The following is a 276,885-nucleotide window of genomic DNA, read 5'->3' as shown; positions in this document are numbered from 1 at the left end:
GTGTAGAATAAAGTTAATTTTTGCATTTTTTAAAAAATGAATGTTTTACTTTGGAATAATTTTTGATTCACAGAGGTTTGCAAAGATAATATGGAGAGTTTCAGTATAACACTCGCTTGATTTCTCCCATTGTTAATATCATATCACCCAGGTGCATTTGTCAAAATTAGGAAATTGACTCTATATGTTACTATTAACAAAAACTTCAAACTTTTTTTGGATTTGATCTATTACTGTCCTCATTCTGGTTCAGGATCCAATTCTGAATACTACATTGCATTTAGTTTCCATGTTTCTCCAGTGTCCTTTGGTTGTGGAAATTTTAAGATTATTATTATTTTTTTTTATAATTTTGATGATCTTGAGAAGTATTGGCCAGGTATCCTGTTGAATGTCTCCTAATCTGGATTTTGTCTGACTTCTATCAGAATTAGGTTGGGATTATAGGGTTTTAGAGATCTATCACAGAACTGAATTGTTCTCTTCACATCATACCAGAGAGTACAAAATATCCATATGCCATTATTAGTGATTATTTTCATCGCTTGAGCAAGGCAACTTCAGTCAAGCTTCTTCAACATAAAATAACCATTTTTCTCTTTCCCTACTCTGTTTTTGAGAAGTGAGTCAGTGAGTCTAACTCACACAGAAAAGGAAGGGCGGGCAAGGGATTAAACTCTGCTGTTGGAAGGTAAATATTTACATGAGTTATTTGGGGTTTTAATGTACGGGTCACCCGTACAGTGAGCTAGGCACTTGTGAGGTGTGGAAGGAAAACATTAGAAATCTGACAGTCAAAAGAAGGGAAAAGAAGCACTTATCTTAAAGTTTTTCTTTACTTTTTTGGTGGTGGTGGTGGGGGGTGTATCCAGGCATATTGACAAACAAAAGCATGTTCATTGGAGACATATTTTTTGTATATAAAACAAGAAGGTGAAGAATGGTAAGAGAGGCAAAGTTTAAGTAAGTATTTGGTATTTTTATATAAGGTGTCAAATAGAGTGAGGATAATTTGGTGTATTAATATTCTGATAAGAAAATTGTGCAGTGGATGCATCTGCAAGAAACTCTATTTCTACTGTTGAGGGTACAAAAAATAGAAAAGAATGTATAATGAAATTTATCTTAATTAAATGTTTGTGGAAGGGTTTTCACAGCCATCTTGTAGCAAAGGCTGAACTGTTGATGATGACTCAGGTTCTCTGAAGTCCCCCTTATATCTAAGTCTCAATGATTTTAGAATATCATCAATTTTCATTCTATCTGCTTAACTGACATTAAATGCTGCTTCATACATGAAAAGCTCATTAAAAATATATCCTCTGGGACAAAGCATAAACATGGCAGTATCATATCTTTATGTTTAAAGATATGTCTGCCTTAATGTAGACAGGACCTCATTAAAAATGAAATTGCTGATTTTGTCTCTGAAGGACATAAATACAAACACACATACAGGCACACAAGCATGTATATCTGATTTCAATATCTTTCCCTCCAAAAACATCAAGAGACTATCTTCTTACTGTATAAACTAGGGCTGCAGCACCATGGCTACACTTAAAGAAGAGGGATATTAATGATGACCTAGAAAGATATAACTTATTTTTATGAGAGTACACATAAAAGCGCTGTCATCACATTACATATTCTTGCATTCCATATTGACCACATTCAATCATCCTGAATAGGATTAACATGTTCACACATTTCTATTAAAAATACTTTAGCTTGGCAGCCAAAGTGTTACAGCTTACATGCTCTTACAAGATATTTTGGCTATCTTCATTTCCCTTGAGTAGCTTTAAATTCTATAAAAATATTTAGAAGCACTTTAAGATAGCCATTATTTATAAGAAGAAAAAATAGAACAAGACAAATGGAAGTTTAGAAAAACAATCAGATACGTACAAGGAACACAGGACAAAGAATAATCTAGACTGTCAGAAAGCCAAGATATTGCCTTTTTGTTTCTCCTTGAGGATGAATACATTATCAAGGATTAGTAATGCTATAGAAATTAAATACTAGGGAAAATGTCACCAATTCTTTGGCAATAACTACCTTTCAGAGATGAACAATGTGAAATCTGGTTTCTGTGTATATATTGAAATGAGCAGTGGAGGAATATCACGTCATTCACTTTTCTTTTTTGTCTTAGTAAACTGACTCAGCCCATAGTAACTGACTTTTGTTTTTAATTTGAAGAGGTATTCACTTGTGTTCATAAAACAGAATAAATGTTTACCTTGATTTTGTTAGTGTTGGACATCTCCTCAAAGAAACCCATTTTTAGTAAAAAAATCCTATTTACCTAAACATCTGCCAGGAAGTCTGTAATTATGTCCCCAAAGCCTTAACAAAATTGATTAACAAAACACTATGTCAGGTAGTCTCATATGTCTTTAAGAATCAGCATAGTATCTGTATTATGTTTCCATTAAAAATATTTAGCATTCAGGAATATAATTTCCTATAAAAATAATATATTTGGAAAGAAAGAACAGGAGAAAAAAAACAGATGAGATAAGGTTGATTAGGATGTGGAGAAATTGGAACATTTGTGCACTATTGGTGGGAATGTAAATTGGTGCAGCCATTTTGGAAAACAGTATGGAGGTGCTCCAAAGAACTAAAAATAGAGTTGTTATATGATCCAGCAATCACACTTCTGGGTATATACCTTGGAGAGATACATGCATCCAATGTTCATTGTAGTATCACTCACAATAACCCGATAGTAAAACAACCTAAATATCTATTGCTGGATGAATAAAGAAAATGTTTCATATATATACATGTGTGTGCATATGCATGTATATGTGTGTGTGTGTGTGTGTGTGTGTGTGTGTGAATATTATTCAGCCTTAAAAAAGTTGGGGATCCTGCCACTTGTAATAATTTGGATGAATCTGGAAGACACTATGCTAAGCAAAAAAAGGCAAATAGAAAAACAAATGTTGCATGATCTCATTTATGTGAGGAATCTGAAATAGTCTAAATTGTAGAAGAGACTGGAATGGTAGTTAACAGGGTTGGGTTGAGGGAAATGAGAAATTATGTGGGAGAAATAAGTTCTGAAGACCTTATATATAGCATGGTCACTACAGCTGACCATGTTGTAGCATATACTTAAAATTTGCAAAGTAGGTCGTACTTGACTGTCCTCATCACACACAAAAATATTAGTAACTATGTGATATAACAGATACGTTTATTAACTTGATTATGGTGATCATTTCCGTTTCTACATATATGAAACATCAAGTTTATACCATAAATATGTACAATGTTTGTCAATTATACTTCAATAAATTAAAAAAAAAAGAAATGTGAACTGCAGCTTACTCTATTTTAGGCATACATCAAAAGCCAATATTACATGCAATTTTTATATTTCATGATTTGTACAATATTCTCTTCCTATCAAAATAATTTCTTTACCATCGAGTGCCATTTTGCATGTTTTATTCAGCTGAAATTCATTCTTAAAATTTTGTGAGAATACTTAATATGAAATTTACCTTTAAAATGTCTAACTGTAGGGGCACATGGTTGGCTCAGTGGTTGAAGGTCTACCTTTGGCTCAGGTCGTGATCCCGGGGACCCGGGATAGAGTCCCACATCAGGCTCCCCATAGGGAGCCTGCCTCTCCCTCTGCCTATGTTTCCACCCCCTCTCTCTCTTTCTTTAATAAATAAAAAAATCTTAAGTAAAAAAATAAAAATAAGTAAAATTTTTAACTGTATAATATAATATTTTAACCATAGGCACTATATATTGTAGCAGATCTCGATCAAATTTTTTTTAATCGATCAAATTTATTAAATAAGAATTTACTTTTAACATATACTTTTTTATGAAGCAATAATACAGATCAAAGTTGGTTCATTCAGTTGAGGATATGAATTGATTGTCTCTTGACTTTTTCAAATGAGCAAAAATTTCATCCTTTCCTAGATACCATGCATTTAAAATTTTGAATAATTACAAGACTTATTTGGAATAATAAAGGGAAAAAAATCATTCTAGACTTATAGAGGAGAGTCCATTTTTTCCACTTATGTGATTAGCTCCTGATTTAAAGAAAAACAAAAGTTTTGCCCCAGAATCATCTCTGTTTTGCCACCTTGCATTTCATCTCCCCTTGGGATTCTTCACTCTAGTTACTGTTCCCTTAATCACACTAGTATCCAGGTTCCTACTCGTTCTTTTAAAAAATCTGAACTCAGGGTAGACACAAATCTCTTAGATTAGTTCTGTTAGAACAAGTGAGACTTGAAAATGTGCTTTTCAATTGATTTAAATATTTAGGAGAAATAGGAAGAAAGGAGCATACAAGAAACATATAAAATGTGTAGTTTAGTATTAGTGTTGTCCCATTACACTATGAATGTATCTTTCACTCTTGAGCTCTTCCAAATACATGTTGTTATGCTCAACTGGGTGGTTTTGTATAATCTACAGCCTTTGTGCTTTGCATTTTGCTTTTCTGTTTCTAGCCTGACTCTCAGAGAAGGATCAGCCTTTTCTACTTGTCTTGTGGGATTCCCTTCCTAGCCATCTGGGGCCCCATCTGCAAATCCCCTTCCTGCCTCCAGTCTCAGAACCCCTTTGAATTCACCCCCTATTCTTTACCAGACCTGTTTGATAGCTCCCTACTGATGCATATTTCTCTGCTTGAAAAGCATTTTACCTCTGGTTGTCTTTGCTAAGACTTACTCATCTTTGGTGTCATTTTATTTTCACCTTCTGAACATGACGTAAGTCAGGGTTATTCATTTTTCCGTACTTTATGTCACCAACGTACCTTGAACACATCTCTTATAGATGACACAAGCCAGTGAGATCATCCTTCTGCGTTTCCATTTTCCTCAGAGATTATATGAAGATGTTAATAAAATCCATCTTCTTGGGATGTTTTAAATATTAAACAAGGAGAAGACACATAAAGTGTGTTTACTTTTGTATGTATGTGATGCTAAACAAATGCTAGGTATTAATTATTGTAATTATTGCTTCACATCTTTAAGGAAAAATCCATTAAAACCAAACATAGACACACCTACACATATCAAACACATACAGGGATAAGTTTAGTAGCCCTAAACAAGGAAAGATTACATTGCCCTCTAACTATGAAATTGAACAATTAAAAAATATGCCAAGATAACTGCAAGGATGTTAAGAGATGCTTTATAAGGACAGGTACTATATTTTTTGTTATATGTGTCTTTTAAAGCACCAACTAAGAGATAGTATGTAAAAATTTCTCTTATTTTTTTCTCTTAAAATGTTGATATCTGAGTGCCTTTTTGATCTATCTTTAGGGTATTTAAATACTGTATATTTCTATAAAAGTACTAGGAGATTTAGGTATAAAAGCTTTTAGCACCCCTCTTTCCCATTGTCCAAGTAATTAAGGCCTACAGTGTTCTTCATACTTAACAGTATTGATAAATAGCAGAATATGTATTTTTGGGCAAGATTGCAGTACTAAGGGCCCTCCTTCTCCTCCTCCTCTTTTCAAGAACAAAAAATGCTAATGGAAAGCAAGGAGATTTGAGCACAGAAGCCGAAAGGAAAAATATCCTAAAGGAAATAGTGGGTAAGTTACCATGTGTGCACATGAAGAGAAGTGAAGCCATGGAATAGCCTATCTTCTTTCCTCATAACAAAGGTTGTGCCCAATTATTGCTTTTTCAGCTCCTTCCCAAAGTGAAGGAATCTTAAAGTGACATCACACTGCCTTGAGAATGGGTGCTGCCCAGATGGTAGCATTTATGTCACTTAGAAGAAAGTTATCTTAGGGATGAGGTAAGAGCTGAATTTGTGCCAGGCTAGGCTGGGATACCTTTTGTCAGGGTAGATGTGACTAGGGAATGTCAGGAAATTTTTTTCTGAATTGGAAGAAGGAAAAAGGCGGAGTCAAAGCTTAGCTCAGATAACTGTGTAATGCTATTTTTTTTTAAAAAGCTTTATTGAGCTATAATATACAAAACTGCACATATTTAATAAATATAATTGTTGAGTTTAGGGTGTGCACACACCCATGAAACCATCACCACAAGGTAGTAGACATATCCAACACACCCAAAAGTTTCCTTGTTTCTTATCGTCGTCATTTGTATTAAGACCTTTAATATGAGATCTATCTTCCTAACAAATTTTAAGTGTGCAATTTAGTGTTGTTAACTATAAGCACTAGATCTTCACTCTCATATTTATTACAGCATTGGTCACAATTGCCAAGATAGGGAAATAACCTAAATGTCCATCAGTGGATGAATGGATAAAGAAAATGTGGTGTGTACATATCATAGAATCTTACTCAGCCTTAAAAAGGAGGAAATCCTACCATATGCAACAATAGGGCTAAATCTTTATGCTAAGTGAAATAAGCCAGTTACAGAAAGAAAATACTGCATTATTTCAGTTATTCAAGATAACTGTGAACTTTTCATATATTCTGGATTATATCTTAGATGAATGGTTTCCTGGTGTATCTACTAAAATTAATATATGCAAGAGTCTTGAGTTTTCATAGCACAAAAATAAATTAAGTGAATCAGTATAACAACCTTATTTATCTCAGTTTTAAACAAAACTTCATTTGACACACTCCAGGGAAGATTTTTGTTTTTTTATGGTGTTTCTGTCATCTTATTCAGGACTGCCAGTTATAATAAAGCTGCATTCAGTGGGAAGAATGTCTACAGACAATTTCCTGAAACCAGATTTCATTCATTAATGAATATTCTATTTCTTGAGAAGGTTAGAATGTGGCAGCTAGTCTGAAGCCCAGGTCAGAGCATATCCATTCAACGCCTGATGACCAGGACACATAAAGCAAATCCTGATGTGCTGAACTTGCACAAGCCAGATGTAAGCTATTAGACACAATTAGTGATTCAGATTCCAAGGAGCTGCTTTCTGTGCCGATGGCAAAAATGGAAGATATTAATTGCACTGCTTAGAGTTTCAGCCTCTTCAGCTGAATGAGATGTTTTGTGATTTCCCCAGGAGCATAAGACTTGAAGCTGAAATATATTTCATGACAGATTGACAAATAGGGCAGCTTTTTAAAACATATTTTAGATTCTGGAATATAAAACATGAACAAATAATAAAAAAGGGCTTTCTTTATTTTCTCTCCCCAATCCAAGTCAATTATTTTCAAAGGCTTACCTTCTTCTTTTAACATTTCTAATTTTTTGTAACAAAAGATATGTTTCCCCTATTTTGCTTATCTATAGAAATTAATGATACATTCTATGAGTTTTTGAGCAATCAGTTACAATTATACTTTGTGGGCGTTGAGGTATGGGAAATAGCCAAATATTTTGGTTTACATGTTATTGTATCTCCCATCTCCCCCTCCAAAAAAAAAAAAAAATGTCCACAAAGTAATCAATGAAACCTGTGAAGAAGGTACATTTTGTGGCAAAAGTGACTTTGCAGATATATTTAAGGTTATGGACTTCTAGATGTAAGAGTATCCTAGATTATCTAGGTGGGCACAATCTAATCACATGAGCCCTTTAAAGCAAGGAGATTTCTCTGGCTAGAGGCAGAGAGATGTGGTAGGAGAAGTCAGAAAGATTTCAAGAATGATAAGGGTTGGAAACACCATTGTGGTCTTTCAGACATAGGAGCACATGTGCCAGGACCACAGCATGGCCCCTTGGGATCAAGCGGGGACCTCCCAGATGTCAGCTGGCAAATTAAATAATTTCTGCCAACAATAGAGATGCATGGGCTTGAAAGTAGATTTTCCCAGAGCCTCTTGATAACAGCCCAGTAGTGGGTGCCTTGGTTTCCTATAACCTGCATGACCTGATGTAGAGAAAACCAGCTCAGCCAACCCAAGCTTCTGGCCTATAGACTTGTGAGACAATAAATTTATGTTGTCTTAAGGTGTTAAGCTAATGGTAATTTGTTATGTTAGCCATGGAAAGCTAATATGCTAATTTATGTCCTAACTACTGTCAAAAATGATTTGAAGTGAATTTTAATATAAACAGAAGCACTAATATGTTAAAATGAAATGTTTTAATAATTTAGATTAATAAAACATTTAGCATCTATGTAGTAAGGATTAATTTATTTAATGTAGAGTCAGCAAGAAATCCAGCTAACTGGAAACACTAGTTTTTCAGAAGAAATATACTTTTTCCTAATTTGTAATTCCCAAAAGAGATCTTTCATTAATTTTTGTTATTTAACTTATTTAATTAATTTTAATGTAATTGTCAAAGCACAGCATAATGGGCTTTTCCTGTTTGTAGAATATACAGAAAATTCATGACATGGCTGCTTCTCATAGAGTTTTTCAGTAAATTTAAGGACTGGTAACTGAAAATTCAGAGAAGTTATTTCTTCATTACATATAAAATAAATAAGCATTATGTATGTGCTTTACTGGAGACCCAGAAAAGAATAATAATGTAGAATTTGATATCCGGTGCTTTCCATATAAACTGAATTTGATATCAGGTGCTTTCCATATTATGTTTTATTCTCCATATAAAATATAGTAAACATAACAGAAACCATAACAATTAAACAGAGAAACAGACTTAAGATTGTCATTTTTAGTGAAATAAGATGGTAAAAGCAATTTCCTGTTGACTCATTTTTCATGAACAAAAGGGATTTTTTTCTAACACCCAAACATAGAAAGTAAATCCTAACATAAAGATTAGCACTTTAATTTTTATAACTTTAAAGTATTTGAATGACACTATATTTTTTTGTTTAGATAATATACGCACATGATTAAAAAAATTAGAATGATCTATACAGGAATACATTGAAAGGTCTGTTCCCACTCCTATATCCAAATGCCCCACTATCTCTTTACTCAACATGTAACATCCTCACTGTTTTTCTATGCAGACTGAGGTAAATATAAAATGCTATACCTTCTTTTCTGCTTTTCTCATCGTTCACAAAAGACAACACTAAACCTTCTGTACCTTGCCTTTTTCAGTTATCATTTCATTGTTTGGTGTGAGTAAAAAAATAGCTTTCTCAGATCTTTTCTCTAGCTGCATGGTGTTCTATGTGGATGTATTATAGTAATGAATATGGTTTATTTCTGATCTTCTATCATAATCAAAGCTATAGCAACTATTTTGTAAACATGTTAAATATTTTTTTACTCACACTGGTGTATCTGAAAGTTGAAGAGTCACAGATGGGACTCTTAGGTCAAAAGATCATTGAATTTGTCATTTTGAGAGCAGCTTCCCCTGTTACTTCCATAGGCATTTACAAAGAAATGATGCATTCTACCAGCATTACAACAGAGCACCTGATTCACTACATGTTGATACTGTCAAATGTATGCAATTTTTCTTCAGACTTGCGAGAAACAGTATCTCAGCTTTGTTTTAATTTTTATTTCTATTATAAGTGAAGTTGAACAGCTTTTCATATATGAGAGCCATGTATTCTGTACTTTTTCTCTGTGATCTTTAAAATTATTTATTTTCTGTATTCTGAATACAAGTCCTTTCAAATATATGTATACATACAAGTAAATATATATACATGTAAATATATATATATCATATATTAATATCTATATATAAAACAAATAGCATTTTTCTACTCTGTGGCTTGTTTATTGTATAACTGAATAATTCTGAGTGGCTGAAGTTTTTCTTCTAAACATGTAGAACACTTCAGAAATCTACAATCCCACCATCCATGTATGAGAATTTTAATTCCTCCACAGCTTCACTAACATTTGTCATAGATTTTTATTCCTTTTTCTTATTTAGCTATTCTGTTGCATATGTACTGATGTCTCATTGTGGGGTTTTGGGGGTTTTTTGGTATTTATGAAATGATTAATAAAATTAACTCTTTCTTTTTATGCTCAGTGACCATTTGGAAATCCTTTATTATGAAGGATTTAGAGCTTTCATCCATTTCTATATGAGGTTGCCTTTTTCTTACTGGTTCGTAATTGTTGTAAAGGGAAAGCCTTTGTCAGATCTAAGTACTGCAAATATCTTCTTCCAGATTATAGCGTGACTTTTCACACTCTTAATACTGTCTTTTGGTCAATATATGTTTTTATAATGAGGCCAAATTTATCAGGGTTTTTTTGCCTATACTGTTAGCATATTTTCTATGCATTGTTTCTAGTATATAGAAATAAAGTGAAATTTGGAATATTGATCTTAGATCCAAAGATCTTAATGAACTGTTAGGTTTTTAATATTTATTGTTATTATAATTATATCCTGAATGATCACATGAGGTATACTGTAACAAAGATTTACTAAATACCTAACATTACATAAGTTAATCAGTCCTCATTTGTCCTAGAATTCACTCTTAGTGTGATGGGATGAAAGCCAGGTCAATTTTTCTGAGGAACTCCATACCCCATAATCAAACAAAAAGGAGAAATGATTTTTTTTCTCCTTACAAAGGCAGTTGTCCCTCTTGAGTTTCCTTCTTACTCTATCCATTTGGTATGTAAATAAAGTGTCTCCAGGTAGCCAGATAGCTCACATCGTCTCAGCTTTTACAATTTAGAGAGGTTTCCAAATTCCAGGCTTCATCTGACACATAAATATGTAATTATACAGGGAGATAGTATTGGAATCTTGCAGCACTGTGAGGCTTCACCTAGGGCCTTTCTCAGGGTGTAACCACTTAGCTCTCTCAGGAAATAAGATGAGTTTTATGATCTTTTGGATCAGAGCAATTCACTAGAAAAATTACTGCAGGCCTGATTATTTTGTTGTGTCAAGAGATTTAGGTGACTAGGACTTATTGCATGAGCAATAAGAAATCTTGATTTTTCTACAAATTCAAGTACAAATTCTAAAGTATTAATTTACTTCTGGAAACAGCTTTTTTAGGAATTCAGTTATGCTCTCTGTGAATAATTTCATTTTAATCTTTTCAATCCTATGTTTTTTATTTATTTTCCTTGCCTTATTGTAACTTATATTTAAAATACAACGTTGAATAAAAATGGTGATAGTGGTCAAAATTTTCCTGATCACAGATAGAAAACTTCCTGGTAGTGTGTTTGAACTATTCTGTATCAATTTGAGAATCTTCTTATTTTGCTAGGTTGCCACAATTTTATTGGCCATTAATGAGTGTTGGAGTTTATAAAACTTTTAAATCAATCCAGGTGAATCTATTTTATTTCTCCCCCTCCTACTCCCCACTTCCTCCTACACTGGATTAAGTCATATAGAATTTTCTCGTTGTGAAAATACTGAAGAGATTCGATTTTTGAAGTAGATGTCACACAATTCATTTTGGGAAAGCAGTGTTCTAAAAAAATTGGGACATTTCATGCAATTTTTCAAGTAATTAGACATAAGTTGCTCACAATATTTTCTTATTAACTATATGATATCTAGGAACAGTAAGGATGTCTTCATTTTCATTCTTGATGTTGCTAAATTATATTTGCTCCTTATTTCTTGCTAAAAGACTTCAATTATAACTTTTAGAGTAAGCTATATTGGGGGCTCCTGGGTGGTTCACTTGGTTGAGTGTCTGACTCTTGATTTCGGCTCAGGTCATGATCTCAGGGTCCTGATGTTGAGCCCTGCATGGGCTCTGGGCTCCATGATCCTTGGGGAGTCTACTTGAGATTGTCTCTCTCCTTCTCTTTTTCTCTCTTCCCACCCCACCCACACCACAGGTGCTCTCTCACTTTTTCTCTCTAAAGATAAATAAACAGGGGACGCCTAGGTGGCTCAGTGGTTGAGCTAGGCCTTCAGCTCAGGGCATGATCCCAGTGTCTGGGGATAGAGGCCCACATCAGGCTCCCTGTGAGGAGCCTGCTTCACCTTCTCCCTATGTCTCTGCCTCTCTCTCTGTGTGTCTCTCAGGAATAAATAAATAAAATTTTTAAAAAAAATAAACAAATCCTGAAAAAAAAGAATAAACTATATTTTCTATTTTGGTTCTTTTATCCTGGAATCTTAAAATAGAAATGTTTTAAAGCTTTTTAAAATTCCTTTTTGGGGATCCCTGGGTGGCTCAGTGGTTTAGCATCTGCCTTTGGCCCAGGGCATGATGCTGGAGTCTCGGGATCGAGTCCCACATCAGGCTCCCTGCATGGAGCCTGCTTCTCCCTCTGCCTGTATCTCTGCCTCTCTCTCTCCCTGTGTCTCTCGTGAATAAATAAATAAAATCTTTAAAAAATAAATAAATAAATTTCCTTTTTAATGTGCATTTTAAAAGTTTATTTTCTTATTTTCCTAGTATTAGCAGCATCCATGAAGTGCAAATCGTTTATTAAGTTGTGATTTATTTTCCTATTTGACAAACATCTTTTACATTTCTTTTACTCTCCTTTCTTGCCATCTTTCGGACTAGTCAATGTCTTAATATTCTATTTTTCTCCTCTATTAACTTGACATTATATATCTCATAATATTCTTTGAGAGGCTTCCTGGAGATTAGAACATTTATCTTTGACTTCTTAAAATCTAATATGAATTACTACATTTGGCACAACTTCCAGTACTTCCTGATGACACTAGGACTTAGAAAACGATTCAGTTTTTCCCTTTTATGGAGTAACTGCATTTTTTAGTGTTCCATTTTATGTTCACTAATGGAAATTTAACTACTTTTTTTCTTTGTTGCTCCAGGGTTAAAATAAATATCTTTAATAATTTGTTACAGTCTCACTCCAAATTATATCACTTTATATAAAGTTAAACTCTTATAATAATTGTTTCATGATTCCTACTTCCTGTCCTTTATACTGATTTTATAATACGAAGATATTCTCCATATGCTATAATTGTTACATTTCAAACATTTTGCTTTAAATTGCAAATTTTCTTAAGAAATTTTTGTGTGAGGGCAGCCCTGGTGGCTCAGAGGTTTAGCACCACCTTTGGCCCAGGGCATGGTCCTGGAGACCCAGGATCGAGTCCTGCATCAGGCTCCCTGCATGGAGCTTGCTTTTCCCTCTGCCTGTGTCTCTGCCTCTCTCTTTCTGTGTCTCTCATGAATAGATAAATAAAATCTTTTTTTTTTTTTTAAGAAGTTTTTGTGGGAAAAGTTATTGACCACATTTGTCACTTTTCATACTTTTTTTTTTTTTTTTTTCCAGGAATGAAGTTTTTTTTTTCCAATGCCTTTCTTCTAACTGTAGGTCTACTGCTGATAAATTCTTTGAGTTTTCTATGTCTAAAAAAGCCTTAATTTTATGCTTACTTGTGAAGGGTATTTTTCCTGGATAAACTATGAGGTTTTTGTTTTTTTTTGTTTTTGTTTTTGTTTTCTTTCAGTATAAAATTGTTCTATTATTTTCTGGAATTTTTTTTTTTTTTTTTTTTTTTTTTTTTTTATTCTGAAGAGTAGTCTCAGGTGTTTCTTTTTTCCTCAGATGAAATGAAACTTTTTTTTCTCCTGCTGTTTAGATGTCCTCTTTATCACTGGTTTTCCTAATATACTTATTTCATGCCTTGGTGTGTCTTCCTTTGTACCTATTTTGCTTACGTATCCTTATCTTTCTTACCTTTCTTGAATCTATGGAATGATAGCTTTAAACTATGTTTGTGTATTTTTAAGCTATAGACTTTCCATTGTATCATTTCCATATGGAGTTTATCTCTTTCATCACTATGCTCATGTTTTCCTTTAACATCTTACTGCTCTTTGTAATAGATGTGTTGAAGTCATTGTTTGCTAATTCCACCATCTCTGCCATTTCTGAGTATGTTTTATTGACTGATTCTCTGACTCATGAGATCCATTTTCCTGCTTCACATATTTTGTGATATTTGTTATTATATTGCCTATTAGGAAAGTTATGTCATTGAATATTGGGATTTTGTTGTTGAGTTGGAAAAATTATGTGTTTCTCCTTTACTTCACATTACTATAATAATTCACTTCTGGAAAAAAAATAATTCACTTCTGGTTACCAAATGTGTGGGGTTTTCCACACATAGCAAGCAATTCTCAACGCCAGCTGGGTGTCCTACAATTTAACTCATTTCTGACACTACCTGGAAACAGAATCAGGTCCCCAAGATTAGGCTCAGTTGAATAAGAGTGTACCCTCTCCTCACTCTAGATGGCATCCAGATTGTCACCTGGACTTCTGGGTGACCAGCTATGAACTGGGTTCCCACAACCTCCTCTTTGGGTTTGATAATTTGCTAGACTGGCTTATAGAATTCAGAGAAACAATTACATTTACCAGTTATTACATAATAAAGGGTAAGATAATGAATACAGATAGACACATATAAAGATACAGAGGGATAAGGTCCAGAAAAGTCCCAAGTGTGGGAGAATGTGGCCCATGGAGTTGGAATCTGCCATCCTTCCAGCATATAAATGTGTCCACTCATCAGGAAGCTCTCCTAATCCTGTGCTTTTGAGATTTTATGGAGGCTTCATAGAGTAGGCATGATCAGTCATTAATTCAGTCTCTAACCCCTCTCCTTTTCCCAGAGGATGGAGGCAGGACTTAAGGTTCTAAGCTTCTAGCTATGGTGTGATCTTTCTTATGACCAACACCAATCTTAAAGCTATTCAGGAGCCCATCAAGAGTTGCTTCATCAGAATAAAACAGACACCTATTACCTAGGAAATTCAAAAGTAACAGGAACATTGTGTATCAGGAACTGGCACCGAAGACTAAATAATAGAACAAAAAATTCTCTTTGTGCTCTTAACACTTAGGAAATCACAAGGTTTTAGGAGCTCTGTCACCAGAAATGGAGGCAGAGACCAATACCTATATATTTCTATTGTTGTTTATGGAAGTTGTCTTTTTTAAATTTGTAAAACTCAGATTGGCAGTTAAGCTGCTTACTAGTGGGTCAGCTTTATATTTTCCAGGCTTTTTATTAGTTTTGTTTTTAAAGTTATGAGGAGTTTGAAGTTGCTTTTACATTAGGGCTTATTTAACCATACTACTATCAAATAAAAAGAAAGAAACAGTAAGAGACTGTATTCAAAAAGAATAATGCAGTAGGAAGAGCACTCTTACCTCAGGATCTGTAAGCAGCAGAAAATAAAAGAGAGAAAGTATTTTATTTCATAAAGGAGGACTGCACTAATTTTCTAGAGCTGCCATAAAGAATTATCACGCACTTGGTTGCTTAAAACAAGAGAACTTTATTCTCAAAGTTTTAGAGGTCAAAAGTTAGAAATCCAGGTGTCAGCAGGTTTGTGCTCCCTCTTGAAGGCTCTAAAAGAGAATCTTCCTTTTCTCTTCCAGCTTCTGGTAACTGCAGACATTCTTTGGCTTGAGTTGCATTAATCCAATCTCTGCCCTCAGCTTACATGGCTTTCTCCTCCTCATTGTGTCTTCTCTTTTGTCTTTTATGAGAACACTTGTCACTAGATTTAGGGTGCAACTGGATAATGAGGAAGGATTTTTTTACTTTTTTTTTTTAAAAGATTTTATTTATTTATTCATGAGAGAGAGAGAGAAAGAGAGATGCAGAGACACAGGCAGAGGGAGAAGCAGGCTACATACAGGGAGCCTGACGTGAGACTCAATCGCAGGTCTCCAGGATCAGGCTGAAGGCTGCGCTTAACTGCTGAGCCACCGGAGCTGCCCATGAGGATGAATTTATCTCAAGATCCTTAGTTTAATTACACCTGCAAAGACCCTTTTTCAAAATAAGGTAGCCCTCACAGATTCTGGGGGTTAATCATGGACTTAAATTTTTGGAAGGGGTAACATTCAGCCCATTACAAGGAGTTAGCAAGGCTAAGAGAACTGAGACAAACAACGACGAGTGAGCAGAGAGTATTATTGAAGCAGATCTACAGAAATTGTTCTTTGCAGTCAGCCAATTTCCAAAATGATCTGATAAGGGGAGATGTTCTGCATGCTAGTCCTTGGTTAAATTTGCAGGTGAACCAAAGTTCAGAGGCCTGTGGGAGGAAGTTAGGTAAAGGCAAGTCAATGGGTAAATTATGGGCAATTGTGAGAACTTGGTGACTACTATAATCTAGCATTTCTGGAGTCTCAAGCTGAATGCTCTTGGTGTTCAGTATGGTTTTTCCAATTTGCCTAGTAAGAACTTAACTATCTCCTGGTCTTGTGTGAGTTCTGGGAATTGATTTTTTACATCTCTTGTAAAGCTTATTATTCAGTAACACACTCAAGGGGAGCCTTCTGTAGATTTTTCGATCTCTTTTTCTGTATGACTCGTTTTTGCACAATAATCTTTCCCATCAATTCTAGACACTTTGTCCTCCTTGAATTTGGAGGTTGGGCTCCTCAACTCTGTCAGAACATCATGCTTGCTTTTTCCCCTCTTCCTGTGCTGTAGTGTGAAAGTGCCTCTAGGTAGAAATCCAATAATTGTAAGCCTCACCTCATTTTTTTTTTTAAGTATCATGGATCAAAATCATGCATGCAATGCCTCTTGTCTGATGTTTTACACAGTTTTACCATAAAACTTCCCAGTTGTTGAATTGTTTACAGTGAGTGAGCAAGTTCTGCAGTAGTTACCCCATCATGGCAGGAGGAGAAGCCCCCACAGCAGGGTAATTTTTAATTGGAACTTTCCATAGTTTCTTCACTGAAATAATTTTTACTTCATTATACCCAGTACTTTGTTCATGCTGTTGCCTTTTCTAATAGACTAGTTTTTAAAATTTATCTGTACCTTTCAGAAGCCTTGGCAAGCATGTGATTTCAGTAGCAGAATTATTTCATTGCCATCGTGATTAAAGTCTTCCACTGCCTCTTCTACTGGGTAGAACAATCAGGGACTTAGATTCAGTAGAATTGTAATGGCAAATATTCAACTATAAACATGAGGGAACAATGAAATGTGAAAGAAATGGAGGCATTATATATTGACTATTGCTTTTATAAATTTTTTTATAAAAATGAAGGAGAGTGGTACATTCTGATGAGATACCAGAAATAACAAGATTGAAGAAAAATGGTTTTGTTTGAGGTAAGAGGACATTTATATGCTTTCAGTTTGAGAGAATAAATCATTTGGAAGAAAGATAGAGTGTGAAGAAAAATATTTGACAGAAAAGAACCTGGCAGAGTTAGAAAAAAGATGGAATTAGGGGAATAGAGGTTATGGGTAGAATTTGCTTTGAAAGGAATAGGGACAGTGTTTTATCTAACTCAAGAGAAAGAAACACAGAAAAAGAAATATTTGTTATCAAGATCTTATTATGTGTCAGACATGCATGCTAATTCATTCAATGCTTATGGGACAAACTAGGTAAACATTATTATTCCTATTTCAAAAATGAGAAATTGAGATTTGAGAGTTTAAATAACTTGCACGTTCTCTGCCAGCAGGCAGTGTGAGCCTTTTACAGCAAGAATATATACAGGTCATTTCTACTCAGTATCTCTAGTGATTTCCCATCCTAGGCAATGTGCTGTGGCTTACAAGGCCCACGTGATCTGTCTCCCACATACCAGTCTGAACTACTCTCCTGCCTCTTTTGCATGACACATACTGCTTCAGCCACTTGAACCTTAACTTTTGTCTCCTCTCTGAACTCCCAGTGCTCACTCCCATTCCAGAGCCTTTGCACTAGTGTTCCCCCTACTAGGAATTACTATTAGCTTTCTTATTCTATTACCTCAGCCATACCTCTGTTCAAATATTGTCTCTTCGGAGAGGGTCTTTCTGTCCAATCTATTAAATATTATACTTCTATTTTACCATGCTACTTCACTCTTTATATGTCTGTAGCTGCCCATGTAATGGGTTTGTTTAATCTGTCATATCCACTAGAATGTATATTCCGTAGGGAAGGCACTTGGTTTGGTTTTGGCTACTAAAGTAGCCCCAGAGATTAGAAAGTTTCCTGACACAGATGAGCTGCTTAATGAAAATGTACTGGATGGATAAATAAATGAAAGAAGAGCCATACAGCTAACAAATCACAAAACCTCTAATTCCAAAATTCTTTTTCTTTTTCTTCCTGATAAATAAGGGAAGGCAAGGATTATCATATCATGTGGTCTTAAGGTTTTAATAGATAGCAAAGTCAGGAAGAGTATTTTCCTCATGGAAGCAGAAGAAGGCAGATCCTAAAATCTTTTTATTATTCTTTTTTTTTACAGTTGTGATAGTCACAGTAAAAGCTAAGCTTGGTTGAAGTTCTCATACAGTGTGACCTTTAAAATGATACTTAATAGATACTCAAGAAAATGTTAGCTTTAGGACTGGAAAAAATAAAGAACAGGATCCAGTCCTCCAAATATAAAAGCTGTATCTTAAATTAATGTTATGTAAAATATAAAAATTTATTTAGAATTTAATTAAAAACAAAGCTTTTGCTTCAATAAACTTATTTTCTAGTGTGGTTAACCTGTGGCACTCTGAAGTCGATTTAGATTGCTTTATCTTTTATTTCAGACATTTCTCTACACAGGGAGATACTGCTTTGCAGCAGAATGCATTTTCCTAAATAGTATTTATTACATTATTTGAGGGTTTATAGAGGACAGATCAGGGTTGACGAATAGAGGAACTGGACGAGATTATACATCTGAAGAAATCAATAAATGCATAAACAAAATCACCTTTAGAAAATAAGCAGTTTCTTTGAACACTTCACTGCTTAATTTACATTACAGCTTTTGTATGATGGAGTTTACCTTGTGGCACCAATTGTTTCAATAATCTTTTCTACTCCAGAAAAGAACAAAGAATTTGCTTAGCAGATGAAATAAAATTGTTTTACTTTTCATGTGCTTTGAGTTTTTTTGAATTTGGGTGTTATTGATTATGGTGGATAAACATTGAGTCACAAAGCAGTTTATACATGAGCACGGTAATTCTTCATCCTGTTTATTGAGGGCAGGTTTGAAATTGAAATGCCATACGCCATTATGAGGAACCAGTAGTTTATGCATGAAGGCAGCCTAGAATAGTTTGCTGGAATTAATGTCATGGAAACTCTTGGAAAAGCAAATGAAACTCTGAAGTTATTTGTAATTTTTCTACTTATTGTTATTCTATATCCATTTTAAATATTGATTTTTAAAATTTAAACAGGCATAATCATAAATATGGTAATATTAGATTAATGATAATTCCTGTTATTTCATTATTTCATAAATTTAGCAAGCTAGACTAAAGCTAATGCTCTATCTTTCTATTGACTTCTTGGGTTCATAAAAGCCATATTCACATAGTCGTATAATCAGCATAAATATCAGGAAAAGTTAAGTGAATCAGAAGTGAACTGAAGTCAATGTGATTTGATGTAAATTTTCTTTTGAAGTTTCAAAGAGTTCTTGATTTTACCTGGCCTAGGTTACCAAAAAAGCTAATAATATGTTTCTCTGTGCATAGGAGAATTTATATACATATGTATGTATAAAACACCAAACTGCAGGAAAAACTATTGTTTCTAAATAATGTTCTTGCTTCAAGTAAATGACTATATAAAATTGAGAATAAGGAAAGGGTGATTATGTTAATTAATATTAAGCTGAAAAAGAATCTTGGGTATTTAATAATTTCATTTGAGAAATACAAATTGTTGAAATACAAATGCTTGTTTTCAGGTGTTAAGGTCAAATTTGTCTTCCTTACTATTAGTAATCCTTTATTCCATCCGTACTGAAGAAGAATTTCTGAAATATGAACTCAACTTGTGCATGAATTGACTCTGACATTATACCAATATTCTAAAAGCTTAATCAGATCATAAGTGGTAAATTATAGATATAAGCTTAATTAATAAACCCTGGGATAAGAGGAGACCTGGGGTATAACCACCTTTTTTTTATTTTACTTTTTATTTTTAAGAATTATTTATTTTTTAATTTGAAGTATAGTTGACATATAGCATTATGTTAGTTTCAGGTATATAACATAATGATTCAGCAGTTATATGTATTATGAAATGCTCACCATGATAAATGTATATAACATTTAAAAAATTTTAATTCCCTTTTCAAGAGCTTAGAAAAAGTACCAAGTTTATCTAGTTACCTTGTTTGAAAAATGCATACAATAATATTTTTCCATTTCACTGAGATTTTTCAGAGCATCAGATGAACTTTTTCAAAAACTATAAGTGACTGATGAATCTTAGAATGAGGAGAGAGCTGGAGAAATGCCAGTAGTGTGTGTAGCTACGGAGATACTATTTCAGTGCCAGGAAAGAGATCTGTGGTAGAGTAATTGAAAGAGAACATGGTAGAAGGAGAAGTTCTAGAATACCAACTGTAACCCATGAGTAGAAAGCATGAACCTGAAAAGCTAAAAGAAAAATAAATTTATTTAGTCAGGATGGAGAGAAAGAAGAAAACAGGAATGGGATAATTGTGAATAAATAAAAGAAAGAAGATTGTTATTCTGAGCATCACTGATGATGGTAGAAGAGGAAAATAGAAAACAATATTGGCAACATTTATGAGCATCCAGGGGTCTGAGAGTAGTCTTGTGAAAGAACTATGGTAGGGCCTGTCACCATGATAAGCTTTATTTTGCATAGTTCAGGACACATTTGGCTTCTGTGAATCTCAAGTTGATTCAGTGTTAGTAATATCTTGAATATATCCCAACACAGTAGCAATTAAGATATATAAGTGGGCTGATAGACACTAGAGTAAATCAAGGTGGTAGAAGATGGTATCAGGAGAAAAAATGGTCAAACCTAAATCTGTATTTTGTGATAGATAGAGCCCTAAGGGCAGAGCAGGGGCAAAAATTATTTTTTGACCTGAGTCTAGCATGGGTTATCTACTATTTTGGGTTAACACCTTAATCTCGCTGAACCTCAGTCTTGCCATGTCTAAAATGGGATCATGCTTTAGATGCTCTTCAAAGACAAAACAAAACAAAACAGATGATGTTTAGAAAAGACTTTGTAATATATGAAACCCTAAATGCATGTAAAATGACATAACTTTTCCTTTAGGAATTTTTGATGCTTCTATGCAGAGGCAATATTAAAAGATCCTATTGATCTCTTCAGCATGAACTAGTTGCTATATCACATTCATAAAATAAAAGTAATGTTGGAGAGTCTCAAAACTCCAGAGAAAAGACAAGAGAGTTTGAGATGTGAACTGGAGATTATACATAGGAAAGAAAATTTTGGCAAGTGGAGGATGGAATTAATCACCTGCCAGGTACGGTTCACATAAGCAGAGAAGGATTATAACTCTGTAGAGGACAAAGATATACTATAAATGTGAATCAAGAAACCATTTGAGTGTAAATGAACAGTCAAAAAAAGTGTTCTGGTGTGGAGTTCAAGGGCACAGCTGTGCTCTCAGTAAAAGAGACTTGTATAAAATCTCTGAGAAAGGAGGAAGATGACACAGAAGCAAAGTATTCAAAAGCTTTATGATTACCCTTTCTCTAAAAATATCTTGTATAATGGATTTCAATTCTTAAAGATCCTGTTTCAGTTTCATTGGCCAATATGAACTGTTTAAACTGAGAGGAACTCTCATAGGATTTCAAATTGGCCAACCAACTGTTAGTGCCAAAGATAATTTAATTTATCTCTCTTTGGGTCTTAGGATCCATGTCCACCATGGGATACTTTAGGGTCGTGAGTGCTATGTCTATGGGGAATAGAGGCAGGACAATAGTCTGATGGTTAAGATGAAGCATATTTGCTTTTCCTCTGTTCTCTACTTGGTAAAATTATACGTAGTGCCTTGTTTAAATTTAGTGGGGCCTCCAAATATATCTATAATTTGAGGGATCCCTGGGTGGCGCAGTGGTTTGGCACCTGCCTTTGGCCCAGGGCGCGATCCTGGAGACCCGGGATCGAATCCCACATCGGGCTCCCGGTGCATGGAGCCTGCTTCTCCCTCTGCCTGTGTCTCTGTCTCTCTCTGTGACTACCATAAATAAATAAAAATTTAAAAAAAAGTTATAATTTGAGTCTCAGTATTAAGGCCATAAAGGTTGGCCAATTGACGTATTTCAGCAGATGTTAAAATTAATTCAGAACCTATGTTTTAGAGGTCCTTTTAAATTTTGTTGTAAAACTTCTTTTAGTAAGTTTTGGATATCTGTTTGGGTTAAACTGAACTGTGGGCCTCCTTTTCAGTTTTTAATTTTCTGTTTTCTCCCTCCAAACCCAGATTTTACATATGCCCACCTCCATCTTCTCTCTCAGTCTGTCTCTCCCACACTCTCTCACTCTCTCTTTTGCTCTCTCTCGTTCTTTTCTTCTGTCTTGTAGTAACTAGATACACTTTGAGTTTGGGAAGAGAGGTTCTCTCTAACCTGCTTACATTTAAATATTCATCCAGAGAGCTTCAAATCAGTATCACCAGGGTTAGGGGCCTCATACCAATGGCAGAATTAACTCCCTGTGTGTTTTTTTTCCTATAACTCCAAAAATCAGAATCTTCATTTTGACTGAAACAGAGGCAGCATCAGTAGCAATAAGGATATTCTGTAGGGTCTTCATACCAACCAACAATTGTACTCTAATATTTTCCACATGAAGAATGTGGAAATATTGGCTTGCTAAAAGATTTCTGGGCAAATATTCTTAACAATATTATTATAATAAAAAAGGAACTAGAAACAATTCTAATATCCATTAACTAGCAGAAGGATGAGCAAACTTGACAAACCGCCATATTACTACTATGGAAGTTTACTCAGCAATGAAAAAGAAAACATTAGCAAGAGTATGTCTAAATTTTAGTAATTATCTTATTTTTTGTTTTATTTATTTACATTTTTTAAAATTTAAATTCAATTTGCCAACATATAGTATAACACCCAGTGCTCATCCCATCAAGTGCCCTCCTTAATGCCCATCACCCAGTTATCTCATCCCCCTGCCTACCTCCTCTTCCACAACTCTGTTTCCCAGAGTTAGGAGTCTCCCATGGTTTGTCTCCCTTTCTAATTTTTCCACTCAGTTCCCCTGCTTTCCCTTATAATCAATCCCTTTAACTATTTCTTATATTCCACATATGAGTGAAACCATATGATGATTGTCCTTCTATAATTGACTTATTCAACTCAGCATAATACCCTCCAGTTCCATCCACGTTAAAGCAAATGGTGGGTATTCGCCCTCTCTGATGGATGAGTAATATTCCATTGTGTATATAGACCTCATTGTCTTTATCTATTCATCTGTCAAAGGACATCGAGGCTCCTTCCACAGTTGGGGTACTGTGGACACTGCTGCTATGAACACTGGGTGCACAATGTGTCCTGGTGTTTCACTGCATCAGTATCTTTGAGGTATATCCCCAGTAGTGCAATTGCTGGGTAAATTTTAAACATGAAAAATGAAAATAATCACATGAAGACTGCATCTTGTGTGATTCATTCATATGAACTTCTGGAAAATATTTATAGAGGTAGAAAGCAGATTGATAGTTGCAGGAGGCTGGAGATTGAAAGAGGACATTACCTTCAAAGGACCATGAGAAAAATGGTAAGAACAATGGAATTCTTCCATCTCTGTTTTTGTAGCCTAAGTTAAGCACCAATATACAATTATCAAAATTCCTCAAACTGTAACCTGTATCGAGATGGGTAAATACAATTTAAACAGTTAAAAAACTGTGAGATAGAATCAGGTTTTAATTATAAATTTGCCAGTGTTTACTTTTGTGGCTTTAAGCAAGTTCTGTAGCTTCTCTGATTTTTCTGTGTAAGACAGAGAATAACACTTACTTGGCATGGTTGTGGTCATGGTTAGTGTAATAGACACAATGTGCTTAGAATTGTACAGATCATGTGGTTTATTACATAAGAGAAAATGAGACTGATTATTTTTATTAGCAGTAAAAAGACATCTTGAGTCAGAGAAGAAAACATTAAGTTGTTTTGCATATCAAATTATTTGGTCATAAAATCCAAAGTATCCATATTCATGAATTAAATATGAAGATTGTTTAAATGCTCTTTAAAGTGTAATTGTTTTTAAAAAGCTTAAATTCAACTGGGAGTTTTTTTTAAACCAAATGCATTTGATGATTACCTACAAATTCATGGAGTTTTTAAACTCCAAGATTTTTGTTTATTTCAACAAACAAAAGATATAACTAAACAGTACCCAAACAGAAAACTTGACAGCACAAGAGCACACAAAGATGGGAGAGGAAATTGATTTAGTCTTGTTATCCCTGGAAGCCATATTTCAGACAGCGATAGCAAAGTTTTTCAATTTCTTCTTTAGGGACAGGGTAGTAGGCTGGTTCTGCTTGCTAAATTATTTTATCCAGGCTTTTGTAATTCCAGTTCCAGAAAAAAGTGTCTAAGTGTGTCACGTGGAAGAAATGAATCTTTGGTTACATGTATCTGAGGATAAGCTATTAGTAACTTATAGAAAAGAGAATGTCAATTGTCAAGAAAGAATAATAGTGATAAAGGAAATGAGAGGAAGGAATAGGGAGTGAAAACATAGGGAATTCCAAATGAAAATAAATAAATGATACCATCATAAAATGTACTCAATTATTAGCACTGTTTCAACACCTTAAAAATAAGTCATATAGCAGCCTTAATAATATGTTTTATCACAATTGATTATTTAAGTGGACCTTATTATTTAATATGCATGATTGCCTGAGAGTTAAGAGGAAGTCTCCAGAAAATCCCTTGTGGGTTACTCTCTTGGGATGGAAGATTCTCCTCTCTTTTTGAGACAATAGAGCAAACAGTTTTCTTAATATTAATATTGATATCCTAAATTTGCCTCAGCCACACCTCGGATAGGAAGTTCTCTCAGTGCTGTGCTCATTTATAGGTGCTGCAGCAAACTGCTAAATCGTTTGGGAACCTTCTTTCCCAAACACCTGCCTTTTTTAGTCTTCTGTTCCCTAACTCTTTCTCTCCAGTAATTCTGAGGGTTCTTTTTTATTTTAAAAAGATAAAGCTGCTCTACTCTTCCCTGTTATTCCTTTTCTCCATATCATACTGTAGAATGGAGAGAAAGAGTGGAAGTCATGAGCAAAAGTGTTTGTCATAAAAAAAAAAAAAAGTTGTCCAATTTGGTGTTTGATTAAATAAAAGCTCACCTCATTTCCAAAACATTCTACTTCCTGGGAAATAGAATTAGCTTGGGTCAGTGTTTGTTTTGAACAGTGTGTTTCTCCTTTTCATCAGTTCTAGAGCGATTTGGTGAAATTTAGTATTCAATAAATAAATATCAATTAAATGAAATTCTCTTTCTCATTCAAGCAATGGGAAATTAAAAAATTCAGTGCTGGCAAGGATGAACTGAGATTTGCTCAATCATCTGCGGTGGTTATAGACATAAAACCTATAATAAGGGTCCTGGTATTAATTCCAGTTTATAGATATGAAGTGTATAACTACATTCTTTTCTTTGTTTCCCCTGCAATGTTGCATTCATCTTTTAATGTTTGCTAGTCTGATAAATATAAACCATAACTCATTTTAATTTACATTGCCTTCAGTCTTACATTTAAATAAGTTTTCATTTTTTATTTGTATTTACTCTTCTACACTTTGCTTATTCATATACTCTGTCAACTTTCTTTTGTCTTTTTAAATGAAGTAATGAGGTTCTTCATATATTATAGTTATCAACTTTTTTTTGTGGTCAAATTTATTACAAGTTGTTTTTTTCCAGAATATCATTTACTGTGACCTCATTTATTGTGTGATTTGTCTTCTGCCAAACTGTCGCACCATAAAACACAAGTAGCTGCACTTTCTACAATTTCCTAGGCTAGGGCTTGTTAAGATGTGTTAGAAACTGGGTCTGAGCTCCATTAAGTACAAAATGTAAAATCACTACATACATAAATAGTGCTAGAGAAGGAGCAAGCAAAGTGAGTACAATAGTCTGAAAACAAAATCTGGGTCATGGAGGACAAAAAAAAATAACTTTAAAAAATATGCTAATGAAGATAATGAATGTACATATAAACACACACATGCATATCTTACAGATCTGTGTATGTATATATGCATGCACATGCATAACATACTTAAGGATAATCCTGTATGACACAAATTTGATTTTCTAGAATTAAAAATACTCTGTAATTTCCCAACGTGACTCCTTTGAGTAGAAATATCTTTATATAATGAGCAAAAAATAGCAAATGATGAAAATATTGTTCATAAGTTCAGGAGGCTTACATATAAATAAAAAGATTCATTTCCTGCTAACTTCAGTATTCATTTGGGGAGAGAGTTAAGAGAAAAAAAAATGCTTTCTGATGTTTGAGGTATGTTTTTCCTTTACATCAAATAACAATTTGGTGAAACTCCGTATTAAACAGATAAATGCCAATTAAATGCTATTTCTCATCAAAGCAATGGGAAATTATCAAATTCATTTCTGGAAAGGGTGAAATGAGAAGTTCACACTCATTTGTAGCTGTTCGGTATAGATGAGAGAAGGAAAGTCTGTACTTGTGTCTCTAGAATTTGTAGCAAATTGAGAATAGATTGCTTAGTGAAAGGGATGTAATGGAATTTAAATCAAAAGCACCAGTAAAACACAGATGAATTCACACTCAAGTTCAACCTAACTGAAAAAAAAAAAAAAAGAGTGAAATCTTGCCATTTGCAATGACATGGGTGTAGCTAGAGCGTATTATATGAAACGGAATAAGTCAGAGAAAGACAAATGCCATAAGATTACACAGATGTGTAATTTAAGAAACAAAACAAATGAGCAAAGGGGAAAAAGGAAGGGGGCAAACCAACAAATGGACTCTTAACTGTAGAGAAAATACTGATGATCACCAGAAGGGAGGTGAGTGAAGGGATGGGTGAAACAAGTGATGATTAAGGAGTTCACTTGTGATGAGCACTGGGTATTGTATGGGATTATGGATTCACTACATTGTACACCTGAGACTAACACAATGCTGAGTTACCTAACTGAAATTTAAATAAAAGCTTTTAAAAATAGAAGAAAATGGGTAAATAATCCCAATATTAATAAACTAATCTCAATGATATAAATATGCCCGAATGAGCATCCATTTCAATTCTCTCCATATGTATATATGATAGAGAACTTTTCTTCAACATAACATTTCATATAGGTGACTTTTGGTTTTTGACAAATGGGGTGGTTTGTAATTCATCATGTGGTTAGGATTTGAAATTTCTGCTTAATAATGTTAAGTACTTTATCATATGGCTATCAAGCAATTGGTTCCTTTTCTTAATGGAATTGGTGTTAGCTTATTAAATTTTTCCTCTTTTATTATAACTCTTACCTGTCTTATACTACTAGTCAGGGAAGGACTTTATAAATAATATCACCCTAGGGGTGACTGGGTGGCTCAGTCAGTTAACATCTGCCTTCAGTTCAGGTCATGATCCCAGGGTCCTGGGAACTTGCCCAGCATCAGGCTCCTTGCTCTGCAGGGAGCCTGCTTTTCCCTCTTCCTCTGCTCCTCCCCCTGCTGATGTTCTCTCTCTCAAATAAATAAATAAAATCTTAAATTACCCTAATATGTAATCCAGAACTACATTCATGAAAATTCAATTTAACAAAATCAAGTGCCATCCTGTGTACCCTCCAAGATGATGGTGGCTGGGGACAGAGGGTTAATGGTATATAGGTGAGAAGCTGTTTGGTACTGGGTGTATTTTGAAATAGTAGGGACAAGATGTGCCCGAGAAATTGAGTATGCAATGTGAAAGCAAGCAGAAACTGTGATGAGTCCAAGATTTTGGAATGGGCAGCTGGAAGAATATAGTTGCTGAGATGGAGAAAATACTTAACTGAAATAGAGAGAAATAAGAGCAGGTGTGGAGTGGGGGTGGAAGGTGAGGTTTTACAGATGTTAAGTTTGAGATGTTTATTAATCAATGTGATAGAGACAGTTGGATATAGCTGGAAATCAGGGGAAGGGAAGGATATTGGTTGGAGAAAGAAATTTGAGAGTCCTTGGTGAATGGACACAAAAATATATAGTACCTGCTTTATGAATAAATGTTTAGAACACTGTCTGAATTATTTTAGTGCATGTTCTCATCTATTAAGTAATTTCTTTAAGGTTCTGGAGTTTTTATGAAGTGCTAGGACATGATTAACTTTGGTTATTATGGTGAGCATTTTAGGAGCATTTCTGGATAACAATAAGGCCAGACTTAAGGATTACAAATAAAGAGGCATAACCTATTCCTAGTGATATTATTATAGTTGAAAAAAGAAAATATTATTTGGAACAGCTACATATTTTTACTAATGCTATAATAATGGTGGGTTCTTATGGAATGCTCAGTGTACCATGGAAAAGGTTTTTGCCTATATATAAAAATGGCCATTTCTTTTAGAATGCTCTATTAGGATCTTATTGTGATCAAGAGCAATCTGAAATTCTCAAAATTTATAAAGATTCTGTTACTTTCATTGAATTTAAAATTTCAATTGTATTTGATTGTATTGAATTAGCAAAATTTATTTGGAGCATTGGGCAGAAAAAATGAATATTTACCAACTTAAAATACTGAAAATATAAGATCCCTAACTGGATGGCCTATTGAAGCATTTTTAAGTTGTGTCTTGTAGTAGCTCATGCACAGGACATTTTTATAAGAATTTTATAAGTACCTGTGAAATACTCTAAGAGGAAGTTATAAATAAGAATGGCATTGAGTACAGCTAAAGGAAGTGGAGCAGATTGAGACCTGATAATACTTCATCTACTATGTGATTGGAAATCCAAGGGACTCTACATATTCTCTGTCTCAATAGTTTGTAAAATAGGTTGCTACAACTCCAGTTAGTCTACTTCCCAGAGCACATCTCTGAAGATGTGTATGAAAATCTGCTTGTCATTTTCTCTTGCCAAATAAGAAGCTGCTTTTTTTGCTTGCCAAACAGGTTTTTTTTTTTTTTTCTATAGGTAACATTAGAAAAGAGTAAAGCTGAAGTTTCATGTATTAATCGGGTTTGTAAAACCTGGAAAAGAAAATAACCTATTTCTTAGTAATAATTTTAAGGCACAATGAATACAGTTATACATATAAAACAGCAGCTTCTCATTACCACTAGTGTCTAGCTATGACATCTTTCTATTTGAAATTCAAATCCTTGTGAACATATATTTACGTACTTCAAAACATAAGTGTTCAGAGAAATAAAGAAGTTTACTTTATGGTTTTCACAAAGAGTTTGTAGTCTTTATAAACCAGTCAGAAGATACTGAGCACCATGAATGTGATGAGGCAATTAAAAAAGAAGTAGATACTAAGATCTGAAAAATATTTATGTAACAGTTGAAATTGCTCATATAGAATGAACAATGACTTAATAGGGTAAAAAGGGCTGAGAAAAATCCACATCAGGGGAGTAGCATGCATAAAAGATATGGATTAAATGGAATGTGGAGCAACCAATAAATCAATTTGTCTGAAATGTAGTGTCATGTAAGAATATAGGAGTACCTAAGGGAGAATGTTGAACTTCATTGCAATAGACCTTGATTACCAGTTTATTTGGATCTTATAAAGCAGTTCTAGGCAGTTTTATCTAGTACAAATTAGTCAGTGAAGTAAAAGGTGAAAAACTCCCAGCAGAAAGCCTTGAGGGGAAATGAAGCCAAAATTCAACTTGAATGGTGGTGGAAATGCAGATGGAGGGACCAAACAGAGCAGATTTGATATTGATCAGTGAATGCAAATTTGGAGAAAGCCATATTAGAGGTAAAACCTAGAATATGATTTGGAGCAAAATGTCAATCTGACCACAAGAAATAGGCTTTTAAAAACTTGACAAAATAACTGGTAATAGGAGTTTATCACAGGTGTACATGGGAAATGGGGACAGCAAATGATACACCTCTTGTCATGTTTCTCTGGGTCCATGTGCTGCTGAGATTGTGATGTATTGTGAACTTTATGGAAAACCAAAATGATGATACTTCATCTTCTGGAATACAGATAACATTCTTTTGGTTTAGGCAGATTTAGGTGAAACTAAAGAAAGTTTATTTTCAGTGTCTCTCATTTACACTTACTTTTAACCAGCCCTTACATCCAATTTCATGAGCCCACACCCATCCCCCAAAAATACTAACAATATTTGTGCTCACTCTTACAAATTCAACTCTCCTCTCTACTGATTTCTTACTACAGCATTTAAGGATGTCAGCATATTCCTTGCATATCAGAAAGTTACCTCTGTTATCTCTTCCACTGGCTATTTCCTTGACGTTCTCTCTCTCCTACTCTACTAAATCTTTTCTGATATTCACATCAGGGACCTCAAGGAAAAAGCAACAGTTGCCACCTCAGTTTCTGCACCTCCTATTTCTGAACTCCCATCAATTGCATTCAGGCTTAAGTCACTATCACTCCAGTGGAACCACACCAACCAGTGCCATTGATGATCTTACTATCTACCAACTCTATTGGATTCTTTCCATGGCTTGTCTTTTTTTAAAGATCTGCACTGTTTGACAGCATTGACTTTTTCTTTCTTTCTTTCTTTCTTTCTTTCTTTCTTTCTTTCTTTCTTTCTTTCTTTCTTTCTTTCTTTCTTTCTCTCTTTCTTCTTTCCTTTCTTCTTTTTTCTTAAGAACTACTTATTCCTTTGGATTTTGTGGACTGATTACAAGATATTTCCTTTCCAGTCTTATAGCTGTTGCTTGACAGTATTTTTGTAGGTCATTCATGCCATGTCTACTCTTAGAAGTCATGGTCTTTAAAATCCTCTCTCTCTCTCTCTCTCTTTTTAAAGATTTTATTTATTTATTCATGAGAGACACAGAGGAGAGAGAGGCAGAGACACAGGCAGAGGGAAAAGCAGGCTCCCTGCAAGGAGCCTGATGTGAGACTCAATTCCAGATCCCAGGATCATGCCCTGAGCTGAAGGCAGACGCTCAACTGCTAAGCCACCCAGGCATCCCTAAAATTCTCTTTTCATTTAAACTTTCCCTTTATTCTCCATATGTGCTCAAACTGGGTGATCAGATTCAATACCACAGAATTTTATTATAAAAATCTAAAAGGCTACCCTTGCCACTTGTTTCTTTGTATTGACCTCATTTGAGTTTGGCTTATCTTGTCCTTCATCCCAAATCTAAATATATCACTAAGTTTTGTTGATCAGTTTCCAAACTATTTTACCTGTGGTTTTCCTCTACTTTCCTACATCATACCTTCATCCTTTTCATTCTAAAATAGCTTTTCATTTCAGTCAGGTATCAATGCCTTTAGTGATTTATTCTTTATACCACCTATGTTGTAGTCATCTTCTAAAAATGTAAATATGCTTGCTTTATCCCAGTGCCTAAAAAGCTTTTATATGTGCCATGTCAGTTACAGAACATATCTGAACATATCCAGCAGGTTATACCCTTCACAGTTTGGCCCTGACATAAATTCTAGGGTACATTAACGTGTGTTTCTATAAACACAATACCCTCAACATACATAATCCTTAATGCAATTTTGTTGGTGTTAGGAACTTACTCAGGGTAGATTCAAAGAATTGTAGAAGTTTATAGTGATGGAACATTAGGTGAAATATAATCAAAGATGAAAGATGAAAACACCTTTCAAAGTGTTTCAAAGATGAAAACACTAATGCTCAGAATTGTAACAGGTTTAGTGTATGGAATTTGTTATTGACAGAAGAGGAACAAAAACTTTAGTCTATCTCCTTAGGAACTATTAGCCTCTTACTTGGCAGGGCAAATATATCCTACTAGTCAATGGAACCATGGTATTTTTGAGTAGTTTCAGATATCCTAGGCAACAGAAATTAAATTTATGTTGTTATACAGGTTTTATTGATCCACTTGTTGCTGCCTGGCAATTGCCAAATCTGTTTTGTATGTCGCCTTCTATCTAGATCTGATCTGGGAATGTCTCTAGTTAAAAATTTTCATGGACAGCAGCTTACTTTTCTTCTTTTTGACTTTTAATGGAAAATGAGGTGTTCATATGATTACAGTTTCATAGTAAAACACTGAATATTGACCAAAGCTAATATTTGAAGTAAGGACTAGTAAATAGAGAAATTCATGTTAATTATAAAGCATTTTCATATAAAAACAGAATGAGAATGAGGGAAAAAGACGGAACTACTATGTCTTCCTTCTTACCATTCTCTTCCAGCAAAGGACATAATCTCTTCAAGACAGAATCACCATAAATATTCATATATTTTCCAAATGTTTACTTTTGTTCCCTTGTTTACTTCCTTGGTTGTGTTCACATGGAAAACCAAACTTGTTAAAGCTTCTGGACATGAGGACCATTAGATAGAAACCTGACTTCATTGTTCTTTGGTTGTAATGATGGAAGGAAGCATAGCTTAAAGGTTTTCTTAAAACTTTGAGATTGCTTTCTTATTTTGAATCAAATTTGGGCAGAGCCATCCATCTCCTTATTTCCTTGGCCCTTATTTACTCGGCCTGGCAAATGACATATGACCCATACAACTTCCTAGTCTTATTCAGAGCATTGCAATCCATTTTCAAAGTTACTCATGGTTAATAGGTTTGTAGAGGAATATCCAGTCATCAGAGATAAAGCATTCATTCAAAAGACTTTTAAAATACAATTCTAGTGAACTCCATAGGATTTTTTAAGCATCTCACAAGAAATAACTTATCTTTCATCTCTTCTACTCAACTCAGTCCTCTCTGATTTTCACATCAGAGACCTCAAGGAAAGATCAATAGTTGTCATTTTAGTTTCTTCACCTCCTGCTTCTGAACCCTCATCAGTTGCATTCAGACTTAAGTCACTACCACTCCAGTGGGACCACACCAACCAGTGCCTTAGTAACTTTACTAGTAACACCACTGGATTCTTTCCAGGGCTGATTTTGTTTTCAGAGAAATAACCTTTCCTTCCCAGTTGCTTATATGGATAGCTATTAGAGACACTGTGTTTCAGATACTGGAACGTACCATGAGATTTGGTTAACAAAGCACTGGGAATTAAAAAGTTCATTCATTCTTTTGATTCCATTAACAACGGATAGGCACAGACTCAATGTGCTATTTTCCTTGCATGGATTATGCATTTTGGAACTCTTTGCTCTTTAATTTAGCATTCTAAATTAATTCATATCATAACCATTATAGAGGAAGATGACCACCTGCCACCCCCATATGTTTGCTTTAATTACAAATATTTCCATTCTAAAGTCACAAAACTCTACCCAATCCTTTATTCTATATAAGTTCAAACAAGGAGGACTAAAATTGCATGAAATAATATCTTATTATAAGGGTCTTCACATCAAAAAAAAAAAAAAAGAGAGAGAGAAAATGACCTATAAAAAAGGCATCAGAAACCTAGCAGATGGCTCATAGTAAGGGATTTGTTAATCTAGTTACATGAAGCTTCAAAAATCTTTGACGACTAATAATGCATAATTTTTTTTTATTCCTTCTAATCACAGAAGCTCTGATGTAGAATTTCATTTCTGTTAGCTTGGTTCGGGTTGATTCTTCCCTTCTCTTCCTTCTTGCTTTGCATGTTATATCAAGAAACAAATAGCCTTAACTGTTTTTTTTAAATATTTTATTTATTTATTTGACAGAGAGAGAGAGGGAGAGAGAATACAAGCGGAGGAGTGGCAGGCAGAGGGAGAGGGAGAAGCAGGCTCTCCGCTGAGCAGAGAGCCCAATGTAGGGCTTCATCCCAGGACCCTGGGATCATGACCTAAGCCAAAGGCAGATGCTTAATGGACTGAGCCACATAGGTGTCCCAAATAGCCTTAAGTAAAAGTTAAAAGTTAGCTTTACACAAATTTTCTAAGTAAAAATTTATGGTTAACACTTGCTTTCTGGTTCTTCATCATCAACTATCATTTGCCTTCTGGTTTATTCTAGAGCAAGTATTTATTATGCTCCTCTTATGTTTCAGATACTTTATAGTTGCTGTGGATATGGAGCATATTGGAACATGGTCTTTTCAATAACGACCTCTCAGGGTAGGGCTGGGACAGGTCAACTATGTGATAAGTGTACAAATAAGCTGTATGGTTATTACTACTGTGAAGCATCTCCTTACCTGGAAATATCAGGAAGTTATTTATTTTTAGCATTGATTATGTATGGGCTACAATTTGTAGGACCCTTAAGAATTTACTAGGAAATGCCATGGGGCAGTGAAAGAAGAACCGTGAATTTCCTAAAGCTGACCCTTCTCTGGGTAACTATCTCTGCCCCATTTTATGGGAAAATTGTTGTTTTTCTCAACCTGAGTCTTAGCTAAGAAGCTTTTCTTAATCTGCCTCCAGTGTATTTTTATATATAGTGTCTTTCATTGAAAACTAAAAGTCATTTTATAAAAGAAAAATGGTTTCAGGGGTTGTATAAAACAACATTTTAGAAAACTTATTAAAGGCTAAGCATTTACCTTATGCTATTTCACTTAAACCTTTCTATGCTATTATTATGGGCATTCATTACAAATGAGTAAACAGAGGTAGGTCAGGTATGTCTCTATATACAGTAAGAGATTATCTCAGAGTGTGAAATTAAATCTCTGTTATCTGCTTTCCTAGAATGGAAGAACATGGTAGTGCATGATCTTTGACTCTGCTTTTTTGTTCTTTCATTCTTATTAAAATTTGTCTGAACTGCCCAAGTCCCATTTCTATGTATACTGCTCTCCCATCTCTGTCACTCAAATTGCTCCCAATACCTCAAGCCTCTGATCAAATGCATTTTCTATATGAAATCTTTTCTGATTACTTATTACAGAATGTGACTTTCTAAACAATTTTCCTCCTTTGCCTCATAGCAGTGATCAGGGCCCTGATTAAATGAATACTCTTGTGAATTCAAAAACCACAAATCAAAACCTCAGAAATTTAATTTTTATCTAATTTCAGTCTGTGTCTTCCATGCACTAAAAATCCATAGCATTGCCTCCTTCATGGAACTGGAGAAGTCCAACAAAGACATGACATATCTTGCCCTACAGCTAGTTTGACCTGGCTCCCTAAAGAGAACACTGCAGCAAATCTCTGTTAAGAACAACCAGTTCTCTTAGGAACAATTTTGGTTGCTGTTTCTAACACTAAGGTAACCCCCCACCCCCCGTGTCTTCTTTAAATTTGACATCAGATTTTTATCTCTCTCTCTCAACTCCAGCAACATGGCCCTACTTGTACTAATAAGTGTATCCTGCTATAGCTGAACTTCTGCTTGACTGAATATGCTTCCATATTCCAACTGCAAAAGGAATTGAGAATTGCACAATTTCCATTGCTGATCATCTCATCTAAATAACTTCTTGACGAATCCATCTTTGGCTACTTGCTCTGTGTCAGTGTTAGAAGTATGACATCAACCATGGTTCAGTGGCAGGAAATAGGAACCTCTTTATTTTAAGCAGAAATGGGAGTCTGCCACTGAAATTACTGAAATTACTGAAATTACTTTGCTAGCTATAATCCAGTACCTGTTATTGCTCATTCACACCTTTGCTACATTGACTGGATGCTCAACAATGACAAAATGTTTATGGGAGCATGTTGGTTTGCAGTTCTCGCAAGAATACATCACGGTTTTTGCTTCATTATTTTGCTAGGGAGAGATAATTTCAAAACTTCTACTTAGATCTGTCTACAAACCCATGGATCAGAGTCCTGATATTGGTGATACTCTATTTGCCAAAGTAGGCCTTTTTATAATTAAGCTTTCAGGAACTGGGAAACTAAATGCAGAATATATGGAGGGAACTCACATACAAACTACATCCTTTTAGTCCCACACAAAGCTGAGAACATCTTTCACTTTCTTTTCTCTCTCTCTCTTTTTGTTCAGTACCTCTTTATTGAGATATTAATTGACATATTAGTTTCAGATGTACAACACAATGATCCCATATGTGTATATATTACAATATGACCACAATAAAAGTAGCCAATTTCATCACCACACGTAGTTAAAAACTTTTCTCTGATAACTTTTAAGATTTACTTCTTTAGTGACTTTCAAATATATAATACTGTATTATTAACTATAGTCACCATGATGTACATTGCATTCCTAGGATTTACTTATAACTGGAAATTTGTACATTTTGACAAACTTCACCCATTTCACACACCCTGTGCCCCAGCAACCACCAGTCTGTTATTTGTATCTTTGAATTTGTTTGCTTTTAAACTCCACATATTAATGTTTCATAAAGTATATTGTCTTTCTTTGACTTATTTCACTTAAGTTCTATCTATACTGTTACAAGTGATGGGATTTTCTTCTTTTTTATGACTGAATAATATACCACCTTTTCCTTTTCCAGTTTTATTGAGATCTATTGATATCACATTGTATACGTTTAAGGTCATAATTTGACTTACGTATATTGTGAAATGATTGACAAAGCTTAGTTAACATCCATCATCTCATATGGATACTAAAAACTAAAAACTAAAAGAATAAGAAAGTCTTTTCCTCCTTGTAATGAGACTTCTGTGAACCAGTCTCTTAACAAATGTCAACTATACCAGATAGCAGTGTCAACTATAGTCATCATGTCCTACATTACATTCCTAGTATTTATTTATCTTGTAACTGTAAGTTTGTACCTTTTGCCCAGCTTCATCTAATTCCCCTACCCTCCACCTCTGTTAACTATAAATCTGATGACTTTTTCTGTGCGTTTGGTTCTATTTTTTATTCCACATATAAGGGACATTATACAGCATTTGTGTTTCTGTGTCTAACTTCTTTTACTTAGCAAAAAATACCATGTGAGTCCATTCGTGTCATTGCAAATGGCAGAATTTCCTTTTTTTGACTCAAAAAATACTCATCTATGTATCTCATAACTTCTTTATCCATTCATCAGTGGACACTTATGTGGTTTCTTTTTTTTTACTTAGGTGGTTTCTATGTCTTAGCTAATGTAAATGATGCTACTATGAACTTGGGGGGGGGGTTTGAAGATACCTCTTTGATAAAATGTTTTTGATTCCTTCAGATAAAGTCCCTAAAGTGGAGTTGTCGGTTCATATGGTTAGTTCTATTTTTAAATTTTTGAGAAACCTCCAACTTGTTTTCTAAAGTAGCTGTACCAATTTGAAATTTCATCAACAGTGTGCAAGGAATCCCTTTCCTGCATGTTCTTACCAGCATTTATTATCTCTTGTCATTTTGATTACAGCTATTCTAACAGGCATAAGATGGTATCCCATTGTGGTTTTGATTTGCATTTCCCCTTTGAGCATTTTGTCATGTATCTGTTGGCTGTTTATATATCTTCTTCAGGAAAATGTCTAGTCAGATCCTTTGTCCATTTTTTAAATTATATGTTTTGTTGTCATTTATTTTTTGCTGCTGAGTTGCATGAGTTCTTCATATATTTTGTATATTAACCCTTTATCAAATATATCATTTGCAAATATTTTTCCCATTTCATAGGCTGTCTTTCATTATATTATTATTATTTCTTTTTGCTGTGTAAAAACTTTTATTTGATGTAGTCCCATATCCAAAAAGTCATTGCCAAGAGTTATGACAAAAAGCTTTTTTCTTATGTTTTCTTCTAGGAGTCTTATGGTTTCTTATATTTATGCCCTTAATCCATTGTGAGTTAATTTTTATGAGTGGTTTAAGAGAAGAGTCTAGTTTAATTCTTTTACATGTGAATATTCAATTTTTTTCAGTGCCATTTATTGAAGAAACTTTTTTTCAATTGAGTATTTTTGGCTCACTTATCAAATATTAAATATATATTCATGAATTTACTTTTGGGTTTTTGATTCTGTTTCATTGGTCTATGTGTCTGTTTTTATGCCAATACTACACTGCTTTGATTACTATAGCTTTATAATATAGCTTGAAATCAGGATATGTGATGTGTCTTGCTTTGTTCTTTCTCAGGATTGCTTTGGCTATTCAGGATCTTTTGTGGTTCCATATACATTTTAGGATTTTTATTTAATTCTATAAAAATGCCATTGGAATACTGACAGAGATTGCATTGAATTTATTTGTACATTTTCACAATATTATCAATTCCATGAACTTGGGATATCTTTTCATCTATTTGAGTTTTCTTTGAAATCTTTCATCAATGTCTTGTAGTTTTCAAAGTAGAGATCTTTCACTCCTTGGTTAAATTTATTCCTAAATATGGTACTTCTTTTAATGTTATTGTAAATGAGATAATTTTCTTTGATTTTTCAGACATTTCACTGTTATTTTATTAAAAATCTTCAGAACTGTGTATATTAATTTTGATTCCTACAACTTTATTGATTTTCTCAATAATATCTGACAGATTTTTAGTAGGGTCTTTAGGAATTTCTATATATAAAATCATGTTATCTGCAGATAAAGACAGTTTTACTTTTTCTCTTTTACTTTTCCCTTTTCTTTCTTTCGTTTAAATTTTTAAAAATATTTTTTGCCTGATTGCTTTGGATAGGACTTATAATACAGTGTTGAATAGGAATGGTTACAATGGGTACCCTTGTCTTATTTTTGAACTTAGAGGAAAAGCTTCCAACATTGAATATAATGTTAGCTGTGAGCTTATCTGTATTCATCAAAAATGTTGACCTATAGTTTTCTTGTAGTATATTTTTCTGGTTTTGTTATCTGAGTGCTGCTGTTCTCATAAAATGAGTACAAATTTTGGTGAGAGTTTGAGAAGAATTGGTATTAATTCTTCTTACATGTTTGGTAAAAATACACCAGTGAAGCTATTTGAGCCTTTCTCCATTGGGATAAATTTTATTACTGAATCTATCTTTTTACTTTAAAAAAAAAAACTAGTAATTGTTCTTCTCATATTTTCATTTCTTCTTGATTCAGTGTTGATGGACTGTATGCTTCTAAGAATGTTTCCATCTGTTCTAGATTTTCCAGTGTTTTGGGCAACACTTATTCGTATTAATCTCTTATGACTCCTTGCATTTCCATGGTATTAGTGTAATGTCTCCTTTTTCATTTATAATTTTGTTGATTTGGGTCCTCTCCCCCCCCCCCCAAAGGCTAGTCTAGCTAAGGATGCATCAATATTGTTTATCTTTTCAAAGAACCAATTCTTGGTTTTGTTCATCTTTTCTGTTGTTTTCCTGCATTCTATTTTGTTTATTGCTGTTTTAATCTTTATTACTTGTTTTCTTCTCTTAACTTTGGAATCTGTTATTTTTCAAGTTCCTTAAGGAATAGAGTTAGGTTTTTTGAGATCTTTCTTAGTTTTTAATGTGTAAACATTTATTGCTATGAACTTTCCTCAGAACTCCTTTTGATGCATCCTATACAATTTAGTATGCCATGCTTCCATTTTTATTTTTCTCAAGACACTTTTTTATTTCCCCTTTAATTTCTTCTTTAATCCATTAGTTGTTCAGTAGAGTTTTCAGTTGCCATGTATTTGTGAACTTCCCAGTTTTCCTTTTATTAATGATTTCTAGTTTCATACCATTGTGGTCAGTGAGACAAAATATGTCTGGTGATGTTAGTCTTCTTAAATTTTGTTAACACTTGTGGTTGAACATATGATCAACTCTAGAAAATGTTCCATGTGTGCCTCAGAACTGTTGTCAGTTAGAATGTTCTGTATGTGTTTGTTAGGTCAATTTAGTCTATAATATCTTTCAAATCCAGTATTTTCCCATTGATTCTCTGTCTGGGTGGTCTATCCATTATTAAGAGTGGAATATTAAAGTCCCTATTATTATATTGCTATTTATTTTTTTAGTTATTTTAATTTTTGACTTATATATTAGGTGTCTCATGATGGGCATATAAATATTTACAATTGTTCTATATCCTTGATGTTTTGACCCCTTTATCATTGATTGTTTTCTGGTAGTTGTGTGGGTCCATTGTTCCTCATTTCTTATCCTGCTATTTTTGTGTTTTGATGTCTTTTGGTATCAGTATGCTTTGACTTTTTTCATCATGTTCTTTTGTATATTTACACGTGTTCACCTTATGATTTCTATCAGGTTTACATAAAGTATATTAAAATTATAACACCTTATTTTAAACTGATAATTTAACTTGGTTAGAATTCCTAAACTTTAATTTTTTTATTTCTCTTCCTCCTTCATATTTGAGATTATTGATGTTATAGTTTATGTATTATTTTTACTTGTATCCAGTAGCAGATTATTGTAGCTAAGGTTATTTTATATTTGTGTTTTGACTTTTTAGTTTTTAGCTTGTTTTTTAAACTAGAGTTGTAAATGAATTCTAAAGCACTATTATCTTATTACACAATCTTTGATTATATATTTGTCATTACCAATCCATTTGACTCTACCTTATGTTTTTATAATGGGTTATATTCTCCTTTTACTTTCACTCAAAGAAATCCCTTTAGCATTTCCTGTAGGGCAGATCTAGTGGTGACAAACTCCCTCAGATTTTGTTCTGGAAAGCCTCTATTTCTCCTTCATTTATGAAAGAAAGCATTACTGGTTATAGAATTTTTGATTGGCAGTGTTTTTCTCTTAATATTTTGAATAAATCATTTCATTCTCTCCTGGCCTGAATAATTACCATTGAGTAATCTGCTGGTAGTCTGATGGGTGTTTTCCTAGACCTAACTTCTCTCTTTTATCTAGCTGTTTAAAATTTAATTATTTGTGTTTGATTTTTCCAATTTTAATATGTGTCTCAATTTAGCCCCATTGAAATTCCACCTCTTTTGGGGTTCTTTGGAGCCTCATGGATTTGGATTTCCATTTCTCTTCCCAAATATAAATTTTCAGCCATTATTGTTTTAAATATACTTTCTATTTTTTTCTCTTTCTCTTCTTTTTCTGGAATATTCCTAAAGCAGATATTATTTCAGTTGACTATGGCAGATTCCATAGGTCCTGTAGGCTTTCTTAACTCTTTCTCATTTTATTTTTTCTTTTTGTTCCTCTTTTTGGATAATTGAAATATTCTGTCCTCTTGGTCATTGGTTCTTTCTTCTGCTTGGTTATATCTGTTATGAAGCTCTCTACTGAGTCAGTTCACTTATGTATTTTTCAGCTCTAGAATTTTTTATAGTTTGTTTCTTTGTTGAGCTTATTGCCTTATTCATACATTGTTAATTTCATTTAGTTGTCTATGCGTTCTTGTGGTCCACTTCTTTAAGATAATTATTTTGAATTTTTTCACAGTTCTTAGATCTCCATTTCTTTAATGTCAGTTATTATTGGAGCTTTACTAGTTTCCTTTGGTGGTGTCATATTTACCTGATTTTTCATGATCCCTGAGTCCTTATGTTGGTATTTGCACATTTGAATAAGAAGTCTCCTCTTCCTGACTTTACAGGTTTCCTTAGGCGGACACAGCTCTTTATCAGGTAAGCTCAGATAAGCTCAGTCTATGTTTTTGGATGTGTCCACTGGTAATATACTTGGGCAAATGGGCTTGTGATCATGATCTATTTTGGGGACATATCACTTCGGAGCTCTGAAGTCAGAAGGGGAGTGCTGCTGGCCAAGAACAGTTGGATAGGACTGCTAGCTTCATTCCCCAGACAAGCAAGGTTATAGGATGGGCTCTACAGTTGCCTGGTTTCTCTGGCCAGGCTTACTAAATGGTTGTGACTGAGACTATACTCAGTATTAGGAAGGCTTTGAATTAATTTTCCTATCTTCATAAGGCAGCAGAACAGGCTTCAGGGCCCACACAGCTCATTATTTGGGGACCTGCATCATATAAGACTAGGCACTGAATTTCCTGGCCAGATGCGGCCACCAATTTTGCTTTGCAGACAGAGAAATCCACAGGCTGTGCTCTCTATTTAAGTGCCACTGTAAGCAGAATTATTGGATAGTCTACAAAACTTCCTATGCAGTCTGGCTAAGTCTACCTTGTTTGAGAAGGTTGAAAGCTTTATTCAGTAATGGGCAAGGTTATAAATTAGTTTCCCTGCCTGAACAGAAAAGGAGAACCAGATATAGCATAGAAAGACTCTTTGTGGTTTTGACTCAAGTTGGCCCATGTTGCAAGTTTCCTGGCCAAACATTGCCACTGACTTAGTGTATAATGGGCTCTGCCTGCTGCACTTTAGGCTTGAGCATTATTGGGCTACTAATCTTCCAGAGGTTCTGGATAATTTGTCTGTTCACACGGGGCTGGGAGTTATAGTCAGCAATGGGCTTTGTCTTGGTGGGGCTAGACCAGGCTCCAGGGCTAGAAGGACTCTTCATTTGGAGACCCATATTAGGTAAAACCACACACAACCAACTTGACTGGTCAAATTGTGCCACCACATTAGCTCTTTGGATGAGTAAATCCATGGGTTTGGACTACTTAAGTACTACAGGTGGGAAATCTGTCTGGCAGGATCCAAGTATTGGTGTTACAACCCCTTCCCTGCTTCTTTTATAATCAGATTTCCTATGATCAATCCCTTTAGATTCCCCTACAATCCCTAAGGAATAAAACCAGAGTGGATATGTCCAACCTGGGCTCTTTTTCCCACAGGAGGGACTTTAGGCTCAAGGGAGAGTTCTGATCTCTTGGCATGGTGCTCTGCCCAGAAGTGAAGTAGGGGCAATTCAGTGGTAACTGCCATTCTTACCCTTCTAATGTTGTATGTCTTGGCCTCTGTGGTACAGGAAGGGGTGGTGCTTCAGCCTCACCTCCACGTTCTAAGATTTTCTCAGTGATATATTGTCCATGAATAGTTGTTAATTTTTTAAATCTATTTTTTAAATTTAAATTCAATTAATTAGCATATAGTATATTAATTTCAGAGGTAGAGTTCAATGATTTATCAGTCATTATATAATACCCAGTGCTCATTACATCACATGCCCACCTTAATTATTGTTCTTCTGAGGGGAATAAAGTCATGAATGATCTATTTATTACCTTGCTGATATCATTTTCAGTTTCTTTTGCTTGTTTGTTTTTCTTTTGTTCCAACAGTAAAACCTTTGTCACTTTGGCTAAGATGTTGATATTTCCCCACTTCTAATTTCTCATGGATAGAGTGAGGGGAGTGATCTGGATGGACCTCTGCTATTCTTTCTAATTTTAACATGAGGCTGCCTTCTTTTATATTTAATTCTCAATGTGTTTTCACACGTAGTTAACATACTTTGTCCAAAATTCCCTGCACATGTGTATTCTTTCCCCACTATAATACAGGTTCCATGAGATTAAAGAAGATAAACATTTTATTGATAAATATCCACAATGCTTTTTAATAAATACTTATTATGTAAAATGATTCATAACTGATTATTCATTCACATTGTTATGCTATATTTTTCTTCATTCATTCATCATGTATAAATGTACTTAGCAAATAAAGATCTTCACATCACCTGCTTCTTTTTGATTCTCTGAATCCTGTCTCCCTGCAAAGCCAACTAAGCTTCAGCTTGTCTACTAAACTATACTGAAGTTTTCAGCTATAACCAATCTCTATCTTACTTATATTCCTATTACATACACAGTGTTTATCCTGTTATAATGGACCTATGAATAAAATCTTTAGGGACTTACTAATATGGCACTCATTGATACTACACTACTTATTAATATACTGTCCTGGAATGGTTCTGACTTGCTGAGTCTGTGGATTTTTCAAAGACAAGGATGTTATAACATGCTTTCTAAAATTTATCCATGGTATGTAATAACATCTAGATACAGAATCTGAAAACTGTAACACCTTCTCTTTCTCTCTCCTTTTCTCTCTCCTAGTAACACATATGCAAACACACATATATACACATGATCCTGCATGGCACTTCTGTATCCATGTTTTTTTTTTTTTCTAGCAGAAATTGAGACAGAAAGAGGGGTAAAGTAATAAATACTCCAGAAAATGGCCACTGAATTTTTTATCTAGTTCATGGGGATGATGGTCAATCCATAATTATCTGAAGTATAAGTGTATCATTCCATTTTTTAGTTGTGCCCATGGTGTGGAAATGCTTCTTTGTCTTTGCCACCATTTCTTTCTTTTTTCTTTCCTTCTATTTTTTTTTTCCTTTGCTATGAGAGAAGTCAAGAAGTCTGGAGTTATGCTGGTGCACAAAGCATTCTAAAATAGCCTTCATTTATGAGCAATCATCTATGAAGGACTAACATTTAAGGAACCTTGCTGTGTCCTTTTTTGAGATTACAGCTTCTGTGTAAGTGACAAATATATTTAGATGGAGCATGAAGTGTTCTCTGTACAGTTTTCGATTTGTATACTTAGCATTTGTATCTTTTAGGATAAAATGCCCAATGGGGAAATGTTGAAGAATGCTAATAACTACTAATAAATAACTAAAATAGATGTTGTCCCAGAAGGGCAACAGCAGGCTATACTTCTAGGGAATAAATTTGGGTAAATGATTTATGGTTCCTTTCTGAGTATATATTGTTAATAGTTTTTCTGATTGCACATTTCCCAAAATACAGAAAGAGATGATAGGAGAGATTGAGAGAAAGACAGACTTCTAATTATTTATCTTATGTCTACTTCTTCTCTGAATACTGTATGTGAAAAATCTCAAAAGAAAAATAAATGTATGGTAATGCATCAATAATTCCCTATTTTATATATTTCTGGCCAGCCCAATTGATCCAAAACCTCTAATAAAAGAATGTTGTATACATAATTCCTAATTAAGAGGATGCAAATATAGAACTATTTAGAGTATAGGGCCAAACTACACCTTTCTATTATTTTCCTTAGAGAAGGAATATAAGATTTTATTTATTAGGGCTCTCTCCATATTACAAATATATGAGCAACACTCTAGAAAACACATAAATGAAAATAAAGACTTTCTCCTCAAGGGGAAAGTGTCTTATTTAAAAGTCTGCTATATCACATTTGTTAAAAATTTAGGCCAATGCAAAACTAGAAATAATAATTATTGCCCAAAGCATAAGAGATTTCTGAATATTGAAGTTGGAGCATGAGAAAAGATGAATGATTAGTGCTAAATAGAGACTTAGAAATTATTCTGTGACTCATTTAACTGGTGATAATACTGAAGCCCAGGGAAGTACAATGATGAGCCAGACTGAGATAAAGACCTAAAATTCTAGAATCCAGATTCCCTCATTCTGAGGAATTACAGTGTCCTTTTCCTCCTGTATTTACATCGATAAGTTTAAGTCCAGTAGGTATTTGAAAGTATAGATATTTTTCTTTGTAAATATAATATAAAATGTTACTTTTTGAAAACAATTGAAAAGTAAATTAAATGGTAAATTTAGTGCATCTTCTCAAAGTTTACCAAAAATAAGCTCCTGACACAGCTTTTGTTGTTGGTGGTGTTGCAATAAAATATAGATAACATAAAATTTCTCATTTTAACCATTTTATGGGTACAGTTCTGAGATACTGAGTACATTCACATTCTTGTGCAACCATCACCACGGGCTCCAGAACTTTTATATCTTCTCAATTGAAATTTGTACCCATGACACCAACTTCCTGTTTCCCCCTCCTCCCAGCCACTGGAAACCACAATTCTTTATATTTCTACAAATTGGACTACTCTAGGTACCTTATATAAATGGAATCCTACTATCTCAGTCCTTTTGTGATTGGCTTATTTCATGTTATACACATATAATCTTTAATAATATGTCTATGTTCTTTTTTTCCCACCTTTCTGAGGGATAATTGACAAATAAAAATTGTATATATTTAAGGTATACAACTCCATGCTTTAATTTATGTATACATTGTAAAATAATCACCACAATCAAAGTAATTAACATAGCCATCACCTTGCATAGGTTACCATTTTCATTTTGTTATTGTTTTTTGTCATGACAACACTTAAGATCTACCTTCTTAGTGAATTTCAACAATACAGTACAGAATTGTTAATTGTAGTCACATTGCTGCACATTAGATATCCAGAACTTATTAATCTTGCATAACTGAAACTTTATACTCCTTTACCGATATCTCTTTACTCCCTCCTCCCCAGCCCCTGGCAACCACCATTTTACAATCTGCTGGTTTCATTTTGATTATTTTAAGTCCAACATATGAGTGAAATCACACGTGTTTACTTTCTGTGTTTGACTTATTTTACTTAACAAAATGTCCTATGGGTTTACCTGTGTTGTTGCAAGTGGCAGGGTTTTCTTCTTTTCCAAATCTGAATAATATTCAATTTATATATATATATATATATATATATATTATTGAGAATAATGCTTTAATAAATATATGTGCACATATTTCTTTGAGATCCTGATTTCACTTCCTTTGGACATATATCCAGAAGTAGGATTGGATTGCTGGGTCATATGATAATTATGTTTTTAGCTTCTTGAGGAATGTCCATACTCTTTTTCTATAATGGCTATACCAAGTTGCATTCCTACCAACAGTGTCAAGGGTTCTTTTCTCCACATCCTTGCAAACAATTGTTATTTTCTGTCTTCTTGAGACTAGTCATTCTAATAGGAGTGAAATGGTAGGTAACTGTGATTTGACTTGTATTTCTCTAATGATTAGTGATGTTGAACATCTTCTCACATACATATTAGCCATTCATATACCTCTTGAGAAATGTCTATTTAGGTTATTTGCTCATTTTTTTTCAATTATATTATTTGGCTATTGATTTTTTTTTTTTACTATTGAATTGTAGGAGTTCCTTGTTTATTTTTGGATATTAACTTCTTATCAGAGAGATGGCTTGCAAATATTTCCTCCCATTTTTCCATAGATTTCACCCTATATCTCTCATAGATTTTTTTTTTTCACTCTCTTGGTTGTTTTCTTTGCCTTGCAGATGGCTTTCAGTTTGACACAAACTCACTTTTCTATTTTTCCTTTGTTGCCTGTGTGCCTTTGGTGTTATATCCGAAAAATCATTGCCTAGACCAAAGTCAAAAATCCTTTTCCTTATGTTATTTTCTAGTAATGTTAAGGTTTTCAGTGTATGTTTAAATCTTTAGTCCATTTTGTGTTGATTTTTGTATATGATGTGAAATAAGGTCCTATTAATTCTTCCACATATGAATATTCAGTTTCACTAACACCATTTTTGAAGAGACTGTCCTTTTAAATTTGTCATGAAAAGTCTGAGATTTTACACTGCTTAGAAGCTAACAAAGTAGTTTGTTAAAGTCATAGGCATGTTGGTAGAAGACATGAAAATCCTGAGTTAGAGATAAAGGAACAGCTTACTCTTGGCACACTAAGCCCATGGGTATGGTGTTTGCATCACTTTTGCCTCTCCAGTCCCACAGATTTGAAGTGAAGGTGTCAGAGGTCTATTGCACTCATGTGGTTATGTATCACAGTTGAGGAGCCCTGAATTTAGGAAATCCAAACCCTTTCTTTCTTCCTTCCTTCCTTTCTTTCTTTCTTCAAGCAAATTAGCTTGTTATCCTAAAAAAAAAAAAAAAGACATATTTGTTGTATTGGACTGTAAGTAAATCTGTCCTTTGTTTTCAGAGAACTTGATTATTTTCCAAGGCTTTTCACCATACTAACATCTTTGAGAAGATTGTGAAAAAGAAAAAAAGGCATTCAGTGCTTCACCCACAAGACATCCAACAGTGGGATAGATACAGAAACTGTGACCCAAAAATCTTTTATTGATTCTTTCTTCATTTACTAATGGAATCATTCATGTATTCATTCATTCTTCTATCCACTTTTTTTTTTTTACTATTTATCAGTGAACATCTCATCTTTTTGACAGAGACTATTCTATTCTTCCATATCTCTCCATTTCAACCAAATGGAATAGATCTTTCTACTTTCAATTAATCAATCAATCCTTCCATGAACTTTTCTAACATAGTGACAGTGTTGATTTTTTTAATGTTCTTCCTTTACTCAGAAAATCATCTAACTTATTTCTACTATTTGAAATCCTTTGTTTCCCTTGAGAAAAAAATTCTTTATCATTTTTTTCCAATTCCTATGATTGGAACTAACTATCTACTTTGGTTGATCTCATATAACAATGATGCCTTATATTTTTATGACCCTTTTTGAATTCTTGATTTCTTTGACATTTGTCAGTTACTCACATTTGGTTCTAACTCCCTATCTTGGAGTGTAAGTTCCAAGGAAAGAGAGCCTGTTCAATCCTCACTTTTTTGTTATACCCTATAGTGCCTTTGCAGTCTCTTGCTCATAGTTAGAAACTGCATATTAATTAAAATTGATATTTTTAAAATTTGGTCTGTGTTGCAGCTGTGCTTTTATTTGGTATGCAAAATTACAGTAATTAACAAAGTAGTTACATCATTTAACCTATTTTTTCATTGCATTTGTACTTACACAGAATGAATATATGTATGTATGTATGTATATGTATATAAAATCACAACATGAAGCATATACAGGGCACATATATATATTGCAGAAATAAAATTTTGCCTACTACCTATTATTTGGTTACAGATAAAAAATAGGTATATCACCTCAAAAGAAAAACAAAACAGGGTGTCTGGATGGCTCAGTTGGGTAAACTCCTGACTCTTAATTTTAACTCAGGTCATGATCTCAGTATCCTGAGTTTGAGTCCAGCAGGGGGGCTCCATGCTGGGTGTGAAGCCTACTTAAGATTCTCTCTCTCCCTCTTCCTCTGCCCGCCCCCCTTCCCTCAGCACACATATGTGCTCTCTCTCTCTCTTTTTCTCTCAGGAAAAAGAAACAAAACCCCACAACAACATATTCGAAATTAAGCTTAGAGACAAAATGACTAAAAGTGAAATAACTAAAAATGCCAAGTATTTTCAAGGATGCTGAGCAGCTGGAACTCATAAATTACTGGAGAGAGTCTAAATTGATATAGTCACTTAACATTATTTCATAATATCAATCAGAGATTAAATATACATCTATTCTGTGACCCAGCAATTACTCTCCTGGCTATACAACACCATCCCCAAATAAATGCATATGCCCATCAAAAAGCATACACAAGAATCTCCATAGCGTGTTTATTCATAATAACAAAATAATGGAAATAATTCAAAGATACATCAACAGAATTGGTAAATCATGATATATTCACAAAATGGAATATTATATATAAATTAATTGTAGTTTTGCTACACATAACAATATGGATGGATTTTATAACACAGATTGTTGAATGAAGAAAGCAGATACAAAGAGGGCTTGGTATCATTAGTATCATTCCACTATGAGAAATTCAAAACTAAGCAAATTAAGTTTGTGGTAATAGAAGTAAGAATAGCATTTATATTTGTGGAGTATTAACTATTGAGGGGGCTGCTGGCATGTGATCAATTTTCTAAATTTTGATATACTTGTGTATGTGTGTAGTAGTTGTGTATGTGTATATATGTATACAAATAGTGTGTATATACTGTGTTCATAGTGTGTATGTACATTGTGTATATTGTGTATTGTATATTAGAATAATAAATCTGATGTGAAAAATAATAGATAATTATCTCAAAAACTTAACAAAAGATGTTGATACTATTATTATCTTAGAATATTATGTTTACTAGTATTTGATATTCTTGAAATATCCAGCATTCAACATGTTTTATGATCTCCTGTCCTGATGAGATATAGTCAGCCTACTTGTTCAGCAGCTGAATGAGTTTAATGCCTGTGAGTAGTGATAGTTCCAGGTGGTTCTGAGCTCAGAGGTACTGGCTATCTTGATCCATGTTGAAACATTTAAGATTTACTAGCAGGAGATACTACGACTACTACTACTACTACTGCTACTACTACTACACACAACAATGAAAGCACTAATGGTAAATGCATTGGAGAGGGTTGGTGTTATGTGAGGCAAATCTCCAAGCATGTTCCCTTATCTCTCCAGAGCACATGGTTGATCCTCTTGGGGGTGGTTAGGGTTGTCACCATACTGAAAGCTGGTGAACTATGGAAAATGTAGAAAGTCACAGCAGTATGGAGAGAGGTTTAACCAATGGATGTTTGTGTGGAATCGTATTTCCAATGGGAAGTGTTTGGGATTTTATATTTTCTCCTCACAGGAGCTGGGATCTTAGGTCAATAAAGCCACCTAAGGTTCTGCAAGAGAAAGTACACACGTTCATTATATTTCCCAAGCAACTCCACAGAATGCATGACTGCTAAAGAAATCTTAATAAAAAAAATTGTTTCCCAGGGTTTTCAGAATCAGATAAGATAATGTATGTGAAGATTGCTCACAGAGCCATCGTCTTTCAGTAGGTACTCATTTTACCTTGTTATAAGATGAAAGCCAATTATCTTAACCTAATATATGATATGTGGGAAACAGAATGCCGAGCTATTGGCAAAACACTTTCTCCTCCCTCTTCAGTCCTCACAAAATCCCATGACATGGCCACACATTCTTGTGTCTGGAGAGGGTGGAAGTTGTAGGTCTTGATTAAGTGGCTCAACAAAGTCATTATAAAAATAAGAAAAACCAAAGCACCTAATTCTGCAATCTGAAACTTGTACTTCTGTTAAGTAATGAAGACTACACAGGTGCAAAGCACATCCTGATAATAGAAAATAATGCATATGAGCAAAAATAAACATTTTCATCATTGAAGGAGATAAATCCAACATACTCTGGCTTTCCTGAAATCTTTATATTCTCTAGCTCAAAAGATGGTTTTCAACTGAAGATAATTTGAGCATGAAATTCCATCCACCAGTCATCCTCCTCTGCTTAGAATTATATAAGGAGTGTTTAGTACTGCGTAACTATTGAGAGGTCAGTGTCTAGACAAAGATGCACCAGGCAGTTTGGGTCCTGCTGTGTTTTAGGAGCATATGACATGGCGTGAGCACCTTCACCTCTGTCTTCAACCCATCCTTGAGAAAATAATGATGATAAGAGCAACTTCTGCATAGGGTAGTCATGAGAACACAGAGATAGTCTGAATAAAGCCCACAGTGTGTGTTCCACAAATTTCCCTATTCCTATTACTCTGTGTCCAGAAGTGTGCTGCCAACACCGTGGAGAGCTCTTCAAATTAGAGCTACAATCTTGTAGTTCCCCTAACTTTTACAGTTCCTCAAGTCACTTGGGTTGAGGGTGTTAATCTATTTCAATTGATTGACAGTTGCACAGTAGTCAGTTACTTGATTTATAATTTGTACCAGGTTATTGAATTTATAATTTGGACTGAGCTCTAAATGCGTTTTTGATTTATGTGTGTCCCCCACGCAGTTACAACAAATCATTGGTGGTTGAGCAACATTTACTGTAAGACACACACATTTAGCAGTTGGATTTTAAAGGGCAAAGAAATTTATATTTCTTCATGTAAATGTAAAAAATCAATGCTTCAAATAATTGCAAAAGAAGCAATGTGATCAAGTGAGGAGAGTCATACCATTTAATAACCAGAAAAAAAACCCTTTCTGTTTATAATGTTGTCCCTGTCTGGGTTGCATTACAGATGTTGAGAGTTATGCCAGACAACGGCGAGGATCTAGGTCAGCATTTTTACTTTACACACAAGAGGGCTAAAGTGCTCGAGGCCATAAAGTAGTTAGTGGCTAAGTTAGAAATTTAACCAACTTTCCTGATTCTTGTTTAGGAATCTTTCCACTCTGTCTCAGTTTTTTTTGTGGTTCATTTTCTTTCTCTGAAAAGTGCAAGGATAATATAGTCTTTGCTTCTCAGTGGAGTATTTTTTTAATACATGAAACAATACACTTGGTAGGCCTTGACAGTATACAGTACTGTATAAATTTTTACCTACATCCAAACCTTGGTTTCTTAGGGAAAGAGTGAACAGAAATCAAGGAGCACTATGAGTAGAAGGGCTCTATCACCCACATATTTTCAGTTTTAATCCTTACTAAACCCTATTATTTTCAGATGATAAAACTAAGGGTCAGAGAAGTTAAAGAAATACTCAATCTAGGATTTCAAATATCCAAGGCTTGCATATGTGTCACTGCTGTTGGACTCAGAAAATAAGGCCTACCAGGTCCCTTAATGCAAGACTGTGAATTTAGTATTTTCTGGCAAAGGAAAAACACCTGCCTCTTTAAGATTTGACCCTAATTGTAAAACAGTTTTCTTCTTGCTGCGATATTAGGTGTCATATTAATCTTTCTTTCTGACCTCATTCTGGCAAATCGTCTTGGAGAGAGGAATAAATAATGTTCTTGTAAATTGATTTATATGAACTCTAGAGATATAGCACTAGCAAAAAATACCAGGCCACGTCTGGGCCTCAGTCAGTAGATCAAAGGTGTCTCTGCCTTATTATTTGCTCCAAATCAAGTTCAGAATGATTACTGAAATGCCCATTTTCCTAATGTCATACCTCCAGTCAAGTGTTCTGACCTTTGACCTCCACTGATCTTGTCTCAAATAGAATGCAATAACTTTTCAAAATGGCCAGGAAACATCCAGTTGTAGGAACCTGAACTTGAAATGGAGGGTCAGGCTGGAGCTGCAAAAATGAACAATCAGGACAAAGAGAATGTAACTTTAGTCTTCCAAGTTCTAAAATGAACACTGCAAAAATACTATTTTAGGGCATCTTAGGGCCCTATCTCTTTCACTTTGAGCTGCATGATTAAAGCCTGATGATTGTTTTCAATTTTCAACTCCCTTTTGATTATTACTGAATGCAACTTTCATCCAGCAGATACACTAAAGCAAGGGGGTATGGATGTGCCCATATCCTCCCACACTGTTTTAATCATTTCCTTCTCTGTGGAAAATGGCACTCTTTATTGTTAAGAGAGCATGATCATCTTTCCTTCAATTCCAAACATGCTAATTGAATGCCTGCAATTTAATTAGCACTCCAAAAAAGAAAAGGAAAAAACAACCCAGGATATATTTACTGACCTTAAAAATATTATTTCATTGATGGAGAAAGAAGTAACATTGCTTTAAAAAGGAAATGTAGTATATGATTGTGTCTTAAAGTGATTGTTGCAGGTAACCAATAGAAGACTAATTGCATAAGAGGATGGACAGGTATAGGAAAGCAGCCAAGAGATGAATTTTGCAGAATGGCTTGACAGGATCATGACATGAGAAGAGAGAAGACACAGAAGTAGCATGGCTGACGTGATGGAGATACACAGTAAACATGTTTAACCTAAACATATTAAGAGTGAGACATTAACTTGGAGAATCAGTGGGACAACAGTTGAGTAGAAATGTGACCTCAGTAAGAAGATGCCTGGAATCCAGCTGAGAAATTTGGACTCAATCGTGTGTGGACCCAAGAGCAATATGGAAGATTTCAGAGGCCATGATAAAAGGCTTCAAGACAGCATGCACAAATATGTTGGATGAGAATGCCAGGTGAGGAACCAGAGGCAGGGACTCTATATATCAAAGATACTGCCAGGTGGCAGCATTAACAGGAGGGACTAAGCCAAGTAGCAAGAGGAATTATGTGAGGACAAAGGGGACAGAAGAAAAACACAAAGCTGAGAACTTTGGGGAAGCCCGATGGAGTCTCGGTAATAATTTTTGGGTAGTGTTGCCAGCTACAGCAAGTAAAAACACAGGAGCCAGTTACCTCTGGTTTCAAAACAAATAATTAATACAGTTGTAATAGAGATATGACCCACACATGTATAATTACACTAAGAGTTATTTATTATTTATTTGAAATTCAAATTTAACTAGGTATCTATCATCTATTATCTATCTATATCTATCTATCTATCTATCATCTATCTATCTATCATCTATCTTTCTATCTATCATCTAGTTTCTGTCAGCCCAGTCTGAGGAATTTACCTGTACCAGTATTTATCCTACATTTTGGAAACACTCAAAGAACATTCATTTTTGTGCTGCAGAAATAGATGGATTTCTAATATTTATGTAATGTCAGAAGTACAGACCTGCTTAAGTAAAAAAAGTTATATAGATAACAGATACTGTATATGGAGATTAAACTTAGCTTGGGGAAAAGTTATAGCACTAATCTAGGTAAGACTTTCATTAAAAACACACATTTGACCTGCAGTTCTGAGGAAAACAGTGGAAATTATAGTTTTAAAGGAGAATATGCAATTACCTAGAACTTGTAGTTTCAAAACTATAATGAAACATATTTTAGTGTTTTTGTGGAGAGTATATGAATTAGAATGAACAGCATAGTTGGATGAATTGCTATACCACATGATGCCAATTGAACTAAACTTTAAAGGTGGCCAAATAAGGAAGTAAAATAATTTGTCATACAGTTTTCCTGTTTTTGTAAAGGGAGCGATGATTAAGAGTAGGCATTATGGAAATAGGTACTTAAGACTCCCTTAAAAACTAAGATTACACTAACAGCCTTAAGAAACTCAAGAAATCGTGTCAACTATTAAAAAGTGGTCATAGAAGCAAACAAAAGCATTGACCTTCTGATCAAAGAGCTATGGAGAAAGAAAAAAAGATTACATGGATTTTGTATAATATAAAATCGAAAAACAGGAAAACCAACAAACTACATCTAGAAGATGCACAACGGGCAGTGGCTGGCAGCAGAATGTGTTGTTGATGTGGGGAGGTGTGTGTACAAGGGCTGGAAAATCCCATGACAGAGAGATTTGGTTGTACCTGTGAAATGTCCACATTCGTATTTCCTTAACCCCCTTTAGCATAACCAAATTCTGCTCACTCCAAGCACTCTCTTCTCATTATGTAGACTTTCTAGATTGCTCTCCCTACTGTTCATTTCTTCCTTCCTTCAAAAACCCTTGTAATCTACTCTACTCATTTTTTTCTCATAAAGATACACAGCTACATAGGCTTCATTCATTACACATCTTCTCCCACCGTCGTGAGAAAAGAGATCAATTTATTTTCTGTAGGTAGTTCTAAGCACATAATGGGTGCTCAATAAATAGTCCATAGGTTCAACAGAAACATGGAAAAGAAAACATCATGCAACTTTGAATAGGAAGCCAGTTTTGATTGATTTAGTTGATTGATACAAAGCTCATTTGTTTGTTTGCTTGCAACACGGAGGCTTGATTTGGTAGCAGATTTTCCATATAAGCTTCCTGTAGCACAGATAAGTCTGTGAATTCATGAAGAAAGTTTCTCACCTAGTGAAGAGCAATATAAAAGACAGTTTGAGATATTACTCCTTGTCTATTTGTCAAGGCAGTTTTTAAAAATCCAGAATGACTGTCATATCTGACTTTCAAATGAGGGACATTTTCACTTTGATTCTTGTCAATTATTAAATATTTATCACTTTTATAAAAGAAAACAATAGACTAGTTGCAGCAGTCAGAGCTTTACATGAAATAAAATGTGTTACCTGGAAGAACCCAATCATTCTTTTATATCGCTAATCTTCAGAATCATCTGAAAACAGATAAAAATGACAGATTTCCAGGATCTGCTGGTCACAATGTGTGTGTCTTAAAATCCCGTTATTCCTTTCTAATGTTGCAACTTCCCTAATCACACTGTAGTCTCAATATACAATATTTTATTTATATGTATTTTTCTGTATGTTAGTAAATTGAACACCAATAAAAAAAAATTGCAAAAAAAAAAATAAAAAAATAAAAAAAATATATGTATTTTTCACTCAACCCTGGATTTCTGAATTTAGGTAAATACAATGATTCATATTTTTCTGTAGTGCCAAACCAGTTGTTCCTTGACTGTGTCTATTTTGTAAAGAAATCATTGGCATGAGGAAATTCTCCAGATGTGGTTGTCAGATTCATTAAGTCTGGGGTGGGATCCAGGAAACTAAAATTAAAAAAAAAAATCAAAGGTGATTCTGTTCATCAGTTGTATCTGGGAATCACAAATCTATTCTATTGCCATGGTTTTGTATTTAAAAAAAATCAACCAAAAAAAAAAAAAAACGAAGAAGAAGAAGAAGAAGAAAGAAATCAAGGTCTCAGAAGGTGAAAAGAAAAGAGATTTGTGAGTATCATAAAGCTTTTTATTGTTGAAACAGAGTAAGAGCTCAGATGTGCAACTTCAGTGTACTGGAACTTGTGTGTCTACACTTCTGCTGTGTTCATTTCCTTGACAGCCCAGTTCCCATTGATGTAAGTATGCCTAGGACTTAATTTGAGGAAAACCACAGCAATCTGCCTCTGGAAGCAATGCTTTTGAAAACTGAGAAATTCAAAGGGTTGCTGGAAATCAGGCATCCGTGAGAGTCATTTAAGAGTGAGATGAATATTTACTTCTTTGAACAATATTATATGAAAGAAATGGACAATATCTTGTCACAGTGTGGGATCAAAATCCTGTGCTCCTAAGGAATGGTTCAATTTATGAGCTAAAAGCACTGACAATAAAGTAGCGCGTATATATTCAAATAACCCCTTGATTATATCCAGAATGTAATAATAGCACCTTACTATTAAAAATCCTCCCCAAAACAAAAACACACACACAAAAAATATTGTTCCTGCAACACCATGGTATATCATGCTCATTTCACAGACAAGGAAATCCAAGTGTGGGGATGGGTAGCACAATGAATTAGTGGTTAAATCCAAGAGTAAAATTTGTGTCTTGCTATCTCAATTATTTTACTTATTGCTATACCTATGCACCTTTCTCTTCTTTTACAAAATTGGGTAAACTCATCTATATATAACTATATATATGTATATAAATGAATGAATATGAATATGTTTATTATAAGAGGTCTAAAAAATGTACATGCAAATTTTAAATATTCAATTTAGGTGGAAAGTGTCTGACTAGAAAGTATACTAAGTGTTTTGTCTGGGCTAGAGCTGATACTCAAAATGCACCATTAAAACAGAGGTGAGAATAGCATATATGTGTTCTTTTGTATATTCTGTATCAGATCAACCAAAGCAAAAAGAAACCAAAATATAATAACAAATAAAATCAAACAAAAGGAGGGGAAAGCCATTTTAATCTTCACATAGGAACATGGAATAGATGTTTCATTAAATTTTTATACTTAGGGCTCAGAAATCCCAAGCAAGAGAACTTTTTGTATCCAAAATAGTGTTTCAGACATAGAGACAAATAACTGATGAACCTGAGGTAAGAAATAACCCATGGAAGAACAACTATTTTCCTTAGACAAACATTTCCACAAAGAAGGAAGGAGTTCTGTATAATAGGCAACTTTATTATTAACTATTATTATTATTAATTATTATTATTATTAAATTAGGATTAAAGACCACGTAGTATCAGTTTCAGGTGTAAATGTAGTGATTCAACACTTCCATACATCACCCAGAGCTCATCACAAGTGTACTTAATCCCTATCACCTGTTTAACTCATCATCCTACCCACTGCCCCTCTGGTAACTAGCATTTTTCTATAGTTAGGAGTCTGTTTCATGGTCGAACTCTCTCTCTTTTTTTTTTTTTTGCCCCCTCACTGCTTATTTGTTTCCTTTCTTAAATTCCACATGAGTAGAATAATATGCTATTAGCTTCTCTCCAATTTATTTCACTTAGCATAATACTCATTAAGCTCCATCCATGTCATTGCAAATGGCAAGATTTCATTCTTTGTTATGGCCGAATAACATTCGTTTTATCCGTTCATCCTTCAATGGACATTGGCTTGTTTCCAGAATTTGGCTATTGTAGATAATGCTGCTATAAATACTAGAGTCCATGTATACCTTGAATTAGTATTTTTACATTCTTTGGGTAAATACTTAGTAGTGCAATTGCGGGATTGTAGGGTAGTTCTATTCTTAACTTTTTGAGGAATGTCCATACTGTTTTCCAGAGTGGTGGCACCAGTTTGCAGTCCCACAAACAGTGCAAGAGGGTTCTCTTTCCTCCAGGTCATCAACAAAATCTATCGCTTCTCATGTTGATTTTAGACATTCTGACTGGTGTGAGTTGATATATTCTTGTAGTTTTGATTTGTACTTCCCTGATGATCAGTGATGTTCAGCATCATTTCATTATAGTGGGCAACTTTAGTGACGGAGTAAATATTGGGGAGAACAATGCTGTTGAGTATTGTACTAATTGCTCCTAAATATACTTCACACCTATCAACACCATCATCCACACACCCACCCCTGGAAAGGAGAGAGCTGTATAGAAAAAGAAAAAAAAAAAAAGGAAAACTTCTTTTTTCTAAGTTACACCCCCCCCCAAAGAAGGGGTAAGAGAAAAGAATTTGTCTTCATATTAGAAAGGAGTACAGAAGAGCAAGAGGCTAACTGATGATGAAGAATTGCTCACTGTAGAAGCTGACTGAGGGAATGCTCACTCAGCCACAGAATGAAGGCCTGAACCACAGAGAGTGCCATCCAGAGGCAGGGGATACCAGTGAAGAGGGGAGCCATATAATTGCAGGACTAGAGTCAAATAGAATTATTTGTAAGGCAAGTCCCCATTATTATTATTATTTCACAATAGATGAGATGGACACCTGGAACAGACCTAGAGATCTCAGAGTTGCCAAGTAAAATTAGCCTTTTAAATTTGAATTTTAGATAGATGACTTTAAAAAAATCCAGTATAGTTAAACTGTTAAATTAGTGTTAGTTGTACAGTATAGTGATTTGACAATTTGATATATTACTGCTCATCGAGATAAGTGTACTCTTAATCCCCCCTTCACCTATTTCACCCATTCCCTACACCCACCTCCTTTCTGGTAACCATCTGCTTGTTCTCTCTAGTTTAGAGTCTGTTTTTTTTTTTTTTTTTTCATTTGCCACCCCCCCCCTTTGTTTTGTTTCTTAAATTCCACATATGAGTGAAATCATATGATATTTCTCTCTCTCTCTCATTGATTTCCTTAGCACTATACTCTCTAATGTCATCCCTGTTGTTGCAAATGGCAAGATTTCATTATTTTTATTATGGCAGATTATTCCATTGAATATATATATATATATATATATATATATATATATATATATATTTAGTATTTTTGAATTCTTTGGGTAAATACCTAGTAGTGCAATTGCTGGATTGTAGGGTAGTTCTATTCTCTCTCTCTCTATATATATATACCACATCTCCTTTATACATTTATCTGTTGATAGATACTTGGTCTGTTTCTATAAATTGATTTTTTGTAAAAGCCTCAATAAACATAGGGATGCAGATATCCTCTTGGATTAATGTTTTTATATCCTTCAGTTAAATTCCCAATGATGTGGGACACCTGGGTGGCTCAGCGGTTGAGCTTCTGCCTTCAGCTCAGGTCATGATCCCGGGGTCTGGGATTGAGTCCCACATCGGGCTCCTTTCAGGGAGCCTGCTTCTCCCTCTGCCTGTGTCTCTGCCTCTCTCTGTGTGTCTCTCATGAATAAATAAATAAAATCTTTTTAAAAAAATTCCCAATGATGCAATTACTGGATCATAGAGTAGTACTATTTTGAATTTTTTAGGGAAACCTCCATATTGTTTTCTACAGGGGTTAGGAGAGTTTGCATTAGGACAAATTAGGTTAGGACAGTTTCCACCCACAGTACACAGGTTTTTTTTCCTCCACATCCTCACCAACACTCGTTTCTTGTGTTTTTGATTTTAGTCATTCTGACAGGTGTTAGATGATAACTCATTGTGGTTTTGATTTGCGTTTCCCTGATAATAAGTGATGTTGAACATTTTTTCATATGTCTGTTGTCCATCTGGATGTCTTCTTTGGAGAAACATCTGTTCATGTATTCTTCCCATTTTTTATTTGGATTATTTGTATTTTTTGGTGTTGAGTTGTATCAGTTCTTTATATATTTTGAATACTGTTTATCAGATATGCTATCTGCAAACATCTCCAATTCAGCAAGTTGTCTTTTAGTTTTGTGATTATTTCCATTTCAGTGCAGATGCTTTATATTTTGATGTAGTCCCAATAGTTTATTTTTGCTTTTGTTTCCTTTGCCTTAGGAGACACATCTAGAAGGAAATTTCAATGGCTGATGTCAAAGAGGTTACTGTCTGTGTTGTCCTCTAGGGGTTTTGTGGTTTTCTGTCTCATATTTAGGTCTTTAGTACATTTTGAATTTATTTTTTTGTGTAGGACATAAGAATGCGATCCAGTTTTTTTTTTTTTTTTTTTTTTTTTTTTGCCTGTTCCTGTCCAGTTTGCTCAACATTATTTGTTGAAGAGACTTCCTTTTTCCCACTGGATGTTCTTTCCTGCTTTGTTAAAGATAGTCCCAAAAGTTAATTTTTACTTTTGTTGCCCTTGCCTCAGGAGGTATGTCTAGAAAGGTGTTGTTATGGCAAGTGTCAGAGAAATTACTGCCTGTACTGTCTTTTAGAATTTTTATGGTTTCAGGTCTCACATTTACATCCTTGGTCCATTTTGAGTTCATTTTTGTCTATGGAGTGAAAAACTAGTCAAGTTTTGTTTTTTCACATGGGCCCATCCAGTTTTCCCAATACCATTTGTGAAACAGACTTTTTCCTGTTAAATATTCTTGCCCTATTCATTGAAGATTAATTGACCATATAATCCTGGTTTATTTCTGGGCTCTCTGTTATGTTCTATTGATCTGCATGTGCACTTTTGTGCTAGAATCAAACTGTTTTTTTATTTTTAAGATTTTATTTATTCAGGAGAGATAGAGAGAGAGGCAGAGACATAGGCAGAGGGAGAAGCAGGCTCCATGTAGGAAGCCAAATGCGGGTCTCAATCCTGGGACTCCGGGATCATGCCCTGAGCCAAAGGCAGACGCTCAACCAATGAGCCACCCAGGCATCCCATCAAACTGTTTTGATTACATATCTGTGTAATATAATTTCAAATCTGGAATTGTGATACTTCCAGCATTGTTTTTCTTTCTGAAGATTGCTTTGGCTTTGCAGGATCTTTTATGGTTCCATACCAATTTTAGGATTTTTTGTTCTAGTTCTGTGAAAAAATGTTGTTAGCATTTTGATAGGGATTGCATTAAATATGTAGATTGCCATGGGCAATATAGACATTTTAACAATGTGAGCATGGAATATTCTTGTTTTTATCATCTTCAATTTCTTTCATCAGTGTTTTGTAGTTTTCAGTGTGTATGCCTTTAGCCTCCTTGGTTAAGTTTATTCCTAGCTATTATTTTTGGTGCAATTGGGATTATTTTCTTAATTTCTTTTTCTGATACTTTATTATTAGTATGTACAAATGCATCTTGGGAATAAATCTCACTTGATTATGATGAATGATTTTGTATGTATTGTTGGGTTTGATTTGCTAATACTTTGTTGAAGATTTTTGTATCTAAGTTCATCAGAGATATTGGCCCATAGTTCTCTCTCTTTGTAGTGTTTTTATCTGCCTTTGGTATCAGGGTAATTCTGGCTTCATAGGATGAATTTGAAAGCTTTTCTTAATCTTCTATTTATTTTTGGAATAGTTTCAGAAGAATAGATATTAAATGTTTGGTAGGATTTGTGAAGAATTTCTGAAGCCATCTGGTCCTGGACTTCAGTTTGTTGGACGTTTTTGATAACTAATTCTTTTTTTTTCTTTTTTTTTGCTAGTAATCAATCTTTTTACATTTTATGTTCCTCCCAATTCTGTTATGGGAAGTAATCTATTTCTAGGAATTTATCCATTTCTTCTATGTTGTCCAATTTGTTGGCATGTAATTTTTCATAATATTCTCTTCTTAATATTTCTGTTGTGTCAGTTATTTCTCCACTTTTATTTCTGATTTTGTTTGAGTCCTCTGTCTCTCTCTCTCTCTCTCTTTTTTTTTTTTTATGAGTCTGGCTAAAGGTTAACCAATTTTGTTGATCTTTTCAAAGAACCAACTCTTGTTTTCATTGATTTTTTCCCCCATTTCTAATTCATTTATTTCTGCTCTAATCTTTATTATTTCCTTCCTTCTGCTGTTTTTTTTTTTTCTCTTCTTTTTCTAGATCATTTGGATGCAAAGTTAGGTTGTTTATTTAATATTTTTCTTCTTGAGGTAGGCCTGTCTTACCATAAACTTCCCTCTTAGGACAGCTTTGCTGTAGCTCAAAGATTTTGGACCATTGTATTTTCATATTCATTTGTCTCCATCTATTTTCTTGGATTTTCTCTTTGATTTGTTGGTTCACCGAGTCATTTTCTAGTAGCATGTTATTTAACCTCCATGTATTTGTGCTCTTTCCAAAATTTTTCTTGTGGTTGATTTCTAGTTTCATAGTGTTGTGGTCAGAATAGATGCATGGTATAATTTATTCTGGAAAATGTTTCACCTGCATTTGACAAGAATATGTATTCTGCTGTTTTAGGATGAAATGTTCTGAATACATCTGTTAAATCCATCTGGTCTAAGGTGGTATTCAGAGCAACTGTTTCCTTGTTGATTTTCTGTTTAGATGATCTGCCCATTGATGTAAGTGGGGTGTTAAAGTCCTCTACTATTATTGTATTACTATTGATTAGTTCCTTTAAGTTTATTATTAACTGCTTTATATACTTGGGTGCCCTCTTGTTGGGAGCATAAATATTTACTATTATTATATCTTGTTGGATTTTTCCATTTGTGATATACAGTGTCCTTTGTTGTTACAGCCTTTGTTTTAAAGTCTATTTTGTCAGATATAATTACTACTATGCCACCTTTCTTTTCACTTACATTTGCATGAAAAATGCTTCTCCATCCTTTCACTTTCAATCTCCATACGTCTTTAGGTTTGAAATGAATCTCTTGTAGGCAGCATATAGATAGGTCTTTTTTTTTTTTTTTTGATCCATTCCATCAAACTATGTCCTTTGATTGGAGCATTTAGTCCATTTACATTCAAAATAATTATTTATAGGTATGTATTTACTGCCATATTGTTAGTTGCCTCATGGTTGTTTTTGTAGGTTGTCTCTATTCCTTCTCTTGTTGTCTCTATTCTCTTCTCTTTCTCTCATGAGAGAAGTCTCATGGTTTGTTGGCTTTCTTTACGGATATACTTGGATTCCTTTCCCTTTAATTTTGTACATCTATTACTGGTTATTGATTTCTGGTTAATATTAGGTTTGTATATAACATCTTCTGCATAATGCAGTCTATGTTAAGTTGATGATCACTTAAGCTTGGACTCCTTCTTTACTCCTCTCTGCACTGCATCCCATGGTTTAGGTATATGATGTTATTCTTTATATCCTTTTATGTTGTGAGTCCTTTGTTTGGGTCTTACAGATATACTTATTTTTACTGCTTTTGTGCTTCTTATTTTTCTTACTCTTACTTACGGTCTTTCCTTTACACTCAAAAAATCCCCCTTTAACATTTTTTATAGAACTGGCTTAGTGGTCATGAATTCCTTTACTTATGTTTTTCTGGGAAACTCTTTATCTCTCTTTCTATTCTGAATGATAGCCTTACTGTGTAGACTGCTCTTAGTTGCAGGTTTTATTTTTTTTCCCATTCTGTACTTTGAATATATCACACCCTTCTCTTGTGGCCTGCAAAGTTTCTGCTAAAAAATCAGCCTATATCTTATGGAGTTTTCTTTGTATATAACTATTTTTTTTTCTTCTTTTGCTACTTTAAAAATTCTCTTTATCACTTCTTTTTGCCATTTAATTACTATGTGTTGGTATGGACCTCATTTGTTTGATTTTGTTGGGGATTCCTGTGCCTCCTGGATCTAGATTATTTTTGTATTCTTTTGAGATTCAGGAAGTTTTCAGTTATTCTTCCTTCAAAAAAATGTTCCCTTTTCTCTCTCCTCCTTCTGAGATCCCTATAATGCAAATGTTATTATGCTTGATGATGTCACTGAGTTTCCTGAGTTTATTCTCATTTTGCATAATGCTTAGCTTGATTGCTTTCCATTACATTGTCCTTCAGACCACTGATTTATCCTTTTGCTTCCTCTAATCTATTTATTCCATCGTACTTATTTTTAATTCCATTTATTTTGTTCTTCATCTCTGATTGGTTCTTTTTTTTTTCCTTTTATTAAGGGTCTCACTGATGTCCTCTACAATTTACTCAAATTCAGTGAATATCTTTATGATCATTAATTTTAATTCTCTATCCAAATATATTACTTATCTCCATTTTCTTAGATCTCTTGCTATGAGTTTCTCCTGTTCTTTCATTTGGGACATATTCTTCTGTCTCCCAATTTTGTCTAACTCTCTGTGACTATTTCTCTATTTGGAAAGTTAGCTACTTCTCCTGCTCTTGAAAGTGATGACCTTGGAGATCTCTGGGTGGCTCAGGGGTTTAGAAACTGCCTTCAGCCCAGGGCGTGATCCTGGAATCCCAGGATTGAGTCCCACATTGGCCTCCCTGCATGGAGTCTGCTTCTCCCTCTGCCTATGTCTCTGCCTCTGTCTCTGTGTGTGTCTCTCATGACTAAATAAATAAAATCTTTAAAAAAAGGTGGCCTTATGAAGAAGAGGTCCTCTGGTGCCCTGCCGTACAGTATCCCCTTTCCACCATAACCTCACTTTTTAGTGGTTTCTTCTATGTGTGTTGCATATGCCCTTATGTTTGTGGCTGAGCCACCTTTTCCTTCAGTTCAGTCCTTTGCAGTGGCTCTCTTTGCCTGTTGTGGTCAGTGTTGGGTACCTGTGATGTTAATGGGCCAATCTGAGTCAGCCTTGGGCTTGAGTTGAGTCAGACTATCTGTTTTCAAACCACAGGCCACTTTCCCTGTGTTTTTATCCTGAAAACCTGCATTGGTGGGTGGAGCCTACAGTCAGACCAGTTGTCTGACCTCAGCTCACTGCTGGTGCTGTGGTCTACCTGGTATGTGTGTGTGTTTATCACTCTCTCTTCTTAGGACAGGAGTCTCTTTGGTGTTTACCCCTGTTGGGGCTGCTTCCACATTGCCAGCCTCATGTCATGGCTTTGGATGTGCTTCAGCCAAGAATGTATTGGAGGAGGTGACTCTGCAACGTGTGAAGCGATGGGATGTGCAGTGTTTCCAGGGTGAGGCCTGGTCATATGTGAGAGGAGACCTATAGCAGGGGGACTGAGGTAGGCCCGGCTGGAGGAGGCAGATCCACCAAAGTGTGTGCAGGTGGTGGTGCACTGGCAGTGTTGGCAAGTTAGGTAGTGAATGTCAATTCTATGCTGGTTCCTGCTAGTGCCATGTATTTCATGGGAGGAATAAAAATGTGCCTGCCAACTCCTTTGTTGGAGGAGTCTACCAAAGATCTGTCTCTCCAGGACATGCTCTGAGATGAATAAACAACTATCCCTCCAGTAAGCCCCAGACACTTTTCAAACTACCATATTCATACTTTATCACTGTGAAGTGTCTTTTGTGCTGTCTTTTTAGGGGCAGGACTTAATATCCTCTCCCAGAGAGGAGCCTACTAATTTTTAAAATTTCTGTTGCTTGTAAGAGCTTATGAAATTTGGCCCCTGTGATTTTTAAAGGATGTTATGGCATATTCATATTTGTCTTCCCAGTGCAGTCTCCCAGGTGTGAGAGTCTCTTTCTCTCCCCTCTCCATGCACATAGCCTCCCTCCCTCCTATGGACAGTTCAGTGGGTTCATTTAGCTCCGCACCATTCCCCACCTGCCCTATCATCTATTGTGGCCTCTTCTCTACATTTACTTTTAGAGGTTGTTCTCCCAGTCTTTCGGTTGTTTTCTGGGTTATTTACACTGATGTGTTTTCTAGTCATATTCATGGGACAAGGTGAGCTTAGGGTCCTTCTATCCATCGTCTTCCCAGCAATCTCTATTTGGGACATTACATTAAAGTATTATTGTTCATATAAAGTTAAATAGGTGTACCATATTTTTATTTGCTTATCTAGTATCCATAACCTAGGGACATGATAAGAGTCAAGCTTGACAGAGGATCATATACTAAATTGGTCCTTCTAAAATAGTGACTGTTTCTTTTGAAAAACAAATATACATGCAAGTGAATCATAGAAACCATTTTATCTAGTCATGTCAGAGAATAGTGGGTACAGATGAAGCTTTGTAAAGAATAATCATTGTTTCTCTGGCTTATGCCCTTAAAAGCTAATGGCAAACTTCCAGGTTTATGAATAACAACAACCCTCCTCCATTAGCACCTTTCCACAGACACGACACTCTGGTTGGTTGGTACTTTGAACTTTTTCTCACCTGGTGTTCTGATGCTCTTCTTCACTTGCTCTCAAGCTTATTTTCACCCATGTAGTCACTTCCAGGTTCCTCATTACTACCACTGCTACTATTGCTCATGTACTGACATATTAGACAAAATCTTCACAATGTCAAAGTATTACTGCATTTTCTATAGGCTCCATTGCACCAAAATAACAAAAGAATGCCACACTTTGTAGATAAGAGAAGAAATTTTCTTCCATTTCAGATTCACACATTGTCATATGGTCATTGAAGCGGCCTTCTTGGTACCCCATGATTTACAAAGCAAGGACTTGGTTCTGCTTCAAGCTCTGAAGTATCGCTTCAAAATTGCCAGCATGAGCTGTGATGCCAGTCCCTTAAGTAGACTGCATAATGCCTTTTTAACCTGGCCATCCCTACATGCTCCTTTGGGCTTTTTTCCACATATATCCCTAGCTTTCTGTAAACCTTCATGAAAATCACCCCAGCAACATTACTCCAATAATTTTGAGAATGGCTCATTTTAAGGCTGGGAACTCTTTGAAAAACAGAAATAAATTTCAAGCAATTTCTAACCAGTTGCTATACTTTTGAATATTCAACAACAAAAGATTAACAATCTTTAACATGCTGAATTTATATGAGCTCCAGCTGAAGCAATAGTATCTCAAGGGTCACAGCTGCCTAATATCATTTTCTGAAATTGGAAGGTGTCCTGGTCACCTCAGATTTTATATACAGACATAGTTCATTCTAGGTCATTCATTCACTCACCAAATGTTTAATGAGGACTTTTATATGAAAGGTACTACCAGAAAAGCAAAGAAATACATGACAGGATAATGTATTGGGAGTTTTTTTTTTTTTTTTGTTTTTTGTTTTTTGTTTTAAAGCTCTTTTCCCTGTCTACTTGCCCCACCTTAGCCTAAGTTACTTTGTCATACTTTGTCTCAGAGGAGAGATATGCTTGAATGATAGCAGAGAAATGAGAGACTTTTCTTGCATCTTAAAATCCCCAAATCTGTTCACACTAAGCTAAGGTGAATATACATTTTTAAGGAGGGTTTGAAGATGGTAAAACTGGGTAGGGTTAAGTAACATTCCTTCGCTCCCCAGCTCCCCATCCCCTAAGTATTTTCTATGTTAGGAGCATAAGTTAGGCAAAAAAAAAAAAAAAAGAAAAAAGAAAAGAAACTGTAATTTTGACATTGTTGAGTACCAAGAGAGGATATGGCTAAAAGGATATAAACTCCTGCTTAAAATTCATCTTGCTACTTACAATTAGGATGATCCTAAAATGTATCATCTAAATTTCGGCAATTTTGAGTGCAGAGGACTCTAACAGGATTTGAGGTCCTGGGACAACAGGATTAAATTCCAAGTTATGCTGGGAAACTATGATCAGCCTACTTGTAACCCTTTTTTTTTTTTTTTTGTCCTGGAATCCTTGCCTCCGATGTGACTGGATCAGAAAATTTAGAGAGGATACATTATTTTATAATAATTTATTCAGTTACTGGCCTTACCTTTCATATCTTGGTTATCTATTCTTAAGATATTTTATTTCCCAGGGAAACATTTTGAGAAGATAAGAGGTTTGAAAGTTGCTTATCTAAGGAAAGAATGGTGAACACTAGAAAAATTTAGAAAAGCTTGACACTTAAGGAAAGTAGAGAATGAAGGATATTTCAATAAGAAGAATAGAAGGAAAAATGTTGGGCTCAACAATCTTTCAAATCTAAGATTTTGTTAATTTTTGTGACAAAAGCAAGATTTAGAGTGATTATCAAATATGTGAACAACCAAAAATTGGGATACCACAAAACCGCTAATCAACAATTGCTGGTAAGATTTAATCATATAAATATTTTCCATTACTAAGTGTCTTATTATATTATAAAATAAGAATGGCACAGGTGCCAATAAGAATGGCACTGCACCTGGTGGTGCAGTGGTTTAGCGCCACCTGCAGCCCAGGGTATAATTCTGGAGTCCTGGGATTGAGTCCCACGTCAGGCTCCCTGCATGGAGCCTGCTTCTCCCTCTGCCTGTGTCTCTGACTCTCTCTGTCTGTTTCTCTCTGTGTCGCTCATGAATAAACAAACAAATCAATCAATCAATCAATCAATCAATCAATCTTAAAAAAAGAAAAAGAATGGTGCCAGTGGATGTCTATTATTTGTGATCCTCCAAACTCTTCTTGTCAAGAATCTGTCTAGGAGTCAAGAGATTTTCATATTCCCAGTGAATTTTTCTTTGTGCTTTTCATATCATTAGAAATTACCAAAAGTTCCCACTAGCTGATATTAAGGCATTTATCTGAAACTATTCAAGTGATAAATGACATGTCATTGTTAACACAGGAGAGGTTTTGAAATCCATCTTCTCAAGTGCTAAGTTAATCAAATTGCTTATCCTCATATGAACCTAAGATCAATCCTCTAGACACTCTCCTCTTTCAATGAGAGAAGGGTAACTCTGAATGTATGGCCCTAGGGATGGATGTGCCTGACAATAAAGAGTAGTAGAAAGGAATATGGGAAAGAATAAAGGACACAGTTACCACAGCCAACTACAGTTGCCTCACATTGGGAAAGTCATTCCTAACATTTGGGTGGTTGATATGTCTTCGGCATACCAAAATGAAGATTTGACCTCATTACATGCTTGCTTAAAATCATTCAAAGGCTCTTAGATAATGTCAAATGAGTAACAGACAAAATTAAACTCTTTTTTTTTTAAATTAAACTCTTTAGTGAAATTTTCCTCTCTAGGTTCATTTTGTAACATTTTTGTCTAATGATTTCCTTTATGGTCTCCCTAATTTACATTTTAATCTTTATTTCACATGACTCTCTTGTATTCTACAGTCTGCCATGTCTTGGCAGTTCTCAAGTTTCTGCAAGCCCAAAGATCACTTAGAAGAAAAGTCACACCCTATAGTTTAAAGTATTGCTAGTGAACAAGGTAGAGTTAAGGAAGGAACACAATTATTTCCTTACCATTTAGGTTCAACAGCCAATGCTGGTGAATTGTATCTGCTAATAGAGGCTCTAAACCATCTACAATGAAATCTGTTCTACTTGATGTCAATGCAGTAACTCTAGGAATAATTTTTTTTATTAGTCATGATCTTCAAAAGATTAAATAAGAAGTCAATGCCTAGATATTTATTTAACAGTTTGATTAACACAGTGTCTAAGAATCCATATACGTATCCTAGTAGGAACTACTTAAGTAAGAGAAACTTACTAATAGAAGATGCTCCTAGGGGACAAAGGATTAAAAGCTGTGTCCTGCCAGTAAATTGCCACCCTTTAAAAACATGTTATTAAAAATATTAAGTTAATAGTAACTAGTTTTCATATTGTCCTAAAATCATGATTCCTACGCTTTCAAAAACATTTGGTGAATAAACTTAGCAGATGTAAATTCAATAATGGGCAGAAGTACATTTAAAGATGACTAAAGCTATAAAAATAGCTACAGCAAGAATTCAGTGCAATTTGAATTCTGGACATATTCATCTTGGAATCTTGTAGTGAAAATTCTGTGGAAAAAAGTAAATTTTTAAAGTATGTTTATTTCAAGTTGATTCCTCTTTAATTGATGCTTATGCTTTAACAAGTCTGGTTCAGAGATGATGTTATACAATTAAACACAAACCACTGGAAACAGCCACTTTGTGTTTCTTTTCTGAACACTTGTCTGGAAATCAAGTTGAAAAAATATATTCTTATAAAGTCTAAAGAAATGGGCAAAATATGTCAGGAAGTAATCCCCAGCAATCTCTAACAAAAATCTCATTTTACATGGAAGAACAGTGGAAAAATAAAGGCAGCTTGGGTGGCTCAGAGGTTTAGCACCACCTTCAGCCCAGGGCCTGATCCTGGAGACCCGGGATTGAGTCCCATGTTGGGTTCCCTGAATGGAGCCTGCTTCTCCCTCTGCCTGTGTCTCTGCCTCTCTCTGACTCTCTCAGGAATAAATAAATAAAATCTTAAAAAGAAATGAATATAAGTGAGAAATGCCACTGATTTCTGGGCATTGATTAAAAAAAAAGCAATGGTGAAAGGTGAAATTATTTCTAAAAAGGAATTTATAAATACAGAAAAAAAAACTTCAACTCACTTTGTAGGAAAACATTTTTTCCCATTTAGATATCAGACCACACTTAGTTCTCCCACTGTAAATGATGAGAAAATTAAATGAGTGGATGTATATACACACAGATATGTATAAATACATGTGCTGTATTACAGCATTGGGCAATAGCCAATTCAAGAACTTTATCCTTGAGAAAATGAACATGCACAATGGATGTCCCACTTTCAGTGCTGCTCTTTCTATGGTGACATATTTCTCCACCAGTTGCAGTGAAGTGGAGTCCAAACCATGTGGTCCTGCTGAGTAGAGAAGGCAAAAATCAGAGTTTGGGACAGATGAAGCAGCTATAATCTATACATGAGAGGAAGATAGAAGAGTCCAAAGAAGCCAAACAAAATTCCTCCAGAGTGCTTGGGTAAGGATTGGGCTCTCTAGACAGAAAATGAGACTGTATAGCCTTGCCAGAAATCAGCAGCTATGAGATTCAAAGTGAAGAAAGAATACTGAGGCTGTGACATGCTGGAGACAACTGGGGTTTGGACACATCCTTCTACACTGATACCCTACAGAGACTCCACAGAGGCCCTTCTTTAGGAGTTACACACACATTCTAGAAAGACTTCTATAGACTCACCCTAACATGGTCTGAAACTATGATGGTATCTACATAAAAAAATAGAGATTGGCGATTGACTCTTGACAATTTAGAGAGGTCTGAGAAACACAGCATGTCTTCCCCAGGCATAAAAAAAGGTATAAAATCAAGCCTATCCAAGTTCATAGTGATCAACCAGTAATGGAACTGCCCACCTAACTAAAAATCAACACCATTAGAGGACAGTAACAGAACCTAGTACATGCACAGTATATAAGCTATAATGTCCAATGTAAAATTCAAAAAAAATTGCTGGTCACTCAAACATGAGAATGTGTTTCATACTTTAGAAAACAGTAGTCAATAGAAGCCAACTGAATGATGGCACATATGTTGGACTTATCAAATTGCATCTACCATAAAATATTCAAATAATTATAAAAACATATTAAAAGGAAATTTAGCCCTAATGAGTTAATAGACCATTTGAAAGGAATAATTAGAAACGATAAATGAAAACCAAATGGGAATTCTTGATCTTAAAATTTTAATAATTGAAATAAAAAAGTTAACTGTATGGCCAATGTAGTATAGGATTATAACCTAAGATGTAAAATTAATATCCATTACATGATACTAAAAATATTTTTGAGGAAGTAATAGCCAAAAATTCATTTGCTAAATATCTGGATGATGAAGAGTAGAGAATATCAGGGTTGAGTCTTTCCCTTTTAGAGAATATTTGGCAAAATTTAGAGAATACTTGGGAATTCATTTAGGACAGTGGGGTTTATTGGTAACACTAGCCATCCTAATGTTAATTATGGGGCATGGAGTGTCATGGTATAAATAAATCCTACCAAGTGTTTTAAAGCTGTTAGCTATAAATGCTAATTGGAGCAAATTAGCTGAGAATATATTTTAAAAGTGGATGTGGGGAAAAGTATTAGGTTATTGGACTCATGATGAAATAAATGAAGCAATATGATGGCAGGTGGAGAGCACCTATTTCACAATTGTATGTCAAGCCCTATAGTTGTTGAGAACTAAGAAGCAATGATTTAGTACAGCATTGGGATGGTCTTTATAAAAAGTGATCCAAACTTGTTTTCATATATTATATACTAAGATACCTCATAAAAATCATTCAACCTTTGTCATCATCTCTTTTCGATTATACTTACCCATTTACCATATACAATGTCAAAAAAACTTAAGAATTCAAGACTCCCAGATGACATCAGCTTGATGTTTATATTTCCCAGTATTCAAAGAAAGTTCATAATATCTTTAAATGCTTCAGTGAGGTAGCAATGCCCTACAACAGGTATAAATTGCTCATCACCTTGATGGATTTGCAGGGAAGGGCAAGTAACATTCAGAAACCTTCTCAATGGCATGTTTTTCTCTCCCTCTCCCCACTAACTATATATACAACCTAGGGAGGAAGAATTGATTTTGGTATGTCCTGCTCCTGCTATATACCTGGAAGTTGGAGAAGGTTCTGCCTGCCTTATTCTGGACATTTAAAAAAAATGTTAATTTTCCATAAGGTTTCCATTCCTCATTTTTCCAACTGATTGAGTGGCTGTATGTTACCTCTGGCACTCACTCTGAAAGCTGGTCCATTCACATTATAAAAGAAAAAGATGCAGTCTCTTTTTGGTCATCTTATTTAATACTGCTTCACCCGGAAAGGATTAAATCATTCTAGGAACCAGGCTACAATCCAATCTTTTTCCCATTTACAATAAGCAAATTCAATTCCCCACATCTCTGTTTTAAAGGAAATTTAATTGTTAATGAAGTTGATGAGCTTATAGTTTGACACTTGGATGTTTCCTCCAGTGAACTAAAGATGATGAATCAATATTGATTTCTGTTGAACTGGACAAAATGTGAATATTTCATCAGGGATCAAACATTTTCGATTCACTCAATGACAGCATATGAAGATATGGATCTAATTTTAGGTAGCTCTTATTTAGCAAAAATTAACGAAATCAATAAAATTTTACAATCTCCATTAGAATATGAATTCTTTATATCTATTAGAAAATCTTATTGTAACGAATTAAGTCGGTAAATAGTAAAAACTTATACATTTTCCTTATTCAGTTACTAGCAATCTAATCAAAACTTCCAATATCTTTGCTCCAAAGCAAAGAAGTAATGTTTAGAATTAAAATCAATGTAGTAATATTACTTTTGATAATGTTGCTACTATTTTTAAACCTAAGAATCTTTAATAAAATAGTGTTTGGCTCAATCATTATAAAGTGTGAATCAATATTTAAGTCTTAGTTCTGGCATTGGAGTCACATATGGATTATAATATCAGTTCTGTGTCTTACCAGCTTAGTTTACATAATGTCTCTAAGCCTCGGTTATCTTCATTTGGAAAATGGAAGCTTGCCTTATAGAATTTTGCCAATGTTAAACAGAAAATATACATGTGTATCTTGTGTTTCTCTGTGGTGTGTGGAGGTGTGCTTTTGTGCATAAATCATATTGTCTGCTCAGGAGGTCTTATAAATATGTTCTCTGAAATATTTTTTTCTGTTTTGAATTATCTTTTTTGTTAATTTTATGAATATAATATTCACACCATTTTTAGTTATCAGAAGCCCCAATTTTGATGGATGTTGAATGATAGTACTTAAAAAAGCAATTTTTCCTTCACAATTAAAATAATACCTTATTTGAATTTACTTGAGAGGCTTAACATCCAAAAAATCCTTATATGCTGTGATCTTGAAGGCCCCCAATAACTGTGGAATATTAACATCATTTGTGCTTAAATAAACTCATTTCACATATTAAAAATGACTGGACATTTAGAGCCTATACCAATTTGATTACAGTTACAAGAAAGTGATGGGTCTGATTATAGAGACTACCTTTTCAACAGAACTTGGAAGTTCCTTGGAAAGGGATTAGGTAAATATGTTTGGTACACACTAGTAATAGTGAACTTGTGTCAATCCTCTCCTTACTTTTAGTGGGAGCTCCCTGAGCACCTAGACAATCAATCTCCTAGTCTTCCTTCAAATACCAGACACTCCTATGACGAAGTCCAGGGAAATTAAATGTAATCAGAATTTATGTGAGCAACTTCTGAATCTTGCTGTGAACAGAAATGTAGGTACACTCTCACTTTATTCTTGGTTATTTATTATATTTATGGTAAAAACCAAGAATGTATTTCTACATGTTGAAAGCTTTTCCAAGGTAAATTAGAAGCACCATCTTTAAACTGTATAGCCTTATGATGGTTTTGATGCAGAGACCTTGTTTCCAGATTCTAAAAAGAATGAAAATTTTGTTTTTGTTTTGTTTTAATGAAGATTTACTTATTTGAGAGAGAGGTGGGGGGAGTGAGGGAGGGAGGCACTGAGGGAAAGAGAGAATATCAAGCAGATTCCCTGCTAAGCATGAAGCCCAATGGGGCCTCGATCCCACAACACTGAGATAGTGACTTGAGCCAAAATGAAGAGTCAGCTACTCAACCAACTGAGCCACTCGGGTGTCCTGAAAAGAATGAAAGCTTAGCACATCTCACATCAACTATCTCAGCAGTACTGGGAGGGAATTGACTCAAGAATGTGATTTTGCTGGAGAGAACATGAGGCTTTTATTAAAACCAAATATGGAGATGAGAAGTTGTCTTTTAGTTAAAAAATACAAAGCAACAGATTTGTATTTTTGCTCAAATAGTTATTCTTTCAACTCTGCATGAAGTAGACTACAGAGTTTTAATTTTATCTAGGAAATGTCTTTGACCCTATTTATGGGCCAAAATAAACTGTCTTATATTTTTATTTTTTTCTGTTGGGGCTGCATCCTCTCTAGAGATGCAGAGAAGACAAATGCCTTTGCATACTAGATAAGTTTAGGTTTACAATCTACCTTCAGTCTATACCAATGCTAAAACAGTGAAAAAATAGCTTAACCACTTCAAACCTTACCTATCTAGAGTGTAAAATAAATAAAAGTATTACCTGATTAGGCATTCGTGAGTTTTCAATAAACTGAAAAGCATCAGAAATAATAAACATCACTCATCAAGAGCAAGGTTATATGCATTTTAATATTTGTATAAGAGTCCCAACTATGTCTAATGTTAACATAATGTAAGTCATATATATAATTTAAATTTTTCTATTAGACCTTAAAAAAACCCCACAAAATTAGTAACACTCTCTGTAACCCAATATACCCAAAGATCATTTCAACATGACTCAATATAAAAATTATTGAGATATTTTACATTCTTTTTTTTTATTCCTACCAAGTCTTTGTAATCAGTTATGTATATTATCCCTTATAGCACACTCAGTCTGGACTGGCCACATCCTAAGTATTCATAGCTGCATGTTACTAATGGCTGCTATTTGGGACAGTACATGGTTTAATACACAGTAGTTATTCAAGGTGTGTGTTCACTGAACAGTGGCCCAACTTACAGATAAACTAGAGGATGATGAGACCATCCTCATAGCCAGTACTTTATTATACAGAACATGGATACACAATTTAAGTGGAATATATTACCCGCAGTATGTAATTATTGATAATGTGTAAGTGCTTTGTTATTTTGAACATAATCTTAATCAAAATGGATTTTAATGTATTAACTATGTATACATAGGATAATATGTTATTTTCTTAAAGTATAAATTGGAGGGCCAGATCTTGAGTGAGGTAATCAAATGGTTTTTCTAAACCTCGCAAGTAATTCTAAAATGGAAACTTTTCAATAAGCTCCAAAGGTATATTTCTTTTATTCTGTTAATTTCCATGCTTTATTTTGCCGATTTTTATTTATTTACGATAGGGACAGACTTATCATTTCATTTACAGATTTTGGAATTCTCTAACATATAAATTCAGAATCTCTATGTGTAATGCTTAACTTTAAAGCTTGTGCTAGCTGCAAAGTAATTGAAAGATCTTCCACACTACAGACACTACAAAATTGCTACCCCTGGCTCTGAACAATTCCATAATAAATACAAAAGAATATTAAAACATTTTTACTAGAAATATCTATTATCCCTCAGGGGTAAAAATTCACATAAAATTTCTTCAAATATTTGTGAAATTACATTTATTTTATCTTACTCTGGAGCTTTAGTAAATTCATTAAGACATAAAACACAAGTAAGGCATATGTTATAATTATTTGTGATCTATTTTATGAGAGGAATCAAAAGTCCAAATTAAGTGAAAAAAATTAGACCAATAAGAGGGCTCAATAAGTTAGCCTGTATAAAATAAAAATATAAAATAAATGCATTTGCTAAACACTATGAAATCAGTTTAGAACATAAAAGAAAAATATTCTATTGACAAAAATTAGTGGTAAAATGTTAGTATCTATGAATGACTTTCTGGCATTTCATGAATAAAGCCAAGAACAGAATAAAAACCCCAAAATGATATATATATTTAATAAGAGGAGATCACACTCTGTCCTTAGGTGAAGGACTAAATATTAGAGATTTTCATTATTTTTGAAATATTTTGGATATTTCAAAATGACTTAAAATAGAGGTTTTTGAAGTTCCTTATGAAAATAGCTAAGAACATAGGAAAAATTTTTAAAGGAAAAATTAATCTACCACATAATAATTTAATAGTGTCACATTTGTCCCAAAATACCAAGAAATATCCCTGACTTTGTATAGTTCAGATCCTACAGAGCATATTTTAGGTAAAGCTGATGTTCTCAGTGGAAAAAGGACGGGGTATTTCAGAAGCAGTGCTAGAATAGAATGATAAAGTTTTTCAAATTACTTTTCACCTCTGAGCCTATTCTTTAAGAGACCTTAGGTCTTTATGCTTAATGTAAAGGTAGTAGCAGAAGGCCTGGAGACCTGATAATTGTTGTCTGTTTTTTTTTTTTTTTTTCTTTTCCTTTTGTCTCTACCAGTCTTGAAGCTACTCCTAATAGCCAAGTGTTAGAAAAGCACAGCGAGCAAGCTACTTGAGTAAATTTGGTCAATAAATAGCTAACAGCCACGGTATAAGTAGCGGCTTGAAATGTGCTTGTACTGTTGGGTTTGCTCATTTGTGCTGCTACATTTTATCAGGAAAAGAACACGCTTCAGAGAACTGAAGTTACAGCTGTATGTTCAGTTTGCTACATTTAAAAAAATGAATGGGAAAAAAATTTTATCAGGAACATTTTTTCTGTATCTTTCAGGGAATACATGATTTTTTTTTTCTTTTTCCAATCTGTTAACGAGATGGCACATGTTGAATCTACCTACCCTGTGTTTTTGTAATAAACTCTATTCAATGATTGTATATATATATTTACTGGATTCCATTTGCTATATTTATTAAGTTTTACATTCATATCTGTAGGGGAGATTGATCTGTCATTTTCTATTATCTTAATTTCCTTGTGGCATAACAATAAAAAAAAATCCATCCCATAAAATGAGTTGGAAAGGGTTCATTCTTTCTCTCCTAAAGAGTTTGTGGAATATTTCTATGGTTTTTTCCTTAACTGTCTGGAAAAAATTATTGATGAAACTCATGGGTCTTAAGTCTTCTTTGTGGGAAGTTTTTTAATATGTTTTCAGATTCTCTAGTTGATACTAGCATATTTATATTGTCCATTTCTGCTTCTTTTAATCTCAGAAAAGTGTATTTTATGTAAGGATTTTTTCCATCAGATTCAAATTGTGGATTTTTGTGTGTAATTATTGCTTTACTGTTTGTGAAATCTGTAGTGCTACCCTTTTTTGCATTTTTGACAGAAAAATTTTTATTATCCTCTTTTTTCTTACCAGGCTTGCTAGGATTCAATGTTTAAAATCTTTTCAAAGAAATATCTTTCATTTTTTTGTGTGCTTATTTACAATTTCATTGATGTCTATTTTATATTCACTCTTTTACTTAAAATTTTGTCTCTTTTTTAAGCTAGCTTCTCTTGATGAAAGCTTAACTCACTGATTTTTTTTTGTCTTTCTTGTCTAATATAGCCTTTCAGACTATGCATTTCTCCCTAAGCACTGTATTATATCTTATAAAGTTTTGATATGTCAGATACATCATATCTTAATTATAATTTAGTTCAAATTATTTTTTGATTTTGATTTCACCTTTCTCTTGTTATATAGACTCTTATTTAAATTCCAGATTGTGAGATTTTTCTGCTTATTTTAAAGTTATTAAATCTCATTTTATTTAACTTTATTAAAACTCTTATAATCAGAGACCTATTTACTCTCAGTGATTTCAATTATTTGAAATTTGCTGCAGCTTTCTTTATTTTTCAATATATTGATGTCAGTAAATTTTTAAAATCAGATTGTGTCTAGACAGAGGTATTTTATTTTTCGTTTTTAACCTAAGTACCTTTTAAAAATTTTTCTTGCCAAACTTTTCCTGCTAGCACTCTCAGAACCATGGTGAGTAATAGTGATGAGAACTAGTACCTTTGTTTTACTCAAGATCTTAGGGGGAAAACATTTAGCCTTATACCATTAAATATGTTACCTGGAGTTTTTCATAGATAGTCTTTGTTGGGTTAGAGAAATTATCTTTATTCCTAGTAATTTTTCACAAAAGGATAATAGATATTCAGGAAATGCTTCAAATAGGTGAGAATCTATTGATATGATCATGTTGTTTCTGTCTTTATTATGTGTTAATTTAGTTAATTTTCAGATGTTAAACCAACCTTGCATTCATGAAATAACTCAATTGATGATGGGGTATAATCTTTTTTATATGTTGCTGAATTTAGTTAGCCTGGAACGAATAAATCTCTTAGCCACTGCTGAGGGGTTTTGCATATGGGTTTGGGGATATGCTTTCATTACAGTATACAACTCTGCCTTAGCCTTCACTTCCTACTTTCACAGAACCTCAAAGTAAACCAGAAATGAGAAATTAGGACATTTCAAAGTCTTTCCTGGACAAATTTACAGCCCTGAATATCCACATGTCCTTTTAGATAAACAGAAATATGTGACAAATTTTCAAAGCCTCTATGAACATGTTATTACTATTCCCTAGTTTCCTTTTAAATTTTCTGGTCAGCCTCCTGTTTGTCCTAAAAGGTGTTGACATCTAAGGCAGCTATCACTCACCACAGTTCTATTGAACACTTGTTGCTAATTGTTTCTGATAAATACCCTGAAGACAGTCCTGTTTGCCTTCAGTGACCTCTGAGTCAGGTTAAATAAAGACAAATCCTCTGAAAAGGATTTCTGCAGGGAACAAACAGGTCAAAGTAACAACTGTTTGGGCACCTGAGTGGCTCAGTTGGTTAAGTGCTTGACTTTTGATTTCAGCTCAGGTCATGATCTCAGGGCTGTGAGATAGAGCCCTGCATCAGGCTCTATGCTAGGCATGGAGCATGCTTAAAATTCTTGTTCTCTCTTCCTCTGCCACACCCTCTGCATGCTCTCTCTCTCTCAAAAAAAAAAAAAAAAAAAAAAAGTAACAACCGTCTGGGAATGGAGCTTCAAGGGAACTCAATGTGTTAGACCATATGACCTAAGGTTTAAACCACTTATACTGTGTTCTGTCTTTTCCTTCTTTCTGGTTTCTCTGTCTCAGTATGGTTGTTTTTATTCATGTGCCTTGTACCTCACAAATGCTGTGTTATGCTATAAACAATATATGATTAAACTATCGAGTTGTTAATTTCAAATATTTGTCAGCTCTAAAATATTTGAGGATGATGATGATTTAGATTCTATTAACTGGTGAAAATTTCCATTCTTTTGTCTCAGTTGACTTTTTTCTCTATTTTGAGCATATTAATCATAATTATTATAAGTTGGATGCCTGGGTGGCTCCATGATTGAGCATCTGCCTTAGGCTTAGGCCTGAGTCCTGAGATCGAGTCCCACATCAGGCTTCCTGAGAGGAGCCTGCCTCTCTCTCTCTCTCTGTGTTTCTCATGAATAAATAAATAAAATCTTTTAAGAAATAATTATTATAAGTTTCTCATCTGCTAACATCAATATTGATCATCTATTCATCTATTTCTACTATCTATCTTATTCTTTATGTTATTTATCAGATAGCCATAATCTTCCATGGTTTTTGGTTTTGTTTTGTTTTTGGGGGGGTTGTTTTTGTTTTTACTTTTCATGTCCTTTTAAAAAAGAAACATTTACTGATGTAGAAGTTGCACACTGAAAAATTCATCCTTCTCTTGGTGTTTAATCATTTGGCAGATACTGTATATAAAAAAAGTATAGAGGTTGCAAATGGTAATGTATCCTTTACCAGAGATAATTCTGCTTTTCCTTTTCATGTTTGGTCCTGGCCATGTTCACCCAATTTAGGATAAAGCTCATTTAGAGCAGGGTGAAAGTTTCAGAACACTCAGTCACTTTTTTTTAAAGACTTTATTTATTTATTCATTAGAGACACAGAGAGAGGCAGAGACATAGGCAGAGGGAGAAGCAGGCACCATGCATGGAGACTGATGCAGAACTTGACCCAGACCCTGGGATCATGCCCTGAGCTGAAGGCAGATGCTCAACTGCTGAGCCACCCAGGTGTCCCTCAGTTACTTTTGGTTAATCATCATTACACTACAACTTTGTAGTCCTTCAGGACTTTTAATTGAGCATCTTATGGGTCTTTGTCTATATTGAAAGACTATGAAGGTTTAGTTCTTGTTGAGTCAATTTTTAAGGGTTTTCTCTTTAACTTCTGCTGAATAATATTTCAAAATTTGGCAAGTGTCTTGTGAGGAGTTTCCTCCTTGGTTTTGAGGGCTCCCCCATCCTCTGACTTGATCATACTGCACACAGCAAACACAAAATCTCCAGTGGTTTCTATGTCCTACAGCACCTACCTTCTGACACTGGACTTGGAATCTTCATCTGAGACCCAAATCAGTGCTCCTACATAATATTGGCTGTATATTCCAAGTGTGAATTCACCACTCATTCCAGCTTCCTCATCTGGCTTATTTTTTGCTTTTACTTAAATCCAATTTATTTTTCACAGGGGAAGTTCTTAAACTCTGAATCAAGTCTATGAGAGATTTCTCTTTCCTTCCCAGAGTTTTCCTCCTGACTCCTTAGACCAGCAATGAGTCTGACAATTCGATCAAGATAGAGCAGGGGAAACCAGGATTATATATAAGTCCTCAAAAATCCTCAGATTTGATCATTCCAGAACCACATATCAGTTAAAAGATTTGCAGATTTCCCTTTCTCTATCTACCAACAGTCCACTGTCTCATCCTAAGCCTATGCTCACATCTGGAAATTCACCCTGAAAAGCAGCTGCCTATCTATCAGCTCACCCCTGAATGGTTGGTTCTAGCCCCAATGTGGTTTTAGCTTACCTAGTCTTCTTAGACTCCACAGGTACCTCATGTCTTTGAAAGTATAACTTGTCTGTTTCTTGTCATCAGCATTAGAACACAGAAAACTTCCAAAGAGAAAATGCTGTATAAAAAGAAATACAAATAGCATATTCCAATGATAAAATAATACATCTCAGCATAAAACAAGAAATGCAAATAAATCAGTAATATGTCATCCCCCATCTATTAAACTAGCAAAATAAAATGAAAAGGAAAGAATATTTCCTGCTGTTATGTATGAGAATCTGTAAAACTCAAAATAATAAAGCAAGCATATTTTAAGAGCTAAATAGGTTTGTATTCAAGTCAGTTATTACGACTCAAAAATTCTTAGAAAGTAATCTGATAACTATAAACATATTTTCTTATGAGCACCAAGGTGGCTTAGTTGGTTAAGCTTCTGATTCTTGATTTTAACTTAGGTCATGATCTCAGGGTCCTCAAATCAATACCCAGGTCAGGCTCTGTGCTAAGCATGGAATCTGCTTGAGAGTGGCCCCTCCCTGGCTCATGCTCTCTCACTTTCTCTCAAATAAATAAATAAATCTCAAAAAGAATACTCTCTTACAAGAATTATCATTATGTAGTTATTTAAAATACTGAAAAATTTATAAGAACCTAAATGCACAGAGTGCTTAAATCAATTATGCATTTTTATAAAGTGATTATCATACTACTAAAATGGTGTTTTCAAGATTTTTGTAATGTCATAGAAAAATACTTGCCATGTAATACTTATTTTGAAACATATTAACCCTATAATAATTTTAGTAAAAAATGCAATAGCACCTTATATCTAAAATCAAGCTGCCCAAAGAAAACAAGAAGCTGTATTTATATAATAATATACTAACAGTGTTTGCTTTTTTATCTTGCGATTATAGATTCCTCATTATACTTTTTCTCTAATTTTCAAGTTTTCTGCAATAAGGTATGTATTGCTCTTGAAATGAGAAAAACCATAAAAAATTACATTAAAATAATTTGGAAGATTTCAATACACATTTGACAGTTTCTGATATGTATTTAAGGCCAATTATATATACTTATGTCTAATACATTTTGTAGGAGCCTCAGAGCTTAAAAAATATGCAACTGACAGGCAGAAAAATGAGCAAATATATTTTTATATTATACATACTTTTTCATTTTTATAATAGTGATTCTCTTGATTTGGGTTAAGCTTAAACTATGAAACTTTCCTTGCAAAAGAAGGCATATCTATTCTAGTATAATATTTTTAAAAAGATAAAAAATTGATGCAGCTCTAGTATGAACCTTGAATCCTACCCACTGAATTGCTTTACCTGCTTTAAGCAGTTCCCAAGGAACCTCCCAGGCAAGTATAGTATCTGTGAGGAAAGAATAAATAACACTAAGTTTAGAGTAACATTTTTATAGAAAGAAGTTTAGTAAATGTCTTATTTATTTGTGATCTTACCCTACTTGTTAGAATTGTTCTACTTTACCAGATAATATTCTATGAAGGTAATACAAATGCTAAAAATTATAGGTTGCATTAGATAGTTAAAAATAATTTTAATATAATGACTCAAAGCATGTTTTATTTTATAATAGAATTATAACTTAAACTTACTTCAAAATATGCACATAGATCTTTTTACTCATAGTATTTAGATTTGTGATGGTAATAAAAAAGAAATTAATTTAAACCCTGAACTGTTGACAATGTTATCAGATTAAATAGTCTACATATGTCTTTTTATATAATTCTAACATCAATAATATGAGACAGAAGCCACTGACCATTTGCTATGAACCCGTTTTATGAGAACATTGAATTTTAGAGAAATAAAGTAAATGACAGTAATAAATGACCAAATTGGAATTTTGTCATAAATGTTCTAAGATACAGCACTCTCAACCCTGTGCTTTCTGCCTCCCCAACTCAAACTTATAAGCACAGTTTTCTGTTTTTTTTCAGAGACAATTTTTTTAATTTAAAAAATTTTTAATTTTTTTTAATTAAAAAAATAATTTTTTAAAAAATTAATTTGCCTTATTTTTTTACTGATGGTTCTCATTGGGATTTTTAGCATGAAACAGACGGTACACTTAAGTTGGAAGAATTCAAAGAGCTTAAAAAGGGGGGCCATTTTGAAAGTGTGGCCAGAGTATAGGGAAACCTCAGGAGATCCTGCATTATTACAGGGCTAACAACAGCTGTTGTCACTCTCCTGAGACCTGAAGCAATGTGGAGAAAATAGTTGCTTACCCCCACCCAGTAACAGATCATGATGGAAACAAGGTCAATTTGAGAGAACTGTGACTTTTAACCCAGAGACATAGCCATGTTGAAATGACCCTACAAAGAAGTGTGATTTCATTAATCATCCTGACCTATTCAAGTGTCCAACTGGTTGGATACAAACTGAAGCCAGCACCCAAGTGTTCAGTAGAGGTAGGAATGGGTGGGAAGCACTTCTGTAGGAACAAAGGTATTGTCTGCACACACATGCAACTGAATGAAAATAATTCTTACATAGTAACTTCTAATTTTTGGAATGTAATATTACAAATTTTAAATACATCAAAATAAATTTTATATTTTACTCTTCTCAAATAACATTTTAATTAAAGTGCTGATATTTCTTAGTTTTATTTCAATGAGAATTTTATATTCAAATAGATCAGCCTTATAGAAATCAGTGAGAAGATAACTTAGTAAATGTTTTATTAATCTTTAGCAAAATTAGTCTGATTTACTTAGTATTAAGCAAAAATGACAGTGGAATTTTTAGCACAAAGATTTTTACTGTGCCACCATTTGTGATATAAAAGTTATTAAAAATATTTTAATTATTCACATTTTGAGTGCAATCACATAAGAGGTCAACATTAATGGCTAAATGAGGTAAATATCCAATACTAATGATAAAATATTGCATGCATAACACAAAATATGAAAAATTAATGCTTACTGTATGCAGGGCACTGCCAAAGCCTCTCCATCCATCATGTTAGTGCTTCTACCTTAGGTCCTCCGAGATACATGGTGCTATTAGCCTTATTTTAAGAGAGGGAAATGAGGACTTAGACTTAATGATTTGAGCACATATAACTTATTCATTCATGTCTTCATTATTTGAAATATTGTGATTCTGAACTATGAGCAACTTGAAGACAAGGACTGTGTCATTCATCGTTGCATTTCTTTCTACCTGCAGTGCTTGGTACATTAGAATGAATGGCACTTTCCATCGAGAAATGGCTCATGCTTTTCAGAGGCGAAGAACGTATTTTCTAGAGTGGAGGATCTTCATGGAATCAGGCAAAACCTGACACACTTGACTAAAGTTTCTTGGGATGTTTGGAGAAGCTCAGCATCTGCCACATGGTGAAAGTTAAATGAAAGGACTGAAGTGGACCTTTCCTAAGATTTAGTTTGAGGCTTGCTCAATGCTCCTTGCTTGGAGTCCTTCCCCATATGAATGGGCCTAAGGTCTCAGGAGGTGATGTTTCTTCCTGCCATCAATCTATTTTAACACAGACCTGTAACTTACTTCCTTGAGGGGAAATGAAACTGGACAAAAATACACAGGCCCTGTATAAAGACGAGACTGGGAATCACCACTGGATGGAGCCCTCAGTGTGTGAGCTTGCTCCTGCTGTGAGAGTGGTTTCCACAGGACACTCACAAAACAGTTGCCATTTTAGGAAATAAGGTGGACTATCTGAGAACCCTTCCTTTTATCTGCTTACAATTAGCATCCTAGATAATGGTGATGGAGAACCTCCAGGAAAGGCAGGTAGTTCTGGTTCTCTTATAACTTGCAAGAACTTAACATATGATAAGAACATCACTGGCATGAGCACGGCCTTTAAAGATAAAGGCTATTCCTGAGTTGCAGAGTTAATACACATTGAATTAAACATATGGAACCAGGATACAAGGAACATGGAATTAATTTAATCCTTGTTCTAAAATGGCTAAACTCTGAGTAGCCAATGGTGAGAAAAAATGGCAAACACTTTTATAGTATTTATGATGGGTCATACTTTCTCCAAGATTTTAGCATTTATTAATTTACTTCCTCTTCAAAACATGAAGTTAGTATTAATCTTTACCTCCTTTTAACAAAGGAAGAAGCCAAACACAGAAGATTGCAGGATTTGCCCAAGATTACCCAAATAGTTTGTAGTGGGACTGGTGGGATTCATACGAAACAAATTCCTAAGTCTGTGTTTTTGCACACTGTGAGATTACTTCTCAAATACCTTTCCTTCGAGATGGGATCCCAAGTCCCAGTGTGGAAATATGCTTTGTGTCCTTTGTTGAATAAGAGCGCCAGTAAGAGGCAATATCTGAGGAAATCTTCTGGTGTATAAATTACCCAGTGGGTAATTTATCCACAGAAATCACATAATGACCAATGGCCAAATCCTAAGTTTTACAAAAATGTTAATTAAAAGTCTTCTTTAAATTTTCGGAAGACTCCCATACATTTCCAGATAACCAATTTCTCTGGAACTGTGTCCTCATTCAAACTGAAGCACTCCTTGTGTTCAGTAAGTGCCATTTTTTTTAAACCTGTACTATTTAAACATTAAGATGTTTATCAACATACATACATACAATATGTATCATACATATAATATAAACTAATAAGTGACGTAACCACTATTGGACAATAGTAGTGTATCATATGAATGAGTGATTGATGTATGTGATAGAAGATACTTATCAAGTTCCCACTGTATGCCAGGTACTCTTCTAGGCACTTAACATGAATTGACTCATTTGACCCTCTCAATGATACCACGAGACATGTAATACTCAATCTCTATCATTTAGGTAAAGAGAAATTACTTAAGACCCCAACTGGAAAGTGGGAGAACTAAGATTTGAGCTTCAGCAGTCTTATTCTGACCCGTGAAACTTTATGCTATGATATGTTTTTGATGATTTAAAATTTTATATCTTATACATTTAAATCAGTAAAAAGCATATTTCCTGTGCTAGAGTTTCTGAAACAACTGTGAGTCCTTTGAAGGAAAGAACCAAGTTCTATTAATAGCTGCATCTCCATTCCCTCCTAAAGCCTGCTGTATGTACATCAGGTTTTTCTTTTTGAATAAATGACTGGGGGAATAGATAAAATAATTGAGGGATTATCAAACTTGAGGGTTATCAAATTGTCAACAATAAGATTCATAATAACAAAAGATAAAACAGGAATAAACCACAGTTATTATGCTTTAAGAAAATTATCAGAATTCCTTCATTAATTATTTCAGGAGTCTTTGGGAATTTTTGCATTTTTCCTTGTTTGTATGGAAATAATAATATCTGACCTATCTCATAGGGCTAAGAATGTCCAGGCATTAACACCTGTTAAATAGGATTTATTTTTATTTTTTTAAAAGATTTTACTATTTATTTTATTGAGAGAAAGAGAATGTGAGTAGGGCGAGGGGCAGGGGGAAAGAGAGTCTCAGACAGACTCTGCTGAGGATGGAGCCTGATGTGGGGCCCGATCTCATGACTCTGAGATCATGACCTGAGCCAAAATCAAGAGTGGGACACTTAACCAAATGAGCTGCTCAGGTGCCCTCAAATGTGATTTAGACTGTAAACTATTCCTCCAAATTAAGAAATCAATACAACGCACCTGAAAAATTGCTTTCTAAACTTACATGATATTGTTTATATACTTTTCAGTAAGCATATGATAGATAAATAGTGATGGATGATTGCATAGATAGAACAAAAACAACAGAAGTTATATGGAATATTCCAATAATTAATTGTAATAAGCTTGTATACTGTCAATATCTCCCTTACCTCATTAAGTAATACATCTTATTCAAATGCAAGAATTCTAATATAATTTTTGTTGCTCTTTATTATTTAAAAGTCTTTCTTGCTCGGGCTTCTATATATGTGATGCCTTTCTTAGGGCTTTATTGATAGTTCAGAGTCCATTATCCTGTAAACATTATTTAAAACCTAATCTAAGCCTACTTACTTTTTCTAACTAACCTTCTATTTCCTGCTCACTCTCTCTTATCCTACACCTCAGTACTTAGAAGAGTATGCATCAACTAAACATTTTCCCATACTGCCTCTTTCCAGACATTTTGGAAAAGAGGAAACACAACTATTTCTCTCTCTGCTTCCATACCCACCCCCCACCCCCTGCCTTTCCAAGTGATGCTTATTTATTCTGGTCTTTCTTAATTCATATGCTAGTTCCAAAAATAAGACAAAATTTTCCTTTTTTCTCAGTCCAGTGATAAATTAGTAGGTGATGCACTGTTTCTTATAGAAGTTTTCTAAAGCTTTCTATGCAAAGCTTTCTAGAAGTCAAATATATTTTTATAGTATTTTCCTCTTCTATACAATTACTTATTCCCTCTTATAACTTCAATAGCTGAAAAAGCACAGTTCCCCAACATAGAAATGAGTTTAAAATACGTGAGGTTAAAAAAAAAAAAAAGCTATCTATCAAGTTTATGCATTTGCTTTTGTGTGAAGCAGTGTAAAAAAAAGATTTTTATGCAAGAAATAATTTTGATTTAAAAATTGTTAAATTGAAAGCTGATATTATGTTCATTGTTGAAAAAAAGTTCCTTCACAGCCATTTTGTATGATGAAGAGGTTTATGTTTCAAGAGTAGGAAAATGAATACTTGGAACCTCAATTGTAAATTGAGAAATTGTATTAAATATTAAATGATTTTTCTTCTTTTGTAGAGAGAAAAATGCATCAGAATTTATTGCAGTCATTAAATAATGCATTAAAGTTACATTAAAGAACTTAGTTTTCCTTCATCCAAAGTCTGCAATACTCCAAACTTTGGGTCCAAAAACTTCCCTCAAGGCACATTTAGGCTAAACATTCATATCATCATAGCATCAGTAATGTGATTTTTAAAAAAATATTTGACTCAAACAAGGGCAAGTACAATAACACGGCAATTAACAAATTAAAAAAAATGAACTGAAGGCAAACAACAGTAAGAATGATCAAGCTGATGGATTTGATTAGTTAAAAAATGCCAATTACTGAAAAGTGTGCAGAGTATAAAAAAAGAATTAAATGGTAAGCCAGGTTTCTTAGAATTACAGATGCAAAATATTTTTTTTATATTGTCTTTTTGTTTCTTTATGGTATTTTCTTAAAAGTTCATGCAAAAACTCTTAGGTAAATCAAATCATAATATTGTCTCAGTCTACGTTATACTTATAGTAATATACTCTCACACACAAAACAAATTTTGGCTTCATAATAAAATAAAAATGAGGGACACCTGGGTGGCTCAGTGGTTGAGCGTCTGCCTTTGGCTCAGGGCATGATATCCTGATCTTGGGATCGAGTCCCACATCAGGCTCCTTTCGGGGGAAGTCTGCTTTTCCCTCTGCCTATGTCTCTGCCTCTCTCTCTGTATCTCTCATGAATAAATAAAATCTTTAAAATAAAAAATATAAATAAAAATGAGAAAAGGGAGTTTTTATAAAAGTTTGTCTTGAAAATAAAAAGCATAACTCTTCTGTATTACACTAATAGGCATGCTCAAATTACATAGCTCTCTGGAAGGTCTGTGCAGAACTCCTTTGTTTGGTGCAATCTAAGCAGTGCTGACTTGTCCTCAGGCTGGCCACAGCCAACAGGCAGCCCCAACTCTGCTCCTAGGGAGGACCAGTCTACCAGACATTACAGGCCCAGCTCCAGGTGTGCCTAACCATCCCAAAAGAAATCGTGACAAGTAATAGCCCACTTTCTAGTGACTACTGATTCATAGAATCATTTGGCTATTTTCAACGATAAAAAAGAAAAAAAAATACAATAGTTACATTAGCTTAAAATGGAAACAAACAAAAAGCCAAGAGAGTGACGATCAAGAGTAAGTGTATTGTGTTCTAGGCTTAGCTCCTTCAACCATTAGGACAGTTCTAAAGATTTAAGAAGACAAAAGAAATTGTAGCCAATACATTCTTAATGGTGTGTTGATCATAGGAAATAAATTACCAAGTGTGAGATACACCTCCATGGAGACCATGCTAAATGGCCTCGTATAGATCGACTTCTATTAGCATTTCCACCACCACATGTATATCCAGCATCAGGAGGCTTAGGGATGGTGGAGGGGAGATGGGGTTAGGACACAGAAGTAAAAAAATAAATAATGCTTGTTTATGAAATGAAGGTAAAAACAAAAGCAACAATTGCTATTTCTTTGAACAAGCTTCAGAAAGATGATTTTTCTAATTTTTGCAAATATGACATATTTATTTCAACATGTGCAGCATTCCCCCAGCGATAAATTGAAAAAATCACTAAAAAAGGCAAACACTCTTCTAACAACACAGAAATATATTTTTCTATTCTCTTCCCATGCTCTTGCTTTTCCACAAAAGTAACCTCTATAAACGGTTCACACTCATCCTTCTTTTCCTTCTCTATGGACTCAAACACGCACGTGTACTGATGGGTATGGTTCGTTAGGATTAGTATTTGCATATAAATACAGAATGACTTTCAATAATTCATATACACACGGTCTATTGAGCTATAGATTTCTGTTCATATCAAGCTATTTTATACTTTTATGGACTTTCACATTATTCCAGTATGCACATCCCATAATTTATTAATCATTATCCTAGTATTTAGTTTCTAATTTTTCATATAACAACGGTGCAGTAACACCAAATATACATCTGCGTGTATTTATGAATATTTTTGTATGGTAGACATAAGTGTGCACATTTTCAATTTCGACAGATTACTGTCAACTCGTCAACTTTGAAAGCTGTACCAGGCAAAAAAGTGGTACCAATTTATATTTCCATCAGCTATGTGTGAGAGTACCAATTTTAGCAGATTGCTTTATCATTGCAATTTTTTATATTTTCATTTTCAGTCCCATCATCTAATTAATAAAATTGAAATCTTATGGTCACATTTATTTGAATTACTGGTTACAAATGAGACTGTTTTAACAATTTTTTAAAAAGATTTTATTTTAGAGAGCAAGAGGGAGAGCATGAGTGTGGGCAGGGGCAGAGGGGGAGATGAATCTCAAGCAGACTCCTCTCTGCCCATGGAGCCTGGCTCAATCTCAGGACTTTGAGATCATGACCTGAGTGAAATCAGGAGTGAGACACTTAACCCACTGAGCCACTCACATGCCCTGAGAATAATCTTTTATAAGCTCATTGGTCATTAGCATTTTTTAACTGGGAATTATGCTTTTGTCCTTCATTATTTTTTTCAATTGTTATCCTTTTTTCCTCAGGAATTATAGAGACTTTATATACAAATATTAAACATTTTATTGCAATATATGTATTTTTCAATATCTTTTACCTATAATTAATTATATATTATATATTTATATATATAATATTATATATTTCATGTAGACAAGGTATATAAATTCAGGTTTAATTTTCTATCTCATTTAGGAATGAGATAATATAGACTTCTCTTATACGTTGGATTATTGCCCAACTCTTGTTCATCTGGTTCCGGCAAACTGTTTCCAAGAAGGAAATCACCTTGACTCTATATGATTCAGGTGGGCGGACTCCACTCTGACTCCAAGGATTAGCATAAGTAGTGGACTTGGCAGGTGAGTGAACTGCATCCCAAGACTCGCAGAGGTGGAACACATGACCCAGGCTACATGAAAGTAAGGGAAAACTCACCTGGGGATGATTGCTGTTGCATTGGATAAAGAAAATAAATCACATCTTCATTGGAGTCTTCATCTAGTTGCATCTAAGCCTTGATCTTTCTATGACTATCTTGTTGACCTTCAGTAGAACTTGCCTGAAAAATCCCACACAAAGGAAAGCAATGCAGAAAGATGTGGAGAAACATTTCTGATGCCCTGCAGGTACTAGTATCCAGAGTGCTGAAATCCCAGGCAAGCTTGGTACTTGTCAGGTATGTGAATATGTTCCTAAATTGTTACATTTTTGAAGTTTGAATAGTTTAATTGGAGGGAAGGTGGAGGAAAGGCCTAACACATTTTCCATCCAAATATAATTGTTTAAAAATCTCCTACATTCTCTGTGTAGTTTCATATACTTAATAGATTTCTCACTATATTTACAATATAATGTCATTGTAAAAATATTAAGCAATAAAAACCTAAGTGAGAAAGTAAAAAATGTTCTCAATAGCCCAAAAGAAGTATTATTAATATTTTTATAACTTTTTAAAAATATATCCTTCTAGATAAGCCCCAAACTCCCATCCACCCACATATTTTCACATATCTAACCCTAGGAATTTTATTTTTTAGTTGGAAAATGGACATTCTTGTTCTTATAGCATTTTGATATTATTTTTACTTACATCCCTTTCACCTTTTTTCCCCTTCTCTACCTACTGTGTAACAAATGTTAACCTGATGTGTACTTTTCTCCATGTTCATAATGTCATTATTGATATACGTAAGCACACATAAAATGAATTTCTTCTATTTTTGTGTATAAATGGGTAACATTATACACATTTCTCTGCATCTAGCTCTTCTCACATTAATTGTATCTAAGGAATTCTCTGATTACTGATGTAAATTTTTATTTTTCATATATTATACCTGAGTACTTAGCACTGCAATTTATTTCCAAATCTGTTGCCTATACAAGAGATAACTTTTTGTCTCTTATTTCAATTTGTATATGTGTTTTAAATTTTAGTAGGTACATTTGAGGTTGCTTTTCCAAAAGACTGAAAGAAATACATTTTCATGAGTAGTCAAGAGCAAGCCACTTTCCCCACATCAGCTGCATAAGTAGATGTCACCACTTTTAATAACTATTATCAATATAAATATTGGGCCATTTCCTAGTTACTTCTGTATTTTCTTAATATGGAAATTGAACATATTTACATATATTACATTTTGAATTGAAAAATAATGTAGGGAATCCCTGGGTGGCTCAGCGGTTTAGTGTCTGCCTTCGGCCCAGGGCATGATCCTGGAGTTTCGGAGTCGATTCCCGCGTCGGGCTCCCTGCGTGGAGCCTGCGTCTCCCTCTGCCTGTGTCTCTGCCTCTCTCTCTCTGTGTCTTTCATGAATAAATAAATACAATCTTTAAAATATATATAATGTAAATATACTGATATCCTTTACAAGTTTTAGTTGTGATTGTCTTAAGAGTCCTAGACCTTTAGTTTTTTACTTTTTTTTTTAAGATTTTATTTATTTATTCATGAGAGTCACACAGAGAGAGGCAGAGACATAGGCAGAGGGAGAAGCAGGCTCCATGCAGGGAGCCGGACGTGGGACTCGATCCCAGGACTCCAAGATCACACCCTGGCGGAAGGCAGACACTTAACTGCTGAGCCACCCAGGATCCCTACTTTTAAAAATACATATATTAAAATGTATTAAAATTTTTAATACATATATTTTTAATGTGTTAAAATATAATTTTTATATTTTATTTTTTAAAGACATATATTTTATTTGGCAAAAGTCAAACTATTTTTGAAAACATGTTTAGCATTCTACATTTTTGAAAACATGTTTAGCATTCTACATTCTTACCAGTAGTTAGTATGATTTACAAATATTCAACAATCTTGCCACTGATTAGTTTGGTGAGGCTTTTTGATTTTAGGCATTCTAGGAGATGTAGAGTAGGATCAATTTGTGATTTTAATTTGCAGTTTTTTAATAATGATTGATGAAAGACATTTCAAATCCTTATTTGCACTTATAGTTCTCCCTTAGCAAACAAAAATATATTCAAATATTTTGTCTAACTTCTACTCAAGTTGTCACTTTTTTTATTATTGAGGTTTGCTATTACTTTATATAGTCAGAATAGTTCTTTATCAGATATATGATTATTTTTCCCAGTTGTGACTTATCTTTGTGTTAGTAGAAACTTTCAAAAACCAGTTATTATTTTTTATAAAACATAACATTGTTTTATTCAGTTATTACACTTCTAGGAAATCTTAGCCCAATGCTAGATCACAAACATTTTCTTTTCTACTCTCTTCCAGAAGTCTGGGATACATATTTAGGTCCACAATCTATATTATGTTAATTTTTGTTAAGACTCAAGGTGTGAATTATGACACTTCTTATATATTGTTGGATTTAATTTACTAAACTCCAGCCATCTTGTCCTGGACCTTTCTCTGTGGGAAGGATTTCAACTATAGATAATTGATATATGGCTATTTGTGTAATATATTTTCTTCTGGAATGACCTTTGGTAATTTCTGTCTTTTAATTTGTTCACTCCATCTAATATTTAAAGTGGGTGTTTTGAAAGCAGAATATAGTTAGTTATATATTCTAATATAGTTAGTTATTCCCTTTTTATCCATGTTTATAATCACTGTGTATTAATAGTTTATGTCATTTAATATGATCATTGCTGTAGTTGGTTCTAAGTCTATTATTTGCTCTTTGTTTCTCTATGTCCTGTTTATTCCTGTTCCATTTTTTTCCTTACTGGAATGCATTCTTTTGGGCTAGGAGATTTTATTATTCTATTTTTTCTCCTTTAATTATTAGCGATAACATTTTTTTGTTTTAGTGTTTGCTTATGTTTGTATTATACATTTTAACTTACCAGTCTGCTTTCAAAAGACACTATACCACATCATACACAGTGTAAGAACAACGTATGCTTGCATTTTTCCTATAAGCCATTGTGTCAGTACTGTCTACAGTTACAGTCACATATACGTTTTAAAGTCCACAACACAATATTATTTTTTAAACAGTTAATTATCATTTGGAGATTTTTACATAAGAGGAAAAACCTATTTTATATTTATCTGCATAGTTACCATTTTGGTACTCTTCATTCCATTGTGTATATTAGGATTTCTTGGTGTCATTACTTCTACTTGAACATTTTCCTTTACCATTTGCTGTATTTCAGGTTTGTAGAATATTAATTCTTTTAGCCACTGAAATTATGAACATGCTTTCATTTCCCCCTTTTTTTTGAAGACACTTACGTTGAGCATATAACTACAATGATTGCTTTGTTTGATTTTGGCTATTTTCCATCTTAAAGATGCTGCTCTAGTAACTTCTGGTTTGCCTTATATCATGGGAAGTCTATTCTTATTTTTATCTTTGTTCCTATGTATGTACTGTTTGCTTTTCCTCTACTCTTTGATGTTTCTATATCATAGGTTTTAAGCAAAGTTACTATGATATAGCCTTCAAATGATTTTGTCAAATCATTATGTTTGGGGTCCATTTAGCTCCTAAAATCAGTGGGTATTATTTTCATTAAATTTGCACTATTTTCAAACTTTATTTTTCCTATTATTTCTGTCTTTCTTCCTTCAATTTGCTTGCTTGTTCTGAGACTCTAATTGCATTTATAGTAAGTTGATCGAGTTTGTCCACCAACTCAGTGAGAAACAATTTATTTTTTTCATTCTTTTTGCTCTTTTATATTTTGAATAGTTTCTATATCTAGGTCTTCAAGTTTATTAATCCACAACTGTTAATTATTCTGAAAAGTCCAATCTACCATTATTCCTATCTAGTGCGTTATATATCAGACACTGTAGTTTTCATCTCTAGATTATTTTTACATCTTTTTACATTTGCATATTTCACTTAACATACTCTTTCCCTCTAGCTTCTTATATACATAGCATCCAGTTATAATAACTGTTTTTCTAATTTGTGTTGTTACTAATTCTATAATCTGCATTTCTTGGGTTAATTTTAATTGATTTTTTTCTTCTTTATGTGTCATGTTTTCTTTATTGCATACCTGGTAATTTTTTAATGAACACCTAGTTGTGCCTCTGTACCTTTGCATTCCTTGGAATAGGACTGAGCTTTGTTAATGGATCAGTTAAGTTACTTGAAAATAATATGTTCTGTCTTGCTTTTAAGTTTTGTTAGGCAGGACCAGAACAGAGTTCACCCTAGGTCTATTTTTTTTCTCCGGTTTGGGGACTAATCTCTTCTGAGTAGTCTACCGAAGGACCCATGAATTGTGAAGTTTTCCACTCGGGGTGAATAGGAATTACACCTGGATGTGTGAACTCTGAAGGCTGCTTCCCTCTGTTTATTTTAGATGGTTGTTTCTGGGGCTTCAAGTAGTTTCCTCACCATCAAACACTGAGAAGTACTCAGCTGAAGACTGAAAGAGAACCCAGTACATCTCTCCACATTGCTTTCTCTGTGAAGCTTTCTCCTCTCAGGATTCTGCCCTGGGAACTCTAGCCTCTCATTCTACCCACATTCTCAATGCCTCTTCAGCCCAGAGTACACTCTCTGCCTGGGTTTTGCCTCCTGAGAGGCAGCGTAAGGCTTCTCTGAAGTTTAGGGTGGTGATCGTAGAGCTCACCTCTAGGTACACCTTTGTGTACCTGCAGTTAGGGATCACTGCCCTCACTTGCAGAATTTCCGATGCCTTGAAAAGTGTTGATTTACATAGTATGTCCAGACTTTTAGTTGTTTAAGCTGGGAGTGTAAATTCAGATGATATTACTTTTTCTTGGTCATAAACAGTTCTTATAGGATTTTGTTTCAAGATTGAATGCTAATAGGGACGCCTGGGTGGCTCAGAGGTTGAGCGTCTGCCTTTGGCACAGGGCATGATCCTGGGGATCCCAGGATTGAGTCCAACATCCGGCTCCCTGTGAGAAGCCTGCTTCTCTCTCCACCTGGGTCTCTGCCTTTCTCTCTCTGTGTGTTTCATGAATAAATAAATAAAATCTTTAAAAAAAAAAAAAAACATTGAAAGGTAATAAATCCCAAGAATCACTGTTGGGATAGATGGAACTCTAATTGTTATATGAAGATTATGGTGAAGAGCCCTAATAAGCATATTTAAATTACAACTCCTTTATAGTTTATGTCCAGTGTTCTTATCACCCAGTTATTCAAAGTCAGCAAGGAAGTAGCAATCACTATTTTAGTGTTATAAAAATGTAAATGGATATTCTAATGAATAGAATAGGTTTGGACTAGGCATTTTGTAGCTATGTAAGTGGAAAGACTAAAGTTTATTTTCCCCAAACATTTTATGGAAAAGGAGACAAATTAAGAGCAATGAAAAAAGCTGTGATTTCCACCCCCCAAATGTAAGTCATTAAGAGAAAAAGAACTTAAAAGCTTTTTCTAAACATGCCTGCTCCCACTCCAGAAATTGTCAAATTTTAATGTGTTTTCTACTTAATTAATATATATCCTTAACAAAAGAAAACTTAAAATGCACCTACAGGTATTTATTATTTTATTTATTTTTACAGTTTTATTTTTATATGCTGGAATTCTTTTGCAGACAATTATGCAATTGACATTAAACATGAAAGTATATTGTTCTTTAGAAAGTCATGTACTCATATAAAGGACAAATTGCTTGGAATTCCATTTGGCATTTCAGTATTTCTATCTGCTTGGTAATTTAATTATAGTACTGTATAGCTAGTATTTTGTGTTTTGTTCAGTGAATAATCCATTTATCTTTATTAACTTCTTTATATAGGGAATTTTTTCATGTAAAAGACCAAGAAAATAAGAGCACTCAATTTCACAAAATTTCCTAAGTATTTAAACTTCCTGAAATCAAAATATCATCTTTTGCTTGTTTTAGAATAATACTGACCCAGGAAATTAAAACTCCAGAATGACCTACTCCTTGGTTTGGGACAAATTTATTAACTAATTAAAACTAGTTTTAAGCTTCTGGATAAAAGGAGACATTTCTAATTATCTGTAAGTAATATTTGTTTTCTCACTATGATGGAATATAACAAAAGAATCAAAAACTAACTTCAGACAGAGATTCACAGATAATCTAATGTCAGGATATGGAAAAAGATCACAATTTTATCAAAAGTGAGATGGAGTTGGATTGAGGGAGGAAAAAATGTAGTTTCAATGAATACTAAGTTTGGCCTTTATTTTGTGAAAATAGACTATATGAAAGGGCAGAAGTTCTAAACTTGTATACTGGGTCCTTTGACACTCTGATGTGGAGATTTAGGGTGTATCCCAGGAATTCTCAAAGAGAAGGGAAGGCTCTGGCTTTCACCAGAATTAATTGAGGGGTTTTATTTTTCTAACTATATTCTCCTGCCCAAGAGGCAAGTCATCATGATAGAGGAGAAGCATTGCTTTTGGAGCCTAATTATATAGGCTTGAATCCTAAATTTATAGCGCTAGTCAAACTGCTTTCTTTCTGTATGTTAGGATCTTCAGCTATAAATGGGAATTAAAAATAAATCATAGAATGTTTTGAGGTGCAATAGGTAATCCATGTAGACCGGTGGGCCCGGTGTGACCTGTAAATCCTCACTAAATGTTAAACATCAGCTATTACATTAATAGTAATTATCATTATCAGCCATACAGAACTATACTTACTAATGGAAGTGTTTCATAACACACAGACGTGAAGAACAGAAAACCAGTTGAGAATTTCAATGATCAGTAAGAGAACTGGACAGCCACTCTCCACAACTCAGCAATGGACAAGTAAGGAAAGATGTAAAGCATGGATTCGTCTCACTCTGGTATTTACTTTGTTGTATAGCACCCTGATTTTTGTACCTTCATGAAATGATAGTCTTTAGCAGGTTAAGGAAGTTCTCCTCTGCACTCACTTCGCTGAGAATTTTATCATGGATGGGTATTAGAATATGTGAAATGCTTCTTCTGCATGAATTGATCTGGTCTGATGAATTTTCTTATCCTCTTGATGTGATAAGTAAACTTAATTGATTTTTGAATGTTGAAACAATCATATATCTGAAGTAAATCACACTTGGTTGTACAATTACTTTATGCATTGTTGGATTCCATTTGTCAACATTTTGTGGAGGAATTTTGTATGTCTATTGATAGCATATTTTTGGTCTTTAGTTTTCCTTTCTTATAAGATCTTCATCTGGTTGTGTTATTAAGATAATGCTGGCTTCACAGATGAGTTAGAAGGTGTTTCCTCTGTTTTCATCTTCTGGATGAGATTGTGGATTATTGGTATCATTTCTTCACTAACTATTTGACAGAATTCAAAAGTGAAATCACCTGGGACTATTGCTTTCTATTTTAGGAAATTATTAATTATTGATTCCATTGCACCTGAGAATACACTTTATATGATTTATGTTCATTTAAATTAAAGTTTATTTTATGGCCAGGATATGATCTGTCCTATTTAATGGTCTATGTGGGCTTTAGAAAAATGTGTATTCTGCTATTGAGGGATAGAGAATATTTTTTTTTTTTTGATAGAGAATTTTAAAAACATCAATTAGATCAAGTTCATAGACTAGTGCTTTTCAGGTCAATTTTATTTTTACTGGTTTTCTGTCTTCTTGGTTTATCAATTACTAAAAAAAAAAAAGGATTTTAAAAATATAGTTAAAAGAGTGGGTTTGTCTATGTCTCCTTTCAGTTTTATTTTTAATTTTTTATTTTGATCTTATGTTGTTAGGTGCATAGAGGTTTAGAGTTTTCTTGGAGAATTGACCTTTTTAATGTTCTTTTTTTATGTCTTATCTCTGAAGATTATACTTCTAAATTCTTGTCTGAAAATAATGAAGCTACTCAACTTTCTGTTTATTACTATTATCATGGTATGTTTCTCCGTCCTTTCACTTTCATCTTCTGTGAGTCCTTCTATTTAAAGCATATTACTTACAGACTGTACTGTTTTTAATAGTGTCATGGATGTAATATTTTGCTTAAAGAAAATCATTTAACTGAGGTAAATATGAATATAAGAAATTTCTATATGAAATGACAAAAGAGAATTGAGTCTATGTTTAATGAAGTGTTTGGTCAATTACTATGGAAATCCTTTGTGACAGCCAATTTAGAAAAAAATAATTTTCTCAGCTGAGGTTTTTTTTGCCTATTTCAGCTAATTCTCTTCATTTTACTGAGAATTCAAAGTTACAAGGTTATCTTCTCTTGCCAAAATCAATCTATTATTGTCACCTTTATTATTATGTATATTAACAGTTTGACACTTAAAATACTCAATTCTGCCAACTTCCTTTGTAATTTTGAATTGCTATGCTCCTTTTTTTAAGAACTATATGCTTTCCCTTAAAATTTTTGTGACTTGTGAGCTCATTAATAGGCTCATCAAAAATGCTAGAGATTATCTAAATAATTTTATTATATGGAAAAATAATTCAAATTATTACTATGAAATTTTGAATTTTTATGCGTGACCAATTTTAATGAGCTCATTAATCACTATACAAATATACCATTACAATGAGCTTTTATAAGAAATTATATTTTCATTCCACTATAGGAAAAAAAGTGGAATTTTTTTTTTTAAAGTGGAATTTTTACTTTAATTTTGTTCTTATTAGTATCATCTTCCTAGGTAATCTTATTTTCCCAGATTAATTTATAATTATCTTTCATCTAAAGATTTTCATCTTTCTTGTTTGAGCAATGATTGCTGCTGCAGAATGCCTCAACGGTCTCCTAGAGATTGTGAGAATTAATCTCTGTTGAGATTAAGCAATGATGTATTTGTAAATGAAATTTTCAGTATTTGAACTACATACATGTCTTACAGAAACCAATAGGGAAGGGAAATTGTTTGTGATATTGTTCTGCATTTCTTTTTCTCTTAGTTAAAATGATGACAAGATAGTGTTTATCTAGATCAATATTAAAAAGTTTCCGCATGTTCTGAGGACATTACTACCCATTACAGCAATCTCACTGATCTTACTTTTTAACATAGTTCTCTATTACCAAGAATTGATGTCAGTGTGTAAGGTGAGAACTTTTGGACCTGTAGAATTTTTGTCTAAACAGTTTCTTTACTTTCTAATTAACAAGGCATAATAATGTTGAAAACTTGGGCATCGTTATATTTACAGTTATTTCAGTATTTGTAAAACCTTTATTCTAATTCAGAATACATTGAAAATAGAGTTTCAATTTCATAAATTACCTTACTTTTTTGAGATAAAATTGATATTAAATTATTATTATACAACACATGGATTTTGTGTATATAGTTGACCCCTGAATGACATAAGTTTGAAATGCTTGGGTCTACTTTATATGTCAAAATCTTTTGATACAGTACCATAATTGCATTTTCTCTCATTCTTTTCTTAATAATATTTTTTCTGTAATTTGATTTATTGTAAGAATTACTATACAATACATATAACATCAAAAATATACATTCATTGACAGTTTATGTTTTCAGTAAGTTTTCCTGTCTACAGTATGCTATAGGTAATTAAGATTTTTAGGAGCCAAAGTTACACACAGGTTTTTGACTGCTGGAACATTGGGGCCCTAAACCTCCAAACTGTTCAAGGGCCAACTATATTGAGACGTGGTCATCATAGTAAGTCTAGTTAAAAACAATCACCACATATAGATACAAAATCTTTTTTTTTTTTTTAAGATTTTATTTATTCATGAGACACACAGAGAGAGGCGGAGACATAGGCAGAGGGAGAAGCAGGCTCCCTGCAAGGAGCCTTATGCGGGACTCGATCCTGGATCCCAGTATCACACCCTGAGCCAAAGGCGGATGCTCAATTGCTCAAACACCCAGGTATCACAAAAAATATTTTTTCTTGTGATGAGAATGTTTCAGATTCACTTTCTTAACAACTCTCAAGTTTACAGTATAGTATTAAATGTAGTCATCATGCTGTACATTACATCCCATGACTTATTTATTTTATAACTCAAATTTTGAATCTTTGAATCTCCTTCTCCACCCTCCATACACCCAACTCTGGCAACCACCAATCTGGCCTGTGTGTAAGTGAGTTTTTTGGTTTATTTTCTTTACTTTTCTTTTTTAGAGCCCACATTTAAGTGAGATCATATGGTATTTGTCTTTCTTCATCTAAGTTAGTTCACTTAGTGTTATGCCATCAAGACGCATCCGTGTTGTCACAAATGGCAAATTATGTTGCCATTCATACAAGAAAGGATTCTTTTCATACACACACACACATACACACACACTCACAACACATTTTCTTTATTCATCCATCAAGGAACATTTAGGTTGTTCTATGTCTTGGCTACTGTAAATAATGATTCTATGAATGCATAGGTGCAAATATCTTTTCAAACTACTGTTTTTTTTTCATATCTTTACCCAGAGGTGGAATTTCTGGATCACAGGATAATTCTGTTTTTAATTTTTTGAGGAGCCTTCATACTGTTTTCCTTAATAGCTATACTAATTTTCATTTCCCTACAGTGCACAGTAATTATCCTCTTTCTACGTCCTTGCCAACACTTGTTATTTCCTGTCTTTTTTATTTTAGCCATTATAGCAAGTGTGAGGTGATACTTCATTGTTGTTATGATTTACATTTCTTTAGGATTAGTGATGTTGAGCACCCTTTCTTGTGCCTGTTGGCCATCTGCATGTTGTCTTTGGGAAAATGTCTAGTTACCCTGCCCACTTTTTATTTGGAGCCTTTAGGTTTGGTTGTGTGTATGTGTTTTGTTTTTGCTATTGAGTTGTATGAGTTCTTTATATATTTTGGATCTTAACTCTTTATCAGATAGATGATTTTCAGATATTTTCTCTCATTCATAACTTGTCTTTTCATTTTCTTTTGTTGTGTATGAGCCTTTTAATTTGATGTAGTCCCACTTATTTTTGTTGCCTTTTCTTTTTGTATCAAATCCAAAAAATCTTCGAGACCTAAGTCAAGGAAATTACTGCTTTGTGTTCTCAGAATCTTAAGGTTTTATTCTTTTCAGGTTTTTGATTCATTTTGAGTTAATTTATGCATATGATGGAAGATACTCATCCAGTTTCATTCTGTTGCATGTAGCTCTTCTGTTTTCCCAACACCATTTATTGAAGAGATTTCTCATTGTTTCTTCTTGGCTCCTTTGTTGTAAATTAACTGACCATATATGTATGAATTTAATTGCTTTATCAGGTATTTTCTGGTTCCATACAACTTTTAGTATTATTTTATTTTTGTTACAAATACTACTGTAATTTGATAAGCATTACATTGAATCTGGATATTACTTCATATAGAAAGGCCATTAAAAATAATAAAAAAAGAAAGGTCATTTTAACAATACTACTTCTATCAATCCATGATGATGGAAATCTTTCCATTTTTTTGTATCTTCAATTTTTTTTTCATTGATGTCTTATAGTTTTGAGTGTGCAGGTGTTTCACCTTCTGTATTAAATTTATTCCCAGGTATTTTATTATTTGATTTAATAGTAAATGGGACATGGGGGCTGTTCTCTTAATTCCCCTATCCGATCATTTGTTAGTGTATAGAAAAACAACAGGTATTTGTATATTGATTTTGTACCTCACGACTTTACTGAATTCATTTACCCTAATTTTTTTTGGGGGGTGCGCTTAGAGTCTTTAGGGTTTTCTACATATAATATTAAGTCATTTGCAAATAGTAACATTTTACTTTTTCTGTTTTAAATGGTTTTTCTTTTTTCTCCCATAATTGCTCTGGGTAGGACTTCTAATATTATGTTGAATAAAAGTAATGAGAGTGAACAATTTTGTCTTGTTTCTAATTTAAGACAACTTTTAGCTTTTCATCTTTCAGTATGATGTCAGCTATAGATTTGTCATAATATAGCCTTTATTAAGGTGAGGTACATTCCTTCTGTGCCCACTTAGCTGAAAGTTTTTATCATAAATGAGTGTTGAATTTTGTCAAATGCTTTTTCTGCACCTATTGAGATAATAATTTTTATACTTCATTTATTAATGTCATGTATGATGTTGACTGATTTATGGACATTGAAGCATCCTTACAACCCTGCAAGTAATCCCTCTTGATCATGGTGTATGCTTGTTTCAATGTGTTGTTGAATTTGTCTATAAATAGGTTATTGAGGATTTTTGCAGCATCCTTGTCTGGTTTTTGTATCAAGGTAATGCTGGCCTCACAAAATGACTTTGGAAGTATTCTTTTATTTTTTGCAAGAGTTAGAGATTAATTAGCAATACTTCTTTGAATGTCTGGTAAACTTCACCAGAGAAGTTTCTGGTCCTGGTCTTAGGTTTGTTGGAAGGTTTTTGATTACTAATCCGATCTACTTATTCGTAATTTAAGATTTTCTGCTTCTTTATGGTTCATTCATAGTGACTACAGGTTTCTAGGAATATGTAAATTTCTTCTAGGTTGTCCAATTTTTGGTGTATAGTTGTTCATAATAGTTTTTTATGATCTTTTGTATTTCTGTGGTATCTGTTATAAGGTCTCTCATTTCTTGTCTATTTTGGTTATCTTTTTTAAAAGCCATGTCTTAGTTCCATTAATCTAATCTAATGCTTTATGAGTATTTACTTCCACTCTGATACTTGTTATTTCCTTCCTTCCACCAGCTTTGGACTTTTTTCTTTTCTAGTTCCTTGAGGTACAAATTAGGTTATTTTAGATCTTTTTTCTTAGTTTATTTCTTGATGTAGGCATTTATCACTGTGATATTTCCTCTCAGAACTCCTTTTTGCTGTTTCCTATAAGTTTTGGTATATTGTATTTCTGTTTTCTTTTGTGTTAAAATATTTTTAAAATTTCTTCTTTGACCAGTTAGTTGTTTAGTAGCATGTCATTTAATTTCCATGTATTTGTGAATTTTTCAGTTTCATTCATGTAAATGATTTCTAATTTCATACCATTGTGGCTTGGAAATAATGCTTGATAGGGTTTCAGTGTTCTTACATCTATTAATATTTGTTTAATGGCCTATCATGTGACCTGTCCTGGAGAATATTCTGTTGCTTTTGGATGAAGTGTTCTGTATATCTGGTAAGTCCAGCAAACTAATGTGTCATTTAAAGCTGATGTTTCCTTATTGATTTTTCTGTCTGATGATCTATCCATTGATGACAGTGGAGTATTAAAGTCCCCTACTATTATTGTGTTGTCTATTTCTCTCTTTATGTCCACTAATATTTGCTTTACTATTAAGTGTATAAATGTTTACAAATGTTATATCCTCTTGTTGGGTTGATCTCTTTATCATTAGATAATGACCTTATTTCTCTCTCGTTACAGTCTTTGTTTAAAGTATATTTTGTCTGATATCTATATAGCTATACCAATTTTCTTTTTGGTTCCATTTCCATGAAATATCTTTTCCATCCCTTCACTTTCTGTGTGTCCTTATAGCTGAAGTGAGTTGCTTGTAGGCAGGATCTAGGTGGATCCTTTTTTTATCCATTCAGCCACTCTGTGGCCACTCTGTGTCTTTGGCTGGAAAATGTAGTCTGTTTACATTTAAAGTAAATATTAATAGGTACATATTTATTGCCAGTTCGTTAATTGTGTCTGGTTGTTTTGTAGTTACTCTGTTTCTGTTTTCTTCTCTTGTTCTCTTTTCTGTGATTTTATGATTTTCTATGTGTTATGCTTAAATTTCTTGCTTTTCATTTTTTATGTATGTACCAATGGTTTTTGCTTTGTGGTTACCATTAGGCTTACATAAAACAACTTATCAATTCCAAATAGGCTGTTATATCAAGTAAAATTTGAACACACTCTAAACCTATGCATGTTTACTTCCCTTCATGAACGTTCTGTTTTTGATATCACAATTACATTTTACATACTTTACCTTTTAGTCTTCAGACTAGCTTTATAAGTAATGAACTATCTTTATCAGCGAAACTTATACTTTCATATGTTTTTCTGTTATTAATTATCACTCTTTCATTTCAGCTGAAAGAATTTCCTTTAACATTTCTTGCAAGGCCAGTCTAGTAGTGATAAACTCCTTTAGCTTTTGCTTGCCTGGAAAATTCTATCTTTCCTCTGAATTCGAAGAACAATTTTGCTGGAAAGAGTACTTTTGGGAGGCAGGTTTTCCCCCCACACTTTTAATATATTAGCCACTCTCTTCTGGCCTGCAAAGTTTGTGATGAAAAACCTGATAGTCTTACGGAGGCCAGTGTGTCTGTGTGTGGGGGAGGGGGGGGCGGTGGGGGGGGTGGGGGTGGTTCTCTCATATATAATAAGTTGTTTTTCTCTTGCTGCTTTTCAGACTCTCTCCTCTTCTTTAAAAATGGTATGTCTTGATGTGGATCTCATTTGAACTCTTCAAAATTATTGGATCTGGATGTTTGTTTCCTTCCCCAGGTTAGGAAATTATTCAGCCTTTATTTCTGAAAGTAAGTTTTCTGGACCTTCCTTTCTCTTTTCTTTCTGGGACTCCTATAATGTCAATGTTAGTTTGCTTGTATTGTCCCATAAGTCCATCCAGCTATTTTCATCCTTTTACATTCTTTATTTTTCTATTCTGATTCAGTCAGTTCTACTGCCCCATCAGGTCACTGATACTTTTTTTTTTTCTTTTCTCTAGTCAGCTGTTGAATACCTCCTTGTAGTGTTCAGTTATTGTATTCTTTAGTTCTGTGACTTCTACTTAGTACTTTCTTATACTTTCTCTTTATTGAAATTCTCTTTTTTCATCTACTCTTCTGTCCTCAGCATACATGTTATGTGAAAAAAATATCAGTTAATCACTTATCTCCATTTCATTAAAGTCTTGTTCTGAGGTTTGATTGTGTTCTTTCATTTCGAATATATTCTTCTGTTGCTTCATTTTCCTTCTCTATGTTGTTTTCTAGGCATTAGATACAATAGCTTCCTCTTCCAGTTACAAAAGAATGTTTGAGCCTTATTCAACTGTCTTTGAACCCTTTTGAAGTTGACTTTCAAACTTCTGTCATTATCCAAGTGTTCTATTTTATTTTTAGTGGCACCTACTTGTTAAGATTTTGTGAAGATCTGTCAATGTCCTCCCAAAGGTAAGGATCTCACTTAGCACCTAGATTCAGACTGACTGGAAGCCAGACTCCTGGTACCATGTTTTAAATTATGCAAGTATATCTTTTTCTGAGGAAGACTGGGGTATTGGTATTCATATCTGTTCCCTCTGCACAGAACCTTCAGGTGATAGCCAGGGAAGATGACATAATAGGAGGATCCTAAGCTTATTTCATCCCATGGATATACCTGGATAACATCCAAACCAGTGTAAGTAACCCAGAAAGTGTCCCCAAAACTGGCAGAAAAGATTATCCACAGATAAATGTAGAGACGAGACAAACAGAAAATGGTATGGAGGGCAGAAACATAGTGAGGAACAAAACTAACCCATGTGACTGTCTAGGAACCCATATACAGAATCGGGACAGGAACCGACCCCAGGCACGAGGACCCACATGGGGAAGATTAATCCCTATAACATTTAGCTTTAAGCCCCTTTGGTTTTCAAGTTTTTTGTTTGTTTGTTTGTTTTGGTTTTCGACTTTGTGAGAGGTCCCGGGGCGGGCGGGGGTGGGGGGGCACATAGGAAAGACTCCCCACCCTGAAATAGCCAGCATAACAACTCCACTGAGATATAGCATAAAAGCAGCAGTTTGAAAATAACCTGGGATATATAGGAAGGAGATTTATTTACTAATCTCAGAATTAGCACAGGAGCAGCAGGAGTCTTCAGGCTGGAAGGCACTATTTCTTTAATTGTAGCCTAGATACACAAACACCTGTGGAGACCAATGCACGCATTCTCCACCTAACTTGCTAACAGCATGCTCATTCCCATGCAATCACTCTCAGGAGGAATACTCCAAAGCAGCTTCAAGTCCCCTCCCACAACATACTGCTTATGCAGTAACAGTAACTACAAATCAAAACCTCTTGATGTACAAAAAATAGAAAGGTATCCAAGTATATCACTAAAGAAAGTCAACAAATCAAGAAAGAACAAGAGAAGGAGTCAGTACACAACTACAAAAAGACATTGGGTGACTGAATGGATAAAAATGCACAACTCATCCAGATGCTGCCTACAAGACATTCATCTCAGACCTAAAGTCTCAATCCTAAAGGAAGATTGAAAGTGAAGGAATGGGAAAACATTTATTATGCAAATGGATCCCAAAAGAAAGCTGAGGAAACAATATTTTTATCAGACAAAATAGACTTTAAAACAAAAACTGTAACAAGAGACAATAATTGCAAAGGGAAGAATTCAACAAGAAGATGTGACAGTTGGAAAGAATTATGCACCCAATATTACTGTCCAAATAAATAAATCTATTAATAAATATAAAAGTAGTAGTTGATAGTAACACAAAATTTAGTAGGGAAATTTATCTGTTAGATCCATCTGGTCCAATTGTCTATCGTTTCTTCATTGATTTTCTGTTTAGATAAATTCAGAACATTCGATCTTAAAACACTGAAATACACATTCTTTTCAAGTGCACAGGAATAGTCTCCTCAATAGATAACATGTAAAATGTGTATCCATACACAAGTCTCAACTAATTAAAAAAGATTGAAGTCATATCATGGATATTTTCTGACTAAAATGCTATGAAACTAGACATCATTCACAGGAAAAAATCTGGAAAGAACACAAAATCATAGAGGCTAAATAACATGCTATTAAATGATGAATTGATCAACCAAAAAAATAAAAGAGGAAATGAAAAACTACATAGAAACAAATGAAAATAAAATACCATGTTTCAATATTTAGGATACAGTAAAAGCTGTTATAAGAAGGAAGATTATGGTGATAAAGGCTTACCTCAAAAAGCAAGAAAAACCTCAAACAACCTAACCTTACACGTAAAAGATCTAGAAAAAGAACAAAAAACCCCAAACCAATAGAAGGAAAGAAATAATAAAGAATATTGCAGAAATACATGATACAGAAGCAAAATACCAAAGAAACAAATCAATAAAACAAGAACCTTGTTCTCTGAAAAAGATAAGAAAAAAATTGATAAATCTTTAGCCAGACTTATCCCAAAAATAGGGAAGACTCAAACAAAATCAGAAATGTAAGAGGAAAAATAACAACGGACAGCACAGAAATACAAAGGGTTATAAGAATATTATGAAAAATTATGTCAACAAATTTAACTTAGAAGACAATTCCTAGAAACAGAAAAGTTGTACAGAATGATTACAGCAATAAAAACTAATTGGTAATCCAAAATATACAATCCTTGATCATACAGCTTCACAGGTGAATTTTACCAAACATTTAAGGAAGAGTTAATACCTATGCTTATCAAATTATTCCAAAAAATAAAAGACAAAGGAAAACTTCCAAATTAAGTTTATGAGGTCAGCATTACCTTGATACCAAAACCAGATAAAGACATTACAAAAAAGAGAACTATAGGCCAATATCCCTGATGAATATGGATGCAAAAATCTTCAACAAAGTATTAGCAAACTGAATCTAACAATACATCTAAAAATCATGCACCAAGATCTAGTGGGATTTATTCCCAGGATGCAAAGGTGGTTCAATATTCACAAATCAATGTGATATATCATATTAACAAGAGAAAGGAGAAAAAACATATGATCATTTCAATGGATGGAGAAAAGCATTTGAGAAAGTACAATCTTCATTCATGATAAAAGCCTCAAGAAAATTGGTTTAGAGGGAACATATATAAACATCATAAAGGCTATATATGAAAAAACCTCAGTTAACATCATACTCCGTGGTGAAACCTAAGAGGTTTCTCCCCAAGATTAAGACAAGGATGTCCATTCATTTTTATTCAACTTATACTGGAAGTCCTAGCCACAGAAATCATACAAGAGAATAAAAGCCATCCAAATGGGTAAGGAAGAGGTAAAACTTTCACTATTTGCAGATGACATGATACTATATATAGAAAACCCCACAGACTTCTCAAGAAACCCACTAGAACTGATGAATGAATTCAATAAAGTCACAGGATACAAAATATACAGAAATCTGTTGCATTTCTATATACTAATATTGAAGAGGGAGACAGAGAAATTAGGAAAACAGTCCTATTTACAGTTGTATAAAAATAATAAAATGCATTGGAATAAAGCTAACCAAGGAGATAAAAAATGTCTACTCAATACCATAAACATTGGTGGAAGAAATTGAAGATGCTATGAAATAATGTAAAGATATTCAATGATCATGGATTGGAAGAATAAATATTGTTAAAATGTTTCAGCAATTTATATAAATTTAATGTAATCCTATCAAAATGCCAACAGCATCTGTCACAGAACTAGAACCAAGTAATCATTAAAATTATATGAAAATTTTAAGATTCTGAATTGCCCAAGAAATCTTGAAAATGAAGAACAAAACAACAAAGCTGGAGGTATTCACAATCCCAAATTTAAGGATATACTACAAAGCTATAGGAATCAAAATAGTATAGTGCTGGCACAAAAATAGACCCAGATCAATAGAATGAATAGAAAACTTAGAAATGAACACAGAGGCATATACTCTTCAACAAAGGAGGGAAAAATATGCAATGAGAGAAAGACAGTCTTTTCAACAAATGGTGTTGGGAAAACTGGACAGACACATGCAAATCAATGAAACTAGATCACTTTAATATACCATACACAAAAATAAGCTCAAAAGAGAAGAAGGGCCTAAATATGAGACATGAAACTATAAAAATCCTACAAGAGAGCACAGGTAGTAATATCTTTGACAGTGACTATATAACAACATTCTTCTAGATATGTCTCCTAAGGCAAGGGAAAGAAAAGCCAAACATCAAAATAAAGGTAATATGCAACAAAGGAAACTACAAACCTAAAAGACAAGCTACTGAATGGGACAACACATTTGCAAATAATGTATCTGATAAGGGATCAATATCCAAAATACATAAAGCACTTATACAGCTCAATACACACACACACACACACACACACTAAGCCAATTAAATGGGCATAAGACAAAAACAGACCTTTCTCCAAAGACATACAAATGGCCAACAAAATCATGAAAAGTTGTTGTAACTCACTAATCATTAGGGAAATGCATATTAATACCACTAAGACATATACCCTCATTCCTGTCAGAAAGGCTAAATTCAAAAACAGAAGAAACAACAAGAGTTAGGATGTGTAGAAGAAACAACACTTATACACTATAGGTAAGAACATAACCTGGTGTAGCCACCATGGAAAACAGTATGGAGGTTCTTTGAAAATTAAAAATAAAAATTCTTTGTCACATAATCAAGTATTTCTACTACTGGGTATTTACTCAAAGAGGACAAAAATACTCATTTGAAAAGGTAGATACACCCCTCTGTTTATTGCAGCATTATTTATAATAGCCAAATTAAGGAAACTCTAGTTTCTAACCATCGATAAATGGATAAAAAAGAGGTAGTGTATATAGTGTACATATATATTAGCCATAAACAGGAAAGAAATCTTTACATTCGCAACAATGTGGATGGATCAAGAGGGTATAATGCTACATGAAATAGTCAGTCAGAAAAAGACAAATAGTGTATGATTTCATTCATGTGTAATTTAAGAAATTAGACAAAGGAACAAAGGGCAAAAAAAAGAGAAAAAAAGAACATTCAAATATAGACTGTGAAGATGTTTACCAGAAGGAAGTTCTAGGACGTGGGTGAAAGAAGTGAAGGGGATTAAGAAAATACTTATTCTGATGACCACTGAGCAATGTATAGAATTGTTGAATCACTATATTTACCTGAAACTAATGTAACATTATATATTTGTTAATTATACTGAGAAAAGAATTTAAAGACCTGTTTATGTTTTTGCTACTGCCCCACTGAATCCATGAACATGAGCACCACTAGCTACCAGAGCCAGGCAATCTTGACGTGTTCCCTGGTGGCAATCATGAAAATCCAGGTGCCACATGAGTATACCAACTCTTTTCTCAAGGTGGAGTGAGAGAGACAGCAAAGATGGTGACTTCAGGTTAAGTATTATGATGTAAAAAATAGCTTTTATAGAAAGTCTTGGGAACTTTTCAGTTAGTTGTCTCTGTATGGGGTCTTGGGGCACCTGATCTACATGCATAAACCCTTAAGAAATGATTCTTAGTTCACTACAAGACCCTTGGGCTTTCAAAATAGATGACTTGGAGGTTGATCTCTCAGGTATAAATCCTAAAAGTTGGGCGGCTACATGGGGGTTCACATCTTTCACTTCTTAGAAGCTCAACATTTTTATCTAATTATGGGTTAGGGTTTATGATGAGATTTTTGTCTCAACCTCTTTTACCCGCTTCAATGTGGTTTTTTTCCCCTCATTTGCCCAATGTGGATGATCTACTCAGCTGATTTTTGGGTTTTTAGAGGAAATTGTTCTGTATATATCTGTAGATAAATTGTGTCCATGTAATAAGGTGAGTTTAGGAAGCCACTAAAGTTGCCATCCTGAAATCCTTATTGAATTTTTACTGTAGTAAATGACTCTATTCCAGATTCAAATGCCTGAATGTGTATTCAACAATTAAAATCAGCTTGCCAAACTGCAGAGTTTACCTTCAAGAATTTCAAAGTCTTGGGATTAGAACCATATGAAAGATGAGAAAGTAAACTGGAACAGAATGAAAACAGGGATCCTGAAAAATAGGTTGCTGTAAAATAGAAGACAGATTATCAAGTAGAGAATGAGCCTTATCCAGTTCTAGGATTTTTGTGCCTCACTCCTGCCAAAAGCAATAGAGCACAGGTCATATGGTTCAAATTCCAGTCCCTGCAGCCTCTTGCTGTATTGACCTTGTGCAAGTTCCTTATTTCCTAATATGGATCTCTAATTACAAGGATTGAAAAGAACTTTGTATACCTTTTCATGTATCTGCTTTATCACTTTCCTGTCTCTTTTAATTATCTAACCCATATGTCACTGGCCTTACTTAAATACAATTTCTTTTAAGTACACAAGCTATTATGTAATAAAGCCTTACTGGCAACCTGTGAGAAAATCACATTCTTGGGCCTATCCTAAAATCAGTGAATCCCCAACCATCTACCTCTGGACAAGCCTCTAGGTCTTTAAATTACATCTTCTAGGCCTGCTGGTGGCTATCTCTGATGGTGAACACCCACGGCCCACTGATATTTTATTGGATATAGCTATTTTCCTATAGATGATTTCTTCTGCTTCTCTCCTTCGGACTTGAGGGGAAACATTATTACATAATCAATCCTAGTACGAGTAAGTCTAGGCTATGACATGTAGAAAGCTTTCCAAATGTTTTCTGATTAGGGCAAATTCAAATGGAGAGTACTGAAAAGCTGCTATTAAAAATAATTTCTTTTAGGGCGCCTGGGTGACTCACTGGTTAAGGATCTGCCTTCAGCTCAAGTCATAATCCCAGGACTGAGCCCCGTATCAGGCTCCCTGCTCATTGGGAAGTCTGCCTCCCCCTCTGTCTGCCCCTACACCTCACTTGTGCTGAAACTAATGTAATAACTAAATAAATCTCAACTAAATAAATAAAATATTTAAAATAACAGTTTTTTTTTTAGAGTCTACCAGTCCAAACATAATGTGAGGGTTCTTCTTTTCCTCCTTGTTGTGGGGTCCACTTTAGTCCCTGTCACTAGACTTCTCCAAATTTCTTTTCAGTTTTTATTTTAGGCCCTAAAACATGCAGGCAAATTTCTCTCACTCCAATGTCCACTTTAGTCCCTGACTGTTCATAATTAATATTACAAGAGTGGTTATTTTTTTCCCCATAGAATACTTCTCCTGCCACTATATTTCCTAGAGTGAGTTCCCAACAGTGTTAGAGTACATCTTCTGAAAGTTTAAATTCTCAACTTTTAAACTGTACTACATATTGGGCACAAGTCATCTAATTCAGGAATTATTGAACCAAGTCAGATTTTGTTTTCTAGTCTTCCACTATTCCATTAATCAGATTCTTAAAAGCCTGATCTTAACATGGATCTTTGCCTTAGTTTGAGGAATGCACAAATGTTCAGAATATACACAAGCACACATACTTTCATAAAACACACACTTCTGGCATACAACAAATAAATTAGCAGTAGCATTTTATCGTAAATGCATTCATAAAAAAATTATCAGAAGTGTTAACAGATGACTTTTAAAAATATGCCCCTGGAATAATTCCCTGCATTTTGGTTATTCTGAGAACAATAGCTGGTACTATACTTTGACATTTACATGTAAAATTATAATAAAAAGATGTTACCTATATATTGGAACTCTTGGCTAGCAATATTAAATTTCAGTAATTACTCTAAAAAATGAGAACCATGTACAACCCTTAGTCGTATTTTCTCCTATTTAATATTCACTTCTTATCAACACAGTGTTACATTATACACATATTTATTTCTATTCTCAATGTTTTTTTTTACACATCTCAATATTGCTCTATTTTCTGAGCTGCAGCTCCTTATCTAATTCCTTTCATATATAATCACTTCTCACTTAATATGAGGTATAATCTCCAACTGAAAGCATACTAGGATTAAATACAACATCTGGAAATTTGAAGGGAAACAATTATAGAGCAACAACAAAAAAAGGAAAATGTAACAAAAAGGATTTAGCAGATAGCTTCGATGCTATCTATCTACCACCTGATACCACAATACTTTCTACCTTTATGTTTATAGCTCCTCAAACTACACAAGTAATTCAATGAAGTTCTGTTCAGCAAGCAAGTGTCTATCACTTACTAAGTGTAAAACACTGTGAAATGGCTTGTACTTACACAAAAGACAGAGATATATTGTTTACCATAAATGAGATCACATTTTAAAAGGGGAAATGATTATAGACAAGTAGTTATATATAATTATATACTCAAACAGCAGGGAAAAATGTAGTAGAAAGTTTAGGCCATATATAGAGCAGCATATACAAAAGATTATAATGCAGAAGATAAACAGAAATTCACCTATAAGTGTTCATGGTCTTTCCTCTTTATCAGTTCAGTATTTCACCTTATTTTTTTTTTTACCCTCTAAAGAGAAAATTATGTGTGTGTGGTGGGGAGGCACTTGAGAAAAAAGAGTTATCCTCCTTGAGAATTTGAATACTATTTTAGGAGAAGTGAAGTGCTAAAGCTATTTCCATGATTCTGTATACTATGCAAAATGCAAAAGTTGTTAGGAGACCAAAATATTAAGGCAAAGTGGTTTTGGATGAAACAAAGTGTCATTTTAAAGGAAGAGAATCAGAGCCCTTCATGAATTTCAGATACCAGATAATGAGTAAAAGCTGATTTCAAAAAGAGTGGCTGTGTGTCAGCAATGGACTCTCTTAATGGTTTGAATAATGTTTGAATCTTTTGTATGATCCATGGAACTTAATTACATGAGCCATTAACTTTGAGGTGTTGTAGAAGCATGAATGGGCATGAAGATGTACTGCTGATACACCAGAAAGGTGTGCATGTAGGTATAGTAGGAGTGGTGAGAAGCAGAGAGAACAGAGAAATCATGAAAGACTTAAAAAAAAAAGATTTTATTTATTTATTCACAAGAGACATAGAGAGAAGGCAGAGACACAGGCAGAGGGAGATGCAGGCTCCATGCAAGGAGCCTGATGTGGGACTCGATCCCAGAACTCTGGGATCATGCCCTGGGCCGAAGGCAGATGCTCAATCGCTAAGCCACCCAGGTGTCCCGAAATCATGAAATACTTGAATATATAAGATGGTGGTAGAGCCTATGAGCAAAACAAAAATATTTCTGAGACTCTCCACTGAGGGCACTGTAGTAAATCTCCCAAGTCTGTGGGCAGTGCCACAGGATAATGAAATCTAACAAGATATAGAAAAATTAGAATAAGGATAGAAAGCAAAGAAAATTCCCTAGTGCTATGAAACCTGATAACTAAGTTGTAAAATAGAAGAATTCACCATAATTTGCAAAGCTGGCACCTGATCTATAAAGCAAAAAGAACTCTCTAGAGTCTTAATGGTTCTAAGATCTCAGATCCCTCTCAGGAAATGCCATAATTCACAACTTCAAAGTATTGACTACTAGTAGGACAATTAATCCAATTAAACCTGCAAGAAAGTTTAAGCCTAAATCACTTCAGATTAACTTTAACTCAGCTCTCTGCCTAGAGCTGTGGCATGATAATACTAATGTGTCATTCTTGAAGATAAATATTACTTAAGTGATGATATAAGGAAAGAAAGTGTTATACATGATTAAGGGAAAAAGCAGTCAATAAAAGCAGACTCACAAATACCCAAATGAGACTTTCAAGTAAGTGTGATAAATGTTAAACAAGTAAAACATAAATTAACAGATGGGAAATTTCATCAAAGATAAATGAAACTGTCCCCCTAAATAAATGAAAATGCTACCTATGAAAAATCATATATCAGAAATTATGAATTCATATGATGGTTTTAAAAGTAGTAGATTGAAGACAACAAAGAGGCCATGAATTAGAAGAAAGATCATTATAAATAAAAGTAAAATAAGAAAATTAAGAAAATGTAACAGAGAATCTGAGACTTTTGAACATTAAATAAAATATAAAATATATCTGGAATGCCACAAGGAGAAGATAATGACTAATATTTTACAAAATTAATCAAAGAAATTAATCTTCAAACCCAAGAACCAAAGGAATCCTAAGCAGGATAAATTCAGGTAAAACCATAATAAATCATATTGTAGTCACACTTGTGAATAAGAAAGATAAAGAGTAACTTAAAAAGTTACATTAAGGATGGTCATATTAGATAAAGAGATACAATCATAGGACAGATGAATGACTTCTCAATAAGAATGTTTGAGGATAAAGAGATTGTTAACTCAGAATTCTACATAGAGCAGAAATTCTCTTCTATATGAAAGAAAAATTACATTTTCAGAAACACAAAAATGAGAGATACTGTCTCCAGAAGACATATATATCCATATATAGTATGAAAAGTTTTTCAGGGAAAAAAAGTGATGATATCACATTGAAACCTTAAGATTCAGAATAAAGGGTGATTATATATACTTAAAAAGTATTTTATATTTTTTTCAAAGGAAACTTACTACTTTAGCAAAATACCACCATTTTAAAAGTAAAACAAATGATGAAAACAACATAAAACATAAATGAAGTTTATAATCAGACTATTTTATTACTCATTTAAAATTAGAAGTGCAAGATGAATATTTAAATCTTTAGAACAATTCATATTAACATAAAATAAATATAGCTAAAAAGACAGAGAAAAAGGGATACCTGGGAGGCTCAATGGTTGAGTGTCTGCCTTTGGCTTAAGGCATGACCCCGGAGTTTTGGGATTGAGTTCTGCATTGGGCTCCCTGTGGGAGCCTGCTTCTCTCTCTGCCTATGTCTCTGCCTTCTCTCTGTGTCTCTCATGAATAAATAAATAAATTCTTAAAACAAAAAGACAGAGAATATAAAATAGAACACTAGGAAATTATTCAAACACCTAAAATAAGTTAGGAACATAATAAGTAAAGGAACAAAACACAAATGGGAAAAATACACAACAAAAGCTAACATGGTTGACTTAATAGTGTCAGTCCTTATTTATTTTAAAACAGCTAAACATTTGCTGTAATGGGCACAGATTATGACATAGGGAGAAAAATACCAGGACTTTTAACAGAGAACATTTATATTTTGTGTGTGTGAAAACAGAGAAGCTGGAAGTAAAATAATATAAGATAGTGCTATAGACTGAATGATTGTGTCTCACCAAAATTCATGTTTTAATTGTAATCCCCAATATGATGGTATTGAGAAGTGAAACTTTGGGATGTAATTAGGTCCTGAGGAAGGATCCTTCATGAATAACATTGCTGTCCATATACAGAAGGCCTTTTCCCCTTCTGCCATGTGAGGACACAATGGGGAAAAGACCATTTATGAATTAGGAAGTGGGCATTCACCAGGCAGGGAATCTGCCAATACCTTTGTTTGGATGTCCCAGACTCCAATACAGTGAGAGAGAGAGAGGAAAAAAAAAAGGTTTGTTATATATGCCACCCAGTATAGATCATTGTTATAACTGCCTGAATGGACTAACAGATTAGGGTTCCCTGGAGAAAAGAACCAAAGGGACACATACATACTTTCAACATATACTTGACATACATATTATAAGGAATTGACTCACATGATTATAAAAGTTGACAAAGTCCAAGGATCTGCAGTTGGCAAACTGGAGACCAGGAAGACCCAATGATATAGTTCCAGTCTGAAAGAAGGCAGGAAGGAACACCTGGGTGCATCAGTTGGTTAAGCACTTGACTCTTTTTTTTTTTTTTAAATTTTTATTTATTTATGATAGTCACACAGAGAGAGAGAGAGACAGAGACACAGGCAGAGGGAGAAGCAGGCTCCATGCACCGGGAGCCTGACGTGGGATTCAATCCCGGGTCTCCAGGATCGCGCCCTGGGCCAAGGGCAGGCGCCAAACCGCTGCGCCACCCAGGGATCCCAAGCACTTGACTCTTGATTTAAGCTCAGGTCATGATTTCAGAGTCATGAGATTGAACCCCACAAGGTGCTCTATACTCAGCATGGAGACTGCTTGAGATTCTTGCTTTCCCTCTCCCTCTGCTGCTCTCCTGACTCATGCCCACTCTCTCTAAATAAATAAAATCTTAAAAAAAAAAAAAAAAAGAGGAAAGAAAAAACAATGTCCCAACTCAAAGACAGTTAGGAAGGAGGAAGGTCAGCCTTTTTGTTCTATTTAGGCCTTCATATAATTGAGGGCCACATTTTGAAGCAATCTGCTTTACTCATTCTATTAATTTATTAATCTCATCCAGCAACATCCTCACAGACACATCAGGAATAATATATGACAAAATGTCTGGGCACCTCATAACCCAGTCAAGTTGACAAAGAAATTAACCATCATAATAAGCATAAGACAAGCTAGGATAGCTACATTAGTATATGATACTGTAGGTTTCATGACAGTACTATCAGTGATAAAAAGAGACATTCCATAATGATAAAATAATTAATTCACCAAAAAACCCTAAATGAATAGGTATCTAAAGCAAGAACTTCAAAAGGCAGAAAATATGAACAGAATCAAAGAAAGATGTATATATACCTATAATCATAATTGGATATTTTAACACCCCTTCCTCAGTAAGTAATAGAAGAACTTAGTAAGGTTGTGATTAGAAGTATATTGGCAATAAATTTGACAAAATTGATATATTTTATATGATAGCACCTCTATCACTTTATCTATTTCATCACCAATTTTTTTATTATATTAAAATACTGTTGCCTATATTTGACTATACTTCACATTAGATCTCCAGAATTTATCTGCTAGTTGCAGATTTTTACCCTTATTTTTATTTTTTTTATGATAGTCACAGAGAGAGAGAGAGAGAGAGAGAGAGAGAGAAGCAGAGACATAGGCAGAGGGAGAAGCAGGCTCCATGTACCAGGAGAGCCCGACGTGGGATTTGATCCCGGGTCTCCAGGATCGCGCCCTGGGCCAAAGGCAGGCGCCAAACCGCTGCGCCACCCAGGGATCCCAGATTTTTACCCTTAAACAACATCTCTTGGGAGGCCTGGGTGGCTCAGTGGCTGAGTCCCTACCTTCGGCCTAGGGTGTGATCCTGGAGTCCCAGGATTGAGTCCCACATCAGGCTCTCTGCATGGAGCCTGCTTCTCTCTCTATGTTTCTGCCTCTCTCTCACTGTGTCTCTCATAAATAAATAAATGAAATCTTAAACAACAACAACAACAACAACAACAAACCCACAACATCTCTTGTATTTTTCCACTCTGAAGCATCTGGTAATATTTTATATGTAAGTGATATCATACAGTATTTCTTTCTATGACTTATCTCACCATCATAATCTCAAGGTCCATCATGTTATCACAAGTGGCAGGATTTCCTTCTTTCTCATAGCTGAATACTACATTTTACACACACACCACATTTTCTTTAGTCATCCATTGATAAACACTTAGACTGGTTCCATAAAATTGATGTTTGTAAATTATTATACCCAACAACTACATAATGCATATGATTTCCAAGTGCATATGGAATCTTAATCAATACAGTCAATTAGCTGAGCCAAAAGACAAATGTCTATACTTGTTAAAAGTAACAAAGTCATACAGAATAAGTTTTCCAACAATAACAGTATCAAATTATAAATTAGATATCTGCAAATCCTAAAATGTTTTGAAATTAAACAGCACCCCTCCAAATACTACAAGAACCAAAAAAGGAATCACAAAGGAAAATAGAAATATTTTGAGCTTGTTGAAAATGAAAATATATATTAAAATTTATAGATTGCAGCTAAAGCAGTGATTACAAGGAAATGCATTGCAATAGACGTCTACTCCAAAAGGTAAAATCTATTATTTATCAGTGATAAAAAGAGACATTCCACTTCAGATGCTAGAAACAGAAGAGCATATTACACACAAATAACCACAAAGTGAAGGGGTAAAGCAATACAACAGATATCAGGTCAGGAAAACCAATAATGTAAAAACCTTGGTTTTGAGACTTTAATTACATTTATAAACTCTTAGTAAGGCTGTTTGGAAATAAAAAATAAAGAGACTGACCATTGTATTAAATGAAAGATAATACCAAAATTCCATCAGTTGTTAAAAGAAATGTAGGGAAATATTTTGAAGACCTTTCTAACAAAGACTATTTACCTTTTTAGGTAAATAAAAATAAAAGCAAACAAAATTGAAATAGGAAATTGAACAGATAATTTCAATATCCTTGTATCTATTAAAGACTGCTCTTTTAGGATCCCTGGGTGGCTCAGCAGTTTAGCATCTTCCTTCGGCTCAGGACAATACTGGAGTCCCGAGATCAAGTCCCACATCGGGCTCCCTGCATGGAGCCTGCTTCTTCCTTTGCCTGTGTCTCTGCCTCCCTATCCCCCCTCTCTGTGTCTCTCATGAATAAATAAATAAAATCTTTTAAGAAAAAAAAGACTACTCTTTTAGTTAAAAAAAAACTTCTACCAAAATTCTACACCAAGACAGCTTCAATAGTAAGTTTAATCAATGACAAATGGAAGAAATTATACCAATTTCACACAAATCCTTAAAAAAAAAAAAAAAAAAAGAAGAGGCCAGAACTCTTTTCAAATCATTTTGTTTATCCCATTATTACCCTCAGAGTAATGCCTGATAAAGACATTATCTTTATGAACATAGGCACCAAAATCCTTTACAAATTATCAAATCAAAGTCAGCATCCTAGTAATAACATAATATATAAAACCCAGTGTATTTATCCGTGGAATACAAGCTTGGTTCAGAAGTTAAAAAATTAACTGTATAACAGAATAACATAGAAATAGTGTATGATCATTGCCGTATATGTAAGTATTTGAAAAATTCAATATAAACTATGTTAAAAAATCTTATCAAATTAGGAATTCAAGGTATTTCATTCACCTGGGACATCTATGTGAAAAACCAGGGACATCTATGAAAAAAAACCTGAGTCTAACATTGAACTTAATGGTAAAATATTTAATGTTTTCTGCTAAGATAAAGAAGACACCTGTATGGACCTTCACCACTTCTATTCCATATTATACTGGAGATCCTAGTCATACAGTTAGATAAGAAAAAGAAATAAAAGGCATGAAATGTAAAGGAAGAAGTTAAAATCTCATTATTGGAAGATGACATTGCTGGATACCTAAACAATCCTTTGAAATCTATACATAAACATTGTTATGGGTTGAATTGTGTCCCTTAAAAATTCATATGCTGAAGTCTTAATCCCAAATACCTCAGAATGTTTGCTTACTTGGAAATAGGGTCATTGCAGATGTAAAAATAATAATACAATAATAGTAGGGGACTTTAATACCTCATTTACAGCCATGAACAGATCATCTAGGCTGAAAATCAACAAAGAAACAATGATTTTGAATGACACACTGGGCCAGATGATATATTCAGAACAGATATATAACAGATATATTCAGAACACTTCATCCAAAAGCAGCAGGATACACATTCTTTTCAAATACAGATAGAATATTCTCCAGAATAGATCACATACTGAGTCACAAATCAGCCCTCAATAAGGACAAATAGCCTGGGATCATATCATGCATATTTTCAGACTATACCACTATGAAATTTAAAGTCAACCCAAGAAAAAATTCACAAAGACCAAAACTATATGGAGGTTGAAGAACATCCTACTAAATAATGAATGGATTAACTAGGAAATTAAAGAAGAAATGAAAATATACATGGAAACAAATGAACATGAAAACATGACAGATCAAAACCTCTGGACACAGTAAATGTGGTCCTAAGAGAGAAGTACATTGCAATACGGGCCTACCTCAAGAAGTGAGAAAAGTCTTAAATACATAGCCTAACCTTACACCTAAAAAAGCTAGAAAAGAAATAGCAAATAAACCTAAAATTAGCAGAAGGCAAATAATAAAGATTAGAGCAAAAATAAAAATAAAGATTAGAGCAAAAACAAAACAAACAGTAGAACAGCTTAGTGAAAACTAAGAGCTGATTCTCTGAAAGAATTAATAAAATGGATAAACTCCTAACCAGATGAGTATCATAAAGAAAAGAGAAAGGACCTAAATAAGTGAAATCATGAATGAAAGAGGAGAGATCAAAACCAACACACAGAAATACGAACAATTCTAAGAGATTCTGAAAAATTATATGCCAACAAATTGGGCAATCTGGAAGAAGTGGACAAATTCCTAGAAACATACAAACTACCAAAGTGGAGACAGAAAGAAATAGAAAATTTGAATGGACCCACAACCAGCAAAGAAATTGAATCAGTAATCAATAATCTCCCAACAAACAAAAATCGAGGGCCAGATGGCTTCCCAGTGGAATTCTACCAGACATTTATTTATCTTTTTTAAAGATTTTATTTATTTATTCATGAGAGACACACAGAGAGAGAGAGAGGCACAGACACAGGCAGAGGGAGAAGCAGGCGCCATGCAGGGAGCCCGATGTGGTACTCAATCCCAGGACCCCAGGACCACGCACTGGGCAGAAGGCAGGCACTAAACCACTGAGCCACCCAGGGACTCCCACTACCAGACATTTAAAGAAGAGTTAATACCTATTCTTCTCAAACTCTTCCAAAAAAATAGAAAAGGAAGGAGAACTTCCAGACTCCTCCAAGGCCAGCATTATTTTGATTCCAAAACAACACCCCCGCCCCCCCCCAAAAAAAGTTAATTACAGGCCAATATCCCTGATGAACATGGATACAAAATTTCTCAGCAAGATGATAGCAAATTGATTCCAAAAGTATATTAAAAGAATCATTCACTACAATCAAGTGAGATTTATTCCTGGGCTGCAAGGTGGTTCAGTATTTGCAAATCAATCAAAGTGATACCATACATTAATAAAAGAAAAGATAAGAACCATAGGATCCTCTAATAGATGCAGAAAAAGCATTTTCTAAAATACAGCATTCATTCCTGATTTATAGAAAAAAAAAACAACAACAAAGAAGGGACAGATGGAACATATCTCAACATCTCGAAGGCTACATACAAAGGACCCACAACTAATATCACTCTCAGTGAAGGAAAACTTTTCCTCTCTGGACAGGAACAACACAGGGATGTTCACTCTCATCATTACTATTTAATATAGTAGTGGCAGTCCTAGCCTCAGCAAGCAGACAACAACAACAGAAGAATAAATAAAAGATATTCAAATTGGCAATGAAGAAGTCAAACTTTCACTATTTGCAGACAATGTGATACTCTAAGTAGAAAACCCGCAAACTCCACCAAAAAATTGCTAAAACTGATAACTGAATTCAAGAAAGTTATAGGATACAAAAATCAACATACAGAATGCTGTTGCATTTCTATACACCAATAATGAATCAACAGAAAGGGAAATCAAGGGACAGATCCCATTTACAACTTCACCAAAACAATAAGATACCTAGGAATAAACCTAACCAAAGAAGTAAAATCTACTCTGTAAGGTATTGAATACTTCTGAAAGGCACTGAAGATGACACAAAGGAAAAATATTCTATGTTCATAGATTAGAAGGAGAAGTATTGTTTGATGTCTAATCCATCTAAAGCAATTTACATATTTAATGCAATCTCTATCAAAATACCACCAGCATTTTTCACAGAGCTAGAACAAACAATCCTAAAATTTATATGGAAAGTCAAAAGACCCTGAATAGCCAAGGCAATCTTGAAAAACAAAGCTGCAGGCATCACAATTCTGGACTTCAAGCTTTATCACAAAAAAACAGACATACAGATCAGTGAACAGTATAGAAAACCCAGAAACGGACCTACAGCTATATCATCAAGGAATCTTCAACAAAGCAGAAGAGAATATCCAATGTAAAAAAGACAGTATATTCAACAAATTATGTTGGCAAATTGGACAGCAACATGCAGAATGAAATTGCATCCCTTTCTTACACCATTCACAGAAATAAATTCAAAATGGATGAAAGGCATCTAGAGGAGAACATAAGCAGCAACCTATTGACATCAGCCGATTGGGCCTTCATCAAGATAAAAAGCTTCTCCAGAGCAAAGGAAACAATCAACCAAACTAAAAAACAACCTACATAATGGAGAAAATATTTGCAAATGACATATCTGAGGAAGGGTTACTATCCAAAATCTACAAAGAAGTTATGAAACTCAGCAACCCCAAAATACATAATTCAGTTAAGAAATAGGCAAAAGACATGGACAGACATTTCTCCAAAGACATCCAGATGGCTAACAGACACATGAAAAGATTCTCAATGTCACTCATCATCAGGGAAATACAAATCATAACCATGATGAGATGGTACTTCACACCTGTCAGAATGGCTAAAATTAATGTAAGAAACAGATGTTGTTGAGGATGTGTAGAAAAGGAACTCTCTTATACTGGTGCAGCCATTCTGGAAAACAGTAAGGAAATTCCTCAAAATGTTAGAAATAGAATTACTGTATGACCCATCAATTGTGCTACCAGGTATTTACCCAAAAAAATAAAATAAAAAAAAATACAGATTCAAAGGGGCACATGCACCCTGACATTTACACCAGCATTATCAACAATAGCAAAATTATGGAAAGAGCACAAATGTCCATCAACTGATAAATGGATAAAGAAGAGGTGGGATACACACACACACACATACACACACACACACACACACATACACACAATGGAATATAACTCATCCATTAAAAAGAATGAAATTTTGCCATTTGCAACAACATGGATGGAGCTAGAGTGTATTATGTTAAGCAAAATAAGTCAGAGAAAGAAAAATACTACATGATTTCACTCATTTGTGGAGTTTAAGAAACAAAACAGATGGACATGGAGGAAGGGAAGAAAAAAGAAGCAGAGAGAGAGAGAGAGAGGGAGAGAGAGAAACCATTAGAGAATATTGAGACTGAGACTCTTAACTATTGAGAACAAACTGAGGGTTGATGGAGGGAGGTGGGTAGAGGTTGGGCTAAATGGGTAAGGGTTGGGCTAAATGGGTGATGGACATTAAGGAGGGCAGTTGTGATGAGCACTGGGTACTATATGTAAGTGATAAATCACTAAATTCTACACCTTAAACCCATTTTATCCTCTGCATTAACTAGAATTTAAATAAAACTTGAAATAACTTAAAATTTTTTAAAAAGTATGCTAAACTTTACTAATAAATATAATGACAGATTTTGAATGCTGATTCAATTTAATTAGGAATATTTTAAAATAATTATTAAGGGAAAATTATGACCTGAGTGAAAATTTTATATTATACATATTATATCTAAAAAGTATATTACTTGTCTTTTCTTATTACTATAGGTTATGTACCTGTTTATATTATTGCTTTTTAGTGTTAGAAAAGGCAAAAAAAAAAAAAAATCAACCACAATCTCACATATGTTAATAATGCTAGAGACGGCTTTTTACTTAGTGTAATAATGGCTTTTCTATCTAAATGATGTTGTAATTCATTGAAATAGTATTTGTTGTGCCCAAGATTGCAAATCCGAGAAACCACCAAGGAGCCGACACAGATGCAAGCACACGAGGGTTTGTTAGCAAGCTCGAGCTTGGGTCCAAGTATACCCAACACGGAGCAGGGACTTGGACCCCGAGGTGGGTTCCAGCTGGATTTTATAGGGGATTTCCAGAAGGGGTGGAGGAATTTCTTAAGCTCTGTTTACATTCTGATATGGGGCTTTTAAGGGCATTGCGCTGTTTTTTCCTGTAACTGAAGTAGGGTAAAGTTCAGCTCTTATTCACAGGGGTCTGGGATGGCTGTACTTGTGCTAACGCTGAACTTAAGGTGGAATGGCCTTAATTTTCTCGGCCTCCACAGTATTTAAATCAATATTGTCTTTGAATTATTTAATAAGAGACTACTTTATGCTATAAGATATTTGATTAAAGACAAACTGTTTAACATAATTTGAATATAATTTACTTAGCCAGGTGTGCTCACCTAGTTAATACCAAACCTTACTTAGTCAAAAGGTCAACCAAGTACACAAAAGTTTTCATTCAGATGGTTTGAAAGAAGTATTACTGAAAACTCTAAATTTAATATCCTCCTGTACTCACACTCCATCAATGATAAAATTATTACAAGTACTTTAATTAGTAAAGATTTCTGATTGTGGGAATTTCAGAGTGTTAAAAAACCCACATACACTTTTATGGACATTTCCAAATGCTTTAAACATTCCCCACTCCAGCCCATTATTTGGAGTTCAAGGACAATATAAGAACTAATTAGGCAGTAAGGTCCGCATCCAGAGTGACTGAAGTGTTCTATGATAATGTTGTGGTGATGATGGCAAAGCTCTGTAAATAGGAAAGACCATCTTTGAAATGGATGATTTTTATGGCATGTACACATTTTAGCTCATAGAGCTGTTTTTTTTTGTTGTTGTTGTTGTTGTTGTTTGTTTTGTTTTGTTTTAAGTAAATCAATCAGGCAAACTTTGAATAGATGTGCTTTCAAGATGCTTTTAAGAACACTAGAAAAAAAATCTGAACAGTCAAAAAGCTGAGGAAAATCTGTGTGGGCATTAAGTATGTATTGCTTGTATTGTCATTCACAATGCTTCCTGTCATGTATCTTGTTGTTTTGAATGTTTTTGCTGTTGTTGCTATTGTTACTCACAGTGGTGTTGGTGTATATGCTACTGCTACCAGAGAAATGCTGGGAAGCAAGCAATATGTCCTCTGCTATCTCTTGGTGAATAAAATCAAGCCACTCACAGGTATTGATGTGTTGGATAGGTACCAATTAATAGAGACACCTGTGCATTTGGGAGATTTTAAGATTTAATTAACTTTTCCGTATCACCTAAATAAAATATATGATAGCAGAAAATATCAGTCTAAAATTATCCTTCCCATCTATGAGTTATCATATATTTTATGTGCATTTATCAATATTGAGGTATCTTTCATTTATGTCTATATACACTTTTAACTAATTTCTTCTACAATATATGAGCTCATTGAGGGCAAACAGATGCACTCTCTTTTATCTTTATATCTTTTAAAAATCCAGAAAAGTTTGCAAATAGAGTACTCAGTAAACATATGTTGTATTAATCTAAGAAACTCCTTATAAAGAAAGCATATGGACCATTTCTGCTGCAATATGCTTAGGCCTTTAAAACAATTTTTTTAAAAGACAAGAAATTCACAATATGTATCACTTAAACATAATTATTATTAAAATGTTTTTGTGACATATAAATGATTTGATTAGCCTTTACTGTAGTTTGGTTTTAAATTTTGGAATATTAAATATTTGCAAACCAGTTTTTTCATTTTCTCTTAATTTTTCAAAATTGGGAGACATCTTATAGTCCTTTAAAAAGAGCTTTAACTAAAAATAATATTACACTGACAATAAAAGTAATATTGAAATTTTAAAGTAATTTATCCTAAGTTAACTGTTTTCTGAATTTAAATGATGAGGAAAATTATTTCCCTATTCCAATTCTAGCATTTTATTTTGTATGACATCTAACAGTTTATGTTAATTCAATAATTTTGATTTGCATACATCAAATTGATTTATGAAATGCTTGAATGTCAGAAAATAATCATGTCAGCAAATGGCAACAATCTGATTTAGTAGTAGTACAAATAACATTTTGAATATAGATTTCTACATATTTTAGGTATCTCATGGAAAGGATTTTATTACTAATATAATTTTATGAAATATGTTTATAAAAATTATAAATATCAAGTGAAAATTATATAGATTTTAAAATCAGGACACTGCAGTTTAAATCAATCAGAGATGAAAAGTAATAAAACCATTAAGACAGACACAAACACTTAGTCCTTGGGAGTTAAAACTGTACCTATTTTATGAAAGGAACATACAGTGTCCTATTCAAAAGGCAATATTTTAGAATCCATAATTAATTGGTATAATTAGGTATTTTACAATTATGTTTGCATGTAAGAGTAAGTAGATTCAGTAGTTTACCTAATGTCACATAATATGTCACACGCATTTTGTGTTTTACTTCTTAAGGTTCAAACTATGTAACAAACCAAATTATAGTTTCAATTGGTATTTTCACAACCAAATGTTCAAATTCTGGCTCTTCAACATATATTTTGAATATTAATAAGGCCCTGATTGCCTTTGAATTTAAATAAAGTAATATCACGTTCCTCATCCGTGGCTATGAATATCACTAAGAAGAAAATCCAGTTCTTCAGTGGCACTGAAATGAAACACATTGGTGGGTATTATTGTTTAATTATAAGACACATTGTAATGATAGCAACGTCATGGTGACTTGGATTATGGTTTCTTCTGGGTATTGCTATCTATGTACCATAGGCATACTTTCTGCTAAACTTGTCATTTTTGTTCTGCTTTAATATTCCATTAGATAGGAGATCCCTGGATGGCTCAGCGGTTTAGCGCCTGCCTTTGGCCCACGGCTCGATCCTGGAGTCCTGGGATCGAGTCCCGTGTCGGGCTCCCTGTGTGGAGCCTGCTTCTCCCTCTGCCTGTGTCTCTGCCTCTCTCTATGTCTATCATGAATAAATAAATAAAATCTTAAAAAAAAATTCCATTAGATAGTTAATTACTGTTAAATATTTACGGGTTATTTCTAGTTTATAGAATTTAATGTAAAGTTTCCAAGTTGTATTTTTTTTACATCTGCATTTGACAAAAAAAAAAAAAAAAAAATCACTTTCAAGGCCTACTAAAAGTGGATGAATATATTTGGTTTATTTACATATTTTTAAATTATGTGTTTAATCCAAATGATATTTCAAAATATTAAAAAAATTCTTTTGTAAATATCTTTAAAAAGATGAATAGATCATTAGTGATCATTTATTAAAATTTAAATTATCAAAATAATCAATCTTTCTTTTTTTTGGGCAGTTAGTAGTATTAACAATAAAATCTGATGTTTGGTCCAGCATCACATTGTTTTAAAGTATTCTCTGATACAAAACAAAATCCTATAACTACAGAGCTAGAGTACAGGACACTGAGATATAGAAAAAGAAAAAAAATAATTCTTATTTTCAGTTTTCAGAGAAAGAAACCACAATGGACCTACTGTCAAATACAAACAATTCATGGACCAAATTTATGTCTCCTTTCATATGATCGCAAGCTGGCCTGAAAACTTAAGCAGGGATCTTGTATCTCTTTCCCATAAGGATACAGCCAAGTGATGGAAAGAAAGAAGAAAATACCTTTAAAGTCCTCCTTTCTGGATCTCATCTAATCCCTTCTTATCTTTTTAGTAATAAAAACAACCTCACAGCAAGTGAAATTTCTATATTCAAATGAACCTCCAGAAAAAAAAATGGCTTCTTGATGTACAGTCCCATCTACCTTTCTTAGGTTAGAAATCACTTTATTCCTGACAGTGAATTTCTGGACACAGTGGAAATGGCAGAAAAAGGAAAGGATGGGATATATGGCACTGACTCTTCTCTTTTTCCTGGAAGTAAGTGCATATCTACGAGATTACCATCACAATCTATGCCATAAACAGATCTATCACCTCCCAAAGCTTCCTTCAACCCTCTTTATTACATTTGTGCTGTAAGAACACTCAGCATAAGAGCTACCCTTTTTGTAGATGTTTAAGTATGCAAGACAGTGCTATAAGCTCTATACTGTACAATAGATTTCTTCGTGTAGCCACTATGGAAAACTTTATGGAAGTTACTCTAAAAATTAAAAACATAATTGCCATATTATGCAGAAATCCCACATCTGGGTATATATCCAAAAAAAACAAAACAAAAAAAAAAACTGAAATTGAAATTACGGTCTCAGAGAGCTTTCTGCACTCTCATGTTCATTGCAGCATTATTCACAATAGCCAAAAAGGAAATAGAAACAAACTTAAATGTCCATCAGTGGATGACCAAGATAAAGAAAATGCCGAATATACATAGAATGGAATATTAGCCTTAAAAAAGAAGGAAATCCTACCATTTGCAACATGGATGAATCTGGATAATATTATGCAACAGCATATGCTAAATGAAATAAACCAGACACAGAAGGGCAAGTGCTACATGATACCACTTAGCTCTTCCCTAAGGGTGTAGATCTTGCAGCTTTTTGGTCAGGTTTATCTCTAAGGAGTTTCATTCTTCTGATGTATTATAAATTGCATAATTCTTTTGATTTCAGTTTCTAATGATTTATTACCAATATAGTATTGATATTTGTATTTTGATTTTATATCCTGTAACCTTACTATTATCATGTACTAGCTTTTTATATATTCAGCTGGACTGATACATAGAATGTTGCATACAAATAAAGATAACTTATTTTTGTTTCTTTCCATTCTGTATAATTCTATTGGTTTTTCTTACCTTACTCTACCAGCTAGAATATATCGTGCAATGTCAGGCAAATGTAGTGAAAGCAAATATTTTGGCCACTCTCCCAATCTTAGAGGGGGCAGTTTATCTCAATAATTAAATATGATGTACATAAATGGCTGTCATATTTTGTCAAATGCTTTTTCTGCATCAATTACAATAATCATGTGGTTTTTATTTTTCAGTTTCTTAATATGGTAAATTACATTAATTGTTGAATGTTTTAAAACCTGTATACCAAACAACAACAACAACAACAACAACAACAACAAAGAAAAAACCTGTATAACTGGAATAACCTCCAATGGGTTATGATGTATGTCCTGTTTATATAGTATTGAATTCCATTTGCCATAATTTTATTCTGGAATCTACTTATACATATTAGGTTCCATGACTTCATTCCTGAACTCACTGTTCATTTTTTTTTTAAATTATCTTTCCTCTCTGTGTTTAATTATAAATACTTTCTGTTATGATGTCTTTAGGTTCACTAATGTTTACTTCTGCAGTGGATTGTCTGCTATGAATATACCATTCAGTGAATTTTTTATCTCATGTATTTATCTCTAGTTTTCATTTCTAAGATGTGTAACTGTTTGCAACTTCCATTTGTTTCCACTTAATTTTTTGAATATACCGAATACAGTTCATAGAAACTGTTGTAATGTTCTTGTCTGTTAATACTAAAATATATTTTAGTGTAGAGTCTGCTTATAGATTTATCTTTCTCTTCATTATGAGTATTTTCTTGCGTTTTGCATGGTTAGTAAATTTTATTGGATTCAGACATCATGAATTTTATTTTCTTTCGTGTTGAATAGTTTTGGAATCCTGTAAGTGTTCTTGTGTTTTGTTTGGAATTCAGTAATTTAGCTGGAAAAGCTCAATCCTTTGAGTCTTATTTTGAAGGTTTATTGGGCAGTACCAGTGTAATGCTTGGCCTCAGGCTATTTAGTCTCCATTCATCAGCTCAGGCTAGTTACTCCCCATTCATCAACTAGGAGTCTTGGTATATTTATTCAATTCTTAATCTTGAAGCTTTCTATTTTAGCTATTGAGAATTTACAATATTCCTGGCTCCATATGAATTCCAAGCACTCTATATCCTTAATAATATCTAGTATCTGTAACCTTTCTAGCTTCAAGTAGCTTCTTACATTCATGAGCTAATCTGTATTTTGCATAGAGTGTTGTTTCTGTGCAAGTATTTCTATTTAGGTTGCCTGTCTTAGGGGGTCTAGACCTGTTGATCTACCTGTACTCTCAACTTCAGTTCTTCATCTCAGGGACACAGTTGGGTTTTGCCTGGGTTCTCTGCTTGGCACAACCTAGAAATTCATTCAGGATAGTATATTTGGCTGTTCATAGGGTTCACCTTATTTATTTGCTACTTTATCTCATGGATTGCTGCTCTTCATTGCTTGATATCTAGTGTTTCTAAAACAATTTTCCATTAATTTGGTTCATTTTTTTGGTTGTTTCAGACAGTAAAGCAAATCTAGTCTCTATTACTTTATCTTTACTGGAAACATTGTTACTATTTTATTAAAATTTTTTTTTGCTTTAAAATATATTGATTCCTACAAATACTTAGAATATTTAAATATAACTAATAACAGCATCTCTCTCTCAAATATACTTTTACCAACATGACACTCTTCAAAATAATGACTTTGAGAAAAGAAAGTATTTCCTGTTTGATTTTTAATATATCTTTAATAGTGTAGTCCAACCATGACAAAATATATGATAGCTGAATAAATTCAGCTTATACTTGAAAAAATATCCTGGGGTTATACATGGATTTTATTTTATTGACCAGGTTAAAAATAGACAGGGGGATATTATCCTTTGGTAAAGGTAAAGTCATTTAAAAAATGAAGAACTCTTAATAACATATGACTAAATTTATCTATTTTTATCTAACTTTATGAAAAAAATCTTTAATATTTTACTTGTTTCTTTTTAATATTGTTCTAAAGTAAATAGGGTACATATAACTGACATATTAAAGTTGAAACAGATACTCTATTCCAGAAACTTTAAAGACAAACCATTTTTTATATCTATCATTTTAGTTGTATGTTTATTTTGCTTTTTCAGGATGGGAATAAAGAATTAGAAAGCACTTGTTTTCTTTTTTAAGATTTTATTTATTTATGATAGAGAGAGAGAGAGAGGCAGAGACACAGGCAGAGGGAGAGGCAGGCTCCATGCCAGAAGCTCGACATCGGACTGGATCCCAGGGATCCAGGATCACGCCTTGGGCCAAAGACAGGCCCTAAACTGCTGAGCCACCCAGGGATCCCCAAAGCACTTGTTTTCTCCTGATACGCAGGAGTTCTCTCCATTTGTAACAGAGAACAAAGAAGCTCTTGCATCTTTTGAGTAGTGGCATCACAAAAGAAGATTGTGAGGAAGGTGACAATAGGCCTAAGACCCTTTTCTATTACCTTTTGCCACTACTTTTTAACCCCTGCTATTTTTGCTCTTTTCTCTATGGGCATCATCTCCCTAATTACTATCCGATCTTCCTATACTTACAGTACAGAGTCAAAACACTTAAAATTCCACTGACAGTAATGCTGTGCAGTAAAGAAACTTTTAGGTCAAAGTGATAACATTGAAATAGTCTAATTAAAGAAAATTGACAAGGATGGAAAGATTATTTTAACTTGCCTTTTTTCTTGTATATATTGAAGTACTATGTGTAATTCAATATTACATATATGAAATGCAATATAAATACAAGCCATATGATTACTTCTGTTACATCCTAAGGTTTTATAAATTATTAATAATCATCATAATAAGGTATTTTATAATTTACTCATTACTAATCCAAGCCTATAAAATAATTTTTAATGAATCATTTTATATAGAGGAAATCGTAGGAGAAAAGGTTAAACATATTTTGTGTCCCAATATTACAAATCCTTACTTTCTTAGAGATATGTAGGACACATTTCCTTTTCCAGAGTTTACCATATATATTTTTCTTGATTTCACTAAACTCTACCTCTTGTAAAATATTCTGTTAGTAAATACGAAGCTAAACAAGAATTTGAAGTTATCCTAAAGCAAGGATCCCTTTTGAATATTAATATGCTAACATACATAACAGGTGCTATCTCACTCTGAATTTTTCCTTGTGGAAGTTTTTTTAAATCTATGTTAATATGATATAGATAAAACAAATGAGATGCTTTCCATATTTAGTCAAGGCTTCCCTATCACCTCTCATAAAAACCCAGCTAATATTTCATGAAAAAACAGAAATTATTAAATATCCCTTAGGCATCTCTGAATGTGTGCTTTTGTATTTGTATTAACTGTCTCAGATACAGACCTTCAGTTACAATGAAGAGCATATCTTTGCTTTCTTCTTTTTTTAATACATAGATGGAGATTTTTGAGAAGCCAATTAATCTCAAAAGATACATAGTGGTTGTTTTAGAATTGATATTGAAATAATAAATTTATTTCCCAACAGCTGTTTAAAAAAAGACATATACCTTTAGGAACAATGGCATAGTCTAATCTCATTTAAGATAAATTTTAGGTTCTATTATTTCAAATATTATTTCAGGTTCATCACATTTTTCTAGAATTTAAATGATAAAATATGCCCTGGAGGAAAACTAAGTTTCCAGTCAAATAAGACAGACCAGGCTTTTGAAACACACTATTATGTTAATATTTTCCCCATAAATTTATTATGAATAATGATTCATTTTCTTTGGAATTAAGGAGCTATAATGCAGTTCCATTTGTCTTCCTGGATAATATTCTCTTTCTCTTGCTTTGCAGCCTCAGTCCCCAGGCTATAATGAGACACTACCTAATGAATTTTTATTTGGTAACTCTACAAACTTCTGAAATTGTACAAACTAAATTTATGTTACCAGTGAGAGTGCTGGATGCATATATACATACATACGGATCTTATTTTATAAGCTGTAGATAACTAGTATTTCTTCTGTCATCTCAAAGGTGGTAAACATTAGTTGGATAGCTTAATTTTATAAAATCTGGGTTTTGTGGAGATGGCTAAAATTTCATTTTATTTTACCTCCTTTCACTAGGTTAAGATAGAAATTTATAGTTGTCTCATTTTAGAAAGTGTATTCCTGACATAAGTTTCTTATTTTGTGATAGTACTTCAGAGCTGAGAGTACAGTTAATATTTATGAAGAAAATTGATGACCAGCTTCTTTTATATTGAGTTTTCAAGTTGAAGAATAGTAGCTCTGACAGTAAAAGCAAGTCTCTGTGGTGGACAATATATTAACCTCATGCAACCTACCACATACAACCTAAACCCTCATATCTGTATAAAGTAATGCCAACAATGAGGACAAAAGAAAAGTATTACAATGTTCTCTATGATTAAGGCAAGTTTACAGATTTCCTTTACATTAAAGTCATGTTCAACAAAATGCAATTTTCTTGAACATTTATTTCTCAAGAAGCAATTACATTTTTAAGTGTAGCTTCCATCTGTGGTCATTTTCATTTGAAGGTTGTATCCTTCCTATAAACTGAATTCATCCTAAAATATAGTGGATTATAAATCTTCCATCCAACCCCATCAGTTCTTGCTCTCCTTTGTCCCCTGGCAAACCAATGACTTCTGTTTGTTTTTTTTTTTTTTTTCCTAGTTGCATCATTCTCTTATGGCTTAATGTGAAAAAATCACAAACATATTTTATTCTTGTAGTTAATTAGCCAAATGCTATAAAAATCAGTAACAAAAGAAAAATGGAAAAATTCACAATACATGGAAATTAAATAACACATGATTAAACAGCCATTGGGACAAAAAATTTTAAAAAGGCAATTAGAAAATATCTCAAAGCAAATGAAACAAAAACAAAACAGAGCAAAACCTGTGGAATACAGAAAAAGTCATACTAGGAGGGAAATATATATTGAAAACACATATGTTAAGAAAGAAGAGCTCAACCAACCTAACCTTTATAACTCAGGAGTTAGAAAAAGTCAAACTAAGCCAAAAGTTAGCAGAAGGAAGAAAATAATAAAGAGCAGAAATAAATGAGAATATAGAAAAATAGAAAAAAATGAGAAAAGTAAGATAGTTTTCGAAAAGATAAAATTGACACACCCTTAGCTAGATTAATGAAGAAAAAAAGAGAAAAGATTCAAAGAAATAAAGTTAAAAATGAAAGAAGAGACATTACAATTGATGCCAAAGAAATAACAACAACAACAAAAAAAATTACAAGGAACTACTATGAACAATTATACACCAACAAATTAAGCAACCTAGAAGAAATGGACCAATTTCTGGAAACACAATGTACCAAGACTAAGTTGAAAAGAAATAGGAAACTTTAACAGACCAATAACAAATAAAGAGATTGTCAGTAATCAAAAGCCCCCTCAAAAATGAAAGCCAAAGACCAGATAGCTTCACAAGTGAATTCTACTAAACATTTAAAGAATTAATACCAATCATTCTTAAACTCTTCCAAAAAAAAAAAAAAAAAAAAGAGGAAGAAACACTTCCAAATTCATTTTATGAGGCCAGCATCACCTTGACAAAGATACCAAGATACCAGAAGAAAACAAAACTACAGGCAAATATCCTAAAGAACATGAATACAAAAATTCTCAACAAGATATTAGCAAACCAAATTCAATAGCACATTGCAAAGATCATGCTCCAGGACCAAGTGGGACCTTTGGATGCAAGGATAGTTCAAAATATACAGATCAATAATCATATAAGAGAATTCAGAATAAATATCACATGATCATCTTAACAGATGCAGCAAAAGAATGTGATAAAATTCAATACCCTTTCATAAAAAAAGACTCTCAAAAAATTAGGTATAGAAGGGATTTACCTCAACACAATAAAAGCCATATATCAAAATCCTGCAACAAACATCATACTCAATCGTGAAAAATAATTTTCTCCAAGATCTAGAACAAGATAAGGATGCCCACTTTTGTCACTTCTTTCAACGTAGTAGTGGCAGTCCTAGCCATAGTAATTAGACAAGAAAAAGAATTTTTTTTTTCATAAAATGTCTTATATTTATCCCTCTCTTTGTATTTCAAATGCCACTGGCATAATCTAGGATCATAATACTTCCTACTCAGAATACTGCAGTGTCTCTTCACTGCCCAATCTTCAACTCCTAGCGTCTCTTCCTCCCCCACGATTAGACTTCTGAATGCTAACAATATCCATCCTCTGATTTTAAAAGCTATCATAGTACCTATCATGTTACAGAATAAAGGTCATGAGATGCTGCATTGCATTAATGATATGCAATAATCTCTCTTTATCTTCTTTATTTTTTATTTTTTTAATTTTTTTATTTTATTTTTTTTAAAGATTTTATTTATTTATTCATGAGAGACACAGAGAGAGAGGCAGAGACATAGGCAGAGGCAGAGGAGAAGCAGGCTCCATGCAGGGAGCCTGATGTGGGACTCGATCCTGGGTCTCCAGGATCACAACCTGGGCAAAGGCAGCACTAAACCACTGAGCCACCCAGGCTACCCCTCTTTATCTTCTTTATTTATCAATTTGTAACATAAGCCTTGTAATATGAGCAACCAAAGCTAAACCACATCAAATCATTAGTCATTCACTGAACAAATACTTGCCTCCTGCCCAATGCCAGACACTACATAAATATGTTTATATATGTAATAATGTAGCATTATTATGAAAACAAAAGTTCAGAGAGACAAATGCAGTCCTTATAATCTTCCAATATTTTAGCTTGTTTTTGTGCTGTAAGTATATTTTTGAAGACTCTGAACTTAAAGTGTGGGCTGTCAGCTTATAGAATTCTAAAGGAGAAATTGTGACAAATAATGTATGTTGTATTCAGATTTTGAAACTGAATTGCAGATGGGATAATCATGTTCCTTTGAACATCTTTGAAATGTACATATACCAGGCAATTTAGACTTCTTTCTCAGATTCTGTAATTCCACTTGCTGCAATTCTTCATGCTACAAATCCCAAGATAAAAACAGACAGCTGATGACTTAAGTGGAAGGAATATTTTGTAATAATTTTCAAAGTCTCTAAATTTCTGAATTTATTCCCATATTAATGCTTTTATTGCGTATAAATATTCAGTTCATATTCATAAATACTATAGTAATTTTGCTAGTGAAATACTGTTCATCTTAAATTATAAATATTATGCATCAATAAAAATAGCCATTAGAATCCATGTTTTTGATATTATAAATTACATTAGTAAATCATTAAGATATTTCATTCATCTGATCACTATAAAGTGTATTTCATGTAAAGAAAAAATGTCATAAAATGTTTTGCTTACTTAAAACATGGTAGTTATATATTAAAAGATATATAAAATGTTTCTTATATTTCCCTGTTCATTTTCTATTTGATAGTTTATTTTTAAAAAGATTTTATTTATTTATTCATGAGACAGGCAGAGACCTAAGTAGAGGGAGAGGCTGGCTTCTGGTAGGGAGCCTGATGTGGGACTTGATCCCAGGACCTCAGCATCATGAGCTGAGCCAAAGGCAGATGCTGAACCACTGAGCCAATCAGGTGCCCTCTATTTGATATTTTAATAAAATGGTATAAAATGCTGGCATTTGAATACATTATAGTGATTCCCTTAAAGTGAGGTATTAAAGCATAAAACACATGTCTTAAATTAATATTTAATATCTCTCTAACTCCACTGACTCATGTTAACTGTAATATTTGAACAATGTACTAATAGCATTCTGTGAGATGAGCTGTTCCTAAGAACTTTATAAGAGTCTTCCTGCTAGAAGTAGACTAAAGAAAAGAGCAATGATGAATAAGGAAAAGAAAATGGAAAGCCTACTACACAGCCATGTTTTCTAGTTTGGAAGTATGAACTCATACCTTTGTTAAATACAGGTGCAACCTACAGTGTTACACACACAAACACACAACTGCACAATTATACACTCTACCAAATCAGATACAAGGCCATATATCTGGTCTTACATGTATAATGTATTTTGTCTGCAATGTGAATTCTTTTTAAAAAAAATAAAGCTGACAGTTGTGGAAACCCTTTATCATATCTGTAGAGCAAAGTCGGCTCCAGATTTTCTGCTCACATGCAGCTACATTATGTCTCTATGGATCTGATGGCTCTAAATACCTCATTTAAGTTGTATCATACAGTTTTTATCTTTCTGTGAATGGCTTATTTCATTCACTCAGCATAACGTCCTCAAAATTAATTGATGTTGAAGCATGTGTCAGAATGTCATTTCTTCTTAAAGCTAAATAGTGTTTTATTGTATGTATATGCCACTTCTGTTTATCCATTCATCAACCATCGATGAACTCTTAGGTTGCTTCCCTTTTAGCTACTGTGAAGAACGGTGTGATCATTGGTGCACTATGCTTAAGAAAAAATATTTTTTTGTTAATTTACACCTTTGCCATGAAGACGAATATATGATGTTGTGGGAGGAGATGTGTAAGGGACATTTTTCAAACTTGCCTGAATCCCAGTTGATCTCATGAAAGAATTGATCAATTGTGAATCTTATTATTACAGATCACATATGGAATTTTTTCTGTTTCAAATTTGGAGTGTTGAGAAGTGTCTAATGTCATACAGACTTTTAATGTTAGGGTCAAGTAGAAACACAAAAAAAGAAAAAATAATATTTGTGTATTTGACCACAATTAATGCTGTTTAACAAGTGTTTCTTTTTTGCTTTTAAAGTATTGCTTTGTTTGAATCTGGTTTGAATTTATCTTATATATGATATTTTCCCAGTTGTAAAGCAAGATAAAACTTGATGTAGTGCAAAAAATGAGCACTAAATGAGCACTATTATAGCAGTGATAAGCAATGTTATCTTTTAAAATATGTTAATTTTAACGTATAAAATTGGTTTCATTAAAAAAGCTTAATCTTGTGAGTTGTTTTATTGTTTCAGGAAATTCCATTAAAAAATAACAGTAGAACCAATATAAAAAAAACAAAATCTAATCGAAAATTTACTGCAGGGCATTTTCTTTTAAAGCCGTATCTGTGTTTGTTACTTGTCATAAAATAAAAAGTGGAAAGTGGACTCCATATAGTAGAATACTAAAGTATGCTTATCAGGAAATTAATATATTGAAACATATAATGTTTGATGGAATTTGCAAATATGCACTTCAACAGAATTCCTAAAAAGTTTCATGAGAGTAAAGCTGACACCAACCAATCCATCCTCATAACTGATTATATTCTGAGAGCCCATGAAATATAACATATCAGTTATATATCAGAGAATTCCACTTACTTGTTTACTATATATTCTCCATTATGTTTTCCTTCAGGAAACTAATTAATGATGTGGACATATTCTAGATTATATAGTTCTATTTTCAAACAGAAACTGCTGGATTTTGCTTCCCAAAAATCTCTTTAAAGAGGGCTGACCTTGCTGGGTACTCTGTGTTTTATTCTTACCTCTCCCTCCTTGCTTCTGAGGATATGGAGTTGATGACTACAGTTACCATGGCTGTCTCATGAAAATGAGCCAGTCCTTGTGTTTGGAAACTTATCACAAAAGACCACAGAACAGATAAAAAGAGACAATACTTCTGAAGACACCAAAGACTCCATAAAAACCATATCAACCCTGGTTTATCTATATCTGGGATCCTATTACTTAAAAGAAATATTAAAAAAATCTACTGTAACTATTATTTTTTTGTTGTAGCTGCTTTTTGATGTTATACAGAATAAATTTAATTCCAACTGATACAGAGTTTTGTTCCTGGAAGTGTGTATTAAAATGAACAGATGAACCATGGAACTGACTGAATGGAGAGGATCACAAGGCAAATACTAAGCATTCAGTCATCATAGACTAGAGAAATACTAATTCTTGTTGTTTCATCACAAAATATTTGTTCAAATTTTGCCTGATGTATATTGGAAGAGGAAGATAACATGCCAACCTAGGCTGTGTGATATTACAAACTCTGCTATCAAAGAAGAAAATAGAAGCACAGCACGTGCTCAATTTTCTATGCTACTGTCAGTTGATAAACTAAAGAAAGAGCCAGGAAAGAAGTAAGTAGAGATCAAATAAATAAGGCTTGCAGCATCTATGCAATGGTAGATCCAATGGCTTGCAGTCTAATTTCATTGAGACTTCATTAATTTGGAATCTAACTGGGGTAAAAAAGGTTGAATTCTACTGTATTTTAACTTGGTGCATGGGACACCTGGGTGGCTCAGCGGTTTGGCGCCTGCCTTAGGCCCAGGGTGTGATCCTGGAGTCTAAAACAGATATAGTAGTAGATAACAAGGAACCCCCCCAATGGCAAGCTACACTGTGTGTGTGTGTGTGTGTGTGTGTGTGTGTGTGTGTGTGTGTGATATCAATACACAGGGAAGGAGAAAGGGAGGATGGAGAAAGAGACAAAGAGAAGATAAATGATGTGATGCATTACACAACTTACCTTATTAAGTATGACAAAAAAAACTATTAATAACAATATCCTTTCTTTTTTGATAAGGAAAAATCTTCAAGAAGTTAAATGATTAACCCAAAGTAAAACTACATAAGTGGAAAACTAGTGGTGGCTAACTGCATAAGCTTTATCCTTACGTAAATTAAACTGGAAAAAATAATAAATATTGCCAACTGATGAAATTATAGGTGATTTAAAAAAATATTATGGACCTTTCTTTAATTGTATAATGGGTATGTATTTACTTTAAATATTTGAAGGAAAAGGAATTTTAAAATAATTCTAGTCAGATTAATATGTGCAAACTTAAATATTCTAATCAAATTTATATTCGACTGTATGACTGCACTACTATTTATGGTCCCTGACACTGCATATGTGTGTGTGTGTGTGTGTGTGTGTGTGTGTGTGTATGAACATGAATTAATCTAAAATGCCTAGAGATATCACTACTGACTAAAACTATGTTTACATATTTAAGTTTACTAGATAGTGTCATATGGATTTCTAAAGAACACAGTTATTCCGTTTCATCCACAACTATTCTAAGAGTTTTACCAGTTAGTTAACGATAAAACAGTACTTCTTGGTTTTTAAATTTGAATTTCTACAGTAAAAACTGAGGATATTTCTTAACAGGTTTATTTTTTATGGATGATTCTTTCTCTGTTAAATGTCCATTTTAATATGTTTAATCCTCTTAGCAATAATTTGTAGCAACTTATACAATGTTATCTACCAGAAAAGCTGATTACAGACTCATTGCCCAAGATTTTTAGTGGGGACTATCAACATCCTCTGCCTAGATTTATTTATTCATTTATTTTTAAAGCTTTTATTTATTTATTCATGAGACACACAGAGAGAGAGAGAGAGAGAGAGAGAGAGAGAGGCAGAGACACAGGCAGAGGGAGAAGCAGGCTTCATGCAGGGAGCCCGATGTGGGACTCAATCCCGGGTCTTCCGGATCACACCCTGGGCCAACGGCAGGCACTAAACCACCCAGGGATCCCATCTCTGCCTAACATTTATCAAAATTCCAGACTCCTGGAAGAAAAGCAGATGTTCCACAAAAAACACAGTATATGCAAAATTTAGGCACAAGAAACCATTCTTATTACAGAATGCTGGGACTCCTCCCAAAATTCAAGTACCCAGACACAAGCTGAAGCCCAAACTTACAAGCATGCCTTTTTAAGGGTAGCAATCTCAGGCCATTTATGTTAATTTTGGTCGGTGGGGGCACTTTTGGTCTTTAGCAATTTGATAAAACTATCTTCTATTTACCTTTCTTCTTTATGTACTCTTACACACATAAAGCAGCGCTCACTCCCATCCCTCCTTGGAAGTGTCTATCTTTCCTTAGATTTTAGGCTGGTTGATTGTTCTGCAGTCTCCGCTCTCGCTCTCTGACTACATTTAAAAAAAGTTATAAATTTGTATATTTCTCACTTTTGTGTAATTACAGTGGGAGTGATGTTGTTGACAGCTTTTGACACTGTAAGTTGAATCTAAAAGCATAGTGGCAAATTGAATTAAAAAAACACAGTGGATTTTAAATTTTCTAATATATTTGGACTTTGTAAAGGTTACCTGTCAAATACTTTTAATTTTGTTGCCCTATATTTACAATTTTTGAAATGTGTATTTTTTAATTGCTCAGTTTAGAGTGTGACCGAACTGTTAGTGGTCTTGTTCACAGTATTTATATCATTTGCATTTATACAAAAATTATATTAATAAAATGATAGTTATACACATTATTTATCTATTATTAATGTTGAATAGATGATGCTGATGTTCATAATGATAGCATAGTAATACTATCAAGCTATGCATACAGAGTCAATTCTCATTAGTTGCCTATTCACTAAAATTTGTGTCCCCAAATCTATACTTGTACCACTTTCATTATTCACAGACATGCGCATGCACTGAACTCTAACAAATTTTAGCCATCCAATAGGTATGTGTGTTCCTAGCTAAGGTCAAATAAGGCAATGCTCTGTTTTCTTGTTTCAGTTCTCATGCTATCAAAAGCATCCTTTTTCTATTTAATTCAATGCTTTTCACATTTGATTTTGTTAATTTCCCTGCCTAAAATGTCCTTGAAGCATGGTATTGAAGTGCTGTCTATTGTTCCAAAATTCCCATGATATATGTTATGGACAATACACATATGTTTCGTGAGTTTCATTCAGACATGAGTTACAGTGCTATTCACTGTGAGTTCTGTGTTAATTAATCAATAATATATATTAAATAAGGTGTTGTTAAATAGAAATACACACAAAACGGGTTAAAGATTGACTGGTTGATGAAAATATTATGACCAGAGCTTGCAGGAACCTAACCCTGCATTTCCCCCAGGAGCAATGTGTCAGTATTCACTAATTCAGTGTTCACTGTAACTTTATAAATGTAACATAAATAATGAGGATCAACTGTAAATTTGTAAAATATTTCATTATAATGGATGATTAATTTTATACTCTGAAAGAGGTAGGGAGCCCCTGATTCCCAATTGCTCTTAATCCAGACAACCATAGAAAGATATCAGTGTCATTTTAAAACAAACTTCCTTAACTTCTGAGTCAATATATAATTTTAACAACTAAAAATAAATCATAATATCTTGAATTCATCCAACAGCAGATTCATATTCATGTTTTCCCAAAGATATCTTTAATAATGATTTGTTGGACCTTGACCTGATCAAATTAGTATGTACATAAGTTCCACATCTTGAATTATTTTTCACAGATGTTATGTTTCTTTTAATCTACAGCATTCCTTCTCAACCACATTTTTTAATGCATTGGGATTTTGAAGAGAACAGGCCAATTTTCCCCTAAAAAATTGCCAAGCCTTCTGCACATCTCTTATTATTTTCTTGGGGCAGAGTATAACTCATTTAATAAATCCCTGTAATGTCTATAAACTGGGAGGCTACATTCAAACTAAGCATTTTACCAAGAATACACCATAGGTGATGCGGTGCATTTCTTACTCAAACACAGCAGGACTGCAACAAGCTTTATAATTTAATACAATTCATAAGTCTGGGAAATTATGAAAATTGTATTTCTGATCATCCAATTTTTAAAAAAAGATTTTATTTTTGTATTTATATGAGAAAGAGAGAGAGCACAAATGGAGGGGAATAGAAAGAGAGAGAATCTGAAGCAGACTCTGTGCTGAGTCTGAAGTAGGCTCATGACTGCAAGATCATGATCTGAGTTGAAACCAAGAGTCTGGCACCTAACCAAAAGAGCCACCCAGGCACCTGATCATGTGAAATGTGGTGTACTCAATGAAGAAAGACTGTTCTTTTAAAAGTAACTTATAGAATAAAATAAACGATAAAAAATAATTTTATTAGATCATGTGCCTAGCAAGAAATGCAATAGGAATAAAAGATTCCCTTTTCTTGAAACACATAGTAACATCATCATCAATAATAACAAAGACTTAGTAAAATGGGAGTGGGAGTACAATAAAACTCCTGTATTTTACCTTTATAGATTCTGAAGAGCATAAGTAAAATTAAAAAGAGGCAACTGCAGGTCCTGATAAGTGAGAAAGTATGAAAAATCATCTAAACATTTCAAATTAGATAAAAGTCCCAGGCCAAAAGATTTACATTTATAATCATAAAATAATCTGTACATATATGATCACAAAGAACACTGCAGAAGTGATTTCATACATTATCATCATTATGGAAGATAATATTTTGGAGGCAACTAAGCACTGAAGAGGGATATATATATATATATATATATATATATAATAGTAATCTAGCTCTTATTAAGGAGTTAGGCAAGAATTAATTCAATTTCCTCACTTGTGGAAGCTACATAATTAAGATAGGTTTGCCGGGTATGAGTAAATCTGCATTGATTTTTTTGAATTTTTATAATATGAAAATGAATTACTTTTTTTTTTAAAGAGGACTAAACCTCTTAAAATGAGCTATCTAGGGTGCCAAACCATAGATGATGAAATGTTAAAATTGCAAAGTACAATGAGGCTAAAAAATTGATAAAAGAGCTTATTACAACTTTCATCAAATTACACAATGAGGAAAAAATTTCTGTGTATGGGTCACTAATTTGACAATGATTTAATTATAAATCTTATAAAACTCCATAATATTTTTAAATATAAAATAGTATGCTTCATAACATAATTTAACTGAAGGATCAAAGAGGAAAACACACAACAGAGAGAGTAATCAGAAGGTTACAAAACTCAGAAAAGTTGACTACCAGATTCCATGTAAAGCAATTTCTAATCTGAATATGTATTCAGGGAAGGAAGAGAATATTTTTCCTTAGAAAAGTAGAGCAAAGAGCCATTTATTTCAGGTAATGTTCGAGTAAAACATATCTATCAGTAATTTTAGTTTTAATGGAAGATTTAGGAGTTTCACTACATAGTCACAAGCTGCCCATCTCTTCAAGGATCCTTGCCCTTCCTCTTTCAGAATGTTCCAGATGAAGAAAAGCAAATTCTCCCCACTTCTTCCCTGCGTATTCTCTGGCTTATGACTGTCCCTCTTTCTTGTTCTCATACCCAATGAGATATCAAAACTGGAATAAAAGAAAATTAACTTCTGTAAAATGCTTCTTTTTTGGTAAATTAAGAAAATAAAACATGTCATCTGTACCTTCTGATTTACAAGTTCAGATGTCATAAAATATAGAAAAGAATTTCTTAACCTTTAAGGTGATAGAGCACTACGTACAAATAGGTTTGATTGGAGGGAAGGAGAGGAAAGAAGAGAGAGACACACACACAGATAAAGGGAAACAAAGTTACAGAGAATGATTTATAGATGATAGAGGTTCTCATAGTTTTAAGAAACTCAAATAACCAGTACTGTTTGTCAAGCACATTTATACAGATACCTTTTATGTTATTATACTCCCTTATTTTCAAAGGAATTAATTTGGCTGGCTTTTCTAACATAATTCAATATTTCTCTGTTAGTTTATAATAATGCTTTAAAAATAAAAGTATTTAATACAATAAATATCTCTGTGTACAATTTTTGCTAATGGCATGAAAGATTTCTATCATTGTTTTTCTCTGATATTTCTAATTACAGGGTATTTTTAAAATTAATTATTAGGATGGATTCTGTAGTTTCTAAGATTTCAGTTAACATTTCCATAATTATTTTATTAATTTATATCTCATTATATTTTGATAATTGAATTTCTGATTCCTATAATTAAATTTTTTATTATGTATTTCTAAAACTTTACAAAGGCTCTAGTGCAATATTTATTTTCTGTGTTGAAGCGCTAGAATTAAATGCAAAAACCTAAACCAACTACAGTATTCAAATAATAATAATTCAAATTATAATTATAATCATATTCAGTTAATATTCAAATGTCCTTATGTCTACTTTTGAAGGCTGTGTATGAACATTTCTAAAAACATTTTTTCTTATTACTTTATTTATGTATTATGTAATTTTATACACTTTAACAATGACAAGTTTACCTTATTTATGAACTTTTAATTAATATATACCTGTCTATCAAATATTTTTTTAATATATACCTTCTCTTTTTGTTTTTGTTCACTCAATATTTACTTCCTGTGAAACTGTATTTAAGATGGTCTATTATAAACAACAAAATTTGTTGTATGATAGGATTTATCCATTTTGGTAATTTAATAGATAATTTCAGTATATTTACACTTAATTATGTAGCAAATGTATTTATTTTAACTCAGTTATATTTTGTATCTTTTTAGTTTTTGATATTTCCTTACTGCTTCTTATTTTTAGTAATATAGAAAGATGCTATTTTTTTGTTTTCTCTAGTGGTTTGGGAAAATACTCTTGTAAACTTCATTAATTTTATGTATAACATTTTAACATATTTGAATCTTTGCATCTATATTTTCTTTATTATCTATTCCCAAAATTAAATATATATATTCACTGATCTACCAGTTTGTTATCATCACTTTCTGATATAAGATGAGAACAATGTCTGGTTACTATGTCCTAACTCCTACCTCTTAGTTTATATTGTTGTCTTTAATGTGTATATGTTTTTTGTTTACTATTATTTTAAGTATACAATATCCTATATTCTTTAATTCCTTTTAAAATTTGTTGAATGTTTTCAATTACTTAGAATTAATTTTACAGAGTTCTACTATCTAGTTATCCATTCTTGGTGCTAGAATTTACTTTTTACTATACTTAGAAGTCTATATAAATAAAACCATTCATAGTAGCCAAGGAAACAACTTAAGTGTCTCTCAGTGGATGAAAGATACAGAAGATTTACATATATATGTCTATGTACATACATATAATAGAATATTAGTTCATGAGAAAGAAGGAAATCCTGGCATTTGTGAAGACATGGCAGGACTTTGGGAGCATTATGCTAAGTAAAATAAATCAGAGAGAGAAAGGCAAATGGCATATGACCTCACTTGTAAGTGGAATATAAAACAAACAAAAAAATGGGTTCATAGATATAGAGAAAAGATTGACAGTTGCCAGAGTTGGGGGTAGAGGGTAGTAGTCAAAAGGTTGAAAGTAGTCAAAAGGTACAAATTTCCAGTTATAAAATGAATAATTCATGGGGATATAATGTAGAGCATTTTTACTATAGTTAATAATACTGTATTGTTTATTTGGAATTTGCTAAAAGAGATCTTGGATGTTCTCATGACATTAAATAATTTGTAGCTAAGCAAGGAGATGTATGTTAACTAAACTTATTGTGGTAATCATTTCACCAAATAAATACTGAATCATTATATTGTACACCTGAAACTAAGTTAATGTTATATGTCAATAAAAAAAATCAGAAAAAAAGAACTTCTATATAAATTTAACAAAATATATTTGCTGCTATCAAGACCTATTTGCAATAAAAGACTGATGACAGAAATCAAAGTAAAGCTATAAAATTTTAAATATATCCTAGTTTTATAAATGTGAAGAATCAATATTTGTAGAATATCAATTTTCCTCAAATTGGCTTATAAATTTAAGTATCAATCAAAATACCAACAAGCATTTAATATTTTTGTAGAAACTAACATATGAATTTTAAAATTTATATGGAAAGGAATCAAACTAGAACAAAAACAACTTTGTACAAAGAAGTACAAAGTTAAAGAATGTGCAGTTCATAATTTCATGATTTACTATAAATTACAGTAATCAGCCTGATGTGGTATTTTGAAGGTATAAACACAAGGATCAATGAAATAGAATAGAAAGTCCAGAAATAAACAAATACACCTATGGTCAATTTATTTTCTATAGATTTCAAAAAATAATTTAATGGAGAATATAGAGTCATCAAAAAATGATTCTGGAGCAAATGGTTATCGATATGCAAAATAATGATCTCTGTAATAATTAACTCATAGGCCTAAATAAACAACTAAAAATCTTTCATTTTCCAGAGGAAAAATATTTGATTTGAGCACAGATGCCTTAGATATTATCAAAATGGATTTTTATTTTTAGAAAAAAATAATAGTAAAATTTTAAAATTTCTGCTTTCTAAAAGCTTAAATATGTTTAAGTAAATTATAAGCCACAGACATATATAATATTAAAAATTTGTTTTGCTTTTAAAAGTTTCTCAACTTGAATTCTTAGATATATCTATTAACACACTATGTAAAACTAATTCTTCTGTTGCCAAAAGGCTGCCTGTTGAAACATCCCATCCCAACACATGTTAATTTTATCAGAATGTCTTTTGAATTAATTCTAAACAAATGATACATATTTCTGAAGGAAATATCCATGACAAAATAAGGTTTCAGTTATGTAACCTTTTGAGCCATAATAATGCATATATGTTTGTTATTATAGTGTCCTAAATGTGTTCACATTTTTCCACAAGTGCGTATCATTTTTCTGCCTTGGTTGCTACCTATGGTGGCTGTTCAGAAACATTTTGCTTCACTTATCTCAGATTTATTGAGGTTTTATTTTAAGGAAGTTTAGTTTGTTGCATGAATGACTTCTGGATAAACGAAGCACTCTCATCTTTGAAGAGATTACAGTTAGAATCTGTGTCTGATTTCTGAAGGAAATAATATTACAGAAGCAATACAATCAAATATGGTGATAATCAAAATAATTATTTCAGAATAATTAGAGATTTATCTTCTTTTGTCATTTACATTTTAACTTCATCATACAGTCTCGTTGACAATATAATAATTTAGAATTAATCTCCACAAGCTTTCATGATTCATGTAGTTAGTTATGGTAAAAAAGAGACTTAATTAATTTCTGGGGTAAATTCCAGATCATCATAAAAACTTGGAAAGAGACCATTTGTATATTTAATTAATAAAACTGTAGCATGCACACTATTGTTTCTATTTAAAATGAGCACCATAATACTGATCAATGCTTAATGTGAAATTCCTGCCAAGTGTAATAACAGGAAAGTCTTCAGGATGAAAAGGGAGTATAAGGAAATATCGAGTAGTGCCTTAGAAATAATTCAATGGAAAAAATAACAACAACAGATTAGGACTAGATTATTTCCACATGGTTCTTGTAGACTACTTGCTGAAGATAATCAGAATCAAACATGAACTTACTCTAAAATGACCAAATCTATGAAAAAGCAGATACATATTTAAATACCTTGATGGGATGTAGTAAATTCACCTTATTAAAATTCTTAAATATGGCATAATTTATTCTCTTACTGGTGCATATATCTTTCAGGTAATAAGTCCCAATAGGTCAGGAAATAGGCAATTCTGTTACTTTTATTAAATTTTTGGTTTAACATGTGGCTCAACACCACAACTTGAGACTATATTAGGATGTTTTATTAATTTTAACTATATGTATCATATAATGTGTGCACTTGAATGATTATGTTTATATATTCTCACCACTGAACCTGGGAAGTCTGAAAATTTATCATTTTGGATCAATGAACTTCATTTGATCCCTTCGTAATTCTTATAATACTACATTATGTAATCTATTATTCTCTCCTGGATCTTCATATAACTTCTCTCAATGGCTTCATTCTTCTGCTATAAGATGTAATTAAATATCCTCATCAATAGTCACTTGTTTTTTCTTTCAGAACTTTTCATGGAAACACAGACACATAATCCTTTACTTAACAAATATTTATTGACCACCTAATATGTATTATTAGCTACTTGTGTGACATGATAAATTAAAAGAAAAATCTCTGTCTAACTTGGCTATATTTGTTTGGTAGAAAAAAATATTTGGTAGAAAGATTAATACATTAAATATAATAAGTTAAAGATATGGTATATTAATAGTTAATAAGTGCTTTAAAAAACAAAAATAAAAAACAAAAATAGAGTAAAGAGTACAAAATATATATAAATGGGGTGGAGGCGATTTGCAGTCTTAACCAGGATCTTCAATGCAGGCTCCACAAAGAAAATGGTATTTTAAAAATTATTGAAGAAGGTGAGAGGGGTAGGCATTAGGACAGTTGGGAATAGAACATTCCAGGAAGGAAGTATGCTCTGGCCAAAGTGGGAGAGTAAAGGAGGGAAGGGCAGAGGGATGATAGAATACCTTATGTGTGGAGTTACAGCCAATGTAGGATTTTTGGATTTTTCTGAGAGAGGTGAAAGTGCACTGATAATTTGTGTAAGAAAGAGTAACATGATTAGACATATGTTTTCAAACGATCTTTGTAAATGACATAGAAACAGACTGCAGAGTAGCAAGTGTGATTGCAAGGAGACAAGTTAGGATACTTCCATGCTAATAATGGCAGGAGATTTGATGGCTTGGACCTGAGTGGGAATAGGATTTGTAGAGAAGTAACCAGATCCTGGATATATTTTTTAAGTGGATAAGACAGCATTGGATATGGTGGATAAGAGAACTAATACTAAAATGCCTAAAGAATTTTTGGTATGAGCTATTGGAATGAATAAGTGGCCAGAAACTAGAAAGGGATGAGAAGTAGTGATTTTGTTGGTTGGAGGAATTCAGCAGTTCAATTATAGGCATGCTAAGTTTAAAGTGTTTATCTCCAAATGGAGGTATCATACAGGTTAGGTGAGTATTTTAGTTCAGGGTTTAGAGAAGGAGCCTGTATTTTTAAGATCTTTTAAAATTGTATTCAAAGCCAATGGCTGGATAAAATAACCAGAAACTTAAGTGTAGAAGAGAAGGGGGAAACCCATGTACTGAGAACTGGGGTGCTTCCACATTAGGTGGTTATGAAAAAGAGGAGAAAAAAAGAAAAAGAGGAGAAAGCAAAGACATTTTACTTATAATTTCTATTAGATTGGGTTTCCCCAAAGGGAGGATTCAGGTATAAGTAGTTTACTTGTAAAATAAGGAAATACTGCTGGTGGAGAGGGAAAATAATACAGAGAAGGAAGACAGAGGAACCCATCATTACATGTTATTAACTTAATTGCTATAGTGGATGACAGGAGCTTCATTTCATATGTAAATCTTGAATACATTGTAAAATAGTTGGCTCAGAATTTTTCCACTGATAGCAAATGTAAATTTCTAAGCAGTGATAAAGAAAATAAATCTACATCTACATGCTCAGAACATCAAGAATAGATACAATATTAAAAGCTACCATAATAGAATGATTATCTGCATAGGGACTATAATTAATGTTAAGCTCATTTTCAATGAATAAAGATACCAGAAGACAAAATATTTTCAAAGAAAAATAACTCTCTATTCAGAATTTTATATCCAGCAAAATTATCATACAAGGCTGAGCAATACAAAGACATTTTCAAAGCAAATATTGACAAAGTATTCTATGTGCAAACTCCTACTAAATATCACTCAGAAAAATGATTTCATTCATCTGTGGAATTAAGAAAATGAATGAACAAAGAAAAAGAGATGAAGCAAGAAACAGACTTAACTACAGAGAACAAACAGATACCAGAAGGAAGGTGGGTGGGGGATGGGTGAGATAGGGGAAAGGGATTAAGAGTATAGTTACCATGATGAGCACTGAATAATGTATAGAATTGTTGAATCACTATATATAAAGCTAATTTTTAATATGGAAAAATATGGTAAAAATAAAAAATAGAAATTACTACAAATCTAACATGTTTTGAGATGTATTCACTGCATTAGGCTAGAAGCAGCATATTTCAACATGGAGGAAAACAGAATGTCTGTCTGGCTTTTTTTTTTAGGATTAATTAATTCATTCATTCATGAGAGACACATAGAGAGAGGCAGAGAAATAGGCAGAGGGAGAAGCAGGAAACATGCAGAGAGCCTGATGCGGGACTTGATTCCAAGACCCCAGGATCATGCCCTGAGCCAAAGGCAGCCACTCAACCACGGAGCCACCCAGGTGCCCCAGAAACATCTGCTTTTTATATCTGCCTTGCCTTTTTTTTATTTATTTAAAACATGTTCTGTCTTTTAAAGAAAGATAATCTAGTTTATAAATTTCAGGTATTTCTTTAATCACCTTTATTTCCTTTTATTTGTTACAATTTTAGCTGTGAATTTAAAAAGGATGTTTTTTAAAAGTTTTTATTTAAATTTCAACTAGTTAACATATAGTGTAATATTAATTTCAGGTGTACAATACAGTGACTCCACACTCCCACACCCTCACCAGTGCTCATCACAAGTACACTCCTTCATCCCCAACACATTTTACCCCCCCACCTCCTCCCTTCTGTAACCATCAATTTCTTCTTTATAAAGAGTCTATTTCTTTGTTTGCCTCACTTTTTTCTCTTTTGCTTATTTGTTTTGTTTCTTAAAGACCACATATGAGTGAAGTCATATGGCATTTGTCCTTCTCTGATTGACTTAGAGTATTATATACTAAAATGGCTTTCTGAAGTAATTTATCTGGCATTTTTATGTACTTGGTTGCAGGGAAATTATCACAATACCTAGGATACAATATTACAAAAGCTTAAATCCTTAATTTTTTGAAAACCCTGAGCACCCAGTATTTTTTTAATAATTATTTATTCATGAGAGACACAGAGAGAAAGAGGCATAGACACAGGCAGAGGGAGAGGCAGGCTCCTGAAAATAAAAGGTTGGAGGACCATTTACCATTCAAATGGTCCTCAAAAGAAAGCTGGGGTAGCCATCCTTATATCAGATAAATTAAAGTTTATCCCAGAGACTGTAATAAGAGATGAAAAGGGACACTATATCATACTTAAAGGATCTATCCAGCAAGAAGACCTAACAATCATCAATATTTATGCCCTGAATGTGGGAGCTGCCAAGTGTATCAATCAATTAATAACTAAAGTTAAGACATACTTAGATAATAATAGACTTACACTTGGTGACTTGCACAGAGCGCTTTCTAAAATCGATAGATCTTCTAAGCACATCTCCAAAGAAACAAGAGCTTTAAATGATACAATGGACCAGATGGATTTCACAGATATCTACAGAACTTTACATCCAAACTCAACTGAATACACATTCTTCTCAAGTGCACATGAAACTTTCTCCAGAATAGATCACATACTGGGTCACAAATCAGGTCTTAACCAATACCAAAAGATTTGGATCATCCCCTGCATATTTTCAGACCATACTACTTTGAAATTAGAACTAAATCACAAGAAGAGGTTTGGAAGGATTTCAAACATGTGGACGTTAAAGGCCATCCTGCTAAAAGATGAAAGGATCAACCAGGAAATTAGGGAAGAGTTAAAAATATTCATGGAAACTAATGAGAATGAAGATGCTGTTCAAAATCTTTGGGATACAGCAAAGCAGTCCTGAGGGGGAAATACATCGCAATACAAGCATCCATCCAAAAATTGGAAAGAACTCAAATACAAAAGCCAACCTTGCACCTAAAGGAGCTGGAGAAGGAATAGCAAATAGATCCCACACCCAGCAGAAGAAGAGAGTTAATAAAGATTCAAGCAGAACTCACAGAACTCAATGAAATAGAGACCAGAAGAACTGTGGAACTGATGAACAAAACCAGAAGGTGGTTCTTTGAAAGAATTGATAAGATAGATAAACCATTAGTCAGCCTTATTAAAAAGAAGAGAGAAAAGACTCAAAGTAATAAAATCATGAATGAGAAAGGAGAGATCACTACCAACACCAAGGAAATACAAACGATCTTAAAAACTTATTAAGAGCAGCTATATGCCAATAAATTAGGCAATCTAGAAGAAATGGATGCATTTCTGGAAAACCACAAACTACCAAAACTGGAACAGGAAGAAATAGAAACCCTCAACAGGCCAATAACCAGGGAGGAAATTGAAGCAGTCATCAAAAACCTCCCAAGACACAAAAGTCCAGGGCCAGATGGCTTCCCTGGGGAATGCCATCAAACGTTTAAAGAAGAAATCATACCTCTTCTACTATGGCTGTTCAGAAAGATAGAAAGAGATGGAATACTTCCAAACTCGTTCTATGAGGCCAGCATCACCTTAATTCCAAAACCAGACAAAGACCCCACCAAAAAGGAGAATTATAGACCAATATCTCTGATGAACATGGATGCAAAAATTCTCAACAAGGTACTAGCCAATGGGATACAACAATAGATTAAGAAGATTACTCACCATGACCAAGTGGGATTTATCCCCGGGATACAAGGCTGGTTCAACACTCATAAAACAATCAGTGTGATAGATCATATCAGCAAGAGAAAAAAACAAGAACCAGATGATCCTCTCAAGAGATGCAGAGAAAGCATTTGACAAAATACAGCATCCATTCCTGATCAAAACTCTTCAGAGTGTAGGGATAGAGGGAATATTCATCAGCATCTTAAAAGCCATCTACAAAAAGCCCACAGCAAATATCATTCTCAATGGGGAAACACTGGGAGCCTTTCCCCTAAGATCAGGAACAAGACAGGGATGTCCACTCTCACCACTGCTATTCAACATAACACTAGACGTCATAGCCTCAGCAATCAGGCAACAAAAAGAAATAAAAGTCATTCAAATTGGCAAAGAAGAAGTCAAACTCTCCCTCTTCACAGATGACATGATACTGTGCCTAGAAAACCCAAAAGACTCCACCCCAAGATTGCTAGAACTCATACAGCAATTTGGCTGTGTGGCAGGATACAAAATCAATGCCCAGAAGTCAGTGGCAATTCTATACACTAACAATGAGATTGGAGAAAGAGAAATATAAGGAGTCAATCCCATTTACAATTGTACTCAAAAGCATAAGATACCTAGGAATAACCCTAACCAAAGAGGTAAGGGATCTATACCCTAAAAAACTATAGAACACTTCTGAAAGAAATTGAGGAAGACACAAAGAGATGGAAAAATATTCCATGCTCATGGATTGGAAGAATTAATATTGTGAAAATGTCAATGCTACGCAGGGCAATTTACACATTTAATGCAATCCCTTTCAAAATTCCACGGACTTTCTTCAGAGAGTTGGAACAAATCATCTTAAGATTTGTGTGGAATCAGAAAAGACCCGAATAGCCAGGGGAATATTAAAAAAGAACACCAAAGACTGCAGCGTCACAATGCCAGATTACAGGTTGTACTACAAAGCTGTGGTCATCAAGACAGTGTGGTGCTGGCACAAAAACAGACACATAGATCAATGGAACAGAATAGAGAATCCAGAAGTGGACCCTCAACTTTATGGTCAACTAATATTCGGCAAAGCAGGAAAGACCATCCACTGGAAAAAAGACAGTCTCTTCAATAACTGGTGCTGGGAAAATTGGACATCCCCATGCAGAAGAATGAAACTGGACCATTCTCTTACACCATACACAAAGATAAACTCAAAATGGATGAAAGATCTAAATGTGAGACAAGATTCCATCAAAATCCTAGAGGAGAACACAGGCAACACCCTTTTTGAACTTGGCCACAGTAACTTCTTGCAAGATACATCCATGAAGGCAAAATGAATTATTGGGACTTCATCAAGATAAGAAGCTTCTGCACAGCAAAAGAAACAGTCAACAAAACTAAAAGACAACCTACAGAATGGGAGAAGATATTTGCAAATGACGTATCAGATAAAGGGCAAGTATCCAAGGTCTATAAGGAAGTTATTAAACTCAACAGCAAAGAAGCAAACAATCCAATCATGAAATGGGCAAAAGACATGAACAGAAATCTCACAGAGGAAGACATAGACATGGCCAACATGCACATGAGAAAATGCTCTGCATCACTTGCCATCGGGGAAATACAAATCCAAACCACAATGAGATACCACCTCACACCAGTGAGAATGGGGAACATTAACAAGGCAGGAAACAACAAATGTTGGAGAGGATGCGGAGAAAGGGGAACCCTCCTGCATTGTTGGTGGGAATATGAATGGTGCAGCCACTCTGGAAAACTGTGTGGAAGTTCCTCAAAGAGTTAAAATAGATCTGCCCTACGAGGGATCCCTGGGTGGCGCAGCGGTTTAGCGCCTGCCTTTGGCCCAGGGCGTGATCCTGGAGACCCGGGATCGAATCCCACGTCAGGCTCCCGGTGCATGGAGCCTGCTTCTCCCTCTGCCTATGTCTCTGCCTCTCTCTCTCACTGTGTGCCTATCATAAATAAATAAAATAAATTAAAAAAAAAAAAAAAAGATCTGCCCTACGACCCAGTAATTGCCCTGCTGGGGATTTACCCCAAAGATACAGATGCAGTGAAACACAGGGACACCTGCACCCCGATGTTTAGAGCAGCAATGTCCACAGTGGCCAAACTGTGGAAGGAGCCTCGGTGTCCATCGAAAGATGAATGGATAAAGATGTGGCTTATGTATACAATGGAATATTACTCAGCCATTAGAAATGACAAATACCCACCATTTGCTTCGACGTGGATGGAACTGGAGGTATTATGCTGAGGGAAATAAGTCAATCAGAAAAGGACAAACATTCTATGGTCTCTTTCATTTGGGGAATATAAAAAAAATAGTGAAAGAGTATAAAGAGGAAAGGAGAGAAAATGAGTGGGAAATATCAGAAAGGGAGACAGAACATGAGAGACTCCTATCTCTGGGAAACGAATTAGGGGTGGTGGAAAGGGAGGTGGGCAGGGCGTTGGGGTGACTGGGTGACAGGCACTGAGGGGGGGCACTTGATGGGATGAGCACTGGGTGTTATGCTATATGCTGGCAAATTGAACTCCAGAAATAAATAAATAAATAAATAAATAAATAAATAAATAAATAAATAAATAAATAAATAAATATCAGCCTCCATGCAGGGAGCCTGACATGGGACTCGATCTCAGGGATCACGCCCTGGGCCGAAGGCGTACAGTCAACCATTGAGACACCCAGGTGTCACTGAGAACCCAGTATTATGTTTTTATAGCCAATGGCAATTGAGATGTACCAATGTGTTTAATAATTTCTTTGTTCCTTAATACTTGTAGTTTACCAGTCCTTTCTGAGTTTAATTTTATTTTAAATGGAGTGTAGTTTTAGTTCTTTCCAAATATGCTTAGGGCACCACAACTTCTCTGTATTTGGTCATCTAAATGTTTTATTTTCCTCAAATGTAAAATTCTAGATAAAAAATTGTTTTTTACAATACTTTGAACATATCATTTTATGGCCTTTTGATATTTTTTATTAAAGGGTAGAATTATATAGTTAGTCCAACTTTATTTTCTTTGGTATAATCTGTTTTTCTCTCTGGTAGCTGTTCAGATTTTGTCACTGAATTTTTGTTTTGTCATGATTCTTTTCCAATGGTAAATGCCTTCTTGGTCTTGTTCAGGACTCAGGATATTTAATCAATCTGAGAAGTCTTTCTCCCTTCCCCTAGCATTTTATAAAACATATACCAATTTCTCTTTAAATATTAACCTTTTTCTCACTCCATATTTAATTCTTCTTCAACTCCTACTGCTTTATTCCTTTCTGTTTTCCATTTCTCTCAAGACATTGATATTTTCATAATTTTTTTATCTTTGTGCTACATTTGGTGATTTCCTCAGAAGTTTATCATTCTTTTCATAGTTTTGCAAATTAACTCTTATTAAAATCTACTAAGATTTTTCTTTTTTGTAATTAATATATTTTTATTTTATAAAATATGAAAAAATGTAACCAATAGATTGTCATTTCTATTTACTTATCATTTTCTTTGGTCTGAAGAAGCTCTTTAATATAGTTCTGTTTGTTTTAGTTTTTTCTTTTTTTTCCTGTGCTCTTGAAACTTATCCCAAAAATATCATTTCCAAAACCAATGTTAAGGATATTTTCCTTGAAAATTTTTTTTAGGAGTTTTCGGATTTCAGGTCTCACATTTAATCCTTTGATCCATTTGAGTTCATTTTTGTCACTGGTGTAATATAGCAGTCCAGTTTCATTCTTTTGCGTGTATAGATCAGTTTTCTCAGCATCATTTATTGAAGAGATTCTCCTTTCCCTATTTTGTGTTCTTGGCACCCTTGTTAAAAATTAGTTGGCCATATATACATGGGTTGATGTCTGGGCTCTCTAATCTAATCCACTGGTGTATATGCCTGTTTATACCTAATAAGGGGTTAATATCTAAAATATATAAAGAACTCATACAATTCTTAAAAAAGCAAATAATCCAATTAAAAATGGGCAAAGACCTGAATAGACATGTTTCAAAAAAAGACATGCCAATTGCCAATAGATCTATGAAAATCTGCTCAACACTAATCATCAGGGAAATACAAATCAGAATCACAATGAGATATCACTTCACATCTATTAGAATGGTTATCTAAAAAGAAATCAGATAACTAATGATAATGATGCAGAGAAAAGGGAACCCTTATACACTATTGGTGAAAATATAAAATTTAACCAGAAAAAAAAAATGGTACAACCATATTGGTAAGCAGTATGATGATTTCTCAAAAAATTAAAAATCAAATTGCTGTAGGATCCAGCAATCCCAGTACTGAGTGTCTACCCAAAGAAATAGAAATTAATATCTTGAAAAGATATATACACACCAATTTATTGCAGGATTATTCACGATAGCCAAGATACAGAATCAAACTAAATGTCCTTTGACAAGTATAAAAACTGTGGTATACATACATGATTAAATATTATTCAGCCATAAGAAAGAAGGAAATTTTGAGAGAGGAGTTAAGATGGCAGCATAGTAAGAGGACCCTAGGCTTGTCTCATATCTCAAACAGAACTAGATCACTATCAAATCATTCTAAATACCCCATAATTCAACTTGAAGACTGACAGTACAAACCCCACAACTAAAGGGAGAGAAAAAGCCTCGTTGAAGAAGGTAGGAAGTGCAGACACATGGTTTGGAGACACATGGCTCATGGGTGCTGTGGAGGGAGGGAGATGTGGTCTCAGAGAAAGGTGAGATAAAGAAGAGCACACAGGGGAATGCCCAAGTCATTTGGTTTCCCCAAAACCATTGACTGGAAAAATGAGAGGGGCTGAATTTGGTGAGTTCTTACAAACAGTAGGGCTTAATTAAAGACTGAAGATTTATTTAATGGTCTGTAGGCTTGGCTGGGACAGAGACCTACAGGCACTGATCTATTCCTTCAGAGAAAACAGGCCAACAACCCGGAGGCAAGCTGTGTGGAAACAGTGATCTGAAAAATGCCTGGGGCACACAGTGGGGAGGCTATTTGCTCTTCTGGGAGTACTTCCCTGACAGGGAGAGTTCACAAAGATGCCTCCCCAGGGACAAAGGAGACAGCTGGTGTCATTTCCCTCCTCCTGCCCCCAGTATAAATACAGAGCCACCTGTAGTAAGCAGCACATTGCTGATACTGGCTGCCTAACCTGCTTACACCAAGTCCCACACCTCTGCACTCTGATGTGACTTCCCTTCTTTGTCAAGCTTGCCTCAGTGTCAGCACAATGAGCCCTTCCCTAGAAGACCAGCAGAAACCCCTGCCCATGCTACATCTCCTGAATAGAGAATTCTGCAGAGCTTCGGTTCTAGAGAAAGTAATATCAGCTCTCATTTAACAAGCAGACCAGAGCATATTTAGTTAAAACCCACCACATTCTGGCCAAGGACAGAACACTGCCCACTGAAGGTAGAGAGCCTCCACAGATAACTGGCCTGAGGGATAGAGCAATCAAAACACAAAGGCAGAGTACATGCAGCAAACATCAGAGACACTCCCTGAAGCCCTAATTCTATGACCTCTTTTTCATAAAGCCATTAATGTCAGGATCAGGAAACATAATGGGCTTTTCTAAGAGAAGAAAGCAAAAACTTAGACAAAATACCAACATGGAGGACTTCATCCAAAATGAAAGAACAAAGTAAAGTCAAAGCCAGAGATCTAAGTGAAATACATATAAGTAACATGCCTAATGGAGAATTTAAAACAATAACCATAAGGATACTCACTGAGCTTAAGAAAAGAATGAAAGACTTCAGAGAGGCCCTTTCCATAGAGATAAGAGAGTTAAAAAACTGTCAGAAATGAAAAATGCAGTAGGGTGCCTGGGTGGCTCCATGAGTTAAGCATCTGACTTCAGTTCAGATCATGATCTCAGGGTCCTGGGATTAAGCCCTGCATCATGCTCCTTACTCAGTGGGGGAGTCTGCTTGTCCCTCTGCTCCTCCCCCTGACCTGTGCTCTAATAAATAAATAAATCTTAAAGAAATGAAAAATGTAGTAACAGATTCAAAACACACTTGATGCAATAAACACAAGAATGGAAGAAGCAGAGGAACAAATAGGTGATTTGGAAGATAAAATAATAGAAAATAATGACGGTGAACAAAAAAAAGAGAGAAAGAGTTATGGAACACAAGAATAGACTTAGGGAACTCAGTGATCCCATCAAATATAGTAACATTTGTATTATAGGAGTCCCAGAGGAAGAAGAGAGAGGAAAGGGGGCAGAATATTTATTTCTTCCCCTTAATTTGGGGGAAGGAAACAGACATCCAGATCCAGGAAACAGAGAATTCCCATCAAAATCAACAAAAGCTGGTCAAGATATATTGTAATTATATTTTCAAAATATATTGATAAAGAAAACATCTGAGTAGCGGCAAGACAAAAGAAGTCCCTAACTTATAAGGGAACGCCCACAAGGCTAGCTGCAGAAACTTGACAAGCCAGAAGAAAGTGGCATGTTGTATTCAATGTGCCGAATGGGAAAAAATCCAAAGCCAAGAATACTATATTCCAACAAGGCTATTATTCCAAGTAGAGGGAGAGAGAGTTTCAGACAAAAACTAAAGAATCTCATGACCACTAAACCAGCCCTGCAAGAAATATTAAAGGGGGCTCTAGGTAGAAAAGAGACCAAAGTGACAAAGACAACAGCAACAGGAAAATCTCCAAAAAACAATGACAAAACAAGCAATAAAATGGCACTAAATACACACCTATCAATAATTACTCTGAATGTAAATGTACCACTTCAATCAAAAGATATGTCAGAATGGATTAAAAAACAAGACCCATCTATATGCTGCCTGCAAGAGACTTGTTTTAGACATAATGACATCTGCAGATTGAAAGTGAGGATGGAAAAACTTTCATAATGGAAAAGGACATCAAAAGAAAGCTGGAGTACCAATACTTAGATCAGACAAAATAGATTTTAAACCAAAGATAAATAAATGATGATAGATAGATAGATAGATAAGAAATATTTTTTTTAAAAGAAACATTGATAATAATACAATAAGAGTGAGGAACTTTAACAGCCCACTTAGATCAATGGACAGATAATCTCAGCAGAAAATCAAGAAAAAGGGGCACCTGGGTGGCTCAGTGGTTGAGTGGCTGCCTTTGGCTCATGTTATGATCCTGGGGTCCTGGGATTGAGTCCATCAGGATCCCTGCAGGGAGCCTGCTTCTCCCTCTGCCTATGTCTCTGCTTCTCTCTCTGTGTCTCTCATGAATAAACAAACAATATCTTTTTTTTTTAACAAACAATATATTTAAAAAAAAAAAGAAAACCAACAACAACAACAAAAAGCTATGGCTTTGAATAACCACTGGGCTAGATGGACATAACAGATATATTCAAGACATTTCATTCTAAAGCAGCAGAATACACATTCTAAGTGCACCTGAGACATTCCAGAATGGATCACAGATAGGTCACAAATCAGGCCTCAACAACAACAAAAAGATTGAGATCACAATCTAAATTGTATCTTTTCTGATAACACCACTATGAATCTTGAACTTAACTGTAAAAAAATAATTTAGAAAGACCATAAAATACATGGATGTTAAACAACATGCTACTAAAAAATGAATGCGTCAACCAGGAAATCAAAGAAGAAATTAAAAAAATACAGAAAACAAAATGAAAACACAATGGTCCAAAACCTTTGGGATGCAACAAAAGCAGCCATAAGAGGGAAGTATATGGGGGCCCCTGGGTGGTTCAACAATTTAGTGCCTCCCTTTGGCCCAGGGCGTGATCCTGGAGTCCCGGGATTGAGTCCCATATCAGGCTCCCTGCATGGAGCCTGCTTCTCCCTCTGCCTGTGTCTCTGCCTCTCTCTCTTGTGTATCTCTCATGAATAAATAAATAAAATCTTTTTTTTTTAAAAAAAGAAGGGAAGTATATAAGAACACAGGCCTATTTCAACAGACAAGAAAAATCTCAAATAACCTAATCTTACATCTAAAGGAGCTTGAAGAAGAACAAATGAAACCTAAAGCCAGCAGAAGAAAGGAAAGAATAAAGAATAAGGAAATAAATGATATATAACTAAAAACAACAAGAACAACAAAACCAATAGAACAAATAAATGAAACAAGGAGCTGGTTCTTTGAAAAAAAAAAAAAATTCAAGCCAGACTTGACAAAAAGAAATGAAAAAGAACCCAAATAAACAAAATCACAAATGAAAGGGGAGAAACAACATCACCACAGAAATAGAAACAATTGTAAGACAATATTATGAAAACCCATATGCCAACAAATTGGACAACTTGGAAGAAATGGATAAATTATATAAACTACCAAAACTGAAATAGGAAGAAATAGAAAACTTGAATAGACTGATAACCAGCAAAGAAATGGAACCAGTAATCAAAATCTCCCAACAAACCAAAGTCCAGTCCTTCACAGGGGAATTCTACCAAACATTTAAAGAAGATTTAATACTTATTTTTCTCAAACTATTTCAAAAAATAGAAACGGAAGGAAAACGTTCCAATTCATTCTGAGGCCAGCATTGTCCTGATACCACAACCAGATAAACACTCCATTGAATAAAAAGAACTACAGGCCAATACCCCTGATGAATATGGATGCACAAATTCTTTATAAAATACTAGCTACCTGAATCCTACAGTACTTTAAAAGAATCACTTACAATAAATGAAATGGGATTTATTCTTGGGCTGCAAGGGCGGTTCAATATTTAAAAGTTAATCAACATGATACACCACATTAGTAAGAAAAAGGATAAGAAGCATATATATGATCCTTTCAATAATTACAGAAAAAAAACATTTGGCAAAGTACAGTTCATAATAGAAACCCTCAACAGAGTTGGGGTGGAAGTAACATAACTGCACATAATAAATTAGATATACAAAAAAAACCTACCACTAATATCATCCTCAGTAGTTCAAAATTGAGAACTTCTTATCTATGGTCAAGAACAAGACAGGGATGCTCACTAGTGTTTTTTAACATAGTAATGGAGGTCCCAGCCACAGCAGGCAACAAAAAAGAAATGAAAGGCATCCAAATTGATAAGGAAGAAGTCAAATATTCCCTATTCACAGATGACATGATACTCTATGTAGAACACCCAAAAGACTTCACCATAAAATTCCTAGAAGTGATACATGATTCGGTAAAGTCACAAGATACAAAATCAACATACAGAAATCTGTTGCATTTCAATATGATAATAATGAGGCAGCAGAAAGAGAAATGAAGGAATCAATGCCAATTGCAATTGTAACAAAAACCATAAAATACCTAGGAATAAACCTAACCAAAGTGATAGATCTATACTCTGAAAACTATCAAACACTTATGAAAGTAACTGAGGCTGACACAAAGAACTGGAAAAACATGTTGTGCCCATGGATCAGAACAAATATTTTTAAAATGTCTATTACTCAAAACAATCTGCACATATAATACAATCCTTAGCAAAATACCATCAGCATTTTTCACAGAGCTAGAACAACCAACCCTAAAATTTGTGTGGAACATCAAAAGACCCTGAATAGCCAACACAACCTTGAAAACATAAAGCTGAGCTGGAAGCATCACAATTTTGGTCTTCAAGTTACATCACAAAGCTATAGTGATCAAAACAGTATGATACTGGCACAAAAGTAGACACACAGATCAATGGAACAGAATAGAAAACCCAGAGATGGATCCAAGATTACACAGTCAATTAATTTTCAAAGCATAAAATAATATCCAATGGAAAAAAAGACAATCTCTTCAAAAAATGGTGCTGGGAATACTCAACAGCAACATGCAAAAGAATGAAACTGGCCCACTTTTTTACACCATGCACAAAAATAAATTCAAAATGGATGAAAGACCTACATGTGAGACAGGAAATCATTAAAATCCTAGAGGAGAACACAAGCAGAAACTTCTCTGACATCAGCCATACCAACTTCTTAGATAACTCTCTTGAGGCAAGGGGAAGAAAGCAAAAATAAACTATTGGGACTTCATCAATATAAAAATCTCCTGCACAGTAAAGGTTAACAATCAACCAAACTAAAAGCCAACCTACGAAAATGGGAGACAATATTTGCAAATGACATATCTGAGAAAGAGTATCCAAAATATATAAAGAACTTATAAAAATAATCCAGTTAAAAGTTGATCAGACGACATGAATAGACATTTTTCCAAAGAAGGCAAACAGATGGCCAACAGACACATGAAAAGATGCTCAATGTCACTTATTATCAGAGAAATGCAAGTCAAAACTATAATGAGATAGCACCTTGACCCTGTCAGAATGGCAAAAATTGATAATAAAGTAACTGAGGTATTGGCACGCATGTGGAGAAAAGAAGCCCTGCTGCCCTCTTCATGGGAATGCAAACTGCTGCAGCCAACTCAGAAAACAGTATGGAGGTTCCTTAAAAAGTTAAACATAGAATTACTCTAGGATCCAGCAATTGTACTGCTGGATATTTACCCAAAGAATACATAAATTTTAATTTGAAGGGATACATGTAACCACAATGTTTCTAGAAGCATTATTAATAATAGCCAAATTTTGGAAAGAGTCCACATGTCCAACAACCAATGAATGGATAAAGAAGATGTGGTATATATACACAATAGTATATTACTCAGCCATAAAATAGAATAAAATCTTGCCATTTCTAATAATGTGGATGGAGCTAGAGATTATTAACAAGTGAAACAAGTCGAACAGAGAAAGACAGATACCATATGGATTCATTCATATGTGGAATTTAAGAAAGAAAACATATGATTATAGGGGGGGAAAGAGGCAAATCAAGAAATAGAGGGAAATCAAGAAAAAGAGGCAAATCAAGAAAAAGAGAGGCAAATCAAGAAATAGAGAACTGAGAATTTCCGAATGGGAGGTGGGTAAGGGGATTGGTCAAACAGGTGATGGGGATTAAGGAGTATACTTGTGATTAGCAATGGGTGTTGTATGGAAGTGTCGAATCACCAAATTGTACACCTGAAATTAATGTTACACTGTATGTTAGCCAACTAGAATTTAAATTTAAAAAATTTTCAAAAGGGAATTCTGCAAACTTCCAACAACCTGGTGAATCTGGGGGGCATTATGCTAAGTGAAGTCAGACTGTATGGTATCACATATAGAATTAAAAAAAAAATCAGAGAAACTGATGTTTGCTAATGCCTGATGGGGGAAGGAAGAAATAGGATGTTAGAGGTCAAAGGGCACACATATTCAGTTCATAGATTAAGTTCTGAGGAGCTAATGCACAGCACAGTGACTATAGTTAATAATACCGTATTATATACTTAAATGTTTTTTAGAGCAGATCTTAAGCATTCTTAGTAAACACTCAAAAAAATAATTACCCATGGTAAGGCGATGGATATGTTAATTATCTCAATATTGGAAATCATTATATAATGTGTGTATATCAAATTACTTTAAATATACATAGCTATATTGTCAATTCCTAGTAAAGAAAAAAAACAATTTCATATTCAATCTGATTGCTTTTATGTATCCTCTTTCTCTTCCATTTTCAGTATGTAACATGATTTCTGTATGTGACAATATGTAATGTATAATATTCTCTGTCAAACTTCTCTATTATTTTCCTATTCTCTGGCTAATTTTGCTGCTTTTATCTGTCTTCCAATTAAGATGAATTTCCATTTTCTTAATCTTCCTAACAGAAACTGTGATCACCAGTACTCCAGAGTTATTTATACCTTTATGATTTATTGGAACTATGAGATTGAATGGAATTTGGGGCACCTAGGTGACTCAGTTGGTTAGGCTTCCAACTCTTGATTTTGGCTCAGGTCATGATCTCAGGGTCATGGGATTGAGCCCCTGGCATCGGGCTCCACATCCAGTGCAAAGTCTGCTTGAAATTCTCTCTCTCCTTTCATCCCTCCCCCTGCTCTGCACTCTCTTTCTCTCTCTCTCTCTCAAGTAAATAAATCTTTTTTAAAAAAAGAGAGTGAGGGATCCCTGGGTGGCGCAGTGGTTTAGCGCCTGCCTTTGGCCCAGGGCGCGATCCTGGAGACCTGGGATCAAATCCCACATCGGGCTCCCGCTGCATGGAGCCTGCTTCTTCTCCCTCTGCCTATGTCTCTGCCTCTCTCTCTCTCTCTCTCTCTCTGTGTGTGTGTGACTATCATAAATAAATTAAAAAAAATTAAAAAAAAATAGAGTGAATGGAATGTTTTTAGAGTCATTTCTGAAATCTAAGGGGATACATATACATACCAGCTTTAGGAAATGCCCAGTTTGGGGGCAAGAATCACTGGAAAGGAATCTGAGGGTTATGGAAGTGGCTACCTCTATTCTTACCAAATAGATAAGAGCTAAGATATATCATCCAATAGGTGTTTCAATCAAAGCACAAATTTAAGAAATTTTCTATTGCAATTTTGGATGAGAATGAGTAATGTGATTGGACGAGTGAGACTAGCTAAAGATCACTCTGAGTTATAAATCCAAAGTAAATTCCTGTTGTTTTCTGTTATAAATTATTTTAGTAACAGCATAGGTGTAATTAGGGTCATTATGGGTTTCTGAGCAGAGAAACATCCTGAGAAGCCTCAAAGTTCAGATTCAGGGCATATTCTTGCTTTACTTGTATCAATACTTTAATGACATTATCCAAAATCTGGGTTCTTCTCACTTTTCTGAGACATCCTCTGAAGTATGATAGTTTTCCCCCTCAGGTTAATTCCCCTCAAGGTTATAGAATGACTATAGAAGTTCTAGATTTTATATCTAGACATGACAACATCTAAGGCAAAGGAAATTATTTCCTATTAATCACTTTCATCAAATTTGACTTTATTCTCTGTACTATTTTTCCAGAGCTTTGCATATGGCATTGAAGTGGTTTTAACTTGAGAAAAAATTGTATTAATATACTGCTACTAAACTGAAGCATTACAGAAATATTAGAAATGAGTACAGTAATATATCAATCAATAATAGACACATAAGATGCCAAATAAATCTTTGAGTTTAATCTTTTGTGCGTGTGACAAAAACTTGACCTCATCCAATGCCTGCATTGCTACACTTAATCATCTAAACATTTATCTTAAAATGTAGTTAATATAGAGGATTAGCAGGGAAGAAAAATTATGAAAACTGAGAAACATTGAAAACAAGCCACGAATGGCAGTGATTATGCTGATGAAAAGTCTGCTTTTTGTACACTCTGTTCTAGCTCCTTTGAATATTTTTATGATATATGTAGGAGGCTGATTCACCAAAGTAATTAATCATGTAATGACTACACTTGTGTGTTCAATTACAGTCTTTATGGTTGATTACTCTTTGTAATAAATACCATTACTAGCTCTTTTTCACTCTTTTGCCCTGGGCAAGAAGGCCAGGACATAAATGGAAAAGACAAATATAACCAATGTGTAGATGGAATACTTTTTCTAAAGCAGGATGTAAGGACATATTAATTTTCAATGTCAGAAATATTAGTTTGTTTAGTGAAGCTAAAAGCATATAAACATTCACTAAATGTACAACTTCATTGCTATACCATCAGCTCTTTACCACATTTCAATTTTATTATTAATATAAATAATTTTAAAATGATTTTTTTAAAAGCCTCTTTACTTTTTCTCAAATAGTAGAGAAAACATTTTGTGCATTCCCACAAAAATGCTTTTAATGTTTAAAGCCAAAAGCCATTTATAAAATCAACATCCTTATTCTTAGTATAACCTCTCATGAAAACGTTTTATCAGACTTTTAAAATTACATATATGGCTCTTAAAAACATTGAGATTATTTGTCCCAGTTTAAGAAGAAATGCAAACCCTCAATATCACACCCCATTCCAACTTGTATAGGAGACACTCTTTCTTCATTTGGAATGGAGTTTGTTCAATTTCTTTGACAATTTTTTTCTGAGAACTGCCCTATCTCAGGTACAGTTCTTGGTGAGGAGAATAATGCAATATACAAAACAGGCAAAAATCTCTGGCATTGTAGAATTTAAATTTTAATGTAATAAAGCACAGATAACACATAAAATAAAAAAAAATTGAATAAATGGCAGTGAGAATTTCGGAGGAAAGTAAATCAAGTGATATCTAGACAGTACATGAGGCTGCAATTTTAAGTACGGTATTAAAAGAATGCTTCACTGAGGAAGTTATATTTTAGTAAGCCTCTGTCTGTTCAGATCATTAATATGGTTTCCTCTGAGGTCAGGAACAGGACAAGGGTGCCCCAATCCCACCACTCTATTCAGTATAGTATTGGAAGTTCTAGCCAGAGCAATTAGGAAAGAGAAAGAAATAAAGGGAATCCAAACTGGAAAGGAAGAGGTAAAATTATATGTATATATGCTCTTAATATTGAGAAAATCCTAAAGGATCCATCAAAAATCTCTCAGAACTAATCAACAAATTTAGAAAAGTTGCAGAAATCAAGTCAACATCTCCGGTGTTTCTTCTATACAGTAACAACAAAATATCTGAAAACAATCCCAGTCACAGTAGTATAAAAATAATAAAATATTTAGGAACAACTTTAACCAGGGAGGTGAAAGACTTATACACTGAAAACTATGACTTTGGTGAAAGAAATTAAAGAATACACAAATAAATAGATGATTCACTTTCATAGATCAGAAAAAAATTATGTTGTTAAAAAGTCCATATTACCCAAAGCCATTTATAGATTCAACACAATCTCTATAAAAATTCTAATGGCATATTTTACAGAAATAGAAAAAAACCCTAAAATCCATAATGGAACCACAGAAAACTGAATAGTCAAAGCATTCCTAAGTACAAAGCTGAAGTCATCACATTTCCTGATTTCAAACTGTATCACAAAGCTATAGTAATCAGAAGAGTATGGTACTGGTAAAAATAAATAAATAAATAAATAAATAAATAAATAAATAAATAAATAATAAATAGATAAATGGAACAGAATTAAACTTTTGTATATATTGTCAAATAACATTTGAAGAGGGATGTAAGAATACTGAATGGGGAAAGGATAGTCTCTTAAATTATTTTGGGAAAAGTGGATAATCACATGCAGATGAATGATTTGACTTCTCTCTTATACTACTCACTAAATTTCACCCAAAATGGACTAAAAAGACTTAAACATAGTGCCAGAAGCCATAAAAATCTTGCAAGAAAACAATGGAAAAAGCTCCTTGATATGGTTCTTGACAATGATTTTTTGGACAGGACACCAAAAGTGTAAGTAACAAAAGCAGAACTAAGGAAGTGGGACTATACCACACTAAAAACTTCTCCAAAGCAAAAGAAACAATACACAAAACAAAAAAGCAACCTATGGAATGGGAGAAAATATTTGCAAACTATCTTTATGATAAGAGATTAATATCCAGATTATATAAGGTCTTCATATAACTCAATAGAAAAAAAATCCAATTTAAAAATGGGCAGAGGATCTGAAAAGACATTCTTCCAGAGAAGATGTAATGGTCAACAGCATGAAAAGATGCTTATACAATGCAACTTGATTCAGAGAATGCAAATCAAAGAAATGTAAATCAGAAATCATGATGAGATATCCTCTCACACAAGTTAAAATGAGTTTCTTAAAAAAAGCAATTTTTTTCTATCAATGGAATATTACTCAGACATAAGAATGAAATCTTAACATTTGTGACAACATAGATAAATCTTGAGAACATAATGCTAAGCAAAATAATTTAGAGAGCTAAAGACAAGCACTGTATGATCTCAGTCCTGTGTGAAATATAAAAATGTCAACGTCATAGAAGTAGAATAGAATGGTGTTTACCAGGGACTGAGGGAATGGGGAAAATAGGAAGATGTGGGTCAAGGGTATGGTATAAACTTTCAGTTTTAAGATGGATAAATTCAGGAGATCCAATGTATATCATGGTGGCTATAAATAGCAATACTGTATTGTATACTTGAAAGTCACCACAAACACACACGCACACACACAAGGTAATTATGTGAGGCAACAGAAGCATTTAACTAACCCTACTGCAGTGATCATTTCACAACAGATACAAGTAACAAATCATCATTTTTTTTTTTTTTTTAAGACCAACAGAGGAAGGTGGATTCTGGTATCAAAAAACTACAGCAAACATTAAACACAGCCTAACTTCTAGCCAGATTAACGCAAAGACTCTCACTAAAGGCCTATTTATATCCTGTACAATTACCTAATATATTGCATGTGGCTTTCAATAAAAAATTACAAGGAATGCTAAAAACCAAGAAATGCATGGTCTGAAGAGACAAAATAGTCATCTGAATCAGATTCCATTATCACACAGCCCAAGGAAATTAAAATAACTATGACTAATATGTTAAGGACTCACGTGGGAAGATACAAGTAGACAACATTAAGACTAGATGAGGAACATAAGTATAAAAATGGAAACTCCAAGAAAGAATCAAAAGCAATAACAGTTGATGGAGGGAGGTGTGTGTGTGGGGGGAGGGGCTAAATGGGTAATGGGGATTAAGGAAGGCACTTGTGATGAACACTGGGTGTTTTATTTAAGTGATAAATCACTGAATTCTTTTTTTTTTTTTTTTGACCCAGCAATTGCACTGTTGGGGATTTACCCCAAAGATACAGATGCAGTGAAACGCCGGGACACCTGCACCCCGATGTTTATAGCAGCAATGTCCACAATAGCCAAACTGTGGAAGGAGCCTCGGTGTCCATCGAAAGATGAATGGATAAAGAAGATGTGGTCTCTGTATACAGGGAATATTCCTCAGCCATTAGAAACGACAAATACCCATTTGCTTCAACGTGGATGGAACTGGAGGGTATGATGCTGAGTGAAGTAAGTCAATCCGAGAAGGACAAACATTATATGTTCTCATTCATTTGGGGACTATAAATAATTGTGAAAGGGAATAGAGGGGAAGGGAGAAGAAGTGGGTAGGAAATATCAGAAAGGGAGACAGAACATGGAAGACTCCTAACTCTGGGAAAAAAAACTAGGGGTGGTGGAAGGGGAGGAGGGCAGGGGGTGGGGGTGAATGGGTGACTGGCACTGAGGGGGGCACTTGACGGGATGAGCACTGGGTGTTATTCTGTATGTTGGTAAATTGAACTCCAATAAAAAATAATTTATTAAAAAAATCACTGAATTCTATGCCTGAAACCAATTTTACCATATATTTAACTAGCATTTAAATAAAAACTAAAAACAATGAAAAAATAAGTGTCATAAACTTAAAAAGAGCAAGCTGGAAATCAAAAACACTTGGAAAAAAAATGAAGAATACATTTGTTTTGGGTTCATCAATAAACTGGACATGGCCAAAAAAGAATCAGTAAGCTTCAAGGCAAGTCAGTTAAAACTTCCCAAAATGATAATAAAAAGAGAAAAAAAATATTTAAAAGTAAAATTGAAAGAAACCTACAAGAAGAGTGGGATAATTACAAAAGGTGTAATATTCATGCAATAAAAATATCAGAAGTAGAGGACAGAAATGAGAAGAAACATTTCAGGTAATAATAATGGAGAATTTTTCTTTTTTTTTTTTTTTTGAGAATTTTTCAAAGTTAATTGAAGTCATAAACCATAGATCCAGGATGCTAACCGAACACTACCCAGGACAAATACCAACAATCCTACATCTGCACATATCATATTTATACTGTAGAAAAACTAAAGACAATGAGAAAATCTTGCAAGAATGCTGAGAAAAAAAATCACACTTTACCAGTAGTGAACTAAGAATAAGAATTACATTGGACTTAACAACAGAAACCATGCAAAGAGAGAGGGAAGGAGGAGTGGAGAGAGAGAGAGAGAGAGAGAGAGAGAGAGAGAGAGTTTATCTTTTAATATATCTCTTAGCATTGTCTACTTCTCTACAACTTCCTCATCATCACCCATGTTCAACCTATCAGTACCTTTCCCTGGACTAATAAATATCATTATGGTTTTCTTCTTGCATCCTAAAATTTATTTTTCATACTGAGAGAGTGACCATTTATTAAAAAGAATTTTGTTGCACACCTCCCTTAAAGCCCATACCTTTCAATGGTGTAAGACTTTTCATTGTTTTGAGACTAGGCCTCCTAGGCTCTTTGAACAGTAAACCTGACCTCTCCAGGAGCACTGAGAATTACCTTTCTACTTGATAGTTGTGGTTTAATCTCACATTATTTTCTTAGAAGCATCATCTCACTCCTGTCAGAAGGTCCTTTTGCATGTATATCCTAACATCAGCCCCACACATACACACACATCACTTTAACTAGTTAATTCCTATTAATCCTTCCAATTTCAGATTCACTTGCTCAGAGAAGTCTATTCTAATTATCCAAATTGCCTCAAAATCTCCTGATAAATGTTCTGATTAAATTGTACCATTTCCTTCCAGCAGATAGAGTTTTGATTCCTTCACCACTGTATAAAACAAAAATAAACATGGAAGGCAGAAAAAAGAAGTTTAAAAATAACAAGTGAAATTGACTGAAAACTGTCAAAAACATGGTAGATATTAATCTAAATATATCAATAATTACTTTAAATATGAATGTGCTAGATGCATCAATTAAAAGAGACTGTAAGAGTGTATTAAAAAAAGCAAGACTCAGCTCTGTGTTTCCATAAGAAACTGAATTAGTACAGATAAAGTAAACAGCTATATCCTTATGGTAAACAACATCAATCAATTTAATCTGTTGTAAACACCATCAATCAGTTTGATATATTGAGTGGTTTCCTCCACTCGATATCTTTGACATTTGAACTCAAAAAAGAAAAAAAGAAGAAAAACTCAGTCATGAATTTGACAAAAATATGTCTAGAATCTATGTGCAGAAAACTATAAAACTTTGATGGAAGATATTTTAAAAATCTAAGCAAATGAAAGGATGTTCCATGTCTATGGATAGGAATTCTCAATATTATTAAAATATGAATATTTCCAATCTTGATTCATAGATCCAATGCAAGCCAACAGAATCCCAGCAAGTAATTTAATGTTATTGACAAACTGAAACTAAATGTCATATGGTTTGGGACAAGACCCAGGAAAACCAATAAAATGCTGAGAAAATTCAGAGAACCATTACCACCCAAACACAAGATTTCTCATATAGCTTGAGAAGTCAAAATAGTTTGGTATTAGTTAAAGAGCAGACACAGAGAACACAACGAAGAGCCTATATTTAAATCTATGAAAACAAAAGCAAAAAATAAACTGGGACTTCATCAAAATAAAAAATTTCTGCACACAAAGGAAATAATGAACAAAACTAAAAGGCAACCTAATTAACTGGAGAAGATATTTGCAGATGACATGTCTGAGAAAAAGTATCCAAAATATATATAGAACATATAAAACTCAACATCCAAAAAAAACAAATAATCCAGTTAAAAATTGGCAGAACACATGAATAGATATTTCTCTAAAGAAGACATACAGATACAGATACAGATAAACGAGACAACAGACACATGAGAAGTTGTTCAACCTCGTTCATCAACAGGGAAATGCAAACCAAAACTACAATGAGATATAACCTCACATCTGTCAGAATGGCTAAAATCCGCAACACAAAAAACCGGATGTTGGCCAGGATGTGGAGAAAAAGGAACACTTGTGGACTGTTGGTAGGAATGCAAACCGGTAGAGCCAGTCTGCAGAAAAAAGTATGGAGGTTCCTTAAAAGGTTAAAAATGGAACTGTGCTGTGATCCAGCAATGACACCACTGAAATATTTACCTAAAGAATACAAAAACACTAATTCAAAGGAATACATGCACCTCTATGTTTATAGCAGCATTATTTATAATAGCTAAATTATGGAAAGAGCCCAAATGTCCATCACCTGATGAATTGATAAAGAAGATGTGAGATAGGGGGTCTCTGGGTGGCTCAGCGATTTAGCGCCTGCCTTTGGCCCAGGGCGCGGTCCTGGAGACCCGGGATCGAATCCCACATCGGGCTCCCTGCATGGAGCCTGCTTCTCCCTCTGCCTGTGCTCTGCCTCTCTCTCTCTCTATGTCTATCATGAATAAATAAATAAAATCTTTAAAAAATTTTAAAAAAGATGTGAGATATATACAATATTCCATTGCATATGTGTATGTATACATATACATGTGTGCAATTGAATATTATATTTATCTCATATCATAAGAAGAATGAAATTATGCCATTGCAATGACATAGTGGAGCTAGACAGTATTATGCTAAGCAAAATAAGCCAGAGAATGACAAACACCATATGTGGAATTTAAGAAACAAAATAAATGAGCAAAGGGGAAGAAAATAGAGACAGGCCAGAAACAGACTCTTAATTATACAGAACAAACTGATGGTTACCAGAGGGAAGATAGGTAGAGGGATGGGTGAAATTGATGATGAGGATTAAGAAGTGTACTTGTGATGAGTCCTAGTGATGTGTGAAAGTGTGGAATCACTACATTGTAACACCTGAAACTAATATTACATTGTATGTTAACTAAATGAATTAAAATAAAAATTTAAAAAGCCAAAAAACCCAAAACCTACTAAAAATAAACAACTATTCTCTGATAAAGGACAAAAGGCAATTCAGTAGAGAAAGGATTATCTTTGCAACAAATGAAATGAACAGTTGGACATACATATACAAGCACTTCTCAACAAAATTAAATCAAAATATATGATAGATTTAAATATAAAATTTAAAAAATCCTATAAGTTTCTAAAAGAAAACATGATAAGGCATAGGGGGCCATGGCTTTTGCAATGACTTTTTATATATAACACCAGAAGCACATTTCATGAAGAAAAATTGATGAAGTTGTATTTAGTAAAATCAAAAACTTCTAATCTGTGTGAGAATCTTTTAAGAGAATTAAAAGACAAGCCACAACTTCTGATCTGTGAATCTTTTCAGAGAATGAAATGACAAGCCACATTGTGCAAATATATTTGCAAAACACCTCTAACAAAGGATTTAAAATTCACAAAGCACTCTTGAAATTCAGTAACAAGAAAACAATGGAATTGAAAATGGTCAAATGATCTGAGCAAGCATCTCACCAGTAAAGATCTACAGATGGAAAATAAACATATGAAAAGATAAACAATATCATTGTCGTTAGGTAGTTGCTAATTAAAACAAAAATGAGAAGCCACAACACAACTACTAGAATGTCATAAAATCCATATGATGTTTTGGAAAAGGCAAAATTACACAGAAAGTAAAAATATTAGTGATTGCAATGGGATTGTGGACTAGAGTAGTGCGAATAGGTAAATCACAGGCAATTTTAGGGCAATGAAATTGTTCTGTATATTAACATAATGGTTAATATGTGACATTATACATTTGTCGAAATCTTTAGAACTTAATAGTGAGCAGAACCTCTGGGTATGTGATTTAAAAGAAAAAAAACACTTAGGATACCATGAGATCCCCGGAAAGAATGCAGACCGTGACAAAAGAACCTCACTGTATAATAAATGAATTAACCACACTAAAGGAGTTAGGGATGTATGTAAAACCAAAGTCAAAGAGACTGCACATAATTTCTGTCCTCTACATGAATTTGTTTTCTATTGAGGTACAACTGAACAGTTTTGATACTACTATATAATTACCAGGGGATACCCTGGACCTAACCAATTAAGTAAATAGATGAATGACTGTAAGAAGTCAGGTTTCTCATCATTGAGGTGGAAATTTACAGATAAGCACATAAGAAACGTTAGAATGATCTATGTGGTAATGGATTGTAGTTGGAGACAGTAAGAACTTATGTTTAACTTAATATAAGATACGTATTATTCACATAGAAATATTTATAGTTATGGTACATGCACAGGTCAGCATACACAGATATATTTCTTTGCTCTATGTGTTGAAAGGGTCTAGAAGTTATGACACCCAAGTAGTAATGCACATACCTAGGGCTCCTGTGAGAAATGGTTGATTATAAGCTTGTGCAGGAAATATACAAGATAAGCCTGATAATAATTGTAATAAAAAGATACACAGTAATAATAAAAATAGCATTAACTTTCATTCATATCCAGTATTTCTACTTGCACCTATTTTCTCGGAGCCTTGTTAAAAACTGCGAAGGACAGGAGATTTTTACCTGACAACATAAGCTAAAAAGTAACTCTTCACTAGTTTCACAGATGACGTGGCAAATGATATGATGCTCATGAGTCAGAGACAGACGACTTTGTTACTCACATTTGCAGTATTTCCCCTTGTGTTATGGAGCAGCACAAATGCATGCTGCATGTGCACTGGGTTTTCATCATAGCTAAAGAACCACAGGCTTAGGAAATGCAGTTGTTTATAATGGGCTACAGGAAAACCTGCTCAACATTTGCCTTGAAAAGAGATACTATCTTTATTATACAGAGCAGTACAGAAACATTCTCTCTGCTCCAAAGAAGAATGTTATCTCTATCTTCCAAGATTGTGCCATACAAACATCTTTGAAAAGATAATCCAGAGCAAAAAAAAAAAAAAAAAAAATCCAGTGTCTCTGTTCATAAGATTCAGAAATATGAAGCCCATTAACTGTCTCTCAACAAACCTCAATTTCCTTAGCTACAAAATTGGCTTCAAAATTTTGTGATGGGGGAAGATGGTGAAGTAGGAGCATCCTAGGCATACTTTATCCTACAGATACACCTAGAAAGCACCCACATCAGTGTAAATAATCCAGAAAATGACCCAAAAACTGATAGAACAGACTCTCCACACCTAAATGTAAAGAACAGGCCAAATCAAGGAGGGTAGGAAAGGTGGAGACATGGTTAGGAGCCAAACTGACACAAGGGACTGTCCTCCAGAGGGCTAGACGCTGTAGGCTCAGACTGGGGAAAGGAGCAGACTGCACACCAGGCATGGGGGACCTGCACTGGGAAGGCAAATCCCCATAATATCTGGCTTTGAAAATCAGAGGGGCTTAAACTCATGAGTTCTTATAATCAGTGTATCTAAAAATCTAGAACTTTAAAAAATCAGGAGGCTCAGCTCAGGGAGAGCCAGACAACAAGAAGAAACAGTGCCTGCCATTAAGGAGACAGATTAACATAGCCCCCACCCAGGTATAGCATAGAAATGGCAGTTGAAAAACACCTAGGGTATCCAGGAGGATTTTTCACTAATCTTAGAGCATTTGCTGGAAGGGCAGGAATCTTTAGGAGACTTCCAAGAGCAAAATACCTGTCAGGCACCATTTCCGTCCTCTGCCCTCCCCGCCCCTCCCCCCCCCCCAGCCTAGATAAAAGGACGACCTGCTGGACCAAGAATAGCCCCAGTACTCACCATCTAGCTTGTTAACAGTGCACACTGCCTGTGCTCTTTCTTTAACAGAAGCACACTGCTCCCTCCAATCTGCACTCAGCAGAAGTTTTCCAAAGAAGCTGCAGGTGTCCTCCCACAGCAGAGGGGCACAACCTCGCTAACACCACATGATCCACCTCTGTCTCTTATGGACCTGTGTCCTCCAAAACTCCTTTGGCAGGAACCCATGAAAAAAATGCCACAAGCATGCCAGTATGCAAGCAACCCCAAAAGAGTCAGTACCACCATAAAGTGACTCCTGAGCCAGGGAGAAAGGAAGAAAATCATACACATTAGTTCAACTGCAGCTCTAGCAGTAGGTTGGGTGGGGTAAGACATATAGTTTGACAGCAGGTGCTACCCACCAATGGAAACTTCTGAGAAGACAACACAGGGTAAGTGCCATGCAGTTCAGTGATACTGCATCTCTGGCAAATGTCTGGTCTTAACTCAACTCAAGTCGAAGGTTGCCCCAGACTGGCTTATTAAAAATATAGGCCAAATTATTCCCCAAACAGGCAAAGACGGTCGTTATAGATGACTAAACAAAAGGCAAACATGACTCAGCCACAAAAGTAGGGCATATGCAATACACATAGGAAACACCCCTGAAGTGCCAGGTTCTGGTGAATAGGCAACATTGCACTGCAGGGCACTACAGGACCCCTTCTTCATAAGACCAGTTCTTTCAAAAGCACTCCTGATTTTCCTAACACCAGACCTAAGACACATGCAGAAGGAAAGTGAAGGGATGAAAAAGCATTTATCATGCAAAGGAAGTGAAAAGAAAGCTGGGTAGCAGTACTTGTATTGGATAAAATAGACTTTAAAACAAAGACTATAACAAGAGGCAAAGCCAGACACCATATGATAATAAAAGGAAGAATACAACAAGAAGATAAAACAGTTGTAAATATTCATGAACCCACCATGGGAGCACTAAATACATAATGCAGCTAATAACAAACATAAAGGAAGTAATTGATAGTAACAAGGTAATAGTAGGGGAATTAAACACCCCATTTACATCAATGAGTAGATCATCCAAACAGAAAATCAACAAAGAAACAAAGGATAACACATTTGTATGACAATTGTACCAAATGGATCTAACAGATATATTCAGAATATTTCATCCTAAAACATCAGAATACACAATCTTTTCAAGTGCACATGGAAAATTCTCTAGAACAGATCACACATTAGGCCACAAAACGAGTCTCAACAAATTCAAAAAACAAAGTCATAACATGCATTTTTTTTTTCTGACCACAAGGCTAAGAAACTAGCAATCAACAAGAACAAAGCCTGAAAGGAACACAAGTACACAGAAGCCAAATAACATGCTACTAAACAATAATAAATGGCTGAACCAAGAAATTAAAGAGAAAATAAAAAGAATACATGGAGGCAAATGTAAATGAAAACACAACTGTTCAAGATCTCTGGGATGCAGCCAAAGCTGTTCAAAGAGGAAGGTGTATCTCATTACAGACCTGTGTCAAGAAGAAAGATAAATATCAAACCTAAGCTCATCCCTCAAGGAGCTGGAAAAAGAACAAAACCCAAAACCAGTAGAAGGAAATGTAATAAAGATTAGGAAAGGAATAAATGAAAAAGAAACTAAAAAAAAATTTACATATAGAAAAGATCAATGATACCGGGTGATGGTTCTTTGAAAAGATCAATAAAATTGATAAACCTTTGCCAGATTCATTAAAAGAGAGAGAGAGGGAGTGCTCAAAATCAGAAATGAAAGAGAAGTAACAACTGATATCACAGAAGTGAAAAGAATTATAAGAGAATATTATGAAAAATTACATGCCAGCAAAGTGGACAACATAGAAATGGATAAATTCCTAGAAACATGTAACCTCCCAAAACTCAATGAGGAGAAAATACAAAATTTCAACCAACAGAATCCCAGAAATGAAATTGAATATTTAACCAAGAAACTTCCAACAAGTTAAAGTCCAGAACCAGAAGGCTTCAAAGGTGAATTCTACCAAATATTTAAGGAATTAATATCTATTCTTCTGAAACTACTCCAAAAAACAGAAGAGGAAAGATTGTTTCTGAATTCATTCTATGAAGCCAGCATCACCTTGATACCAAAACCAAATAAAGACACCACACACACACACACACACACACACACACACACACACACACTATATATATATAACTACAGGTCAGTATCTTTCATGAACATCAACACAAAAATCCTTAACAAAATATTAGCAAATTGAATCCAATAACTTATTATAAAATCATTCACCATAATTAAGAGGGATTTATTCCTGGGATGCAAGGGTGATTCAATATTTACAAATTAATCAATGTGACACATCACAAGAGAAAAGATAAAAACCATAAGATCAATTCAATAGATGCAGAAAGAGCATTTGACAAAGTGTAATGTCCATTCATAACAAAAACCCTCAACCAAGTAAGTTTAGAGGGAACATACCTCAACAAAATAAAAGTCATATATGAACAACCTATGACTAACATTGTTCTCAATGGTGAAAAACTCAGAGATGTCCCTCTAAGGTTAGGAATAAGACAAGGATTTTTAGTCTCCTCACTTTTTTTTCAACATATCCCAGAAGTTCTAGTCACAGCAATCAGACAAGAAATAAATGACATCCACATTGGTAAGGAAAAAGTAAAACTTGCATTATTGGCAGAAGACTTGATACCATATATAGAAAATCTAAAAAATAAAAAAAATCTAAAACTGATAAATGAATTCAGTAAGGTCACAGGATACAAAATCAATATACAAAATCTACCAAGGCTCTATACAGTAATAATGAAGTAGCAGGAAGGGATATTAAGAAAACAATCTCATTTACAATTGCACCAAAAGGAATAAAATGTTAGGAATAAATTTCCCAAGGAGATGAAAGATCTGTACTTTGAAAATTATAAAACACTGATGAAAGAAATTGATGATGAGACAAATGGAAAACTATTCCATGCTCATTGGTTGGGAGGGCAAATATTGTTAAAATGTTCATACAATCTAAAGCAATCTATACATTTAATGCAATCCCTATCAAAATGCCAACAGCATTTTTCACAGAACTAGAAAAAATAATCTGAAAATGTCTACGGAATACAAAAGACCCTAAAAGAGCCAAGGCAATCTTGAAAAAGGAATAACTGGAGGCATCACAATCCTAGATTTCAAGTTATATTACAAAGCTATAGTAATCAAAGTAGTATGGTATTGGCACAAAAATAGATACATAGACCAATAGAACAGAATAGAGAACCCAGAAATAAATCCATGATTATATGGTCAATTAATCTTTGACAAAGGAAGGAAAAATATGTAATGGGAATAAGACAATTTGTTTAACAACTGGTGTTGGGAAAACTGGACAGCCACATGCAAATGAATGAAATTAGATCACTTTAATATACCATACACAAAGATAATTCAAAACTGCTTAAGGACCGAAATGTGAGACTTGAAATCATAAAAACCCTAAAAGGGAGCACAGGTGGTCATTTCTCTGACATTGTGCATAGCACATATTTCTAGATATGTCTCCTGAGGCAAGGACAACAAAAGTATAAGTAAACTATTGGTATTACGTTAAAACAAAAAGCTTCTTCACAGCAAAGGAAATAATCAACAAAGCAAAAGACAACATAGTGAACATAAGAAGATATTTGCAAATGGTAAATGCATAAGGGGTTACTATCCAACATATATAAAGAAAGTTCACAACTCAACACACAAAAAAAGAAATAATCAAATTAAAAATGAGAAGACACGAACAGACATTTCTCCAAAGACAATATTCAGATGGCCAACAGACACATAAAACAATGCTCAACAGCATTTATCATAAGAGAAATGCAAATCAAAACCACAATGAGATATGACCTCACACCTGTCAGAATGGCTTAAATCAAAAACACCAAGCACAATAGTGGCACCTGGGTGGCTCAGTTGGTTAAGCATCTGCCTTTGGTTCGGGTCACGATCTTGGGTTCCTAGAATTGAGCCCCACATTGGGCCCCCTGCTCAGTGAGGAGCCTGCTTTTCCCTCTCCCTCTGCCTGCCACTCTCCCACCTTGTGCTTTCTCTGCCAAATAAATAAAATATAAAAAAAACATGAACACAATAGGTATCAGCTATAATGTGGAGAAAATGGAACCCCAGTGTACTGTTGGTAGGAATAGGAACTGATGCAGCCACTGTGGAAAACAGTATAGAGGTGCCTCAAAGAGTTAAAAATAGAATCACCATATGCTCCAGTAAGAATACTACTGGGTATTTACCCGAGGAATATGAAAACACTAGTTCAAATGATATTCACCCCTACATTTATTGCATCATTATTATAGTAGCCAAATTATGTAAGCAGCCCAAATGTCCATCAATATGAAAGGATAAGTGTGTGTGTGTGTGTGTGTGAATATATATGTTAATATATACATATACACCCACATACAAATAATGGAATATTACCCAGCCATAAAAGAGAATGAAATCTTGCCATTTGCAACAATGTGGATGGATCTAGAGGGTATGATGCTAAATAAAATAAGTCAGTCAGAGAAAGACAAATACTATATGAGTTCACTCATATGTGTAATTTAAGAGACAAAACAGTCAAAGAAAAAGGGACAAAACAAAAAACAGACTTAAATATAGAGAACATACTGGTGTTTACCAGAGGGGAGGTGTTAGGGGGTGATGGGTAAAATAGGTGAAGAAGATTGAGAGTTATGGTGATGAGCAATGAGTATAGTATTGTTGAATCACTTTATTGTGAACCTGAAACTAATGTAATACTTTATGCTAATCATTTTGGAATTGCAATTAAAAAATAAAAGAGATTCCAAACTTAAAAAAATAAAATTTTGTGACATTATCCATGGTGTGAATCAAGTAAGATAATGAGTCTCAAAATGTCACAGTGGCATATAAAAGAAATTCAACTTTTAGACTTTTTTTTAAGGATAAGTAACCTTATCTAAGTAGTAGGCTCCCCCAGTCAAGGACAAAGTGAATGTAAACAATATTTAGGTGGTTTTATGGTAGGTCTAGGAATGTTGGCTTCATAATATTTTCCACTGTGGTAGCTAACACTCGGTGAACTATGTTCTATGAAGAAAAAAAAAATCCAAGTAAATAGGAGATATTGTAAAAGTTGCTTCTAAGATGAGGTCTACTCAAAATTATATTACCATGTTTTGTATATTTGCTATGAATATTTCCCACAATTCTAATTTTATATCCATTAATAGAAATGTGCTTAGAATAACATAAAGACACCCACTTTTATACCAAATGTAACCAGAGCAAAAAACGCATGAACAGTATGAGTAATTTTGTTCAACAAGCTTTATTGTCCCAAGACACATATTCTCTATTTTACAGAAATATAATTCCAAACATAGAAGTTATTTTATGTTCACATTATTTATTATTAATACGCCTTCCCTAATCCATATACCCATCCCTCCCACCAAAAACATAGGAGAAAAAATTAAATTTTTCCAACTAGAAACATCATTGCTCTAGAGGAAAATAACCCCAAAATATCATTCTATTATCAATGTTCAGAATTTGGGGGGAAAATAAAGCTTTTAGTTTATGAAAACATAAGGATGAAGGAGTATTTTAATAGCAGTCATACAAAGTTTAAATAAGAGGAAAAAACAAACTATGACACTGATGTTTGCTTACTAGTCTGTAAGAAAGAAGGTGTGGTCTTCAAAATGTTTTTTTTTTTTTTATAGTCATCTGTTTCCTCTGTAGCAGTGAATTTGTACATAATTGATTCTTCTCCTTCTCCTTCCTTCTCCCCCCCCACCGCCTTTTTTTTGTAGCCTCCATGATTGGGGTGGAGCCCAACACAGGACTTGGACTTAAGTTCCTGAGATCAAGACCTGAGCCAAAATTAAGAGCTGAAGTGCTCAACCGACTCAGCCACCCAGGGGACCCTGCACATAAAATCTTGAACATATTGACAGCATGTAGAAGATCCCTAGACATAATTTTTTTTTTTTTAGATTTATTTGGGGAGGGGGGCATGAGTGCAAACGCACAAGAGAGCTCTCATATGTGTAAGAGAGAGAGCGCACATATGTGTGAGTACACGCACAGAGGGAGAAGGAGAAGCAGACTTCCTGCTGAGCAGAGAGCTTGATGTGGGGCTAAACTCCAGGATTTCGGGAACATAACCTGAGCTGAAGGCAGACACATAACCACCCAGGTGCCCCCGGACAGAAATTTCTTTTAAGACTTTCATCAGTGAAAGTATGGGTTGGTATCTATGGTATTGATTAAAAGAAAAATTATGAGAACTAAACCGGCCAGACAGATGATTTTGTTCTTTCTTTTGGAGAAGGAAATTTGGATTAGAGGAGTCCTATGACATTTATAAATAAATAAATAAATAAATAAATAAATAAATAAATAAATAAATAAATAAGAATAAATAAATAAATACATTATTATGGTTCAGACAAAATATGTCATAAAAATTGGGGATTTTTAATGTAATCAATAGACTGCAAAAGCGACTGAATCAATTCAATATTCAATTGACAAAATCCATTTCAATTGCTGAAAATGACTTGTGAGGGGGTCTTGTACTTGCTTTAGCAGAGAAGATTTGCAACTATTACACACTTTCTAAAAAGGCTGTTATGTTTAGATTCTTTTAAACAAATATACAAGGGTAGTATGCGGCCATGGAAGTTACTTCTGTTGTATAAGGGACAGGGATGGGGGGTGGCCTAGCACAGAGCCTGACACAGGGTTCAATGTCACAACCCTGGGATCATAACCTGAGCCGAAATCAGGAGTCATAAGATTAACTGACTGAGCCACCCACGTGCCCCCAGACGTGATTTTATAAGTACACTACTGCACTTGACACAAACTACCGGAGAGAAAAGAGCCTAATGCACTCACCTCCCCAAAAACATAATTAATATGGGAGTAGTTATAGTTGAGCCAAGTTTAAGAAAAGACAAAGAAAAAAAAACCCACTACCTACTCTCTTTCTTGCCCATATCTACCAAAACCTCTAATTATTTAAAGGGGAAGACCAAAATATATCTTTTGACTGAGTCTTTCCTGATGAGCACATGTGAAAGTGGTCTCTTTCTGGCTGTTCATGGCTGTTTTTACCTCTTGTTTCCATCACTGCTTTCTGGTTTGACTTTCTTTCTTTCTTTCTTTCTTTCTTTCTTTCTTTCTTTCTTTCTTTCTTTCTTTCTTTCTTTCTTTCTTTCTTCTTTCTTTCTTTCTTTTTTTCTTCTTTCTTTCTTTCTTTCTTCTTTCTTTCTTTCTTTCTTTTTTCTTTCTTTCTTTCTTTCTTTCTTTCTTTCTTTCTTTCTTTCTTTTTTTTTCTTTCTTCTTTCTTTTTCTTTCTTTCTTTCCTTTCTTTTTTTAATAAAGCATGTTTCACAATAGAATGCAGACTAAAAATTCCTGTAGTGCAGGGCCCACGAGAGATCAATATTTTTCACCCTTGGGATGCCTGGTCTCAGCAGTTGAGCATCTGCCTTTGGCTCAGGTCATGATCCTGGTGCTGGGATCGAGTCCTGCATCGGGCTCCCTGCATGGAGCCTGCTTCTCCGCCTCTCTTTCTCTGTGTCTCTCATGAATTAATAAATAAAATCTTTAAAAAAATATACTTTTCACCTTTAGTGGTAGCTGGCATAGCACACTGATAGCAGCTAAGAACACCACAAATGACCTTTGAGATAGCATAAGTTAGACAGGTGAGTGAACAATATAAGGGAAAAAAGATAAACCAGATAAATAAAAAGCAAGAAAATTAAACGGTAGGAAAGAGATTATTTAGAGGTAAACTTAGCATATGTGTACATATCGTGTGCTACAAAAAAAGAGTTATGTCTCCTTTTTCTATTGGAACCATGACTCTATGGTTCTAACCTGATTATCATTAGCAAAATTCTACTGAGCCTTCTAAGGACAGGTTGTTCAAATATCCCATATACATTTAACCTGGAACAACTGGAAGATTAAGCAAAGAAATCAGTAATATGAAGAGTGTTGCAAAAGAAATGTCCTCAAATAGTGAAATATTTACTATCCCTACATGCAGTGGGTGAGTGAGTAAATACACTGAAGTGACAAAGGTAAAAAGGAATGGTACCAGTCTATTTGGGACTTTTCTGTGGACTTTTCTCCCTGAGTTTGTTCATAAATAATACAATTTAATATATTTGAAAGATAAAATTTCTGGTAGGCTGGTGGAACCTCAGGCAGAAGCAATTAATATTTACATTATAACATAGCATATATTTATATGTATAATTATATAATATATAACTGTATATTGTAAAATATTATGTTATATACATATTTTATCTAATATAAATATATTCTAATGTAAGCAAGGAAAAATCTATTATCTCTTCCTCTGGATTTTAATTATCCTTTGATTAGCCTGCATTTGATACTATTTACATTGCCTTGAAATGTCTTAATATATAGTCTCCTCTGTATATATTTAGGTTCTTCTAGAATGAAGGCATAAGCAAGGATACTACCTTAGAAATTAGTCAGTCCTATGTTCAAAATGAATCTCTGCCATTCAAGATTTTAAATTATATAATAATTAACTACTTTAATTATAAAATTTAAAAATTAGACAATTATACTTATCTTCCAGGTTTGCTAAAACTGGAGAATTAAATGAATATAAATTATTTTATATTATTTTTATATTTTACATAAATAAAAATTAAATATTTATATTTAATATAAACTTCGTAGGTTCTTACAAACAAAATACTACTAAAAATAATAGTGTAAATGCACAATACTTAGATATGAAGCTGAAAACTAGAGTAATCTCTTCGTGGGAAAAAAAGATTGTAAAATGTAAAACATTAACACGGTCCTAAATAAATGGAGAGATATAGCCCATTTACAAACAGAAAATACAGTATGATAAATTTATCAATTCTCAACTACTATTTTTTTTAAAGATTTTATTTATTTATTCATAGAGACACAGCTAGAGAGAGAGAGGCAGAGACACAGACAGAGGGAGAAGCAGGCTCCATGCAGGGAGCCCCACGTGGGACTCGATCCCGGGTCTCCAAGATCACACCTTGGGCTGCAGGCGGTGCTAAACCGCTGTGCCACCGGGGCTGCCCCTCAACTACTATTAAATCCAATCTTGTTCTAAAAAAAAAATCTCAAAATGGTTTTCGGTAAAATTTAACTAGAAGTTAAATAAAAGAAAATAGCAATGGAATTCTGACAAGGAGACAGCATGGAGGAAGAGAATAAAAGTAATCGATTTGCTATGCTATGTATGAAGAATTTCTACAAAGCTATGGTATTACACTGTGGTATTGATACAGGGAAAGTCACTCGAACAGTATAGAAAGCACTGAAGGATACACATGCATAATAAATGGAAATATGATCATTGACCCAGCTACCACTGCAGACTAATGGTACCTATTCAGTATACAGTGATACCTCAATTGACTGTAAATATATATATAAAAAGATAAATAAATCCCTACCTCACACCACATACCAATCATTTTCAACCTGACATATGCAAACTAGAATCTTAAGGAGTGCCTAAGTCTTAGATAAGCACAGTTTGAAGAGAAAGACATCAATTTTTAACTTCAATATCTATTGTTTCATAAAATTGCTTTCTCTGAGAAGACACTTGAAGAAAAGGCATTATTTATAGCCTCTTTTTAATTTTTTTAAAAGATTTTATTTATTTACTCATGAGAGACACAGAAAGAGAGAGAGAGAGAGAGAGAGAGGCAGAGACACAGGCAAAGAGAGAAGCAGGCTCCATGCAGGGAGCCCGATGTGGGACTCGACCCTGGGTTCCCAGGAAAGTCCCCTGGGCTGAAGGCGGCACCAAACCGCTGAGCCACCCAGGCTGCCCTTTAGCCTCCTTTTTTTTTTTTTTAAGATTTTTTTTTTCCTTTCTGCCTTTATCCATGTTTGCAAAAGAGGCCATACCTCTCACTCATCCAGAATTATCCTGTGGTGTAAAACTGCTGAACTATCTGATAAAGGAAAAAATTAAAATGTTGCCATCATTGGATCAATATGTCATACTCTTGACCTGAGGTTGTCATTTCCTCTCTCATGCATATTTTTTTAAAAGAAAAATAACTTAGCATGAGAAATTTAACATTTTGTTCAATATCAAAATGTTTTTCATAAGTTTATTCTGTGTGGAGCACAGAAGTGATAAAGTCCCAAATTATTCCCAAATATTTCAAAATTATTGTCAAATATTTAATGCATCACTCCTGGGGGAAAGTCTAGCAGTTCAGAAAAGAAGGGAAGTTGGGAGTGAAGGAAGGAAAAAGAAAAGGATAAGATTGAATGAAAACTAAAGAAATGCTGATGATGTAGTCCCCCTCCCCTTTTTTTTTCTTAATCCAGACCGCAAAATCATGCTAGGGATCTATCCATTTTAGAGTTGGAATTTAGAAGTTCAATGATTGCCAAGGGGAAGCTTATTAACACATTTACATTACTTTCTAAAAGTAAATCTCACTTGGCTGATTTGTTTGACAAGGATTGACTTTGCCAATTAGGTTATATGACCATCATTTCCCATAAATGAAATGAGTTTAACTATGGCTCCATGATTTTTGTTCAAATATATTTAAAATATGAGATAAGTTAAAACATTAACTAAAAATATGTTGCACTGATAAGGTATATTGAAACCAATTCTATTTTTATTTTCTTTTAATAAACTTTTAGTATATCAAGTTAAACAGGTTGCTTCTCTAAATTGAGAAAAACTGAAAAGAAATAACTAATGATCTCTTGAAAAGTCTTAGTAAAGCCTTTTAGGTATAATTCCTAGAAACAGTATGTGATTGATCTTCATGACTAGGTAACAAATCTTTTTGAAAGTTAGGTCATTTCCAATTTCTTGCTATCAATAAAACTGAAGGAGGAAGTAATCATGTTGTCAGCTGATATAACATTAAAAATAGGTTTTATGAGAAACCACTGTTATTTGGAATATAATTTGAAGTGTTTAAAGCACTGAGTAACAATTCTATTACAGAGCTTTCATTTTTATCTCTCTACTTCAATACACAAATTTTCTCTTTACATCTATACTAAAGAAAACTAGGAAAATTCCTCATTCTAACAATTAGTAATAACCATGCAGGCATATATGAGCTAATTGGAATAAACAAAAAGGCTTCCTCTATCTCACAAAAAATAATTTAGAGTCTATATTTTATTCCTTATCTTTAATAATTATTCAGATAATATCAAAATGTTTTTTGTTCATTTTTACATTTCATACTAACTCAAATGTAATGAAAAACTCCTGAAAAAATTAAGTTGTAGAGAGCCTTGAATGCACAAAAATGCTCAAACTATTATTTCAAATCATGCTTACATTTTTGTTACAGTTATATATTATAGGCAATTAAAATAATTTCAATCATAAAATATATTAAATATTGAATACAAGGTAAAAAATATGAATATTAAGTATGCTCTAACTGCCAAATTTTTTAACTGTATGGCTGTGGGTATCAAATTGTCATAGTCTTTTGATTCACTGGATGCCTTTTTTTGTTTTGTTTTCTTGTTTTTGAGAGAAAGAGAAGGAGAGAGAGCACAGTGAATGTGAGAGGGACAGAGGAAGATAAAGAGAATATTAAGCAGGTTCCATGTCTGCGCAAAGCTCAATCAGGGCTCTATCTCATGACCCTAAGATCATAAACTGAGGTGAAATCAAGAGTTGGAAACTCAACCGACTGAGCCATGCAGGTGCCCCTGAATACCATTTTAGAAGTGACAAATTTCCTGCTGAATGCCAAAACTGACAAAATACTCCAAATTCTATTTTTGCAACTGTTTACATTTGTTGAAATATCACACATGTCAAATTAAAACTTTCAAAGCATTACATAACTTTTCAAGTTTTTTAAGGAAACTTCAAGAAAAAAATTAAGACTGTGACCATTTCCAAAAGGTAATTCTATATAAATCAAGGAATTAAATGTAAAAAACAAATGTGTAATCTTCTAGAAACAAAAGCAGGAGAACATCTTTATAAATTAACGAAAGGAATAAAATGCTTTATAGAAGCACAAGAAAAAGCAGTTGGGAAAAAGTCTGGCCATTTATAAACAAAAACGAATGAATTTCTATTAAAATGAAAATGACAGACCAAAAGTTGAGAGAAAATAAACACAACAAACATAGCTAACAAAGAAGAAAATACTCAGAATAAATAACAGACCTCTGTAAATTAATTCTAAAATTTCAACAAACTGGGAGTAACATAGATGAGGATGCAGCTGCCAATAAATATTTGACAATCAACTTTAATCAGAAAATGACAATTAAAAGCATTTAAAAAACTAGTTTACAATCATCAGATTGGAAAAAAATTAAGAAAACCAAATGGTAACAATGAGAATTCATGTTTACACTTATTCAATTACTTAGGAAAACAATTCGGCTTTTCTCACATCTAACAACCTAGGAATTCCACTCTAAAGATACACTGACATATAGCCAACAAGAAACATGTACAAGAATATTGATAATAGAAAAACATATTGAAAACAAACTAAGGTTCATCAACAGAAAAAATAAGTTGTCCATATTCAGGTAATGAATTATAAATAGTAGTTTGCTATAGGGGTAAATCCCAAGGGTTTTCACCATAAAAGACAGAAAAAGAAAGAAGGAAGGAAAGGGTAACTATGAAAAGTGATGGACATGTTAATTAGCTTGATTGTGGTGATCACTGCACAATACTACATATATGTCAAACCATGAAGTTGTACCTTAAAATATATACAATTTTTATTTATTAATTATACCTCAGTAAAGCTGAAAAAACAGCAGTAATAAAGTGAATCAACTACATAATTACATGTCAACATAATGAATCTCATATTTTAATTTTCAAGGAAAATAGAAAATAAAGCTATTTTTATATTGCATTTATATAAAGTTCAAAATTAAGGGAAATCTAAACATTACATTCATTAGTCTTTCAGAAGTGTTTGTAGCACAAAGAAAAATATCACAGGGAAAAAGCATGTACTATGCTCTACTTTTAAAACCCTGTTGAGTTGGCCTGGGTGCCTCAGCGGTTGAGCGTTTGCCTTTAGCCCAGGGCATGATCCTGGAGACCAGGGATCGAGTCCCACGTCAGGCTCCCTGCATGGAGCCTGCTTCTCCCTCTGCCTGTGTCTCTGCCTTTCTCTGTGTCTCTCATGAATAAATAAATAAAATATTTAAAAAATAATAATAAAACTGTGTTGAGTGATGTCATGAAGATGGTGACACATGTTGCTCGGGACTTCAGTCCTCCTCTCAAGAAGACCAATTAACAATTATCCACAGACAAAACACTAGAATGAAAATCCTAGAACATCAGCTGTGATACTGAAACACCCACCCTGGCCAACAGAGACTGAGAAGAACCACAATGGAAGGAGGAAATTAGGACAAAGAGAAACACATGGAAGAATGTGAAGACACATGAGGAGAAGATGGCCAGCAATAATCCAAGAGAGGTCTGGAACACTCCGTCACAGTGCTCAGAAGTGAGCCTTGTTGGCACCTTGATCTCAGACTTGTGGCTTCCAGAACTATGGAAAACCCTGCATGTAGTGTCCACAGTGTTTATATTACTGTTAATCTAACAAGTTAGACATACCATTTTAAAACATTCAATATTTTATGGAATATTTTAGATCAATTGTATATAGGATAAAAAAATAAAGAAAAAATATTTCTCCAGCCTCAGTTGAAGGAAGTCCTATATCAGTATTCGGTGTTAACCCTAAATAGCAGAATAGTTCTGAACCTGCAATGCTACAGTGGGACATGCAATATGTCATTGTTAGACAAAAGGAGACATGGGAGCAAATAAAATTAGCCTCCAAAGGCTGAGGGAATTTTTTTTTAGCTCATTACTTCATCATTTTTGTGCAATATTTGTCAATTGATAACCTCCTTAGCATTCAAGAAATAATTCAAAACAAGAAATAACTAACCCTAAACATCTTTACTGGAGGATGACCTCTGTTGAACAACATCTTGTATTATCTCTATGTGTTCACATTAAATTACAAACCTGTGTATATAACTGGAGTTAAATAAATATTTTGATTCTTCACATTACTTTTTTTCAAACTATGTTTAGCCACCTACTATAAATATCTGTAAATATCTTTTAAATTCTAAATGTGATTTTACTCCCACTTTTTTAAAGCCTAGATCAACACTGCTCTTGGACATCTACTTGAAAAATTACAAATTTAAATTTCTATTTTGAACAAATAAAAATGCTTCCCATGAAGTCCATAAAAATTCTCTATGACAATATGTATTAATTATGTGTAGGTGACAGTGCTTTTGTGGATGTAAAAGGTAGCTTTTATGTCTATTCTTCAAATTTTGAAAAGCTTCTTGAAAAGTTTATTTCAAATATCTGTAATCCTTTCTAACTGCTTGAGCATTGGTTCAGAGATAGATCTCTTCTCTTCAAACAACTCCAACATTGATTTTGAAATAAAAGGTTCCCAATGGGATTCAGAAGGTTTTACAGTGACTCAGTGTGAAGCAATAAACCTGAACTTTTAGGAATTTGTTTTATAACCTTGAGGTGTCTTAGACATACATGCTTGTAACCCTGGTTGATAGACCCTGTTGACACTGAAGCACTCAATTTGTTTTATTTTTTCTCTTTAGGGGACCAAGCTGATTCACCCTGAGAAAAAAGTTTATTTGATTTAGCTAGATCCTATTGTGCCTTATATTTACAGGTCCAAACACACACACACAAACACCTTTTAAATAATTGTGCCCTTTCAGACAATTCCTCTTGGTCTCAATTGCTTTAACAATTTAAGCATATAAGAAAATAATGACTTAAACAATCATCAAGAATATTATTATCATTAAATTCATTTGAGGAATGTGCTGCTATAAAAACTTCTTAAATGCTTATTTAAATCGATGAATTTTTAAAAATCATTTTCATATTTGTATCATACTAAAAATAAAATTTCTAAAGTGAAGATTTTTTAAAACAGTAAAAAAAAAGCAAGATTTTCTTCAGGTTCATTTACTGCAAAATTTTATAAAAGAAAATACGATTATTTACAAAAATATCATCTAGTAGCATTATGTTATACAAAATATAGTAAAATTGATAAAATAGGCATAAATGTTGATATACAAATATATATAACATATATTTTCTCTATACCAACTATCAGTTAGAAAATAAAAGATCTTTTATTATAAGATCTCTATCACATTATTGTAAAAAGTGATAACCAAGAAAAATTAAAAAGCAATGGGAAGAAAGATATAAATAAAAGCAAGACTTGAATAATCAGACAGGTATGATGGTAAAATATGAGATGTTTATCATTTAAATACAACTCCAACAAAATTTGATCTGTAAGAATAACAAATGAGTAATATCCCCCCCCCACCCAAATGCTGCCAAGAGATATACAACATAGAAAAATAAATTTCAGGAAAAAATTTCACTTAAAGACACAACATTATTCCAGATAAAGATTACCAAGTGACGATACAAGATCTTATGATCTCATGATAAAAGATCTTAAGAAGATAATATAATTATATCAAACATATGCAAAATTTTAAAAAGACACCTTTATTATAAAGGTGAAACAAAAATGGATACAAATACTTTGAGGAATTGTCAAATCTAGCATCACACTAAGAGATTTCAACATTAATTCCCTCAATTATAATTACATGATAAAGATTCAAGAAGATATTAAAGATATGTAGGACTTGAGCAACACAATAAAAAAGCTTGATCCACTGGCCATAAACAGAGCTAACTTTAGCTGTCATCTCTGGGTAGAGTGTTCATGCCCCAGGTGCTCTGACTGACCGAACCTACATTTTGGTTGGTTGGACCAACACAGCGTTGGTTTTCACATATTTTGTATATTGCTTCTAAGCAATGTATAAAACCCAATATCCAAAGATTTTATTTTTAATAAATATATAGAATGTTTAAAAATATTACATTTATTAGCCCAATAAGCAAATACCAACCATGTTACATCAGACCATCAGTAGCGTCAGACCATGTTCTCTTCATAAAATGTAATCAAGTTAGAATGAATTTGAAAGGGAACACTGAGTAATTATAAAATAAAAGCACTTCTGTCTCATAAATTCAAAAGTAAAACATAATTGAAATTTTCACTAGAGAGTTTTCAATAAATGTGATAATTGCTAACAATGGGAAAAATATTTGCAAAGTGAAAACAGAGGCACAGTAACCAACAGAGTCTTTAGAGATCAGAATGTTTTTATAAATATGACCGTAAGAAGCTCTTGAAGGAAGGATAGAAATTGCTCAGGAAAAGAGTGGAGCATACATAAGACAATGGTACAGAATATACGGCAAGATACCTGTGTGCTTGTTTTTTTAGTTCTTTATTTCTCGCTTTTTCTCATCCAGAAACACTTATTTTATTGGGAAAGATTAGATTTTTTTTTAGGATTGTCATAAAAATGAGTCTTTCTTTTTCTTTTCTGCTTAGAAATTCAAAAGAAACTATTTTTAAAAACTACATGTTTAGATTATAAGACCCAGGTGTTCAAAAGTTAAAATGGGTTCTTTATTCTAAAGCTTAACTCAAGTGACAAAATTCCACATGCAGAAGATTGAACTTACTTTTTTTTTTTTTTTTCTTTTCTGTAAGTCATGATTCAGGGAAAGACACTGATTACATTGCTGAATCATCCAGAAGATGCTGTAGTCTGGACAAGGAGGACAGAAGGTTTGCAGACCTGACAACCAGATGTCACAGCACAATGGTAATATACCACAGCAAGCCATGGCAACAGCAGATGCTGGGACAGAAGATGAACCAGAGACTAAATAAATCCATCAAAATACATTAGAGAGGCCACAATTGGCCTCGGTGACAATTCAGGACTCTATATGCCCTTCTAATACCACAAAGTTATAAACATTTTTCCTGCAGCTCAGACAGAGGGATAAAAAGGAAAGATTATCAAGAGGGGACAATATCTCTGATAGTAAGTTTAAATTGTAAATTGACGAAGTTCAAACGCAATACTGATTGAGAAATTAACCTTAAGAGACTGTTTCAACTTGAGTGGCATAGGGTTTCCTTAAAGAGGCCAGATTCTGTTTTCCTCTGTTGAGTGGAAATGAGAGTTCAGGAGCGAGTTGATTGCAATTATAGAAAAAAAAAATTAGAAAATTGCAGTTCTGCACATCAGAGTAGTAGCATATAAATTTAAAATGCAGGGCTCATGTAAAAAGTAGAGAGTGAATGCTCAGTGCTGGAAACTGGTTTTTTTCAGTTTAACTGAATGTGGGATTTGGTTAACAAATGAAGAAGGGGAGCTTACATAAGCCAATCAGAGTAAATTATAAAAGACGTATGTGATATGGTAGAAAGTGGATTTCATTCTTTGGGTAATGTAGAATCATTTAGGATTTTAGAGGGTGGAATAACCACATTATTTAGGAGTCAAGTTTATGGAGATGTGATTTCCATTACACCACACTTTACTTTTACTGTACAGTTTTATGAGTTTGGACACATGGATAGGGTCAGACCTACCACCAGTCAAAATACAGAATTCCATCTCCCAAGAAGTTCCTCGTACTCTCCTCCATCCCCAAATTTTAGTTCTCAGTGACCCATTTTTATAGCTCTTATTTTGCCTTTTCCAAAATATCTTACCAATTGACTCACACACCTATTTAATCAAGCTGCTTTCACTCAGCCTGATACATTTGAAATTCATCTATGCTGTTGTGTATCACTAGTCTGCTTCTTTTTCTGCCTCTGCCGAGTAGCACTCAATTGTATTGATACACCACCGTTGAAAGGCAGTAGCTTGTTTCCAGTCTTTGTGATGTAATAGATTAACTATAAACATATTTGTGAACAGAAGTTATCATGTCTCTTGATTGAACATCTGAGATTGCGACTGCTGGATCACATGTCAATTATATGCTTACTAACTGCCAAAATATTTTCCAAAGGGGCTATGCCATTCTGCGTCTGCATCAGCAACAACAAGATTTCTAGTAGTCCTGCATCCATGCTATTTGAGTGTTTTTTTATTTTAGATATTCTAATAGGTATGTAGAGGTACTTTATTGTGATTTTAATCTGTATTTTCCTAATGACTAATGATATTAAACATCTATAGTTTGTTATTATCTTCCTTTCATGTAGAGTGTCAATATTATTAACATTATTAATGTACATGCTATTGTATGTCATCCATATATGGTTTTGCTGAAGTATCTTCACACCGTTTGCATATTGTATTGGCCAGTTTGTTTTCTTGTTAGAGAACTTTTAGAGAACCTTATATATTCCAGATGCAAATCCTTTTTCATATTTGTCTTTAGCTAAAATTTTCTCTAAGTTTGTGACTTGTCTTTTCAGGTCAGATATGTGTGTTTGAAAGAGCCTGGCTTCAAATTTTACAATCAACTAGAATGGACAATAATGGAGGCAGGAATACTATGTGGTTCCATTTAATTGGAGAAATTGATAAGAATATAATGATATTAAAGAGAGAGAATCAATAGAAGCTGTTAATCTGGACTTCCCAAGAGATAAAGGAGGAATAAAAATATGAACTAAGCTTTTCTCCTCAAGCAAATAGAAAGAAAATTTATGAATTTAATAAACATAATCTGAAAAAAGATATTTTATTTGTTTATTCTATTTTATTTTCATAATACAAGCTATTATATGAGTATTAATTTATTATGTCTTTTTTTCCCCTGATGCTTGATATGGTCAAATTTTGACATGTACCATGGTTATTATCATCTTCAAGGGTATGAAAACTCCCCAGTCAATAAAATATCATTTTCTTGATAGCCAGTCTTATTTGCACATTTCATCTCAAAGTGCCTAGAAGAGTACTTTAGGAGGTATTATGTGATTAATGAAAAAAAATGTGAATCTATAATTAATGTCATGTATTGATATGTTTCCATTACCCTGACCATGTCCTGACCAATATTTTGGTATCTGCCTCAAACCCAGCTAATTTCATGTTTATCCCCTAACCCATTTCTTCAACTTGGCTTAAATTTACATAATCCTTGTTTTTCTTTCCAATGTCACTGGATCTACACATGTCCCAAACTAATACCTCATTGCTTCTCCAAAAATTTGCCTTTATGGATGTTAAATACAATCATAATTCTATCTGAGATAACTTTTATCAGTTTCTGAATACCTTAATCATTTCACCTAAAACAAACTAATTCATTTTATCCTGTATCCAAAAATCATCTCACTTTGGACCAAATACAAAAATTAAAGAAGAAAAACATAGAACAAATACTCTAAAATTGTTTCATGTATTACCATGTGTTTCTGTCTTATCAGAAAAAAGTCATTAAATTTCATTCATATCAAAGGAATTTATAATCCAGAGTAAGGATTATGACTTACTCTCCATTATAAAAAGTCGGCTGAAATTTATTTGAAATATTTTTTCATCAAATTATCAGAGCGTACTTTATTTGAATGGCATGTGTTTTGAGAGTTGTATATAAAGAAGGCTTAAAACAGTTTTAAAGTCACGATACATTCCTTGAAAACACTAAAATTGTAATTTAAGAACAATCACGTGCTTATAGAATTTTCTCTAAATTCTAATATCTTAAATTAGATCTTTGGTCTATTTGATTAAACCATAAACTATAATACTCAAGAACACATAGCAAAATCAAATTAGCCAAGTACATTCAATAGAGATTCAGGACATAAACATACTTAATAAGTAGCACAGATTAAAACAAATGTGAATATCTTAGAATCGATGCATAATCACATTTGATTCTATGTAGTCTAGTGTCCGTAGCCTAATCCATACTGTGAAATATTATTGACACATTTAACATTTAAAGAAACAAGAAAACACATAAATATTCTGTTGAATTATTCCACTATTTTAACTTGATGGATTTGATAAATGTTTCCTGTTAAAACTGTAAAATTGTGTTTATTCAGCTTTCCAGTCAAAACAAATGTTGTTCTCAAACCTTCAGGTTCAGTGAAGCTTAGGGAAATCAAATACAATCCTGCCTGCTTCATAAATTATAAGCAAACCTGTGAGGTAATGGAAACCGTATCTTACTCTGGAATGATTCGTGATAGCAATGTGAAATGTCCATGGAAACAGAAGTTGAAAAAGAGCACAATTTTATTTCATAAACTGGGTGGCCCTCCCAGGGTAAGGATAACAGAAAATAAATGAAAAATTATTTCCTTTACTTCCAGTTAAACTAAGCATGCCAAGAAAATTGTAAGGATGAATACAAGAGTATAATGGTACATCTGTCTTTATGCCCAATTACATGCATCACTTTATAGGAAGAAAACTAAAACCAAACTGTATTGACAGAGGATCAAAGTCATGAGTAGAGCATTTGTTCAAACCTTTTTCATATAATTTGCTCGGATACTTTTGCAGTGCATCTGCATTACATTTTTTAGTTCATAAAGATACAATTACTTTTATCCTCAATATTCTAGTATATGCCATAAGGAACAAGAATACCAGAGTTATTTATTCTCTAATATATTACCAGACTCTGGAACTGTGTCTGGTGGATAGAAGATGCTAAATAATAATGTGATAATGAATGAGTGAATTTTATCTTTGATTGAGGAATCTTAAAGAAAATCTAATTTTTTATTACACATCATGCAATTATCATTAATTAATTTATTATTTAAGGGGAAATTTTTTAGCCTTTGATTCCTTTTTTTTTAAATAAAAAAGGAAAAACTTAGTTATCAGTCAAATGAAAATGTCCACTACTACCTGGCACAGCAAAAAATACAAACCCTTAAGTATATTCACTTAGAAACTTATTTATATCCATGTCCATAACACACATATGTACTGATAGAAGCACAATATTTTTTTATTTTTAATAAAATTGCTTCAAAATTTCACAAGATCATAATTGTCTCCGATAAGTTTAGCAAGTGAAAATAAGAATTGAAGCTGAATATTAAGCTAAATTCCCTCCTGGTGCTGATTCCTACTAAAAAGTCTAGCATGAATTAGAGGGAAAAAAGAAAGACAACTATATGAATAATTAATGTACTTTTTAATATAAGCAATAGATATTTGAACAGCTAACTAGAAAACAGCATTTCATGGGCAAGAATGGATGAGCAACCAAACTTTGGAATTTGTGCAGCTTAATTAATTTGTGCCAATTGATTAATTTATGTAGATTAATTTGTGCTGAGTAATGTATCTGAGAGAAGAAATGTAAGAGAGGGCTCCATGCAAAAGTCTGGGCCTTAGCAAAATTGTAAAGATAAATAAGATGGAAACACAATGTGATATTGTTAAGTTGGGAAAATTAGATATTATGCAATATTGTTAGGAAATAAGATTAGAGATGAAAGTAGTAAGAAATTGCCCTGGAGTCTAGGCAGTGGTAAAATGATGTAGCAAGTTATGTGTCTCATTATAAAAAATGGATTTTCAATATGGATATTTCATTTTCAAAAAACTAACATAAAAAACAACTATATAGTATGCTAGAATGAGATGAATGCCATTGAACATGTTTTTATGAAAGCAAAGCAAGAGAAGGTAAATGGAAAACACTAAAGGTTACAACGTCCATGCACAGATTAAAATTTTAAGAAAGTTGATTATAACAGTTTTGTTGACAAGGTGACATTTGACCACTGATAGGAAGTGAGGTGGTTAGCTATAAAAATGTCTGGTGAAACAGAATTCTAGAAAGAAATAACAAGTGCATAGTACAAAGGACACAAGGTCATCAACCTGCCTGGTATGTTTTTAGGGATAGCAAGGAGGTTCTCATAGCTGGTGCAAAATGAATAGAGTATTAAGTAATCTGGTCTTACTAGGAACAATGAAGCCAGATCTTGTGGGATCTTGAAAGCCTTGGTAGACATTTAGGAATTTATTCTAAACGAAATAGGGAGCTATCACAGGTTTTGAGTAGAGAATGTTTAGCTTTTGATTTAAAAGAATTGCTCTCATGTATTAAGAACCAACCACTTAAAAGCAATTCTAAAAGCAGGGAGGCCAGTTAGGAGGTCTTTGCAGAAATTCAGGGGAGATGATGATCTCTTTGCAGGGTGTTGGCAGCGGAGATGGGAAGAATGATATTACCAAAAAAGTACACGAATATGTGAATAGTATCAAGGTCTGAATATAGGACACCTTAAGATGAAGAGTTCAGAGAACAGAGGAAGATCCAGAAAATAAGTCTGAAATGGAATAACAGGAAGAGAAACACGAGAGAGTGGTATCCTGGAAGTCAACTATGGAATGTATATGAAGGAGGACAAAGTGTTTAACTGGGTCCAACATTGCTAATGGGTCAAACTAGAAAAGGACTGGACTTTTGAGAGTTGGATTTAGCAAGAGACTCATTTGTCCCTCTAGCAATACATGCTTGGTGGAATCCTGTGAGTGAAACATTACTGATTTGGATTTATTAAAAAAAAAAAAAGAGGTTTCTCTCTCTCTTCCTGAATAATTCAAACCTCAAACCATTAGGAGGGGCTTGATGAGATAAGTTTCTACATTGGTGGGAAGATAGTTACAATGGCTGAGAACAGGGTGGAAAAGGTGTTATAGAGGAAAAGGGTCCAGGGTATTAGAGCGTATGTAGAGTTTTGAGGGCATCAAAGCATTGAGGCATCCAGCACTGAGTGTCAGCCTAAAGGTGGAATGAGGAAAACATTCACATATTGACAGTAGAAATAGCTTAGGGAGGGTGGTAAAGCCAAATGGCATGAGGAGGGTATGTATGCAGGGGAGGAGACAATGGTGGTTATCAGAAATAGGACACATAGAAGGGGACTGCTAAAGAAATATCTTAACATTAATGAGAATGTTAAATGTTAGAAGTTTCTCACTATTAGAAAAATAAGTAACAGATAACATTAGAATAAACCCTACTATTAGATTGAAATTGGAGGTATTAGTATGAACTCACAGCTTTCAATATACAGCAATAGATATATAGATAGAAGAGCACCTAGGCTGCTCAGTGGTTGAGCATCTGCCTTTGGCTCAGGTCATGATCCCAGGGTCCTGGGATCGAGTCCCACATGCAGGTCTCCGCGGAATTCTCCCTCTGCTTGTGTCCCTCCTCTCACGAATAAATAAATAAAATCTTAAAAAATAGACATGTAGAGAAATAGCCATAAAAGGTACACATACACTACACACACACACACACACACACACACACACACACATTCCAGTTCTATCTGCTGAAGGAACTTGAACAGAAACACCCTTAGAACAATGAAGAGACCTAGCACATGGATTTTTGTTTCCTAACATTATTTTCTACTAAAAAAGGTAAGCAGACACCTTGAGGAAATAGCAAACCCAAGGGCTGGAGCAGTTAAAGGATAAGATGAGCCTGGAACATCTTGTTCTGGAGAAGCAGTTTTCAGAGAAGAAAGCAAATATGTTAAAAGGACACAGAAGCCAAATTCAATGCATTCTCATTGGCTGACCTTGGGCAATTTGAAATTAAAAATGATAGTAACAAACTATGATCATTTTTTTAAAAATAGGAAGCCATAGGCCAATTTGAATATATTGAATTGGATATCTTGAACATTTGTAAGGGACAAGATATTTCCACAATGTCAAGGTAGTCCCCCACAAAATACTTATTGACTGACAAGAAGTCTGACAATTGAGAACTCTGACAAAGGATTACTGTAACTGATAAGGGGACAGGTCAAATTGATGTACATCTTCATAGGGTGCAATGATAAAAACAGAATGAAGTGGGCAGGAGGATGGATTACATGGGTGCTGTGGATTAAGGAGAGTACATGTGATGAGTAAGTGATGAATCATAAAATTCTAATAAAACTAGTATTACGCTATATGTTAACTAACTGGAATTTAAACTAAAACTTTAAGGAAAAACAATAGGAGTTAAGATGGTCGAGAAGTGGGGGGCGGGGGGGTTGTACACTTGCCTCGGCCCTTGAACACAGTTAGATAAATCATTCTCAACACCCAGAAATCAATCTGAGGACTGAGAACAAACTGCATCTTGATTTGGGGGAGAGAAGAAGTACAGATGCTACAGAGGGGACGGAGCCCTGATCATGGACAGAGGAGAGCGCAAAAGAGAGAAAGAGTGAAAGCAGCACACACAGGATTGCACAAGAAAGACTATTCCCCAAAACCATTGGGAAAAGGTGATGGCTGACTACCGTAATTTGTTTTTTAAGCAATGGAGTTCAAAGTCTGAAATTTTATAAATCTGCATAATTAGGGTGCCGAGATGGCTCAGTTGGTTAGGTTAAGTGTCTGCCTTCGGTTCATGTCATGATCTCAGGGTCTTGGAATCGAGCCCCAAGTTTGGCTCCCCACTCAGCTAAGAATTTATCTGTCCCCCTTTCCTTCTCCCTCTACCTCTGCCCCTCCACCTGCTTGTGCTCTGTCTCTGTCTCTCTCTTTCTCAAAACAAATAAAATCTTTAAAAAGAAAAGAGAAATCCATACCATCATAACAGTTATGCCTGGTGGGCTTAGCAGTGCTCCTGTGGGCAGCATGATCTGAAGATCACCTAGGTCACAAAGGGAGAATGAGTTCCCCTTCTTGGAGTGCATCTGGGAGTGGTGGCAAGGCCTCTTTAGGAACAAAAGAACTTGTAGTGCTAAGGTGCTGCCATATTCACTAGCCTAGTAATAGGCATCAGCTGAGGGTAGGAAACCTTGGTGCCAGCCTCTTGCTGCACTTTACCATAAATTGAATAATTGCAGGGTCCGACTTCTGCAACAAATTGACTCCAGCCACAGTGCAGCAAAAACCTGCATGTTCCTAAAATATGAAGTTTTGAAACTCAGCAGTGTGCCCAAGATAAAATACAAGAGTACAGAACTGCCTGGCAGGGAGACAGCTCAGACACTGACAAAGGCAGGGATCTGATGGAAGCCAGAGACGCAAGAGGGGTGACTTTTTGCTCTTCTCTGAGGGCATCCTGGACTGTGGTATGAAGGAACTTTCCACTCTGGAACAACACAGCAAGGTGATGCCCTTTCTTCCCCACCTGCCCATCAGCAATGACTGGTTTCGGTGAGCAACACAGTGCTTCCCAGTGGAGGCCAGAGCTGCTTACACCAAGCTCCTCTTCCTATGAAACACACCTAGTTAAAACTTGTCACACAGTGAACAAAATCCAAACACCCCCCACTGCAGGTAAGAAGAAACTCAGCAGAGGATTGACCTGAGGGAAAGAGTAGCCAAACCACAACAGCCAAGTGTACTTTCTGAACCACCTCCTGAAGCACCAGTCCCAAGACAACATAGGACCTCTTCTTAATATGGCCATTACTCTTAGGAGCAGGGATACATCAGGCTTTCCTAACAATCGCAAAAACAAAAACAAACAAGCAAAAACAAAACAAAATAAAACAAAACAAAACAGTAACTTAGACAAAATGACAAGATGGAAGAATTCACCCCAAAGAAAAGAACAGGAAAAAGTAATGGCCAAGAATTTCACCAAAACTGATATAAGTAAGATGCTTGAATGGGAATTTAAAACCACAATCATAAGGATACTATCTGGGCTTGAGAAAAGCATAGAAGACACTAGAGAATTCCTTATTGTAGAGATAAAAGAGCTAAAAGCTAGTCAGGCCATAATAAAAAAAGCTATAACTTAGATGCAAAACCAATTGGATGCAATGAGAATGAGGATGAATGAAGAAAAGAAATCAACACTACAGAAGATAAAAATCCTGGAAAATAATAAAACTGAATAGTGAAAGAAAAATATTGGATCAAGAATGTGGACTTAGGGAAAAAAAAAGAAAAAGAATGTGGACTTAGCTCAGTGACTCTTTAAAGTATAATAACATTCATATAATTGGAGTCCCAGAAGAGGAAGAGAAGGAAAAGGGGCAGAAGGTTTATTGAATTTTATTTTCATTATTTTTTATTTATTTATTTTATTTATTTATTCATGAGAGACACACACAGAGAGAGAGGCAGAGACACAGGCAGAGGGAGAAGCTGGCTCCTTGTGGGGAGCCCAATGTGGGACTCGATCCCAGTACCCCAAGATCACAATCTGAACCAAAGGCAGAGATGCGACCACTGAGCCACCCAGGTGCCCCCTAACTCTTCTTTAAATGTCTGGTCGAATTCCACTGGGAAGCCGTCTGGCCCAGGACTTTTGTTTTTTGGGAGATTTTTGATGACTGATTCAATTTCTTTGCTGGTTATGGGTCCATTGAAATTTTCTCTTTATTCCTGTTTTAGTTTTATTAGTTTGCATGCTTATCTGAGCCAGAGAACATTACCAGAAACACCAACTTTACAGGTAACCTAATTGCACCAAATTCGTATCTTATTCAATAATTACTCTTTATGTAAATAGATAAGATGCTCCAATCAAAAGACAGGGTATTAATATGGATTGTTTAAAAAAAAAAAAAAACAAGACCTATCTATATGCTGCCTACAAGACAATCATTTTAGACCTAATGAATAAATAAATAAAATCTTATTTATTTATTTATTTATTTATGATAGTCACACACACACAGAGAGAGAGGCAGAGACACAGGCAGAGGGAGAAGCAGGCTCCATGCACCGGGAGCCCGACGTGGGATTCGATCCCCGGTCTCCAGGATCGCGCCCCAGGCCAAAGACAGGCGCCAAACCGCTGCGCCACCCAGGGATCCCAAAAAATAAATAAAATCTTTAAAAAGAAAAATAAAAAGAAGTTAATACCAATTTTTCAAATTGTTCCAAAAAATAGAAAAGGAAGGAAAAGTTCCTGTAGGATTTGAGTGACTTTGAATGAGTAAACTCGTTCTACAGGACCAGCATTACTTTGATCCCCAAACCAAAGACCCCACTATAAAGGAGAAATACAGACCAACATCGCTGTCAAATAAGGATGCAAAAATTCTCATTAAGATACTAGCAAATTGATTCCAACAATATATTAAAAGAATTATTCACCACAATCAAATGGGATTTATTCCTGGGCTATAGGGGTGGTCCAATATTTTTACATCAATCAACATGACACACCACATTAATAAAAGAAAGAATGAGAACCATATGATCCTCTCAATAGATGCAGAAAAAGCATTTGAGAAAATTCAGTATCCATTCTTGATAAAAACCTTCAACAAAGTAGTGACAGAAGGAACATACTCAACATCATAAAGACTATATATGAAAGACCCACAGCTAATATCATCCTTCATGAGGAAAAACTGAGAGCTTTTCCTCCATTGTCAAGAAAATGACATGGATGTCCACTCTCATCATTACTATTATATATTATATTATATTATATATATATTACTAACATAATAGTGGAAGTCCTAGCCTCAGCAATCAGACAACAAAAATAAATAAAAAACATTTGAATTGGCAAGGAAGAAGTCAAACTTCTACTACTTGCAGACAACATGATACTCTGTGTAGAAACCCCAAAATACTCTACCAAAAAAACTGCTAGAACTTATATACAAATTCAGGAAAGTCATAGGATATAAAATCAATCTGAAGAACTATTACATTTCTATCCACCAACAATGAATCAACAGAAAAAGAAACCAAGGAATCAATCGCAAATCAATTGCAAATGTGCAATTGCACCAAAAACTATAAGATACTTAGGACTAAATGTAACCAAAGAGGTGAAAGATCTATGCTCTGAAAACTGTAGAATACTTATGAAAGAACTTGAAGAGGACACAGAGAAATGGAAAAACATTCTATGCACATGGGTTGGAATAACAAACACTGTTAAAATGTCTATATTCCCCAAAGCAATCTACAAATTTAATGCAATCCCAATTAAAAAAAAAAAAAGCCACCAGCACTTTTCACAGAGCTAGAACAATCCTAAAATTTGTATGGATCCACAAAAGACTCTAAATAGCCAAAGCAACCTTGAAAAAGAAAAGCAACCCTGGAGTTACCATGACTTTAAGCTATACTAATTTCAAAGCTATAATCATCAAGACAGTATGGTATTAGCAAAAGAACAGACACACAGATGAATGGAAAAGAACAGAAAACCAAGAAATGGACTCACAACTATGGTCAACTAATCTTCAACTCCAATGGAAAAAAAAAAAAAAAAAACAGTCTCTTCAACAAATGCTGTTGGGAAAACTGGGCATCTGCATGCACAAGAATGAAACTGGACCACTCTCTTACACCAAATACAAAAATAAATTCAAAATGGATGAGAGACCTAAATGTGAGACAGAGATTCATCAAAATTTTAGAAAGAACTGAAGCAGCAACTTCTTTGACCTCAGTCAACACAATTTCTTACTACACACGTGGTGGGAGGCAAGGGAAACAAAAGCAAAAATGAACTATTGGGACTTCATCAAGATAAAAAGCTTCTGCACAGCAAAGGAAACAACAAAACCAAAAGACAACCTATGGAATGGGAGAAAATATTTGCAAATGGCATATCTGAGAAAGGATCAGTATCCAAAATCTATAAAGAACTTTTCAAACTCAACAGTCAAAAAACAATCCATTGAGAAATAGAAGACATGAATAGACATTTCTCAAAAGAAGACATCCAGATGGCTAACAGATACATAAAAAGATGCTCAATGTTACTCATTATCAGGGAAATACAAGTCAAAACCACAATGAGATACACCTCACATGTATCAAAATGGCTAAAATTAATGCAAGAATATTATTCATGAAAAAATGAAATCTTACTATTTTCAATGACATGGATGGAGCTAGAGTGTATTATATGAAGTGAAATAAGTCAGTCAGAAAATCATAAATACCATATGATTTCATATGTGGAATTTAAGAAACAAAACAGATGAACATATGGGTAGAGAAAAAAAAGAAAAAAGAGAAGCAAATCATAAGAGACTTAACAATAGAGAACAAACTAAGGAAAGAAGGAATGACAGAAGGAGGTGGGCAGGGGATATGCTAAATGGGTGCTGGGGATGAAGGTAGGCACTTGTGATGAGCACTGGGTGTTATACGTGATGAATCACTAAATTCTGCACCTGAAAACAATATTACACTCTATGTTAACTAACTATAATGTAAATAAAAATTTGGAGAAGAAAGCAGAGTATTACTTTCACAGTGGAAGAAACTAACTTGAAGGAATGCAACTTGAAACCAACCATGAGAAACAACACACAAGCACATGTTGTAAAACATTCTATAAAACTGGTCTACGCATTCACAAGTGTCTAGGTTATATAAGTTAAAGAAAGATTGTACAACTGAACCAGACTGGAGAAAACCAGAGACATGAACACTCAGGAGAACTTGCCGTTCAGAATTATGTCCTTTTGCTATAAGGGCACTTTGAAACTACTGGAAGGACTTGAATGGGATCTGAAGATGATGGTAATAATAGACCATATAGACTTCTTGATTTTCATGGTTGTCCTGCAGTTATGCATAAAAAGTCCTGGTGTCTAGGAAGAATACATTAAACTACACAGAGGCAAGAGTGTATCATATCAACTACTTACTATCAAATGGTCTTTGGGGAAAAAAGTTTTATTTTTTTTTATTATACCTGCATCTCTGCTGTAAGTTTGTGATTCTTTCAAATAAAAGTAGAAGTAAAAAATGGAAAAAAGGAAATAGAAGTAGCAACTATAGATACTCATTGAAAGTTTCAACCTTCATATAAATATTCAAACAATCATACTGGAAGGTGGTGGTGAAAATAATAAAGCTCATTCATAATGATGTTGAAGACCAGGTGGAGATGCTTGAGGCATTTTAGGAGAGATTTCTAGAGTAAAAGATAAAAATTTTGAAGTTATGAAAATATAGTAATTAGAAATATATAGCAGATAAGAGTAATTTTATTTATGACTGAGTTGTCAAGGAAAAAAAAATACTGATTTCTATAAATTAGGTATGCATAAGAGGTAAGGTAACAGTAGAAAGAGAGTTCCAGGACTATGTCATGTTTCTGGTTTTTAGTCCCAGCTTCACCTGTCTCGGTGTGATCTATGACAAGGTTCATGACCATAAATCTATATCCCAGTTTTTATAACAGTAAAATGGAGATAATTAATCTCATCTTCAGAAAACTCAAATTATTAATTACATGCAAAAACATTAGGTAATGTAACCGACATCATGTGAGCCCCAGTGTTATCTTTACCGTAGTTGTTAATCTTATAATTATCAAGACTAACAAAAATCCTCTTCTATAATTAGCAAATCAATTTTCAAATAGACTTTGTGGTCAAACAATATCAGAACTTTTGTAAGACCAAATTGGTTATGTTTTCTATTTGTTTGTAACTTCTTAAAGAAATCTGTGTTATTTCTCTGTACAGAAATACAGCCAGTAGGTCTTGTTGGCTTAAACTGAAAATGAGCAAGCACATGGTAATAGCAAAGGATTATTTCTCCCAACTATTTCAGTAGGCTTCTGCTGAAGGAATTGAGGGAAGAAAGTACTTCATCATGGAATCTGAGCAGCGGTCATGAAAGGTGTATCTGCAAGTAGGCACAGGAATAGAAAGAACCTCCAGGTGTATTTTTTTTTCCACATATTATATGATTTTATTTATATAAAACATCTAGAATGGGCACACTTATAGAGATGGGAAGTAGATTACTGGTTACCTAGAGCCCCAGGTGAAGGATGGGGTTTGGAGAAAGAGAGAATGACAGCTCATGGGGAGGGGTTTCTGATTGTGGAGATGTACAATTCTGAATATATTAAAAACCATTTACCTGTATGTTTCCCTAGTGCTGCCAAATAATAAGATTTCAAATCCAGAGGCGGGAGCTTGGAGACATTAGCCACTAGTGGTGCCAAAGGAAAACTGAGCCACCCTCTCCTTAGTGAGAATGAGGGCTGAGTGGAAGCCCACCTATATAGACTTCTCAATACCAACAAAGGCCATCAGAACCAGACCAAACCAGAGAGCTTGAAATGAGTGACTGTTATTGTATGTGAAGTATATCTTGATAATTTTGTTTAAAAAGTATTTTGACCTAGGGTGCCTGGGTGATGCAGATGGTTAATTGTCTGACTTTCAGTTTCAGCTCAGGCTGTGATCTCATAGTTGTGGGACCAACCCCCATTTTGGGTTCTGTGCTCAGCGCGAAAGTCTGCTGGAGTTTCTTTTCTTTTTTTTTTTTTTTAATTTTTTATTGGTGTTCAATTTACTAACATACAGAATAACCCCCAGTGCCCGTCACCCATTCACTCCCACCCCCCGCCGTCCTCCCCTTCTACCACCCCTAGTTCGTTTCCCAGAGTTAGGAGTCTTTACGTTCTGTCTCCCTTTCTGATATTTCCCACACATTTCTTCTCCCTTCCCTTATATTCCCTTTCACTATTATTTATATTCCCCAAATGAATGAGAACATATAATGTTTGTCCTTCTCCAGGTGTATTTTCACCAGCACATCAGGGACAGTTTAAATATTGGAAAAATGGAGAGGACTACAGAATCAACTTGAATGAGCAAGAGCTGAGAATTATAATAGTGCATATCACACAAATATAGTGATTAATTTGGTGTTCCATATGTGTTGGCTTAATTTTGAAAAGCATATATGTATTTTGCTGGTGAAATGTCCATTTCGATGAGTCAGCTGTATTTCCAAAATTTATCAGTACTATTTGAAGTTGTAACTAGCATTCATTTAAAGTGCATATGAAATTTTTACTTAAACAAGAACAAATCTCAGAATTTTTACATCTCCTGCATTTTAAAGTATTAGTGTAAAATGAAATTCATATTTCAATTTTCTTTTCATATAACATCAATTATATATAATATATTTTGAAAATATATTTTAACCTAACTAGGAAAACTAGTTAATAGCAATTAATGTAGTTCTTATTATAAAGGGAAGCATACAAAATATCCAATAGTTAATTTTCTACATAGCTCATAATAAATGAGTTGCATTTTCTTGAGAATGTCTTAGAACTTTGAGATTCTACTTCCAGCTAACGTGTAATAAAAGACAAATTTACCCTCCTGGCAACAATAGCAACAACACCAGACAAAAATAGATGAAAGTGGTTTTCAGGACAGTAGACAGCAGGCAATGAATGACACTAATCCCTAACAGATAGGAAACAAATGAAGTTAGTTCTACTGTTGCCCCAGTTCATTGATTTTAGGGAATTTTAAAGAAGCATTGAAAGAAAGGAAAGGCAACAAAAATATTTGAAGAAACAGTGAAACAGTGATCAAAACATTTTCAAAATTGATGCAAACTACAACCTCACAGATCTAAAAATCTTAATGGATTCTAAACTCAAGAAATATGAAAAAAAAAAGACACCAAGACACACTGTAACCAAATTTCTCAAAATAAAGTGATAAGGTCTTGAAAGCAGGCAGAACAAAGGCATGTTACTTATATAGAACAAAATGTAAGAATAATAGCAGATATATCAGTGGAAACAATGCAAGTGAGATGACAGCATACTAAAATCTCTAAAGTTCTGAAGGAAAAAAATTATCACCATATAATTCTACATTCAGAAAAAAAATGTATTTCAAAAACGAAAGCAGGATTTGTTTCAAACATACAAAAGCTGACGGAATTTACTTCTAACAGATCTGCACTACAAAAAGTCTAAAATAAATCCTTTAGACAGAAGAAAAATGATACCAGACGGAAATAGGAATCTTCAAGAAAGAATAAAATTCACTGGAAATGTTACCTCTGTGGCTATGGCTATATACAGTTAAATTTTATTTAAATTGATGGTTAAATTTTATGTTTTTTATTTATATTTTTAAAAATAGGACTATGTAAACAACTATTATAACATGTGTTCTACAATATGCATAAAAGCAAATGTATGAAAACAATTGCACAGGTATTGAGAAAATATGAATGGAATTGTGTGTTTGATGTGAGGTACCGTACAAAGCTTATTTTTCTTTCTAGGTGGGTATTTTGTTCCAAGCATCACTTATTGAAGATACTGATTGAATTACTTCAAGTAGTTTTACAGATGTCACGTAAATTTATGAATTAAACCAGGGACAATGAATATTTTAGTGATGTTGAGTAATCTCATACAAAATCTTGATATGCTTTTCCCTTTACATCCAATTTTAGGTTTTAAATTTTCTTACATATGTGATTTTTCTATTGGATTGGTAGTAAAGATGAAATCAAATGCTACCTATACATAAATTTTATATGCCACAATACGTATGCCTTATTCTTTGTACTGTTTTTAAGACAAATCTCTCACTCTCTAGAGTTTTCCACATAAGTGATTATATCATTGGCAACATTTTTCTATTTTTTCTGATTTTTAATACTTCATTTTACTTGTGGTTAATTAAATGTTAATATTTCCAGTTGAATAGTCAGTAGTTTAGACAGAGGGCATTTTTCTTAACTTTAAAGGGAATGACAGATTTTTCTTCATTAAAAATTATCTGAGATAGACAAGTAAACATCTACACATAGCTGATGGATTTTTAAAAATGAAGAATAAATACTGATTTTTTTTTCAAACATTTTCAGCTTCTATGGATATAATCATGTGATTTCATTTTTCCCTTAGAATTCATTGGTTTATTTCATGGATGAGAAAGTGCTATTTTCTAAGTTTGGACAAAACCCACTCTATATTTCCGAAATAAAAGACTGACACATTTAAAATTTAATAATTTTAGCTTTCTCGTATTTTGAAAATATTTAAAAATTTGCCTAGTCAACACAAAATTTACATAACTTTCAGGTGTAAGATAGTGATTTAACGTCTCTGGATTATGCCACGCTCACCACAAGTGCTGCTACCATCCATCACCATACACTGTTATAACATCACTGACTCTATTCCTCACCCTATACCTTTTATTCCAGTGGCTAATCTATTCCATAACTGGAAATCTGTATCTTCCACTTCTCTCACCCATTTTGACCATTCCCTCTACTCCCTTCCCCTCTGGCAACTATCAGTTCTCTATTTATCGGTCTGATTCTGCTCTTTGTTTATTCATTTGTTTTGCTTTTTAGAGTCCATTGGTCTTTCACAATTGGATTTCTTGTTTCTCCCCTTTATCTATATCACCCATCCCCTACCCACTTCTGGACTTATTTTTGAAAGTTATTTTCCATAATATTTAAACTGGTGATATATATTTCATATACTAAATTCAAGTTATACTTACGATTTTTCACATTTAAAGTTTTTTTGTTTTTTTGTTTTTTTGTTTTTTCCTGAATATGTTTTCTAGATGGCCAAGAAATGCCAGACCTTTAACAGTCTAGAAAATCTGCCACCATGTTGTAGCACTGACTGTAGAGGAAAGGACATAGGCTTGATGTTCCAGAAGGAATCAAATCTTGATTCTACTCTTTTATGAATGCATACATGAGGGCACTTAACTTAATCGCTGTAGCTGCAATTTCCTAAAGTGACAACAAGAGAAGCAAATACATTATGTTATTATTATAGTCGTCTCATTACTATGGTCATTTGAGGTCATTCCTTTGAGTCTGCCTTCAATTATTCAAGCCCACATTTTGCATTTTTAAACATTTTCTTCTTTCTTATGAAATCCTATGACAGACTTTTGACAGAAAGTGCTTTCACAAAAACTGACAAACTGTGTCTAAATAGAAAGTTCACAGTTACAACATCTGGCTTTGTTTGTATTTCTTAGAGCTAAGCAGGAAGATTCAAGCACCCAGAGGGTTGTCTGCATCACCAGCAGGACGGCAGGAGCCAAAGGCAGAGAGAGGAACACAACGTGTGAGGGAAGAAACAGACTGTCAGTCACTAGGAGAGCACAACACTGGAGAACAAGGACCTGGAAAGAGAGAGAGAGAGAGAGAGAGAGAGAGAGATCCTAGCAACATGAGAATGTGAGGAAGTGTGGCACAGGTGGTTCTCCTATGGTAATTTGTGTACCGAGAGACTTCAGGTCTCTTGATTAAGCCCAAGGCATTAATCACCTACACACACTCATGTTCTGCTCACGTTTCTCATCTCATGTTTCAAACTTAGCTATTGAATTGCATTTTCTGTATCACTGTAAGCTGCTATTCTTCCAGCAGCAAAAGAGCAGTTACCTGACTTTTTAAAATCTTGGAGGAAATTACTTATGAGTCAACTAATAATCATAGATACAGGAAATCTGCTAAAAACACGAAGAAGAACTTACAATATGACCTAAGTCACATTGCTCATGGAGGAATAAAAAGTTGTTTCTTTGTAAATGAACCTGAGAATTCTTTAAAAGTTTATTTTCTTCTATTTGTTCCCTGAATTGGCTGTAGTGATTTAAGACAAGGTAACAGATCTTTTCCAATTTTCCTTAAACTTCACATGTGGAAAATGACGAATCAACACTTTCCTCTGAAAAGAAAAAAAAATGCTGATTTTTAGATGAATTAGTAGAATAAATAAATGTGCCTATTGTCCACTCTAAATTCCCCTTCTTAAAACAAGGATGAGTCTTTAATTTCTTAATGACTGTGACTGGAAGTGGACATTGACTCTTTTTTGGACCATGATCTTAATCACTAGTAGGTTCACATTTCTGGCTGTTTGGGCAGAGGCTGAAGCCAAGGAATTCAGTCGTAGCTCAATAAATACATTACGAAACGTGCAGGCTATGATACCACAGTGGTCTCCCAAGTCCAAGACTCAATTTTCATTCAAAATTTCTCCTATCTTTCCCTGCTCCTTCTGCTCCAAGATCGTTAACATAAGAGATGCAGTTTTATGTTTACATGGGCTTACTTACACCTAAGTTCAAGTCATTAAAAGTAGCTGCCTAATTCTCATTAACTCAACCATTTTAATTTGCTGAGACAATATTTACTAATCCTTGGATTAATGATGCTCAATACAACATGATTATTGTTTGCTAACCAGAACTTTTATGTAATAATGGAAAACTGACATTTGCTCTTGTGCCTTTGCTCACTCCTGTACCAGAGTGTTTATTGGCAACTGAGGGAAATATCCTTCAAAGCCGAAGGAGAAATAAAGACTTTCAGACAGACGAAAACTGAGTGAATTAACTGCCAATAGATTTGCCCTGAAAGAAATGTTAAAGGAGACTTTCAGGTAGGTATATTATAACACTGGACAGAAGAAAGGATCCACACAAAAATGTGGAAATAGAGGGAACAAAAATATAACATATTCCATTAATATTAACTGTTCTAAAAAACAACTATTTAAAGCAAAAGGGTAGCAATGTAGTGTGTGTTTGTAACACATATAAAAATAAAATATATGACAAAAATGTATAATGGATGGAAAAAGCTATTGGGAATGTAAGGTCCTTAGCTCCACATATGAAATGGTATATAATATTATGTGAAGATAGGTTCTTATTACTTAAGAATGTACACCATAAGCCCTAAAACAATATTTAAAATATTTTCAAGCTAAACATAAGTAGTATAGATAAAATGGAATTTTTAAAAATCTTCTTAACCAAAAATGGTAGAACAGGAAAAAGAAACATAGAACAGATAGAAAAAATAGGAAACAGCTACCAAAATGGTATTTTAATCCATCCTTATCAATAATATTAAACAATATTATTACCAATTAAAATACAGAGATTGTTTTGTGAAATGAAAGAACAATATCCAACTGTAGGCTGTCTATAAGAAAGTCACTTTAAAAATAAAGACATGAAATGGTTAAACCCACACAGAAAATATGTAACATTTAAACAAATTTTTTTTAAAAGAACCAAAACTGTTATTTAATTCAGACAAAATAGACTTCAGAACAAGGAATTTACCGGGATGAAAAAGGGTTATTATGCACTCAGAAACGGGTCAGCTCATCAAGAAACTTTAAGACTCTTGATTGTATGGACTAATTGGAGGTTCAAAATAAATGCAGCAAAATTTGCTAGAACTGAAAGGAGAAATGTACCTGTCCATAATTACAGTTGGAGATATCACTACCTCTCTTTCGCTCAGTAATTGATGGAACATATACACAGAAACTCTGCCGGTGAAAATTTCCTACTCTCATTTACCCAGACATAATATTTCATGACATCTTTAATTTCTACCTTTCCAATATCTTACCTCTATGCAACATTTATGTACTATATGAGCCCACTCCTACTTATTGGAGGAATAGATGTAATCTCTAAGAATCATATAAAGTTGGAAAGCCACACCTGCCTATCATATCTGTCAAAGAAAAACAACCAACAAATATATTAAGTAGCAATTATTAGAAAACAAAATCTAAACCTGGGTAGGGGAAGAACATTTCTCTCAATGTATGTCATCAAAATAATCATGTAGACAGTTAAGCCTATGAAAATATTACAGGGGGAGGGGGCAAGATGGCAGAAGAGTAGGCTCCCCAAATCACCTGTCCCCACCAAATTACCTAGATAACTTTCAAATCATCCTGAAAACCTACGAATTCAGCCAGAGATTTAAAGAGAGAACAGCTGGAATGCCACAGTGAGAAGAGTTTGCGCTTCTAGCAAGTACAACTTGTTTTTGGCCACTCTGCACTAAGCAAAATGACTAGAAGGAAAAACTCACCTCAAAAGAAAGAATCAGAAACAGACCTCTCTCCCACAGAGTTACAAAATTTGCATTACAATTCAATGTCAGAAAGCCAATTCAGAAGCACAATTATAAAGCTACTGGTGACTCTAGAAAAAAGCATAAAGGATTCAAGAGACTTCATGTCTGCAGAATTTAGATCTAATCAGGCAGAAATTAAAAATCAATTAAATGAGATGCAATCCAAACTGGAGGTCCTACCGACGAGGGTTAACAAGGTAGAAGAACAAGTGAGTGACATAGAAGACAAGTTGATGGCAAGGAGGGAAACTGAGGAAAAAAGAGAAAAACAAAAGATCATGAGGATAGGTTAAGGGAAATAAATGATAGCCTCAGAAGGAAAAATTTATGTTTAATTGGGGTTCCCGAAGGCGCCGAAAGGGACAGAGGTCCAGAATATGTATTTGAACAAATCATAGCTGAGAACTTTCCTAACCCAGGAAGGGAAACAGGCATTCAGATCCAGGAAATAGAGAAATCCCCCCCTAAAATCAATAAAAACTGCTCAACACCTCAACACTTAATAGTGAAACTTGCAAATTCCAGAGATAAGGAGAAGATCCATAAAGCAACAAGAGACAAAAAATCTCTAACTTTTATGGGGAGAAATATCAGATGACAGCAGACCTCTCACGGAGACCTGGCAGGCCAGAAAGGGCTGGCAGGATATATTCAGGGTCCTAAATGAGAAGAACCTGCAGCCAAGAATACTTTATCCAGCAAGGCTCTCATTCAGAATAGAAGGAGAGATGAAGAGCTTCCAAGATAGGCAGGAACTGAAAGAATATATGACCACCAAGCCGGATCTGCAAGAAAAATATTAAGGGCAACTCTGGAAGAGGAAGAGGAAGAGGAAGAGGAAGAAGTCTAAGGGAACAACCTACAAAAACAAGGACTGAATAGGTATCATGATGACACTAAATTCATATCTTTTAAAGGTAACTCTGAATGTGAAAATGGGCTTAATGACCCCATCAAAAGACGCAGGGTTTCAGACTGGATAAAAAAGCAAGACCCATCTATTTGCTGTCTACAGGAGACTCATTTTAGACATAAGGACACCCACAGCCTGAAAATAAAAGGTTGGAGAACCATTTACCATTCAAATGGTCCTCAAAAGAAAGCAGGGGTAGCCATCTTTATATCAAATAAATTAAAGTTTATCCTAAAGACTGTATTAAGAGATGAAGAGGGACACTATATCATGCTTAAAGGATCTACCCAACAAGAGGACTAAACAATCATCATATTTATGCCCCGAATATGGGAGTTGCCAAGTATATAATCAATTAATAACTAAAGTTAAGACATACTTAGATAATAATACACTTATACTGAGAGACTTCAACACGGCACTTTCTGCAAATGACAGATCTTTTAAGCACAACATATCTAAAGAAACAAGAGCTTTAAATGATACACTAGCCCAGATGGATTTCACAGATATTTACAGAACTTTACATCCAAACGCAACTGAATACACATTCTTTTCTAGTGCACATGGAACTTTCTCCAGAATAGACCACATACTGGATCACAAATCAGGTCTTAACTGATACCAAAAGATTGGGATCATCCCCTGCATATTTTCAGACCATAATGCTTTGAAATTGAAACTAAATCACAAGAAGAAGTTTGGAAGGATTTCAAACACGTGGTGGTTAAGGACCAGCCTGCTAAAAGATGAAAGGGTCAACCAGGAAATTACAGAAGAATAAAAAGATTCATGGAAACTCATGAGAATGAAGATACAACTGTTCAAAATCTTTGGGATACAGCAAAAGCAGTCCTGAGGGGGCAATACATCGCAATACAAGCATCCATCCAAAAACTGGAAAGAAGTCAAATGCAAAAGCTAACCTTGCACCTAAAGGAGCTGGAGAAAAAACAGCAAATAGATCCTACACCCATCAGAAGAAGAGAGTTAATAAAGATTTGAGCAGAACTCAATGAAATAGAGACCAGAAGAACTGTGGAACAGATTAACAAAACCAGGAGGTGGTTCTTGGAAAGAATTAATAAGAGAGATAAACCACTAGCCAGCCTTATTAAAAAGAAGAGAGAAAAGACTCACATTAGTAAAATCATGAATGAGAAAGGAGAGATCACCACCAATACCAAGGAAATACAAACGATTTTAAAAACATTATGAGCAGCTATATGCCAATAAATTAGGCACTCTAGAAGAAATGGACATATTTCTGGAAAACCACAAACTACCAAAACTGGAACAGGAAGAAATAGAAAACCTGAACCGGCCAATAACCAGGGAGGATATTGAAGCATTGCTCATAAACCTGCAAAGATAGAAAGAGATGGAATACTTCCAAACTTGTTCTGTGAGGCCAGCATCACCTTAATTCCAAAACCAGACAAAGACCCCACCAAAAAGGAGAATTATAGACCAATATCTCTGATGAACATGGATGCAAAAATTCTCAACCAGATACTAGCCAATAGGATCCAACAGTACATTAAGATTATTCACCATGACCAAGTGGGATTGATCCCTGGGATACAAGGCTGGTTCAACACTCATAAAGCAATCAACGTGATTGATCATATCAGCAAGAAAAAAAAAAAACAAAACAAGAACCATATGATCCTCTCAAGAGATGCAGAGAAAGCATTTGACAAAATACAGCATCCATTCCTGATCAAAACTCTTCAGAGTATAGGGATAGAGGGACCATTCCTCAGCATCTTAAGCCATCTATGAAAAGCACACAGCAAATATCATTCTCAATGAGGAAACACTGGGAGCTTTTCCCCTAAGATCAGGAATAAGACAGGGATGTCCACTCTCACCACTGCTATTCAACATAGTCCTAGAAGTCCTAGCCTCAGAAATCAGGCAACAAAAAGAAATGAAAGGCATTCAAATTGGCAAAGAAGAAATCAAACTCTTCCTCTTTACAGATGACATGATAGTGTACATAGAAAACCCAAAAGACTCCACCCCAAGATTCCTAGAACTCATACAGCAATTAGGCAGTGTGGCAGGATACAAAGTCAATGCCCAGAAGTCTTTCTATATGCTAACAATGAGACTGAAGAAAGAGACATTAAGGAAGGAGTCAATCCCATTTATAATTGCACCCAAAAGCATGAGATATCTAGGAATAAACCTAACCAAAGAGGTAAATGATCTATACCCTAAAAACTACAGAACACTTCTGAAAGAAACTGAGGAAGACACAAAGAGATGGAAAAATATTCCATGCTCATGGATTGGATGAATTAATATTGTGAAAATGTCAATGCTATGCAGGGCAATTTACACATTTAATGGAATCCCTATCAAAATACCATGAATTTTCTTCAGAGAGTTGGAACAAATGATCTTAAGATTTGTGTGGACTCAAAAAAGACCCCGAATAGCCAGGGGAATAATAGAAAAGAAAAACACAGCTGGGGGCATCACAAATGCCGGATTTCAGGTTGTACTACAAAGCTGTAGTCATCAAGACAGTGTGGTGCTGGCACAAAAACAGACACCTAGATCAATGGAACAGAATAGAGAATCCAGAAGTGGACCCTCAACATTATGGTCAACTAATATTCAACAAAGCAGAAAAGACTGTCCACTGGAAAAAGGACAGTCTCTTCAATAAATGGTGCTGGGAAAATTGGACATCCACATGCAGAAGAATGAAACTAGACCACTCTCTTGCACCAGACACAAAGATAAATTCAAAATGGATGAAAGATCTAAATGTGAGACAAGATTCCATCAAATCCTAGGGGAGAACACAAGCAACACCCTTTTTGAACTTGGCCACAGTAACTTCTTGCAAGACACATCCATGAAGGCAAGAGAAACAAAAGCAAAAATGAATTATTGGGACTTCATCAAGATAAAAAGCTTCTGCACGGCAAAATAAACAGTCAACAAAACTAAAAGACAACCTACAGAATGGGAGAAGATATTTGCAAATGACGTATCAGATAAAGGGCAAGTATCCAAGGTCTATAAAGAACTTATGAAACTCAACAGCAAAGAAACCAACAATCCAATCATGAAATGGGCAAAAGACATGAAGAGAAATCTCACAGAGGAAGACACAGACGTGGCCAACATGCACATGAGAAAATGCTCCGCATCACTTGCCATCAGGGAAATACAAATGAAAACCACAATGAGATACCACCTCACACCAGTGAGAATGGGGAACATTAACAAGGCAGGAAACCACAAATGTTGGAGAGGATGCGGAGAAAGGGGAACCCTCCTGCGCTGTTGGTGGGAATGTGAACTGGTGCAGCCACTCTGGAAAACTGTGTGGAGGTTCCTCAAAGAGTTAAACATAGACCTGCCCTACGACCCAGCAATTGCCCTGCTGGGGATTTACCCCAAAGATACACATGCAGTGAAACGCCGGGACACCTGCACCCCGATGTTTATAGCAGCAATGGCCACGATAGCCAAACTGTGGAAGGAGCATTGGTGTCCATTGAAAGATGAATGGATAAAGAAGATGTGGTTTATGTATATAATGGAATATTCTTTAGCCATTAGAAACGACAAATACCCACCATTTGCTTCGACGTGAGTGGACCTGGAGGGTATTATGCTGAGTGAAATAAGTCAATCGGAAAAGGACATTCTATGGTCTCATTCATTTGGGGAATATAAAAAATAGTGAAAGGAAATAAAGGGGAAAGGAGAGAAAATGAGAGAAAATATCAGAGAGGGTGACAGAACATGAGAGTCCCCTAACTCTGGGAAATGAACAAGGGGTGGTGGAAGGGGAGGTGGGCGGGGGATGGGGGTGACTGGGTGTCGGGCACGGAGGGGGGCACTTGATGGGATGAGCACTGGGTGTTATGCTATATGTTGGCAAATTGAACTCCAATAAAAAATAAAAATAAAAAAATAAAAAAAGAAGGAAACTTTTAAGAGGGAAAAAAAAAGAAAATATTACAAAGTCTTCCTCATGGAACAATTGCTGGTATCTTGGGAAAACTTCATGGGAACTCACTAATACTAAAATTGGAAGAGTTGTCTGTATTCCAGGTCACTTTAAACTGTTCTACTGACGTAAGCCTCTTCAGCTATCTGTAACAGCATGCCCTACAAGACAAGAACACTGTCACTTTATTTTTCCTAGCTTGTACATAATAAAGAATGGAAGCAAAATTTTAGATTAAGCTATTTTTATTTAAACACTTCAGTGATGATTCATTATTTTAGAGGTTTATCTTTGTTTTTTTTGTTGTTGTTTATTTGTTTTTGTTTTTTGTTTTTTGTTCGTTTTTGCCTTTTGGAAACAAACTAGCAACATAACTTTCATTATGACAATTTCTTCTGCTTTAAAACAGTGTTATGAATAAAGGTAACAGAACTGATTTGTAACTGAAATATTTTAAGAAAATCTTGACAAAATAAAAAGTTTAAAAGTCCTTACAACTTTAAGAATCTTTAAGAATAATTTACTTCCAAAAGCAGAAGTATACAGAGTTCACACAGAGATCTGTAGAAGAATAGTTTACTTCTGAAAGCAGAAGTATAGAATGGCTAAAAAACAGGAGAGTTCATAAAACCCAAGGCTATTGTCAACCTGGGTAGTAGGTTGACGATGGCCTGGGTCTCATCATGACGAGTCTGCAGCTAGAACAGTTTCCACGTATCAAGAAAGAATACAGGGCCGGCAAGTAAGGCAATAACACCCAAGCAGATGATGGACAAATCTGATTCTTCAAATCTACTATGCAAGTTTGTAATAATTTAAATGAGAAATGCTCACGCATATGTTGGTACAGCTAGACTTAGATGTGGAAATGACTACGTAAAGATGACGCTTTCCAAGGGACTAATGCAGAATGCTTTTCCCTATGTCATATACTTCTGAGTTGGCTGCAACTCAAGTGGGGAATAGTATTAAGATTTTTAAGATAAGAAACAAAGTTAAAGCATATTGATTCATTATTACTTAAAAAAAAAAGCTATCTTTGATCTCACCTCTCTCTCTCTCTCCATATACCTTCTTCATTCTCCAATTCTCTTCTGGTCTACTCAAAACTTGAGCTCCAACTCTTCTGCTTATTCAGTGTTGTTATGCATTGTTTAGCAAATATCTATTCACTTTACAGCATTCAGCTTGAGATGAACACTCCCTCCCTGCTCCCTCCCTCATTCAGATCTCATTGGAAACTTGATAGTCAGTGGCTGCACACTTTTAATAAAACACTTAGGATAATCTGCCACACTTGTTTATATATGTGTCAAAATCCGTTCTTTTCAAAATTTAAGCTCTTTAAAGTCTAGAGTTCTTTCATTTATGTATTCCCTTGTTCTGGAACAAGGGAATACAGTAAGTGCTTAACTCATATCTGTTGAATGCACTTACATGTAATCAAACAAGGAAGGGGGACTGTTGCTTGGAAACAGGTATTCTGAGACAGAATACAGAGTCCTGGAGTATGAAGCAGATACCAATTGCCTTGATTTCATCACAAAATGGAGGAGTTGGCATTTATGATATTTAGAGTTCCAAAGTTTTATGTCTATATGTTTTTCCTTATACATATACTTAAATATGCACCTGGTACTGTGAATTTATGAATCGAGAAAAACAATGTCATAATTTTTAAAAGCATAACATACAGAATCAATATATATACTAAAAAGAACTTGACATTTTTTACATTTATAACACAAATTCTGTTTTATGTTAAAATTAAGTTGAATTTTATTCCATCCAATAAACTCTTCCTTTTACTCAGAAAAGAGTGCTAGCTATAAAATAACTTGTAACTTTTACCTACATTTGTGATGATGTCTAGTTTTACGAGTAAAATAATCATAGTGCTATTTAAATCTGATTTCCATAGAGTGAAACTAATGTTTAAACTTAATGATATCATTTAATATCATGATATATGAAAGGTTTGCATTTCACATTATTATTACCACAATTTGGTTCTCAATCTCTATTATATAACATTTAAAATCCATGAGATTACTTAAAATAATAGGCTAGAGTTCCTCTGCCTCAAGTTTTGCATTATAAAGTTTATCTAACATATCCTATTTTTAACTGCCAGTGTCATCTATCTTGTGTAAGCCTCGAGAGATATTCTCCATGTATTACTGTATCTCAGTTCAAAAAGAGAAAATGTTCAAAGACAACTTTTATATATATATATATATATATATATATATATATATATATATATATATATATACGTGTGTGTGCTTGAGTGAGTACTGGAGATTGAGAAAGCTGATGTGGGAGGTTAAAGTAGAATCTATTGTGTTGTCCTGTTGTAACCTCGTAAACTGTGGCTATCCAGCAACTTCGGGCAATAGAAAGCTTTCCTTGGAGTAACAAAAGTTTTCTTTTGGCATTTTCATGTCTAAATATTAACACCTTCAGTTGTTTTAGAAGCAATTTCAGAGACATTGTGACCCTTGCGAAAATAGGAAAATGAGTTTGATTTTATAATATAGCAGTCTTTTTGTCTTTTGTTTCCTAGCCCTTCTTCAATTTAAATTGTCCAATATCTATTCTAAGTTTTGAAATTTCTGGCTGTACATCATACTGAATACAACTCTTTTGTCACGTTTAGCAAAATGCTTATCTTTTTCTCATTTTATTTTTTCATTATCTTAAAGCTATCATTTCCAGTGGTAATGATAATTTCAAAACTGTAACGGCAAATTTTTTATTGAAAAAATCCTCTAAATGATTAATAAGAGACAGCCTGCCATTATATAAGTAACTTTTTATAAAAAGGAGTTTATTTCTAATAATAATGACAATAACACATACAGTGAGTAGGTGCTCTTCTAAATGCTTTCTATATTCTTCACAATTTCAGCTTCATAGAAACTCTATGAGGTATGTATTATTATCAGCTCCATTTCACCTGTATGGAAACTGAGGTATGGAGAAGTTAAATGACCTAAGCGTGAGATCACCCACCTGAGGACCTTTAATCTATCTTCACTGAAATTCAAGGTATAAAATGTTCACAATTATATAGAAAGTTTTCTTCTAATACTTAAAATCTTCCACAAGTTATGTTTTATGGGTCATCTTAATTTTGCAACCATCATTTATATCTCATCTAGAACTATCTTCATTTGTCTATGTATGACAAGTTTTCTATTGGGTCTATGCAATGGTTGATTGTATGCATTGATTAGGTAGGCTATAGAACAGCTATTTGGTGAAATATTAGTCCAGGTGTTGCTGTGAACACATTTTGTCCATGTGATTACATAGACAATCCAGTTACACTTAAGAGGATTCCTCTCTCTAATCTGAATAGGCCTCATCCAATTAGTTGAAAGCCATTAAATTTGTGTTGTAGATAAAATAGAAAAAAAAATAGAAAAAAAAATAGAAAAAAAATAGAAAGCCATTAAATTTGTGTTGTAGATAAAATAGAGAAAAGTATGGCTTAAACATATAACCACTCTCCTAAGAATAGCCAGTAACTTTAACGTGACTTGTTAGTCCAGGATTCCAAAAAATTTTGCATGTGTAAAACAAACAAAACACACAATGTCTTGAGATGTTACAAGGGTCTATCAAAAGGGTTTATTCAGACAAATAAGTTTATGTATACTTATTAAAGAGTTTAAAAGAAATTATAATCTTACATGACTATTAGAAATCTAACTACAGAGAGAAGTTCAAGAAAGGTACCTCTAAAGATGTGGATAGTTGCTGCCCCAAAGTCAGATACACCCACATGTAGGTCTTGGACTGGGCCTCAGCCCAAGAATGCAGGTTGAGAGGAGAAATGTGAGGAAATCTGCAGTGCTCACCACAAAGGCAGACCAAAACTAGGGAATAGATCCCAGAAGTGCCTGCATTTGCCACATGGGAGTTTGTGAAGCAAAAAGTCAACAAACCGATGAAGCCTCTAGGAAGGCACTCATGACCTCTCAATGATTATTGTTTCACTTCTGATTTGTGAATCTTGAGCAAATTCCCATCACTGGACATCTCTCACTAAACACTACACAGAAACAGTGCCCAGGGAGGGATGGAAGTAGTGGTCACAGTGCCAACTTGACCATGGATAGCTGGCTACAAACAAGCTAGCTCTTTTCTGTTGTTATGTTATAATAACTTTAGGAACACCAGAGTTATGAAAAATCTAACACAAAATCCAAAACCTAAATAATCACACCAAACAGATTGGTGATAAGACTAATTTGGAAATCACTGTCTCTATGGAGGAGTTCTTTACTATAAAAATTAAATGAAGCTGAGAGCAAGAGATGTGAGAAACCAAGTCATACTAGCAGGAAAGGAAGAGGGTGGAATTAGTGTCTCATGGGACTTGACTGGAAATTGTGCTCTGGGACCAGATAAATTTTGTTAGACCCTCATGGCACATTCCTCTCTTTATCCGCTAATGTGGATTTCTGGTACTTGCAACCAAAAGTACATTGACCAAGGAAATGTTCTGGCTAAATTATGTTCATTTTCTATCATGCAATTAACATCACTGTTCCATTTATAAAAGGAACTGATAAATCAGCATAGTGTGTAAATGGACAGACTGTAGAGATGGACTATGTGGATTCACATTCCAGTTCTGCCTCTTAGCAGAGTGACTCAGGGAGAGTCACTTACTTATCTTACTTATCGGTACCTAAGTTTCTCATTTACCAATCGAGGACACCATTATGGGAAGGTATTAAGAGGATCAAATGATTCACTATTCATACAGTTCTTGTAAGAGTACCTGGTAAAAGCTGTAAATAATTTTGAGCTAATAATGATAGATTCAGATATGGGCCATCAACTCATTTTTAAAAAATTCCATCTCCAAACACACCAGAGACCAAGATCCTTATCACAAGTATTCCAGAAAAGTCCATCAAAACAAAATAATGAACAGTGAGAGACCTCAGAGTCACTACCTATAATTCTTCTTTCAAGTGTGACATATACCTCACTTATAAACAGTCCACTGAAAGAGATCTTGGCCAACAAACTTCCTCCCTTCCTCAAAACTCTATGGACTACCAGTTCTACATGTTATTAAAACAACAAAATTGATCTCAACATCAGAAATCTGGGTACTTAAAAGATTAGAGATAACAAAATAGACTTTGGGGACTCCTGCACTTCCATAATAGATCATTCTTTTCTTTTCTTTTTTTTAATTTTCTTTATTCATTCATGAGATACAGAGAGAGAGAGAGAGAGAGAGAGAGAGAGGGGCAGAGACACAGGCAGAGGGAGAAGCAGGCTCCATGCAGGGAGCCCAATGTGGGACTCAATCCCGGGTCTCCAGGATCACGCCCTGGGCTGAAGGTGGCACTAAACCACTGGGCCACTGGGGAGGAACAATGTATTGATGGGCGGTGGGGGAGTGGAGGGGAGGGGAGGGAGGGGAGGGGAGGGGAGGGGAGGGGAGGGGAGGGGAGGGGGGGGGGAGGGGAGGGGGGGGAGGGAGGAGGGGAGGGAGGGAGGGGAGGGGAGGGGAGGGATGGAGGGAGGGAGGGAGGGAGGAGGGAGGGAGGGAGGAAGGGGAGAGGAGGGGCAGGACAGGAAGGCAGAAGGGACGGAAGGAAGGAAGGAAGAAGGTAAGGGAAGGGAAGGTAAGTGAAGGGAAGGGAAGGACTGGAAGTGCCTGTCACGTTGCCATTTAAGTCCTTTACTGCTTGATTTATGCGGTTCTTATTTGCTTTCGTTTTTATTTCGTCTTCTTCTTTCTTTTTTCTTTCTTTCTCTCTTTCTTTCTCTTTCTTTCTTTCTTTTCCTTCTTTCTGATTTTTACTTATTTATTTGACTGAGAGGGGGAGAGAGTGAGCCAGAGAGCACAAGCAGGGAGTACAGCAGAGGGAGTGGGTGAAGCATGCTCCCCAGAGAGCAGAGAGCCCAATGAGGGGCTCACTCTCAGGACCCTGGGATCATGATCCGAGCCAAAGGCAGATACTTAACCAACTGAGCTTTTCTAATGTTATTTCTCATGAAGCTCGAAATTCTAACTGAATAACGTTATCTGTGAACTCTTAAGAGTGTGCTGATTAACACTAAAAAGTTAGTACTGATATGATAAAATTATGAATTAACATATTTATTAATATGTATTTGATACAATGTACATGTGCATGTTCAGTAAATGGTATGGTTAAGAATAAGACCTTACATTTTCTCTAGGCAATCAAAGTTTTTCTAAAAATTATTATTTTTCAAATGCTTTATATAGGATATCTGTTTTTTTTTCAGTAGAAGGAGTCATTCATGTAACTACCTCACATATTACTGGAACTGGAATAATTTACTTTCTCTGCTTCTGTTAATTTACTTTCTTTTCCCCCTCCTTTTTTCTTCTTGATCTACAAGCTTGTCAAACAGACAAACTCAACTTTTCCAAATTAGTCGTGAACCTGCTAATGTATTCTAATAAAATCAATACCTTCACTTTATAGGTGGATTCCATTTTTCTAGTTGAATTGATTACAAGTACGTGACTGATCATTTTTTGCAGAGTGTTTGAACATTTTGTTATTATTTTACTTTATTACTATTATTCACCTTAGATTTTATATTATGATATAGACAAATATTGGCTTTCTTTACTCAAATTTCAAATTTTTAATCTTGACCCTTTTTGTCTATTTTTTTAAATTTAACCCTTGCAAAGACTACAAAGCTATTTTTTTTCTTCTTTAAAAAATCTAACCTGAGGATTTCTCATTTTTAGTGAGCTAGTTTATATTCGACATCCCAGATTGCATGGGGCAATTACAGCTACCTCAGTATTGCTTGCACAATGTTGACTACTAAAGAGAATATTGAGAATCAGGGGCTTAACCTTTGTCCAATTACCAAAATCATTCCATTTATACTCAATCTGTCTTAATTCTCTCACCTTCTTTACTTCTGTCTCAAATAGAACAAATCTTTTTGTACCTCTTTTGTGTATTAAGAGTGTAAAGTTAATGAACATTAATTCCCTTTTGTAATTTTTTGAGTATAGTTGACATACATGATTTTCAGGTGTACAACATAGTGATTCGGCAAGTTTATATAGTGCTCTATGTTCATCCACAAGTGTAGCTACTCTCTGTCTCCGTATATCACTATCCCAATACTACTCAGTAGATTCCTTATGCTATGCCTTTTATTTCCAGGTGTAAGTCCTTCCATAGCATTAACTTCTTTTCTCTAGCAAACATCTCCACATATTTGGTCTATGTCTAGTCTAGCATATTACATTTAAAAATATAAACAGAAATATCTGTACTTACTAGAGTCTCAGACTAAGGAAAAAATCTAAAATTGCTAGTTGGGAGATATTCATCAATAAAAGAAGCTTCAAGCTACTTTCAGCATCACAAAAAAAAAAGAGTAATAATAAAAGGCAGCTGTGGTCTCTATGCCTCAGGGGAATTTAATGAGGTGGGAGGTAAAATGGGAAGGGAAGGCTTCACAAAGGAGGCATTGTCTTCACTGATTTGTAAATAATTAGTGCAATTCTAATGGACAGATGAAAGGAGCCCTCCAAGGGAAGAGATCAGTATATGCAAAGAACATGAAAGAAACCAGGGAAAGATATATGAACTACAACTGGAGACTCCGAAGTTAGATTAAGCATGGTCTAAAAGCCACATCTTTCGGGGATGGGATCTGTCCGGTGATGCACTTATATCAGATTGTAAGGCACCACTCTGTGTACATCTTTGTCTTTCCAACATGAATTTCAGTTAGGCCAGGTTGGTAGCTTGAAATAAGCCATAGTTTGATTAGTAATAACACTGAAATTGGAAACACTACACATCAGGACTTTTTATCCCAGAGATAGATCTAGTTGTTAAACATTTATTAGTGCATTACTGACTTCATCTAAAGTGTAATGAGGAGTCACTAGAAAATTTTAAATTAGGATGTGACATCTCGTTTCCTCTGGCTTACCACAAACTTGGTGGTTGAACCATCTGTAATCATACAGTTCCAGAAATCAGAAATCCAAGATGGTTTCAACTGGCTAAAATCAAGGTATCTGCAGGTCTGCTTTTCTTTTGGAGGCTCTAAGAAAATACTGGTTCCCTGTCTTTTTCAGCTTCTAGAGGCTGAGCACATTCCTTTCCACATGTCCCCTTTCTTATTCAAAACCACAAGCGCCTGGAAGAGTCTTTCTTTCACATCACTCTGACACTGTATCCTGCCTCCTTATTCCACTTAAAAGAACCCTATGATTACTTTGGGCCTGCCTGGTTAATCCAGATTAACCTCCTCATATCAAGGTCAGCTGATTAGCAAATTTAATTCCATCTGTAATCTTCACTCCTTCCTTCTATGTAACATAGATGTTACAGTCCATGTCCTGTTCTCCAGGACATGGACATCTTTGGGAAACCATTCTATGCCTACCGTTGCATTCGATAAATTTGTTCTGGAAGTGATATGGAAGATGCATTAGATGCTAGTAAGAAGGGTAGGACCTCAGTGAGATAAAATGAGAGCTTGAATCAAGTTAGTGGAAGTTAGAATAAAGATGGTGAGGGTAATGATGACTTCCTTGTTGGACATAATGGAATAGGGGAAATAAAATAACCCAAGCCCTTAATATAATGCAAAACTATATCAAAAATGAAGATATTAATTCCATTTCCATTGCAAATAAAAGTTATCAAACCTAATTTATATTTTGGTAAAATTGCCTATTTAGTATTAAAGTGCAAACCAAAATTGCACTGTAATAGAAACTGTGTGCAATTTATCAAATCCTAGCAACTAAAATGCAGCTATCTTGATTCTTCAAAATTTTCTTCTCTTTGCTCTTGCTCTATAACATTTGGTCCACAACTTTGAAATAAGTAAGGATGGATTGGAGAAAGAAGTATCATTTACTTCCTTATACATTGATACTCTAAAACCCACTCTCAAAGAATTCAAAATAACTTTGAGTGGTTCCTAAGGCTGGCATATATGTTTTGCATCTCCAACACAATAACACAAACTACCTATGAAATAGTTACAGAAATGAAATATTTGTCACTGGTATAAGAAGGCACAATTATATTTATTCTTAAAATAGTAAGATAAAATAATTTAGCTTATGTTAGGGAAAGAAGAAAAACTTCTAACTTGTGTCTGGCTCTTACCAGTTATCTGAAGGAAGGACTGATTAGATAATACCTATTGCTTATAAACTTAGATTAGTTAAAAACATACAAAAAGTGTTCTTTTTATCATTAAAAAAAATCACCGGTTGTAGTATTCTTAAATTTTTAAAAATTGGGACACCTGGTTGGCTCAGTGGTTGAGCATCTGCCTTCAGCTCAGGGTATGATCCCAGAGCTCCAGGACCGAGTCCCACATCAGGTTCCCCATGGGGAGAAGGCTTCTCCCCCAGCCTATGACTCTGCCTCTCTCTCTCTTTGTCTCTCATGAATAAATAAGTAATATCTTTAAAAAAATCTTTTAAAAGTGACTGAAAATGACTATGATGCCAGCACAAAGTAGATATTCAACAAATACTTCCTGAAGACATAAGTTAACATAAAGCAAAAGAAATCGTTCTCAAAAATCTTTAAAGCTCCAGAAATATGCATTGATGAGCCTTATAATAACATATGTTAATATGTGGATGTTGAAATATGGCCAGGAAACACTAATCAATCACTGTTATATGTACAATTGTCACACTGTCCCCAAATTTTCTCCTTACTGCCATCCTTGACCCCCTTAAGCCACATACATGCAACATCATTATTGGTGAAATCAAAGTACAACCCGTAACTCTCCTGCATGAAACCCTCTAGTGGCTTCCCATTTCACTGGGAACAAAATTCCTAACACTTGCTCTCCAGGGCTTATCACGGCCGGCACCTATTTAGACAGCATATCTCAAATCTGGCTGGAACATGCAGTCTCCAGATCTTTGTCATCTCTGAAGAAAAGCTCTCCCTAACCACCTAATCTAAAGTAATCCACCTCTCATCCTGTCAAAGTGTCATCTCATTTCAAACTTGTGGATCTTAAATATCTTAAGCCCATTAGATTAGATCTATTACTATTAACCTACATTTATCTAATTATCTTGTTCATCTTTGTTTTACTGCCTCCTTCCCCATTAAAATCTAAATGCCGTGAGAGCAAATTGTTTGTTTTTGTTTATTGCTGTATCTCCAGGTAAGCCCTCACCAAATATTTTTGTATGATTTAATGCATATATTACCTGTAAGTACAATATATGCAATCTTATGTAAGCATTGATTCATATGATTCATATTGTCTAATGAATTTAGAATACCCCATACATCCACCACCCTTAAAATTTTACCTAAATGAGACTTCCATTAACTGTGTGTTCAGGCAAGAAATATATAAAGCATATTTTTGTTTGTTTAATTCTCTCTCTCCACAGCATCTTAACCTTCAGCAAATTCTGTTGGCTTTGTCTTCAAAATATATCGAGAATATTACCAGACTTCCCCTACACCTCTCATAATTTAAGGAGCATCAACTCTTGTCTAGAATGACATTAAGAAAAAAAATAGTCAATTTTAGCCATGTGAAATTTGAGAGAGCATTCACATATACATATCATTCAGGTAAATGAGTTACATAAAATTGAAGTTTAGTGGAAAATATATTAACATATAAAATTTGGAGTCTGAATTTGGACAGGTGTAAGGTGATTTCTCATTGTGGTTTTGATTTGAATTTCACTGATAAGTGATGTTGAGCATCTTTTCATGTGTCTGTTGGACATCTGTCTTCTTTGGAAAAATGTCTTTTTGTCTCTTTTTTTTTCTTTAAAGATTTTATTTATTTATTCATGAGACACACACACACACACACACACACACACACACAGAGGGAGATAGAGAGAGGCAGAGACACAGGCAGAGGGAGAAGCAGGCTCCATGCATGGAGCCCGACGTGGGACTCGATCCCAGGTCTCCAGGATCAGACCCTGAGCTGAAGGCAGCGCTAAACCATTGAGCCACCCAGGCTGCCCTGTCTCCTCATTTTTTAATTGGATTGTTTGGTTTTTTGATGTTGAGTTGTATAAGAATCAAAAAGACAAAAAAAAAAAAAGAAGAATCAAAAAGACATAAGTGTTGGCAAAGATATGGAGAAAAGAGAATGCTTTTGCACTGAAGGGAATAAAAATTGGTGAAATATCTAGGAAAACAGTACGGAGGTTACTCACAAAGATAAACATAGAAATATCATATGATCTAGTAATTCCACTGCTGGGTATTTACCCAAAGAAAATGAAAACACTAATTCAATAAAATATATGAATCTTTATGTTTATTACAGCATTATTTACAATAGCCAAGACATAGAAGCAATCCAAGTGTCTGTCAACAGATGAATGGATAAAGAAGAAGGGGCATGTGTATGTATGTGTGTGTGTGTGTGTGTGTGTGTGTAATGGAATATTACTCAGCTATAAAAAAGAATTTTCCCATTTGCAACAAAATGGATGATGGATCTAAAGAGTATAAAGAGCCTGGGTGGCTCGGTGGTTGAGGGTCTGCCTTTGGCTCAGGGTGTAATCCCAGGGGTCCTGGGATGGAGACCCACATCAGGCTCGCCGCAGGGAGCCTGCTCCTCCCTCTGCCTGTGTCTCTGCCTCTCTCTCCTTGTCTCTCATTAATAAATAAATAAAATCTTAAAAAAAAAGAGTATAATGCTGAGTGAATAAGTCAGAGAAAGATAAATACCATATGACTTCACTTACATATGGAATCTGAGAAAACAAAACAAATGAACAAAGAAGCAAACAAAAGACCAGACTCTTAAATACAAAGAACTGGTAGTCATCAGAGGGGAGGACAAAATAGATAAAGGAGATTAAAGGCACAAATTTCTATTGATAAAATAATAAGTCATAGGAATGAAAAGAACACAGGGAATACAGACAATAATACTGTAATAACATTTGGTGATAGATGGCGACTTACACTTATCATGGTGAGCCCTGAGCAAGGTATAGAATTGTCCAATCACTACATTGTACAGTGGAAACTTATATAATAGTATATGTTAATTGCAATTCAATACAAGAATGGGTATATTTCAGCATACACATGGTGTTAAAGTCACAAGTCTCTCATTTAAGAGATTTAGTTTAGATTGGTTGGAATGCTACTACACTTAGAATTTGAAGAGAGGAGGAAGTCCCAGAAAAAGGGATTAAGAAGTCATAGCCCGTGAGATTTATGAAACGCCAATAAAATGTATTCACCTAGAACCAAAATTAGCAAGAGTTTCAAGAAGGAGTGACTAATCAACTATATTACATGCACTGACAGACCAATTAAGATGAGGGCTGAGAGCTGAACATTGGATTTAGCAACTCTGACAAAAATAATCTCAGTTTAGTGATCAGAATCAAAGCTTGAATAGAGTGAATTCAAGAGAACATTAGAGCTTAGTCACCTTGCATAACTGACAATTTACATCAATTGAAGAGCAACTCCCCATTTCCCACTTCCTCCAGCCCCTGGCAATCACCATTCTATCTCTTCGTGATCCTGATTTCAATTCTTTTGTATATCTATTCTGAACAAGTTCTAAAGATCTGCTGTATAAGATAGTATCTATAGTTGTTTTTTTTTTATCTAAGATTTAATTTATTTACTCATGAGAGACACAGAGAGAAAGACAGAGGCATAGGCAGAGGGAGAAGCAGGATCCATGCAGGGAGCCTAATGCCAGACTTGATCCCAGGACCTCGGGGATCACAACCTGAGCCAAAGGCAAATATTCAACCACTGAGCCACCCAGGTGTCCCTTAAAATAGTATATATAGTTATTATACTACATTTGCACCTAAAAAATTGCTAATAGAGAAGGTCCAATGTTAAGTGTTAACAAGCAAACAAAAATGAAATCAAAGGGCCATAAAGAAACTTTTGGATGTGATAGATAGATCTAGTACTTTGGATTGTGGCGATAGTTCTACCAGTTTATGCAGATGTTCAAACTCATAAAATTGTATACACTAAATATATGTAATTTTTATCAATTATATCTAAATAAAGCCAGGAATGGGAGAGAACTTTATGGGAGAGAAACTTTAGCAGGTTATATAGAAAAATCTCTTAAGCACCTTGGCCATAAGTGAGGTTATATTTACTATGCTTTCTCCATTTTTCACAACAAATGGAGAATGGTTTTAATCAACTTTCAAGTAAGGGGTTAAGTATTTGGGATTTTAATCTCTGTTCTTTTTTTAAAATGTAAAAGCAGTTAGTTGACTATAGAACATCCATTCCCATTCTTTAAAGGTTCCTTAAAGAGTTGTCAATCTTGAATTCATTAGATAATTTTGATGCATGTAAATAAAATTATATATCTCATGCTCATATTTAAAAGTAAGATTTTTTGTTTGAACATGCAAAACTGCAGTTAGTAGGAATAATTTGATGTCTCACTTCTTTTGTATAATAATAAGCTAATTGTTTTCTCATTCAGCCTCTGTTCCATATTCAATGGGAAAAAAGACCCACATTTTCCCTAGTTTTTTTGAAATTACAGTTCTTAGTCATATAGTTACGAAGATGTGTCCTTCTGGGTTGCTTCGGGGGAGCAGTCAATTAGCGTCCAACTCTTGGTTTTGGCTAAGGTCTTGATGTCAGGATTGTGGATTGAGCCCTGTGTTGGACTCCCCGCTCAATGTGGAGTCTGCTTGAGATTCTCTCTCCCTCTCCCTCTCTCCTTCCCCCACTGTGCTCTCTCTTGCTCTCTCTCTAAAATGGACAATTAAAAAAAAAATGTGTCTTTCCTCCCTACCCTCCAAAAAAACTCATCCAATTTTAGAGAAGTTTATTTTTAAGAACCACTTTTTAAAAATAAATCTATTTTTTAAAAAAGATTTTGTCTATTTATTCATGAGAGATGCAGAGAAAGAGAGAGAGGCGGAAACACAGGCATAGAGAGAAGCAGGCTCCATGCAGGGAGCCCAATGTGGGACTCAATCCTGGGTCTCCAGGATCAGGCCCGGGGCTGAAGGCGGCACTAAACTGCTGAGCCACCCGGGCTGCCCAAGAATAAATCTATTTTAATAGTAAACTCGTCTTGCATGCTATTGAATCAGAACTAGAATTTAAGTGACTAATAACCAGGAAATGATTGTGTGATCTTGCCAAGAAAAATTCAAAGTTAAGTAATTTAAGATTAGTAATTATCCAAGTATTTTTCCTTCCTCTTGTAGGTCAGAGGATGAGCTAGATTAGACCTGGTGTCTTGTGAAGCTTTTTTATAACATAGTTACAGTTATGTGTCCAAAATATTTATTTTCTTGATAATCTCAATCTTTTTTATTAATATTTAATGAAAGGCACTACATTTTTTAACTGAACACATACTAAATGTAAGATGCAAAGCCAGGTGCTAACTATACAAATAACTATGTAAACTTGTGGGTAATCAAGATATATTCATATTCATATTTGTATGTTAACTACAATCTGTAATATACTAATAGTATTCTGAATATGTAAAAATTGTCTCCAATTAATGATGTCTACTATATTCTAAAATTGGAAACTACTAAGTCATGAAATAATATGACATTTGCATCAGTAATATTTTTATGGTTCTAAATTATATTAAAATGGGGTAACAGACAAATTTTATATCTCACTATTTTAAAAAATAAGTATCAATTCATCTCATTGTTCTTCTTAATAGGCTAGGCTGTTTCCCAGCTGGAATAGACCTGGGTCCTCTGAGTTTTGTTTTTTTTTTTTTAATATTGTTATAGCCATGTGTCCAAGATATTTATTTTCTTTATGATTGATAGCACTTTTTCACGAAGTCTTGCTTAAAATTTTATTGTATACTGAATGGAAGAGATGTTGGCAAATAGGTTCTGTTAATGCTAATATTCCCTACTTATCCTGAAAATCAGCAGCCAAAGACTGAGAAATAATTAGTTTGCATCTACTCATCAATGAAAACTTACAGTGAGTCTCAGGAGAATAGAAAAAGGCAAGAGACACAATAATTTTGAGAAATATTGGCAGAGTGAAGAGGGGGAAGGTCTCAGTCCCAGGAATACTTAGGTCTTGATTAAAACTCAGTTCTTGGCCCACCCAGCAAAGGGTCATCTGTAAGGACCTACATTTCTTGTTGATGATTGGTATAATTTTGCAGTCATCTTTCATTGCAAAGAATATTTTACATTGTTACAAAGAAAGACTGTGTAAGATAATTTAGATTTAAAAAAATTTAACTCTCTCTGACCTCTAATCTGCATCACCATCATCAAAATGGGAATCAGTACTGTGATAGACCTAAACAGGATTCAAATCTATTATACTTGGTGTTTTATTTTCTCTTTATGGTGATAGGATATTATAATGTAGAAGATATCTTCACTGTTATCTTCCCCAATTGACTAATCATGTAATAATTCTATAATTCCCTCATCTATTCAGTCCATCTGTGCTTTGTATTTAATATCCTCAAGTTTAACAGTTCTTGCTTTCCTTGCATATTATGGCTTAAGCAGTCTGTTAAAAAAAGTTTCATATTGCTCTCTCAATATTGGTAACAGTAGAAGGACAGACATTGCCTGACAGTCCAGAATAATTTGGAAATTTCAATTAACCAGCAATACTATCACTTCAACTTAAGATCAATATTAGTTACTTTTAATAATTTGCCCTAGCAAAAAATTTTCTGTCATTATTATTGGATATAACAGTGCTACCAAAAAGGCTTATATCATTATCCAATAATTTAATTAAACAAGGGGCTAGTAAATTCTAACTGTTGTATAAAAAGCATTCTAAAGTGAACCTGAGCCCTCCTGCAAGATTCTTTTGTTTTAGGGCATAATTGTCTTCATAATGAGGACTTTATACTAGTTAAGACCAGTTAGGTTGCAGTTGATAGTATGGTAGATTGCAAAAACAGCAATACTTCACCACTCTTCATATTATGCTCCTTTACATTGTGATTTTGCAATTATTTCCATCAAGAATTGGAATTTGGAGCACCTGTGTGCCTCAGTTGGTTTAGTGTCTGACTCTTGATCTCAGGGTTGTGAGTTCAATCCCTGCACTGGGCTCTATGCTCGTTGTGGAGCCTACCTTAAAAAAAAAAAAAAAAAAAAAAAAAAAAAAAAAAAAGGGCTGGAATTTATTTTTTCATCCCTTGAACCTGAATAGGTTTGTGATTTCTTTTGCCAAGAGAATGGTGGAAAATGGAACAGTGTATAAATCCCAAGCCTATACTTCAGGCTGCCCTTCTCTCTTCCTTCTCCTGGAGATCTCCTGGCTGCCATTTGAACAAGCCTGGACTAGCTTTCTGTAGGTAGAGAAACAATATGGTGACAGAAGAGGCATCCACCAGAAGTCCTATTCTAGGCATTAGCTGGTCCGGTATCTAACTACAAAGATGTAGAAGCAAGTCCAGCCAACATCAGTGTGCCTACCTACCGTTAAATCAGCAGACTTGCCCAGTCGACTCGTGGACTCTTATGCAATAATAAAATGCTGTTTTAAGACATTTAAGCATTTGTGGTGCTTAACAGCAGCAAAAGCTAACTGACTCAGGTAGAAAGAAACCCAAGAAAAGGTGAGAAATTATTTTAATCTTAATGAGACACCACAGAACAGCTACAGGAATGCCAGTGATGAAGACCCCATAGGAACTACTGGAACAGGTGTCACATGTTCTAAGGACTTTTATGTGTCTCGGTCAACTAGGGCTAGGGGTTACACTGCACAAAAAGACAGCCCCTTGGGAGAACTACTGAGAATATTACCAGAAAAGGGGGCTTAGGAAAGATAGCTATCATCACAAAATCTCGTTCAGGTATGAGAAAACCTGTAGTTTCAGTTACAGATAGTACATTATCTATTAATACTCATCCCTGCTTCTATGCAGACCGCCTCTGTGGTCCCTAATATATATTCTGTTACACCATCCTCTGATGTGAACCTGACTGCATATTCGAATTTCCTCTCTCATCTAGTTTTATAATTTAATACTCTGGTAACTCCCAGTTGGTTTTGTCAAAAGAAAGTTTCTCATACCATATATGATATTCTTTCATGACAGCAAAATATAGAAAAAAAGAAGATCCCTTTTTAATATTCAAGTGTCTAGAATCCATGAGACTCAAGGACATAAAATTACCTACTATGTGCAAGGTAGCCAGCCTAAGCATGCATACACACTCTTTGAATGCCATGTCAATTTATGTTCTGGCTCAATCACCTTATGATTAATTTCCACCAACTATATGTTCATAAAATTCATGTGAATCCAGGAAAAAATAAAGACATTCGTTTTAAATTTAAGACCTGAATCACTGACTACATTTTTCTTAGAAATAAGTTCTCTAGCTTGCAGAGATATGACCTAAAAAGTATGCTAAAATGTTTTATTACAAAATATATTTGTTATGCAAAACCAAGAATAGAAAGACATTTTTTTTAAATTCCCATTATTCAGGAGTTTTAGGTTTCAAAAATTTTCGATTAAAAATTATAGCTAAATTTCTCTAAACTTAAATACAAAAATCAAACCTTTGAATCTATTATGTTTTTGAAAGTGTGCGGATAAATATTAGCATTTTTGGTGGCTCCCTCTATGATAATGAACTGTAGTCATTTTGGTGCAAATGAAGGATGGTAATACATTTCCAAAAGAGTAAGGTTTTCCTAAATGTGGTGGCCCTGAAAAGATGCAGGTTATGTGTTTTGGGTTTCATTTTGGAACGGACTGATCAGTCTAGAAAATAATAAAACCAAGTATATGTTCCATATATATTTCTACTCTGGAGGGTTCATTTCATATTATTTTCAAATGATCAGTTTTGTCTAATTTTTTTTTACAAGATGAATTTTACAATGCATGGTAATTTCAGATTGTTTGAAGAAAAGATGCTGAGAAGTTTGTGACAAAAATTTAATGTATTAGATATGTTGTAAAATGCTACTTCCAGCTTGAGCATATACATTTACAAAATAAATAAATGGACACAATATTACTTAATACGCTCTCTTCTTTGTACATACTTTCTGTTTATGTCTGTTATCAGTCCATTTATAAAGAAATCATTATTTATACATCAAAACGTATATCCTTCAAGCAACTTGAAAAAAATGTACTCTTTAAACTAGTGGAATTTTCTTTTTTTCCTTTTACTTTTCTTGAAAGAAAGAGAATGAGTGAGAGGAGGGGGAGAGAGAGAAATCTTAAGCAGGCTCCAAGCCAGCATTGAGCCCAACCCGAGTTTGGATCTCACTACTCTGAAATCATGACCTGAGCCGAAATCAATAGTCAGAGGCTTAAGCGACTGAGCCATCCAGGGGCTCCAAAAGTGAATTTCTATTGACAGTTATTTCACTGAAGGGCCCTGGTGAATTTTATCCAAAACAATAGTGTTAAGAAACAACTATCTGGGAACTAGATGTGCACAATGTTACTGGGTGTTATTGCTTCTAACCTTTGTTTCTAAGTTTTTCAGCAAACAGGTCTAGGAAATATACATTTGTAAGCACAAGTCATCTATACTTACTATCTCTGTATCATACTCAACACCACGGGTTCATGCCAATAGCTCCAATTCCAGTTCAACTCCTCAAGCTTCATTCAATTTTCCTCCCTTTCCTTGTTTGTAATTCTTCTGATAGTGGCTCTCAGTATTCAAAATATAATACATTTACTTACCTTTTCAGTCCTAGACTATCAAAAGATGCATACGTAGTTTTGTTAGATATTGCCAAACACTTCTCCAAAAGAATTTCTCAGCAAGAACTTCATTTTGTCTTCATTCCTAAGAGGAGGTTTTTATGGATTGAACTACCGCCACCACACCAGGGATTTTTAAGATATAACTCCATTGTCTTTTGGCTTCTCTGGCTTTTGAAAAGAAAAAGATATTGTGATTCTAATCCCTATTTCTCTCTGTGTAATTTTTTCCTTCTGACTTCATTTTTTTTTCGACTTTAATGGGGGTATAGTTGACGAATAGAAATTATATATACTTAAGATGTACAACTTGATATTTTTGTATATGTAGACATTGTGAAATGATCATCCCAATCAACAAGCTAGCTAATATTTCCATCATCTTACGTAACTTTTTTTTTTTTTTGGTGAAAACACTTCATATCTACCCTCTTACTAAATTTCAAGTATGCAGTATAGTATTGTTTACTGTAGTCACCATGCTGTACATTAGATTTCCAGACCTATTATTCATCTTTCATAATTAATTGAAACTTTGTCACAGTAAATAAATATCTCCCCGTTTTCCTTTATCCCCAAACTGCTAGCGACTACCATCAGCCTCAGTGTTCTAGGAGTCCAACTATTTAAATCGTACATATAAGTAAATTCATGCAAAATTTGTCTTTCTGGGTCTGGCTTATTTCACTTAGTGTAATACCCTCCAGGTTCTTGTAGGATTCCAATTGCAGTTTGATATCATCTAAGAGCTTTGGGATGTTCTGGGTTTAGTGGTTGTTACTGTTTTTATTTTGTGTCATTTCCTAGGTTGTTTCAAGTCTAACAAGCCTTCTGAAGCCATTCTGTCTTTCTGCCCATTGTCATTATTATTGTTGTTAGAGTTTCCATTGACTCTTTCTTGTCCTTTCCATTTCACCCCTGGTATTTACGGAGGACCATCCCTCTTTTACACTAGCCACCTTTACATACCAAGCATTATTATTTTAGCACCCTTATCTCATAGTGCCAACATCTGGTTAAGTTTATATTTATTGTTCTGTCTCCTGACAGTGTGTTGTTTATTATCCTGCTTTTGCGTTTGTCTCAAATTTCTTATTAAATTCTGGTCATCATGTGAAAAACAAGACCGAGTTATATAGCATTTGTGCCTGAAAATGAAAATACTTGTTCCTGTGCTACATTTTTAGTTTGTTTTTTGATTCAACCTCCTCCAGGGTTGTGCTGGTGTTGAGATTTGTTGTTTATACTGTTAACAGTATAAACTTCTATCCATCCACTTCAAGTTTTCCCAGCATTACCTCTGGTTGGGATTGCAGCTTGGTTGCTGCAGGGATTTTCTTCAATGCTGCTCTTCCATAGTTAAGTTTCAAATTTCCCTGTTTCCTGGCCCCTCTCAGAGAGAAGTTCCATGTACGTGTCCCTTTCCCAATGGCAGACTGTGGCTGCTTTTTAGTCAATGTTTATTACCATGCCAGCAGAATCTAGGTTGGGCCTCAAGGAAGCGTGGCTTCCATGGTGATACTACTCTTAACTCTCATGGAAGCCAAACTCTGCCTTTCTTGGCAGTTCTTATGCAGGAGAGGATTTCTTATCTTTTCTTCAGAAGTAAGGAATCTCTAGGACTTCCTGTCCTCAGCCAGCAGCAAACTTTTTTTTTTGTTTGTTTTGTCTTTAGTTCCTCTCCTCTAGCCACATAGGACCTTCACACGTGCTCACTGAGATTGCTGCCTGTCTCTAGTAGCTTAAAATGTTTGTACTATAGAGTATAATTGTTCTTCTAGGCCATTTTTCATCCTTCAATGTCAGCAAGTTTTGTCCTTCGGGTCTGTACCATTGAGGAAGGCTTTCTTCAGTGCCTACCTCACCCCTAACTATTGTCCTAAGTAGCCAGTAGAGATCTATGAAGACAACCTGCAAATGCAGCCTATCTCCCTTTGTGTTGAAAGCTCACAGGGGTTCTATTCTCTCCCCCTAGCCCACACTCAATGTTTAGAACCTTTTAAAGTACTGTAGTCACATAATTTTGTTCCAATCAGGAGGTGCTTGTTGTTCACTTGGCTCATGCTCTGCTAGGGTGATCCAGTGTTGGTGTTCTGTTTCTCTTTGGAGGAGCTAGTTTTTCCAAAGCGTTCAAGCTACTTGCTTGCCCTGAAACCTCTGCTTTTCAATAAGCTGAGGAAAACTTATGATTTTTATCCAGCTTTTTCTTGTTGTGAGGACAGAAAGTCTTATCAGCTTTCCACATCCTTTGTGGAAGTAGAACCCAGGAACACAATTTTGAGACTTATTCCACATATATATATATTTTTTTTTCTTAGAGGACCTCAGTCAGATTAAGTCCTTATTGCCCACAATACTATATCTACTCCTCACTGATCCTTTACTGATTTTTTCACACTTCCCTGTCACTTATCTGGCTTTCTCTACTCCTCTCACATCTTTCTGGGATTTCCTCCTACATAAAGAAACTATCACTGGTTGGTAGAAAGGACTTAATATCAGCAGCAAATTAATAAGTTATCCTTCTAATACTGTTCTTAAACCATTTGTTGTATACATTGCCCTGTCCTACATAATCCTGAACCTGAGTACTATTTCTTATAGATTCTGTCATAAATTATATTCTCTTTTATTTAAAATTTTACATCCATAAAGACCTATAGAAAAGATGTTTCTGAATTAAGTAAAAATTTCATTTAACTATAATGCACACACTTTGAAAACATCCCATTCCTCCAAATTCACTTATAAGTAGCTAGATCAGAAAAAAAGCTATATACTAGGAAAAATATATACCATATTTTCTCTAAATTTCATGGATTATGGGAGCAAGTGCACAACTCAGAGTTTTAGCATTGCATTTCTGGACAAAAGGCTCAGAGCTCAACTCTTTATCTGAAGTTCTTTGGTCTTGAAAATACAGTCCTAGGGGATCCCTGGGTGGCACAGTGGTTCAGCGCCTGCCTTTGGCCCAGGGCACGATCCTGGAGACCCAGGATCGAGTCCCGCGTCGGGCTCCCGGTGCTTGGAGCCTGCTTCTCCCTCTGCCTGTGTCTCTGCCTCTCTCTCTCTCTCTCTGTGTGTGACTATCATGAATAAATTTAAAAAATTAAAAAAAAAAGAAAATACAGTCCTATTTTGTGGGGAAAGAACTCAGAATGTTGGGAATGCATTTTGTCTTGAGGTAAATCTAAAAAGGCCCAGGATTAGATTGTTTGGGCTTTAGAATTCTCTCCTTAAAGTTAGGTAAAATAAAGAATGAGAAACAAAAATAACTTTTTTTAGATTTCCAAAAAAAGATTTTCAGGTAAATTATCTTTTATATCTTAATGTAAAACTTTTATTTCAGACTAAGATTTATTTAGAATGATTTTTTTTTAGAATGAATGTTTTGAGATTCAGAAAATATCCCACTGACCTCTAATCTTAAATAGTGTATAAATATAATAATTTATTAAAAATCTGACTAAATTATGGCTATACCTTTCATCTGAACTCTGCCTAAAATCATGATAGGACTTTAATGTATTTATTTATAAGAGAATTAAGAACAGTATTTTATTTTATTTTGCTTGGTTTAGTTTAGAAAGAAAATCAAGCTTTTAAGTAGAAGACTATTTTATTGCTTATATAATCAAGCACTTCCACAACGACCAAATATATTATTTAAAGTCATGGGGGAACTGGCAGTTAATAATTCAGGGAGGAAGGGGTGGATCTCATTTCCTTTACAATTCAACTTTCTGTGATTTAAAAAACTAACACATTTCCTGAATTTTAGAGAAAGTTTACTTTTTTTTTTGGTACCACAAACATATTCTCATCAACTTTTCAGTTGGAAAATTTTAACTTTTTTTAAGGAACTAGAAGATAATTAGTAAATATATTTTATTTTCTTAAATATGGCTTATTAATTCTACTCCTGGTATACATCTCATTTCACATAGCTTAAATATATGATCCAACCATACTTTAATCTTTCCTTTCAAACTAATGATGAAATCTGAATTAACAGTGAGCATTCTGCTACCAGTAAAAGAAATATCACAGTAGAAGGACAAAAATAAGTGGCAAAAAGATGGATGCTTTTTATCCTCTATGTCAAGTTATTCCTCATCTAAAAACAGATTTTATAATGTGATTTATTGTCCTGTCAAAATGGAATATAAAATATATTTAATATTATGAATATAAGTTTCTCATCTTAGAGTAATGGAGATTGAATTTTCTCCTCATTATCCATGCTAAATTATTGGATTAATTTAACTATTTTAGTAAAGAGGTTTGCATAGAAGACAAAAAGGACAGCATTAATAATGGTGATAATAGTACATAGAGAAGTAGACAGAAACATATAGAGAAAAAAATTTAAATGGTTATGAAAATTACTGTGTTGCTTACATAGATAGATAGATAGATAGATAGATAGATAGATAGATAGATGATAGATAGATAGATATAGATATTAAACATTGAATGACTGAAGAATAATTTACCCTAATCTTACAAAAGCTCCCTGTATTACATTCTGAAAATGATGTTCTGCAATTACGCGAGTTCATGTCCCTATAGAGTACTTATGAAGCAGGATAAGTTACATGAAACAAAATAAAACAAAAAACGACTTTGGATATTATGGAAAAGGATTTGTTTTAGAATTAGCTAAAAATAAAAGCAAATGATACATCCAATTTTGTATTCTGTCAATAGGAAAGAGCAGTTTCTGTATTACTTTTGCTTTTCACAGCAAAAGGATGATTTAACAGGAAAGAGAAGACTGGATGAGATCAAGAATCAAGGACTGGAGGTTTTACACATAAATGCATGAACACACACCAGGACACACAGAGACTCACACACAAAATATTATCTTGGGATTTAGGTATTAAACCAGATTTCTAATTGCATAGTGATAATCTGTATCAAAATACCTAAAATACGTATTTTTTAAAGTTACGCATCAAAAATTAGCTATATTTACTATTTTCCTCATAAAAATGTGTCTCCCCAAAGCACCTGTCACACCTATAATTTTAAATTAGTTTTTTGTGACTATTCACCTAATAACTCTTTATCTATTAAATCACTGATGATACGGATCATAGTCATGTTTGTCCAACGTAACCTCAGGGTGTAGCCCAGTGCCTACAACATGTAGACACTTAATAGATATCTATTGGATAAATGTGAATGTTTAAAGAAATGAAAGGATGCATTCTTGAATGTGTCAGTTTTCCAAACAGTGATAGAAATATAAATAACTTGTCTTGGTATAAAATCAGTACTGAGCTCTAGGTTAAAATTCCAGATGCTCAGTAGATATTTCTGTCAGAATATCTCACAACTCAAAACAGTGAAGTAAATAAAGACTTTGGATTATGTTTATGATGTTTATGACTCAAAAAATGTACAATTACTTTTCTACTTCTATAGTATAAAAAACAAATATTGCTACCAAACCAACCTGAGATTTTATAAGTGACAGGATATCATTCCCCTTTAAGAAAATCTCAGTATACTCACCACTGATCCTCCAGGCAATATCTCAATATTGCAGAGAACTTGCAAACAGGGTTTGAAGTCCGGTCCTGCCAAATGTTCCCAGAGAAACTGTTGAAAACCTCACTGCCTCAAGTACCTCCACTATATATACGTAGTGTTTACCATTTGCTTAAAGCAACTTAATATTCACTACCAAAACACAAAAATCCTCAAAGAATGAAGTTTGACTTCTACCAGACCAGGCAAACAATGACCAATAAACATAATTAATCAGTTAAGTTGTAGATCAGAGGGCGTCAAGTACTATTAAAAAAAGACATTAAAATAGAGTAGGATTGAGAGCTCAATATTAGAGGGACAGGCTGCAATTTTAAAAAGATAGTGAGACATCTTCAAGAAGGTTCACTTGGGCACAAACTTATAGACAGTGAGGGTGTTAAACATAGCTATGTGGGAGAATAAGCCAAGTATAGGGAAAAGTCGGTGCAAAGGACCTGTGGTAAGAGCAACCATGATGTAAACAAAGAAGATCAAGGAAGCCTATGTGGCTGGAATTGAGTGAGTCACGGCAATCATGCAGGAACTTCTCCATTTTTAAAAAATCTTGTTATCTTTTCCTTAGTTCTCAAGATGTTGATGAACACATATTTTACTGTAAAAGAATCAAAATTATATATGTTCTTTTAAAGTATCATTTAAGGGCAGCCCAGGTGGCTGAGCGGTTTAGTGCCTGCCTTCGGCCTGGGCGTGATCTGGAGACCGGGGATCGAGTCCCATGTCGGGCTCCCTGCATGGAGCCTGCTGCTCCTTCTGCCTGTGTCTCTGCCTCTCTCTCTCTCTTCTCTGTGTTTCTCATGAATATATAAATAAAATCCTAAAAAAAATGAGTTTATCCTCTTTAAAAAAAAATAAAGTATCATTTAATATTCAATTTTGTTTGTATGTTTCATACAGCTTATAAAACACCAACAGTATTTTTCCTAAAGTGATTAGAGGTTAATATGATTTTCTTTCACACCATCATGTCTCTTAATTGGTATTACCTTAGGTCAAATTTACATTCTCCTCTCCAAAAACAAATTTATTTCAGAGTTTCCTATTTGGTAATGGTCACAGAAGAACAGAACAGCATAGTTGTCTTTTGCTTTTCTGTCTCCCTAATTCCTCTCATCTATTTAATCTACTAGTACTAGACTTTGCTTACCTTTTCTCTAAAAACAATCTTTTCCATTCTCAGGTCTAATTCTTTATTTTTTAAAGATTTTATTTATTTATTCATGAGAAATACAGAGACAGAGACACAGGCAGAGGGAGAAGCAGGCTCCCTGTGGGGAGCCTGATGCAGGACTGGATTCTGGGATGGCAGGATCATGCCCTGAGCCAAAGGCAGACACTTAACCACTAAGCCACCTGGGTGCCCCAGTTGTGCCAGTTCTAATTCTTTTTTTTTTTTTTATCCCTTACAACTCTATCATAACAGCCTTACAGAGCCTGCCAGCTTCTAGTTCCCAAACTACTTTTTACACCACTTTCACATTCACTGAGGTGAGTGTACAATCCTCCATTAAACTATTCTAGCAGGACAAATCAATAACTAACCGGTGGATGTGGTTACAGCAGCTCTTGAATCTCAGCGTCCATCAGCCCCTCCTAGTCTGTCCCTTTTTAGTTGGGTAGGAATTTAGCTCAGGCTCCAAGAGGGCTAATTGTATGTTGACACACACAAGCATAGTATTTTTAGTGGCTTTTCAATATTGTTAAGCCAAAATGCTCACTTCCAGTGCTGACTGAAGCAGCAGAAAAAGTAATGAGAAGCCTGATTTATGACCATATTTAAGAGACAAGATTGTAAAGGTGAGGATAATCGTAGGGTGGGAAACTTGCAGGATGAATGGAGTTAGAGAGTAAAGGTTGATGCAACACCCTAAAGGTGACATCATCTCCTCCCAGAGAAACCAAAGAAAAGCAAAGTGCCCAGGTGCTTCAGAAGAAAACATAACATCTTTTTCCAACAAAGATTGGATTATGTTTGCAGTGATTTCATGAATAAAGTATATTAAACGTCCCATTGCTTGAAATGTCAAAGATACAAAAAAATCAAATCTATGAAAAGGAAAGCCTAAAATGGAAAAGGTATAGTTGTGTCACTGTTATATTCCATTTAAATTGAACTGAATTTGGATCAAATGCCTAAAGAAAAGGCTGAAATAAGAATTAGAACTTAGGCACAGATAGACTTACTTTCCATTCACATAAAAGAGAAATCAGGTTCCAACAAGTGCATGATTTTTCTTAACATGACATTTTTCTGTCTCAAATATTTACTCATTCTGTATCCTACAATTTAACACATGATTTATAACCCTCAAATAATTTGTTAATATAACCACATTATAAACTTGAATGACTTGGTGAGCTAGCATGATGTCACAAAAGAAGGATCAGACACTTCGTCTCGATTTAAGACTCAGGTCAATGAAATTTTAAGCAAGACATTTTATCTTGATAGATTTCACTGATTTACATTTGAAATTATTATGTTGACTTGTTGATCTCTTGGGCTCAGCTCTGCAGAAAGAGTAGCCTTGAGAACAAAGAAATATATATACATATATCCTCAACTTTCAATTGAAAAGCCATATAATTCAATTGGAAAGGAAAATGCAGCTCATTTATTTCAATTATTTCTATTAAACCAAGATTTGTGACTACATGGTCAGGGCAATTCTCCCAAGGTCACTCTTACATGCTATGTTCACTATATGTAAAACCAAAACAGTAATTTAAGGAACTCCAGAAGGTATGTGAGTCCATTACAAAAATCTACTTAGCTGCATTTGTTAGAATTAAAAATGAGAAAAAGTTAATGCTTCCTGCAGAACTTTAATTTCTGAAAATGCTAAATATACATATACATCTGTTCTTTTTCCTATCCTATCAACATGGTCATAATTACGTTACTGTCTCAAATTCAACATGGCATGCATATTCATGAAAAGTGAACTAAGTCTCTTCAACAGAAGGATAGAATATATATCTTATAATTCTTTGTCAATTATTAAGTTAAATACATTAAAAGTAATTTATATATATATGAAGTTTTTATAACTGGGATAAAAACTATGAGCAAAAAAAATGTATTATATTCTTGACTATATTACAAAGTAAAAATACAGAACTTAAAAGATTATTTTAATGCAATTTTAATGATTTTCAGAAGCATGTGACCTGAATGTCTCTTTCTCTCTCAGCTCTCTAAGGAGAAGATTCAAACAAAAGACAAAGGAAATCTCAAATAACTGGGTACCAAAACCATCTCACAGAACACCTCTGTGGCAAGCAGAATTCTAAGATGGCCCCATGATCTCTACTTTTTATTACTAAATTGATGATTAGGATATACTACATGATAAAATATATTTTATCATAGAAATAATTGAAATAAATGAGCTGAGTTTTACTTTCCAATTGAATTTCCAGAAGTAATTACAGTTACTAATCAAATGACCACATGATCAGTAGATATCCAGGTGGGCCAAGCCTAATCAGGCAAGTCCTTTAAAAGCAGCAGTTTCTCAGGTGGAAATTTAAAAAAGAAAGTAAGAGAAATCTGAATGTAAGAATATTAGGAGAGAGAAAGAGAGGAAGAGAGATTTCATTGCTGGTTTAAAGATGGAGGAGGTCATCTGGAAAGGACATGAAAGCTAAGAATGATCCTAGTTGACACTCACTGAGAAAATTAAGACCTATTCCTACAACAGATTGTTTTGAATTCTGCCAAATAACATAAAGGAGCTTTAAAGTACATTCTTCCCCAAAACCTCCAAATAAGAGGCTATTCCAGTGAAGAGACAGATCTTAAATTTGTGAGGTATTATGTAGAGCACCCAGTAATGTCCACTCAGACTTTTGACTTTCAAAACTGTGCAATAATAAATGGGTAGTATCTTAAACTGCTAAATTTATGGTAACCTGTTATTAAAAAATAGGAAACTATTATTATTTCTAAAACCTCAGGTTCAAACCGGATATAAAAATAATCTGTAACTAAATTAGAAAGGTAATTTAGAAACAAAGTTCCATTTTTTTTTAAAGTATAGGAAAATGTGTTATGACTGGAGATCAAAAAAAGGGTAAAGAGAAAAATTAAGAAAAAAACTAAGGAAAACATGAATAAATTTGGATGCATTAAAAATCTTAAAAAAATAATTATTATTCAAAGTAGAAAGATTACACAATTTTAACATATATTACTAAAAGTGATCACTTAATAACTCTATATTATAAATAATATAGATATATATTATAAATATATATAGATAGATATTTATATATATAAATATATAAATATATTTATATATATAATATAATTATAGATATATATAATATAGATATATATTATAAATAATATATATATGTTATATATAAATAACAATATATTCAAAGAAATGACAAATCATTAAAGGTCAATCTAATAGAAAAATTGGAAAATCAAGGAAAAGGGGAAATTACATGAAAACTGAAATAGTTTATACATATATGAAAAATGCTCAATCTCAATAGTAAGTAGAGAAATACAATTTTTTTAGAAAGTGATATACTATTTTATGCCCATCATATTGACCAAAATTGAAGGCTGTTGATCCAGGTAGGTAGCCCTAGATATCAATCAGAGGAAATTTATATGTTATTTTGGAAACTGAATTGCTATACTTACTTCAGAATCTAATTTGGGATTACCTAACAATATTGAAGGTAATTATAGCCTACTTAAATTGTGGTCTTCTAGCAGAATGTGTAAAATAGGAGTGATGTTAAGGTACAGGCACTAGATACTGTTCATTTTAAATTAAATAACTTATTTAACTAGTCCTAAGATCCTAAATTTCTGAATACATTATTTTCTAGCATTACATGGAACTACCCCCATTTCTCCTTTAAATACAACTTTTCTAACATTAAGACACATGCACATACACACACACATACACACACACATACACACGCATGCTCCTATCACCAACTGTGAACTTCTTACTTATCTGGCAAATTAAAATACCTCCATAACATGACATAAATATAATTTAAGATGTATTCTGGGAAAGTTCTCCAATCTTGAGTCATGGCACCAGAGATTCATCAAAGACTTCCTTCCTTCCCTGCTTATTCACGAAGGATAAAGGATGGCACTGGATACGGGTTATATTGGCCTTTATTCAATTGTCTGAATTAGAAATGTTGTAGGATATGGTTCATAAGAATAATGGCAATTCTGGTTGAATAACCACCAATCTTTAGTAACTCAAATGTTACCAACAAAATATTGTTTTGAGACAAGGTTTATTTTATTTTATTTTATTTTATTTTTTATTTTATTTAGTTTTTTGTTATTTTTTTCATTTTTAAGGGCTTGAACTCATGGCCCTGATATCAAGACCTGAGCTGCAATCAAGAATCAGATGCTTAAACAACTGAGCCCCCCAGGGTCTCCTGCAACAGAGTCTTATAAAAGGAAAGTGAAAAGAGCTTTAGAAAGAAATTTTGAAAAGTAAAGAGACTTTTAAAAATGTCATTAAATGTAGGATGAGAGACACCAGGGACTCAGGAGGGACATATCTACTCCTGTTATTTTATGCACTTTCAGGGAGTCTTCACTCTTTCTTCATGTTGGGGCTTCCTTTGCCTGTTTTTACTCCAATAGAGGTATTTTACCCTTAGTCAGCTCTTAATTCTTCACACAGAGTATTACCAGAACCAAGGCTGAATACTCCTATGTGAATTCCATCAAACTTCCATTCAAGGGAAACAAGGCTAAGAGTAAGAAGAAAAAGAGTAAAGAGAAGATGAGAAAAGAGATGAAGATACTCAACTTGATATTGTTGTAATCTTGTGGGTCACAACAAACTTTGGTGAAATTTCAAGGATGATAGCAATTGAAATGGATAAAGGAACCTATATACATACATTGACAGTGGACTTTTTACACTGGGAGCGCCACATAAAGAAGTTTATGATGGCTAGTCTTCCAGAACAGTTTACAGCTGTCATCCTGCCTCATTCCTGAATTGTGTTGAAATCTGGCTATGGAAAATATGTTGGTATCAATTCAGATGGACTTCTGGTGCATTTGGATATAATTGGACCAAGAGAACAATGGGAATTCGTCTTTCAAGATGAGAAAATGGCTTTATTGACCTCAAATAGCTGCTTTATTAGATGCAATGAAGCAGAAAATATGGAACCAAAAGGTAAAACATCAGGAGAAGAAGAAATGATAAAGATCAGATTCTGTGCTGAAAGAGAAACTAAGAAAAAAAAAGGTGATATTCCAGTGGAAGACAAAAGAAATATTAAACAGTGTGTAATCAATTGTATAAAGAAATTTCAGAGCTTCCAAGATCATAAACCTAAAATAAAGACAATAAAATTTTCAAAAAGCCCAGAAAGATGTATTTTTGCATCAAACACTCTGGACAAGAGAGCAGAATTGAAAGCTAATAGATACTGCAAATGACTAGAATTTCTGTTTGTCTCCTCCTATTTTTTTTTTAATAAAATAGTCACTAGAAATGTATTTACAGTGTGTCTGTGTGTGTGTGTGTGTGTATACAGAGGACACACACATATATATGTATATATATGTATACATGGTGTGTATATACATATATTATCTATATATTATTAGATATATAATTATATTTATATAATTATATATGTATACATATATACTAATTATAAATATATAAAATTAAATGCAAACATTTATATTCATCCTCAGAGTATTTCATTAGTTGGACCACCAAGTTTTTCAAGTTATCCTAAATAAAATTCATAATTTAAAATTTTTTCTTCCACTCATGGAGGTAAGGTAGATCCGTATTATGAGAATTCCTACTCTCAGAGCAGATGTGTTTCTATTTTTCCTGACAACTACATCTAAAACCCCTGAAGACACATATATTTTTTCCCTGAATTTACATAGGTTTTAAATATAAAGGAAATGTAAGAAGAATTTGTAAGGTGGAAAGAAGGCATAAAGGTTAGGAATCTTGGCCCTTGAGAAATGATTTGTGATGATTTTCCTGGGGTTTCATTATAACATGTATAAACAAGATTGGGTACTAGAGAAACTGGCAACATAGAAAAGACAAACAAACAAAAAAAACAGATAAAAACAACCCCTCATGGTATTACTTGAGACATATGGAAAGCATGGATTCTACCCCCACTCTCCGGTCCCCAGCTGGGGTGATATTAAGGAGGCTGAGTGAAAAGATAGGACTTTTCTAACATTTTGGAAGTAATGGTACCTATTCACACAATATCAGTAGAAGTAGAGTCAAGAGCAGTAACAAAGGAGCTATCTTCTTCATAGGGTGATTCTGAGAGAGGCTTGGGGGAGGGGCGGGTCTGAAATCTTACTACTGCCCCAGCAGTAATGATGGTCCTCTTTCCTCAACCTCAGGATGTCAATGGAACTGAGTAGGAAATCTGGACTTCTAGTCACATGTGAATGCAATAGATGTCTTCTTCTTGAAACAACTGTACTAAAAATTAGAGTGTCTCATAAAAGAAATAGGAAGTCTTAGTAAAGAAATAGAAGATATAGGGGTGCCTGGGTGGCTCAGTAGGTTCAGGGTCTGCTTTTCGCTCAGGTCATGATCCCAGGGTCTTGGGATTAAGCCCTATGTTAGATTCTCTGCTTAAGGGGGAGCCTGTTTCTCCCTCTTCCTCTGCCCCTCCCCCACCTCGTGTGCATCTCTCTCTCTCTCTCTCTCTTTCACTCTGGATCTATCACAACTAAATAAAATCTTTAAAAGAAAAGAAATAGAATATATAAAGAACCAAATGGAGACTAAAAGGCAGAAAACTACAGCAATAAGAATTTTAAAAACCGTGGATGGATTTTATGCAATGAATGGGATAGAAGAAATAATTATTAGATTGGAAAATAGAATAGAAATTATGCAATCTTAACAACAGAGACACAGTATACTTTAAAAAAATAATAGAACCTGAGGAACATGGGGGAGCTATAACAAAAGATCTAACATCCCACAAAGAAAGAAGAAGGAAGATGGGGATCAAAACCACTTAATACAATGACTAAAATCTTCTTAAATATGTCAAAAACATAACCTATGGATTTAAGAATCTAAGCAAACTCTAATAAGGAAAATCACAGACAGATGCATTACAATTAAGCTTCTAAAAAATTTTAAGACAGAAAACAAACCTTGAAAGTAGCCAGAGGGGAGGAAAAAACACCTTATCTCCAGGGGAAAATTAATTATAATGAAAACAGATTTCTTATTAGAAGAAATAAGTGAAGGACAGAAGGAAGAGGCACTGTATTTGCAAGTTATGAACAAAAGAACTATCAACTCAGAATCTTACATTTGCGAAAATATCCTTTAGTAATGAGGGGAAGTCAAGATATAATTAGATGAAGGAAAACTAGAATTTGTTACCAATATGTAGACACTGTAAGAGAATGGCTAAAGAATGTTTTCCCAACAGAAAGGAAATTATCTAAGAAGGAAACGTAGAATATCAAAAAGCAAGAAGGAACATGAAAAACATGGCAAATAAACATGTGGATAAATGCAATAGGCTGTCTTGATATTTCTAAATTCTAATTGAAAAACATACTATTATACAATATATAAATAAATTATATACAATATATAAATAAATTAAATAGGTCTGTGTAACACCTAGAGTAACTACTAAAAGAGATACACTCAAAAACAATAGTGATAAGTAAAAAGGGAACTGTAAATTTGTTCAGAGAACCCAAAGGAAGGTAGAAACAATAAAACAGAAACCAACAAAACAATTAGAACAAGAAACAAACAATGAAAATGGTGGGACTTAAGTCCAAAAATGGTAGACTTACATCCAAAAATTAAGTTATTATATTAAACATAAATGGTTCAAATACAGAAAGTAAAAGAGAATTGCAGAGTGGTTAATGACATGACCCTAGCTCAATGCTGTCTATTTAAGAAACTCACTTCAAATAAAATGTTATAGGGAGTTTAGAAGTAAAATTATGGAAAAGGATAGTCATGAACATATTGACCAAAAGGAAGAATGGATGGCTATGTTTATATTACATAAAATAGACATAAGAACAAAGAAAATTACCAGAGACAGAGAGGGACATTACATAATGACAAAATAATCCATTTACCAAGAAGATATAACAATCCTAAATGTATATGCACCAAATAAGAGTGCAACAAAATATATAAAGCAATAGCTGATAAACAGAAAAGAGAAATAGAAAAATGTACAATAGCTGGAGACATCACCACTCTTCTCTTAAGAAATGTTAGAAGAACTAGAGAGAAAATCAGTAAGGATATAGAGGAACTCAACAATACCCTCAAATAACAGGATATCATATACAATACAAAAAACTCCACTCAAGAATATCAGACTATACATTATTTTCAAGTTCCTATACAACAGACACCAAAAAAAATTCCAGACTCTGGAAAATAAAACAAACCTCAGTACATCTGAAATAATTGAAGTAATTCAGAATATGTGCAACTACAATGAAATCAGTCTAGAAATCAACTGAGAAGGAGAACAGAAAATCCCCAAACACTTGGCCATTGAACAACATACTTTAAATAATCATTGGTCAAAGAGCAAGTCTCAGAGGAAATTTCTAAAAATGAATTAATCAATGAAAATGAAAATACAACCTATCAAATTTTTTAAGGCACAAATAGATCAATACTGCAAGAGAAATTTATAGCACTAACTGCTTACATATAAAAAGAAAGGTCTCTAAATAAATCAAAACTTTCAGCTAAAGAACCAAATATAAGAAGAGCAAAATAAACCTTAAAGCAAGAAGAATGGAATAAGAGACCAAATCAGTGAAATTGAAAAAAAAAAAAAAAAAAGTAACTGAGAAAAATCAAAACAATGAGCTGATTTGTTGTAAGGATCCATAAAATTAACAAACCTCTAGCAAGATTGACAGAGAAAAGAGAGAAGACAGAAATGAATATCAACGATGAAATGGGATGTCACTATAGATCTTTGAATATTAAAAGCATAAGGGAGAAATACAAACATCCCTACATATAGATTTGAAAAATTAGACGAGATGAACTAATTCCTCAAAAAACTTGCTATCAAGTCACCCATTATGAAATAGATATTTTGAAAAGCTCTGTAACAATCAAAGAAATTGGATTCGTAATTTAAAAACTCCTGAAAAAGGGACTTCCAAATCCAGATAATTTCTCCAAAGAATTCTAACAAAACACCACTAATTCTACTCAATCTTTTACAAACAACAGAATTGAGAACAATTCTCAATTTATTTTATGAATATTAACTTAATACCCAAATCAAAAAATAAAAGGAAAACTATGGACCAATATCCCTCCTGAATATAGATGCAAAATCTCTATGATGATATTATCAAATATATTTCAGGAACCTATCAAAATAATTATATACAATGTCACATGAGGTTTATCCCGTGGATGCCGGGATGGTCCAATAGTTGAAAAACAATCATTGTTTTATCAGGGTAAGGAAAAAATAAAAAGATCATGTTAACTGATGCAGAAAAAAGTACTTGATAATATTCAACACGTATTCATGAAAAAAAAGAAAAGAAAATGAGAATAGCCAGGAATTTCTTCAACTTAATAAAAAACATCAACAATAAGCCTATAGTTAACAGCATACTTAATGGTGAAAGACTAAATGCCACTAAATGGCTTTCCACAGTGCTTGCATAACTTTACAGTCTCACCAACAGTATGAAGATTAAAATTTTCCCATCCATCCTCATCAACACTTTTAATTTTCCGTTTCTGGATTTTTCTACTTTTTACTATCCTTCCTTTTCTATTTCTTACTATTCATCAAAAAGTGCTATAGTGTGGTTTTGATATGCATTTAAGGACTAATGATATTGAGCAAGTTTTCATACTCTTATTAATCCTTTGTATATCCTCTTTGGAGAAATGTCTATTCGAGTGGTCTATTTTCAGCTGAATTTCTAGCTGTTGTTATTGTTGAGTTGTAAGACACACACACAATGAAATATTATTTAGGTATAAAAAGGAATGCAGTACTGATACATGCTAGAGCATGCATGGACCTCAAAAACGGATGCTAAGTAAAAGAAGAAAGACATGCAAGGTCATGTAGTTTATCAATCCATTCATATGAAACATCCAGAAGAGGTAAATCTATAGTGATTAAAAGCAGAATTTAGTGGTTACTAGGGGCTAGAGGGAGAGGAGAATAGGAAGTGACTGCTTAATGGGTATTTTTTTTTTTTTTTTGAGCTGAGAAAAAATGTTTTGGTATTTACAACAATGCGAATGTACCAAGTACCACTGTCTTGTATATCTTACAATGGCTAATTACCTGTGATATAAATTTCACCTCAACTTTATAAAGTGGAAAAAATAATAGCTAAACTTGTGAGGTGACAAAGACTGGAAGGGAATATCAGAAGGGCGTTTGGGGTGTCAGTGAATGCTCTATTTTGGGGATTAGGTAACTGGTTTTCAGAGGATTCAATTTCTGAACTGCTCTATGTTATGATAAATATACTTCTGTATAAATGTTATATTTTAAAAGTCAATTAAAACAAGAAAATATTCCAAGGAAGTTATGACTACTTTCATTTTTTAAATATTGAGAGAGCGTTGTATACCAGTGTACTACCAGTAAATGTAGCACAGAAATTCTGATACAATTCCTAAACTCTCACCATTGCATTGCTCTAGAGCTCAAAACAGATTCCTATAGCTATGTTGTTATCTAATTTTATACTGAGTATTCTTCCTAGGTTGGTACTCAAAACCTAAAGAGGTTTTTGCTTTTACAGTTTTCCAGTTACTAGTAAATTTTGCTTATGAAAAATATTACATGAAGTTACATCCAAGTGTGGGTGTACACCAAATATTATGGATGTTAAAAAAGAAATAGAATGTTAATTTATTTTAATATGAATTAAAATAAACTAGAATGTTGACTAGTGAATTTAATGTACTAATTGATCTTTTATCTATTGTTTCAACAGAGCTAGAGAATGTTAGATTTCTTTCCATAATGAATGATCACCTTGCCTCAAATGCCTTATTTTATTATTATTTTTTTTTGTAGTTCAATTACTCTATTACTTTTGTTTGGTTTTGGGGGAATTGAATTGAACAATTTAGCTAATTAAAAACCTGAAAAAATCTCCCCAAAAATACACTACCACTCTTCTAATTGAGCACTCTCTCATTAATGCAGTTGTTTAGATGAAAGTGCTATTGTATTAACAGAATCATCTTTCCTTTGTGTTGATTCCCACAACCCTGTCTTAGTTGGTAATTTCTCTTTTTCCCCTGAGGCTGCTCAGAAAAAAGTAAGAACAGCTGACAACTTCCTTGAATTATTTGTATTAAATCCATCTTTTCGCATTTCATCTGTCAAATGCCTGCCTGAAGGAATGGAATTTCAGGTCTCTTGAAAATGCTCTTGTCTTAAGCCAGCATTCTTTCATGGTGGTAAGAGGAGTGTACCCCAAGAAAACTGATAGTTACTAAGTCTCTAGTATCTGTACTTATATAATCAGCTTGTGGGACACACACAAAAACACATACACAGAGGTGTGTCTACGCACATGTGTCTGAGTACCTGTGTCTACAGAATCTATCATCTGTTTTTATGAACATTTGTACTTTAAATATAGTGTAGATGCCTTTGTTATACTTCTATAGTGTTCTTGACTATGTATAAATGTTCCCACCTGTGTTAACCATAAATACAACCTACAAAGACAGATTTGCATGTGGATGTTAAACTATTAAATAACGTCATTGTGATGATAAATAATTCACATGTAAGACTAACAATATTTTAGTAGTATACAAACAAGATTGCTCAGGCAGGTCAATTTCACATGGAATGATAACAATAAAAACTGTCCATATATAGGTAAGAGTGCAATCATTTGGATTTTCAAGGACTCAACAATCTAAATCCTTGAGGACAGAGATTTTTTTTTTCTTTTATTCATCAGGATATTCCAAGAGCTTGGGACAGTGCTAGCAACATAGTAAGGACTTAATAATATTTGTTCAATGAATAAGTGAATACATACAAGAGTTCAAGCAAGTATGAAAATTGTTTTTATTAAATTATATGCTTATATTTTACTATTCCTACACAGAAGTAAAAATTAATAAAACAATATTGAAGGGGATTCTAAACAATGCTCATTCAAGTATATGAATATATATGTAATTCATACATACAGTTATATGCACTCATAAATTTGAAATCATGATCATATAATTGATTGATTTTATAAAAATAACACTGGGGTTTAATGCCCTCATGTCGCTTTATTTACTTGTGGATGAGTCTTGAAAGTCTTTAACATTCAGTAAGTACAAACATTGCACAATGTTACCTAGGATGTAACAGTACAAATTAGTCACATTTTTACTTCACTTCGGGCCACACAAATATGCCTGGCTTCTTCAGTCTGAGATATAAAAACTGGGTGGGCAATTATGTCACCTATTTATATTACCAATGGAATTTAAAGAGGTGAAAGAAAGATCAAAGTCAAAGAAACCAAATTATATTTAAGTGAAAACTATACATATGTAATGTTTTCTCACATGCTGCTATAACTAAATCCCAACACTATAAAAGAAAACAGATGTGTTTTATTTTGCTCTTTTATTTAATTTTCAGATCCCTCAATAGAGTGATTTTCATAGATAGTGAATTTTATTCATAGAAAAATACATATAAAATTCAGTATCCAGGAATGACTCTCTCCATACATTCAGCCATAACTGAAGATAGCACTAGGAACAGTATTATCCACAGTAGATTTACTGTCAGTTCAATTTAATAAAAGTGTTATGAAACTTTAAACATTCTTCTGGATGTTTAAATACTTGACATGGTTCATTCCTGCTAGAAGTTACAATATTGTGGGGGAAAAATGGATACAAAACAAATACTTGACATCATTCATCCCTGCAAAAAGTTATACTACTTGGGAAAAGATGACATATTAGGCACTTTTAAAGTGGGGAATAATGCAAAACACAGCAAGAAAGTACTAAATTGAATGCAATCAAATGCCAAAAGAAATCACATAATCCAAAGAATAGCTACAAGGAAGATAAATGCCGCCTCATGTTATGGGAGAAAGCCTCCTGAAGAAGGTAGAAAACTATGATGAGTTTTTTTTTTCTGAATTTTTAAATTTAAATTCAATTTGCCAACATATAGTATAACACGCAGTGCTCATCCCATCAAGTGCCCTCTTTAGTGCCCATCACCCAGTCACCGCATCCCTGCATCCTCCTCCCCTTCCGAGAAAACTATGATGAGTTTTAAAGAGGTTGAAGAATGGAGACAAAACTGTAAATCCTGTGCCAAAGAAGGAGAAGATGAGTATTTTTAACTGTGAGAAATGGCCGTTCAAACAAACTTCTTTTTGAAATCCTATTAAAAGCATCAAGTTTTTAGCAGTCCCTCTTGGGACTCCTCTATCTCCTCTATACTATGAAAGGGAATTCAGTATATAACCCTAGTGTCTAAACAGAGACTCTCTTCAACTTCCTCAAAGCAAAACAAGTGGAGAGCTTTATGTTAGCCATATTTTCACAAGGATTTATGTGCATCTCACATATTATGTATATTAGGAGATTTCTAGAATTTCATCTCTAAAAACCAAATTATGGATAATATCCATGTTAAGGAGGACAGTTAGCAATTGCATTAACATCTTGTATATAATTCAATTATAATATTGTAGTAGATGTTGACTTATCTATATATCATTTCTGAATTTGGTTCCTTGTGATTAAAACAAGAATCATTAAATTGAAATATGCTTGTGCAGTTAAAATGTAGTTATATAGTAATAGTTGTTACAAGCAAAAGTAAGGCAAACCTCTAATTTATTTTAAAGCTTTTAAAAAATTTTAATAATCAGAGTGTTTGACAAGTATTCTTCCCTGATAATATTATCCATCATTCCTGAAATATAATAATTGTATTTTCACAATAGTCAGATATAAATATTTTCCTCCAAAAGAGTATTTTCTCAGAAAACAACACATAACAAACAAGATTAAAGGTAGTTTTTAGTAATGGTCACCCAATATCTCACCATCATAGCAGTCGTTGTTTAATATTGTGTTGTGTGGTCAGAGTACACATGTTTTTGCTTTGGAGAATTTTCTTCTTTTCTTACATAAAACATTTCAAAGATGCTTAACAGGATCCATAGTAATCACTTTCTCAAGTTTTAACCTGATTTATTTTAATAGATGAAAGTGCAGGACTATTTGGTTTTAATTTCAGTCTCTGAGCTCCAGAGTAAATATTATCCAATGAAGAAGTCCAATGTTGGATGCAAATGGCTCGAACCTTTTACAACTGCCTGCTCACCACTGACTGCAATCCACCCTGGAAAAGTAAGTCCTCAACCATCCCACCGTGCTCACTGGCAGTGCTATCAGCAAAGTGAGATCTGTTTGTAATGGCTGAAGCAAAACCTAAAGCAGTTAACAGCTGGGGGCTGTCAACTAAACCCCCACTTCCCATAGCTGTCTTAATATAAATATTAAATATTTTCATAAATTCTAATAACCCTTTATTTGTAAACAAAAAAAGCCATCCATTAAATACATATTTCAATAACAGAAAAAAATCCTTTCTTCATGAGATCCTTTGAAGTTCTCTTATTATTTTATTAAATCTATTTCTTTAAAAATGCAACTATTTTAGATTAATATGAACAAGGATGAGGTGAAAGACTGAGAAAAAAAATCTTGGAGTGTCTGGATGGCTCAGTGGGTTAAGTGTTCAAACTCTTGATTTAAGCTCAAGTCATGATCTCACTGTTCTGAGGTGGAGTCCTGCATGGAGCTGTGTGCTGGGCATGGAGCCTGCTTAAGATTCTCTCTCTCTTCCTCTCCCTCTGCCCCTTCCATCAATTCACTTTCTCTCTGTGTGTGTCTGTCTCCCTTCTTAAAAAAAAAAAAAAGAAAAAAAAAAAAAAAGAAAAAAGAAAAAAAAAAGCCATCTAGCATACTCAAAAAAAAATTGATGCATGTAAGATACAATTCTTTTGAAGCAGTGCATTGCCTTCAACTAGAACAAATGTGAAACTATTTTAAGATTAATTACATCAATTACATCAATCAGCAGGGAAGAAAACATAATCGACATTGACATATATCTGAGTGATGGTTGTAACAAAGTTTTCAATTTTTTCTACTGGGAATGTCACCTCAAGCTGGCAGGATCTCTTCAAGTAAGCTCAGAAACTCAACAGTATCTTCAAAGATAAGCAGATAACTCTGGCCTTACTGTATTCCATGAACGGGCAACAATATTCTCTATAAAACTAGCCCTCAGAAATTAAATACCTTTTATTGAAATCATACAAGTTTGTCAAAATGCTATACTTTTTTATTAGAAACACTGTTAATCAAATGAGATCACTCTCCCTCCATCAACCAACCTTCACAACTATACCACTAAATCAATGGAGAGATGTTAAATTTAACTTATGATAAAATATCAGCATGACTAAAAGGAACTGATTTACTGACAGGTGAATAGAGGGAATGTGCTGTGTTTTGGACAATAGCATGTTGAATACTACTTTGAAACAATTTTAGAAATGAGAAATATGAAAAATTCCAGTGGGAGTAAATATTTATAAATAAATAAAAATTCAAAGGGAAATTCCTTGCTGTGAGTCACAGTTACATGCAAACTGTTACTCAAAATTTCCTTCATGAATCTTATTTGGGGAAAATTACATAATGGAAGAGGAAGTAACACAAGATGCCAGTACACAATAGGATTGGGAAGAAGTTTGGAGACTAAATATTTTTATATATGTAGAGTTCAAAAAATTGTAAATTGGTTATCTCTAGGCACCATGCAAGTTACTCTAAGGAAAAGAATGCCAGTTCTGGTCCTAATCTGTCATTTCTCATTGTTCTATTTGTATGTATTTTTGCCAAAATTACACTATTAATATTAGTGATCCTTTAGAGTAGGTCTTGGTATCTGGTAAACCTTTCAAGATGGTCATGTTTTCATATGAAACATAGCATCTCATATAAATTGTATTATTTTCTTCAATTTATAATTTTACAGTCACGTCCTATAAATTTAAGATTTATTCCTTAGCATTTGAATTCTCTTATTCTAACTGGTATCTCCACATCTGGAAGAAAAATATTTGCAACACACACAAGTAATAATAATTATATTTTATGGTATGTAAGTCAATATATAAACCAATAAGTAAAAATCAGTAAGTAAAATACAAATCAATAAGTAAAATGTAGTTGTGCCACTGGAGAAAATTAGGCAAGTTATTCAAACAAGAGATGTTTTAAATGATATTTTAAATATCCCAATAATCATATGAAAAAGTATTCACCCTCATTAGTCTTAATATAAATAAAACTTAAAATTAAAACAAAAAATTGAAGGATGCCTGGGTGGCTCAGTGGTTGAGCATCTGCCTTTGGCTCAGGGCATGATCCTGGAGTCCTGGGATCAAATCCCACACTGGACTCCCCTCAGGGAGCCTGCTTCTCCCTCTGCCTATGTCTCTGTCTCTCTTTCTGTGACTCTCATGAATAAATAAAAATACTTAAAAAAAAGAAAAATTGATATGACTACACATTTGCCAGGATGAGTAAAATCAGGAATATACATGGTGACAAACGTTTGCAAGGTTATAGAGTAATGGCAACTGAAATACACTGCTAGTCAGAGTGTAAATTTGTTCAGAGAATTACCTGGCCTAACATACTAAGTTGAATTTATACATATGGCTGGTTAGCAACTCACTTCCCATTGGCAAGGAGCCCAGCACTATGCTCACACACACAAACATGACTAAACTAATTCTAAAATACCATATCTTAGGGCTTATCTCCTGAGACCTTCCCCATACCTATGCTGTATCACTTAGAATCCAGTTAGGGAACAAAAACCACACCAGTAATCTGAATATGAAAATAACTATTATAAAGTATATGTTAGTTATGAATGCGGGAATGCCTACTAAGGGAAAATAAAGGAGAATTTTAGAGAAGAGCCTAAGCCTGAGAGAGCACAGGCAAGGAAGCAGCAAAGAAGGAAAGGGATTCCCTCCCAAGGCTAAGATTCAAGCCTTCCTGGTCAGGGTGTGGCTACAGCCCGTTGATGCTGGAGAAGTTTCCAGAGTTGCCAAGGCAGGACTACTGCGACCAAGTGGGGTCAAGGCTGGCAAGTAAGAAACCAACTAGATGGTGAAGATGGTGCCCAGGTTGTCCCCTTCTAGAATTGGCCCACAGGTACTAAATAAAGCCTGGTGAGCAAGAAGCTTCCTCCCAGACTGCCAGTTTGCTGAGGCTGGTGAGCAGGAAACCAGGGAACAAGATTAAGTAAACGTGCTGGAGGACAAGCACTCCCCCGGGGTGCAGGCTTCTGGCTCCAAGGATGGCTTGGTGTACGCTGCCAGAGCTTGAAGGGAAACGCACATCACAACCAGGAGACTCCCCTTCCTCCTACAGTCTCCCTCCAGCACTCTTTACTCACCAGGCTTAACATCTCAGCAGGCCAGAAAGAAATGTTCACTGAGTCCAGCTCCAGTACCACAAAGCCAAGCAAGTAAGGGCAGATTGAGACAAACTAATATCTGTCGCAAAAAAAATAAAAATTAGCTTATCATAAGAATTTCAGAAATAAATTCATAAAATTAGAAGAAACTAAGTACACATGTATGGATGTCGATTTTGAGAAGTCCGGGCTACTGATTATCCCATAGGACATGCTTAATAATACTTGGAGATAGATTGATTCATCTTAATAGCACTACCAAAATGGCATAAAAAGGAAGGGTCAGAGAGAATGGTGAGAGACCAGTGGAAGACAATGCAACAGAAGTCAGGGAGCAATAAATTTCAAAATGAAAAGGGACAGTAAAAGTGTCAAAAACTCTAAAGACAACAAGGAGAATTAGGACTGAAGAAATGCCTCTGGTTTTGAACAGATATAAATCACCGATGTCTCCTGTTAGCTATGAATTCTGGCCAGATTTCAGGTGATTAAGAAAAAAAATGATTGGGTGCTTGGCACAGTGAAAAATGGGAGATGGCATGAAATTAGCATTTAACGTGCACCTCTTAGATACGATGCTATACAGGCATTTTTGTACAATATATTTTCTAATCTCTTCTCTGTATCCTGTAATTATTATTATTATTTCCATTTTATAGTTAAGAAAACTGAGGCTAAGAGTAATTAAGGAAATTGCTAAAGGTTTTGAAGTTCATATATAACAGAACCAAGACTTAAATCCAAATTGATTGAATACCTGCCAGAGGGGATAAATGAATCAAATGAAAGTAGGCTCATTTTTAACATACAGCTGACTGCGACTATTTGATTTGCAAGGGATGGATTTCATGAGAAAAATCATGAAGCTTTTAGGGGTTGAAATGTATATTCTTACGATAAAAATATTAGTAGTCTAAATAGTAAAAGATGAACTGAGGGGTTGTGGCAGGTTACACACAAGAGAAAAAATAATTTATGTTCATTAAAATTAAAGACCTTGGCAGCCCAGGTGGTGCAGCGGTTTAGCGCCGCCTTCAGCCCAGGGCCTGATCCTGGAGACTCAGGATCAAGGCCCATGTCAGGCTCCCTGCATGGGGCCTGCTTCTCCCTCTGCCTGTGTCTCTGCCTGTCTCTCTCTCTCTCTCTCTCTCTGTCTCTGTCTCTGTCTCTCATGAATGAATAAATGAAATATTTAAAAATAAAATAAAATAAAAGTAAATTAAAGACTTTGGTGTCTGCTGAGTGTGTATTGGTCCATCTCTTACTATCTTTATGGGATTAGGCAATTACCATCTATTTTGCAGTCTTCCCATCTATAAATTTTATTTAATTTCATAATAACTATGGAATTACAAGTGACTGTCACATAGAATGTGCTATATATATACATATATATATATATATATATATATGACATAGATACAAGAATATATCATATACTCTTTTCAATTTCTTGCAAAGTTGATACACTGAAGCTACTTTAAGAATATGTCTGAGATAATTTATAATTATCTATTATTGTTAAGTAAATTACAGAATAGAAGAATCATAGCACTCTCTATGCCAGATTAAAAGAAGAAACAAAAAAAATAAAAGAAACAAGATGTTTAAACTTTGAAGTATATTCTAGTCTGTTTTAGCATTTTTATCAATAAATTAAAACAGAACAACCTCATTTTCTTCCTCAACAGTCCCCTGGCCTTCATTCAAAGCTGGGTTAGCACTCTTCTTTGACATTCATCAAAAACAGCCTTATGTCAGTTAGTTATTACTGTGTAACAAATTGTCTCCAAACGTAACAGCAATAAACACACATTTTCTTTTCTTATTCTTTGGATCAGGAATCAGAGTCCTGGCTCTGGGTTACTCACAAGCAGGGCTGCTAGATTTGGCAGTTAAATATAGCATACTCAAATTTTTATTTCGAATAAATAACATATAATTCTAATGTATGTCCCAAGTATTTTATACTTACAAAAATTTTTCATTGTTTATCTCTACTTCAAATTTAACTGAGCTTTTTATATGGCAACTCTACAAGACATAAACCAACTCAAGCTTCAACAGGAGAGATCCAGTTTTCTAAATCACTCACAAGATTGTCCAGAGGATTTAATTCCTCATGCAGTGTTGGTTGAAGGCCTTAGCTCCTCATGAGCTGTTGACTAGAGGCCTCTTTCAACACCTTGCCATTAGACCTCTCCATAGAGCATCTCACAGTACAGCAGCTGGCTTTTATCAGAGCAAGTAAACAGGAGATCAAGAAAGAATTCCAGAAAGAGAGAAAGTACCAACAAGAGGAAAATCAGCCTTTAGTAACATAATCACTGAAGTGAGTCCTCATCACTTTTGCAATATCCTATTGGCTAGAAGCAATGACCTAGATCCATCCCACATTGAAGTGAAAGGGATCACACCGTGATCCTGGGAAGCCCAGGAGCCATCTTAGAAGCTGCTAACTACAATAATGATTGTCTCTCAATCCATCTCTTTCATCTCCCGCTCTATCCCCACTGTCTATATCACTCCAGTTCCAATGGTTCCCCCACTGATTCCTTGAACATGCCAAGCATATCCTTGTCATGGGGTTTCCCACTCACTATCCTGTCCAACATGTTCTTCAGCCATGCCAACTGCATCACTTAATTCAAATCTTTTCTTAGATATATCCCTCTCGGTAAGCCCTGCGCTAACCCTTCAATATAAAACAGCATCGCACCTCACCTCCCAAACGTCAAGCACTACTTTTCCTGTTCTTATTTTATGCACAGCTATAGCAAATTCTAGCATATCATTTCATTTATTAATTCCCACACTGTTTATCATCTATCTCTGCTTGCAATACAAGCGTCGTGAAGGCAAGACTATTTGCTTTGTTAACTAATGTGTCTCTAATGCCTAGAAATGTTTGGCATAGAGAATGTATTCTATCAACATAAACTGTTGAATAAATGATGAATGCATAAATACTGCATTTCTTTTCTACTTTATGAGATTTCAAACACACTAAGGTAAGCTCTGGAACTTTAATTATTTGTATTCCTCTTAATACTTAGCATGGTGACATGAAAATGACTATAACTACAAAATCTTTTTTTACAATGATCTTTGCATATTGACCTAAATTTGCAAGCATTGCAGAATAACTTCTTTTTTGCCTGTAATGATCCTATTGACTTCAAAGTTAGTTTATCAAAGTAGTTCTATAATGGGAAAATTTGGGCTATCAAGTGTTTTTGGCATATCAGCTGGAAAAAGCCAATTTAGAAAGCCATTATAAAATGAATGAATAAAATTTGAAATTCAAAGTCATGGGTTATGAATTCAATTATTTAGGAAAGGAAATCTTTTGATTTATGCTTCAGTTCTGGTATGTTATCTAACGTCAGTCTTTGGTTTTATCACACCAGTTAGTTCAAGCACTACCTTGGTTAAATATATAGCATTTTTTTTCCATTGGAAAATAATAAGCTTTAGCTTGCAAAAGAAAAAGTAAGCTCAAACAAAATGAATATATATTTCACAGGTCATCTCTTCCTTCTCCTCTCCTCCCCTGCCCTGTCTCCCTCTCTCCCCCTTTCTCCTTCCCTTCCTCTTGGAAATCTGCTCATGCTAAATAACCAACATGTGAATCTTGCCAATGCAAATGTCTTACTTTTAGTATCAACCCTAAAATTTAACTGTGTCGTGCAGAACACCCTGTTTGATATCAGAATTTTGGTTCACTAAGATTAAAATGTCTCCTCATTGTTTTTCTCTATTTCACCTTCTTCCTCACGACAACATCTATATCCTAGAGATTTTATCTTCACCATCCCCTGCAGTCACATAATTTCAGTAATTTTTATCTAACTCGTTCAAGGATAACACTGATTGCGAACTTAACTAATTTTTAAATGACATAAATGTTGGAAGAATGGCAAAAATAACAATCCAATACAGATTCAAATAAGATGACATTTAATGGGGACAGGAATATAAATGTCAGATGCAAGCTGGTAAGGCATGACTTAACAGCATGATATATGGAGAGCAAAATGCAGGGGATTTGTTTCACTGTGTATTAAATATGAGTCAAAATATTATGGAAATGATAAAAATAGACTTTAGACCACTTTCAAGATTATAATGTATACAAGAAAAAAAAAGTCATCCCCCTTCTCTAGACTTCTTAGATTGTATTTTAGTTTGTTTGTTTAGACTTAGAGGCCATACCTGTTAAGAGCTATTGACAAATATACAAGATTTAGATGAAGAACATGAGTTACTTTGGGTTTTTTTTAAATGACACAAAACAGCTTTAAAAATGGGAACTATTTTGAAAAAGGAACATTCAAAAGAAACTGAAGAGCTCAAAAATATTTAAATTTTTTTAATGTGAGAAAAAGAGAAATGTATTCTAGGTTGGCCCAGACATAAAAGTAGACTCAATGAGTGCAAGGTATAGGAAAACAAATATAGCTAAGAATAATGATCAAATTAGGTTCTTAATATCTTGGACTAAAAAATCTGTGAGCTAACCTATCAGTTGATTTTATACACTGACGTACTGATAAAAGTTTAAATGGTCATTTATTTAGGGGCAACTTTCTAAAATACGGATAAATGACTAGATAGCCCTGTTAGAGCATTTCAACTCAAGTATATTCTGATGCTATGATCTCATATTGAAACCTTGAGCCTAAACCCTTACCTTCTGAGTTTTCCACTCCTCTGAGTCTATGAAATGCACACCTTTCCAATCATTATGGCTCCTTTTTCTCAGCACCACTGCCTTTCCCTCCTTTCATCAGTTCTTTGTAATATTCACATGCTTCTCTTTTTTAAATTTTTTTATTGGAGTTCAATTTGGCAACATATAGCATAACACCCAGTGCTCATCCCGCCAAGTGCCCTCCTCAGTGCCCATCACCCAGTCACCCCAATCCCACACCCACCTCCCCTTCCACTACCCTTGTTCATTTCCCAAGTTAGGTATCTCTCATGTTCTGTCTCCCTTTCTGATATTTCCCACACATTTCTTCTCCCTTCCCTTATATTCCCTTTCACTATTATTTATATTCCCCAAATGAATGAGACCATATAATGTTTGTCATTCCCCGATTGACTTACTTCACGCAGCATAATGCCTTCCAGTTCCATCCACGTTGAAGCAAATGGTGGGTATTTCTCGTTTCTAATGGGTGAGTAATATTCCTTTGTATACAGAGACCACATCTTCTTTATCCATTCATCTTTCGATGGACACCGAGGCTCCTTCCACAGTTTGGCTATTGTGGACATTGCTGCTAGAAACATCGGGGTGCAGGTGTCCTGGCGTTTCATTGCATCTGTATCTTTGGGGTAAATCCCCAGCAGTGCAATTGCTGGGTCGTAGGGCAGATCTATTTTTAACTCTTTGAGGAACCTCCACACAGTTTTCCAGAGTGGCTGCACCAGTTCACATTCCCACCAACAGTGTAAGAGGGTTGGTTCCCTTTTCTCCGCATCCTCTCCAACATTTGTTGTTTCCTGCCTTGTTAATTTGCCCCATTCTCACTGGCGTGAGGTGGTATCTCATTGTGGTTTTGATTTGTATTTCCCTGATGGCAAGTGATGCAGAGCATTTTCTCATGTGCTTGTTGGCCATCACTTGCTTCTCTATTCAGCCTGGGTTAGACGATCAGAAATATACATCATCATCATCATCATCATCATTATTATTATTGTTATTATTTAGAAATATACATTTTAATTCTCACTAACTATGCTAGAGTATTTACCTGCTTTAATTTCATTCTCTTTTGTCCTTTCTAATACCAATGACCCATACTCTAACAATGCTGATAAAAAAAAATCTATGGTAAGAATAATGAAGATAGAATTTGTGAAAAGAATATTGGGAGATTTTTAAAGACCACACGACTCTCCTCCATACTATGGATGCAAACCATGTCTCAGACAAAGTTCAGTCAAGCTTTAATAAAGTTTTTATTTTTGCTTCAAAATAAAATTAACTTTCTAGGTAACCATGTGCAAAGTTCAACCCTTTCCTTTATTCATGATAGTCACACACAAAGACATAGGCAGAGGGAGAAGCAGGCTCCATGCACCAGGAGCCCGACGTGGGATTTGATCCCGGGTCTCTGGGATCACCCCCTGGGTGAAAGGCAGGCACCAAACCGCTGCGCCACCCAGGGATCCCTAGTCAACCCTTTCCATTGTAAAACTTGAGCTTCTACTTTCAGTGGTGGAGGACAGGTGGAAGGAATTTGGATGAGGCAGCTTGATGCTGCTTACACAGCTCCTATGCTCCAAAATAACTGGTCCACTCTAGTCTACATTCCATTTAGGCCACACCACACTTTTCCTAAATCTATGCCAAATCCTAAAACTGCTAAATATATTTACTGGGTTGGCCAAAACCAATAAACATATGCAGTTCACATCTTACAGAAACCAAAAAGTGGTATAGTCCTGTTTATTCCTTAAGTTCACTGGTTTGGTTTTTATAATCACCAGAAATTTTCTGTAATCACATATATATTCTTAAAATGTCTTATACAGATGTGTGATAATATGAAACTGTTCTATTATTAAATACTCTCTGGCAGTAAATAAGAGAAGAAAATTATTTTTACATTTTCTGGCCCTACATAGTTTATTACTGCTATTTCTTTGACCAGGGACTTTTAAATAAGTAAAGCCTTTTATCTTATCTCTTCTGCATCAATCCTGCCAGTCTTTAGACCCTGGTAAGTCTACTTGCTCCTATATCTTGCCTGCTTTGGGCTTCTGAGCTCTGAAAAATGTACTGTGATAATGATACCAAATGTCTCCAATCACTCCAACAAGTTTTGCACCAATTAATCTCAACTTTTCTCCCCACTCCTAGTGAATATTAGTTTGCAAACCCCACAGTTATTGACTCCTGGCTATTGACTCCTTTGCTGTCATTCATGTAACAAGTATGTGTTTTCTTCCTATCAATCCCAGTAACTCAAATTTACCTTAAGAAAACAGGGGCATATTCAAGTAAGCCTTCCTTCAGCTGCTCTTCATTCCTAAGCAACACATATCTGCATCTCTAACCTCCTTTCCTCCTTAGTCCTCCTACCAAGCAAAACACCTGCATTTTTTCAATTCTTCAAAGATTTTCTTCTGTGCATTATTCTAGGATTCTATTCTATTCTAAGCCTCTGGATCCTGTCACTGAATTTTAAAAACAGGTCAAGTCTTACTCATATTCAAATACACCTTCCTACCTACCTTCTTTCCTTTTTTAAGATTTTTTTTAAGATTTTTTTTTTAAGATTTATTTGAAAGAGAGAGAAAGTGAGAGAGCATGAGCAGGGAGGGAAGGGGCAGAGGGAGAGAGAGCATCTAAGCAGACTGCCCGCTGAGCGTGCAGCTCCTAAGACCTTGAGATCATGACCTGAGCCTAAATCAAGAGTCAAACACCTAATCTACTGAGCCACCCAGACACCTCAGTCTTGATCCTTTTCTTTTTCTTCTTTATGCTTCTTTCCTGCCCAGTTACAGAGTAGGAAAATGTGTATTTTTTTGACACTTGTTTAGCGCAATAAAAAAGGAGCACATGTTATGTTGTTAAATTGTCAGCTCAATATTAACTCTAACACGTGTTCCTAATTACTTTAAATCACTGAACTGTCTTTTCACCTAGAAGTGAAATAGTAACAGTGTTTTGAAAATTAAATCAATTAATATATATAAGAATCTTAAAACATTTGGAGTATACTAGGGCTAAGGGTGTGTTAGCCACCATTAACTTTATTAGCAATTTTTAAAAAATGGATTTTTATCAAATCTTCCAACAGAAGTTAATATGTATATTTGTAAATATTAATCTTTTCTTTCTAAAATCTAAATTCTAAGGAGAAATTCAGAACATGAGAAGTTTGGTTTTTTATATTTTTAAAAAAATAATACCTGATTATATAAAGAAATATGTTAATTCTATAAAGCAAAATTCTATTTTCAGTGTCTAAAGTAATGGATATTATTTGAATATTGCTAAAGAATTTCCATAAAGGAACCAGGAGCAAAATGTCAAAGAGCTCTTCATTTTCTAGACATGTATGTTTTCATAGCTTTAATGTTTTTCTACATCCCCCCAAATAATTTAACTATAGCTAGATACGTTCATGGAAAACGAAAGTGTGATCTCTAAGTATTTAAAATATACACAACAAAGGAAATCATTTTCTTTATAACATATAAAGGAAAAATCCAAAAACTAAATATACATATACACATACAGAGGCATATGTAAATACAGATTTTTTTCTTACATGTCATTTAGAAAATACAATACCTGAGTTATACTTTCAAGATCATTTTAAAATGCATCAAAAATTAAGAAACATTTGTAACCAAATTAAGAAATATTAAATGAACGTGACTAGTGGGCACCTGCATGAGTCAGGCAGTTAAGCATCTGCCTTTGGCTCAGGTCATGATCTCAGGGTCCAGGGATTGAGCCGAATCTGGCTGCCTGCTCAGCAGGGAGTCTTATTCTCCTTCTCCCTCTTCTTCTCTGTTCTCTCTCCCTCTGTGTTCTCTCTCTCTCTCAAATAAATAAATAAATATTTAAAATAAGTAAATAAACATGCCTATTTTCATACTGTTCACATTCTATTTTAGTAATTTTATAAGGCCATTTTAATCTTTGAAATAAATCTAAGTGATTTATTTGGCTGCACTGTTTTTCCCCATGTATGTGTTTTTTTTAATATTATCATTTCTAACTTTGTTTCTAATCCCTTTACATTAAAAAAAACCGCTTGCTTAAATGATTTTTTGAATATGTATTTCACTTACATACTGTTATCTTATATAGTCCCTTTTTAGGTTTTCCCACCATTATTTTTCTTCATTTTACCTTATATTTTTACTTTACATTTCCCTTTGAAATCTTCTTTTTTCTTCTTGCAGTAATGTTGGTATTTTAATAATTAGGATTCTAAATGTAATACTAAGCTGTTTTTTGGTGGAGAGAGAGCATGAGCAGGACAGGGAAGGGCTGAAAGAGAGGGAGGGAGAGCATCTTAAACAGATTCCCCACTGAGCATAGAGCCCAAGGGAGACTATCTCACAACTCTGAGATCAGGACCTGAGCTGAAATGGAGTCTGATGCTTAACTGACTGAGCCACCCAGGTGCCCCTATAATACTAAATTTTACTGTACATATTATTTAAGAATATTGCTTCACAGATATTCTTAAATGATTTTGCTGGCTTCAAAGCTTATACTTTGTCAATACAATGTATTAGTAACATTCCATCTCCTCATGGCTTCATTTGCTCTCCCTGCACAGTCTGCTGTCTGTAGCTGTCAATTAATCTAGTTCTTAATCTAGCTTTTCTCCCTCGCCACTCTGATTTATTTATCTATTTATGATCTGAAATTACACTAATGAGTGTTTAGGTATGTGTTAGTTTTCATAACCCTTCAGATTTTTTTTCCTGAACTAAGGATTCAAGTTTTTATTAGCTCTAGAATATTCTCAGGTATACTGTTCTTGAACTTGCTTTTTCTCATTCTCATTTTTTCTTTTCTAAAAGCTCAATAAAGCTTTTATTTGTTCAGTTATTACATACTTTATTTTATGCTTATGAATCTTGGACATTTGGCCATATCTTCAACCCAATTTTCCTCCCGTGATCCACTGAATAATTTCATGTGATCTATTTGCTACAACAATCATTTTTAATTAATTAATTAATTTATTTATGAGAGACACACACAGAGAGAGGCACATAGGCAGAGAGAGAACCAGACTCCATGCAGGGAGCCTGATGAGGGACTTGATCCTAAGACTCCAGGATGCTGCCCTGGGCTGAAGACAGAGCTCAACCGCTGAATTCCCCAAGCGTCCCTACAACAATCATTTTTTTCCAATGGATTTACACTGTTGTTTATCCATCTCCTGAAATTTTAATGTCAAAATTTTTTCTTAAAGTCCCCTCCTATTGGCAGCCTGGGTGGCCCAGTGGTTTAGCGCTGCCTTCAGTCCAGGGCCTGATCCTGGAGACCCGGGATAGAGTCCCACGTCGGGTTCCCTGCATGGAGCCTGCTTCTCCCTCTGCCTGTGTCTCTGCCTCTCTGTCTCTCTCTGTCTCTCTCTCTGTGTCTCTCATGAATAAATAAGTTGTTTTTTTTTTTTTTCTTTTAAAGTCCTGGGGCAGCCCTGGTAGCTCAGCAGTTTAGCGTGGCCTTCATCCCAGGGCGTGATCCTGGAGACCGGGGATTGAGTCCCACATCGGGCTCCTTGCATGGAGCCTGCTTCTCCCTCTGTCTGTGTCTCTGCCTTTCTCTCTCTGTGTCTCTCATGAATAAATAAATAAAATATTTAAAAAATAAAAATAAAAAATAAAAAAATAGTCCTCTACTATTATTGGAATATAGACAACTGATGGTTATCAGAGGGGAGGTGGAAGGATGATGGGTTAAATACATGATTGAGATTAGGGAGGGCACTTATTGTGATGAGCCCTGGGTGATGTATAGAAGTGTTGAATCACTACAATGTACACCTGAAACTAATATTACATAGTATGTTAACTAACTGGAATTTAAAGAAAAACTTAAAAAATAATTTCTTGCTTTAAAGACTGCTTGAATCTTTTAAAACACACATGCCTTCCTTTTCATTTAATATATTATTTACTTAGACATAATACTTATTTTCTATTTCACAATGAATATTTCAGTATCCAAAGTCATCGAGGAATAATTCAGTTCTTTGTTGGCTCTGCTTATTTTCACTAGTAGAGGCTTCTTTCCTCATGTATTATTATTTTAAGTGTGTGTATATGTGTGTGTGTTGTGTTACAAATTAACCATATAAGCACCAGAAATTTATGTAGCTAAATTTCTTTGTAACACGGTAGTAATATCTTTCTATCTAATCTAGAAGTGTGATTTATCAAAATACATTAAACTGCTTCACACACACACACACACAATTTGGGAAGGCAAACTGAAATAAAGGCATTTGCAACTTACATAAATGACAAAGTATTAACATCCTTAAAATACAGATAAATATTTAAAATCAAGAAGTAAAAAAACTTGTTAAAAATAAATGTATGAGCAGATAGTCTAGAAGGTGTATATACAAGACCCTTAAACACATTAAATATGTTCACATTTAGAACAAAAATGCACACTAAGCTACATAGAATTTTTCCTTACTTGACTAAAATACAAAAATCTGATGATACCTTTTGTTGGCAAAATGAGTGGAAACACAAACACTCTTACATTGTTGGTTAGAGTAAAAACATGATTATTTTCCCGTATGGATAGAAATTTGGCAATACGCAGCCCAATTACTGATGCAAAGGCCCTGCTCTATGCATTGGTGAGGAATTATAACAAATATACTGCTTCAGAAAAGATTGCAAAATTTAACATTGTATTTTCTCATTTGTTTTTCATAAAAATAAAATGCATTCTGCATTGTCTATGTACATTAGCTGTGGCTATTCTAAGTTGTTGATTATCTCAGTTCAGCCCTAGGCTGTGAATTACATATAGTTCTGCTCTATATATGTAGATATGTATGCCCCATTTTCCTTTAACTACAACCTATCCAAGGCATATACTCATTATAAATCAATGGATCACAATAGTCAAGATGCACCATATGAATACATTTAAAGCTTCTGCTTGCATAGCTGCTCATACTCCACTGACCCAACGAATCACATGGCTAGCTACAAAGTAACAGGGGCAGGAAAGTATACTTTGCCCCAGGGAAAAGAAAGAAAGGGAGAAAGAAAGAAATGAATGTATATTTGCTGAAGAGGATTTCATTTTAATCAAAATTTGCCCTCTTATTCATAAATATGTACTTTCATTCCTCTTGTATAAAAAGAATCTAGGTCTGGAGCAGGTCAACTTGGGCCATCCTGTGGTGCCAAGAAGCAAGTAATAGCTTAAAGACTAATGGGGTTATGTGAAAGGAAACAGGTTAGCATGCAGGAATTCTCACTGGGCCTGCAGATACAAGACAACAACATTTGTAAATTTTTCTTGCCCAAGGTATGCCTGACTCTATTCAAGTCTGTATAACTAACTTCCAGTTTGCAGGAAATTTAGGGGATAAAGGAACGACAAAAATGAACAAACAAGCAAATATATCCAGTATTTGTTATAAGTTATAAGAAAACTGGACTCTTAAAAAAATCAATGCTATTAAAAATTTTTTTTTTAAAGCATGGGTTTGCAGGGTATCTGGGTGGCTCAGCTGTTTAAGGGTCCAATTCTTGATTTAGGCTCAGGTCATGATCTACAGGTTGAGAGATCCAGCCCCAGGTTCCATGCTGAGCATAACCTGCTTAAATTTTTCTCTCCTTCTGTCCTCCCAAAACTCTCCCCCAACTTGTGATATCTCTCTCTCTCTGAAATAAATAAATCTTTAAGGAAAAAAACAAACAAACATGGGTTTGGTTTGCTTCTAGAGTTAAAATTTGTAGCAACCAAATGAAATATGGATCCTTGTTGGGAATAGGGCAATACACTGTGGGGGCAGGTAATGTGAGAGATTTGAAAATTGAGAAAGTGAGACATAAAAAAAATGTAGGAAAATGTTAGCACTTCTTAAATCTAGTTGGGGGAATATAGGTGTTGGTTGCACTGGTCTTTCTTCTTCTCCATCTTTGAAAGATTTCAAATAAAAATTGAGGGAAAAATAAATAATAGTCAGTCTGTTCCACATCACTGTCCTAAGCATTCCTAAATATCTTCCTTGATTGCTTATAAATAATCTTCAAGCTTTGGGGAACCTCAATCCACTTTAGACCACACAGCTCATGAAATGTTTCCCCCTAGTTAACATGGGCTTATAAACCTACATAGTATTTGGATCATGACAAACCATCTTAGTACTTTTTCTTAGGGTATAGTGGGCGGATATGTCTTATTTCGAGTGTAGAAAGAATCTCAATAAATTTCAAATTATTCCCCTCTGTGTTCAATCCATGAACGATCATGATTATCCATAGGAATATTGATTTACCTGGTTTTCTCAACTTTTAAATTAAAGTTCTCATTTCCTTTTATCTATTTGTATATTTTGAGAAATTCTTTTCCATGAAGAAGGGAAAATTTTTCTCTTAATTCTCTAGGGAGACAATAATCTCTCATTTACAATCCTTCTCGGTAATTTTTCAGACTTGTTTTTTTGTTTTTTGTCTATGTATTCATTTCTCAAATTTTGCATCAAAAAATTATTATAAGAACATCCAGAAAATAGCTTTTCCATCCTTTTATTTTTTTAATAAAAAAGGCCTGTCTTTTCAAAATGAAGTCAAAGACTGAACATAATCTGTATCCTTGACACATATATAAATAACAGATCATATGAAAATGTTTACTTCAAAATATAATTTTATCATCACTGCAAAAAAATAAGCATCAAAAAAATTACGTGGCCCCTCACATACACCCTAAACACTTTTCATTAAAACTGTTCTACTTACTACAAAAACATTCTCCCGGTGAAATCAATGGACAATTCTATCCAAAAATTCCTTAGAAGTCATTTTCAGTCATTAAAACAGACATTTCATTTATTTCAACACTGTCACTAGGATTAAAGTTTATAACAAACCAACAAAATTGAGAAAAATTATTATTCCCCAAAACAAAACATATTTTGAATATGGAATGAATAAATGAACAATTTATACATTCTGACATTTATTTATGCAATAATTTCAATATATTGCAATTTTATGTACAAAAGTCACCTAGTAAAATTCTAGGAACTGTCTGCCATCTAATTAAGGTAATTATAAAATAAAATAATTTACCTTTTAAGGACAAGCAGTACATAGCTACTATATAATATCAATGTAAATATAGTTACTTCAAATAACCACCTGTAAATTATTTTGCACATTTGAAAACTTTTTTTTTAAGATTTTATTTATATATTTGAGAAAAAGAGCATAAACAAGAGGGGTGGGGGCAGCGGGAGAGGAAGAAGCAGACACCCCCCACTGAACAGGGAGCCTGAAGCAGGGCTGATTTAAAGACCCTGAGATCATAACCTGAGCAAAGGCAGACACTTAACCAACTGAGCAACCTAGATACCCTGAAAATATTTTTGAAGGAGAAGAATAAAGGAAGAAAATGTGCATCTATACTACATAGCATATATTGCATAGATTTGATGTTTTTAAGGACAAAACTTCATGCTATATAACTCTATACTAGTACTTACATGTACTCACATGATCTCGTAAAACCTAGGTATTGCTTGCTCCAATCTCTTAACAATTCTCATAGCATACGTTCTGTAATAGGTTCAGCCAATCTGTTGATATTCCATAGCAATATTGTAAGAGTAATAAAGTCATATTTGGAAAATAATCTGAGCTTGCTTAAAGATACAGAATACATTAAATATTGCCAAGTGGTCTGTCCCAAATTTCAATAACAAGTGGAAGTGTTAAAATAGGAAAGTTTTAGCTTCACTTACAA

At 34.2% G+C, this 276,885-nt stretch overlaps 1 long non-coding RNA gene and 1 pseudogene across 5 annotated transcripts; one reads left to right on the top strand and one right to left on the bottom strand.

The window, feature by feature from the left end:
* Nucleotides 1-46,440: 46,440 nt before the first annotated feature.
* Nucleotides 46,441-221,001, bottom strand: LOC102153856. Of its 5 annotated transcripts, XR_005371196.1 has the most exons (10): nucleotides 220,559-221,001; nucleotides 116,715-116,795; nucleotides 90,489-90,612; nucleotides 83,756-83,840; nucleotides 82,121-82,165; nucleotides 80,793-80,895; nucleotides 74,461-74,490; nucleotides 55,070-55,116; nucleotides 52,106-52,234; nucleotides 46,441-47,213 (listed from the first exon to the last, which is right to left on the bottom strand). It is a non-coding gene; the product is annotated as an uncharacterized LOC102153856 (long non-coding RNA). The 5 variants fall into 5 exon arrangements; XR_005371193.1 differs by lacking the exon at nucleotides 90,489-90,612 and having other exon boundaries at nucleotides 220,559-220,999; XR_005371197.1 differs by lacking the exons at nucleotides 90,489-90,612; nucleotides 116,715-116,795 and having other exon boundaries at nucleotides 220,559-220,999.
* A 24,872-nt stretch (nucleotides 221,002-245,873) lies between these two features.
* Nucleotides 245,874-250,263, top strand: LOC100685221 (annotated as a pseudogene).
* The last annotated feature ends 26,622 nt before the right edge of the window (nucleotides 250,264-276,885 follow it).

This window comes from Canis lupus, chromosome 16, assembly GCF_011100685.1.
Source record: "Canis lupus familiaris isolate Mischka breed German Shepherd chromosome 16, alternate assembly UU_Cfam_GSD_1.0, whole genome shotgun sequence".
In the NCBI taxonomy this organism is placed as follows: Eukaryota; Metazoa; Chordata; class Mammalia; order Carnivora; family Canidae; genus Canis; species Canis lupus.
Note: the sequence above shows the minus strand (reverse complement) of the source record. Positions and strands in the feature narration are given on the sequence as shown.